This window comes from Bactrocera dorsalis, chromosome 5, assembly GCF_023373825.1.
Source record: "Bactrocera dorsalis isolate Fly_Bdor chromosome 5, ASM2337382v1, whole genome shotgun sequence".
Lineage (NCBI taxonomy): Eukaryota > Metazoa > Arthropoda > Insecta > Diptera > Tephritidae > Bactrocera > Bactrocera dorsalis.
Window position 1 is genome coordinate 34,966,098 of NC_064307.1, and position 288,358 is coordinate 35,254,455.

Consider the following 288,358-nt stretch of genomic DNA (forward strand, 5'->3'; position numbering starts at 1 on the left):
TGGAGCTCATTTTCAGTCGATTGAACGATCAAAAAAATCGCTGAAAGAGATGAAGGCCATCCCAAAAAATGCTTACGAAAAGTGTTTCGAGGACTGCAAAAGTGGTGGCTTAGGTGTATTACCAAATAAATGTTGACAAATAACTAAATATTTTACGTATTTACAATTTCCATATTTTTTGTCACTGTGTATAGTGACTTCCATCTATTTTGATTTTCCATTTTACTTTGAAGCATTTATGTTGGTAAATAAATGTGGTATTTTAATAAAATTGAATAAGTGAACAAATTTTACTAGGTGAGGTAACCTGAAAATATCCCTAAATAACTGAGTACAACACCATTAAAAATCCAAAGATATGAGCCCACGACTACGTCTTTTTATCATCAAACTTCATTTCTGATCAAGATTATTTCATCTTCGAATATATAGCTCAAGCTTAATGGAGTCTTTGAATTTATACCTTAAATATGTCTAAGTCATGTGTTGGTGTTAACAGCAAAGCCACGTCTTTAAACTACCAGACGATATACATTTTTCTATTCACACGTGACTTCATACATTAGTCGATATATTTCTCTATGGGAATATCTAATACACATAGGAAGTTTGTATTCATTAATTTTTGGTATATTGCGGTTGTATGAAGGTGTGTATTGAAGCAATACTGTTAAGTGTTCATCTACGTGACTGAGCATACGTTGATCACATTCGCACAAAACTTGATGAAAGGACAACAACTTGCAGCTGTGAACTATGAAACCCAATATTTCAATATTTCGACCATCACATGCTATGGCCATGGGGAGTTATAAAACCAAATTGTTCTTGGAAAGAACGACTCGTCACAACTTGAAAATGTTGTCAAAGGCTCGCCATGTGCGATTATTACGATTACGGTAATTCATATTGTTGTGGCTTTTTGCTTCCGGTCGAGGTTATTAATGATGTGTTGGCTGTCGACTTCACATCGAAGCTGCTGTTGTGTATGGAAAAAAGCTTCCAATTTTAAACAAAAATTTAGATCTAGATTCATAATTATAAGGATGTAAAAATTTCTATGATTAAACTATTATATGTGGTATATTTCTTTGATTGTCATTAAGTTTCTTTGATAATTTCAATTGACTCAAAATGCTGAAGGGTTTTACTAATGGCGGTAAAATCGTGGTTTGATTTAGGAGCCGCAATCTTTCTAGCTGTCGCTCAAAAGCACTAGTAGAAGATCTCAAAAAAAGAAAAAAAATCCATGAGAAAATCTATCATAAATGTTTGTCTCTCTAAAATGATATTAATTAAGAGTCGGAATGAAGCTATGAGAACCTTGCCGAGTTGTTATGTTGATGCTTATATAGCTCTTCACGCACGCATCAAAGTTGGAAGAGAAAGTTGGGGGAAGTCTACTGACATGAGCCCTCAATCAACTCTTGTTTCAGAGTGTCAGACCACAATAGTGTTTTTTCAAGTAGAAGTGGCGGTGATCAAGGTAACAACAGATGTACTTCTAGGAAATGTGGCTTCTTTGAGGGAAGTACTCATCCTCTGGGAAATAAAAGCTGATCACATCTGATTTTTTTTGCATAAATATTAAGAGGTATTATTGAGCTACAAAATAACAAAATAAAAATTATTATACATGTGTAAAAACGAAAAAATGGGGGAAATATTAACGATCCCGTTGATTAAAATTTTTCGCGGGTGTCAACTTCCTGGCTAGGCTTCTTGTCTGAAACGCAAAAATTATTATTTTTTATTTAAGAAGCTTTTATAAAGGCATAGTAGAGGGGTTTTGGTAATTTCGAAAAATCGGGAATGTAGTCCTTGATTTTGTAAAAAACGCTTTATCAGGTAATTGAGTTTGAAATTGACTATAAATACGCTTTAGTTAAAGTAATTCGGTTAAATAACTTTGTCGCAACTTTGACGCCAAAAAGTTAGTTTAAGGGAAACGAGCCTCAAAGTTTTGGTACTAAACAGCCGTTGCATGAAGTGCAGTGTTTCTGTGGCCTATTTCTCGAAAATATTCGTAGAATACCAATGAAGCTTCGGGACTATATTTTTGAATAGCTTTTCAGTTGATGTGAGTGGAAAATTCCTAGCTGACACTGAGCTCAAAGCCAGGCAAGGCGTACACCTAACTAGGAGTCACATCAAGTTACTTCCTTATTAAACCTGTCTGGGTGCCTAGCCACATCGCAATCATCGGAAAAGGTCTATTGGACTTCTGCCAAGGCTCACATCGGCGCAATGATAGAGGTTAGAACTGGACACTGTTCCATTGGCATTAACGCTAAAGACTTTAGAGAATGCAACTTACAAAAATTGCAGTAATGAAACATCTGTAAACTTCCTCTTCCACTGTCCTGTTTCGCCAGACTAAGGTTGAAACATCATCAACTGGCTGGAATTGATATTAACCGCCTCAATAAATCTGCGACAGGCTGTAGTGGCATCACAACGATCAGGCGTCTCTAGCTGTCCACGTGGGATTATTCGTGGACTCATGAGAAATTAGCCTATTTACCTAACCTAACATAACTTAAGCTAGCTATTGCAGAATTAAATGATGTAGTGGTGAAACTGGTGTGACTTTTCATATAATAAGGAATAATTAAGGGGCAAGAATCACTAGTCGCTACAATGAACCTATGATTTTTGGACAACACAATAAAAAAAATATATTTTTTTTTATTTGTATGCAAACTAAGTGCTTTGAGCATAATCAGTATTCTCAAATATTATTACTCACTTACCTGCTTTCGTTTATTGCCCTTATGTTCGCTCTCTGTAAAATAGCTCAAATCTGTATTGGTGCTCATATTGCTTGGTGGAGTCCTTGAATATCGCCTGGTGACTTAACTTGCCAAAATGTAATGAAAGTCAGTAGCAGATATTAACTGCCACACATATCCACACGTATATATGTAAGAGTATAGCCTTCGGGCATTTAAATCAACAAAAGTTTTGCGCCAGCCCAGTCAGGCTGACTGACAGGCAGGTGTTGCCTGCAGAAGCCTTATTACTTCTCAAGTGATGCCACTCATTCCACAAAAAGGATAGTTTGTTTACTTTTGTCATCAGCCATGCTGAGGGTATCCTGCTGCAATTGGTGTTGCAGGAAAACGAAAAGGTTTGAGGCATTTTGAATTTTGGAGAATTAAATAGAGCAAGCTATTATCATACTTTTAGGAGCACGCTGACATGAATGGCGTGGGCATGGAATTGCATTAATTTCCTTATTTATAAAAAGGCAGAGGTATTGTTATAATTTTTGTGAAAATATTTGGACAAAAGACTTTGTGAGCTGAAATGAGTTCAATTGTAAAGATAAATTGGCGTTGTTTGTGTTGCTATTTAGTTATTCGGCTTTTTTACTGCACTGCTATCCGTCTTTGTACTTTATGTACATATTGAAACGTTCGTTGAAGTGTCTTGAAGTGTGTACCGAATAAACTGGCTACCGTTATACCACATATTTTCTGTTTGTTTAGGACAAAATATTTAAGTTTGGCTTACCGAAATGCATTTGCCAATAAAATATCTGAATCACTGAAGATTTTCTATTTAGTCAGAAGTCAGAAAGATGAGTAACCATATTCAGGGTCAGTCGATTTAGCATAGTGAGATGCTTCTGATCAAACAGTGGCCGTAGCACACCAATTGAGGACTACTGTAATCAGTCTCTCACATGTCGTTCACTTGCGGCATCTCTGTCACGTCGCTGTGGCGAATTTTGCAAAGAGATCTTGGTCTATTTATATCCTGACGAGATCAAATTGACGCAAGAAATGACACCGCTTGACCACCAGCATCTTCCTATGTCCGGGAATTGTGCTAACTAAAAACTTGAAAATTAACCAAATTTCATGGAGAAATCATCTTTAGTGATGAAGCTCATCCCAACCTGGCTGATTGGCTTTGTCAATAAGGAAAATATGCGTTATTGTTCGGGCAGCAATCCACACGCACTGCATTAGTTACCATTGCATTTCGAAAAAATGACGGTTTGGTGCGGTTTATAGACCGGCTGCGTGATTGTACTCCTTTAGTGATGATCAAGGCGGCACGTTGTAATATAAAAACTACAAAAAGGAAGATAACTGTTATGTCTATTTGTAGATACTTGGAATTGTTAAAGTTGCAATGAGGAAGATGAGGTGGAAAAATCTGGACAATTTTTCCTGGAGGTAAGTTTGAGGCATCTCGATTCCTATGAAGCAGAAGAAATTGATGAATTTGATATTTGTGGATATTTAGGTAATTGATAAACATGTTACGAGTATAAATAAATCTGCTGTGGCCCCGGTGGAAGCAATCCTTCACTTCCGACTTATAAGAAGACATGCCTGCAGACGTGATGATGCCGTACCACAGTTTCTTTAGAAGCTGAATAGAAGTAGAGGAAGAAGAGACTGTAGAACATAAATCATCTATGCGGATACCAGGCTTTGTATAGCAAAACGCAACTATTCTTCGTGGTACCTACACAACTTATCAAATTGATCAACTTTAACAAGACCACAGGGTTGTTCAAAGAGGATATGTTAGTGTGATGATTTTTTTTTGTACCGGTATATTTACAGTGGGTGTCATAAAGGTCAAATCGTCTTAACGACATAATCCTGTATTCACCCTAATAAGATTTAGGTGTAACATAGGACTGGCATGTGAACGAAATTGTTTTACATTGTAATCGATTGACAAATTCGTGTAAAGCGGAATATCATATTCATACGTATACAAACAAATTTCTAATGTAAGGAGAGAACGTAACGCTTATGCAATTCCCAAAAATATACCTCGAACCCTGGAGTTCCCGTTTTTAAGTGTCTTAAGTTTGTTTTATCTAATTTGAAGCGAATAAAATGTCGTCTTTTGCGTGGCTTTTGTTCTGCTTGAAGAGCCAATCGCCGAACAACAGCGTATGCTCCTGGAGAAGTTGTTGTGCTTCGCACGACAGCTCTTTTACTTTCAGATTGAAAAAATTTATTAAAAATGCAGAAGGAAGTATCTTTACTGTATTTCAGTAAACTCACAAGGTTTTAGCTTAAGCAGCTACTTTATTGAGGGCCATAAATCAGTATAAATAAACTGAAAATAGCGGAAATTGAAAATTCATGATTTACTATCGCGTTCTTAGCTGTTTCCGCGAAACCAATAGGGGGTAATGTTCGCTGACTTGCAGTTTCACTTTGAATGTGGGGCACTGCGTGAATGGCGTTAGAAAACGAGTTTAGTTGTTAGTTGTTAGTTTATAGTTTACTGCCCAAATTGGCGCTAAAATATTCAATTTGCTTGGTCTTGGTCGTTAAATTTTACGGCCTGGAAATACTCGTTACATTAAAGGCACTCAAATGTTTAGTCACATTGTGCTCGCAGTCGTAACTCCTTATATTTACTCTCGTTCTCTCAACTGTTTCAATTTGAATGGCTGCCAGTAATGGGCCCAGCTGTGAGTTGTATCATAGATTAAGGCACATAATGTCCGCGTTATAATTTGCTGCCATTAGCAGTTATGCAAGAACTTGAATTACCCAAGATGGTAGCGAGATTAGGATTAAAGATACAGCTTCTTAACTGTTTGGCGAAATTCGCTTGAGCTGTCATTTGAAAATGACACAGTGCATTCTGTGTTCAAGTAAAACCATAATCCTCCAACATTTGCTTGTTTTAATTTTACAGAAGTTCTGTTGCAGACCACACGCATACATTTATGTGTAAACTGTTATACAAAGCTCAAATATCTCAGCTTTTGTGTGACTGTGATTAAGACTATTCGTACCGTTTGCTATATATCGAAATTAATTTCAGCTATGGACCGTAGCCAATTATCAGCAAAATCTTCTAGACAAAGAGTGATGTGTCACCAAATTTCTATTTTGTTTCTATGGACTCGAAAGGACAAAAGTACCAGAGAGGTATCATTAAGTGAATTTTTCTCCTGTTATGCAAACGTACAATGCCTGTTGATTTTTTAAATGTAACTTTTAAAGAATTTTATTTTTAGGTATAATATCCTTTACAAGTAAAGAAGATTTTATATTATTATTATATTTCTGTTTGTATGGCAACTATATGCTGCAATGATCTTAAAAATATATCGGCGATTTCGGGAGAAAGCAGCTCCTTAAAGAGAAATGGTCATCTACAAAATGTCAGATCGATATCTCAAAAGCTCAAAGACTATTTCTAGTAAAGGGTGATTTTTTAAGAGCTTGATAACTTTTTTAAAAAAAAAAAGGAATAAAATTTGCAAAATCTCATCGGTTCTTTATTTGAAACGTTAGATTGGTTCATGACATTTACTTTTTGAAGATAATTTCATTTAAATGTTGACCGCGGCTGCGTCTTAGGTGGTCCATTCGGAAAGTCCAATTTTGGGCAACTTTTTCGAGCATTTCGGCCGGAATAGCCCGAATTTCTTCGGAAATGTTGTCTTCCAAAGCTGGAATAGTTGCTGGCTTATTTCTGTAGACTTTAGACTTGACGTAGCCCCACAAAAAATAGTCTAAAGGCGTTAAATCGCATGATCTTGGTGGCCAACTTACGGGTCCATTTCTTGAGATGAATTGTTGTCCGAAGTTTTCCCTCAAAATGGCCATAGAATCGCGAGCTGTGTGGCATGTAGCGCCATCTTGTTGAAACCACATGTCAACCAAGTTCAGTTCTTCCATTTTTGGCAACAAAAAGTTTGTTAGCATCGAACGATAGCGATCGCCATTCACCGTAACGTTGCGTCCAACAGCATCTTTGAAAAAATACGGTCCAATGATTCCACCAGCGTACAAACCACACCAAACAGTGCATTTTTCGGGATGCATGGGCAGTTCTTGAACGGCTTCTGGTTGCTCTTCACCCCAAATGCGGCAATTTTGCTTATTTACGTAGCCATTCAACCAGAAATGAGCCTCATCGCTGAACAAAATTTGTCGATAAAAAAGCATTTTCTGCCAACTTTTCTAGGGCCCATTCTCTGAAAATTCGACGTTGTGGCAGATCGTTCGGCTTCAGTTCTTGCACGAGCTGTATTTTATACGGTTTTACACCAAGATCTTTGCGTAAAATCTTCCATGTGGTCGAATAACACAAACCCAATTGCTGCGAACGGCGACGAATCGACATTTCACGGTCTTCAGCCACACTCTCAGAAACAGACGCAATATTCTCTTCTGTACGCACTGTACGCATTCGTGTGGTTGGTTTAATGTCCAATAAAGTAAACTGAGTGCGAAACTTGGTCACAATCGCATTAATTGTTTGCTCACTTGGTCGATTATGTAGACCATAAATCGGACGTAAAGCGCGAAACACATTTCGAACCGAACACTGATTTTGGTAATAAAATTCAATGATTTGCAAGCGTTGCTCGTTAGTAAGTCTATTCATGATGAAATGTCAAAGCATACTGAGCATCTTTCTCTTTGACACCATGTCTGAAATCCCACGTGATCTGTCAAATACTAATGCATGAAAATCCTAACCTCAAAAAAATCACCCGTTACAAACCGACAGGCAGACGGGCAGACGGACCTTGTTAAATCGGTTATGTTCAGCACGCTAATCATTTACATATGTATATGGTATATGTAATTTTTAGGGAGTCCGACGTTTTCTCCTGGGTGCTACAAATTGCAGCAAACTTAATATACAGGTTTTGCTAGCAAGAACGACGTGATGTTAAAATGAAAACAGTGAAATTCGGCTGTAATGCTAAATGTGGTCTTCGCGCTCCTTGAGCGCTGTTGACTGATTAGCATAAACCTTCGAGAGAATAGTATAATCTGGAGGACTGAATTCACATTATCTTGGCAGTCATTTGACTGGTAGTGTATTTTTATAATAATTTTGTAGAACTTCCAATCTTTGTACCAATGTGAAACGTGACATTATGAATTAGTAAACTTTACTGAACATACTAACAAAATATGACATAAATCGGTAAGCAAATATGAACAAACGACTGGTGGGCTATTGTTACTCTGCTATAATCGCGTAAGCAGTGTCTACGCCAGTAAAGAAAAAGAAGAAGGTGTCCATTGAAATGACGATCAACTGTGCCCAATTGAAGTTTCATATCCTAATTAAGTATTCAGTTATGGCACTTTATATTTTTCCAGTTAATGGCACGAATGGACGGCCGGATGAACCGTTTCTCGGAATTTTGCTCGTTTCGTTATTCTGATCATTTAGATTGGGTACTCGAAAAAGTCTTTTCGTATTTTCTCAATAGATGTCTTTTCAATCGTATATCACCACTGCTATCAATCACATCGTGTCGTACGATATAGTTTTGGAAAGTCGATGAAATTATGGAAAAGATTGACCAAGGTCGGCACATAAGCAGCCATGGCATCGCTAAAGAACTCAATATTCATCATCAAATGTTTCTGAACCATTTAAAAAGAGCTGGATACAAATAGAAGAATGAATTGTCTGAGAAAAATTTAATGGACTGAATTAACGCTTGCGATTCTTTGTTGAAAAGTGGATCAATTGCGAAAATAATGTGCGAAGCATTGTGAAGCTCAACAAATGATCGCAAAGCTAGGATTGAAGCCTCGAAAGGTTATTTGCACTATCGGACTACCATTTGTTTTGGTCAATGCAGAACTCCCTTAATGGAGTAAAGTTGGCCTCAAGAGAAGCCTATGCAAATTATTTGTCGCAGTTTTTGGCCGAGAAACCAGATACACCACTGATGGAATAACGTCTCTAGTGAAAAAATATTTTGCTATTTGTGGTCGAACAAAATAGTATATATTTGGTGCATTAAAGTTCAATATAAATACACAAAAAATAAGTTGAAGTTTAATTAGAAATACGAAGAGACTACCCAATAAATTTTTAAGTCCATTAGTTTTTGGTGATACATACAGCCCTTAGATGAACAACTCTGTGAACTCTATAGCAACATGTTGCAGGAGTATAAAAATATGACGTATATGACGTTTAAAAGGGGATTTTAGCGTTATCGCTTTTTTGTACTATTAGCAGCGATGCATGGATCAAGCTTTAAGAGAAAGTATTTCCCTAAATAACAAAATTTTGTTTCAGTGCCTACCATAAAATCTATAAATGTCATAAATATGTCGGATCTACTTAGAAAACAATATGAAAAACAAGTTTCAACAATGTATATATAACGTTAGATTCCCACTTTATTTAGAATTGACAACACTACACTCGCATACCGCCTCCCTTTATGGGAGCACATTAAGTGTTCCAATGACAGCTTTAATGGTCCTAGAGGGCTTCTGAGTCGTAAAATCATATAGTCAACAGAAGAGTGCGTGATTTTATGCCAAACACTCAGTATGCTTTATGGAGTAAACATCACGAAACCCATCATTTATAATATCGACATTTGATTACAGTTAAATGTTGTATAAATTATCGGCTGCATATCTCAGCGGGTTCGGTCGCAGAAATGGGAATGTGTGACAATAAATTTCGTTGTTTTAACAGCGTTTACCAAAATGTGATTGACCTACAACGCCCACACACATTCAGCCGTCACCACCCGCTTTCCTTCCACACGCTCCTTTCGGTTTCGCCAGACACATTAATAGCCAACGAGCAAAGCACAAACTATTCAAACACAAACTGGAGCATATAAAATATGTGCATGGTTGCATGCACTTTAACCCCTTGACTGGGCCACGCAGAAGCCGCAAGTGCTTATAATAGCCCTAAATATATTTGCCTTCACTAAAACTGACGTTCTATGCCATAATACCAACACATACTTAATTGGATTTATGTAGTGCCTAAAATGCAGCGAAAAAAAAATATTGTTTACACTCAGGGGGCGGCCGGTTACTGGTGTAAGTAAGTCACCGTACACTCACAATGCCTCAGTTGGCGAACGGACGCACACATATGCAATGAAATAGAGGAATTCTTGTACATGTGTGGACTCAATGTTGTCTATATCATCTGCCGAACACGTGGTGGCATCCATTTTCCAGAAGCAAACATCAGCGCAGCGAAAGTGTTCCACAAGCGTCGCCGCCAAAACAATAAACAGCTGTTGCTGATAAACTGTTATACGCCGGAAAGTATGCTATGAAAAATATCCCTTTGAAAAATCGTGAATGAATGCCTGCTAGGACAGCGCAGAAGTCTGAGACAACAAATTCACAAATCAGTATTCATTGAATGTTGGTGCTTGGTCGGTCGACAGTAGCGCCGAAACAGTCTAACGAGTTACAGTTCGGCCAGACGTGTCCTCGCTAATCGGCTTTTAAACCTAAGAACGTTTATTATAAATTTCGAGAGTTTGACGGCAAAGCGGCGCGTTTAAGCACTTTAGTTTGCTGCGTCAATGCAAGTAGTGCGCAAGTGTTCTTCGTGTGAACGGTGCTTTAAGGAACTCAATTTTAAACCGAAATAAATTCAAAATACACCACTGCTACAGTAAATATATTAAAGCGCAATAAAATTCAGTCTTGTAAGGCACAAAAAAGCAAAAAAATAATATTTCGAAATGTAAAATAGTGACTCACGAAAGCGAAAGAAATGTAAGGCAGCTAAATTGTGTGAAAAATGGTTGAAATTATTTTGGAAATAAAAGCTGAAAATACTAAATTCATACGAATGAGAAAATTAACTCGAATGTGAAGTTACAGTAATTCAAATTTTTAATGCAGCGAGTTTATGTAATTAAAAATTTTAATAAATATTCTGAAATAAATTGGAAAAAATCCTTAAAATAATGAAACATTTCCAATACCCTCTACTGTTGCATCCATATGAGAGATTAGATGTGTTGGATAAATTAATTGTTTATAGAATACGAAGAAAATGGAATATTTTGAAAAATGCAGCCTCCTGATAATTTCAAAAAATTTATAAAATATTTATTTTTTTATTGGCGTAGGCACCCTTACGCGCTTATAGCGAAGTTCACAACAGCGCGCAATTCGTTCTTCCTTTTCGCTGTTTGAAAAATATATGCGTTAATAAAATTTTTCTTTCAAAAGTGCAAGCTTTTTTAAGCAGTTTTTGAAATCAAAAATTAAATATTTGAAAACAAATACGACGATAAAAATGTAGTGCTGAAATTGAGGAGAGACCAAATTTAAAATACTCTTGACAATTTTATGAGAATAAATGACTAGCAAAAAAAAACGGACTGGTGAAGCAATAGTTTAAATGCGGCATTTATTGTTCAAATTATCTATTATAAAAAATGTGTGGATAGGCACCAATCTGACCGAGTTTATTTCAACTCATGAGTTATTCGCCTATGGAATTGATTTTTTTGGTTTTGGAAAGTTTTCCTTTTTGTGATTTTGAATAGTCTGCTTTGTGGATATCATCAGAGTTGTAACAAAAATATGTGTTGAATTTCATTAAATTACGACCAGAATAATAATATAATTTGGGTTGGTCTAAAATTACGACGATGAAGCTAATATTATAACTTCAAAGCTAAAATGCTGCTTTTAAAATAACCAAACACAATGGAAATCAAAAAAAACTTTAACTTCGTTTGCGCTGAAGTAAGAATATCTTTTACATCTAAAGAAATTTCAATAAGAGAACTTGATTTTCTGCATTCAGTTGGTAAGGCAGCTGTATGCTTTAATAAAAAGTTGTTAAAGATATTTTATATCGAAGCACGACCTTGGAAAATAATCCATGACTACTTTTGTGAAATAACAAAGTTTTCAAAGAATAAGGAACTAGTTACTTGTACATACTATTGGGTTGTCAAAAAAGTCTTGGGGTATTTTTATTGATTTTTTTTTATTGAAATTGAAATGAATTTTTGATGACTCATGCCCAGCTCTTGACCGATGCTACGGCTACTACTATGCCGGTCTCTTTCGACCAATTCAGCGATTTTATCGCAATTTTCGACGACAGGCCCTCCGGAGCGTGGCGCATCTTCGACCACCTCTACACCAGAACGAAAACGTTGAAATCATCGTTGTGCGGTGGAAATGAAAACTGTATCGGGTCCATAAACTGCACAAATTTTATTGGCGGCTTGCATTTTTGCCTTCATCGTAGTAGTACTGTAAAATATGCCGTATTTTCTCTTTATTTTGCTCCATTTTTGCGACGCTATAACTCACGAACGACTTAAAAGAAACGCCAACTAGCGGAAATACCGCAAGACTTTTTTGTCGGCCCATAATTCCGGCCTCATTTTACGAATAGCTTCATGCATAACTCTAAAACGGTTTTCCCTGTTGAAAATTCGGCCAATCGGAACGAATTCGGAGTACACCACACTTCGATAACTGAAAAAAACAGTCAACATAGCCTTGATTTTTCATTGCTTAGGCCGTCTAGGATGTGGTTCTTCGTCAACGTGTACTCTCTCAACGTGACCCTCTTTGATTAATTTGTGCCAACCAAAAACATAAGCTCGCTACAAAGAGCTATCACTGGAGGCCTTTTTCAACATTTTGAGCGTTCAGGCAGCAGACATTTGATTCCGCAAATGTAATAGAACTTCTTAGTTGAAGTTTCACTCATCATAAAAATCACAGAATAATTATTTTATTATATTTTGATGTGAAATTTGGTGCAGATGTCACTGACAGTAATAAAATTAAAATGTTTTACTATTTTTTGCCCATAGTAGTACTCTTACAATTTAACCCGATTAAAACTGTGAAATATTTTTAGGACTTACCTTTTTTATAAAGGGTGATTTTTTAATAGCTTGATAACTTTTTTTAAAAAAAAAACGCATAAAATTTGCAAAATCTCATCGGTTCTTTATTTGAAACGTTAGATTGGTTCATGACATTTACTTTTTGAAGATAATTTCATTTAAATGTTGACCGCGGCTGCGTCTTAGGTGGTCCATTCGGAAAGTCCAATTTTGGGCAACTTTTTCGAGCATTTCGGCCGGAATAGCCCGAATTTCTTCGGAAATGTTGTCTTCCAAAGCTGGAATAGTTGCTGGCTTATTTCTGTAGACTTTAGACTTGACGTAGCCCCACAAAAAATAGTCTAAAGGCGTTAAATCGCATGACCTTGGTGGCCAACTTACGGGTCCATTTCTTGAGATGAATTGTTGTCCGAAGTTTTCCCTCAAAATGGCCATAGAATCGCGAGCTGTGTGGCATGTAGCGCCATCTTGTTGAAACCCACATGTCAACCAAGTTCAGTTCTTCCATTTTTGGCAACAAAAAGTTTGTTCGCATCGAACGATAGCGATCGCCATTCACCGTAACGTTGCGTCCAACAGCATCTTTGAAAAAATACGGTCCAATGATTCCACCAGCGTACAAACCACACCAAACAGTGCATTTTTCGGGATGCATGGGCAGTTCTTGAACGGCTTCTGGTTGCTCTTCACCCCAAATGCGGCAATTTTGCTTATTTACGTAGCCATTCAACCAGAAATGAGCCTCATCGCTGAACAAAATTTGTCGATAAACACATTTCGAACCGAACACTGATTTTGGTAATAAAATTCAATGATTTGCAAGCGTTGCTCGTTAGTAAGTCTATTCATGATGAAATGTCAAAGCATACTGAGCATCTTTCTCTTTGACACCATGTCTGAAATCCCACGTGATCTGTCAAATACTAATGCATGAAAATCCTAACCTCAAAAAAATCACCCGTTACATTAAGTCACAAGAAATAAGTAGTATACAGATATTAGGTGTAATTTGAAGGAACTAGTATTTACCAAAATTATTTCAATGTATCAAGTTTTTGAGGTATAGAATTTCACCTAAGAGTGGATGGTACCAAGACACTGCACAATTTTACTATCTTATAAACTTTTCGGTTAAATTTATATTTCCAACGCCTTTCGTTAGCTACTTAATTTTTAATTATTTCATACCATTGATTACACCGGTCAACACGATTTTTGGGTCTGACATCTACATGTTAAATTTGAGTTTCTCCTATGACAAAAATAAGGGGAAAATTTTTTTTTCCGGTTAAAGTTTGCTTTCGTAGAAATTAGAGCAATTTTTCGATTTTTAAGCATGAAATGACTGATTTTTATATAATATTTTTTCTACAATTTCACTATAGATTATAATTAGAAAACTTTTTTTAGATACAAGAGTCGTTTTTATTCAAGATGTGTGATAAACAATAATATATATGTAAAATAACAAGAAATTATTGTCTAAAAGTGAATATTTTTTGTATTTCTTTTATGCTCATATGAGTATATACTTAATATACTTATCGATGTAGATCAGCCCAAAGCAAACTTTAAGAGCTAAAAATTAATATTTAAGTGTTTTTCAATGTCTAGAATCAGAATCCAAGCATGAGAACAGAAACCCATAAAAAAATTTTGTTTTTGTTGACCGGTGTTATTATTGGAATTCACTCAGCTAAAGTCAATATCTTAACCAACTGAAAAAAATAAAATAAAAGCAGGAGCTGACTTCTTCTGTAACAATTCATAACCGGACTACAATTCAATCTTCCTTACCCAAATTGTAGGCATAACGATATAGGCTATCCGTAGCACAAGTACCGAGCCTCAATGAATAAAGTTGTGCAAGTTGACAATAACTAAATGGTGCTGGAACCATTATCTTTGCAAATATATTTTGGGATGTACTATATTCCGCAGCACCAATGCTTTAACTTAAAAGACATTAAGCGGTGGAAGGAAAAATTATGTATTCTACCAAGCCCACTTAGTTGCCCGATAAGGCTTGATTTAATTTCGATCCGGAAGCAATATGATCCTAATAGTGACCTAAGTGCGGCCGCCTACGATATGACGTTGTTGTGGTTCCCTTTTCAACCAACCAGCTATCTATTGACTGTCAAAGCTATTTTTTTCACTAATGCTTTGTGGCTTAATTAAAGCATTTAGTATTTGTTCTTTTAAATATATTATTTGGCCGTGAAAATACACCTATTGCGTCCACTAAAAATTCCAATCTAGTTACAGTTCAAGGGATATGATGGAAGTCATTAAGATTCTCAAGTTATCGATAGTACAGATAGAAGAAAAATATTAAAGAAGTAAATCGACTTGCCATCTTGATCTCTTTTTTGATAATATCTGCAGTGATTAGTCGGTAGTTCAACAATACTAGTCTACTCTCTGCACTATATAGCACACACCAAGTAAATATCCGACCTTAAATAATGAAAGTGGGTGGTATCCAATTTATTACTTTAAGGTGCTCACTATTTAGTGATTTGAATTTCTGTGTGCAAGTATTATCTGTGATTAAAAATATTTAAATAAGTTAATTACAAAATAAAAACTACAACGATTGTTGGTAAAAAGTCAACGAAGCACAAAATTTAAACTCCTGCTAATTATTTCTCCCTCAAAATGAAATATAATGGATATTTGTGTATATATGTGTATAAATATAAATACAAGCATATGGCTAATGAAGGCCACTAAAAGACCAAAGTTTATATAAAAAGCAAGTCATGGAAAAAGCAAACACAAAGTGCTTCAATAATTACCAACTGAAATGTGTTTGTGGTCATGGAAAGATCAGTAAATAAAAGTTGTCATAACGATAAAATCAGTAAGAGTAAACAGCTAAATGGTCAACAATAAAAAGTACCAGATATAACTCAATCCAACAAAGTGCGCTAACAGTAATATTTTAAAATCAGTGCGGAATTGTTAACAATGCGATTTTGAAATATACTTTTTGTAGTATTATATTTATAAATATGGGGATGGGAACATTGAACTCAATCAACAAACCATGGTAACCATCTAACGAAAAGTTTATTATACTATATTTTAAAGGTCAGCGCGTGGATCTAGGTCATGTTAAACTTTAATATATTATAAGAAATTAAAAAGGATTACAAGGGTATTTTTTATTATAGTGTTAGCCGTTTCCAAAAATTTACAGAATCGTTAAAGGAGACAAAACCATATGGTCAGCATTAATTAACTGATGGCCAAAATACGGTTGTGCACATAATTTTTGTTTTTAATTTTCCTAGAATTTATTTCTCTATACAAATATTATACCACACTTATATACAGAAAAAATTGTGTACATGTGTAGATGTATTTGGTATCAGTTATGTACATGCAAACCGGTTATGCGGGTGCATGCATAGGCTTTTGTTGTTACTGCAGTTTGTAGAGCGCTTAATCTAATTAAACCTCCAAAATGCGCAAACCAAAAGCGTTCGGTATCTATTATTATTTGGTAATAAATTCTGGGCTGTGTTGGACAAATGCTGCACTAATCAGAAACCCCAACATCCAAATGTAAATTGGATTTCGTTAGTTTCTCTCGAACATTTAACACTGCGGTAGGGTTGTATGCGCTTTGATATTTTCAGTCTAAAAACTGTAACTTATGGCAAGAAATGAGATTTTATTTCCCGATAATTTCCTTGAATAAACATTTCTAGAAATGTTAGAATGTAGAATTAACTGAAAACTGAATTCAAAAGCTGTTTCCAATGAATGTAGGGGTAACACAAATCCCATTAAAAATTTGTTTCACTCAGATACTGAATATATGGACATCCGTGCCGGTGCTAGACTTTTTACCAAAAATATCGGTTATGTTTTGAAATATACAAGTATTATTAAAATTCAGTTAATATGACGGTAATGGTTCTTGAATAAAAAATAAAAAAATATGGATAAAACTCTATAATACACGACTAACGAGGTTGTGCACTGATTTTGGGACCGGCCACGTAGAAACCACTCCCAACGAAAAAGAAACAACACCCTCGGACGAAAGATCCATCTTTTGATGACGACCATGGCTAACGCATTAAGGATAATTATTTAAAAGTATTCACCTGGAATGTCCGGTCGCTAAACTAGGAAGATGTCAATGCCCAACAGGTTGATGCTCTCGTAAAAATAGGGGCTGTCATCACCGCTGTCCAAGAAATGTCATAGACGGGTCTAAGACGAGTAGGTCCTTGTGATATTTACTGCAACGGTCATATAAATGAGCAGAAATTCCTTACATCAGTTTTTAAATATGTAAATATTCGTGGTTGGAGAAAAACTCGGTCGTCGAGTCCTGACATTTCTCCGCTGGATGGTCATTTTTCATCATAAAACAATCTGCGCCCCGACGGAGGAGAAGGATGATATGGCCAAATATGTCTTTTATTAGTGCCCGGAGCGCGCTTATGACGACTGCCCTTGCCACGAAATTAAAATTGTTCTTAGCTTTTTTTAACACCAAGGTGGGTAACGAAGAAGTTTTTGGTACAACAATTGGAAAATTCAGGTTCCATGACGAAACCTCTCGAAATGGATTAAAGCTGGTCGACTTCGCACGGCCTGAAATATGTTTGTATGTAGTACTATATTCCAGCACAAAAAATTCATTAAACTAATTTACTGTCTCTGCATCTAAAAGTTCCAAATCAGATCGATCATGTTGTGATAGATGGACAACATGCCTCTAGTGTCCTTGAAGTTCGTAGGCTCCGAGGACCTAACATCGACTCGGTCCATTAACTTGTTTTACTGAAGATACGCTTCGCCGAGAAGCTACTATCACAACCGACAGCGAAACGGTTTTTTACTTGCACTCCTGCCCTCTGAGAGCACGTATCAGCCATTCAGTATAAGAAAGCATTTCAGCTAGTACGATGAGGACGATCGTGTCGCAGTAGAGAGAAAACTCACAGTCTACCTCACAATGTTGCGATCGATCGCATCACGAGCGGTGTACGATAGATACCGAGAGCTGAAGAAGGAAAAGGGATGCAATCCACGAAAAGGTACAACGATTAACTTAATATTTCAAGACCTGAAAATACTCTTGTAGCACCCAAAATGATGATCTGGTAGCTGATGTTCAGAGTGGAAGTTAGAGTTTTAATGGCTTTAAATTATTTCCGTGATTTAGCTGAAACTCTTTAAACATTGTGTTTACCTTGACCTTGCTATTTTTCTATCATAAGTTTTAAATTTGTGACAGCAGTCAGACGATGCCTGTCAATGTCGGAATTTTGTGAAAACCGCCAACCTCAGTAGATTTGAATCTACCGCAGCCTACTCCAGAACAATACGCGAAGTATACAGATTTGTCATGCCGCCACGTACGCGCCACGGCGTCAGGTTTCATGTATACGTGTACACATGCGTAGAAAACACTTGGCTAATGTGTAGCGTAAATAACGTTGACAATGAGAGATATTTCCTGAGAGCATGCGAGAACACATTGGCAAAAAAAAAATTATTTGCCTGTGGTATTTTTCGTTTTTGCTGATGTCACACATTTCCACGCCGATTAAACCATTTTTTTTATTCCACCTGATATTCGAAAGAAGCAGTATAGGCGCAGATATGTATATGTGCATTCGATAGTCTAGAAAATGGAAATTCGATGAGTTTGCAAAATAAGAGCATAGAACATCTTTATGATTGTATATGCTCACAGTTTGTGTTAATTTAAGACATGTGACATCCGAGATAAGATGTACATATGTATGCGAAACTTTAGTTAGATGAAAAGGGTTGATTTCAACATTCGTTGAGTCTAGTGCTTACTCAGATGCATTAAAATATTCGGCAATTTTTTCGATTATTCTTTATTTATTAGATCTTTTTTTAAAGCCTAACAATAAGTTATGAAATCTTAAATTTGTTTAAAAACTAGATAAATTCTGGCAAATGATTGGTGATACATTTCTCATTTGTACACATCTATATCGCTTCCTTTTAGGCGTGTTTGATCACAGGAATAAACTAAACGTTAGCTAATGGGTTTTGGTTATCTCGCAGGAATACCAAGATCTTTATCAATATTTTCATTTCGCATATACATACCATGGCGAACACGTGATTGTTCTCAGAATTTTAGATTGGGACCTTTTATTATATCAATATTAGTTGCACAGGTTATACCCCACAGTTGAATGCCATACATCTAAATCGGTTTCCCTCATTGTACAAAAGCACTTTGTTGTCTGGTCTGTACGAAAACGGCTTTGTTAAGTCTTTCCCTGGTTTATGAAGTCTTAAAAGGCTCAGTCGACTCGTTAGCTGTGTTGGGTAAGATTGACAACTTGTTGATTGCCAAGTTGTTCTTTAGGTAATTAGATTGAAATACCTTTTCTAGGTGATTTAAAAAAAAAATAAGACTTTTCCTCGTATCTTCGAGCCCAATTTCTACCCAGTTCTCTTATAGAATGTTGAAGTCGACTGGTAGCTTTATGAACTTTTGGGCTTTATAAAAGGAATTTGACTTGTTTGAATTTGAACACAGCTTCATTATATACATTTCAGTATGGAATCCTTCTTTGTTTATAAGCGGGTTTTTAGTTTCCAAACAGCAGAGTTCATTTGAAGCTGCGTAGAAAGGATTCATCTACCATTCTCGTCATGAACGCCTTTTGCATTTACAAGCTTTTCTATTTCGCTAGTTGGCGCTGAAAGCGCGTAGTTCTATTTTTATTCTTCACATCGGGCCATGCTATACCTTTTTGAAAAGTTTGAAAAACTCACTAACACGTGTTTGATTGATTGTTGTTTCTTTTAAGTCGTTCGTGAGTTATAGCGTCGCAAACATGGAGCAAAATAAAAATAAAATACGGCATATTTTACAGTACTACTACGATAAAGGCAAAAATGCATCTCAAGCCGCCAATAAAATTTGTGCAGTTTATGGAGCCGATACAGTTTCCATTTCCACCGCACAACGATGATTTCAACGTTTTCGTTCTGGTATAGAGGAGGTCAAAGATGCTCCGGAAGGCCTGCCGTCGAAAATTGCAATAAAATCGCTGAATTGGTCGAAAAAGACCGTCATCAAAGCGTTATAAACCATTTGAAGAAGCTTGGAGTCACTAAGAAGCTCTATGTATGGGTGCCACACGAATTGATTCAATAAAAATACCGCAAGACTTTTTTGACAACCCAATATTTCACTATTAGTGATTTTTATGAGACTAAGCGGCTTTATAGTTCTTGTTTGCTGTTGGTTATGATTACGGTAGCCTAGTTTGTGAGTTATCACATTCTTAATTATTCGAACCTTACCGTTGCATACGAGGTAAGAGGATTTTTTATGGATTTGCTCAATTATCATATTAAAGCAGGGAATGACGAAACGCAACTATTTCACCGAGTTTGGTTGATATATAGCATATATGTATGTAGCTACCGTTAACCTGAGCGATCGAACTCAAGTCTTTTATGAAACCTCTTTTATTTGTCAAAGTATCTTCTCGAAACTTTGGCATATATTAAAATATTAATATGTATTGTGCCCTCCCTTATATCACAAGGGCACCCGAATATCTAGCAATTAGATGAGTACTCACTTTGAAAAGTTGTTTTCTGAACCTTCAATGTTTAGTGCAAAATTAATATGTTTTTGAGAAGGGGAATGATGCTTTTAGACTATGTGAGGTTAGTAGGGTTTTCTGTCGCATGCCTCTGGAATACTGCAAATTTATATCCCTACCCAACCTCTCCTCATTGTCCAGCTCATTTATAGTATGGGTACCCATCATTCTAGAAGCAAAAACAAAACGGCTCCTTTATCACAAACAATTCATTCTCGGAAACTTCTTTATGGACTGGCAAGCAGATAAGGTGCTCTCAGTTATAGACTGATATATTGTTTTGCCGTTCTATACACTCCTGTACTAACAGTGAACTAATCTCGTAAGCTGAAATCACATTGAGTGCCACTTGACTATCTCTAAGTATAGAAATTCGTTCTTTGAAGTAGTTGCATTGGAGGTTTACTTCCATACACTAACGTATAGCAAAGATCTCTGCTTAAATATGATCGCGGATCATTCGTTGGTCAGAGCGGCTCAGCAATGCCTTCCGAGCTGTTAATGTATCAGTTAATAGTGCAGTCCCTTAGTAGTTGCTCATGCTCATACTCCAATCAGCCTTACTGCCGACGGTGACTTTAAAGTGCATTGATAAGTTTACCTTTGGTAATATGGTCTCTTGGAAGATGTGCTAGTTATGTCTCTTCACCTAAGACCTTCATTTGTTGAGATGAGACCATATTTTCTCTTCCATGCTTATATAAAATGTTTTGCTGTTGGATAGATTGCTGTGTGATTTACTTCTATATGCTATATAATTAAATATGGATATTTAAGCACTATTAGATGTATATTTCGCAATATTTTCATGTTCTATTGCGTACTTAATCATCATTTAATATGTTTTCATATAATTTTACACAGCGCCTTTAGCACATAGCAGTTAATTCGCAGAAATTCACGAGATTAAAGTAAATTTTCATATGGACAGCATAATCACGTATTGTGAGCGAATAAAATTTAATGAGAAAATTTCAAATTCACTTATTATCGTGGAGTTCACGCTCTCATTTTCGGTATCGGTAAGTAAAAAGCAATATGTAAATATTGCTACGAAACTCAGCGAAAGCGTGTACATATTTAATTGGGCTTTCAGAACTGCTCAATAAACGGTAAAAAAGGTGAAAGCAAGTTGCAATCGTTCACGTTTGTATATGTGTGTGTGTATAAGCATACCTGGCAATACCGTTATGTTTTTCATAACCGCACACAAGTACAGGAGTACTCAAAATTTATTAAATTGAATATGATTGCAGAAAGGAGATACCATGTAACTCTTAAAGATAAAGTGCCAATTATAACAAAAAATGTATATTACATTAAACACAAGAGTGTGCTCTGAGCGATTCGTCTTAATTTTTAATTCATCAGTGTAACGAATTCTGTGGTACAGCATTCAAAGCTAACTTTTAGTGTCGAATGCTTTCCTTACAGTTCTTAATATTCAGAGCTTGACTCCGTTGTTGTTGTGATGTTTATCCAGCGCGCGTTTCGAAAGCAAATCTTGCAAAATTATTACATTGAGACGAAACGACATATGGCCAATTCTTAAACATTTTATTGAAATTGAAAAATGGTCTGTTCTTCAGTTTGTAGACTTACATTTGTAAAGCCACACTGCTGAGGCTTAAAGAATTCATTGGGGTGTGGCATAGCTGCTCTTATAAAGAATATACAGTCCACTGATTCTGCAATAATTGTCAACCTTAGGGGATGTACTTTCAGGGGGCAAGTTGTGTGTGTGTATAAGCATACCTGGCAATACCGTTATGTTTTTCATAACCGCACACAAGTACAGGAGTACTCAAAATTTATTAAATTGAATATGATTGCAGAAAGGAGATACCATGTAACTCTTAAAGATAAAGTGCCAATTATAACAAAAAATGTATATTACATTAAACACAAGAGTGTGCTCTGAGCGATTCGTCTTAATTTTTAATTCATCAGTGTAACGAATTCTGTGGTACAGCATTCAAAGCTAACTTTTAGTGTCGAATGCTTTCCTTACAGTTCTTAATATTCAGAGCTTGACTCCGTTGTTGTTGTGATGTTTATCCAGCGCGCGTTTCGAAAGCAAATCTTGCAAAATTATTACATTGAGACGAAACGACATATGGCCAATTCTTAAACATTTTATTGAAATTGAAAAATGGTCTGTTCTTCAGTTTGTAGACTTACATTTGTAAAGCCACACTGCTGAGGCTTAAAGAATTCATTGGGGTGTGGCATAGCTGCTCTTATAAAGAATATACAGTCCACTGATTCTGCAATAATTGTCAACCTTAGGGGATGTACTTTCAGGGGGCAAGTTTTCTTTAAGAAGCGCTGCATTTTTCTCCGCTTAATGGATTAATTAAATTAACTATGGTGAAGGGGGATGGGAATTTTGACATCTCTCTACATTTCCTTATTACAAACTCATCCAGCATCTAACTGACTGAAGTACAGAGTAGCCTGTGTAGTTCCCATCAATAACTACGGGAGGTTACACAAAACGAACATTTACACTAGACCACGTGCAGCTAGGCGGCACTACTAGTCTTTTCGTCGCCACGATCACCTTCAGCTTAGTAACACAAATATGGGAAGGCTTTAAGGTCACTGGCAGGTCAACTACACTTGTCCACAATTTGGCTCACAGAAACATTTTTATGAACGAAAAAGCAGCAAGTTAGCTAAGTAGCAATCTACAGCCAATTGCAGGATAGTAAACCAGATATGGCCAGTTTTGGCAGGACAAAAATCTAAGAACTCATTATATAGGTTATGTAGGAAGGGAGTAAAGAAATGGTACTCTAATTGATCTATAAGTAGGCAGATCCATCACAAACTCCAGGCTTTAACCAAGCAAGCAGTATCTATATATAAACTTCCTAATTTCAATTTTTTTCGCTCGCTGCTTTAGTAATGTACAGCACATGACAAGGTCACTCATACGCACTGCAGCACAATTCCTATCATTTCATACTGTTAAACTAATCAAGTGGCCGATACTTTTCATCAATTTTACCACCAAGAGAATTTCGAAAAATAATTATAATAATTATAATAATAATATAATTATATTAAATATTTAATTTAATTGCTTGTTGTCACTCAGCCACATTTGAAATATGGCTTATATGTATTTGTAATATTCTATATATTTATTCACTTGTGAAAGGTGTGTCAATATTAATATGAATAGCGAAGTTTAATTAGCTCGAGAATATCACAGGTATTTGAACTGATTAAATATTCATGTATTAAATATCACAATTTTTTTTTAATAATTTTAATCAATTACACTGGCAAACAGGCTATGTAGTAGGGAGATATTAGTATAGATATGTGCGATATACATATATGTTTCGAGTTCATTGATGCTTGATAATGTCATTAAGTGTGAAAATTCTTTGAATTGCTGGCGATTTATTGAATTGCCGCAAATTCAATAACTCTTTTAAAAACAAACACACATAGCTGTAATAAAAACCACATATACGAAGGGCTTTTATTTGAGCGAACTGCTTGCGACGTTTATCTGTAATGCGTTTTGCAAACAAACCAACAATAATGCATATAAATAAATGAAGTCAAGCCAATAAGCTTTTTTTTATACTTATTATTATTTTTATACTCTCGCAACAAAGTTGCTAAAGAGAGTATTATAGTTTTGTTCACATAACGGTTGTTTGTAAGTCCTAAAACTAAAAGAGTCAGATATAGGGTTATAAATACCAAAGTGATCAGGATGACGAGTAGAGTTGAAATCCGGATGTCTGTCTGTCCGTCCGTCCGTCCGTCCGTGCAAGCTGTAACTTGAGTAAAAATTGAGATATCATTATGAAACTTGGTACACGTATTTCTTGACTCCATAAGAAGGTTAAGTTCGAAGATGGGCAAAATCGGCCCACTGCCACGCCCACAAAATGGCGGAAACCGAAAACCTATAAAGTGTCATAACTAAGCCATAAATAAAGATATTAAAGTGAAATTTGGCACAAAGGATCGCATTAGGGAGGAGCATATTTGGACGTAATTTTTTTGGAAAAGTGGGCGTGGCCCCGCCCCCTACTAAGTTTTTTGTACATATCTCGGAAACTACTATAGCTATGTCAACCAAACTCTATAGGGTTGTTTCTTTCAGGCACTTCCATATACAGTTCAAAAATGAAAGAAATCGGATAATAACCACGCCCACCTCCCATACAAAAGTTATGTTGAAAATCACTAAAAGTGCGTTAACCGACTAACAAAAAACGTCAGAAACACAAAATTTTACGGAAGAAATGGCAGAAGGAAGCTGCACCCAGGCTGTTTTTTAGAAATTGAAAATGGGCGTGGCGTCGCCCACTTATGGACCAAAAACCATATCTCAGGAACTACTCGACCGATTTCAATGAAATTCGGTATATAATATTTCCTTAACACCCTGATGATTTAATTTCACTTTCTGGCCGAGATGAATATTTTAAGTAACTCTAAACAAAACAAATAGTGCTAGTACATCAAGATGTTCTAAGTATGTATAACATTGAAAATGTCAAACTTTACGATAAAGTTGTGACTTGCCATATGGCAACATTAGGGTTGTCAAATCTCGAAATATTAATCTCACTCACAGCATCGGTGTCTGTTTCGAATGTGACTGTTTTACGATGTGGTTTCTTAATGCTGCTAAAGCTCGCTACCTGCTTATACGAGTATTATGTAAACAGCTCAGTAATACACTCTGCATTCACACCTTCTCCGAAAACATCATTTATACAGTGAGAATTTAAAAAAATCTATTTTTATACTCTCGCAACAAAGTTGCTAAAGAGAGTATTATAGTTTTGTTCACATAACGGTTGTTTGTAAGTCCTAAGACTAAAAGAGTCAGATATGGGGTTATATATACCAAAGTGATCAGGGTGACGAGTAGAGTTGAAATCCGGATGTCTGTCTGTCCGTCCGTCCGTCTGTCCGTCCGTCTGTCCGTCCGTCTGTCCGTCCGTCTGTGCAAGCTGTAACTTGAGTAAAAATTGAGATATCATGATGAAACTTGGTACACGTATTTCTTGGCTCCATAAGAAGGTCAAGTTCGAAGATGGTCAAAATCGGTCCACTGCCACGCCCACAAAATGGCGGAAACCGAAAACCTATAAAGTGTCATAACTAAGCCATAAATAAAGATATTAAAGTGAAATTTGGCACAAAGGATCACATTAGGGAGGAGCATATTTGGAAGTAATTTTTTTGGAAAAGTGGGCGTGGCCCCGCCCCCTATTAAGTTTTTTGTACATATCTCGGAAACTACTATAGCTATATCAACCAAACTCTGTAGAGTCGTTTCCTTCCGGCATTTCCATATACAGTTCAAAAATAGAAGAAATCGGATAATAACCACGCCCACCTCCCATACAAAGGTTATGTTGAAAATCACTAAAAGTGCGTTAACCGACTAACAAAAAACGTCAGAAACACTAAATTTTACGGAAGGAATGACAGAAGGAAGCTGCACCCAGGCTTTTAATAAAAATTGAAAATGGGCGTGGCGTCGCCCACTTATGGACCAAAAACCATATCTCAGGAACTACTCGACCGATTTCAATGAAATTCGGTATATCATATTTTCTTAGCACCCTGATGACATGTACGAAATATGGGTGAAATCGGTTCACAACCACGCCTTCTTCCAATATAACGCTATTTTGAATTCCATCTGATGCCTTCTCTGTATAATACAATATATACATTAGGAACCAAAATAAAAAAAATATGTAAATGACGGATAATGAAATCTCGATTATCACTTTATCATGCGAGAGTATAAAATGTTCGGTGACACCCGAACTTAGCCCTTCCTTACTTGTTTTCTTTTTTTAACGTGTGTATTTATTAAAGATAGCACACAGAAAATTTCATATCGTTCTGGTGCATATTTTCGGTGTTGCACTAAAATTTGAAAAGGACTCTCAAGTGGTTTGTAGTGCATTCCCAATTAATTTAATTGCGTTTTTTTTTTTAATGGTGTTTGAAAGTCGATGACCAACATTACACAAAAACGGCTAAGTCGACTAGTTTCAAATTTTAATACGATTATATGTTTTTGTAAATAATCGAAAATTTTTCTTACTTATAAATATTTTTTGCGCTTTCTTTTCGTCATATTAACTGTATGTAACGTGTTAACTAACATCATGTTTACAAATCGCCCAAGACTGCAAGAAATATCAGTGCATGTTCAAAAAGTTAATTTTTCTGCGTAGCTTGTGCATCATCCCCTCTATTCTTAGCCTTTATTCTATTCTATTCTTATCAGTGCTTTTTTCTACCTTCATAATAATAGATTTGATGCCATACCAGAAGTACGATGCTTTTAACACACCATACTTCTTCTTCAATACGATATGACTACACTTCAGTGTGCAATATTATTTTTCCTCGGCAAATATTTATATGGTAATATGATAATTGGTTCTTTATTAAAAATTCCTCACATTCATTCACTTTTAATGGCAAGAAATTAAATTTTATTTACTTTCTATTTGAAAATTGATGTCTTTCTAGAATTTCTAATTTGATATATCAGTTACGGTATTTCACTATTGCATATAGCACGTATATATTGCACAGGTACATGTTAAAAAAAATTTATTTTACTTTCAAAGAAAACAGAAAATATTTTCCTTGTTGAACTATTAAAAATAAATTAATGTATTATATACACACGCATTTCAAAATCTGGCATGTATAAGTTGAATTTTGGAAATATTTTCGTTAGCAAATCTCGCTTAGCCTATAACTACCATAAAACAAAACAAGAACAGCTGAAATAGGCAATTATATTTTCGAGCGTTTCTCTCCAGCTTTCGATTGTTATCTGTTGCTGATATAGCCAAATCGAAATAATTTTCCATCGGCATGCAATTTTCAATATTGTTCGAGTTGATCATTTAAAAGCGATTTGTTTCATTCCACATGAACACACACATTTTTATTTATGTGTGTATGTGTGCTGATTTGTGTAAGTAATGCCAGATTTTCGTTTAGCCAAGAACACATGTGATCCAGCATTGACATCAATTCCGGCACACAAAATATTTACGCAGCTAACTGCTGTTGCTCGGAAAAGTAGCGTTTACTCGCGGGCAAAACGAAATTATTTAAAAGCATGTACATACATAAATTTGTATGTATATAGGTATAGTTAAATACGTTTGTATTTGGGTTTCCCTTCAATATTGCACTTTATGTCCTGTCCCTTATGGCAACTAAGTTACATTGGCCACCTAAATATGTAAGTTTTCTCATTTCGACTTTTCGAGTGCAATAAACCGGTGCGCGCACACATCATCATACATACAAACACACACATGTGCTTGCACTTGCGCCCTCTAAATTCTGGTGACTAAATCTAAAATTGTACAGACGGCAGCCGTAAGTGCATTAGGGTGTTCTTTATTTCACAGGTTCGATCCGAAACTTTGCACATGTCCTTTTGTCCACAAGAAACTGCTTATTTGTCGGAACCGCTGATATTGAAACAACTGAATGATCGAATTCAAGGCATTGTACGAGTATGGAAGACTTTTTCTTTTGAAAAGATGTTTTCACAAATTTGGCGTGGATTAATTTCAATAACTAAGTTATGGTCTCTGAAATAATTATTCAAATAAGATCACTATAGCATATAGCTGCCATACAAACTGAAAAATCAAAACCAATTTTTTGTATGAAAAGTTTTCCTATTTGACAAAATACTTCCACGAGATTTGATATGGATTATTTTCTATGGCAACAGCATTATCTCTGAAAAAATTATTCAAATCAGATCTCTATAGCATATAGCTGCCATACAAACTGTTGATTTTTCTGAAAAGAAATTAAAGCTACGACTATGAAATAATAACATTCTAATGCAAAATTCTAAGAAATGTTTTAATAATTTTTTTTTTCATAAAAAAAAACTCTTTTAAAAGTTATACGCAGTTAAACGTAAGTCTGCTGTATTTTTATAGGGCACCACGTCGTATGAGCAACGCATAATGAGTAAGTCAGTTGTATGAATGCTCCGAACATATGCTGTACAACTTTAGCAGTGTATAACTTTTAATGGTATATTTAGACATTATATATATCAAGGTCAATGGTGCCTCATAACTGATTCCAAGTTTTTTTTTCTCATCGTTATGACAACGGGCGTTATTACAGGCAGACATGAGTCGGCGAAAGGAAATAATTGTATATTTGCAAAACCATAAGGAATACTTTTGAATGCCTTATTTTGTGTTTTAAATGCTCTTGCTTGATAAAAATTGCTTCCTGGTATTTCTTTTCTGTGTGCTTTATTTTTCAAACCCACTGGAAGCCATTATTATGTCCACCATAACAAACTTATGAAAAGAGGAACCGGGAAAAAGCCGAGGAACAAATGTTTGCTGTTTCTTTTTCGGCAATACTCCTTATGTAGTGCATAGCTTTTAATACTTTAACCATTTCATGCCCGACGCTGTCCATAGGCAAGAATATACTTATGCTGTTATATGTAACTCCCATTATTCTTAGAAGTTTCGATATCAGTGTTTTGTGTGCAGTAGGCTAAGGTTTTGTGTATACCTATACCAAGTATCAGCGAAAAAGTCTTGTAATTGTTCAATTGTGAGCTTATTATCTCTGTGTCTACACGTGATCACAATTTTTTTTAAATAGCCTGTGCAAAATAATAAAATCAAAAGTTGAATAATACAGTTTTTGTGTTATATAGTAAGTGATTTTTTAACTAAATACAGGTAAGAGATTACAATAAAACAAAAATAGGAAAAAAATTAATTTAAGTCCTTTGTACTTTGTCAAATACGACATATCGGTTCATATTAAGGTCGCGATTAAAACATATCTGTACTCAAATATTTTTTAGCATCGCTCATTTTATTTCGGGCATGAGAGAGTTAAGGTAATTGCAATTGTGTGGTATATACATACATATATGCAAATGCATGTGTACATTAGGGTATTCGTCCTTCAATTCAAAAATAAAAAATCTGCAATGTACAAAATTCTTATAAAATAAAGTTATAAGCAATTAAAATTGTGCACAAAATGTATGTATACTTATAGGTAACACCATGACGTATAAGCAACACATAATATATAAGATGCGTTCCAAAGTAAACAGGACTTTTTGAATCTAGCGCCCCCTGGTGGCGCCATCTATATGTCAACTTATGTGTTTGAATCTGTTATCTTTATAGATTGTCCAGTGAATGGATATGAATTTCATGACATTTCATTGACTGGTATTGAAGTTGTTACGTTTTAAGTGTCAGTATGTTTGTGTTATCGGTGTAAAAATGAGCTTCGAAAGAGCCAACATTAAATATTGTTTTATAATTAATAAAACTTTTACCGAAACGTTTCAATTGATGAAACAAGTTTATGGCGATGATTGCCTATCCCGAGCAGAGTGCACGAGTGGTTTCAACGTTTTCAAAGTGGACGTGAGAACATAAATGAATCAACATGTGGGCCAATCAAAATCGGTGATCATCGGAAATTAACTGTGCGTGAATTCATCAAAAATCAGCCGAAATTATCATTGAAATGCATGGAAATGGAAATAAGCATCTCCAAAACATCGATTTGTAGCATTTTGTCCGAACATTGGGGCTTACGAAAGGTATGTGCAGGTTTGTTCCGCACAAATTGACTGACGACCAAAAATTGCTCAGAATTCAACATTCGATGGACATCATTACAGAGGTTTATTTGAACAAAAATCACTTTTTTAACATTAACCACTCCCCTTATTGACCTGATATGGAACCGTGTGACTTCTTCCTTTTCGGAAAAATGCATTTTCCCATGAAAGGAAAGCGTTATGCAGACGTAGAGGCCATTCAAAAGGCTTGCACCGACATACTGGCGGCCATACCGACCAACGAGCTAAAACACTCGTTCGACAAGCTTTCGGACCGTGCAAAAAGCTGTATTGAAGCCGAAAAATCACTTTTTCTCTTTTTTTTTAAGTCCTGTTTACCTGTTAGTATTATGATGAACGAGGGCAAAACAAAGTATCTGGAAGCCGCATACAAAAATTCCACTCGTCTTAGGAACTACGTCACTGTTGACAGCTACAAATTTGAAGAAGGGAGTGGCTTTGTATGTCTCGGAACCAACATAAGTTCATCTAATAATCCAAGCCTGAAGATGAAAGTCGGAATAACTGTTGCTAATAGTTGCTACTCTGGGATTTATCGGAATCATGGTCGTAGACGAACCAAGATGAGAAAGTTTTCGCGAGGATATGGTACCATTCTACGTGTATTAATTTTACGGGGACATTATAAAGATTGGCGCATAAAAATTGAATGAATGCCCTGGATATAGCCATGTCGTTGGCTAGGAAAATTATACTTATGATACTTCAGCGATAAGTTCCTTAGATTCGAGCCCTGCATAACGATTTTTCTGCCCTTGGAATATATAGTTGGCGTTAACTCGCTAAGGATAGAAACAATTGGCCAAGTTTTGAGTGTTTAAATTGAATTTGGGATATAAGGAACAAACGGATGTTGCACTTAATACACTGTATACTTTCAATTTTAAAGCGTTACCAGCCCAAACCATGTACAACATTTTATGCATATCAATAAAAACTTCCACCATTTCCAAATCTTATGTACTTTTACAAAAAAAAAGTTAGAGATTTTCATAAAATACCATTTCATGAATTAAAATATTGCATTTCATTTAAGTTTTACTATTATGAAATTTCTATATGTGTTTGCGATATGGCGCGATCTAATCAAGTGTCAAACTTGTGAGGATGTTTGCGCTCACTAGTTAAATTCCCATGGCTCCGCTGCCTCATTTTTGTATTTAAACTTTTGTTTTTCTGAATAATTTTGTAAGAACTACTTTCTTTTCTAAACTTCATTTGAATGCTGGTCTCTCTTTGCCTTTTCCACCTTCAGCTGATACCACGTTGCATACGCTCACAGCTTGAAACCTAAGAAACTTTCGAAATACTGCGTAGTCACCGATTTTATTCCTTTTCGTTTGGACATCGTATAGTTCGCTTTTCAATCATTTCTGACTTCACTCTGGAAATGTTTTCTTTGTGCACGCTTTTGCGTCATATTTTAGTAGGGACAGGATCGGCAGAATTATTTGTTTACTCCAACTTAGCATTTGCTAGCAGAGTGGTCAGATTGAATGACATTCTCAACAGCAAATTTTGCAAATTTACTAAACGAAGGCGAAACGGTATATGGCCAACTCTTAGTAATTTTTTGAAAGTGATTTAAAAATTGACAAATCGACAGCAGCGATCGGGTCCTTCTTTTGATTTCTACAAATTCTACATTTCTAAATTCACACTGATAAGATTTAAAAAGCTAATGACAGTGGGTCTTAGCTGTTCTTATAAGGAGTTCGATTGAGCTTTCCATGTAGTCCACTAATTCTATAGTGATTGACGATCTTCAGGAATATACTTCCATCGCGCATTTTTTCCCTAAGAGGCAATTGACTTCTCTCTGTTAAATAGGCTTACTGTATTATTAGCCTATTTGCTGCTTTTATCAATTTTTACCGAAAATCCTTGCCTGGATGAATATGTGAACGAACTTGTATGGTGCCCTCTAGACGTGAATGGAGAAAAAGTTTACTAGAGAAGGAGGATATTAGCCCAATCTACCCAGGCGGGTTCGAAATGAACTGCAGCGAAGAAACGGAAATTTTGATATCCCCCTACATTTCTTTCTTTTAAACTCACCAAGCATCTTCTAAACAGAAGTACAGACACAGAGTAGGCCTCTGTAGTTCCACGTAGCCAAGTAGCTAGGCGGCACTACTAGTGTTTTCGACGCCATAGCACAACTTTAGCTTAGTAAACAAAGTCTTTAAGCTCTGTCAGGTCAACTCCTTCTCCCCTGTGCATAATTTGGCTTCCTGGTCACAGGAAGATATTTGGCAACATAAAAGTAGCGAGTTAGCTAAATCTAGAGCTTTGCTTAAATAAATATCTTAGAATAAATGGCAATCTACAACCAAAAGCGAGATAGTAAAACACATATATCCAAATTATGGCAGAACAAAAACTAAGAGCTCATTGCATAGGTCCAGGAAGGGAGTAAGGAATAGGTTCTCTATTTCTTCTGGAAGTGACCAGATCTATCATAAACTTCAAATTTAAATTGAACGCAAGAAGTGTCTGCATATACACCTACAATAACTATTTTTTTTAGTTTGCTGCTTTAGTTATGCACTGCACATGACAAGGGCGCTCATACGCACTGCTGCATAATTACCATCATATCATACTATTAATTTAATCAAGTGGTCGATGCCTTTCAGCAATCTTATTAACACGAGAATTTCGAAAAATAATAATAATAATAATATAATTATATTAAATATTTAATTTAATGGCTTTTTGTCACTCAGCCACTTTTTAAATATGGCTTATATGTATGTATTTGTAATATTCTGTATGTTTATGTACTTATGAAAAATGTGTAAATATTAAATATAAATATTGAAGGTTAATTAACTCGATAAAACCACAGGTAATTGAACTGATTAAATACTCATCTATTAAAAAGCACATTTTTTTTTAAATAATTTAAATCAATTGCACTGCAAACAGGCTACGTAGTAGGGAGATATTCGCATACTTATGTGCGAGAAACATATATGCTCCGAGTTCATTGAAGCTTGATAATGTCATTACGTGTGAAAATTATTTAACTCAGTTAACCCCAGCGTGACCATATGGTCACGCAAGAAGTAGTAGTTGAATTAAAAAAAAAAATCAGAGCTCACCCGAATAATTTCCTTTGAACTAGCTTTTTCCATGTAAATACACATGCGCGAAGCGAACTGCGTTTAAAATTTTTCATAAAGTGTCTTTGTTTCGAAGTGAGCAGTCGTGAAAAAGTTGAAAGAAAAAAAGATGACAAAAAATGCGAATTTTGATAGAAACAATAGGTAAGTACCGTAATATTTTTTGAAGTGTGTAGTTTTTAAAAAAAGTTAAGTTTCAATTTGAATAATAATAAAGTGAAAATATATGACAACTATATTTTGTAAAAAAATAAAATGTTCTTGTTGACCATTAACGGTATTTTTTCCTGGTGTGACCATATGGTCACGCTGGGCTAGATTAAAAGCTCATTTTATGTAACGTAATTTTTGTTCAAATGAATTGAAAACTTTATAATTCGTGGTGAATTCTTTCTAAATTTTCAGACGTTTAAACACACAAGAGGTTATTGACTATCTAAATGACTTTTGTGATAGCGATGAAGAAGATTCGCCCGCTGCTCTATATATTTTACCTCCGGACAACGAAAATGGTGCAATCAGTGGAGAAGATGATGGTGATGAAGACGACGTAGGTAAGCCAGAGGATATATGTGTTGGTCAATTGAAGGCACCTTGTGAGTTAGTGATGAGCAGTGGTAAAAGGGTTTTAACGATTGATAATGATGATGAGGAGGATGACTTGGAAGTTGCTGATTCTGTGTTGATCGACATATTAGAAAACTCTACTCAGAACTTGCAAACTAATTTGTTAGAGGAACAGGGCGAAATGTCAATAGAACCGTCCTCATCACAACCTGAAACGTATGTCAGCGGCTTACGAAAAGTGAAACCTACACCGTCGTCAGTGCCACCGCCACTGTTACGTAAGGAATCACATTTTACGTGGGTAGAAGATAACTCGGACGGATTGATCCCCATTTTCCCTTCACGAAATTTTGAAGACTGTAAGGTGAAGCCTCATGAGCAACTTGAAAAGTTTTTTGACGATGAACTCATAGAGCACATTATAAACGAATCGCGAAGATATGCAATTTTTCTTGGTAAACCAAATCCTCAAATTACCAGTGCGGAGCTTAAAGTTTTCATAGCCATCTTGTTGGTCAGTGGATACAATGGTCGAAGTACGTTCAAGTCATTTTGGAGCGTTGACAATGACATGCGCAATGAAATGGTATACTTAGCTATGCGTAGAAATCGATTCGAGGAAATTTTGAGATTCTTACACTTTGAGGATAGTTGTAAAAAAATAACTGACGGAGATAAGATGTGGAAACTGCGGTCCTTAACCGACCACTTAAAATCAAATATGCTGAAGCATTTCCATCCGGAACAACAGCTTTCATTTGACGAGAGCATGATATCATATTTTGGGCGTCACGGATGCAAGCAGTTCATCAAAGGAAAACCATTACGGTTCGGTTATAAAGTTTGGTCCTTGTGTACGATATCGGGATATTTAGTTAATTTTGAAATTTATCAAGGAAATAATCCTCGTGCCAATAGTACCTACGAGCAAACATTTGGAAAATGCGCAGCTCCACTGCTGAATATGATAGACGATTTTACACCAGCGGTTCAGAATCTACCATTTTCCTTCTATTTTGACAATCTTTTCACCAGTGTTCCTCTGTTAGTTTACTTGAAAGCTCGAGGATATACCGCAACAGGTACGATCCGGGAAAATCGGCTGCCAAAAAGTTGCCCGATTGAACATAAAAAAATATTAAAAAATAAGGAGCGTGGTCATATTGAGTCTACAAAATTGAAAGAAGCTAATATTTTTCTCACAAAATGGAATGATAACGCAGTTGTTAGCATCGCTTCGACTACGTATGGCGCAAACCCGGTAACAAATGCAGTTCGATACTCACAGAAGCAAAAAAAATTTATTGATGTTCCACGGCCATTAGTTATCAAGGAGTACAATAAATATATGAGCGGCGTAGATCGTATGGATCAGAATGTGGGCTTGTATCGAATAGGTATAAGAGGAAAGAAATGGTGGAATAGTATCTTTACGTGGCTAGTTGACGTTTCGGTACAAAATAGCTGGCTGCTACACAGATCAGTCTACCCAGAAATACCTCAGCTCGAGTTTCGGCGACAAATAGCCATTTACTATTGTAAACACTTTGGTGACCGCCCCAAATCAAAGGGTCCTCGAAAAAGGTCTTTGGAAGGAACAGCAGAGGAGACATTGAGACATGATGGGCTCAATCATTTCGTTCGTCCATGCGAAAAAAGAAGACGTTGTGCTGCCGATTTGTGCGTTTCTGTTGGTAGAACCGAGTGCTCGAAATGTAACGTTGGGATTTGCGTAAAATGTTTTGAGAAATATCATATGCCATTTTAATTATTAAATACGATACGGTATAAAATGTTTTTATAAAAAATCGATGTATATTATTTTTATAAAAAATAGTTTTCAATATATACTTAAATAACTGTTTAAATCATTTTCTTTTAATTTACACTTGTTTAGTTGAAATATGTGGGATAAATCTTTGCTTTACTTCAAATAAAAACATGAGAAAAATTACCCTATATCATGCCCAGTGTGACCATATGGTCACACCTCAAAAGTCGGTTTAGGAATGATGCCTTAAAATAAGGATGGTACGTAAGTGATCATTGGACCTATAAAAGTCATCCCTTTAAATATTTCAGAAATCCCAGACAATAAAAGTACCAGGAGGATTCGAGTTAAATTGCTGGCGATTTATTGAATTGCCGCAAATTCAATAATACTTTTAAAAACAAACATACATAGCGGTAATAAAAACTGCATATACAAAGGATTTTTATTTAAACGAACTGTTGGCGTAGTTTATCTGGAAACAGTTTCGCAAACACCCACAATAACGCTTTTAATTAAATGCAAGTGAAGCCACTAAGCTTTATTTATTGTGAACTTATTATTGTTGCTTTATTTGAATAAATCAATTATTTCAAATTTTAACTGTAAAATAAATAGGAGTATATTATATTACGGAATATGGAAACTGTACTTAATAAAAACGGAAGCATTCAATATTGGATATTATTTCAGGAAGAAATTGTTCAATAAATTTAAAAGCACAATATACATTTGGTGGTTAGCAGTAGAAATAACGTTTATTAGCATTACAAAATGGAATTAGTAAAAAAGGTTGCTAGGATGAATAAGGTTTTTATTTTATAGTTGCAGTTTTAAGTCAGAATTGCTCTGCGCACAAACTAAACTAAAGGCACATTCTTAACAGAACGTGAATTTTCGTAATAAAGTTGAACTATTTGTAAACGTTGCTCAGCCGTAAATCTTTCCATCATTAAATGCCAAACAATATTGAAAAAAAAACACATGAGAGCTTGACACAACTCACGACTTGCTTATATACTTTTGTTCACTTATCGGTTCGAGAGCGTTTGCCTTTAACAACAATGTCTGCTTGCACCTAAATGAGTTAAAATCAGATGCATAGCTGTCATATATCAAAGATGTACCAGATGGAGTGATTTCAGAATTTCTAGTTAATTGTAAACCGGTCAATCTTTATTAAATTTTAGGTAAATTAAGAGAACGAGTTTTTTCAAAATTGGTCGAGATCGTTTTCTAACTACAAGTATAATATTCCTAGTATGCTAGATAGATTACGATTACGAGATTTCGTATTAGTAGGATTTGTTCCACGTAAATGCTCGGTATACATAAATAAATCAATGATTTGCCCAATTTAGGTATTTTTCTATAAATTTCAATAATAATAATGAGTTTTGAGAACTAGACTCGATTAAACCAACTATTTTGAAGTAGCAACCATACTGCTGACAAGCTTGGTTAAAATCATATGAGAAAGCTGGTCATAAAAATATCTGAATATGGGAGCGTTACAATTTCACTGAATTTCCTTAAAACTCTTCCACTCCATTTTATTGGTGTTTCAATATTTGGGCTTTTCATATCAAAGCTTATGCAGTCTATATGAGCACGTAGTGCATAAATGTCATAAACTTGTTTTTTTTTCAGGTCGAAAGTGTTGTGAAAATTGTGCTTTTTCATAATTTGCCTGCTTGAGTAATAAATACGGCATTTCAATAATGTGCGCAAAATCACAATGTGGCCGTGGAGTTTAAATTTCTAAATTAAATCTCGTTCTAATTCCGTTAAAACGCCGCTGCCATGCATATTCATTTCATCATAAGCATATTCACAGTTACCCATTCGAACACCAAGTAGGCTGCCAATTGTGTATGGTCATTAGGGGCCGGCGCGTACGTGTTCTCTCGTACTGATTTAACTGCATTGTTCTCATAATCCATCTACTAAACTGTGCAAAGTTAGTCCGTATGTCTAGTTCAGAAATTTCCAGCATTTTAATGCAGCTTTCACTCACTTTAACGCACATTCTGAAATCGCAAAAAAATAGTATGGTAAACGGCAAAAAATCTGCATGAATTGCGTGGACACGTTGCAGCTGGGCTATCTGGGCTGTTTGAGAGTGCCTGCGAGCTTCTGGAAGTTTTTACATAATCTATATAAATAAAAATGAATCGCCAAAATGTATGTACGCGCATCACTTTCATACGACTGAACCAAATTTGATAATTCTTTTTTTAAAATGTTCGTTGAGGTTCAGGGATGGTTTATGCGGAGAAAAAAACTCGAAAAATTGCCGGAAAATCCCTAAAAGCGGCCCTTTTCTTTTTCCCATAGAAACGAATGGATGTTTGTTTATTAGCAACGCTAAGGGAACGACTGAACCAATCTTGATGAAATTTGCAGAGAATATTCTGCGTGGATTGGGGAAGGTTTAGAAATAAAAAAACCTGTATGTCATTCATGAGGAAAAGTCGGAAAATTGAACAATTCCAAAAAGTTAATTTTTTCCATACAAATTTTTTATTCAATTTTTTTGTTTTGGTTTTCAATTATTTAAATCTTTCAAATTTGGCGTTTGCTTCAAAAATTTTTTAAAATTATACAGTGAAAATGTTATGTGTTTTTCACACAAAGTGATCAATTATAGATTGAAATTTGTCACGATGCCATGAAGAGGTCGCGCTAATATCGGTCGGCGTTCTTTTTGGCATCAACACATTAGCAGCCCAAGGCACATGAACGAGTGCTCCCAGGATGCGATGACATTCGTACGGTATTATGGGTCGCGATCAATCAGAAAGCGATCGTCACGATGTCATAGCAAGACTTTTCAATAGCTTCGATGGACATTATCTTGAAGCAACGTATATATGGTGTTGTTAGATGCTAGATGTACTTTGTTGAGTGGCAAAAGAGAGGTTTGCCGCACGCACACATTCTTCTTTGGATGGTGGAAGGTGATTACATCAGATCAAATTGATGAAATCATTCAATCATGCGGCAATTCCTGATGCAAAGAAAGATCCAGTATTATACGAAGTGATGAAAACCAATAAGATTCATGTCAATAAATGCACGAAACAGTATCCACGTACTTTTCTTTCGGAAACACAAACTAGAAATGATGGATATCCACTCTATCGATGTCGCTCACCAGACGACAACGGCAGAACATTTAGCATTCAATTAAGAGGCGGGAGTATCGAAGTTGACAACACATGGATCGTACTATATTCTCCACTGTTGTCTAATTCACATTCAAAACTCATATCAATGTTTAGTATTGCAGTTTGGTGTAATCGATAAAATACGTTTGTAAGTACGTCGCCAAAGGACGCAACATGGCGATTATTGGTCTTGAACGATACGAAATGGCCAAAGAGTGTATTTCCACCCAGAGAATACAGTATAGCCAGTGGAAAACATCGAGAGCAACAAAATTAACATTGACGAGTTTTTTCTCAACTTTCGTCAGTGATTCGTTTGTGAGAACATTGCTCTATTCGAAAATACCTTGGTATTATACATGGAATGCATCGTCGAATAGTTACGCAGAAAGCAAGGCCAACCAGTAGATTGACATGCAGGTGTCTTATCAACTAATGCATTAGGACGAATTTACACAATCCACCCGAAAAACGACGATTGTTTCTATCTTCGGTAGCTATTGATTAATGTACGCGGTTCAACTTTATTTGAGTCATTGTTTACTGTGAATGGTATATGGGAATATGTGAAAATTTTGGAGAAGTAAGCCAGCAATTACAAATGCTGGAACACGTTAATCACTGGAATGAAAATGACGTTCGCATACTTTTCGATATAAACATCGACATTGTCAAAGACATTTTACATCGTCTTCGCTAAAAATTGGAAATGGTACAATAACGGTTGATACTTCCGGTGGTTCGATATCAATTCCATCTTCCCTTTATCAATTCACGAAAGATGAACTCATCACAAATGTTCAGACATTGGCCAAATTATCGTAACTACGATTCCTTAAGTGCACGTGCAATGTTAGCTGCCAAAAATACCGATGTTTTTGACTTCAACTGAAAGATTTAAAGTCAAATTCCGGGAGACTTGCGCTCATACAAATCGATCGGTCGTATGAAGACGACGCCGTGAATTATCCAGTGGTAGTACTAAATTCTTTAGACAGGCTTGGTATGCCACCGTATCATTTGCGTCTCAAAGTAAGATCCGTCGTTATTATATTTCGCAATCTTCAAGCGCCGAAAGTGTGTAATGGAACCTGACTGATTGTGACGCACCTATCGAATACAAGGAGGAGAATGCTTGATTCTACGAATTCTTTTGAGGTCTAAGGATTTCTCTTTTAAGTTCAAACGTATTCCGTTTCCAGTGAAAATTGAATTTGAGATGTCAATCAACAGGACCTAAATATAGTCGCATAGTGTGAGGCATAAATTTGGAAATGCTATGTTTTTCACACGGCCGTGGCGTGCTCACGAGTTGGAAAACCATCTTTTCTGTACACCGGAACAGAAACCGAAAAATGTTATTTATAAAGCTGCGTTACATTGAAAAAAAAATGAAATGAGAAATTTAACTTTCTTTTCATTACAAACCATATAATTTCACGCAGGACAACGGCTGCGGGGTCAGCTAGTTTATCAATAAATGCTTTGTAGTGGCCACGTCAGCAACACTTCTGCCTTACATAAATTTGCTTTGAGGCTTCGAATTTTTTTTATAAAATTTCAGTGGAATATCTTTGATGTTTGCTCGGCTCCATTAACTAAGTTTGAATTTTGCTTTAAAATCTTTGAGATGGTAAGCCCATTGCAGGAAGCAGTCGTAATTTCCTCATGTTATTGCTGCCCAGAATCGTAATGTGTTTACCACTGAATTAGACCAACGGGGACGTAGAAGAGTTCTCATCTAATAATATTAGAAGGAATCATGCTCAAAGTAAACTGTAAGTAAATTAAGTATAGTAGATGGATGGCTTCTTCAAATACAACTCTAAAATGTATAGTTTGTATGTGATATAGAGCTGCACCTCTATAAAGTATTAAGAAATAGTGGTTGAAATTAATTATATTCGATGTGAATTTACTTGAGGTCTTTAGAGATATTTGCATCGACCCTATATTACAAGGCATAACAGTTTTATATGAATATTTCGCTTGAGTCAGTCTATCTCTCAATTCTCTCGAAGAAGCTGTGTCTCTCAATTCCAACTTAGTTTATTTTTTGGAAAGGAGTAAGTATAACATCACAAATAATAAACCTTTCGATAAAGATGTGAATTCCCATATGGCAAAACTAGGGTTGCCAAATCCCTTAATACTAAAGAAAACCTACTTATGGATGCCTGTTGCGATCGCGGCTGGTTTACCATGTGGCTTCTGTGCAGGTTATATCAGCCTACTTAATATACTATTCGCAACAACATCAGCCATCTTCGCCCTATAGGCTCTCAAAAGTTCCAAGAAGATCCGACGTTTTCGAGCCAAATTTTATTCAGCGAAGAGGTCAATTTCTGTCTCAATTGGTTTGTAAACAAGCAAAAACAAGCCGTATTTCGGACGAAGAGTAAACTGAAGAGATTTAAGAGCTGCCATTTCACCCAACAAACAAACAAACAACATTTTGGTGTGGTTTGTGGACCGGTCCATATTTCTTCAAACATTATGCCGGTGAAAACGTAGCCGTCAATGACGATCCTTATTACAAGATGGTGCAATTTCACACACATCGCATCAATCAATGGATTTATTGAGCCAACTTTTCGGTGAGCAGATTATTTCACGTTTTGAGCTGGTCGATTCGCCACCAAGATCGTCTGTGGAGATATGTAAGTATAAATTCTATGCGGACAATTCTGCTTCGATTCAGACCTTTGAGCCTGAACGCGTGTTATCCGCCAGTTGGCAGCCGAAATACTTGAACAAGTCATCAGACTTAACGGATGCACCATCTGAAGCATAGTTGCGGCCAACATTAGAAAGAGATAATCTTCAAATCTAAATATCAAAAAATTATGATAAATCCTCCCATTCGATTGGAGGTTTCTGTATTTTTTCTTTGAAAAAGTGAGAACATCGAAATTTATCACATTTTATAAAGAAACCGAAATCGTTTATGAATAGCTGAAATTGAAATTTTAAATTTGATTAAAACTTTTTACTATAGAAATGTGTATGTCATTCCACAATAGTTTTCATTCCCCATACTCCTACCTCAATACAATATTGCTACATTTGGGTGTGCATATTATTTATCCTCAGGAAACATTTCTATGGAAATACAACAATTGGGCATTCATTAAATATTCTTCACATTTTCTGCTGAATAGCAACTTTTAGTGACATGAAATTAATATTTGTTTACTTTCTGTTTGAAAATTGTGAGTTTTTTGGAATTTCTTATTCGATATTTCAGTTATCGTATTTCACTATTTGCATAAAGTATGTACATATATATTAAACCTGTGTGTGTCGAAAAAATTTAATTTCATTCAAAGAAAATAATTTCTATTTTATAAAAAGTATCTTCTTTGAAAACTTTTTTTAGAAAATAGAAAATATTTTCTTTGTTGAACTATTTAAAATAAATTAATGTATTATATACATATACATACGAGTAATTCTAAATCTAACATGTATTGATTGTATTTTTGAACCTTTTTCGTCAGCACGTCCTGCTCAACCTATAACTACCAAAAATCATTACAAAAACAACTGAAATTGACAATTATTTTTTTAAACAATGCTGTCCAACTTTCGACGGTTATCTAGTACTGTTTTAGCCAATTCGAAATAATTTTCCATCGCCATACAATTTTCAATATTGTTCGAATCGAGCATTTAAAAGCGCTTTGTTTCATTTCACATGAGTAGACACATTTGTATGTCTGTGTTTGCTGATTTGTGTAAATAATGGTGGATTTTCATTTAACCGAGAACACATGTGGTCCAGCATTGGCATCAATTCCGGCACATAAAATATTCACACAGCTAACTGCTTTTGCTCAGAAAAGTAGCGTTTATTCGCGGGCAAAGTGAAATTATTTAAAAGCATGAACATACATAAATTTGTATTTATTGAACGTTTGTATTGGCTTTACCTTCAATATTGCATTTTATGTCCTGTCCTGTGTGGCAACTTAGTTACATTGACCACCTAAATTTGTAGGTTTTCTCATTTTGACTTTTCGAGTGCAATAACCGGTGCACGGATACACTCTCATACATCTCTTGCGCTTGAACGCTGCAAATTCTGGTGACCAATTCTAAAATTTTACACATGACCGTCGTAAGCGCATTGGGGTGTTCGTTATTTCTAAATTCCATCAGAAATTTTGCTCACATCCTTGTGTTCACAAGAAGTTGGTTATTTGTAAGAACCGCCGATATCGAACCACTACAGCGTATGGCTGCCATACAAACTAAACGATCAAAATCAAGGTATTGTAGGAAAAACCTATGTATTTTACAAGAAAACTTCCAGAAATATGACGTGAATTATTTTCAATGCCAATGTTCTCTCTGAAAAAACTATTCAGATCGATAGCTGCTACTCAATCTGTTGATTTATCTTAAAGGAAGTTAAACCTACAGCTATGAAATATAAACACTCGAATACAAAACTTTCCGCACCATATAAAAATCTTAATAATATTTTCATAAAAACACTTTTTTAAAAGTTAAAAGCATGATATACATATGCTGTATTCATATAGTACACCACGTCGTATGAGCAACACTGAGTGTACAAATTACTTGTATGAATGTTTAAGTTATTTGATGTACAACTTTGTCTGGAACTTTTAAAGGAAGATTTAAAAAAAAAATTACTTATTTTTTTATATCTTGATTAATTATACCAAGTTTTTTGCCCGCTGTGATGATAACGAGCATTATTACATGCATACATGAGCGGGCCAATTGAAATAATTGTCTACTTGCAAAACCATAATGAATCCTTTTGAATGCCTTCTTACTTGTTTTAAATACTCTGGTTTTCCAGAAATTGCTTCCTACATATCTTCAAAAGTTTGTGTACATTAGGGTGTTCATTATACTCCAGGCTCTTGAAATCCAAAAAGGCCTGCTAAGAAAGGTTTTTTCAGTTACAGGCAATTAAAGTGGTGCATGAAATGTATGTATATTCACAGAGGACACCATACATACAATACATTCGTGCGGCTTCAAATTTGGATCGCCTCATAAAAGTTTTAGCAATATTATCTCACTTAAGCAGCGGAACATGTCTTCAATTTGGTATAGCCAGCGGAATCACACAGCCATAAAAGAGCGGCATCTGGCAACATTCTTTTGATGAGCGCTGACAGAGCTAACAAGTTATGGGTGTGTTGTAAAAATTTTATATTTATGACTTCTTGCTTCACCCTTTAACTGCCTGTGTGTACTAACTTTGCAATTTCTTACAAGTTTAAGAAAATATGAGAAGTGAATTTTGTAATGCGCAGATATAAATTTGGCGGTGTTTCACAGCACGGCTTTGCAATTATGAAATTTATATGAAACTTTTTTTTATAAAGTGTCAAAAAATACGTTAACTTTGTTTACCTTTCACAAATCCATAAGGCTCTGTACTGGCACTAGATTCCGATCGTTGAGTTTCTATGGAAACTATAGCATATACTAATTATACGATATCGATTGTTTCCACAAAAGAATAGCTTCTCGGATAGAAAAGGTCTTGTACACAATTTCAGATCAATATCTCGAAAATTGAAGGACTAATTTGCGTATATACAGATGGACATACTGACGGATTAGAATTGATCGTATTGAAAAAACCATACAGTCGAAGCAATTAGTGTAGCAACGGCGCCACAAGTAGCGTTTTAATATTACAGAAAGTCCATGACACCAATTTTGGGGTTAGTTTTGGTCTTCACGCTTATAAGCTTACTTCATTCGAAAATACGTAGAATCAATAACCCATTTAGGCCAATAGAAGAATTTGTTCACCAGTTTGAAATTTAATTTTACTGCTTGTAGTAATAATTCAAACATTTCTAAAATAGTTCTCCGCAGTGTTCGATTAAGTGATTATAAACTACTGGAATTAATATGCTATTTATGCATACTTCTTTAGTATTTTAACATGCTTATTTACTCTGTACCTCTTAGGGGATATTACTCAAATGCTTTGGTAGTAATGTGGCATTATCTCACTAGAAAAAAAATAGCAGATCATCAAGAAAAAATCAAAAGTATCATTTAAATTTTTCTCTTTTATAAAACTATTTGTAGGACATATTACATTTGAGGTTAGGACATTTTGCATTAAAATGATATGTCTTAAGCCTTGAAGAAAAAATATGCTAATAAAAAAATTTGCACTGTACACAAAAGATCTATATTTTTTGTTCGTAAACATATTTCTGTAAAAGTTATACAATATATGCTGAATCATTCCTACACGTGATTTGTATACTCTGTGTTGCTCATAAGACATAGTGCACTATATGAACGTGGTAGGTTTAATGCATAGCTTTAACTACCTACAACATTCAAGGAAGTGCTTTATGAAAAAAATTATAAGGATTTTTTTTAATGTGGAAAATTTTGCGTTAGAATAAGTTGAAAATTTAACAAAAACCTCTCGAAGAATCAATGCAGTGTGCAACGGTGCATTATCTTGATGAAAAACCGAGAGTTGTCGGCCCAAAGTTCCAGTTTCGTTTTACAAATAGCTTCGCGCAAACGTTCACAGTTTAGTCGGTCGAAAGAAATAGTCGAAGAAAACTGTCAACACAACCTTGATTTTTTTCCGGACTCGGCTCACCTTTACCACGATATTCAGCCGATTAATCACCTCTTTCCTGGTTTGTAAGCATAGATGCGAGATTTATCGCCAGTAATAATGCATTTCATGACATCTAAGTAATCGGAAAGTACTGTTTCACAGACTCGACGCGATGCTGTTTTTCGAAACAATTGATTGATTTTGGAAACAATCTTGCTTTCACTTTTCTCGCTAATATTTCAAAATGGGTTTCACTGATCCTACCGATATTCGAATTATGCCCATAAGATCTCTAACTGTTAATCGCCGATTTTCAAGCACCGATTACCTAATTTTATTGACGTGTTGATCATAAGTTGGTAAGTTTATACTAAATTAATATAATTTGTACCTGTCAAAAACACTTGCACGCGACAAACAATTTTCACCGAGGTCTGTTCCAACATTGAACGTTTCCGCAACAACAGAAACTTTATTCCGCATAAATAATTCCATGTTTCACTCACCATATACATCGCCGAAAGCACCTTAGGTACTTCAGAAATTCAAACGTTTACTAAACAGTAATGATTATGTCAATAAGATCTCTGACTGACAGTTGTTACAGATGTCACTAACAATCAATCCAACCGAGAAAAAAAATATTTCGAGGAATGGGTTTTCGTGCGAAATTGAAATAAAAAAGCCTTAGTAAAATTATTTAGTCACGATTTAATTGAAGATGATGAGTTTGGCTATGTTGGATACTGTTGGTTTTGACAAAAAACTGAAACTTCGAGGGAAGTTTGTCAAAAGCAAATCAACAGAGAAATAGCGGTAATCTTGATACCACTTATTTATTGTCCTCTAAGATTCCCTAGAGGTTTTTGTTTTCATCTCTACTTCGTCTAGACAAAGCTCATATATTGACGAATTATATTGATTTAATTATTAAGTGTGTCATTTATTACTTATTCCCAACGAAGTTCAAAGTGGATCTCAACTTTTTTTTCTACAACGAAGCTCTTACGATTCTTAAAGTGGAATGTTCATTTGTAACATGTGTTGTAATATATAACTTGAATTTTACCGGCCAGTTTGTATGGCAACTACATGTCAAAGTGGCTCGATCTAAAAATCTTTTTCCTAGATTTTTCCATTGCTTTGGGAAACATTTCGTGCTAAATTTCAAGAAGATATCTCAGCAAATAAAAAAGTCTTCTGGTTATTACGATCTACGTGACAACAGTAATACAAACTGTTCAGGGTATAATAAATCTTTTTTAATAAAAATTAAAAAATCATCAAATGTTAGGCTACTTGCTACCGACTTTATTTGTTCATATGTACACATTATACACCTTCAAAATAAAAAAACCAATATCTTTCTGTGACATTTGACTAACCTGAAAGAACGACCGCTCCTCAATCAATTTCTAAGCGCTTTGTAGACTATTTCACTGTGGTCTTTTTTGTGCTGCGTAATTAAATGCTCATGCTGTCTTGTCTATCATAAGTATTCTCAAAGTTATTCACTGTCGGTGGTTTTCCATTTATCAATGCTTTTTCACAACTTTTGCTGGTCCACCCACTCAATAGTGCGAGTTCATTCACACTTTCGATGATTTATTTATACCACTGTGCTCCCTCTGACGTAACATTGTGATAAATGAGAAAATTGTATGCTGGCATGCATTTTCGATAGACGGACATCGAGACTGTCTATCCGTCCGTCCGACCGAAGGTCCATGCTGTAACTTGAATAAGTATTAAGTTATATGGATGAAACTTTGTATCTGGGTTCCTTAGTACAAAGAAAATTACGATTTCTCAAATGGGAGTAATCGGACTACTGCCACATACACCATACCTATAAAGTCATAACTGACCACTAAAATAAGATATAGAGTTTGCATTTTTCTTCATATTTTTAACGCAAAAATTTGACTGTAGAATGAAGTCCGTCTTGCTTGACTTAAGCGTCCTACAATTCAAGAAGTACGATGCAAAGCTTGGCTAATCGAAACCAAATATCCATAACCTTTGCAAGCACCCTCTAATGTGCCTAAGCGTAGTAAAATATGCTGAAAAAATTTGACACTATGTGCACTAGAAATATTGACAATAAAAGAGCACTTAGTACTTCGGCACATACTTCCATCATTAATGTCTGCTTTGCGCATATGTGTTAGTGTGGTCTTGCAAGTCCACATATGAATGATTTAGTTGCCATCAATAAAATCAATATTTTCGCCCAAATTTATGATAGTGGTTAAGAGGCGTGAGTGGAATGCGCCTAAAAGCAGACAATCGTCATTAGCTAACACACAAGAAACGCCAAAGAATAACAAACAACTGTGAAGGCATCCGAAATAATGTTGCTCGTAAGCATATGCATGTGTATATGCGCATATTTTTTGCCTTGCTTTTTAGGGATTGGTGCATATGTGCATATTACTTTTATGTACTTCCATATGGTCTTCTCTTAAAGTTAGACTAAATTGGGGTGTCGTGTCTTCACATCTACTACTAGTGTTTAGATAGTATTTATACCTTAAATAGTTCGCCAAGATATTTGTAGCACACAGAAGAAAATTTCGAAGATCCTATCAAATATATATGTATATATACATATGTGTGTCAAGCTGGATCGATTTAGCTGTGTCCTGTATATACTTACGTGAACCCTCAGTTTAATACTATATACAAGTATATCTCTGAAACTTGGAGCTGCTCATGAGTCAAACCACTATATCATAAGTGTCATACAAACTAAATGCTTGGAATCAAATCCTTGTATGGAATATTTTTTTTCATTTAACGAGATATCTTTACGAAATTTGGCATATTTTATCGTCCCAGACAACGCTATAATTTTCTAGCAAATTTTCCAGATCGAACCACTATAGCAGATATCTGCCATACAAACTGAATAGTCGGAAGCAATTCCTCTATGGAAACTTCTTAATTTGCGAAGGGCATTATAGCATCGATGCCAGCGAAGTTATTGTTTTGTCTTGATTATATTGTAGCTAGTAAAAATATTAACTTTGAATATGCTATATTTGCTATTTTGCATGATCAATTAGGTAAAGTTATTATTTTTTTTATATGGCTCGAAATCGGTAAATAGAAATAGGTAAATAGGAAAAGTAAGGAATTGGGTAATGTTTAGTGAATGAGATTGAAGTGAAGTAAGTGCTGCATAGCATCTAAGTGTTGTTATAAACCCATATTTCCTCACCAATAAATTTTTAATATTTCCAACTTTGAAAAAATGTATTATCTTGTCTCTCAGGAGCACAATAATAAGTGAATATTGAGTATTATTATTTAAATTATCTGACTACTCTATTCTTAATTATTTTTCAAGATTTCAGCTTTCAATTTATCAAATTACACTGTGACTGCTGCCAGGCTTTCAGTTATCCAATTACTTACTCCAATAAAACCAATTTAGTAATGATATTTATTTACTGTTACTGGTTGTCATGTAGTGAATTTAGAAAACACTCACATATTTAATTCATTTTATTGGTATTTATCTTACTGTTGGTAAACATGTTCCGAGTTTGAGTGCCACTTGAAGTTTGTATTTGACTTTTTAAAAGCGTTTGCTCACTACTCATTTGCTTTCAGGTGAGCTTATTTTTTATTGCAACAACTAACTATAATATACTTCACAGCCGTTTTTTTAGAGCAAAAAAGTACATAAAAATCGTTTGATTGATTTCGATCGGTCAGTTTGTATGGCAGCCATATGCTATAGTGGTCTCATTTATTTAGTGATTGTAGCGATGCCTTGAATAATTTTTGCTCACAATTCATGACTATAACAATAGCTTTGTAGCATTTGCTCTAATTTATTTTTAAATCCTTATTTTTCATTTCACCTTATTAAAATCAGAAAACATGAAACCAAATAACAGATATGTTTATAATATCAGTTTAGTTCTGGAAAGTTAGGATGCATTAAGGTAAAAAGAGAGACAAATGACGACAAGGACAAGTTTTTCTTTAAGTTTTTTATTTTTATTTATAAAATTTCATAATAGCTTTTTAATATTGTTTTAAATTTGAAGTTAATTTGAGTAACACTTTCGGAGATACAGCGTTGACTTAACCGATCTTCATGAAATTTTAAACAAGCCTTTGAGATACAATTTTTAAAACTTAGATGAAGCATTTTTTCAGTTACAACTATTTGAAAAAAAAATATTGAGAAACTTTTACTGAAATTTTAATTTTTTTGTAAAAATGTGTGCAAAAAATTCAGATTCAGTTTTTTTGCCTTCGTCCAAGTTCTATGTCCAACGGCCAACGCGGGCGCCTCTTTTTTCCGAGGGGTCACCCGAATGGCATCGTATTTTATATGAGAAACAATTTGTTGAAAAATTCTGGCTTTATCCAAGAAAAGCCATGCAACCTCATAATGAAACGGTCCAATCAATCTAGATACCTTCCTTTTATCACTTTCATAACCTAGTGAAAAAGCTCTCTCTGTTCCACACAATAATTATCTTAATTATCCGAAAATGTTCGATTTCGATAAAAACTTAACATGGTACTTATATTTTCTCTTAGAATCTTAATAAATAAATTAGATAATATATGTTTTGTTTCCTTAAAAAAAGTCGATTATCAACACTAAGCTTTCCCAAACTTCACTCACTGGAACAGACATAACATAAATAAAATCTGTATCCTTCTTATTTAAAGGCCAGTAAATAAGCCGCCTTTGAACTTTGCCATACTAAGCTTTGGAATTTTCTACATATGTAATAAAACAATATCATTTCATGTCCACCGATGTGACAAATTACTTCATAATTCCTTAATTAATCACATATTAAATTATTGAGTAGATGTTTTACCATTCTGTACCAATTTCTAGTATAACGGAACGTCTTTGTGAGTACAAAGAAAAAAATCGGGTGAATATTTGCCCTTGGTCCCATATAACTAACAAACGTAATGTACCTCAAGGTACTGCCCTAGCTTTAGTCTTTGCGTGTTACAAGAGTATTATGTATTCGTTTTTACCCGAACATAGCACTTCCTTACGTCGTTTTTTGTGTTTCATTTACTTGGATCACTTGACGCGAGTCTTTTTTGCAGTCAAATGTCTATAGGATATTGTGCTTTTATGTATTCGTGTCCCACTGATGTCAATAATTGTATCAATTTTACAATATATCACATGACGATCTTGCGATCTACGACCTCGATTTGGATTTAACATATCATCGATGAGCACTAATTCCTTAAGGACTTTTGTTGCACAAATTGAATTAAGTACATCCATGCACTGTTGCTGAGTTACGTTGAAGAATAACCGCACAAAAAAGTTTGCAATTTAATTCCATTTTTCGGCCGAGATAACTGTTTTAAGTAACTGCAAACTAACTGTTTGCAAACACTAGAAAGTCTAGATGAACACTATAAATGCGAGAAAAGGTGGTCTCCTATGTTTGTAGGTCTCCCTATATAGACTGTATGGGTATATTCATCAGTTAACTCTTTCAATGACTAGTTTTGAAGTCTTCGTTGCCTTAACTGAATAATACGTCCGTTATTTTAGACTGGAGCAAAATATATTTTCATTATTTAAAAGGCACGCCATAAAAATTGGAATAGACGAATGGACATTTTCAAATTTCCAGCGTCGTCTCTTGCATCTAAAGCTGTAGCAAAAATTGCAGCGTTAGATGACCGCTGAGTTAACTTGCCAACTGGCTGTCACGTTCTTGGCAACGACACGTGCGCAAGCCATACATATATTCACTATTTTACTTCCTAACGGCAACTATTTGAGCAAAGTGTGTACGCAGTAACGCCAATTTGCGATAAAAACAGTAAAAAAAATTGCATCCAATGTAGTTGGCGTACAAGTAATGAACTGAAAGGAAATTTCGGTGGAAAGACTATATGTGTTTCTATAAAACGTGGCTACTTTTGTGCATATTGTCAAATGGAAGGTCCATTCACGGCTTGAGCTGTATTCATTGAGTAATGCTATATATTTCTGACCCAAACTGAACTTCTTTTTCGCTTTCAAAATGAATTTCATTTCGGCAGATCTGTCAACTTACAGCTGATTAATTCGCGGTTTCCATCACGTATAATGCAATGACAGTTGCAGTGAAACCATTGGGAATGTTTGCCAACTCGGCACTTTTTATATAGAAGTGGCAACCCAGTAGACAATACCGATCCGTGTTTGTCAAACATCCAGACACCAGAATTGACGGGTGTTTTTTAGACGTGTGGCTTTCATTGAGGTTCGATTCAAGCGACGCATGCCAAACTAGATCATTTTCATACCATGTTTACTCTAGTAGATAATGCGTATTCTCAGAGCTGCCATATAATGCGCTGCTATGGGGCAAATAAATGAAGACAGTCCCATTCTCCATCACGCGCAACAATTGGGTCTTGGTTTGCGGGCATAAAAAATCAAACTATTGCAAGAATTGAAGCAGAGCGACCATCAAGCGCAGCGCATGTTTGCTGAATGGGCACAAAATGAGATCGTCTCCGATTCCGATTTTCCGTAGAAAATTTTGTTCAGCGATGAAGCTCATTTTTGATTCAATAAGTTCATTCATAGGTACAAGTATAAACAAAACTGTCGCATTTGGAGTGATGATAATCAACAAGTCACTGAATCGAAGACTTGTAAAATTTGGTACTTTTTCGTCGAGAGAGGATTTTCCTTTCGATTGCCTACACAGTCCTGTTAGTAAGAGTCCATAAGGAATATCTGATCAGCAGTTGATTTTTTAAATTAAATTAGATGCCTCTTATTTCTTCTTGAAAAACACATGTCGAACCGAAACGCCCCTTATATTATTGGTACTGTCTTAAATTTAAACTTAAAATAATCACTTTGGCTGCATTCTCGCCTTCTAAAAAAGTAGTGCAAAAAGAAACTATACGTGTTTTAAATGGTCCGGCTGTACAGACATTTAATCGTTTGTTCACGCCTAACGAAGTGGAATCAATGCTGAATCAGAGGCCCAAAGAAATGATATGCGTTGAAGTTCATTGTCGTGGTTCTCGCATTGTGTTTCTGCTACTGGCTCGTTGCCAGCTAGAACACAGTCAATTTAAAGTTTCTTCTTCGCTCATGCTGTTGAATTAAGTCGCCTGCGTTTCTTGGCATTTATTATTAGCTAGTGTTTCACCATAACTAAAGGGGTTAGTAGGGTAATATTTTTTGAATTTTTTTTGTTTGCATTTTCTGTTCTCTTATACCCTCAGAATTAATGTAAAAACCCACTTTACCATTGGAAGGTTTTCAAAAAGTCCCAAAGGAGTGCACACCTCAAACTTTAAAGGCGTTTTTCACAAAACACACTTTTTTGAACTGGCGGGCATGATTCCGGTGGAGCTACTCAACCGATTTGCTTAATTTTTCTTTTTAAATGATCACAAAACGCCTGGCTATCGTCCCTACCAGATTCATATTTTTTTATAATTTATGTAAAAATACTGATTCTAGTAGGAACTATAACCATTCACATATAATACTTTTTATGAATAAATTGGGTTTTTGTGTTTTAGATGATCCAAACATGAGAAATCGTGTCCGCCAGTGCAAAAACGCATCTCATTCACCCAAACGTTTCTCCGACAGATGTCATCAAAAAATTCCGAAAAAATTTGTTTATACACTCCACAATAACCCTGATGATATGTGAGAAAAGTTCTATTGTAGAATAAAAATTTCTATGAAAAAAAAGTCAAAACAACAGCCCAGATTACCCTACTGACCCCTTAAGTAAAAAAAGTTATTGAGCCGTAGGACACAGTGTAAAAAGAATTAACCACTGATATATTATTAACCATTCTAAAATCTTTTTTGTATTAGAGGAAATTTTCTGCAATAATTTTTGGAAATGTTGTCGAGTTTACTTTACATAACCTTTTCCAGTCACGTATATACCCAGATGTTTTAATTTGAATATCAACGCGGGATAGATTTTTCCTATATACGAGTATACTATATAGGTATGTAGGTACATATATATCTTAATATCGCATGATAGTTTTTAAGGAGATTAGATTTTATTCCTCAAAAATGAGTACCACGTAGGCTGATAACTGCCGCTTCAATCGTTCGGACTACTAACCGTCAAAACAATTAAACTTGCGGACAATATATTAATCCACTGATACTCGTAAGAGACAAGGGTCTTAAGCCAGCGAACGTGGTTTGCCTTATTGGAAAGATTGTTCGGTCGGCCGGAGAGATGATGATCACCGTTTTGTGAGATTCGCAAATTGAATTATGATTCATGAATTATTAGATCCATTCGACATTGCAGATAAACGGCTCCATTTGGTAAAAGACAAACTGTTTTACTAAAGTTGGAGCATTGCTAAGCCAATCGTTTCGAACGAAATGGATACCGTTAGGTTAGGTTAGCTTAAGTTTGATGGCTGAGGCAAAGATTACACTTGCACTACTTATATGTATTACATTGTGAAGCCATAAAAATCGAACTACTGCTTTAGAACTTATGATTCTGCAAAGTCCTGATTTTGCAACTGTTGGAAAGTCAAGAAGAAAGTGCTGAGATGTTTCCAGCTAGACTTCTTCCTTGCAACTTCTGCAGCTGGCGCCCGGTGAACTTCGCAACCTTGCAACATCGACACCGATAGGGCAATGGCGTGTTAGAACACACACAACTAGAGAAAGGCTAGCCTTACTGATGGCGAAGAGCTTACAGGATATTTTACGATCGGTCTTAGGTAGAAAAGAATCTTGCGACAGCGCAAGAACCGATATTAGCCAGAACTGGCCCAGTTATCGCGAAGCCCAGCTATCCAGTGTTAAGGCGTAAGTTAATATATTTCGAAAAATTTTCTTTTTTTAGTAGGCTAAGTACTCATCGGACCGGCCGACATACAAATGTATGTAGTCAAGAATATTTGTTTGTTATCTTCCGTAATTAATCAGTTTTAGCAGTTGGCTTTGCTAAAGCAGCACAATATTATTTTTCGAAAACCAATTGCAATAATTCTCGCTATCCATGGCCGCTTAGCAGTATGCTGTATGCAGCGCAGTCATTTACACTTATAATCATTGTAAGCAGAACGAAAAGATGTAACGACAGCAAATTGAATATCGAAGTTACTTATTGGCACTCACATGCACAGCCATTCTACAATTCACTGAACTTGCCTCACAACGCATAGCTCAGACCAGCTAACTGTAACGGATAAACTTTCGACCGTGGCATTGCGTTTGTGTGTGTGTGGTTGGAATTGTTAAAGTTTTGTATAAATATGGATCTTTCATTGATTCAAATTATCAAATAAAGGGGTCACAATAAGCTTTAGAGATTTCCGAGATCATTTGTAAATGAAACTTAGTAGCAAGTTGGCTCACTGGGTGACGAGCTATTAATTTGTTTAGAATATAGACCCGTATCTGTTACCTTTTGCGGAACACAAACATAACTATATTCATATTTAACTTTATGGTGACTCAGCTGAGATTCGTCCACACTTATTTTGGCTCAAAGTTTCGCAGAAAATATCTACTCAAACCTGTTTAAAGACTTCAGGTTGATTATATAGTGAAAACAGCTTTCTAATTGAGGCATTAAGTTCAGTGTTCATCTAACGAGTTTTTCAATAAGAGCGCTACAAAAGTTTTTTAAATGAAACAAAAACGGTTCGGATACCAAATAAATTACTTATTCCTGTGAAAGTACATTTTATAGCATTATATACGGATCTCGGTCTCAGTTGCATGGTCACGGCGGGTACGCTTGGAGAAGTAAAGACGCTGAAACCAATTTTCGACAGTTTTCAAGCAAAAATCGGCTGATACAGCTGAAATTTCATCTTCGATATTAGTACGAGGTTCATCAATCGTCGCTGGCTTGTCGGCATAGTCCATAGACGTGACGTAGCCATACAGGAAATAGTCTAATAAGTTCGTTAGACAACACGTTCATCAAATTTGGTTTTTAATAAATCGATTATGACATTCACTGTGTGGCTTGTGACGCCGTACTGTTGGAACCACATATTGTCCAAGTCCATCATCCAATTTCGGTCAAAAATATTCGGTTATCATTTAGATTTAGAGATTCACATTCAAAGTAACTTACCGGTCTTGATCATCACTTAATAAGAACGGCCTAATAAGACTCCGTGCCCACACACCGCACCAAACCGTTATTTTTTCCGAATGCAATGGTGACTCATGAAGTCCGTGTAGATTGCTGCCTGACCAATATCGAATATTTTGTTTATTGATGAAGCCGTTCAGCCAGAAATGAGCTTCATCGCTGAATATGATATTTCGATGAAAATACGGATAATTTTTAAGTTGTTGGCCGGCCCAATTCACAAACATATGACGATTCTGGTGGTCAAGCGGCTTCAGTTCTGTCGTCAATTTGATCTTGTAACAATATCTTGGCCTGCATCCTTACAAGATTAAATTGACGACGGAACTTTTCGCAAAATACGCCAAAACGACGTCAAAGAGATGCTCAACGCGAGAATAACGTGTGAGAGACTGATTTGGGTCTTCCTCAATTGATGCACTAGCAGCAGCAATATTCTCGACACTATGGGCACTTCTTTGCCTCACTCGTGGTTCCTGTGGATCAATATTTTCCACTGAACGATCAATTATCGATCTGACAGGACGATCATGACGACCATGAATTGGACGTAGCGCTCTTAAAGTTGGGGCCGCTTACTTTGGATTTCGATAGTAAATTTTAATAATTTCAATTGGACAGTTTATCTTTACATGATGAAATGGAAAACCTTACAGAAGAAAAATGTTAAAAGAGCTAGAAAATTATGGCGTCGTTAACTGTCCCTATCGGTCCACTTATGTAGCGTCTTTATTGAAAACCCCATTATGACAAACTAAAACAAGCAGCTTCATAAATATGTTTCGACAGTAAGATCATCATTATAAAAGAAAAGCCCAACACAATTTTTACATAGAAATTAATTGTTTATTTATCTTACACTTAAAATAATGACGACTATCATTTGAAGAGATAATAAACGCTTCCTCACAAAATATTATGTCAACATAAAAAATAAGCTGTAATCATTTACAGCCAGCAAGAAGCGCTTTTCACCTTTTTTGTTGCGAATTTATTGTCGCTTAAATAAAATGCCGCAATAATAATAAGCAAGAAGCTGTTAGGAAAATGCCCAAAATTACTCATACGTCATGTCGCACATTGTCTTACATCAAATATATTCAGATATACTTGTTCATGCGTGTGTGTGGAAGCAAGCAAACCCAAGTCTTGTACAAACTTCCGCTGTGTTTAATGTGGCTTTTCATAACTAAGGAATTATTTATTTACATACAAAAGTCATGACGGTTGTGGCGCTCTGCAGGGGTAATTAAATTATTTGCGCACGACTTTAAGGCGCATCAACTGGAACAAATAGCTAACGCCTGTGCAATGCTGTGCTTTTATTGCCCAGTAAGTACATACTTTAGTGTTGATGGCAGTGCTCAGCCGACACCGCTTTGTTTTGAATTATGATTATTTTGCCGTGAATTATCCAACCTCTGCCCAGTTTTTCACATTTATTCCTAAGATGTTTGTGTGCTAATTTATACTACGAGTATATATTGCTATAAACTAGCACAGAGAAGGACCAAAATTGAGATTCATTACAACACTATAAAAAAAATCAAAAGTTAAATGTTAAGGCACAAATGTGTAAGTATTTTCTTTTGAATTTACAACCAGTCCATTGTCTATCTTACCTTATCTTAAAACAGAAAGTTGACTGATTTTTTCTTCAAGAAATTTACGCTGAGATCTTTCATATAAGCTTCTTCTTTATACTAGTCCGGTGATTAATCTTACAAGGGATATCACCTTTTGAACAGCTTATAACGCCAGACGCCCCTTATAGACTTGATCAAGTACGATGAATTTTGTAAAGACCTTGATAAGTTGAGACAGCTAGTGCTAGTTTTGGCTATGTCTCCTTAGTCTTACGAGGCTGAACAACGGAGGAAAAAGTGCTATCTCACCTTTTTCCATATAACTTTTCCAATTTGCATCCGACTGCATTATTAGCCACAAAGTAAGAATCCCTATTGAAAAATATCCAGTAAGATCTTCTACTGTCGCGGAAAGATGAACTTTGCTAAGAGTAGTTCAGAAGGTCTCCAGGAGGTCCTCGCAAAAGCTGGTTACCGATCAACGCCTGCTATGCGCACCCGAGTTAAGAGAGACACTCCTAGACTATTATTGCCGCTGTGCTCCTAGCTTTGAAAATTAGTGCGCCTCTTCTGCCGCCATTTCTCCTCGTTCACATAATAGGCTCTGAGGCGCAGTGGTTAAAATTTTCAAGGATGGAAATGAAGGAATTAAGAGTTTCAGCGTGTTTGGAAGTCTTAGCACGGCTTTGTAGTAATATATCTGCCGCAATATGCTATGAGTAGAATTGCATTAAGTGCTGTGTAAGCTTCTTAACGAGTGTAGCCTTTTCGAGCGCCCTCCACCAAACACCATAGAATATTATTGCCTTGACTACAGTTACGAAGAACCACAAAGTGCCAACTTTTTTCCCATAATTATTCTACAGTAATTCTTCTATACCAACAGCTTCTTTACTCTAGTTTCAATATTTGGCCTCCAGGAAAGCTTTCTGTCAAGGAGAAGCCCTCCGATAATTCACTTTATCAACAGTGGAATTCGTCAGGCTCAAACAAAGTATATACATTTTGAGTTTTACATAAGTTGACGGCTAAGCCACGCTGGGTACTACGGCTTATTAGCTCGTTAAGTAATTGGAATCTTTTCCTTCACCGTGAAGGCAACGTCGTCATCCAAGGCTTTCTTAGATAGCCTAGTTTTTCGGGTTCTTTAAGTAGATCATTAGCCAGCAAGATCTCGAATAGTAGGGAAAGCACTCTACCCTGCGGGGTTATAGTTACTGCAGTTTTACTTTCCGAAACACTACTAAAAACTACTACTACTTCTGCTTCTCTCGGCAGGTATGACATGACCTTGGCAGCGTAGTCGATGTCTCTTAATTTGCTTGGCAATGTCGTAGTATATTCACCGTTACCCCTGCACCATACATCAAGACGGGCATGATGAGTAGAATTTGGTCGAAGAGTGTACCTTCACGATTAAGCTCTTCAGCTGAAAGAATTGAGATAATTGAGATAAGTGATCTTTCTCTCAAGGATCTTTTCCAAGAATTGGCGCATGGGCAAAGTCTGATCGAGCGTAGATTTTCCGGCTCTTGACGGAGAACTTCAGTATATCACACAGTGCGCTTGATAAAACCGTACATGCACTATTAAGGGAGTGTATAAAGCGGCACACTCAGGTTTCAATAATCGGGCATGATTTCTCTGACCATTTTTTGAAAAGAAGCTGTTGCATGTGCCTTGTCAGTTCTTCCCCCCGTATTTTATTAGCTCTGACGGCCCTTGGCTCTTATAGCTTTGTCGTTTTTAAGGGTGTTAACTGCTATACGAACCCAATCATAGTCGAGCAATGGAACGTCTATTACATCGTCATCGGTTGGGAAATCGGGAACACCAACTCCTTGAATTATACTTTCACTGCTATTCAGCAGACTAGAGAAGTAAGTGTGCCCTTCAAAATTTCAGTATGTTCTGGGCATCAGTCACTATATTACCGCTGTGTGCTCTGCAAGAGTGTGCTCCGGTCTTGAAACGTTTTGTTGGTCGACGAATCTATTTGTCAAATTTTTGAGAATTGAGCAAATATGCTTTATGTGAAATAAATCTATAATTAAAACTTTCCCTCAGATGGTTCTGAAGATTTCTGGTGTGTATGCAATTATGAACTTAGTCCAAAATATGACAATCCCTAGATTGTGAATACAAAACTCTGGCCAATGGCAATGAATAGTCAGGCCATAGCGTAACAGGGTATTTCTATGACTGTCATTCAAAAATTTGGAAAAATAATATGTCAAATACGTACATCACATGGAACGAGGTCATGCTACAAATATGCTATTTGAAAAATGGCAAAACGGGAAGGGTTCATAGGTGGAACAGCTGCAACTGATAAAATTTGGAATGCATCAGCAAATCGCAGGAACAGCAAACAAAGGCATGTTGTTAGTAGGCATATAAGTAGTACGATGTCTGTCGGCTCATATTTATGTAAAGTGAAATGCGTCGACAGCAAACAGCTTCCAGAAATGTTGACACGTCACGCTGCTGTTGAATTTATTGCTCATTGCGGCAGCTGCAGATAAGACGAATAGTGCGACACTTTCAAACAACGGCGACAGCGCGATTAGATAAGGAGTTGCAGACGATAGTGCCAACAAAGGCAAGGCGAAAATAGCTCAAACTGTTTGAGAATAGAAGCAACAAAAAAGTGCAAACAAATGAGCTCTTGTGATACACACACGCGCCTAAGCACACACGGATCGCAATAATCCGGCCGGGCAGATCGTGGGATGGCATCACGTCAGCAAGGCGGTGGCAAGGGACAATATGTGGCATAAAGTGAATTTCAGTTATGTCAAAGAAATTTAATAACAGGGTGTGTTGGCGTTCTACAACACGCGTGGGTGTGTTGGTGGTTTCGGAATAAACACTGCTTTATGCTTATCAGGAGCATCTATGCACGAAGATATGCAGGTTTGGTAGAGAAATAACCATTAAAAATGTGTAAAGTTCTGAAAGTGAGATCTTAGGTATTACTAAGTACAGAACCCTTTTTATGTGTCCACTAACGCTCCACTAACTTAAAGTATTTTTTTCGTTCTCCCTGTTTGATGGTGTACCAAGATTTGAGGTTCTCCTTTAACGTCCTATACTTTGCAAGAACTGAACAATTTAGGAAATCTTAACAAAGCTACATTCCCGTCGACCGCAAAGCTCGCCAAATCGTCTTTTCATTTCCTTATATATATATGTATGTATATGACTTATGTTTATCGGATTAGCCACTAAAACTATAGGTGGAAGGTAATATTTAACTGTCTGAGGCAACTTGTCTCCATATTATTTCCTATATTTGGTTCGGTATCAGCACGTAAAGGATCACAATTTCTCACTTAATTATAAATCGAATTAGTTTTTTATATAAGTTTTTAAGTTTATTTCGGATATTTTTTTTTCTTAACAAAATGATGGTTCAGTTCTCTCGACCATGAGTCCAATAATCAGTTTCGTCCCACTTTTACTCTACCGTACATTGCGCACCAAATTTTGTTGCTGTGGAGCAAAGTACCGAAGAAGATCCAAATGACTCCATCCGCTATCGGCTGGAGCAATTGAAGCTGTGACTATCCACTTCACGGAAGATTTTCCGGAAGGATCTTGATTTACTGCTATTCATACAAGAATTGAAGTTGAAGGATCTTCAAGCGCAGGTTCGGTGAATGGGTCCAAAACGAGATGGCAACTTATCTGATTTTCAGCTCACTTTTGTCCTGTGGCGGTCTTCAAAGATCGTGCTATTAACAGCGCTGGAATAATCTTAGTGAGGTTATGTGAAAACGCTGGTCTATGCAGATAAACTCGAGATAGTTGACAGCTGAGATTTTCGATTGGAATTTATTTGAGCCATGGACGGCAATCACTTGAACGAAATAATTTTTAAATCATAACGCTATACTTTTGGTCATCCCACTAAATTATATGGGTTTAAAGTGTAATATAGTAGAATTTTCTATAAAAAAAAACATAAACTATTGGAATTTAAGGTGTTAGTTCGAGTGCTTTGTTAGTTAACAAATATATTACCGGTCAAATAAAGTTTGCCTCTTTACTTCAGTAGTCCATTATATTGACGTTTGAAATGTTTCTTAAAAACTTACTATAAATACCCCACAAATTTGTAGGAAATTTTATTTGCTATAAAAAAGATCCGAGGTCAAAATCGCTATCATTAATACTTCTCGAGTTATTCAGCTTTTTAAGTAAGGCTGTATGCAATTTTCATAGATTTTTTAATACATACCATCTATAAAAATTCTATAAAGCCTTACTTAAAAAGCCGAATATCTCGAGAAGTATTAATGATAGCGATTTTGACCTTGAACCTTTTTTATAGCAAATAAAATTTCCTACAAATTTGTTTTGCTCATTTTTTTATAGCTCCTGTCATTTAAGAGATATATATAAAAAAATGCAAAATTCTTGGAAAAATCGCATTTACATCCCCGTATTACCTCGCCGGTGTGAGTTACAACTTTGTTGCACTGGGCACATTTTAGAGTGAACAATTCTGGGAAATATGGCTCTAAAGTCAAAGCGATGCCATAAAATATCTCTGATCTGTAGGAATTTAAATATAAAAACTCATGATTGTAGTGTATTTTCTATGGAAAATTTTTACCTTGGCCTTGGTCCAGTTCTTAAGGTTGATATTAAGAGCTAAAATTTTGAGAGAATTTCTTTTAGGGTATTTTCAAAGAAATTTCGTGAGGGGACTGAAAAAAATTAATAGTTCAATAAAAAAAAACACTTTAGCAGCTTTGAAAATAAAATACTTTTCACAGCTGTACTTTTTCATAGCACATATTACAAGACGTTTCTAACATTTGCTAAATTGAGTTCATTAGTATTTAATGTATGTACTAATGTATGGACAATTTTCTCATTGAATAAGTTAACATTAGCATAACAGGTACTCGTTTATTTATAGAAACACATCAGCACATTTATATTGGCAGTTACATAAGGTAAACAGTTTGCGACTATTCTCATTTTTAGAAATCCCTATTTATAGGCCCAACATTGCACATAGTTTACGCGGCTTTATCCATTGCCTTATCACATGGGAAAACTGGCTGTGCTGACAGTTTAATTACATTTTAATATTTACATTGTGAGCGTACGCCATTCTGCGGAATTTTTTTATGACTGTTCAAAATGTAAAAACAATAACGAAACATTTACTTTTACTGTGATAACAATTTATCATCGCCGAGTTTGCTTTTATCTCTCGGCACTTTTGATAGTCTCTTAATTGTTTCTACTTTTCGCAGCTGTGGCTATGTGACTTCTAGAGCACTTGCATCCACTTAGGGACGAGCTCTTAAATACATGCTCGTACTCGTATGTATCAATGACTGTATGAATGTATGTATAGTTCATGTGTTTGTACGGCCAGATATTTGTGGAACAGCAAAGCCTTGTGGCATGCGAAGCTGCATCTAAGCACCTCCGGCCACTCAAGAATGTGTGGCGCTTTTTATTCGGCAAAGTCTGTTTGAGCAAAAAGTATCTATCTCGTCGTTAGATCTTCACGCGAATGCTTTTGAATTAGCTAATACGTGCGTATGTGTTCCGTTCGCTACATTCGACCATTTATGAATTCTACAAAAGTGCCGTAGCTTTGGCGTGTTTAATTAATTTTTATAAATATTCGAAATGAAAGTGTGAACAGCTCAATTATCCATTGCGAGCTTGATGGTCACATTGCGTGCGAGAATTGTCAGCGGGTCAAAAGCTAAACGCTCAAATGCATAGTGTGTATGTGCATGTGTGACGTCGCGCAATTGAAATGTTTGATCGCATTTCGGCCAATTCTTTGAAAATTACAAGTGTTTTAAAGATTGATGAGCTATTGAAAAGTGCGATTTAGTGCGTTTGGGGTTTTTAGAGTGCTTGGTTGTGAAGATGAAGGTGTAAATTGAAAAAAGAAAAAAAATTAAATTCGTGAAACATTAATAATAATTAATTGTGTTTGAAGTCAGGCTACATAAAATGAATACTTAAATAATTAAAGTTTTCATGGTAAAAAAAATTCTTTTAATTTTGTGTAAACGTGTTTTGCTGCTATTTACTGAAGTGTGACCCATGAACAGTTGAAATTATTTCAAATATTTCAAAATGCTTCAATAATTTCCATATACATCTATTTAGCCCAAAATTTTATTTATTTTATAAACTTAATATAGCAACTCGGTAACCATTCACAAAAGAAATACACTGAAAAGGGAAAGTACCTGTATGTATCCATCACACCCTACTTCGTACAACTTACTAGCCTCCGACAGTCTAATCTAAATGCTTATTGGACAGTGTCCAGAGCTCCTAAGAATGCGCCAAGATGAACTTTGCTAGAGGCACGTAGTTAGATATATTCCCTGTGTTCAACTCTGAGTCGAAAAAGGAAGTAATTGTCGACCAGCCCTTGCTAAACGCATGCCTATGGTATTCCAACTCTGTTTTAATCCGATGTAAGCGGGGCAAGGGTGCCAATTCCACCAAGACCAGGTACACAAAAGAGTCTGATGGTAAAAATATTTGATATTATTTCTAAAGAGGAAAGACACTGCCTTATTAACTTTGAATGCACTTGTATTTCCGCCCTGCTGTCGGAATAAATGTACGATCCCTTGAAATTGGCGATACTTCGTAGCAGTACGCCTTGTTTTCTTCTTTATTGTCGTAGGCACAGCTTACGCGGTTATAACCGAGTTTTATTTCTCGTCTATCACAACCTTAATAATAGCCACTTCTGTCTGAAAGACACTACAGTGGTCCGGTAGTTTAAAGCTAAGTTAGACGGAAAGCTCCTTACAGAAACCTTCCTCTGCAACTTAGCCTCCTAATTTCGAATCATGCATAAAAAAACTCTCTGGACCTCTTCTGTCGACTTTTCGCATTCACATATTGCTCGTCGGTGTGTGTGACACAGTAATCCAAGTTTTCAGGAATGTCGTTGAAAGAAGAGAGAATTTCGGCGAGAAGGTTCACTGGTGCTATGTTTAATTGGCATTGTGCAGGTACTATTTTTGCTATAATAACCTTTACAGGTTTATTTTTCATAGCATAAGGGGATATAAAAAGATCTTTATTTGGTTTATCGGCCAGTCACAATTTATTTGAAGACTGTAGCGGTGCCTGACATAATAATATACGCCAAATGTTGTGAGGAGACAAATAGTCAGAGTTTTAAGTACAAGGATTTGGGTTTGATCGGTCAGTTGTATGGTAGCTATATGCTATAGTGATTCGATCTGAACAATTTCTTAGGAGATTGCAATGTTGTCTAAAATAATGAGATATGCTGCCACATAAAAAAAAGTTCTCCATAGTGTACTGGATATGACGATGAGAGCTGCTCTTTGAATACCTACAAGGAACTTGACAAGCGTAGCTTTTTCGAGCGTCCTACAGAAGACGAGTACACCATGTTAAATTATTGGCTTGAGCACAGTTTCGAAGAACCAAAACATCACAGCATATTGTGGAGAAAAAGACGTGAGTAAAAACTCGAGGTCTAGTTCGTGACCGTCGTAGCAAACGAAAAATGCCCTGTATCGAGTATAAATAGTCCTTACACACTGATACTAGTATTGACAAATATGTGTTCTTGTTTTAACATGGTAAATAACTGGTTACTCGTCGGAAAGGTATTTCAAGAATTCTCTACCAGTAGAGAGTACTCGAGTTAATAGCTTAATAGATGAATGTTCGGATTCCAAAGTGTTGATGATGATCAAGAATCTAAATTCAGATTATCGAGACCGACTGTAAATGATATCGGTTTTTATGTGTTATATTACTTTATGGCGCTTTCATTTCGCTCAAAAATTTTCGCATTCGTTCTATCCTAGCTCAGGCTTCGTATTTTTTCAATAGTTGCAGATCGCTGTGCACTTTTCTCAGACTGTTGCGTTCCAACTAGAAAAAAGTGCAACGTTTTCCGCTCTTCTCAAAACATGAGGTTAAGAATGTCACAGTGAATGTTATTGCCTAATCATTTATCGTTCTCTGATGGTTATTTTTTTGTATCAAGTTATTAAGCTATTAGGTCTACAACTTTGCTTCCGCAAAGTTTTTTTTTTGTAAATTTAAGGCTTTATTGTTACAAAAATGTTATTCAAAATATTGGCCGTCCCTAGCTATACTACTTTTGACTATCTTTCTGGCAGCATGCGTATTCCGTGACGAAAGAACTCCTCACCTTTCTAATCCAATTTTTGACTTCTTTATAAGAACTGAAGTGCTCGTTAGCTAGACCGTGTGCCATCGATCGGAACAAGTGGTAGTCAGATGGAGCAACGTCTGGAGAATACGGCGGGTGGGGTAAGATCTCCCATTTCAGCGTCTCCAAATATTTTTTGACCACCTTTGCGACGTGAGGTCGAGCATTGTCATGCTAGAGAATGACTTTATCGTGTCTTTCTTCGTACTGTGGCCGTTTTTCTTTTAGTGCTCGGCTCAAACGCATCAATTGCGTTCGGTATTGATTTCCTGTGATGATTTCACTGATTCAAATGCAGAGCATGAACTTGGCACCGTGAATTTTCGGTTTTGCCGTCGACGTGGAGGCATGTCCAGGCTTACCCCATGACTTTCTTTGCTTATGATTATCGTAGTGGACACATTTTTCGTCGCCAGTTACAATGCGATGTAAAATTCCCTTTCGGTTGTGCCTTTGAAGCAGCTGTTCACATGTAAAGAAGCGCCGTTCAACATCTCTTGGTTTCAAGACGTAAGGAACCCAGTTTCCTTGTTTCTGAATCATCCCCATGATACGGCTTGCTGTGTCACTTGCAACGATTCGACCATTTCCTCTTGGGTTTGAAATACATCTTGATCGAGTAATGCTTCCAATTCAGCATCTTCGAAAATCTTCTCCCTTCCACCACCATGCCGGTCTTCGACATCATAATCACCATACTTAAAACGTTGAAACCATTCGCGACATGTTCTTTCACTTAGGACAGCCTCACCGTACGTATCCGAAAGCATTCGATGAGCCTCGACCGCACTTTTCTTGGAATTAAAAAAGAAAAGCAAAACTTCTCGCAAATGTCGAGTATTCGGCTCAAAAAGTGACATTTTCAGTTGAGAATAAATTTTGGATGCAAACAGATCTCTACAAATACAAGTTAACTTCGGCTGCACTGAAGTTGTAATACCCTTAGAGTTGCATAGCATAAAAGGATGATCTTTTCTTGGTTTTGCACGGGAAGAAATATACTCATAAATTAGATAAAATAATTTGCATATGAAAATAAATACTAATAAACCTAATATTTTTTAAGCAAAGATGCTAGCGCGTAAACCAACCAAGGACAAATTCAAATCTATATCAAGCTAATTTAATATAAAAAAACTATTTATAAATGCAAAGTGTTTTTCATAGACTAAAGAATAATAGTGTTAAATTAATATTGTGAAAATGCCAATCTTAGTGCAAATTGCCAAGCAAATGATAACCTAAATAACGGCCGAAATGAATTTACTAGCGCCCGCCTTGAACATAACCACCGAACTCCCCACCATCCACACAAATGCTAGCAGCTATGCTTTCACCAATAATTTACTCGCTGAAAGCTTCAACAACAGCAATGCGTTTCTTGATGAACATTACGCTAACGGTACAGACGTTGGCTTTTTCGATGGCTTCGTGAATAACGGCAGTGAGAGTGCTTTCAACGAGTTAATCGCCAATCTAAGCACAATTGCATACGACTTTGGCAAACAATTAGTAAGCACAGTAATCGATGCAAATGCCGAAGCTACAACGCCCGCCGTCAGCACAACACTCATCCCACCGTCAGCAGCGGTGTCGGCAGCGACGATGCCCGCTAGTGCTGCCAGTTCTGCCAATAGTAATAATGTGGACTACCACAATGTGTCATTATCGCTGAACAACTGGTGGCTTAACACCACAAATTCAACGACACTAACCACCAGCGATGAAGGGATGCGGAGAGAAGGCGACGTGCTCAATTTCGCCACAACTACGGCTAGAGCGAATGCGCGGAATACGAGTACTGATGCTAATAGTTGGGTGACAAACGCACAAAATATTTACAGCAACTACGACGACGAAGAATTAGACCCATGCCATCCAAACAATTCGAAATTCAACTGCACACAGACTGATTTTGTGAAATTCCTGCTTGGACCACAGACGCTGCCGCTCTATAAGGCGTTGCTGGTGAGTAATCATACAATTTGCATATAATTTATTGTTTGTAGTATGTATTGTTTCCGGCATGAAATCTCTAGAGTCAACTCAAGTTTATACCTATTTGTAACTTGCTAAAAGTAGAGACATCTGAAAGGTTGTAAGTAAAAAGAGCGAAGATAACTGAATTGATTTCGGTATGTGAGTGCGTTAGTTTCCCTTAAGTTAGGTTAGGTTAGGTTAAATGGCTGATCCAGAGATCGCACATGAACTACTAAAAGAATATTTTGTGAAGTCAGAAATCTCACAGTTCGGCGAGATGTTTGAAAGAGTTAGCTTCCAGATACCATATTTAAGCCATGATCTGGCAACGCGGCACAATCAAGAAGAAACTGTTGAGATGATTCCACCTCGTCATTAGCTGCTGCAGCTGGCATCCAGTAAGATTTCCACCCTTAGCACCCATAGCTTGTTATTTTAGAACCCCTTTACTAAGGAGAAACTAGCCTTACTGAAAGCATCAGAGCTCACTGGATCTTTTACAATCGATCTTGGGCCAAAAGTATCTTGCGTCAGCGCGTGAATGGATGGCAGCCCAGCTATGCAGTTAACACACGAGGAGAGGGAAGCACATACCCAATTTCATTTTTTGATTGTTTTTTGCACTTTCTGTAATTCATTTTATTAATTCATTTATTAGAAATATGCAGTACTAAATTTAATACAAGAAGCTAAAGAAGCTCATCGCCCATGCTCGTCTGATATACTTATGCACGTGTATATGTGACTGTTAAATAACCAAATGGCATTTTTGAACGCCTCTGCATTATCACGAAAGAGCTGCTTCCACAGCTCTGAAGCTTTATACAGTTATTCTATTTGGCATGCTAATGAGTTCGGTGTTAGCGCTCTACCCGTAGACGCCTACGACGCCGCCTAAACTAACGAAGCAACGCTATCCTGCGCTGTTAGGCAAATATTTATCTGTTGATTTCGCCATTTCACTTTAACTCCTTGGCGTCGACAATTTTTTGATTTTGACCCACGTGCCCAGCACGCCCACTCGAAGATGTATGAGTGCAAATGTAGATACCCGTAATCATGCAAAATTAAATTTACGAATATTTTTGTAAAATTTATTTTTGAAATGGCAGGGGATTAGCTGGAGAACACGACGCCTAGCATCCGTTTGTTTTTTCACCATACACGGCGTGGGCGTTATGCAAATTGATACTATTAGGTGCCGGAAAAATATTAGTTGTGTTAGATCTGTATGCATTTTTGGTAAAATTTTTGTTATTTTGAAAATATTAACATTATTAACTATGATCGTACGAGTACTGGCTTGCCACTAAATAAAGAGTAAATCGTATTGCATGGTGGAAAGTTCTTTCGCATAGTTTTTGTTGCTCTCAAAATTCATAAAATTTTATTGGCACTCATAAAAGTGTCTGCAACAATTTGAGCGTTTTAATATACAAATGGATATATTCGACACCCTATCCGCCTTGAATCTTTCACATCACATGTTGGCCCAGAAATGGGATTTGTGTAAATACTTGTACGGTATTGCGTATTGGTGTCGCCATAAATTAGTAGTCAACAATTGTAGGAAGTTTTAAGCTCACTAGCAGGACAATTCCACTTATCCATAAATGAGATTCCACGCCATAAGATTTTTCCGGATCCGAGGCAAAGTTAATGCCATGCAAGCTGGCTGGCGTTGATCAAACGAGAACTGTGAGAACTGAATCCACTGTGAACGAACAAAAGAGAGCTTTATAGGCATTTGGAACAAATAGCTCAGAGCTGATGTAAATCAATAACCAACTGCCAGATGATGAAGAAGATAATGTCCAAGAATAATGAAACAAGAACTAAGGACTTATTACATAGGTACAGAACTATTATGGACAGAATTACGGCTACCAAAATGGGGTACTGATCTTATTCGAAAGCGAGATCATTCATTATGATTTATAAGGTGAATTAATGATAGAATATTAAATTTTGTAATGTCGGCAGAAGGCGTGGTTGCAGTCTGATTTCAACCACTTTCATACTGTAACGATAAGATTTCAGGATAATATTATAATTTACATGTGAAATTGGTTGATTAGTTGGTAATAGATTTTACCCAAAAGTGGGCGGCCACACCCCAATGGTATATCTTACACTTGTGAAACATCTTTACCTTGAAATTGAGTACTTCTGGTATTCATTAAAGACTGCTCGAGATTTTAAGAAAACCAATATTTGAAAGGTAGGCGTAGTTATCAACCGATTTCATCTATTTTTGCGCTATTTTTGTGCGGGAGTGCTAAAAAGACTTGGCCTCGGCAAGTTTGGTGGATTTAGCTTGAACTGTTTATGATATAAGCATGAACTTCAAATGTATAAGTGGACATGAGCAAGCCAAATCCTTAACACATTTTTTCCACAGACGCCAATTTCTTAATGTATTTTTATTAGCGAGATTTTGAAGGCGTAACAATGATCCAATTTTTTTCGTTTCCAATACAAGTCTTCTCAGATTGTCAAGGAAAATGCGTATTAAGTTTCTTCACGATATCTCAATTCTTACTCAAGTTGTCTTCTTGTACGGACAGATGAACAGACAGAAGGACATCCGGAATTCAATTCGTTTCATCATCTGGACCAATAAAAAATATACATATATCATAATATCTATCTGTTTTACTTTTAGCGTTTACAAACAACCTCATATACTTTGAGGAACAATTTGTTCAACTCGAAACCGAGAAAAAAAAATTTACTAGTCCACGATTTTGCTCGACAATCGAATCCAAAAGGAACAAGTAAGGAAGGGCTAAGTTCGGGTGTCACCGAACATTTTATACTCTCGCATGATAAAGTGATAATCGAGATTTCATTATCCGTCATTTACATATTTTTTTAAACGTGGTACCTCAGCTCAAATACCGTACTTGTGTAAAGTTTTATTCCGCTATCATCATTGGTTCCTAATGTATATATTATACAGAGAAGGCATCAGATGGAATTCAAAATAGCGTTTTATTGGAAGAAGGCGTGGTTGTGAACCGATTTCACCCATATTTCGTACATGTCATCAGGGTGCTAAGAAAATATTATATACCAAATTTCATTGAAATCGGTCGAGTAGTTCCTGAGATATGGTTTTTGGTCCATAAGTGGGCGACGCCACGCCCATTTTCAATTTTTATTAAAAGCCTGAGTGCAGCTTCTTTCTGCCATTTCTTCCGTAAAATTTTGTGTTTCTGACGTTTTTTGTTAGTCGGTTAACGCACTTTTAGTGATTTTTAACATAACCTTTGTATGGGAGGTGGGCGTGGTTATTATCCGATTTCTTCAATTTTTGAACTGTATATGGAAATGTCTGAAGGAAACGACTCTATAGAGTTTGGTTGACATAGCTATAGTAGTTTCCGAGATATGTACAAAAAACTTAGTAGGGGGCGGGGCCACGCCCACTTTTCCAAAAAAGTTAGTTCCAAATATGCCCCTCCCTAATGCGATCCTTTGTGCCAAATTTCACTTTAATATCTTTATTTATGGCTTAGTTATGACACTTTATAGGATTTCGGTTTCCGCCATTTTGTGGGCGTGGCAGTGGGCCGATTTTGCCCATCTTCGAACTTAACCTTCTTATGGAGCCAAGAAATACGTGCACCAAGTTTCATCATGATATCTCAATTTTTACTCAAGTTACAGCTTGCACGGACAGACGGACGGACGGACGGACAGACAGACATCCGGATTTCAACTCTACTCCTCACCCTGATCACTTTGGTATATATAACCCTATATCTGACTCTTTTAGTTTTAGGACTTACAAACAACCGTTATGTGAACAAAACTATAATACTCTCTTTAGCAACTTTGTTGCGAGAGTATAAAAATAATAGGTTGTCAACAAAGTCTTGCGGTATTTTCGCTAGTTGGCGCTGAAAACGCGTAGTTCTAGTTTTATTCGTCGCATCGGGTCATGCTATACCTTTTTGGAAAGCTCATTCTAACGCTTTTTCCTGTTTTCGTATCAAAATTAACAATTACACTGTGATATTAAAGCCTTCTTCGTACGATCTCTCATTAACGAAGGGTTATGCTGTCTTGCTGGTCGCTATTAAAATAGCTGGCGATTAGCTGCTAACGAACAAACCTATATTTAATTAAAATGTTTGTTATATGATCCAAAATATTTATAATTCAACTCTAACCACAAATTTTGTTCTCTTTTGTTCCAAAGAGGGAAACTTTTAATTGCTTCGGAAATTTGGTGATAGCTCAGGGTTTTTACATATATACATATTTTCATGCTAATATTTGTATATAAAGGGTGAGCTGAAGACGAAGATGTGTTTTCTCTTTACTATATTAAATTGCGCAGTTGCGAAGCTTTATCAGATCTACCCAAATGCTAGATTTATTATATATATTTTCAGCGCAGCGTTTGGAGCACCCTATATGCAAAACTACCACATACATACAGGTAGACTGGTATACTTATATGTAGAAGCGTCTGCAAATTTACTCTTTCTGACTTGTTGTTTCCAGTGAGCTTAAAACTTTTGGCAGTTATTTAATGTGTTAAAATTTGTTTTATTTAGTTACCCTTCAGCATTGAAGCCTTGAAGAATCGCTGTTGTGTTAGTAATGCATTTTTGCATACTTTTAAATAGTTTTCAATTTATTTGGATTTTAGTTCGAAACGAGCAACACATGGCTTGAAGTGCTCTTTGATTGCATCGTTAATGCATACGCTGCGATGCTTGCTCTCTTGCATAAGTACAATTTGGGCACTGAATTTCTGGGGGTTGGGCAGCCCAATTTCATTTACTTTAAGTAGCCTAATAATACTTTGCCTCTCAAATGTTCTGGCGACAATGGGTTTCACTGTATGGTTAATTTTGTCAATTTTCATCGATTCTATTTTGTTCTATCATTCGTGTTCACCACATCGCCCTCCACACTAGTCTGATCGTGCCGATTGGACATATTTGCAACACCAAACGCTACAAGCCCTTCAAGATGAACTGCATTTATTATTATTATTTCAAGGTCTTCCAATATTAACCTGCTAAAGTCCTTTTCAACTACACTGTATTTAAGAAGACAGAGCCTTTCTCCGTTGTAGCGTATGTCACCTATGAACCAAGTAGAGTTACTTTTTTCAATATCACACGTGAATCGTGTCAAGCTGACACGTCATGTTTTCAGTATTGTTTGTAATTTCATCTTGGAAAGACTTACAACGCTTAAAAATCTTTCAAATTTATTATGTAAATTTTGATTCTGTAAAGATTGTGTTTCGCGCGCTCCGCTCAACTTATAGTCCACATAATCGCCATACTGAGCGTACTATTCGCAACGCTATTACCCATCTTGAAACCCAGCATTTTCAATTCATTTGTCTAATGCATCTTCTAACTACGACTCCTGGATCTTGATTTTTTTAACTACAATGCACTCGGCAATCCACTCTTTAACGAGTTGACAACAACTAAGCCAATATTATCTTTGTTTTAATTTTTCCATGTACACGTATGCGTTGGGCAACTCGTAATTATTGGTTGGTCCTGCGGAAAGACAAATTTTCTCCGTTGGACATTTGTTCATCTCCATTCCATATATTACACGTCCCAAATATTTATCTTCTTGCTGACAGTTCCTTCGGATCTCAGTCTGATGTTATGGCCATTAATGGTTCATCAATAATATATTCAATGGTGTTAGCTATCAGGCAATTATAGTGACGGCGGGATATCACATTCTTATTTCCATGAGCTCTATAGAGAAATCGTAAGTTTGGGGTCTCTCAATCAGTGTCGACTATCCTTTTGAGTTCCAGGTTTGTGCGAGCCATCAGCTTGTCAAGCATTTATCTTGATCTTCCCTTATCCGAAATTGTTCCACATAAAGGTACTTATGAAAATGGTTGACTTTTTTATTTCACCAACGCCAGTAGTTCTCTCCGAGTTACACAATAACTTCTCTCTGATTTCCTTATCGTCTATCCCAAACCTGAATTTTTTGCAAAACCACCGTCAAGTAGAGATGCTTGACATCGTAGTTGAAACGCTTCTGACATCACAAGCATTACTACTGATGACAAGACGTAGCTTAATTAATATGACATCCAAACGATCCAACAATGTTCAAAGAACTATAGAAAGGCGATTCAAAATTGAGCTGAACCCGAAAAATTCGCTGAAGACACTCCCAGCCACGCCTTATGGTAAGTGTCTAGAAATAATAACTAATATGTTTATAATGGCTCCAGAAGAGTCTATAATAATAATAATGGGTATTAAATTTATTTTTTCCGTGTTTGGGTCAAATTTGGTAAGATAGTAATAAATGAAATAATAATAACAACAAAAAAATTATTTAAGTACATATACATACATAATGCGAGCAAGAACATGCAAATAATTTATAAGTTTTCGCCAAATGTTCGAAACAGATAAGCTATGTAAATTATTTTTTTAAAATATGTGGCCCGAATTGTATGTTCACACGCATTTGCATAAAAAGCGCTTTAATAATGTATGATTGCCCATTCAAGTCGTTCATATTAGGCGTGTAGCAAATAAAAGCGAAACTTTCGCAAATGTGGCGAATTTAATTGCGTGAATTTCCTTACGACAGCACCACATTTGCTTTATTGCACGCAAGTAGTTTAACATTTTCCTCTGCAGATATATATAAATGTGTTTGAATATATATAATATGTATGTATATTTATATAAGAGCGACCGCCAAACAATTTAAAGCACGCCATTGCCTTTCTGTAAATTCTTAATGGCATGCTTTTATGCCACAACATAATCGAAATTACTTTTTCGAAAGTTGGTCGTTATAGCTTCAGAAGCGTACTTTCGGTGGGTGGTTTTCATTTATAGTTTTTGTCTTCGTGCTCAATGAAATCTACTCAAAACTACGCACAGTTAAAAACAATTTTGAGCCATGGCCACTTCGTAGAAATGTTGTATTGGTTTGGTTTTGTTACAAGAACTTTTCAACATGAACACTATTCCTATGTTAGCTGTGGTAAGCAATGACCAATTTTACCCACAAATTCAATATTATAAGCTTTCAGTTTGGTATATAACGGCAACCGAAGCGAAGGTTTGAAATTCTTATAAAATCGGGTCAATTCTTCTCTTAGCTAATACACCACTGTAATCAAAAAGTAAAGAGAAATGGTATTTTAAAACTCTCGGGCATCAGGAAGGTTTTTTTAGGTTGGTAAGGTAGTATATTACAATATTTATAGTATAAATAGTATAAGACGTTCAAAGCGTGCCAAGAACGCTTAAAAGATAAACCGCGCTCTGGACGACCATCGATCTCTACCAACGACGGCTATTAAATATTTGGTGCCTGAAAATCGTCGACTGACCAATAAAAGTTTTGATGATAGTGTTGGAATATCTTCTGGCTCAGCCCAAACTATTTTGAGAATGTTTCCTGTCTCAAACACATTAACTCTCCATCAAATTTTTTATCACGACAATACATTCTGCCATATTTTATTGGTTCTTCGCGACTTTTTTGTTCAAAGCTCAATTCATATCGTTCCGCAACTATCGAAATCGCCTGATATGACTCCGTGCAAGCTCTGCCTATTCAGCAAACATAAATGGCCTAAATGGGGATGCCGTTTTGACACATTTTCGTGGAGGCTATGTCAGCAACAAAATATTCCGTCAGTTAAAGGCGCTTGGATCCATTAGGAATCACATCACCTCACTATCAGTATATTGGCCTTTATGAATTTGCTGGGGCTAGGTGAGTCTTTGTGATTCAGAATAGGGCATAATAGGCCTACGGTCGCAGTTCAATCCTAGTCTTTCTCCTTTATTTTATCTCCCACCAGTAACATTGTATCCCCATGCATAAAAAGGATGCAATCGGGGTCTAGTATACAGATTGTCAAGCATCCGCCTGGCTATATTTCTTATACTTGTATATAGGACAATTTGTAAAGTTTCGTAATAAAATTCAAAGGACATCTATTTCTGGTAATTATATGTTGCAATACTCATTAAATCGAGTAAAATATTCCCTATCCCATATATGATACCTTGCTCGAGCCTTAACAAGCCCTTTATTTTCAATTTGAAGCTCTTTTTTATAAATTCTTATATACAATATAAGGTACCAAAAAAGAGCAAAAACATAAACTACACCCTAATACATATACAAAGTTATAGTATTTACGTATTTATATAAATATGCCTTGTTCTCTAGGTTAATACTGTTTGCATTTTGTTTCAGCTCTTAACCGACAAGGGGAGCGATTTATATCAATTTTCGTTTGGCCTTGTAGCGTTGAAATATTTTAGTATTTGGAAATTCTGGTTGTGCTCAACTACAGTTGTTTATAGACATACATACGCACGTACATACAAATTTGTGATGCTTTGCTTTTACTTTTAACTGCTTACATACATACAAACTATATCTACGAGTATAATTTGTGCATAAGTAAGCTTGTTGTTGTACACTAAGTGCATAGCATTTGCCAGTTCTCAAAGCGTTGAAGTGCAAATACATGGAAACACCACTTTAATGGCGAGAAATGCAAAAATATATTCAATTGCTCTCGAGTTGAACGAATCTGCTCTAGAAAGCTGTTTTCTGTTTATTCCGGCTCTGCATGAAGGCATTGTATAAGTTGCTAATTAAAGCCAAGGACCGAAAAACGTGAATATGTTTTATGTTTTAAAGAAATCAGATAGGAAAATGTATGTCTCGCTTCCAACTACTTGAAAAAATATCTTGTTCCTTAGATTTTATAGGAAATTGAATGCTCTACAAAAAGGTCTCCTACGAATTTTTCGTAAACCCAACCATTTAAAAGATATTAACAGTTAAGTTTGATTATTTTTAGGAAAATTATTTATTTCTTATGAATTTTATAACTCAATGAAAAAAAATTATTATGAATGATGAAACTCATGGGTTTTTGGAGAATCTTTCTTAGAGGTGTCTAGGAACCTATTTTTCAGAGTACCAAACGAAAAAAAAAAAAAAATTTGAATCACCCTATTATACTGCACATATTAATGGCCGATATGAGTAAGTTATCTTAATAAAATTGAGACTGTGTGTTTTTATAACAACGGTGCATACTTGTATTTGTTCTTGGACTGAATAAAACTGGATGAATATTTGCCTTTTGTACCTGAATGTATTATACAGACTATGAAGTTTGCAATTGTTTTGAAAGACCTCTTTTAACTATTTGGTTATACTGGGAAAAATACTTCAGACTGCAGAACAAAAACATCAGTATGATATATAAATCAGTTTACAAAGGGACTAGATAAAAGATAATGTTTTCAAGATTTATATAGAGAACTTGTATAGTGTATGTTTTATAAACTTGCGAAGCTGTTTACCTACACTGTGCTTTATTTTTCTTTTTTCTTATAACTAATACCAAGTGTTTTTGCTCGCCGTAATGATAATGAGCATTATTACATGCAGGCATGAGTAGGCGAATTGAAATAATTGTCTACTTGCAAAACCATAATATATCCTTTTGAATGCCTTATTACATGTTTTAAATGCTCTTGCTTGCTAGAAATTGCTTCCTGGTCTTTCTTTTCTGTGTGCTTTACCTTTCAAACCCACTGGGAGTCATTATTATGTCTACCATGATAGACTAATGGTAGGAAGTAGGCGGAAAACAACAAATGTTTGCTGTTGAATTTTCTAGATCACAAAATTGTACTTATGTGATGCATAGCTTTTGATACTTTAAGGCAAATGGACTTGTGCGGTATATACATATGTACATATATGCAAATGTATGTGTACATTAGGGTGTTCGTTATATTCCAAGTTCTTCAAATCCAAAACAAACTGCAACATACACATTTTTTTTAAACGCAACAAGCATCCAATGTTGTGCATGAAATGTACATTTAGTCATAGAGGACACCATGTCGTATGCGCAACAGAGAATGTATATGGTAAAACACTTGTAGAAATGCTCCGGTCATTTGATGTACAACTTTAACTGCGTATAAGTTTTAATTGAATATTTTTAGCAAAAAATCATCCAGAACCTTTTTGTGGTGCGAAAAGTACTGAATTAGAAAATCACCTTTTCAAGGATATAGATTTACTTAGATAATGCAAAATATCAAAAAATCCCAGATTATGCACATGGGAAAAATAAATTTATTAAAGCACACTGTAAATTGCAAAATCAGAGTTTTTTACTTTGAAACTAAAAAAACTAAAACTTCAGAGGCATTTGCAACAAAATACGGAAACAATTTGGAAAATAAATGACACCCTAATATATACATATTCTCCAAACGCTTCATATACATATATTGCAATGATTTTCAGTCTACTCACATGCCCGTGAATTCTTTTAATTCTTTGTCTTTGACCGAAATAATAATAATGACTTACGATTGCCCTTATGTATAAGTAAATACATACTCATATAGTAGCAAGATAATAATTGTTGCGCCCTTTTGTTCTCTCTATACTTCTTTCAGATTACAATAATTTTCGGTGGAATATTCATAACCGGCATGCTGGGCAATATTCTGGTGTGTGTGGTTATTATACGCCATCCAACAATGCACACGGCAACGAACTACTACTTATTCAGCCTGGCAGTCTCGGATTTAATATACCTGCTCTTTGGTAAGTGGATAGGTTAAAAATGGTTTTCAACTTAATTTATACAAAAACCCTTTAAGTATAACTAAACCATAATTAACAGTATTTTATTTACCTATATTACATATAATCCAAACTACAATAGTTGATATGGCGCAATGTTACTCATACGCCGTGTCGTCCTATTATTAATTACCTTTGGTATAGCTAGGCCTTTGGTTATAGATAGGCTTTCCTCAAATAGCTGATTATCAAATCGCTCAATTGTGGTAATTAATTTGTGATTAGTGTGATTAAAGTTTCTAAACGAGCGTTCAGCAGAATCAATTTAGAAAGACAGAGACAGACAATCATTATGTCCGCCATGTTACTAAAGCTAAACTGTTGAAGCCTTGAAAACTAATTGTTTTCTTTATTTTTATAATAGTGATAGACAGCTAAACCTCGAATAGTTAAACATAATATATCAGTGTATGTGAAGAGGTTTATTTATCTTTAGATATTGTTGATAATACTGTGTTTGTCGAACTTAATGATGCTTTTTGTTTATGTTGGAGTATTCTCATTAATAATAAATAATGATTTTATTTCAATCACATACACTTTCTTTATGATAATTTCCTATTCATTTCTGACCGCGCATTGGTTTCGTTTTGTAATAACTTAATTTATGCGTTAATGTCTGCTCAACTAACTTACTTCATTTAGACGATTGTTATATTGTAAAAATCCCACGAAAGCGTTTACATTTCTTCGGAGGAATCAAAATGAATCCTGAATTTCATAAATGTTGTATAAGGTGTGCGCGACTGCTAATAAGTTGAGCTAAACAAGAACCCAGATTAATACCATTTGCTATACCAATGATTTGGACCGAGCCAAAAGATAATATAAGTGATTTTTAATTCTTAAAAAGGAAGAGCTATCATGAAAAAACTCAGAGAGTTTTGGGTTCCTAAAAGAACACGTGTCTGAACACTCGAAAATCCTCACACACTTCGACCTCATACCGGATCAGGCTCATTCTCTGCCCGTATACTGGCGAGGGAGTTGTGGGTTGGAAGAAGCCGTTGCAGGAGAGGAGCAGTGAGTTTCTTTACGGTTGAGTCAAAACTTGGGGAGAAAGTTGGTGGAGGAGTTTACTACGAAAATTGTAAAGCTTCGTGCCAATGCCCCCGCATCCTCTTGTGTTCTACTAAATATTTCCTACAAGTTTGTCATGAACATTTTTTCTGTAGCTCTTGTCATTTACGAGGTATAAACAAAAAAATGCGAAATTCGTGGAAAAATCGGGTATAGAGCCCCATACTACCTCGCCCGTGTGAGTTAGGACTTCGTTGTACTAAGCACTTTTGTAGAGTGAACTATTCTAAGAAATATGCGTCTAAAGTTAAAGCGATGCCATAAAATACCTCTGATCTGTAGGAATTTGAAGATAAAACTCACGATTGTATGTATATTTTCTATGGAAAATTTTTACAGGTCGTGGTCCAGTTAACGGCTAAAATTTTCAGGGAATTTTTTAGGGTATTTCCAAGAAAATTTCGTGACGGAACTAAAAAAATGAATAGTTAAAAAAAAACCCTAACGTATATATTTTTTACACAATATTCTGCATTTAGCTCGCCAGTCGGAAAATACGTTTTCTTGGACCGTTAACAGTGAATCTCCATAATGGCGATAATATCAGCAGTTTCCAGCTTAAATAGGCCAAATTTGTTGGCCAATATTTTTGACAAGAAGTGGACTGCGGGATTTTATGATATATTTACTGTCTCCATGCACCACAGCCAATTAAAAATCGACTTACGCCGAATAACCGGCCGAGGTTAGGAACTTATTGAATCGCCATTTTAGTGCAGTTTAATACCAGTATAAGAAACAAATCTTTAACTTCATCTACAACCTGTATAATGCTTACAATACAAAATTAAGTTGAAGCTTTTTGAAATGAGAAAAGGCAAAGACATGAAGACCCAAAAGTCAAAGCATTATAAAGCATAGCTGAACACCAAAACAGCTATTCAAATATAACTGATTAAAATTGTCTGCAATGTGGATTATTTGAATTTAAATTTTAGCTACGCATACATTTAAACAATTTATGCTAATATCGAAACAATGCAATTATGCCAACTGACAAAATATACAAATGCATGACAATGCGACAACACGGAGGCGAAGTAACAAAATTAACATAACATAATAATAGGCGTTGTTGCCACGAATTGTGCCCTTCGGAGACGGCAGACACATTCCAAAAGTAACTTCACATACACGTCACTTCACATATTCGACTCACACATACATACAACCATTTCATTTCGTCTAAGTGCGAAATAATTATGTAAACTCACCACAAGTCGTGCATAGGGTAATTAGGGCTAACGGGCGGCACGTTTTCGACAAACCCGCAATTGTCTACGTATTTAAAACTACAGGGACACGTTTTGAGAGGAAATACTTTAAATACAATTACTCCGACGAGCAGTTAATGCAAACGAAAATTGTATTGATATACTATGTAACGGGTGATTTTTTTGAGGTTAGGATTTTCATGCATTAGTATTTGACAGATCACGTGGGATTTCAGACATGGTGTCAAAGAGAAAGATGCTCAGTATGCTTTGACATTTCATCATGAATAGACTTACTAACGAGCAACGCTTGCAAATCATTGAATTTTATTACCAAAATCAGTGTTCGGTTCGAAATGTGTTTGTTCGACAAATTTTGTTCAGCGATGAGGCTCATTTCTGGTTGAATGGCTACGTAAATAAGCAAAATTGCCGCATTTGGGGTGAAGAGCAACCAGAAGCCGTTCAAGAACTGCCCATGCATCCCGAAAAATGCACTGTTTGGTGTGGTTTGTACGCTGGTGGAATCATTGGACCGTATTTTTTCAAAGATGCTGTTGGACGCAACGTTACGGTGAATGGCGATCGCTATCGTTCGATGCTAACAAACTTTTTGTTGCCAAAAATGGAAGAACTGAACTTGGTTGACATGTGGTTTCAACAAGATGGCGCTACATGCCACACAGCTCGCGATTCTATGTCGGACAACAATTCATCTCAAGAAATGGACCCGTAAGTTGGCCACCAAGATCATGCGATTTAACGCCTTTAGACTATTTTTTGTGGGGCTACGTCAAGTCTAAAGTCTACAGAAATAAGCCAGCAACTATTCCAGCTTTGGAAGACAACATTTCCGAAGAAATTCGGGCTATTCCGGCCGAAATGCTCGAAAAAGTTGCCCAAAATTGGACTTTCCGAATGGACCACCTAAGACGCAGCCGCGGTCAACATTTAAATGAAATTATCTTCAAAAAGTAAATGTCATGAACCAATCTAACGTTTCAAATAAAGAACGGATGAGATTTTGCAAATTGTATGCGTTTTTTTTTTTAAAAAGTTATCAAGCTCTTAAAAAATCACCCTTTAGATCGGTGATAACCAACTTTTTATGGTCGCAATTGGAAGAAATTGATCTTGACAACATCTGGTTTCAACAAGGCGAGGCTACGTGACACACTACAATAACGAATTATTGCGAGAAAAGTTTGGAGACTCGATTATTCCATTAAATAGCCTCCAAAAAGTTGTGATTTAACACCATTAAACTACTTCTTGTGAGGTTATTTGAAGTTATTGGTGTTTAGAAATAAACCAGACTCTCTTCAAGCTTTAGCAGTCAATACCAAAATTAGTAAGAAACAGCCTCAATCACAACAATCCCAAAATGACTGTGTTTTCAAAGCTCACATCTTCACGTGGAAGTCACTATTCTTCAGTCGTGACTCCTGTCGTATAATTTTAGTATTCCATAATAACCTTTTAGATAAATTATAATTTACTACCTCACAAAGGTGCCATTACGGGGCTTAAACTTGTGCAATGTAAATTTGCACAGTGATTGCCTGAATGTGTGAATGAATGTTCAAGACGACTTACACTTTCCCAAGGCAATAAATTTCAATAAAGCACTAGTGCTTACGCGCTTTTGTGCTTATTACCTCCGTAAGAAGCCAACGCTTTAATTGTTTTTTTAGGAAATTAAGCAGATTTTTATTGCAACTGCAGGAGCAAGAAATTTCCGTGAATGAAGAAGTGTCAGGCTTTTTTCTTACACGCAGAGTCGAAATGGAATAGTTTGAGGACGTAAAATATAGTAATGAAAGAGTAGAAGAAAGAGGGATTAGATGGTTTCAGGCATTTTTTTCTACTTCTTGGGCGTAATGATTAATTAATATAATTTATTTGTCGCGCAAATAATAAAAACTTTTCGCCGAAATTTCTGGAAATTTAAAAGTTTCCGTATTCTTTACGCTCCTTAAATAATTCGTAACATTTCCCCAGATGAGTTGGATGTGTATGTTACGGACACGCCTTTATGAAGGGTACATCCACGCAGACTGCACTTCATTCACTAACCTTAAATATAGGGAGAGCTGCAGAGCCTAAGGAATCTGACCTAGGCGTTTTTCTTAACATAAACAGAGCATTTAAAATCCGTTGAAAAAACACACAAGTTGCTAAAATCGATTCACAATAAAACTGCCGATAGGAAATACTTTAGCTACATATAGGAACGCCAAAATCAATTGCAGGGAATGGAAAGAAAACACTCATGCTTTCTACTTACACGATCTCGTAAAGACTGCGTGGACGTCTTGTATCGTACATCGTCCATTTGGCATTACAAAACCTGTGTGTCTACGTAGGTAATAACAGCAAGCCAATATAACCTAAGCTAACCTAACCTTATAAAATTTAACTTTTTTAGCAGGTTCCAAATCTATTTCATAATTTAAACTTGGAATGACCTGTGGATTAATTTTAATTATAATTTTTAAGATGGTTGCATTTTATGGAAGACAGCTTTGTTTAGGGATTAATCTCGTCCGCTACTGATTGCAAAGCTTTTGAAAAACCCAAATCTATCATACAATAAAAATAATGCATACCCTTCTGAAATTTTACAATTAAAGCAAAATTGAAGCTTCCTAATTTGTTAATATTAGAATAATTTAATTTACAGATTGAGTAGTCAGTGTTTAATAACATTTAACTGTTTTTATGCCGTGAACAGAAGAAAACATGGGATAGCCCATAAAATATACTTGTATTTATACTTTATATACATGATCATTATAGCAATAATCAGGGTCGTTTTAGCCATATCCATCTGTATGCCCGTTTGTCTGCATATATACGATCTTACCAATCAGTCTTTGAGGTATCGATATGGGGTCACCATAGAGCTGCCATACAAATTGGACGATCAAAATGAAGTTTTTTTATGAAAACCTTTACCGAATACCCGCAGAAATTTTGCACATTTAACAGGTCAGTAGAATAATCTGGACTGTTTTTTGACTATTTTTCATAGAAATTTTTATTCTTCAATACAACTTTTTTCAAATATCATTAGGTATATCGTGGAGTGTATAAACAAATTTTTTCGGATATTTTCGATGGCATCTGTCGGAGAAATGCCTCGGTACATGAGATGGTTTTTTTCACTGGCGAACCCGCTTTCTCATGTTTGGATCATCGGAAACAAAAAACCCAATTTATTTTTAAAAAGTACGTCAGTGGTTATCATCCCTACTAGAATCATGAAAAATGTTGTTAAAGCAAAAGTAATCAAGTTTTTTTTTTTAATTTTTCCCCATGTATTTTTACATAAATTATAAAAAAAATATACAGATGGTAGGGACGATAACCAGACGTTTTGTGAACATTTATAAAAAAAAAAATTATGATGTCCGCCGGTCTAAGAAAGAGTGTTTTGAGAAAAATGCGTTTAAAATTTGAGGTACTGAAAAAGCATACAAAGATGGTCATAAACATTATTATTTTTGGGCCTTTTTCGAAATCCTCCGATGGTAAAGTGGGTTTCTACATTAATTCTAAGGGTGTAAGGGAACAAAAAACGCAAAAAAAAAATTTAAAAAAGATTACCCTACTGACCCCTTAACTACATACTATACCATATAACAGTCATATCAAAAATCAGATCAAAATCAAAATAAATTAATATATATACCCTATTAGACTCTAAGATATGCACTGTCCGTATATAGCGTAAATAACTTCGATGCAGCCGACGTAAACAGTTTTGTATATAAAAGTTGCTCGTCTTCAGGAAGCTTTGGTAGTAAATAGCGGCGAATTATCAATCTACCTTTTGACGCTACATACGCTTCCTCCGGCGACAGCTGCGACATTTCTATCTTCGAATGCAAAATGCTAAGAATGTATAACTCAACACAAGAATATTAAATTAATATAATAAGAAGTGCGAGATAAAGGCAAAGGATTATAGAAAGTGTGGAAATAGCACCAGTTATTAATAAATTGCGCCAAATGCTTAGAACTTTCAAATTAATTAGATCTTGACTTCAAAAATATCTGTTTCATATGCTCGTTTACTAAAAATGTGTTAAGCGCTTTCTTTTAAGTTTTCCACTTTTTGGAAGTTTTAACAAAAGTAATACGCAGAAATAAAATAAAAAACATTTTGAAGACAATAGGCTCTGTAGTCCTCAAATATGAGTACGGTTAAGTAAATCATACTAGAATTGACGTAAAAAAATCAATTTCGAGTTGTGAAACTTTAGCGATAAATATTCAAAAGGCATTCAAATGAAGTTTCTTTCTCACATACAAATAAATACGCATGACATGCACTGTACGTAAGTGTTCACCTTAAAATGACACATATGAATACGGCGTTTTTGTAAAGTGGCTGTTGTAATCTCACTTGAAAGTCATGACGGCGGGATACCGAAGACATAAAGAAGTCGTAAAATTATTCATTGATAAAGAAATTGCACTTAATACAAGTACATACTACACATATACACAAGCTACATATACATAAACTGCTATCAATTTGCATTCCCTACTTTGAAACATCAAACCACTAAGAGAAGGAACTGGTCGCAAAAATACTAGTTAGAGCATTATTGTAACTATTATTATTGTATTTTGAAATTTCTTTCAAAAGAAGCCTATCGAAACTTCAGATTTAGTATAAAACCAGCAAGAATCAAATTTTGTACATCGTTTCGTCCAATTATGACCTAAAATACCGAATTTCTGTGTTTGAAAGGCAAATTAAATTTTGTTGTTGACCTTTGTAACACGCTGATTAGTCGAACAAGCGATTCATACACGAGGGAAAGTATTTTTTTCAGTACATGCACTCATACGTACCTTTTAAAGTTACTGAGAGTGTAGTCGTCAAACCAAATGCTTGCAAATATTGCCACAAGGCGAAGAATAAGAATGTCCAAAGTATACTATAAAAGCTTGAACTTGTTTCTGTACAGTACACTCACATAACATATGAATAATACTTGTACAAGTAGAACATAGTCACATTTACATACTCAGAAACGGGTACAAGTATGTAGGCTTTTACCAAAAGTTGTGCCAACTGGCGCAGCTTTCCGTTTCATGCACCACCATCCGTATATACAGCATATGCCATGGTTTGAGACATTTGGCTTGCTTTCTTATCACGATTTTCTGTTTTTTATAACTTTTGCATACAAGCTGATTTATTTATATTTGAATGCAAAAGATTCTAAAGGGTGATTTTTTAAGAGCTTGATAACTTTTAAAAAAAAAAAAACGCATAAAATTTGCAAAATCTCATCGGTTCTTTATTTGAAACGTTAGATTGGTTCATGACATTTACTTTTTGAAGATAATTTCATTTAAATGTTGACCGCGGCTGCGTCTTAGGTGGTCCATTCGGAAAGTCCAATTTTGGGCAACTTTTTCGAGCATTTCGGCCGGAATATCCCTGAATTCTTCGGAAATGTTGTCTTCCAAAGCTGGAATAGTTGCTGGCTTATTTCTGTAGACTTTCGACTTGACGTAGCCCCACAAAAAATAGTCTAAAGGCGTTAAATCGCATGATCTTGGTGGCCAACTTACGGGTCCATTTCTTGAGATGAATTGTTGTCCGAAGTTTTCCCTCAAAATGGCCATAGAATCGCGAGCTGTGTGGCATGTAGCGCCATCTTGTTGAAACCACATGTCAACCAAGTTCAGTTCTTCCATTTTTGGCAACAAAAAGTTTGTTAGCATCGAACGATAGCGATCGCCATTCACCGTAACGTTGCGTCCAACAGCATCTTTGAAAAAATACGGTCCAATGATTCCACCAGCGTACAAACCACACCAAACAGTGCATTTTTCGGGATGCATGGGCAGTTCTTGAACGGCTTCTGGTTGCTCTTCACCCCAAATGCGGCAATTTTGCTTATTTACGTAGCCATTCAACCAGAAATGAGCCTCATCGCTGAACAAAATTTGTCGATAAAAAAGAGGATTACGGAACACTGATTTTGGTAATAAAATTCAATGATTTGCAAGCGTTGCTCGTTAGTAAGTCTATTCATGATGAAATGTCAAAGCATACTGAGCATCTTTCTCTTTGACACCATGTCTGAAATCCCACGTGATCTGTCAAATACTAATGCATGAAAATCCTAACCTCAAAAAAAATCACCCGTTATCTATATAAAATAAAGTCGTGTTAGTTACATCACTTATAACTCAAGAACGGCAGAACAGATTTGGCTGAAAATTGGTAGGGAGGTAGCTTAGAGCCAGGAGACGGACATATAGGATACTTTTTATCTCTTTATGTCAAAATTTAATACAACTCATAAATACAAAAATTATATTTCAAATCATAAGCATTTGTTCAAAATTCATGTTTGTAGGAATCATTTCAATATTTCATTTCTTCAAAAAAAAAAAAAAAAAAAAAAAAAAACCATAAAAATTACTAAATATAAAAATGTATGTATGTAAAAATGAATCGCCAAAATGTATGTACGCTCATAACTTTAATACGACTGAACGAAATTTGATAATTCTTTTTTTAAAATATTCGTTTAGGTTCAGGGATTATTCGAATAATTGCCGGAAAACCCCTAAAAACAGTCCTTTTCTTTTTCTCATACAAACGAATGAATGTTTGTTCGTTAGTAACGCTAAGAGAACGGCTGAACCAATATTGAGGAAATTTTAAGAGGTTGTTCGTTGTGGATTAAGGAAGGTTTAGAAATAAAAACATCTTATACTTTTCATGAAAAGTCGGCAAATTGGATAATTCCAAAAAGTAACTTTTTTCCAAAAACATTTTTTTTTCAATTTCTGTTTTGTTTTTCAATATTTTGATTTGGAAATTATTTGAATAGTTCAGTCTCGATCGCTTGCTTTTTTATTCCGCTTTACGACAGGTTGTGAATTGAACAATTGAAAATTATTCAGTGAAAACTTTACGTGTGAAAGATCCAGTATTATATGAAGTGGTGGAAATCAATATGGTTCATGGACCTTGCGGACACTACAATCCCTTTTCGGTTTATATGTCTAACAATAAATGCACGAAACACTATCCGCTTGCTTTTCTTTCGGAATCGCAAACTGGAAATGATGGATTTCCATTCAATCGTCGTAGCTCATCAGACGACCATACAACTTAGAGTAGTGAATATCGAAGTTGACAACATATGGATCGTACTATATTCTCCACTGTTGTCTAATTCACATTCTAAACTCATATCAATGTTTAGTATTGCAGTTTGGTGTAATCTATAAAATACGTTTGTAAGTACGTCACCAAGGGAAGCAACATGGCGCTTAATGGTCTTAAACGATACGGTCCATACGTGAACTGCAATAAAGCGCTTTGTAGGATATTTACTTTTGCAATTCATGAACGGTTTCCGATTGTTGTGTGTCTCGCAGTTAATATGGAGATTGGCCAAAGAGTTTATTTCAGCCCAGAGAATACATTACAGCCGGTGGTAACACCGCCAACAACAAAACTAACATTGACGAGTTTTTTTCTCAACTTTCGTCAGTGATCCGCTTACGAGAACATTGCTCTATTTGAAAATACCTTGCATTCATGGAATGCATCGTCGAAGAAATAGTTACGCTGAAAGCAAGACCGAACAGTAGATGGACATTCAGGTGTGTTCTCAACTAATGCATTAGGATGAATTTACACAACCCACCCAAAAAACGATGATTGCTTCTACCTTCGGTTGCTACTGATTAATGTACGCGGCGTATTGCGTACTGTGAATGGTATGGTGTGTGCAATTACAATTGCTGGAACACGATAATCAGTGGAAACAAATGTTGGACGATGCGATAGCTACTTCGAATGCCACTGAAGTTCCCACACTTTTCGCGATAATCATTTCACCATATCAGCCTTTAAATCCGCGTCAATTATGAGATACGAACAAAAATGACATTGTCGAAGACATTTTACATCGTATTCGCTAAAAAATTGGAAATGGGTCAATTCCGTTTGATGCTTCCGGTGGTTTGATATCAATTCCATCTGCGGTTTATCAATTCACGAAAGATGAACTCATCACCAATCTTCGGACATTGGCCAAATTATCTTAACTATGATTCCTTAAATGCACGCGCAATATTAACTGCCAAAAAATACAGATGTTCTTGACTTAAACTGGAAGATTCAAAGTCAAATTCCGGAAGACTTGCGCTCATACAAATCGACCGATCGTCTTTCCATTGAAGACGTCGCCGTGAATTATCCAGTGGAGTTTCTAAATTCTTTGGAGAGGCTTGGTATGCCACCGCATCATTTGCGTCTCAAAGTTTGATCTGTCGTTATTATGTTTTGCAATCTGCAAGCGCCGAAACTATGTAATGGAACCCGACTGATGACGCAGCTATCGAATACAAAGGGCTGAATGCTTGATTCAACGAATTTCTTTGAGTTCCAACGATTTGCCATTTCAGTTTCCAGCGAAAATTGCATTTGAGATGACACTCAACAGGACACAAGGATAGTCGCATAGTGTGTGCAATAAGTTTGGAAATTCTATGTTTTTCACACGGCTAGATATACGTGGCGTGCACACGAGTTGGAAAGCCATCTTTTCTGTACACCGGAACAGAAACCAAAAAATTTTGTTTATCAAGCTGCGTTACATTCAAAAAAAAAATTAAATGATAAATTCAACTTTCTTTTCATTTCAAAACACATAATTTAACGCAGGACAACGGCTGCGGGGCCAGCTAGTATTTATAACTAACCTTTAAGGTTGAAAGTCCCGTGAAAAGTGAATCGACGCACACCACCTTTTCGTCGTTTTCAAAGCTGCCTCTAACAGCACGAAAAGGAGCTGCCTTTATGCCGCGATGTCTGAATTTGGTATCCCTGCAAAACTAATACGGCTGTGTAAACTGGCGTTGAGCAATACCAAAAGCACCGTTAGGATCGGGAAGGACCTCTCCGAGCCTTTCGATACCAAACGAGGTTTCAGACAAAACAACTCTCTATCGTGCGACTTCTGTAACCTGCTGCTGGAGAAAATAATTCGAGAGGCAGAACTAAACAGAGAAGGTACCATCTTCTATAAGATAGTACAGCTGCTGGCGTATGCCTCAACACCCACGCCGCAAGTTCTGCTTTCTCCTGATGGGATAAGGAAGCAAAGCAAAGGGGTCTAATAGTGAACAAGGGGAAGACGAAATATCTCCTGTCATCAGACAAACAGTGGTCGTACTCCTGACTAGGCTCTCAGACATAACCTTGAAGTTGTAATTAATTTCGTCTATCTTGGAGCCAGCTTTAACAAAAACAACAATGCTATTCATTCCGAGTTGCTGCGATCGACTATCCACGGTCTTCGTGTACTTCGGCCAAATATTATCCAATAATGAATGATGGGTTTCAAGATGGGTGTTGCGAATATTACGCTTAGCAGACCGATTATGTTGACCATAAGTTAAGTTCCCACGATAGTCGGTTCTACGTGACCGGAACGTCCTGCTTACTACAACAACAACAACAAACATAAGTTCAACGAAGCACGTGAACCACATTTTTTACGGAACGTGAATACTCGTAATAAAGTTGAACGATTTGTAAACGTTTTTCAGGTGTAAGTCTGAATGTGCCAAACAATACTGAACAATAATGTCATGACAGCTTGACACGACTCGTGCATAATCTGTCAAAAAAGACTATTGAAAAAAAGTACATTTACTTGGATCATCTACCTTGAAGTTTCAAATGAAAACTAAATGGTTTATACTTCCTACTCTTAGCTTTCTTAAAACCATTTAACCATGCGGCTTAAAGGAAACCATTTGGTAAGCATAGACTAATCAGAGCTCCGATTAGGATATGAAACGGGACATCGAATATGTTATTCTTCGGCGAATTACGGCATTGCAGATGTGTTTACACAACCGTTATAATTTTAAACGCAAATAAAACATTGCAATAAAAATATTCAAAAACCACGAAATTTACTTTTCAGAATTACAAAATTTTTTTACGTTACGTTACGACATTTATTGCACAGAAGTTATACCTTGAATCTTTAGCACTACGCTTAGTTGTCTGAAGCCGCCTGGGATTTATTATTTTTCCCGAAAATATTTTCCGCACAAATTTTAAGCGCTGCATGTCAATTGCTTAGCGCGTGATTTACGAGCCCATTGCACTGACCCGCCTTGGGCCGGCGAAAATGCAAATTTTTTATTGATTTAGTTTATTGAATTGCGTTGGCAATGCCAGTGTGAGCATAATTTATGTGAAAACTTTCCAAAATGAATGAATGTTACATGCAGATACATACTTAAACGAGAGTCAAAACAGGTAAAGTTGTAAAATGTTAGGCATTATTTAAATTTAAAGTTCACAAAAGCGCACACGGGAACACTTTTTTTGGATTTATACATTTATCGAGCTTTAATAATTGCTAAATATAACAGAAGAATTTAACAGAAAACTTTATTTTTTCGTTTCCTTCCAGGCTTGCCCGCGGAAATATTCCTCTACTGGCACCAATACCCCTACCTATTTGGACTACCCTTCTGCAAGATACGCGCATTCATCTCAGAAGCGTAAGTAGCCGCCTTTGCGCCTTTGGTACTATCAGTGAAACATTATTGCCGATGAATGTTAAATGTCCGCCTGCGGCATCGTATTCCGCATAACCATTCTTACTATAGATACTTAAAAATATTACCATTCCACTCGTTTCATTGCCTTTGTGTAATAAACTCACCATCATTACTATTATTAAAATTGTTGCTATTGTAATCATTATTATTCCATTTCAATCGACAGCTCGACGTACGTCTCCGTACTCACAATCGTCGCCTTCTCCATGGAGCGCTTTCTCGCCATTTGCCACCCCCTGCATTTGACCGCGATGAGCGGCTTTAAGCGCGCAGTTCGCATTATAGCCGCGCTTTGGATTCTCAGCTTGTTGGGTGCCATACCCTTCGGTCTGCTCACGGATATTCAATACTTGAATTATCCCTTAAGTAAGCATATAATTTATTTGTTCGTGAAAAATGTTGAAGATTTACACAACACTGAGTCTCACAGTATGAATGGTTAAAAATTTACACAACACTGACAGTCACAGCAATCCATAAATATTTGTGCCATTTCATATTAAGCCGCTTTTCTGGTTAAATGGAGAATTTCAATTCAATTATTAAAAAATAGCATTTTGCGCAACATAATTATAACTAAAACTTTTTCTTTCCGCTTCCTAATGCTGAGACTAATATACCGGAGTCCGCGTTCTGCAGCATGTCGCATTACCCTGAAGAGTTTCCACTGTTCGAGATCTCGTTTTGCTTCTTCTTCGTCATACCGATGCTGCTAATAATCATCTTGTATGGCAAGATGGGCGCACAGATACGTTTCAGCACGACACTGCAATTGGGTAAGTAAGAGTTGAAAAGTTTCAGTATTTTAATTTGATGGACTTGAAGTCTGTATGCGCACTACATTGTAAGGAAAGCTTAGTTGACGAGCATATAAACAAGATGTTGTGCTAGGGTACAGTAGCCACCAGAACTTATCCTTACATTACCATATTATACCCAGTGAGTGGTTTAACTCTATTATTGCTCAAACCTTAAAATTTGCTTAGGGGCACTAAATTGTGCGAAGAAAACAGTATCAAAACATTTCCCACTTTAGAAGCACCTTGACGATATATTAATGCTTGTTTTCATTTCTTTCCTTTCTCCAGGCGTTCAACAGGGCTCCATGCACCGGGAATCTCGACATCAGCAGTCACGCAAAGCTGTAATACGCATGTTGGGTAAGTCAAATTCCTTTGCTACCTTATTTTCACAATTTACCCAGAGGGTAACAGTTAAGAAAACAAGCCTTTAATGGAAATGGAAGGAGTATTCTGGTTTTTTGCCATTGATAAAAACAAAACCATTTCATACTTCTCCTGTACCTTTTCTAGTGATTAGTGTATTTATATTAAACAGTACACATAATTCAACAAGTAAAGAAGGGCTGAGCTCGAATGCAACCGAACATTTTATACTCTTGCAATTTGCAACAACAATAAGAAAAAACTTTATGGTATAAAACGTCAACCTGTGGTACGAGATCCAAGAAATTTTATGTATACATATACTATACATACAAGTACGAGTATAACTCATACACTGACAGGCACATAAGATTTGTTAGAAAAACGTAAATCATTACATGTAGTTTATGGAAGTTGGGGTAGCATCGACCAATTTTTATTTATTATTATTATTTTTATTATTTTATTTATTTTTCCCAATACCACATACTATTAACATTGCACTTGATAAAAAAAACTGTTCATCAGAGATCAGAGTAAAGTCATTCGGATGTTCGAAAATCCTGTTCCTGTCCTAGGTATAAAGGGGATAAGTCAAGTTTTCGCTCAATTTTAGTCACAAAGATACACTGTTCTGAGTAAAACACGCTAGCTAATTTTCATTGATTGTGATTGGCCGATATTTGCGGTACAAAGTCAGCCGGAAGTTCGATTATCTTTAAATTAAGTATATGGGGGCTAAGGGAAGTATTGGTCCGATTTAATTCATTTTTGACACGCAGACCTACCATTTTCAGTGAAAAACTATTCCTTAACTTCAATTGTGTACCTCAGGCATTGACCGATATTTTCGAACAAAAGTCAACTACAGATACTGAGGTCCACATATTCGGTATCTAGAGTCTTGAAAAGTTTTGGTTGGATTTGGACAATTTTTGGACAATTTAGAAAAGGTGTCATACTCTAAGGAAATTATTATCTTATTTCGTGATGATAATTACTTCTTGAATTGTGTACTGAAAAGTAAAAGAATCAACTATACATTATTTAAAATTGTACTATATGCAAATTAGGCTTGTTTATTTTCCGATATCGTTCATTTTCGCAACGTAACATAGGATTATGAAAAGAATTATACGTACCAAATTTTGTCAAAATCGGACTATTCGGGGCCCTTGATATGAGATTTCACCAATCAATAGGCGGTGCCACGCCCATCATCCAATTTTTACCCCGGCCCCTATAAAGCCTTGTCATACCATCCCTACGTTTCTGGCGTTATTATTTATTGATTACCTTCCGATTTCATCCATTTTCACACTCTCGGTAATAATTTTTATGATAACTTTATTCAGTTGGTATGGCACTTTATAGGTTTTCGGTTAATGACGATTTGTGGGCGTGGCAATGGTCCGATTACCACCACCTTTTTTCGTGAGCTTTTAAAATTTTATGTGTTTATTTCTATTACTCAGTTTGTACCAATAAAACAGAAAAGTAGGAATTTAAATGGCCGTAGCTTTAAATTTGTGAACACTCCTAAAATAAAGCATATTCTTGTACTTTCACGATTAATAAAAACCCTATGTATTTACGTGCATACCCTTTGTAACAAGCACGAACATAATACATTCAACCGAGTGCAGTCTTCGTTACAATGACGCTTTTATACCTCCATATGTGCCACGAGTGCGTTTCGGCTTTCTCTAAGCAATCCTAAATACTCAAAGACCATGTTTTCAGTGTAAAAGTCGACTGAGTGGCACTTCAGCTCAGCTCACAGTGCCACAAGTGGTAGGCAAGTAGATATGTATGTATGAATATAGTAAACTCGTAAAATGTTTTCTGCATGAGACAGTTTTATTTACATTTGGATATCAGACACTATGTGTATTAACGTTGTGTTCTAATTTCGTTGGAGGTGTTTCTAACTAAAGTTAAATGTCCTTGAACTATTTTTGCCAAAGTGCCAGCATTTTACGCCAGTTATGTTGTAGAAAGGAACAAGATACATTTACGTTGCGTATATATACATAGATATATGTATGTTACATTCGAGAATGAGCTTTCATATATGATATTGCTTGGCGGTCAATAACAAGTCGAAATTTGTACTGGAACAACAACAGTGTTTAAAATTTCTTAAAGGACTTATTTCTGCAGAGCAGTATTAAGAAATCCTGAACTTTCTGGAGAGTATCAGCTTTACTATAGTAGAAAGAAGAAGAATGCTTCTAGCGGTTGGAAAATGAGCGCAATTTTCCCATAACTCTAGAATATTGACATAAGTCTTCGCTTCCTTATCCATTCTGGAGAAAACAGAACTAACGGCGCAGTTGTTGAGGCCATATTATCAGTATCATCAGCGTACGCCAGCAGCTGTACACTCTTATAGAAGATGGTACTTCACTATTTAGTTCTGCAGCTCGAATTGTTTTCTCTAGCAGCAAATTGAAGAAGTCGCATGATAGGGAGTCGCCTTATCTGAAACCTTGTATGACATCGTACGGCTTGGAGAGATCCTACCCGATACTGATGGAGCTTTTGATGTTGCTCATCGTCAGTTCACACAGCCGTATTCGTTTTGCGGGGTTACCAAACTCAGACATCGCGACATAAAGACAGTTACTTTTCGTGCTGTCAAAAGCAGCTTTAAAATCGACGAAAAGGTGATGTGTGTCGATTATCTGTTCACGGGTCTTTTCCAAGATTTGGCGCATGGTGAATATCTGGTCAGTTTTTGATTTTCCAGGCCTAAAGCCACACGGATAAGGTCAAATCAGTTTGTTGACAGTGGGCTTTAATCTTTCACACAATACGCTCCACAGTGGTGCCAAAGCGGAAAAAAAGGATTGTTTGTACCATCTTTTCATTTTAAGCTAAGAACTAATCAAATAACATTATCCGAATACTTGGGCTTGATATATTCAATGTTTTTTTGTTGGGAGAGCTTCAAAGTCCAACAAAGTATCAACGCAAAGTTACTCAGAAAAATGTGATGAATATTGCAAAGGTTAAAACTCAAAAGTTAACCATAAAATATCAATTGTAAAGTTTTTATTTATTAAAACCAATGTTATGGATGTGACTTACATCATCAAATGTATACTTTCTTTTTCAAGATTTTTTTTAATATGATGTTTTTTCGTGGTCCAAAAAAATCATATATTTCACAACTTCAACAGAATATAACTATTGTGCGCAGGAGCGCGCAGGTTAGCCACTTACACAAAATAAACTTTAAAATCTCCTTAATCGATAGAAAGAAAAATCAGCTGCCATTAGCTGCCAATTCATGAGTAATTAGCATTTTAATCTACTGCAGCTACTACATTTTTTTTTTTTTTTTTGCATTTTAATTTACTTTCGAAATAAGTTATTGTCTTGCTCTTACAATGATTGATGGTAAAGTTGTTAATACCGTAACTGAAACCTCAGCAATGAGTGTATGTTTCATATGTAAAGCAAAACCAAAGGAAATGAATGATTTAGATGGTATATTGAGGAGAACAGTAAACGAAGGTTCCCTAAGATTTGGAATTTCTCACTTGCATGCAAGAATTAAGTTTATGGAGTGTATTCTGCATATTGCTTACAACAAACATTTTCGCCAATGGAGAACTGACGATCGTACCAAAAAACTGAAGGCAGATGAAAAAGCACGTATTCAAGCAGATTTGAAGTCATCCTTGGGAATAAATGATGGCAATACCTCACCAAGATTTTTTGAGAATCCTGCTAAAACTGCCGACATTGTTGGCGTTGACGAAAACCTGATACATAGATTTAAAATAATATTAAATACAATCAATAGTCAAGCAGCAATAGATCCTCAAAAAATTGAAATTTATTGCATGAAAACTGCGAGGTTATATGTCAGCCTTTATGAATTTTACTATATGCCAATGACGGTACATAAAGTTTTAATGCATGGAAGTAAAATTGTTTCATCCTCTATTTTACCATTGGGCATGCTATCAGAGGAGGTTCAAGAAGCTCGCAATACAGATTACAAGAAATATAGGCTTAATCATTCTAGAAAATGCGACAGAATTTCTACAAATCAAGATGTAATGCACTTGCTTTTAGCTTCATCGGATCCTTTTATTAACGGTTTCCGAACAAATCCCAAAAATAAAACTTTAGAATTGGACGATGATGTTAAAAAATTACTTGTTGAATAAATAATTAATAATATATGATCATTTTTGAATATTTATTGGTTATGTTATATGGGAGATGGGCGTAATTGTGGGCGGATTTGCTTTATTTTTTCTGGACAAGCTTATATTTACAAAATATTACAATGCAGAAAATTTTGTTACTGTAGGATGATTTTTGATTTTTGTGTTATATGGGAGGTGGGCGTGGTTGTGGGCGGATTTTAACAAAAATTTTTTTTTTCATCTAATTTGGCAATATGAGAGATGTGTGCCAGATTTCAAAACCCTACCTCGATTCCTTCTATTTTTTGCCGCGGATTGTATGAAGCGGCACCACTGTGCGCTCGATAGAACCTTGTATGCGAAGTTGAGGGGGCTTACCCTTAGTTGGCGCTGATATTAATTGACTTAGTAAATTTTGGGTGTTACTTCGAAAAGATATCAGGTGGCTCACTTAAAAAGTTTTTGTGTAACACAAAGAAAAAATTTCTGTTCAATTGAAATCCTAATCTAATTTAAGTTGGGCTCTATTGAAAATTTGGGAACAAGTGATTGTTTATTATACTCCGTTTATCCCGAACTTACATCTTCTCTTGTTTTAGACTTTAACGATGCACCGCGAGTGTGTGATACCGTTGATAGCTAACAAGCCTGCTCGAGATGCTTTTTCCTTGCGTATTCTGTTTATTTGTCTCTCTAAATGCGGCAAAATAATCTTTGGTGTGAATGTATGTTAGCGTGCTTACATACGTACATACTTATGTATATATAAGTACCACATATTTATTTATTGTCTTTTTTTCGCAAAACTAGACCCAAATTGAAACTACAGACAACCACTAAAGGGTCTCAAGGTCTTACAGAAACATTTTATTGTCAACCGTCGTCCTGTTTGTGGTTAATGGACAGAGAAGCGCTTTGTGTAGTAGGCACACTTGCTTAGATATACCATGCATATACCATAGGTATAGTTATGTAATACTCGTACATGGATATACATATGCTATACTTATGGATGCATGTACATACATATGTACTTTATATTAGGCCTATATGTGCAAATATTTGTATAAAATTATGCAATTGTTGAAATTTCTTAAAATTTTAAAATTTCGTCATATATTATTTATTTTTCGACTTAAGTAAGCAAAAGTTTTGAACGTACTTTTTTGCTAAGCCCAAGAAGTCTCCCAATGTGTGGATTTCCTACCAGCTGCAATCCAAGAATTCTAAAAAAACAAATTTTGAAATTCCTCCGCAAATACCAGCAACAGCACTAAGGAACCCAATCAAATCTAATCCGAATTACTATTCATTTATGCATTCTAAGAAACTTATTTGCAAGCCTCTGGCATTGAAATCCATGCGAAGCTATCCCTGCGTTCTCATCCGTAGCACTGTGTTCTAATTCCTCTCTCTTGTGCGAGTACAATTCCAATGCGACGAAAACATGCTTTTGTAATACTTTTCTTCGAATGCCGCATATAACGACGCATTGAATTATGCATGTGTATGTACAAGTATGTATACAAGTATGCTTACATAAATATGTATACACACCATTATATGCGAAACTGCTTATGTTCGCAGCAATTTCTTTAATCTCAAATCAATTTACTGCGTCTGTCTGTTTCACATTCAATATATGGATTTGCTCTTATAAATAGCCAGCTCAACAATATGTTTTTCAAAGTGTCATGGAAGCGCTTTTTGTTTATCTACAAGCATGGCTCATAAGCCTCACATTTGTTTGTGTAAATCGCCTGAATATAACACAGAGACAGACAAAATCGAAAACTCTTCTCAGTAAGACATAATCTTCAAACGAATTATGTGAGAATAAATGAAATCGCTGTAGTACAATATAGAAAAAAACATCACATTTCCCCTTGGAAGACTAAATTAATGCAATCAGTATTAAAATAACTAAAAATAAAAATGGTACGAATTCAATTTCGTATGATAATGGAGAAGCTTAATCGGTATATGAAAAATATGTTACAAAGCACCACACGCTTTCGGGCGACTGCGATGGCCAATCCAATGTAACGATGCCAGATTAAGTTATCCACTGAGTACAGAGCTTGCTGCGGTGTTTAGGATCGTTGTCCTCCTGCAGAATCCAATATTAATTTTTTCTGATCAACCATTGTTTGGCAGCTAGCAGTAAAGCCTTTTTGTAAATATTTATCATTTAAGTTGTCAGTAAACAGGTACAAAGTGCCGAATCCCTGCTTTAAGCAGCCCCAAAGATGCGCCTTTATTCCATGTTTTACGGTCCGCTGAACAAGCCTATTGGTGGAAGTTGACCAAGCTCGCGTGAAGACAGAACGTGCCCATGTAGAACATTCATCATTGACATGATGAAATGACATTTTCAAAATCTCTATCAATATTCTCATGCGCCCAAGAGAGTCACTTTGTTACAAGTTTTTCAGTCAACAGAGGCTTCTTCATTGCGCCATTTCAGATCACGAGTATGAAGAAGGGTTCGGACAGTTTTGTAGGACATATCTAAGCCTTTTGCCATTAATTTTGCTTGTCCTTGCCGCAGTGTTAAAGCAGGATTCCGCGAAAGCAGATTCACTATTCATTTTTCATCTTTTTTGTTTACTTTTCCTATCGAACCACGTTCTGGTAAGTCATCGACATTTTTAGTCACTATACTTGTATATCGCTGTATCCACTTCTGTACAAATGCCTTCGACTTTCTCATATTTTTTATTCAGCAGCCGCTGATTGCGACATTTTGGGACCTTTCGGGTGGATGCAAAGGAACATAGCTTTGTAGCGCGACGCGTACTTAGCACACATGGCGTTTAACGTGATTCTCTTTCAAAAAATCAACGACAACTGAACCTTTGTTGACACTGCATCAAGGACAAAGCTTCCCTCTATCGGCTCGCGAAGGAATTAGAGCAAAATCTTTCATTAACTATCGGTAAAGTCGACCACGCTCTTTCTAGACAGACTGTAACTGATAATTCCTGTAACGAAGCCTATGTTACCATTCACTAAACCTTTCAATTTTCGACTTTAACATCACATTTGCTCCAACAAATATTTTCAACATCAATACATTAGGAAGACCTCCAGTTTTATTGATATCATAGGTATTATAGCATTCAAGTCCTTCTAGCGTACATTTCATGTAACATCAAAGAATTGGTATTGTGCTTTAATGGAATAAATAACAGTACTTTTGTCTCGTAAACTCTGTAGAACTTTTTTCATTACGACTAACAACTTAATCATTAGTTGGGTAAATTTTTAAAGCTTTCGCAATCGAAAATTCTTCAGTGGTATCTGTTGACATTTTTCCACGAAGAACTTTAAGATGATTAAACGTCAACTTTCCAACTCTTAAAGCATTAAGCACAACTATAAATATCGTGTCTTCTTATTGACGCATATTTTGGTGAAGTTCAACCAGGCGTAATTGTCGCCACAGATGTGTGGCGAGTATCATATATTGAAATACTTGTTGTCCTCGGACAGGTGGTAACTGCATTATATCACCAAAGAATAAAACATTTATACCACCAAAACAAGCGTCCGGTCTCTTCAGTTGGCGCAAACGAGAGTCGATCGTGCAAAGCATCTCACCATAGAAATTTCGTCTGTAAACATAAACTCAATGTTTTGCCATAACTCTTTTGTGTCAATGTTTTGTGTAATGCAAGCAAGACAGAGGTTTTAGATTGGCCTCGAACCCTACCAAAGCGGTTAGTGTGCAGTTGTTTAGCAGAGTATCAAAGAAGTTTCAAATGAATTCATCCGCCAACGGGCGCCACAATTGGTACCCAAACACTTGTTGCAAGATTTACGGAAGGATCTCAAGGTTTTTCAACAATTAGAGCGACCGATTATCAAGTGCGTCGCAAGTTCGGTGAATGGGTCAAAGCGAAATAGCCACCTTAAATTATTAAACTAAATTATAGCATTTGGAGTGATGATAATACACTAGCTATTGTTTAGACGCCGTTTATTCTCAAAAGCCGTTGCTGGGTGTGCTCTAATAGGAGAAGGTATCAGTTTTTTCGTCCATAATGACTAGCACAGAATTTGTATAATGCTTCGAAGACAATTGTTGCAAAAGCTGCAGTGGGAAGCTATGAATCGTGCACAAGTACTAATTACTATTTACATGTATGAACACATTTTACTACCGAACTTTTACTTTTTAAATGTACTTAAGTGCGCCACTACACTTACGTGAACTGAACCAACCCGCATAAGTCATAACAAAACTATAAACTCTACTAATTACAAACAAGTTAGTGCACAGCAGCTGTGCGAACTTAACGGGCAAACATTGTAGGAAAACAGCAGCTATTAGCTATTAACAGCCAAAATGTCAGGTAGTTGGAGATCCAAGCTGCCACTTCGAATTTCATCTTGAGTGCCACCCCGTTTCAAATTTTCAATAAATAAATTTCTACTGTAAAATTCTCCTGGTAATTTAGCGAGCATTACGTTACAAAGCGAGCAATTAGGTTTGTGAAATTGAAATGCCTTACACACTTACAAAGTAACTTAGCAATCAGAGTTCTTATTACATATTATTGTATATGGATTGAACGGAATGTAAGCGAAAAGTTGTGCGTTTGTTGATCAATACTTAAGAGTGTAGAAGTTTTTGTAAAAGCACACGTGATATAGGCTTACCGAAAAAATTACTGAAAATTTTGCAAAATATTACAATGGGTGGCTGGTTTCCTAAACATATTGTAAATTGTTTGAGGCACAATAGTATGGCTGTTAAATTCCGACTTATGGCTCTATTGGATAAATGCTGACTGGGTAACGATTATATTAGTATTCACTAATTTTTATATGTTATTAGTGTATTCATTTTTTGACTTTATTCAATAAACAAAAAAATCTATTTTTTTTTGCTCTAAATAACTTAGCAAATTGTGGAGGTATCAAGTGCCCTAAAAACAAATTTATTCATAAAATTATTGAATGTGCTCTTATTATGTATATCCTTTCAACATGTTGCTACAGAGTATATAGTTTTTTCACCTATCGATTGTACGTATCACCTACAATTTATCGATATGGATACAAGGTTATAATATATACATATGTATATATAAAAGATCAGGATGACGCGTTGAATCCAGATAACTCTTTGTTCTTCCGTCCATCCCTCGGACCATGCAAGTTGTCACTTGAGCAAAAAATTGGATTTTTTTTCAAAAAAACTTAGTATGCACGATCCTTGGCAAAAAAGTAAGTAAGGAGTTCATAAGTAGATGGGTGTAATCGGACCTCCTCTATGCCCACAAAACGCCATTAACAGGAAACGTATAATGTACCATAACTAAGCACTAAATGAAAATGTACAACTATTATTAGGGACAGATGATCGTGGTAGCGAGGGCACATTGAGGGCAAAAATTAAAAAAAAAAAACTAGGAGTGGTCCTGCCCTACAATAAATTTAATATACATACCTCTAAAACCGTGCAAGCCAAAATAACCAAATTCGCTCAAGATAAATGTAGTAAGAACAACCACCGACCGTGTAAAAATGAATAAAATCGGAGTATAACCCCAGACACTCCCCATATAATGGTACTAATAAAAACTAAGCGCAGTAAATCAATAGCTAAGTACGCCAGGGACATAAAATTTTACTTCCAAAATCGTATGAGAAGGTCTCGCGTCTAAAAGTATCCTTGAACTTCTTAGTGAAGTTTACCCTTTTGGTAATGCTGTCCCTTGAGAGAAGAGCCAGTGGTGTTTCGTCATTTAAATCCTTAATGCGCTGGAAAAAGGTTACCTTATCTCTGCCAAACCCTTTTGCTATCATTTGAAGTAGTGTGTATTTGGCGACCAGACCGATTACTAGGTGAAACAGTGTGAGTTCCAGCATGACTTCAAGTGCCGTCGTCGGGCATGTGCCCAGATACAGGCGAGTCGTTGCAGCTTTGATAGTTGAAGTTCTACCGGGGAGGATTTCGAAACTCAAGCCACTGCTCCAAATGTCATAATCGGTTGCACGAGTATGGCATACAACCACATCCAATATCTACCTTTATGAAATAAACAAATTCTAACTCACGCCATAGATATTCTAAACAGTTAGGTTAGTTTATATGGTTGATCTAGAGAGATCGCATGTGGATTTATATATGTAGTCCTTTGTGAAACAATAGATAAGAAGAACTCTTTTGCTCGAACTTATAAATTAGCATAAAACTTAGTAGCTAATACAAATTTCTACAGGCTTTTAATTTTCATTCCTGTCATTTCGCTGATAGAGAGCTCCTGACAGTAGACTCCTCCACCAACCTTTCCCCCAAGCTTAGACCCGTAAAGGCCTTCTCCTTCAACATCCCCTCCCTCGCCAGTATATGGGTATAAAAAGGGCCGCTAGAGTTCGGTTTGGCGACTCCGTAATCCAAATGTGTTCACACACGTGTTATTTTAGAAACTCAGATTCTCTGTGTCTATATCATGTCTACGAACAAGATGGCGTTAAGTGCCATGGTTGGAGTGGACCTTGGTGCACTACACATGCTAATGATCGTTATCGACTTTCTTTGCAAGTGTGCCCCTTTCTAGAGCCCTATACCACTTAAAGACGCCATAGACATAATGGGCTTAGCTATGTTGTCGTAGATCCATAGGACCTTTCGGTGAGAGATATTTCAATCCATCCGCCGGTTGCAGATGAATGTGTTCCTTTTGCGGCAACGTTACCACCGGGATAGTGTATCTTCTGGTAAAAACAAAACCCTTGCGTCAACTCATAGTGCTACTTCGTCCGCAAAGGCAATCACCTGTAAACCACGATTTTCGTTTTTAATGAGGTCGTTAACGACCAAATCCATAGAAGAAGTGAGAAAAACATACTCACATGTCGTCGAGTATGTGCGTTGTCCCATTCCGTTTCAACCACTCTCAGTTCGCATGGAAGACTGAAAATGGTTTGAAATATGATTCAACCCCGATACTGTCCACAGCTGTTACTACTTTTTCCGCAAGAAGTTATTAAAAGCTCCCTCAATATCAAGGAAGATCCCAATAGCGAATTCGTTAACCCTAATGGCTTTTTCAAACTATGCGCTTGCTTGTGTACCAACCCATCAGTCTCTACAAAGTGTTTAATAAGAAGGATGAGAGATATTGATGGACCTGAAGTCCTTGGCCGTAACGTGGAATCCCTTATCAGCCTTTGAGATGAACGTAACTATGACTCATCCCCGTGCCGCCGGTATGTAACCAGTCTTATGTAGTTCACATGGACAGGTGCCAACTAGTTGCATGACACCAGCTGCGCTAGTATGATGCCATCTGGCCCCGGGCTCTCGAAAGATTTGAAGGAATTGATGACACAAGTCTAAGCAGTAATTTTACTTAAACTTTAAGTTTTAAAAGAATTGCATGACGAAAAAGTTGATGTTAATAAGGAAGGACTTTAGAAAAATTTAGAACAAAAACGAGTTTTACAAATTTCTGTTTTGAATCTGTGAATATCATTCAGTTTCCGACATTATGTCACTTAAGACTCATATCCATGCTTCACCTAACAATAGGCTCCACATGCAGTTTTAGCCTTGACTTCGTGATGTAAATTTCGTTTACTTTTTACGTGACTACTGAATATTTTTAATTCTTAATTTTTTTCCAAATTTCATGTTTTGCTTCAGCGAACTAATCCGAAACGTGTTTAGTAGTTTTGTTGCCAACATAAAGTTGCGCCACTAAATTAAAATGTAGATACTTTTCTTACATGACCTTAAATTTTTTGGTACGATATAAAACTATATTTTGTTTTTGTATGCATGTGAACGCAATAAATTGGCAGCAATAATAATATACACATACATATATGTATGTATATATAAATAAAAGCATGTGTAGTCCTTTAACAATATTGTCCTTTGTTCTCCACTGTCTCTTCCAGCCGCCGTTGTAGTGACCTTTTTCATTTGCTGGCTGCCATTCCACATGCAGCGCTTATGGTTCCTCTATGCCAAAGAACAAAACAATTTCCAAGAGATAAACGAGTGGATGTTCTCCATCGCCGGTTTCACGTACTATGTGTCGTGGTAAGTACTCCGATAAATTTACAAATTTTCAAATATTTTATTTTATGACTGACTTTTACTTATTTATATGCACATGCACATATAATTACATATATAATATCTGTATATACATATATAATTTATATCTATATATGGTACGTTATGGTTCCGCATGGATGTTTACACTTCATTTTAAGTATTTCATCTCTGCTGAGCGGAGGGCAGCAGAAAGAGTGGCTGTGTTTGTAAATAGTTTTTGTCATGTTTGCTCTGATAAAACCGTTTAAGTCTCTTTATCTGCAAAGAGAAACAATGTACTGCAGTAACAATTAGAAAGCAGATGAAAACAAAACAGTGTAAATAAGTTGTGGTAAATATTAGAGAAGCTTAGTTGTGCAAACTCATTTCTTCATCAGTTGGGACCCAGACAGCTATTTATCACGAACACATTTGCAAACAGATGCTAATGGTTAAGTTTGCCGAAGATTAAATAGTTGCTGATAATACCGGCAAAGAGTGATAAATGCCCAGTGCAGACGCAGCTGTTAGGTTGTCGTAAATCATAAGACACCTGTATGTACTTAATATCAATTTAGAAATCGGCAAAAGTAATAAAATGCTTTTCATCTTCATATAATAGAATAAAAAGCGATAAAGTATATAAAAAATAATATAGTTGGCAGACAACTAAAGGAATCTACTGTAAAACAAATTGGACTTGCGAAAAAAATATTTTCGTACTCTGTTGGATGACCTAGTAACTGTGGTACAAAGGGAGATACTATGTTAGGAGTACAGGAGAATAGAGTATAAAGGACACATGATTTTAGGAAAAGGGAAGGAGAACTTTAGAGTAAAACTTGATATTAGAAACTGTTAATAAATGCACACGGGATGGCAGCATTTAATTTTAACCCAATGACTGCTTGTAATATTTGTCGAAGTCATAAAAACTTATAGTGGCCGAATATATCACGACGATAAGAAAGTCGTTAAAAAATCATGTAGGGACACCTGAGCGTCTGTTTGTCATAAGTATATATGTACATACTTATCAGACCTTTAAATTTATAAGACTCAAATGTGACAAAAGACATGATCTATGGCGCTTTCCGCCAACTCTTAGTTTAGTACATATGTAAATAAATCTGAATATCGACGACTTGTGGGCATAGTATAGTAATGGTTGGATCTAATCTGCACTGTGCATCATGCCCCGACCGACAAAGCTAGACCTAAGAGCAGTGTTTACGTCATCAGCAGTATGTGGATGCGGGCCAAACTTCCGATGAAGAAAATGAAAAAAAATTTCTGCTTTTAAGTTAAGAAAAATGAGCCCTAAAACGCGTTCATCCACTCAAACACGAAGCTACACCAATAGCAACATTGAACAGCGCTACGATTAGATATTAGGATCTCGGCTATCATTACACCCAATTTTATATATTGGGTAGTCGAAAAAGTCTTTTCGTATTTCTAATCAAATTTCAACTTATTTCTTTTTTATATTTATAATGAACTTTAATAAACCAAATATGTACAATTTTGGTCGACAACTTTTTGTCATTTTTTCATTAGAGACATTATTCCATCAGTGTAAAATTTTTCTGATTTCTCGGCGAAAAACTGCGATAAATAATTTTCAAAGGCTTCCCTTGAAGACAACTTTACTCTATTAAGGGAGTTCTGAATTGATCGAAAGAAACAGTAGTTCGATGGTGCAAGATCAGGGCTATATGCTGGATGCATCAACATTTCCCAGCCAACCTCTCCAAGTCAGTTTGCCCAGTCATTAAAAATGTGTGTGGTCTGGTGTTTTCCTAATGTAAGACGCAGCACTTTCTGTTGATCATTTATAACCGTTTTTTTCGATTGCTTGCTTAAATCTCATCAGTTGTTGACAGTAAAATGTAGAATCAATGACAGTAAAATGGCCAAATCAATCGTTTGGCCAACCTGTAGCAGCTCTAAGTGGATGATTCCTTTCCAATTCCACCAAACACTCAGCATTAAGAGCATCGAGGCGTCACTCTTGGCTTTGCCACCGTTTGTTGAGCTTCACCATGCTTGGACCATGTTCTTTTTCGCACATTATTGTCGTATTTGAACCTCTTTTCGTCTCCTGTTACCATTCGCTTCAGAAATGGTTCGATGTCAATTCGTTTCAGCTAAGAATCGCAGATGTTAATTTGGGCCATTCAATTTTTCAAAGACAATTCATGTGGTACCCAAACATCGAGCTACTTTTTGTAGCAAGCATTTTTTAAATGGTTGAAAACCATTTAAAGATGAATATTAAGTGTTTTAGCGGTGTCATGGGTGCTTATGAGACGGTTTTGGCCAATCTTTTACATAATTTCATCGACATTTTCAACGTTAGGTCGGTCAGAGCGAGGTGCATATTTCACATCGAAATTTCCAGAATGGAAGCGAGCGAACCATGAACTGAAACAGCATGATATAGTCCGATCGAATTTTACTTAACCAGAAGGATAGAATAAATTTATAATATTTTATATGTACGTTATGGCATCCGTTTTCTTCTAAAGTCAACGAAAGCAAGATCTCTGATCTCTATATTCAATTTAAGCCCTGTCTCGTTTTTAAGGCAAACTCCATAACTTAATACTCTTCATAGGTTCAATATTTCTTAACAAAACCTTGATGTTGATCGTTCAGCTTGTTTGACAGCTACATAAATGCTTTGTGGTCCGATCAGAACAATATGTTCGGAAACTGAAAACGGTTCCATGAACACTGATCCACGCCAAATTTCATGAAGAAACCTTGACAAAATAAAAGGTTTACAAATAGGAACTAGAGTTTCATCGTTCAGTTAGTATGCTATTGTAGTACGATATCACCAAATCAAATGAAGAGCTTATTATGGAAAAACTATGTGTGTAAAAGTTCAGATAAATATCTAAAGTATTTCTGTTTGTTACAAACTTCGTGGCAAACTGAATATATCCTCTTCAAGTATACCTGAGCATAAACCAAGCTCCCGCATTTTTTTGTCAACACGTCATTTTCACTCCAGGAAGCTGTCCATTTGCCGGAACCGTAAATATCGGACCACCATAGCATATAGTTGTACGATCGGAATTATGTGCTTTTCCTTTTGACGAAATATCTTCAAGAAATTTGACATGATTTATTGTCTAAGGTAATGGTAAAGCCTCAGAATATTTTGTAGAAATCACATCACCATAGCATACAACGGTCATACAAACTAACCGATCAAAATCAATTTGTTGTAAGTAAGTAATAACTTCCGTGGATCCGAAATTATCATTTTTTCTCGTTTTAATATGCATGTTAATATCTTATATAACCATTTTTAAGCAAATTAATGAATACTTCAACATTTCTTCTTCTCTTTTCTTCTTCTCTTTTCTTCCCCTCTTATACTCTTATTAAATACAAAAAATATCATTGCCCAAATCGACGACTACAGCACGATCAACCCGATTTTATATAATGTGATGTCGCACCGGTACCGGGTTGCCTTCAAGGACATACTGTGGGGCAAACGGCGGAGCGTGTACTACAACAATGGCTTTGCTAGAGATCAGTCCAGCTTTCGAGAGACGATCGCTTCCAGCTTGGGTGGCAATAACAGCACATACGATCGCGTACATTCGGTAAGTGAAGTCCATAAAAACAACTATTATATGAAACAACATCTTTCCTAGTAACTCGATATATTTAAAGTCAAATATGTGTGCCAAACTCTAGCACTTGCTTGGCTTCAGCTAAGTCTAAGCAATTAAATGCAAATGATTTCGAAAGTCGACGTTAGCACACACATTCGCACAACAGCAACACAAGCGAGTGCAAACTGCAAGCTCTTAATTAGCTAATAATTTCCCAAGCGGCTTAACTCTTACTCTTCTTAGCAGCTCAGTAATATTTTAATAATAAAGCCACCGACGCAGCAGTAAGTTAGGTATTATGTGGTTATATGGATATATAGTACATATGTACTATATATCCACTTGAGTAAAAGTGAGAGCAGCTAAGCCAACTAGACGAAAATTTAATTGTATCAAGTAGCTCGTGTATATAACGTATATGGTTCGTTAGCGTTGGTAATCATATTTTGCAGGTTATGTTAACGAGCTGTACGACTGTGGCAACAGCGGTGATTTTAATATGCACAATTATTTCATTTACCTTGCTCACACCGAAACCCCGTAGTATGTTCAACTTAAAGTAATTATGTCTGTTAATGTGTTTCGAAATAAGAGTATCGTACGTGGGCTGCTATATATGTATATTTCTGGCCTAATAATGAAAATAGGCATATTTATCAACGAAAATGGTTTTATTTTCGTTGGATTTGGCTCGTCTTGGAAGACCCACACGGTCGATTGCTGTTTTATTTCGGGCTCATACGCATAGATCCATGATTCGTCACCTGTGACGATCTTATAAACGTCTTTTGAAGCACCGCGATCGTATTTTTTCAGCATTTCTTTACACCAATCCACACGAGCCTTTTTTTGAGCGATTGTCAAATTGTGCGGGATCCAACGAGAACAAACCTTTTTTACGGCCAGGTGTTCATGCAATATCGAATGTATGCTGGTGGGAGAAATGCATAGGCATGCCTCTGTTTGAAGGTATGTTATATGACGGTCTTGCATTATCAGTTCACGTACGGCATCGATGTTTTTTGGCACAACGGCTGTTTTTGGACGACCTTCACGGAATTCGTCTTTGAGCGAGCCTCGGCCACGATTGAATTCGTTGTAACAGTTTTTCACAGTGCTATGGGATGGCCATAGCCATACAAAGATTTTAGTTCATCGATTCTCTCTTGTCGTGATAATCCACGTCGAAAGTTGTGAAAAATGATAGCACGAAACTCCATTTTTTGGTCGAGATGAAGTTTTTAATTCCCTGTAAATATAACAATTCCCGATTAAATGGCAAAACGTTCTGAGTGATGTTATGCTAAAAAATGTCAAGCTTTCCAATGGAAATGTCAGATTGCACCTGGCAACACTTAGTGTTGCCTAGGCCAGAAATATATACAGCAGTCTATGTGTTGTCCTATGAAATAATTGCTATTGTTTTTATTTGATACTAGCTGACCCCGCAGCCGTTGTCCTGCGTGAAATTATATGGTTTGTAATGAAAAGAAAGTTAAATTTCTCATTTCATTTTTTTTTTTTCAATGTAACGCAGCTTTATAAATAACATTTTTCGGTTTCTGTTCCGGTGTACAGAAAAGATGGTTTTCCAACTCGTGAGCACGCCACGGCCGTGTGAAAAACATAGCATTTCCAAATTTATGCCTCACACTATGCGACTATATTTAGGTCCTGTTGATTGACATCTCAAATTCAATTTTCACTGGAAACGGAATACGTTTGAACTTAAAAGAGAAATCCTTAGACCTCAAAAGAATTCGTAGAATCAAGCATTCTCCTCCTTGTATTCGATAGGTGCGTCACAATCAGTCAGGTTCCATTACACACTTTCGGCGCTTGAAGATTGCGAAATATAATAACGACGGATCTTACTTTGAGACGCAAATGATACGGTGGCATACCAAGCCTGTCTAAAGAATTTAGTACTACCACTGGATAATTCACGGCGTCGTCTTCATACGACAGATCGATTTGTATGAGCGCAAGTCTCCCGGAATTTGACTTTAAATCTTCCAGTTGAAGTCAAAAGCATCGGTATTTTTGGCAGCTAACATTGCACGTGCACTTAAGGAATCGTAGTTACGATAATTTGGCCAATGTCCGAACATTTGCGATGAGTTCATCTTTCGTGAATTGATAAAGGGAAGATGGAATTGATATCGAACCACCGGAAGTATCAACCGTTATTTACCATTTCCAATTTTTAGCGAAGACGATGTAAAATGTCTTTGACAATGTCGATGTTTATATCGAAAAGTATGCGAACTTCATTTTCATTCCAGTGATTAACGTGTTCCAGCATTTGTAATTGCTGGCTTACTTCTCCAAAACTTTCACATATTCCCATATACCATTCACAGTAAACAATGATTCAAATAAAGTTGAACCGCGTACATTAATCAATAGCTACCGAAGATAGAAACAATCGTCGTTTTTCGGGTCGATTGTGTAAATTCGTCCTAATGCATTAGTTGATAAGACACCTGCATGTCAATCTACTGGTTGGCCTTGCTTTCTGCGTAACTATTCGGCGATGCATTCCATGTATAATACCAAGGTATTTTCGAATAGAGCAATGTTTCTCACAAAACGAATCACTGACGAAAGTTGAGAAAAAACTCGTCAATGTTAATTTTGTTGCTCTCGATGTTTTCCACTGGCTATACTGTATTCTCTGGGTTGAAATACACTCTTTGGCCATTCTCCAAATTAACTGCGAGACGCACAACAGTCGGAAAACGTTCATGAATTGTAAAAGTAAATATCCTACAAAGCGCTTTATTGCAGTTCACGTATCGACCGTATCGTTCAAGACCAATAATCGCCATGTTGCGTCCTTTGGCGACGTACTTACAGTGGGGGGTTGGCGATTTCACCAAACTGCAATACTAAACATTGATATGAGTTTTGAATGTGAATTAGACAACAGTGGAGAATATAGTACGATCCATGTGTTGTCAACTTCGATACTCCCGCCTCTTAATTGAATGCTAAATGTTCTGCCGTTGTCGTCTGGTGAGCGACATCGATAGAGTGGATATCCATCATTTCTAGTTTGTGTTTCCGAAAGAAAAGTACGTGGATACTGTTTCGTGCATTTATTGACATGAATCTTATTGGTTTTCATCACTTCGTATAATACTGGATCTTTCTTTGCATCAGGAATTGCCGCATGATTGAATGATTTCATCAATTTGATCTGATGTAATCACCTTCCACCATCCAAAGAAGAATGTGTGCGTGCGGCAAACCTCTCTTTTGCCACTCAACAGGGTACATCTAGCATCTAACAGCACCATAGTATATGCGTTGCTTCAAGATAATGTCCATCGAAGCTGTTGCTTGAAAAGTCTTGCTGTGACATCGTGACGATCGCTTTCTGATTGATCGCGACCCATAATACCGTACGAATGTCATCGCATCCTGGGAGCACTCGTTCATGTGCCTTGGGCTGCTAATGTGTTGATGCCAAAAAGAACGCCGACCGATATTAGCGCGACCTCTTCATGGCATCGTGACAAATTTCAATCTATAATTGATCACTTTATGTGAAAAACACATAACATTTTCACTGTATAATTTTAAAAAATTTTTGAAGCAAACGCCAAATTTGAAAGATTTAAATAATTGAAAAATAAAATAAAAGAATTGAATAATAAAATTTGTATGGAAAAAATTAACTTTTTGGAATTGTTCAATTTTCCGACTTTTCCTCATGAATGACATACAGGTTTTTTTATTTCTAAACCTTCCCCAATCCACGCAGAACATTCTCTGCAAATTTCATCAAGATTGGTTCAGTCGTTCCCTTAGCGTTGCTAATAAACAAACATCCATTCGTTTCTATGGGAAAAAGAAAAGGGCCGCTTTTAGGGATTTTCCGGCAATTTTTCGAGTTTTTTTCTCCGCATAAACCATCCCTGAACCTCAACGAACATTTAAAAAAAAGAATTATCAAATTTGGTTCAGTCGTATGAAAGTGATGCGCGTACATACATTTTGGCGATTCATTTTTATTTATATAGATCACTATTCTATAAATTTTACAGACAGAACCGAAAACATTCGATGACTTGAAATAGTTAGAAGGTTATCTACTATTTGAAAAAAAAATAAAATAATAAATGATAATCTAATAAAGATATCACACTGGTTTTTGACGACGTTAGATATTGCAACAGGTTGCCACCTGTTTTACATTTTGTGGTCCCCGGCCTGACACATAGATGGAGCCCACTAGAAATAACTTAATATGATTTTTAGTCAGACCAAACATTTAAAAAGCGAGTGTATAAGTTTGGCAGCTGTCGGATCAGGAAAATCAACCATCAACGATTGGTTAAGTTCAGACGGTGAACGCAGTGGACGTCCAAAATAGGTTGTTACCGAGGAAAACATCAAAAAAGTCTACAAAATAAATGTCTGATGATCTTAAAGGGAAGTTGTTCGAGATGTCAACTAAGCGTTTAGATGAAATCATTCTCGAATATTTGGGTATGAGAAGGCTATGTGCGAAGTGGGTGCCGCGTGAGACCACTTTTAACCAAACAAAACGATAAGTTGACGATTCGGTGGAGTGTTTGGAGATATTCAAGCGTAATAAATGCGAGTTTTTGCATCGATATATGGCAATGGAGGAAACATGGCTCTATCATTTTACTCCAGAGTCCAATTAACAGTCAGTGGACTGCACAAGATGAACCCGCTTCAAAACGTAGAAAAGCGCAACAGTCAGCTAGCAAGGTTGAGGTACCAACCAGAGATATTTGCAAAGTACAGTAAAGCATGCTGGGGTAATATAATGGTGTGAGGATGCTTTTCTGGTCAAGGAATAGGACCTATTTACAAAATAGAAGGAGACATGAATAGGTTTCAATATAAAAATATAGCGCAAGCCCAAATGATACCCCACACTATTCAAAAAAATGCCGCCTAATTGGCAGTTTCAACATAACAATAACCTTAAACACACGTCTAAAATTGTGAAAGTTTGCTTTTGGAAAAACATGTTTATGTTATAAGATGGTCCGTCCCGTCTCCATAGTAATCCGATCTGAAGAATTTCTTTGGAGATTACATTGTTGCCAAATTTCGTGAACATATGTTGTCAAATGTGAAAGTTTTCCATACAAGAACTTGATTCCGATCATTCAGTTTGTATGGCAGGTATATGTTATAGTTGATCGATATCAACAGTTCCGACAAATGAGCAACTTCTTGATAAGAAAATGACGTTTGCAAAATTTCAAAACGATATCTTAACAAGTAAGGAAGGCTAGTTCGAGTGTCACCGAACATTTTAGACTCTCGCATGATAAAGTGATAATCGAGATTTCATTATCTTTTATTTACATATTTTTTTTATTTGCTGTAAAATTAATTAGAATTAAATTCTGAGAGATTTACCGATATTTACGGTGAAAAATTAGGTTAGGCACTAAGTTCTTCGTGTTCGATATCAGGGACCTTGAAAAGTTATAGTCCGATCACGAGAATTTTTCCACAAGGGATACCTCAGCTCAAATACCGTACTCGTGTAAAGTTTTATTCCGCTATCATCATTGGTTCCTAACGTATATATTATGCAGAGTTGGGATTCAAAATAGCGTTATATTGGAAGAAGGCGTGGTTGTGAACCGATTTCACCCATATTCCGTACATGTCATCAGGGTGTTAAGAAAATATTATATACCGAATTTCATTGAAATCGGTTGAGTAGTTCCTGAGTATGGTTTTTGGCCCATAAGTGAGCGACGCCACGCCCATTTTCAATTTAAAAAAAAAAAACCTGGGTGCAGCTTCTTTCTGCCATTTCTTCCGCAAAATTTAGTGTTTCTGACGTTTTTTTTAGTCGGTTAACGCACTTTTAGTGATTTTCAACATAACCTTTGTATGGAAGGTGGGCGTGGTTATTATCCGATTTCTTCCATTTTTGAACTGTATATGGAAATGCCTGAAGTAAATGACTCTATAGAGTTTGGTTGACATAGCTATAGTAGTTTCCGAGATATGTACAAAAAACTTAGTAGGGGGCGGGGCCATGCCCACTTTTCCAAAAAAATTACGTCCAAATATGCCCCTCCCTAATGCGATCCTTTGCGCCAAATTTCACTTTAATATCTTTATTTATGGCTTAGTTATGACACTTTATAGGTTTTCGGTTTTCGCCATTTTGTGGGCGTGGCAGTGGGCCGATTTTGCCCATCTTCGATCTTAGCCTTTTATGAAGCCAAGAAATACGAGTACCAAGATTCATCATGATATCTCAGTTTTTACTCAAGTTACAGCTTGCACGGACCGACGGACAGACAGACATCCGGATTTCAACTCTAGTCACCCTGATCACTTTGGTATATATAACCCTATATCTGACTCTTTTAGTTTTAGGACTTACAAACAACTGTTATGTGAACAAAACTATAATACTCTCCTTAGCAACTTTGTTGCGAGAGTATAAAAACTGAGAGACTAGTTCTTATATATCCTAGCTAGCCACGAGCGCACAAGTTCTCAAGGCTATATTTTCGAAACTATTACTTGAATCAACTTGAAAATTCAAGACAATATTTTAGCGGTCTTCTAAAATTTAATAAGATAATGAAAAACTCGATTTTTTTAAATCTGTAAACGCATGTAACCCCTTAATATAGAATAATCGATATTTCTTTTGCCGAAAAAAATATTCTAGTAATGTACAACGTTTGACGGAATAAGTATGAGACTCTAGTTAGTCCAAAGTCTGGCACTGTATATATAACCTTCTTTGTAACTCGATTAATTTCACGTGATACATACAACCGTTATATGAACAAAACTAATATACTATGTAGCAACATGTTGCAAGAGTATAAAAAAAGTTTCGTTTTTGTTCACTTAACTTAAATTTAATAAAACGTGTAAAGTTTCCTTTAACCTCGCTTGATTACTTTTTAATTTTTTCTACAAATTTCTGAACATATGTATATACATATGTATATATTGTATGTATATGTAAATACATGTTATATATGCGAAACATTTCTCCTTAAACCTTTCCCTTGAAACTCGTAGCAATGAGACTAAAAAGTTTGTAAAACTGTACAAATTGTGAATACCTACATATATACACCGATTGAAGTAATGTTTGTGTTTTTTTGTTTATATCTAAGCACAAAACGAGCTCTTTGAATTCTCAACCCTTATCAATTTTATTTTGGTTTCTAAAAGTTTTTAAAACGGCGCGCCCATAATGCCTTTCCAACTAAACACGAAGTTTTCAGCAATGCGCGAAGTGAAATGAAGCGTTGTTTTGAGCGTTTGAAAAGAATAAAAAGGAATTTTAACTTGTGGCGATTTTTTTTAATAGACGCTTCTCACAACGGGATTTTTTTTCTGAATTTTTTTGCAAATTGAGGTCTGTTTAATACTGATACAAAAGATCCAAAACGAGATGGTCACCGATGGTTCACAAAAAAATTTTATTCAGCGATGAAGCGAAATTGGTTGAAAGAGTTTGTCTAATAATCCCAGACACTTGAAGCCTTGGCAGAGAATAATACCAGAAACAACATTTTTTTGGATGCGCAAGGGCACTGGCAAGACGTTTCTTGCAAATTGAATACTTGCTAAAATAGAAAAATCAGGGAAGATAGCGATGGTAGTTACTTTGTCAGGACTTTCTGCAACTCTTTTAAAGGATGGAAAAACTGTTCATTCATCTTTTAAACTTCCGTTATCAATAAATCTTGAACAACAATCAATATGTTCCATCTGCAAAAATGGATCTCTTGGTTAACTATTGCAAAACGCCTCAATGATTATGTGGAATGAAAGCACCGTGAGCCATAAAGCACATATAGAGGCGGTGGAACATTAAAAGACCTTAGAAACTCCGTTGCTCTTATGAGCGGGATAACTTTTTCATTTGGATATTTCAGACAGACTCTTCCCGTGATTAAAAGAGGTACTTCGATTGAAACTATGAAATTACGGACGAATATGAGAGCTCATCTTCATACAATCTCTGATGGTGATTTCACACAGCAACTGATTAATGGGGAAGGAACTTTTCCCTCTCTCCGGGCCAAATAGTTCATAGTTTAGAAATTTTAATAGATCTAATATACCCTTATATCGAGAATTTGCTCGAAAAAGAACTTCATTAGTTGTGTTCTAGGGCAATAGTGTCACCCAGGAATGATAGTGTCAAGGAAAAAACGATATAATTATTCAAAAATTTGCCAGAAAAAAATACAAATCAATAGACGCCGTGACTAATATCGAAGACGCAGTCTATTATCCCCAGGAGTTTTTAAATTCATTAAACTCTTCTGAACTGCCACCACATGAATTAGTTTTACAAATTGGAAATGCAATTATATTTTGAGGAATTTAAGTCCATCAAGCATGTACAACCAGACGAGGAATTGAAGGAATTTAATTGTAGCAACCATTGTCATCGGCCTAGCAGCTAGTCAACTAGCTCATATACCGATGATTCCCATGTTCCCAAGTGTGCTACCAATTCCATTTAAACGGCTACAATTTCCGGTGAAAACATCTTTCGCTCTAATTATAAACAAGTCCCAAGGCCAGACTTTCGAATTAGTAGGGATTGAACTACGAATAGAATGTTTTACTCATGGCCAACTGTATGTTGATCTATCGCAGGCCGGATGTCCTGAAAATCAATATAAATTATAAATAAATAAAAAGAGAATTCACAAATATTTTTGAAAATATCGAATGTTGTGGTGAACTGGCGAAGTAGATTCTCGCGAATGAGGACGAATCAAAAACCCAACTTAACCTAATCCAACTGATCTCTGACTAATTTCAAAGCCATATTTAGCCTCCACATAACTGTTATTTTAAAACAACGATTTCCGCCACTTTTCAAAACATTTGAGTTTTGAAGCAATTTTTTAACATTCACAAAGCAAATGATCACCTCTGTCTTATCTTTGCTTTTACTATTTATCTAAATTCTTATATAATTTCAATTATCTCAATTTTCTACCATTCTTCTGCATTTTAGGTAAGAGTGCGTTCAATGCGACACTCTAATAACTATAGAGACCGCAACTCTATCAAGACAAAAAATGTGCTATGGACAAAGGATATAGACTACACCGTGCCGCTTAAAAAGGTAAGACTACAAAAACAATTTAAAAACAAAGATAACACATAAACTTCCGTTGCATCGAAGCTATAATGTCCTACACTGATGGCGCAACTATACGCATAACTTAATCTGGACCGTAACTGGCCTAAGGACTCATCGGAAAACGTCTAATTTTGCGCAAAGAATCATAAATCTTCCGCAGGACCTTCCTCCCGAAAACTTTTAAGGCCGATTCATCAGACGTTGTAATCCGTCATGCCTCTGCACCATACAGGACCATACTGTATAACAGGAGATGATAGAATTTGTCTCTGTTCATCGAGAGAGGACTTTACATCTCAATAAGCCAGCAGGTGTACACTCTTCTTGAAGATGGTACCTTCTCTATTCAGTTCGAATAATCTTCTCCAGCAAAAGATTGAAGAAGTCGCTCGATAAGAAATCGCCTTTTCTGAAACCGTATTTGGTATCGAACGGCTCGGAGAGGTCCTTTCCGATACTAATGAAGCTTTTGGTATTGCTCAACGTCAGTTTATACAGCCGTATTAATTTTACAGGGATGCCAAATTCAAACATCGCGGGATAAAGGCAGCTCCTTTTGGTGCTTTCAAATGCAGTTTTATAATCGACGAAGAGGTGGTGTGTCTCGTTCCTCTTTTCACGAACCTTTTCCAAGGTTCGGTGCGTGGTGAACATCTGATCAGTTGTTTATTTCCAAGGCCTAAAGCCACACAAATAAGGCCTAATCAGTTTATTGACGGTGTGCTTTAATCTTTCACACAATACACTCGATAGAACCATATAAGCGATGTTGAGGAGGCTTTCCCCGCGGTGGTTGTTGCAGAAATAAGTTGATCCATGGTCAATATCAGTTCTTTACCATCGTATTTGAATAGCTCCGTCGACAGTCCATCGGCCCCGCCATTTTGTTGTTCTCCGAGCGGGTAATTGCTAATCGAACTTCTTCATGGTCGGGCAATGGAATGTTTGCTCCATTGTCATCGATTGGGGAATCGGGTTGCCTTCTTCTGGTGTTATACTTTCACTGCTATTCAGCAGTCTTGAGAAGTGTTTCTTCCATAATTTTTGTATGCTCTGGGCATCAGTCACTAGATCACCTCTGGGAGATATAGAAGAGCATTCTCCGGGCCTGAAGTTTTTTGTTAGTCTTCCCATCTTTTCGTAGAATTTTTAAACATTACTCCTGTCGGCCAGTTTGTCAAGAAATACCTGAACGTTGCATATATGATAATCTCCACTGTGATTACGTACACTTCTCATGTCATTACCACATGTCTACACATACGTTATCCACGGCACATAAAACATGCAGCAACACGAGTGTATTAACTTGTACTACGTCATTAAAATTCCACCGCTTCTCACAAGTGAGATCACAGCAATAAAAGGTACGAAAATCCAATACATGAATAGGGTGAGCCCTAAAAAGAATCCAACTTATTGTATGGCACTAAATTTCTCAAAATATATCGTATATCTAAAAGCTGCGCCAAGAGTAAAAACAATAAGAACCATTAACTTCGATTGCACTTAAGCTATAATATTCACCACAATACGAATAGGACCTTACATTGGATATTCAGATGTTCGCCGAAGATGTGAAGATATTCGTCAAATGAAGTAATCCGATCCGAATAATTGCTTTAAACAATAACCCACTCCTAACTTCATGAAGATATCTCGTCAAATGAAAATGTTTTCCATACAAAGGCATATGTTTGATCGTTTAGTTTGTATGAAAGCTATATGCTATAGTTTTGCGATATCGGCACTTTCGACAAATCGGCGAATTCTTGGAGGGAATTGCAAAGTTTCATATATGTAGATATCTTCAAAACTGAGTGGTCAGTACACGTATATACAGACAGATGAGCGGGCATGACCAAATTGTCTCAGTTCCTCACACCGATCATTAATATTTATGTGGGCGTTAGAAAACTCATGGCAAACTTACCCCCTGTTTAGGGTAAAAAAAAAATTTTTAAGTGTTATTGAAATTGTTCTACAAATACGGCCTTGCAGTCATATCTATTTCTCAGCATAGTTTTGTTTTTTGTTTTGGCTCACCCTAAAGAATATGTGTGAGCTATCGGTATTAACAATAATGTGATACGCTTTTCTCAGCAGACGGGTAAATACTACTTCTGATTCTTATTCGAATTGCTGGAGTTGCTTCTCCCCAGCAATGGCTTGCAGCATCTATTGTGGCATCCCACGTGTTGATGACATTTCCATTTTTTCTTGTTTATTGCAAACTACTTTCACAAAGGCAAAATTTTTCCATGCCATTATTCATTTTTGCAATGTCTCGTTGTTTCCTGTAAGGGTTGAAAAAAATGGGAAATTATTTTCCGGTTTTGTTGTTGCCTTGCCGCTTTAAAGAACTCCTACTTGTAATTTGAATTTGCTTGCCTTGGCCTTGTATTCTTGGCATTCTCGCCTTATAATGTGTCGCTCTAGTTCCGGTGCTCCGTTGCATAGTTATATATGTATAGTTTCAGACTGCCGACTGAAATGTCTGATTCTGAAGAAAAAATACTGTTTACACGCATTATAATTTGTTGCGAACATTCTAAGTTTGTGTTTGAAAGGAGGAGTCTTCTGCTTTTGCAGATATATGTAAATATTGTTGTGTTTTATTTTCTTACTCCGTCGTCAGGTCAATGAAAATATGTTAAATATAGTGCATTCTTGCAAATGTGATAATTTCTACTGTTAGTGGGCTCTTATTTGACCCAATCACTCGACCGGATCAGCCGGTCATATATACAAAGTTCTCTTCTTGTGTCATGTCACATGTCAATAAAAGATGGAGCATACTCGGATTAACTGCTCAACCTAGCTGCTGGATTATACCTGGTTAAATTAGAGAATCATTATACGCCTTAATGTATATAATTAATACAAGAAAGTCCATATTTCCAGTATGAACAGAGCCTTGCAGTTATTACAAGAAACAAAACGTGACCGATATATTCTATACATATCGTCACCTAAAATGCAACACAACGTACGAGGTATGACAATTAAGTAATGAGACTGATTCGATAAAAACCGTATATTTGAAAATTATTTTACAACTCTGCCATCCCCTTCAAAGTAGACCCTTGGGCAGCTATACAGAGATTCCAGCGCGTTTTTCGACTGGGATGTCCGCGAGTACCCTCGTCACGGCCGCCTGGATGCCCGTAATCGACTCAAAAAAAAGTCGCAAAGTGTCGGGCGAATAAGGCGGCTCTTGCAACCCGGCTCGAAAGGGATCGAGGCCAAATACTGGGACACGCTGAGGGCGGTGTGGCACGGCGCGTTGTCGTGATGAAGGATCCAGTTATGAGCGATGTCTGGGCGCACCCTGTTGACTCGTTTTCGCAATCTTTCGAGTACTTGGCAATAGTAGACTTGATTCACAGTTTTCCCTGGTGGAACGAATTCTTTGTGGACGATTCCACGGCTATCAAAAAAGGCAATTATCATCGTTTTCACCTTTGGCTTTCTCATGCGAGCTTTTTCGGGTGGGGGGCGCGCGGAGACAACCATTTTGAGCTTTGGCATTTGGTTTTCACGATTAAGAGCACTATCACCATACACTCTTACAAATTTACCGTACGTTTCCGAAGCTGTTTCGCCCAATCTGGCGCAAAATTTTATCGCGAAGCGTTGCTCTTGATTTCTTTTTTTCCATTTTTGTGACGAGCACTACAAACACACGTCTACTCAACTTGACGCAGCAGGCGGACTAAACAAGCTAGAGGGATGGTACACATATCAATGAAGAGGAGAGGGATGCCGGAAAAAGAAAAGAGAAAATTTTTCACAGTTTTACCACAAGCGCGGCAATAAAATCAGTCTCATTACTTAATTGTCAAACCTCCTATCATCAAAAAATTCAAAATTGAGCTTTTTATACTATAAAATTTTCGTTTTATACTCTCAAGGGCTTTCATATACCCATACGATCTCTTGTTTTATCTACCCATGTACCTAACATTTATAGTATTTTGCTACACGAGACACCATAGAGAGATTTTGTGATTGGGTGGCTCAGGATTATGTGAACGCCCGTCAAAGATGGAGGCCACCAAAAAGAACGTATTTTCCAGTTTTTCCTGTGCGTGAAAATGTGAATAGCCTTCAAGGTTCTTGTATTATCCGGGTTAATCATACGCAATTGCGGCTTTGTCAGTTCTTTTCGGAAAGCATTCCACGCTTTAGAAAATCAAAAAAAAAAATACCTCCGGGACCATATAAATTAGACGGGGTATAAAAGGTAGCTCGTTGTACGAGGTGTGTTCAAAAGTATCGCGAATCGTAACTGAAAGTTTTCTTCGATTTCAGGGGCGTGGTGCATCATGAGTTCTTGCCACAGGGAAGAACAGCCAATAAGGAATATTACCTGCAAGTTATGCGCAATTTGCGCGAATCTCTTGACGAGATAAAGACGGCATCGAAGAAGGAGCTGAAGAAGATAAAAAAATGATTTTTTAAAGTGCTTCGAAGATTGGAAAAATCGTTGGCACAAGTGTATAATATCTGATCTTTGAAGGGGACAAAATAGATATTCATGAATAAATAAAAAACTTTTGAAAAAACACAAAATTCGCGATACTTTTTGAATACACCTCGTATGGGTGCCACACGAATTAATGCAAAAAACCCTCAAGGTCCCATTCGCAGCTGAAGCGCAATACAATCGATATATTTCTGAAATGGACGGTTACTACTAAAATAAAGCTCGTCACTTAGGTCAAGTAGAAACGGTCGTTTTGTTTTGTATTTAGTGGAATTGTCAGGAAATAATCTAGTATGGGCTGCTCTCCTGGAGCCAAACTCTGATGGATCTGTACTGTGAACAATTGGACCATTTGAAGTAAGAAATCGTCCAGAAGTGAGCTTTAGCCCATTGAAAAAGAATTGTGCTCCATTAGGACAATGGCAGGTCAAATATATTGATATGAACTGGCAGTAGCTCTGGGAGCTTTATTGGTACAATTTTCTGCATCGGCCTTATAGTTATGACCTGACTCCAAGAGATTTCTACCCACTTCTGATCATGGAGAATATTTTTACTGGGGATAAATGCATCTCAAGAGAAGCGTGTGAAATTCGTTTGCTACAGTTTTCGTCAATAGAGGCTAGGGTTGCTATGAGGGTGGCATTATAAAATTAAATTCAAAATGCCAACAAGTTATCGAACGAAACGGAGCATTTTCACATAAATCAGATAGTTCTAACTTTGCTAAATAAAACGTTCAATTCAATGCATAAATTTTTTTTTACTAGATCGGACTTTTCCCTAAAAGAAATTTTTGGGAATTTATTCATTTCATTTTTAAACTTAAATAACTTTTTATCCTTCGTCGAAGTCCGAGGTAGCAGCGCGGCTTTCATTGACTTCGTGAAAACCCCTGCAACAAGATCTTCTGCTCGACTAGCAACTGGCGCTCCTTAACTATAGCAAATTCAAGAAAGCTTTCTTCTGAAAACTTTTTAACCTTTGCTTTCGCGAAACCATAAATTATATAGGCCAGTGAGAACCACGTTTGCAGTCAAGAATAAAACCATCACTTTGTTGGCATAACCTAAAAAGGTTTAAAAACCCAACTCACTTAGCCCTTTTTGTGAATTACACTCATATTTATATGAACGTACATTCATAAAAGCGCATTAGAAATTTTAACATCGTGGTATCTTCAAAAGTAGCTCTTAAGCTTTACCTAATTTCGGTTGTCTTTTGTTGGCACACAAAACCACTTAAAACTTAATGCACTAATCGCCTCATTTCCAACAACAGAAAGCAAAAAGCTTAGCCATTTGTTGCACGTAGTTATAAGTAGTTAATTGTACTTTCCCCTGGAGCATGATCCACATTCTATCTCATTGTGTTATCCTTGGAAGTATACGCAAAAGACAAAGTTGGAAAAATAACATTTCGAATGAAGAACGAAAAACTAATTTTAAAGCAAACATTGAAAAATCACAAAAACTGGTATTATGAGAAGAAACCTATCCGGATATTAAAACCCTTACATTACATATATGCCAATAAAGGTAATAATTTTCTCATTTTATTCATTTTTGGCACCAAATTTGTTATTCATAGCGAATTTCATCACTGAATAGGAATAAAGTTAATAGTACGAAACTCAGATCTCAGAAACCCGTTTTGAGTTTTCTCAAATATGTTAAATGAATGTGCTTTATAAAATACACTACGGTCTCAAACTACTCTCAGCGTATCACAGAAGAACTTGAAACATTCGAAAGTAGTACTGACTTTGTTATAAAGATCAAGAAAAAAAAGATTTTTGACCAACTCCAACGACGAAGTCTACATATTCACCGACGGAGTGGGCTTATACTTCAGTAATGCATACACGGAAGGTAGCTTTAAACTAAATAACTACATTCTAAGTAGGTAACTCAGGTAGTACAATCAAGGTAATCCGTCATATAGGAATAGAAGAAACTAAAATCACAGATGAGCTAACCCGCTCGCAGGTGGAAACACAATTGCACTAAGCTGTATCAGGGCGTTCAGTTCCTTTAAGAGTTGTTTAGGCCATCGCAGCCGCTATCTCTTTATTCGCTGAACTATGTCAATGTCCTCATATATATCTTACAGCTCATTGTTCCATCTAATGCGATATCCGCCGTGACCAATGCGTAAAGGACCATAAATTGAACCTTTCTCTCGTAAACTCTTAAGGCCGACTCATCAGATGTTCTCATCTTCCATGCCTCTGCACCATATAGCAGTCTTGGGTTTGGTTTTTGTCCTCGAGAGAGGACTTTACTTGTCATTTGCCTACTCAATCCAAGGAACCGCCTGTTGGCAAGAGTTATTCTGCGTTGGATTTGGAGGCTGTCATTGTTGTTGCTGCTAATGCTGGTTCTACATCTTCGAAGTTATGACTGCCTACAGTGACACCCCCCTGCGGGTAGGGATTAGACTAAAATCCATACTCATTATGTCTTTCTTTCTGGGTTTGCCTTGAAATGTCAGCACAGTCTATGTCAGAAATAGTGCTATAATCCTCATCGTGAAGTGATTATTATAGGCTTTATATTTATTCCCGGTAAAAGGTTTTACAAGACACATGTCACCAGTCATTGAGTTCTATGGGCTCAACTGGTATTGCGGCCGGGTGCCGGACCCAAAGTTCGGCAGAGGTTTTACATCGGCCTCGTACCTGACCAAGGCGGCTTAGGTGATATCAATATCATCAGCATACGCCAGTAGCTGTACACTCTTATAGAATAGTACCTTCTCGGTTTAGTTCTGCAGCTGCATTTCTACTGAAGTAGGTTAAAGAAGTCACACGAAAGAGAGTCGCCTTATCTGAATCCTCGTTTGGTATCGAACGGCTCGGAGAGGTCTTTTCTGACCTGGATTCTGGATTGGGCATAGCACACTTAACTTCTTATCGTTGAGCATGCTTTCGTTCGACCATATTTTACAAAGAAGCTGATTTATCAGTTCTTCGCCACCGTGTTTGAATAGCTCGGCGGCAATCCATCGGCCCCCGCCACTTTGTTGTCCTTCAGAAGGGTAAATGCTATTCGAACTTCTTCATGGTCGGTCATGGATCGTCTCCGCCTTCGTCATCCATTGGGGAATCGGGTTCGGCTTCTCTTGGTGTTGTGCTTTAGCTGCCATTCAGCAGGCTGAAGAAGTGTTCCCTCCAATAGTATGCTCCGATCTTGAAACCTTCTGTTAGTCACTGCATCCGTTCGTAGAATTTTCGAGCATTATCCCTGTCAACCAGCTTGTCAAGCTCTTCATTCTCACTCATTTCGGTCTCTCTCTTTTTCTGTCTGCAAATGCGTATCGCTTCCCTCTTCAACTCTCGGTATCTATCCCATCCCGCACATGTTGTGGTCGATCGTAACATTGCGAGATAGGCAGTCTGTTTTCTCTCCGCTGCATAAAGGCACTCCTCATCGTACCAGCTGTTTCTTGCATTGTGCGAAAACCATTGGTTTCGTTTACAACTGTACGTAAGGAACTTGGACACCAACTTTAAAATTTGACCTTTAGAAAATTGTAAAAGTACTTTTGATTCCGAGCGGATTCAAAACCTATGATGGTACGTACCCAAACGTTTATTATATTAGGGTGAACTTATTTGCATTTATCAAAATTGGGCCATATTTTAAACAATACAACGTCTGACATACAAGTATGATGTTAATAAGTTGCTCTTTTTATGAGCTGTCGCGTAATTGAGTGTTTAATTTTGGCGTCCAACAGGTCAATAGGTAGTCAGGTTTCTCGTTTTAACCATTTTAGCACTGCTGTTTTCTTAAAAACAATTGAAAACGTGATATAAGCGCTGAGCCAAGGATTTCAATAACCCTTTTCTCATTATTCATTTACACTTATTATACAAGTAGCAATATATAATATTACAAACTGCAAATTAGCTGCAACTCAACTCGCGCCCTCTAGCTTCCGGTCTGTAATTTCACTAATTAATTTACACTTCTTTCATACAACTCTGGGAAACAACGAACAGTTTATTTACTTTAAATTTGGACCGCGAACTTTGTAGGGGTTTTTCCAAGCGCAGAGAGACAGCGAAAGCGAAATTCTTCTTGTGTCATGTTCATTTAATAAAATTTGTAAAACAAACTTTTCCATCTTCATAACTTTGCTTGCTGGAATGCAGTGTAGGAAGGCAAGAGTGAGTTAAACGAAGGAAATAAGTTATTTCTCAAGAAAATGTTCAATGAGCTGTCGCTTATTTGCATTATCCATTTGTCTAATACTTATTCACATAATGTGTCTGCATGGCTAACAGAAGGATTTCATTTCGCCTCAACAACAACAACCGTAGCAATTTGTTTGCAATCACGAGTGTTCGAAATGTTTTCTTCGCCTTTCTTTCTTGCTGGTTTTCAATAACTTTTCTCTACTTGTTTCTTTCTTTTGTAGGATACGGTGGACAGCAAACTAAAGTATAGCACGAACGTTGTAGTTGTTGTGGACAATGGCGGCATCAATGGGTGACCCAAAGTATTCACAGAAAACGAAGCCGAGGCAACATTGATGAGCAAGGATAACGAGACTTGTATATAAAGAAAGCTGGTGGATGCAACAAGGAGGCAGCTAACAGAAAATAAGCGATCGAGGGGTTTGAGTTGCATGTAGATACATATGTGCTAGTGTGGAGTGCGTTTGTAGGATGCCGAGTTAAAGCACTCTCACGAACCAAGCGCTGTGAGTGGGCATTCCAAACTAAGTCAAAATGTGTGTGTGTATGTATGTAAATGTATTTTTGTATATATCACATTTGTTATTATGTATACTCGTATATAATAATAGTTGTTCCACTTATTTATGTATGAGTTACAATTAGTTAGTTTATGCAACGAGTACTGAGTGTAAACAACCACTGTGAAGATCATTGACTATATGTAAGAAATTTTAGAATTGTTACTGTTAGTGTATATTGGCAAAAAATTTAAGAAATTTATTTATATTCGCCTCAGCCGTAAATTATACAATTAGTTTGTTTGCTCATAAGTTAGTTAATAGTTTATGCAATTTTTTCTGTTACACTCAACTTCCGTGGCAGCGAAGCTATGATACCGTTTGCAAATGCAAAAAATACTTGCACTTGTTTTTGATCGATCAGTTTATATGACAGCTATATGCTATAGTGGTCCGATCTAAGTTATTTTTGTGAAGATTGTACCGTTACCTTTGGCAATAATCCATGCCAAATTTTGTGCATATATCTTCGCAAATAAAAAATTTTTTTCTACAAGGACATGTCTGCTATATACTATATTGCTTCGTTATTGGTATACTTGTGCAAAATTTCCGATAGATTTCTGAAAATCTAAGCGACTACTTCGAGAATATACTGACAGACAGACGGTCATGGTTAAATCGACTCAGCATTCCTACTAGTGGGGATAACACCGCTAATATCTAAGTGTCCATCAGGACGGCCCAAGACCGTCATCGCTGTTTCCCACCTTATTGCAGTTCCATAAGAGGTAAAGCCACGAACAAGCCACAATATATAGTGCGAACCGCAGGACGTCGGATCTACTTTCAGCACAAACATATAATGTTGTGAATAAAACACACTCTCTTATTTTCATTGAGATATATCGATTGCTTCCTGTTTAATGTTCTGGAAAGTGAAAGGATCAAATGAAATTTAAAACTGTGTTATATGTGAAGTAGAGGTGGTTATTGTACGATTCCGCAGATTTTCCTACTGTGACAAAGGAATATGAAAAGAATATCACGTACCAAATTTGGTCAAGATCGGTGAGTCGGGTCCCGAGATATGTTATATCACCAAAAAGTGGACGGTGTTATGCCCATCGTCCGATTTTTACATAGGTTCCCCTATCACTGAGGTAAAACTAAATGTCAGTGGCGTAATTAGTTATCGATTTATTGAGCTTTTGAACAGTTTAAGACAATTTTTACAGTTAATTTTCAACTTCAAAGAAGCAATATATTAAATCTGTATGTATCAAAAGCATATTGGTACGAATAGAAAGCTAAATTTTGCCATCTAAAATTATAATACGATAATTTTTAGGTATTATAAAAGCCTATGTGGTTACGATATCAAAGTATGCGGAAACAGGTCCGTCATCTCCCACGTAAAGATCAATATTGACTCTTAAGATATTTACCACAAACACAATAACACTAGATATTGATAAGTAATTGCACACTGTTCTCCACTAATCAACATTTTTCTTTTGTGACATTGCAGTTGATTAACCAGTGCTGTTCTTCTCCGAGTTCTTTGGCCAACCCACCGCAGTTGACGTTTTTATGAAGAAATATACGGACCTTATGTTGTTTGTTGTTCATAACAACGAGAACAATTGACTTGGGATTGACAATGAACAAAGTGATTCACAAAACAAACAACTTGGACAGTGTTGGTAAGTTGCGAGAACTTGAGAGCATATATAGAAAGAATTGCATACAGAGCACTGAGTGTAGGACAGATGCAACTTAATCACTTTCAGGTAGAAAATGTAAAATTCCAAGTGGTTGCATGCACTTAATTTGAGCTTTGCGTTTGACTTTTAGGCTATCATTTTAATGTTTCAAGTTATAGTTTCTCTTGTTTAAGTCACACAGGCAAGATACTAAGCGAAACATACATATATTCTTTAATTAAATTGCATGGTAACTTCGTTATTACATAAACATTTGTCTCTGTCATGTCTGCATCATTCCTCAATCATTCACCGTCCTTCATTCGGCGCCCTTCGTTTTGTGACCTGAATCATCTAAAATGACGCTTGCTCTCTTACTCACATACCGGCTCCTGCATACATTTGGTAATTGTCCAGAGCCGCTGATATTTCGTCTGTTTATTATTGTGGTTTGCATCAGTGTCATCGCATTGGCGCGCAAAAGGCCGACATTGATGCTGGATTGGTACGAAATCGAGTGCGACTTGCCGGAGTATTTAACGCAAATGTAGAAAGAACGTCTGGCGTACAGGATTAAAATGGTGACAGTTGTGGCCATGATGTTGTCACTCGGTTGAATGATCATTTGATATGACACAGAGTATATATAACAGTGGGGGTAGCTGCAAGTAAAGAAATAGGGACTGAGAGCGTGCCACGTGTGTGTTAAGTACTTAGAGAATCGATACACTTACATATGTATGCAATTATGAAAGGTTGACAAGCACCCATAGGAATTTGAAACCTCTTACAATCAGCAGTATGACAATAAAGATATGCCTTCGTTTATTAAGAACTCAAGCATAGGTTATATTCTAGGTTTTAAAGGGTATTTTACGTTCGAATATATAAGGAATGACTAGGTACGTGGATAATCGAAAATTTCTTGGGATTTTGGGAAACTTTATCGCTCTTCCAAAACGTAAATCGCTTTAGGATTATCTGCGTACAAGTGACTTCACATAAATCTACACAAAATAGTCTAGATCTGGCGATTTATCTTGGAGGCACAAGTTCTTGACGCGGGATAGCCCGCTCCCCAAAAGTTTCCTTCAATAAATTGATTGTTTCGTTGACTGTATGGCACGTAGGGCCCCCAAAGGAAAGGAACCCAAGATCGTCCATATCAACACCCTCTCATTAAGCTACGAAAAAGTCAGAAATCATAGCCTTGTAGCGTTTCTCTTGTCTATTACATTATGACCGGCTTTATTTTTAAATAAATTTCGATCAATGAGTTCTTCTGCTCATAGAGTACACCAAACATTTGACAAATGTGAAAGTTTTCCATACAAAAACTTGATTACGATCTTTCAGTTTGTATGGCCACTGTATTCTATAGTAGTCCGATATTAGCAGTTCCGACAAATGAGCAGCTTCTTGAAGAGAAAATTACATTTACAAAAATTTCAAAACGATATTTTAAAAACCGAGAGACGAGTTCATATATGTATATACAGACAGACGACAGACGGACAGTCGGACAGATAAACAGACGGACATGACTAAATAGACTCAGCTCAACATACTGATTATTTATATATAGCGTCGGAGACCCTATCGCTTCTTTCTGTGTGTTACAAACTTTGTGCCAAACTTAATATACCCAGGTCAGGGTATAAATATATAACTTTATGAAGATTAGAATCGGTGGAAATCTCGTTTTGCATCCATTTGATTAACGTTCGGTATTACTCTTTGCAAGAGTTGTATTTCGCGTCATGAGAAAAGCATGGACAGTATATAGAAATTTATTTTTTTATTAAGAATATCGGAATGCTGGATCGATTCTATTTTTCAACTGAAACAAAACATTTTTTTTTTCAATTCGCAACATCTCTCTTGAGGTGCCATTTTGCTTCGTTTATATATGCACGTATGTGATTTTCTCTAAATTTATATTTTATATTTTCAGGCGAACATCTGCTGACTATTTTATCTAACATACACGATTCCAGCTATTGTCCCCAGACCGAGGACCCAATCGAGAACTTCTTTATTCTGACTAATCAGCACTTATTTATGATTTTCTCATACTCCGTACTACTGGCTATTTGGGGTAAAGTACCAAGACATACACTGCTCTTTTATCTGGAATTATGTATATGGATGTTTTAGTTCTGATTGCTAGTATTGGTTTGGCAGCGAAATTTACGCAGCTTAGCGATAACTTATTCAAGTTCAAGGACATGGTGAGCTTACGTTACACACTTCCAAATATCGCCTCGCAATTTTAATTGCTTTTTATGCCCGACTGACCGACAGAGCGTATGCCTGCGATGTACTGGTCGACACGCCGCAAACAATACCGGAACTTATGTGAGCTCTGCACACGCATTGACGGCGCCATATCGCTCATCACGGTGATATCCTTCTCGAATAATTTGTATTTCATTTGTATGCAATTGCCACGTAGTCTTAAGTGAGTTTACACATCCCTAGGTAATGGTATATAATTTAGTTCTCCTGGTGAGTAATAGCCGGCAATTTTATGTCTCGTCTGCTTTTCTTTGTCTTATTGTAGTAAAATTCTCTTGCTCGCCCATGTCGCGTACTTTTACTGCTGACCGTTACATTGTATCCGGCCTGGAGTAGTCCTGGTGTACTGAGGTGAAACGTTTCTTTGAGGATATTCGCACCGATTTGGTTGCATTAAGTGGCATGAAATTCTTTTATCTCACACTGAAATTGGTGCTGAGCATAAGTACCGTACAGCCTTGCATTTCGTCGTTAGTTTGTCCATGGCACTTCGTCGGTACGCCTTTTCGTTATTTTACACTCACACTGTGTTCCTGGCCCTGGCATACGTGCCATGCACCGCTACACGCCGTGCTAACTATTGGTCTTCGACTAGTTTTGCTTTGTTATGTGCTGAACTTTGGCTACTTTCTATTGGTGCATTCTGTTGTCTGATTTTCATTTACACAATTCTTGTTGTCTGTATTCAATTTTACCACCCTTTTCTTATACACGAGTATCAATTTACCATATTCAAGCAAAATAATTAATAGTCTGCATTTTTTCTGGGATTCTGGTTTTCTTGTCTTCTGTAATTGTGTGTTCAATGTTATTAGGTTGTTGGAACTAAAGTGACTTATGAGCTGGTGCTTCCACAATCCCATTAGGATAGCATACTTGCAGAATGTGTTAGCAGCATACGTCCACTGTCATCTCCAGGCAACAAAATTTGCACTGAACTTAGTAAGTAGATGGAATGCAATTAATTGTTATACAAATTCTATAATATGAACACTGTAAGCCGAATAGATTTGCTGATTAATAAATAATAATGTAAAAAACTATTTTTGGATTAATTACTTTTAAAAATTATTGAAGCATAATTCTGTAACTGTAAGTAATATATAATAAAGAGATAAATTTAATATCTAGCACCAACTTCTACAAGAGTAATAACGGGTGAACACAGTAGAGGTACTTCAAACTGTCATGCCACTTTTATTCAGTTTGTTCGTGTTTCATCATTGAAAGATTTAGTTATGAACAACGTTTACAAATCGTTCAATTTTAATATGGAAATTCACATTCCGTATAGTAGGTGTTTCGTGCGCTTTGCTCAACTTATAGTTATATATCGGTTTACAGGGGATACTATTATCTACACCATCACTCATCTTCAGAATTTCAGAATCAGAATTCATTATTGGATAGTATTCGACCAGATAGACCACGTTGGATCTTCCCAAGCGACATCACTTCACTCTATGGACTCTTGAAAAGTTCCGGTGAGAAGGTAACCGACTCTTTGATGGTGAAATGAAGCCAACGTTTGAAAGAGATAATCTTCATATATTTATTACCAAAGAATGTTCTTCGAATGATAAAAAACATTCCCCTTTAAATTTGAAATAGCGTTTTTATGTATGGAGTCAGTTTATAATAGTAGTGCTGGGAGCAAGCAGGAGATGGTTGGCGACCGACCTCTGCGCCGCGGTGAGACCCTACGGCTTAGAATAGAGTGTATGAGATCTGAACTCCTATTGAACATTAGCCAATGGGCTTTCATGCTGTAAGGCTAAATCTCCGGTCCGTTGCGAAGTGTCAAAATATGCTAATTGAAATATTCTCGCCTTATTTTATTGCGATAGAAAAACCGCTTAAGACTTATAATGTGAAAGTCAAATAGTTTGAGATTAAATAGGTATTAAATATCTGACTAATTCGAACATACTCTAATGGTACACTTAGATGAAGTTATAGCAGAGGTTTTATCACATGCAAACCTCCAACACAATTTCAACTGGAGTATGGACTGAATTTTGACAAAGTCGATTGACTTTTCCTACCTTATGAAATCCGTGCCTTCTTTGGAGGGATGAGATCTGCACTTGCCATCGCGAATTGCCGTCAAAAAGCAAAAAGAAGACAAAACTGCTTCCCGATTTCTACTCTAGTGAAGAAGAAGACAAACCTCACTTCAACCTCTTGGAGCACTGACGCTCCTGCTGAACGAAAAAATGCGGCAACGAAAATTAATTGCTCGTTGTTATGATAAAGAGATAATATGTGATATCCGCAGGTAAGTACAAACATTGTTGGTTTTATGATTTCAGCGCAGAAACAGTATACGTAAGTTGAACGATTATTAGTTCTAAATGTTGAGATAACTGAAGTATTCTTACCTGTAAAAAGTAATTTGCCATGCCAAAAACACTTCATTTTATGTCCTACATGGTCACGTTTAGAAAATATTGTGGCGGTTAGACCATATACTAACGAGTAGTTCGACGAACGTGGGGTCAGAATCCACTACTATATGATCATTTTGATGGATCTACAAGAAAATATTTTAAGTCAGTTACTATGATTCTTCCTAAACAGGTAACTATGTTATTTATATTGGAAAATATCTGAGTTTCTTGTGATTTAGTTTAATGTCCATATCTCAAATACTAATTGGATAATATTTATCGAAGCGTATCAAAATATTGTCCTACTACCTTGATACTATGAACTCAGTTAATAACCTAGCCTCCTAAAGGTTAAAGGTTATTTTTTAAAGCTAACTTAGAGTATTTTTTAATAAACAGCCTCAGCGTGGATAGTTTAGGACTCGTAACTTCTCTTACCATTTAAGACAATAAAGAAATAATCTTTTATTTTTATATATTGATCAATATGTAAGATATCATAGTAAAATCAGGTAAGATTGTTACGATCAATATAAAAAAATTTGGTACTTAAGGGGACACAAATTTTCAGTATCTCCCGATATGTGTGGTAAATAGAAAACCTTTTTTCAAATGCGCTCGACTTTACAGGTATTTTGAATATTAAAATCTTGGTAAGTAATTGCAAGAAGGCGACAAAGCGATTTATTTTGCTAATAATATTCTTAATAATAGTTTTATTATGTTTATATTATTAAACAAATATTAAGGTACTTTAAGCAATGGAAGTCGTAGCGTATAAGTAATTGAAGAGACATTTTGTTTTGTCAAGTAGTACAATAAATTTCACATCTGCAAGCGAAAATAAAGCTCCTAAAGTATATGCGAAGTGTAAGCAAGGCAAAAAGCGCAATTACGCGATTAAGGATTCTGATAAATAATAACCGGTTTTTTGCGTTCACTGTCCACTTTATGCAAAAAACTTGGTCTGCGTTAAAATTTTAATAGGCAAAACCGCACAAACTCCTCGTTTACAGTAAGCAAATACACACTTGCTCACTTACACAGCACTTAGTTATGAAAACTCGACATTTTGGCAATGTGCGAAACGTTATGTCAGTAATTGGCAACGTGATAAATTCACTTCGTCAAAAGCTTGGGAGAGTAACTGTTGGAAAAGACTTGGAAATCGGAGTAAATCCTTCGTTTATCAAGAAAGAAGTCAGAAAATATAAACATAAATTTTATGAGGTTACGCCGGCATTGAATATTTTATGTAATATATGTGCGTTGGTGCAACATGAGGCTTGTTTGCTTATTACATACAAACTAGATGTTGCATGAGTTTGTTTACATACATACTTTGATTAGAGATGATGGTACTCTATTTGAAAAGAAATTGGAAGCTTTTTGGAAATACTTGTTTGATATTTAGTAAATAAGAGAAGTTATATAAGTAGTTATAGGAATGATACTTAGTTGAAGTGTTTTAACTAACCAGTCAGTTTTCTTTATATTTAGAGGATGTATATACATATCATTTGGTTGCCGAGAGAGGAGTAAGACAATTTTGTACTTGAAATAATGAAACGCTTTGAAAAACTGACTTATTGATATTGAAATTCGATGAAATGGGTCTTGCTGAGATAATCCATGCCGCTCGAAATTGTTTGGGCTTTAATTGCATTTTTTTGCACACATGAATATTTTAAGTTACTGTAAACAACATAAGTAGCGCTCGTAAGTCAACACGTTCTAAATATCCATAACATTAGGAATAACAAACTTTACTATAAAGTTGTGACTTGTCAGATGGCAACACAGGGTTGACAACTCTAAATATAAAAGGCAACCGACGTATTTATGTTCTGTCAATCGAGCCTGAGGATTTTATGAATCTTTAAGTTTGTGAACAAAAGTAGAAAAAGTAGTAAGGAAGGGTTGAGCTCGGCGATAATATTTCGAAAAGCCTGCACAAATTAGTACATCCGATTAAACGTGATAAGTGTCCTTACAAAATTTGGGTATGTTTTTATGTTGTATGCACAAGCCAGTAGTGGAGTAAAAAAATACTAATTACTGTATCGTTCATACAAGTGTTTTATACAAGTTATCGCGAAGAAACGACACACCCTAATTCCCGTCGTAATAAGAGCCTACCACTCTGCACATGTCGCTAAGTCAGCACATTTTGCGTGAGAACATTGGCCAGACATCTAAGTAAACAAACACCATGCACGAGGCGCAAGGTCAGCAAAACGTCAGCAGAGGAGCTACAACGCGATGCGGGTTGGTGGCTTGAGCTAAGTTAGGAATAATCGAATCGGCACTTTATACTTGACAACTAAGCCGTGATGACGGCAAATAAAATAACTTCAAATTGAATAATACATTTGAATAATTGGCGCCCAACGTGGGGCTCGCGAGTGAAAAGTTTAATAGAAAAATATAAAGTTCTTAACTCGACTCGTGTAACTACGACAGTTGGCTCACTTAAAATCGACAACAATCAACTACTTGGACTCAGCGTGGACTTAAAGAAGAGACAACCTTTGGCCCGATCAATTAACCGGAAGAACCTGAACCTAATTTTAATTTATTCAAATCCAATGGAAGGGTAAGTGAGATGCTCGTTTCCTGGAATAAATATAGCAATAATTGTGAATAAAATAAAGGAAAGTGACAGAACAAAAATTAATGAGTGAAGGTCTGGAAGACCTTTTTAGAAATTTAAAGTTAGGAAGTCAGAAAGCAAATATGAACACGGAACAAATAACCGAGTTAATTAAGGCGGAAGTTAGAAGTGCTTTGGCAGCACAAAGGTTGGAGTTCGATAGGAAGTTAGGAGCAATCCAAAACCAGGTGACAGGCAGCAGGCCAAAGGTAGAAAAATATCTAAAGTATCTGTAAATCCACTAGTGACATGTGACATAACGCTTGATGCTATCAAATCACTTCCAGAATTTCATGGTCACATAGGCACATATGTGTCATGGCGCGAGGCGGCGCATAACGCTTATGAACTGTTCAAAAGGTACGATGGCAGTGAACGACACTACCAAGCAGTTACCATTTTGAGGAACAAAATAAGAGGGGCTGCCGATGCGGTCCTCTCATCGTTTAGTACTGTGCTGAACTTTAATGCCATTATAGCACGTTTAGACTTTACGTACGCGGACAAACGTCCCGTATATCTTATAGAGCAGGAATTATCTACCTTAAGACAGGGTTCTAGGTCCTGTCTGGAATTCTACGATGAGGTAGAAAAGAAGCTAACGTTACTAGCTAATAAGACTATAATGTCTTACGAGAGTAGCGTGGCAGAAATTATAAACGAGAAATATAGGGCAGATGCCCTAAGAGTTTTCATTTCCGGCTTAAGGAAGCCCTTATGCGACATTCTTTTCGCCTCACGGCCGTCTGACCTTCCGTCTGCTCTTGCTTTAGCACAGGAGGTAGACTCAAACCATGAGCGGTATGCGTTCGCGGCCAATTTTGCTGCCAGGAACGTCGAGGGCAACCACATTAAAAAAAATAATAATATAATTTCAAGCCAGAACAACCATAGGACAAACACTTATGATCCACCCTCAGCTCATAAGAGCCCACACTACTATAGTAATAGGCAGTACAAACCCGGACATGCACCTCATTTTACGGAAAATCAAAGGGTAAATAACGGACGTGACAACGACAGACTAGTCAGAGCGGAACCAATGGACGTTGATCCATCCTTATCGAAATTTAAACACCAATCGTTTGACAGAGACCGAGGTGCCTATCAAGGAAACAGTAATAGAATGCAACAGGGCTATCAACAAAAACGTCCAGCAAATTCTGGACGTTACACAGGACCAAAGATCCAACGTGTTAATCATCTGGAGGAGGAAGTTGAGCTACAGAGTGAATCATTGTACGGTGCAGAAGCCGAACAAGCGGCGGATGACGTAAGTTTAGATCAACTTAATTTTTTAGGGGAAGGTCCCTCCTACCCTGGATTTCAAAGTTCCTAGGAGGGAAAGAAGTGAAACTCCTTATCGATACTGGTGCGTCGAGGAGTTATATGAAACCAACACCGGCTTTAAGGACACAACATTTCAGGGACACATTCTCTGTAAAATCTATTCACGGGGTTACTTCTATCATGGAAAAATGCTACATGAAAATATTTGGCGTAGTGGCAGAATTTTTCATCTTACCGGACTTAACATCATTTGATGGCGTGATTGGGCTCGACATACTAAACAGGGTCCATGCGAACATTGACCTTAAATCGAATACAATAAATCATGATTTTGGTGAGGAGGAAATCTTCTTCATTTCCAGTCATGACGTAAGCCATCTTAGGCTTCAAACAAATCTAGTACCAACAGACGTTAGGGAAGATTTTTCTAGAATGATCAAAAGGATGAATAGGGTTTTTGCTGACCCCAATGAGGCACTACCGTACAATACAAAGGTGATAGCAACAATTCGCACGGAGGACGAAACACCAGTTTACTCAAGATTATACCCGTACCCACTGAGTGTAGCGGATTTCGTGGACAAAGAAATCAAGGATTTGTTAGCAAATGGAGTTATCCGGCCATCAAGATCACCCTTTAACAACCCTATATGGGTGGTAAAGAAAAAGGGGGTAGACGAAAACGGACAGGCGAAGCAGAGATTAGTTATAGATTTTCGGAAACTCAATGAAAAAACTATCGGTGATAAATACCCAATTCCCGACATAACAGGAATTCTTTCCAATTTGGGTGGTAGTAAATACTTCACCACTTTGGACTTAAAATCTGGTTTCCATCAGATTAAACTATTGGAGCGTGATAGGGAAAAAACAGCTTTCTCTGTCAAGAATGGCAAGTATGAATTTTGCCGGTTACCTTTTGGATTAAAAAACGCGCCGAGCATCTTTCAACGCGCCATAGACGACGTATTAAGAGAGCATATTGGGAAAAGCTGTTTTGTCTATGTAGACGATGTTATTATTTTTTCGGAAAACAAACAGCAGCATCTGAAAGATATAGAATCAATTTTAAATGAATTATTTAGGGCCAACATGAGAGTGTCAGTTGAAAAATCCAAATTTTTTAGGACTGAGGTCGAATACCTGGGGTTCTTAGTTTCACAAGGAGGAATAAAAACGTGTCCAGACAAAGTCGACACAATACGAAGTTTCCCTGAGCCCACCACTCTAAGGGGACTCAGATCATTCCTAGGTCTAGCGGGTTATTATAGATGTTTTATAAGGGATTTCGCTAGAATATCAAAACCATTGTCGAGCATCATGAGAGGCGAATACGGTCGAGTTACTGCGTCCCAATCAAAAAAAATCAGAATTGATTTGACGGACGAACAGAAAAAGACCTTCGAAACAATTAAAGAAATTTTAGCGTCAGAGGATGTAACCCTGACGTATCCAGATTTTAACAAACAATTCGACCTAACTACTGACGCGTCGGCTCATGCTATAGGCGCCGTCCTCTCTCAGGAGGGCAAACCGATTACCATGATTTCTCGCACTCTGTCCGGGAGCGAGGAGCATTACGCTACCAATGAAAGGGAATTGTTAGCTATTGTATGGGCATTGAAAGCTCTTAGAAACTACCTGTACGGCGTAACAAAACTTAATGTTTATACTGACCACCAGCCGCTGACCTTTGCGGTTTCGGATAGGAATCCTAATTCGAAAATTAAAAGATGGAAAGCCTTCATAGACGAATGCAACGCAAAGCTAATCTACAAACCAGGAAAGGAAAATGTGGTGGCAGACGCTCTATCTAGGCAACATATAAATGCTTTAGATAACACGAGCATCGAGACAATTCATAGCGAGGAATCATCAACCCATACAATTGAAAGATCGGAAAAACCGGTAAATTGCTTCCGCAACCAGATTATTGTGGAGGTAGGTACAGAACCTCAAAGAAAAACTTTTATAATTTTTGGAAAAAAGACAAGGCATATCATTTCTTACCGAGAAAAAAAGGATTTATTAGAACTTTTACAGGAGGCCGTAAACACAACAGCAGTAAACGCAATACACTGCGATCTGCATGCACTTGCACAGTTTCAGCACGAACTGGTCGAAATGTTTCCAACAGTTAAATTCAGACATACGGAGAAATTCGTTAACGACATTTCGAATCCGAATGAGCAGCAGGAAATTATCGCTGCAGAACATAACAGAGCGCATCGAGCAGCGCAGGAGAACACAAAACAAATTCTAGAGGATTACTTCTTTCCAAAAATGGAGAAAAAAGTTAAACAATTTGTGGGAAATTGTCGAACTTGCTCGCGGGCGAAGTATGATCGGCACCCAAAGAAGCAGCTTATTGCTCAAACGCCCATACCAACATATTGTGGAGAAATTCTTCACATTGACATATTTTCTACCGGGTCCAAGTTCTTCTTGACGTGCATCGACAAGTTTTCAAAATTTGCGATAGTACAGTCGTTGAAATCAAGAACGATAGTAGATGTCAAACCACAGCTCCTTCAGTTACTCAACATGTTTTTCGGTACTCGAATAGTTTATTGCGACAATGAGAAGTCGCTGAATTCACACAGCATCAAAGCTACATTAAAGAATCACTTCAATATCGACATTGCGAATGCTCCACCACTACATAGTACATCAAATGGTCAGGTGGAGCGATTTCATAGCACACTAATGGAAATAGCACGATGCCTTAAACTTGACAAAAATCTTGATGATGTTGAGGAAATTGTCCTTTTAGCTACGATTGAGTATAACAGGTCCATTCACACAGTAACGGGGATGAAGCCCCTTACCGTATTTCGTTCAATTAAAGATGACAACCAAATACCATGCCGCTTAAGAAACGCACAGGAAAGAGAACTAACAACTCATAATAAGAACAGGCAGGATAGGGAGTTCCCTGTTGGAGAAAAAGTACTTGTTAAAAATAACAGGAGACTAGGCAATAAGCTTACGCCTCTTTATACTGAGGAAGAGGTGGAAAAAGACATGGGTACAACAGTTTTAATAAAAGGGAGAAGGGTCCATAAGGACAACCTTCGTTAAACTTAATCTAGAACCTAGGCGTTTCTAATGATAAACAATTAACAAAAAATTTCATATATGTTTTTAGGATTTTCATAATTTTGGCCATATCAATATCGGTAACGACAGGAAGGTTAATCGACTATACCAATGCAAGGTACATTCCGGTGGTCGGTGAGGACCTTGTAATTCGGGAAAATTCAGGACACATCAAGCATGTTACCAACTTGACACTTTACGAATTACTGAGAGACGAGACAATTAACGCCACAGACCACTTTCCTCAGTCACATATGAGGAAGTTACTAGACGCGGACATAAACCAGATAAGTCGACTGATACAAATTATAAACGCTCACCACAGACAGGCGAGAAGCCTGAATGCCCTAGGGACAGTCCTGAAATACATTGCTGGAACTCCTGACCATGACGACTTCAATAGATTAACTAGCACAGAAGAACAGCTAATTAACTCGCAGGACAGACAGTTTACCATAAACACTCAAGTACAGAAAGAAATCAATAACCTTACCATTACAGTAAATAAAATCCTGAAATTAACAAAAGAAAGAGAAATAAACACCGGTCACCTTTATGACATACTACTGGCTAGAAACAGAGCAATTATTACAGAATTAAATAACAATATAACAGCTGTCACTTTCGCCAAAATTGGGGTCTTAAGTCCCATTCTCTTAGACAGTAACGAAATAAATTTCATAACAGGAGACGAGCACTTCACTGACCTTACCGTGGCCGATGTTATGGCAGTAGCTAGAATTAAGATATTACAGTATAATAACATAATTTACTTTTTAATAAGATATCCGATTCCTATGTTTAGATGTAAGAAAATTACTATTTTACCGGTAGCTCATGGCCACCAAATCCTGCACCTAGAAGAATCCATCTTAGCCAAGTGTTATAACCATACCGTAGCCGTAAAGAACTGCAGCGACACAACACCAACGTTTTGCTTACCATCTCCGACTACATCATGCGCTCTGCAACTACTGACTCGCAACACCGCTAATTGCAGTACAACATTTAACAACCTCACACCAATTTCACCGATAAGTGACGGCCTTGTTGTCATCAATGACCAATTGGCTGTCATCGAGGAAAATAATGAGGTCCCTATTACGGTCAACGGAACATACCTCGTGGTCTTCAAAAACAACGTAAAGATTAATGGTACGACTTTTTATAACGAAAATTCTACATTGCCTCTAAAACCTGAAACTCCATGGGCTTCTACAATCAACTTGACGCAGCACACAGAAATATTAAGCGCTTCTTACCTTCACCATGTGAATCTAGAGAATGTTCAAAGGATCAATCACCTGCAGCGATCAATCCATTATGGCCACGTTACATGTTTCTCAGCCATTGGTGTCTTATTAATCATGGCATTCACTGTTTACGTCCTTCTCAGGATAAGGAGGACCAAGAGAGAGATTATCATAGCCAGGTCCGTTGAAACTGCAATTAAAACCGCTTCTTTGAGGACCGAGGACGTTCCCCATTTAGAAGGGGAGGAGTTATCGCGAAGAAACGACACACCCTAATTCCCGTCGTAATAAGAGCCTACCACTCTGCACATGTCGCTAAGTCAGCACATTTTGCGTGAGAACATTGGCCAGACATCTAAGTAAACAAACACCATGCACGAGGCGCAAGGTCAGCAAAACGTCAGCAGAGGAGCTACAACGCGATGCGGGTTGGTGGCTTGAGCGAAGTTAGGAATAATTTAATGGGCACTTTATACTTGACAACTAAGCCGTGATGACGGCAAATAAAATAACTTCAAATTGAATAATACATTTGAATAATTTATATAAATGATCAGTATGTTGAGCTGAGTCAATTTAGCCATGTCCGTCCGTCTGTCTGTCTGTATATATGTATACGCACTAGTCCCTCAGTTATGAAGATATCGCTTTGAAATTTTGCAAACGTCATTTCCTCTTTAAGGAGCTGCTCATTTAACGGAACTGCCGATATCGGACCACTATAACATATAACTGCCATACAAACTGAACGATCGGAATCAAATGCTTGTATGGACAACTTTCACATATGACCAGATATATTCACGAAATTTGGTAGAGATTATTTTCTAAGCCAACAATATAATCTTCAAAAAAATTTTTCAGAACGGATTACTATAGCATATAGCTTCCAAACTGAACACATATTTACTAACAGAAATGCACCTGTGAAGGGTATTTAGCTTCGGTGCAACCGAAGTTAACTTTTTTTCTTGTTTTTAATAATTAATCGAAAATTTTTTCTTACTTATAAATATTTTTTGCGCTTTCTTTTCGTTCTGTTAACTGTGTATAACCTGTTAACTAACATCATGTTTATAAATCGCCCAAGACTGCAAGAAATATCAGTGCATGTTCAAAAAGTTAATTTTTCTGCGTAGCTTGTGCATCAACCCCTCTATTCTCAGCCTTTATTCTATTCTATTCTTATCAGTGCTTTTTTCTACCTTCATAATAATAAATTTGATGCCATCCCAGAAGTACGATGCTTATAACCCACTTACTCCTCCTTCAATACGATATCGCTACACTCCAGTGTGCAATATTATTTTTCCTGGGCAAACATTTATATGGTAATATGAAAATTGGTTCTTCATTAAAAATTCCTCACATTCATTCACTTTTAGTGGCAAGAAATTAAATTTTCTTTACTTTCTATTTGAAAATTGAAGTATTTCTACAATTTCTAATTTGATATATCAGTTATGGTATTACAATATTTGCATATAGCACGTGTATACGAGTATTACACAGGTGTGTGAAAAAAAATGTATTTTTCTTTCAAAGAAAACAGAAATTTTTTTCTTTGTTAAACTAATAGGAATAAATTAACCTGTTACATACACACGCATTTCTAAATCTGGCATTTATAAGTTGAATTTTGGAAATATTTTCGTTAGCACCTCCCACTTAGCCTATAACTACCATAAAACAAAACAAGAACAGCTGAAATAGACAATTATATTTTCGAACGTTTCTCTCCAGCTTTCGACTGTTATCTGTTATTGCTATAGCCAAATCGAAATAATTTTCCATCGCCATGCTATTTTCAATATTGTTCGAGTCGAGCATTTAAAAGCGATTTATTTCATTTCACATAAGCACACACATTTTTATTTATGTGTGTATGTGTGCTGATTTGTGTTAGTAATGGCGGATTTTCATTTAGCCAAGAACACACGTGGTTCAGCATTGCCATCAATTCCGGCATAGAAAATATTTTCGGAGCTAACTGCTGTTGCTCGAAAAGACAGCGTTTACACGCGGGCAAAGTGAAATTATTTAAAAGTGTGTACATACATAAATTTGTATGTATATAGGTATGATTAAATACGTTTGTAATACGGTTTCCTTTCAATATTGCACTTTATGCCCTGTCCCTTATGGCAACTAAGTTACATTGGCCATCTAAATACGTAAGTTTTCTCATTTCGACTTTTTGAGTGCAATAAACCGGTGCGCGCACACACTATCGCACATACACACACATGCTTTTGCACTTGAGCGCTGCAAATTCTGTTGACTAAATCTCACACGGTCCCCGTAAGTGCATTAGGGTGTTCTTTATTTCACAGGTTCGATCCGAAACTTTGCACATGTCCTTTTGTCCACAAGAAACTGCTTATTTGTCGGAACCGCTGATATTGAAACAACTGAATGATCGGAAAACCTTTTTATTTGAAAAGCTATCTTCACAAATTTGACGTGGATTAATTTCAATAACTAAGGTATAGTATCTGAAATAATTATTCAAAAAAGATATCTATAGCATAAAGCTGTCATACAAACAAAAAGATCAAAACCAATTTTTTGCATGAAAAGCTTTCTTATTTGACAAAATAACTTCACGAGATTTGACGGGGATTATTTTCAGTGGCAACAGCATTATCTCTGAAATAATTATTCAAATAAGATCACTATAGCACATAGCTGCCATACAAACCGTTGATTTATCTCAAAAGAAATTAAAGCCACGACTATGAAATAATAACATTCTAATGCAAAATTCTAAAAAATGTTTTAATAATTTTTTTAAAAACTCTTTTAAAAGCTATACGCAGTTAAACGTAAGTCTGTTGTATTCATGTAGTGCACCACGTCGTATAAGCAACGTATAATGTGTAAGTCACTTGTATGAATGCGCCGAACATATGCTGTACAACTTTACCAGTGTATAACTTTTAATGGTATATTTAGACCTTATATATATCAAGGTCAACGGTGCCTCATAACTTATTCCACATTTTTTTTCTAGCCGTGATGATAACGAGCGTTATTACAGGAAGGAATGGAAACCATAATGAATCCTTTTGAATGCATTATTATATGTTTTAAATGCTTTTGCTTGCTAGAAATGGCTTCCTGGTATTTGTTTTCTGTATGCTTTATCTTCCAAACACACTGGGAGCCATTATTATGTCTATCATGACAAACTTATAGAAAGAGGAACCGGGAAAAAGCCACGGAACAAATATTTGCTGTTGCTTTTCCTAAAACGACAATACTGCTTATTTGGTGCATGGCTTTTAATACTTTAAGGTAATTGCAATTGTGCGGTATATACATACATATATGCAAATGTATTTGTACATTAGTGTATTCGTTATCCGAAGTCCTTCAAATCAAAAAAAAAAAATCTGCAACATACAAAATTCTTATAAAAATTACAATCAATTGAAGTTGTGCACAAAATGTACGTACTCGTATACTCATAGAAAACACCATGAAGTATGAGCAACACATAATGTACAAGGAGCGTTCGAAAGTAAACAGGACTTTTTGAAGCTTTTCTAGCGCCACTAGTAGCACCATCTATATGTCAACTAATGCGTTACAATCTGCTATTTTTATCGATTGTTCAGTGAGAATTTCATGACATTTCATTGATTTGAAGTGAATTTATTGCGTTTAAAGTGTCAGTATGTTTGTGCTAACGTTGCGGAAATGAGCTTCGAACAAAGAGCCAACATTAAATTTTGTTTTAAAATTGGTAAAACTTTCGCCGAAACGTTTCAATTGATGAAACAAGTTTATGGCGATGATTGCCTATTCCGTAGCTGAGTGCACGAGTGCTTTCAACGTTTTCAAAGTGGTCGTAAGGACATAAATCAAGATCAACATATGGGCCAATCAAAATCCGTAATCACCGGAAATTCCATCGAAACTGTGCGTGAATTCATCAAAAATCATCTGAAATCATCATTTTAATTCATCGAAATGTAATTGAACATCTCGAAAACATCGATTTATTGCGTTTTGACCGAACATTTGGGCTTACGAAAGGTGTGTGCACGGTTTGTTCGGCACAAATTGACTGACTTCCAAAAATTGTTCAGAATCCAACATTCGAAGGACGATTATTTGACCAAAAATCACATTTTAACCATGAACCACTTCCCGTATTCACCTGATATGGCACCGTGCCACTTCTTCCTTTTCGGAAAAATGCATTTGCCCATGAGAGGAAAGCCTCATGCAGACGTAGAGGCCACTCAAAAGGCTTGCACCGACATACTGGCAACCATACCGGCCAGCGAGCTAAAACACTCGTTCGACATGCTTTTGGACCGTGCAAAAAGCTGTATTAAAGCAGAAGGATACTATTTTGAATAAAATAAATTGATTTTGCCGAAAAAACCATTTGTTCTGTTTTTTTTTAAGTGCTGTTTACTTTGGAACGCACCTTGTATATGGTAAAACACTTGTATGAATATTCCAAACATTGAATATACAACTTTGACATTGTATAACCTTCAAAACAATATTTTTAGGACCTATTTCATACAACAGAAAGATTCATTTTGGAAAGTTCAAATTTATAGATTTTCTTTCCCTATGCAAAATATCAAAATATCCCTTGTTAAAATAAATTAACTTCGGTAATAACGAACACACTAAAGTGCTTGCTTATGTGTTGTGTTGTGTGTTTATACACTTCGGTCGTAAATATTTGCTTTGCACAACGAGCGAAACGCAGCGAGTAACTTTACAATTAAAAAATTTGACAGCTGCAAGGTCGCTATTAAATTTGAATGATTTGTGTTTACAAATGAAACTGGAGTGATACCAGCCAGCACTTATTCTTTGAATACATTTATATATGACACGAGGCAACAGATTAAAGGCGTTTAAAATTTGGATCGCCTCATAAAAGTTTTGGCAATATTATCTCATTCAAGCAGAGTCAGTTTCTTGTAGCAAGCGGCATTATTCAGCCATAAAAGACCAACAGCTGGCAACATCCTTTTGATGGGCGCTGACTGAGCCAGCAAGTTATGGGTGTTGTAAAGGTTTTATATTTATGGCTTCATGCTTCACCCTTTAACTGCCCGTGTGTACTAACTTTGCAATTTCTTCAAGTTTAAGAAAATATGAGAAGTGAATTTTGTAATGCGAAGATAGAATTTGGGCGGTGTTTCGCAACACACCTTGTTTTATAATGTAACAACAAAAAGCATTAACTTTCTGTGCCCTTGACAAATACAAAATACAAGCACTAGATTCCAGTCGTTTAGTTTGTATTTCAGCTGTAGCATAAAGAAATTGTTCGATGTTTCGATAAATGAGCAGCTTCTCGGATAGAAAATGTCAAATACAAATTTTCAGTACAATATCTCAAAAATTGTGCAACTGGTTTGCATATAGACAGGTGGACAGACTGATGGTTTAGAATCGATGTGCTAAATTCCATGAATATTTCTCATCAAATAAAAAAGCCTTCTGAGTATTACAATCTTCGTGGCAACTTTAATACAACATTACATTCAACTGGTAGTGCAATAAAATAATTGCTGCTATTTTCATTGTCAACAGAAGTTGTTTAATTATACCCTGTACAGTTTATATAAAGCTATGCTTTTAAGTTGCCGAATATACTGCATTATATTTCAAGCTGAGGTCTTTGCTATTGCAAAAGCCGCAGAGCTAGCTGCTAATGCACTAACAAGCAACGCCATAGTCAACGCAGCCAAACAGCAATCAAGGAGTAACCTCGTATCGCATTTCGGTCAGAAGTGTTATGAGAGGCAGTGGAAAAAATTGCCAGAAGTAGCAACTTTACTTCCACTATGTGCCAGGTCACAGAGGTATCGAGGAAAGGTAATAGTGAACGAGCTTTCTAAGAATGGTATACGTCTAACATCCACAAAAGTGATCAACATTAGGATACCCATGGGTTGTCTATATAACAATCTAGACAGACGCATAGTCGGCGGAATAAGCTACCTAGGTGCAAAACTGCCAAAGTCATATGTTGGCACACAATAAAAGAGACTGTAGGAGCATGATTGGTTTACAAATTACTCACTGTCTGGTGACGACACACGCCCGAAGAATGGGACTGATAGATTGAGAATTATATAGGAAATGTCTAGAACAAGGAGCCAGGAAAAGAATGGAGCATCCCTTGTGCACTTGTCCCCAATTAGCAAAACTACGCTATAATCATCTGGAGTTTCCCCTGTATCACACACTGAAGGAGGCATCGGTAATGAGGCCGCAGAGTCTGTTAAAATTCACATAAAGCGCAAGGTAAAGGATAACTACTTCTCTTGGACCTAGGAACTGAACTCCATTTGGTATTGCAAAGTACCAAAACTGGTCTCCGTTTTTTTTTGTTCGTGTTTAAACTTTATATAACTTGGAATTAAAAAAAAAAATTTTTGACGCGTTTGCCTATTCTGAAAGAACGGACTCTCTTCAGTCAACTTAATTTTCTAAGTTCTTTTTTATTATTTCATTTTGGGTCTTCGTTGCGCAATTAAATGCTCATGCTGTCTGGACTACCATAAGTATTTGCAAAGTTATTGACGGTCGGTGATTTTCCATTTATCAACCATTTATCAACGCTTTTCCACAACTTTTTGCCGGTCCACATACACAATAGTGCGAATTCATTCACACTGTCGATGATTCATTTATACTACTGTGTTCACTCTGATGCAGCATTGTGAAAAATGAGAAAATTCTGTGCTCGTATGCACTTTCAGCAGACGGACATATGTCTGCAGGGTTGAGTATTTAGCTGAAATGCCGTTACAAGTCTTTTATAAATAAATACAACGCAACCTTCCCACCGAGACATCTTGCAAGATGTTGCTACACAGTATAATAGTTTTGTTCACGTTCATGGTATAAAGGGCTTTATATGAGTGTTTGTAAAAATTGGAGAATGGATTATAAAATCACGTATCCCAGGACTTTCAATTAAATTTGACACCTAATATTCCTCTAGCATTTCAATCGGTATTTCCCTGACTGTAATTCACGGTTGCAGCACCTATATTTTGCTAGAATATTGAATTATATTGAACATATCAGTATTTATACTAGGGTTTTTTTTAGATACAGGACAGAACATATGCACGTACATATTTTCTTTTCATAAAGTTGAGTGCCTAATTTCATATTTTTGACGCAAGAATTTGATTGATCTGTCTTGTTTGATTTAAGCGTCCAACCAATTTTTAAGAAGTACGGTCCAAAGAGCTTAACTAATCGATACCAGATACAAATTACTTATTACCATTGCAAGCACAGGCTAAAGTCCTACGCGTAGTAAAATGTACTCACAAAATTCGGCACTGTATGCACATCGAATATTGGCAATAAAAGAACGCTTAGAACTTCGGCAGACACTTTCATCATTAATGTCTGCCGTACGCATATGTGTTGGTGGGGTTGGGTATGGCCACATATGAATGATTTAGTTGCTATAAAAAGATTTCCAAAATCATTACTATGCACTAAAATCAATATTTTCGCACAAATTTATGATAGTGGTTAAGAGGCGTGCGTGGCATGCGCCTAAAAGCAGACAACCGTTGTGCGATAGTCGTTAGCTTGCAGGCAAGAAACGCCAAAGAATAACAAACAACTGTGAAGGCATCTGAAGTGATGTTGCTCACAAGCATATGCATGTGTATGTAAGCATATTGTTTGTCTTGCATATTAGGAACTTGTATATACTATATATACATATATGTATGTTCTTTCATATGACCTTTTATCAAAGTTAGACTAAGCTGGCGTGTCGTGTTGTGTCTTCACACCTCCTGCTGGTGCTCAGTTAGTATTTATACCCTCAGTTTTTGTTGTCTAGCTCTGAAACTTCTCACACGTTCTCTTTTCTGAAGCTGCTCACCTGTTGGAATCGTTATTATCGGACCATATATATGTCATACAAAGTGAATGGTTGGAATGAAATTCTTGTAGGGAAAATGTTTTCATTTGACTAGATATCTTCAACAAATTTAGCAGATTATTGTCCTAAGAAATTTTTCAGATCAAACAACTATGGCATATATCTGCTATATAAACTGAATGGTTGGAAGCAAGTTCTTTTAGCAAGCGAAGTAACTGTTTTATCTTGATTATATTGTAGCTAGTACAAATATTAGTCCTGAATATGCTATAAACAGGAGTAGGTGGATAGGAAATAGAGAGAATTAAGGAATTTTTAGTAGATGGGATTGAAGTGCAGAAGTGAGTACTGCTAGGAGTCTAAGAATTTTTATAAACCCACATTTCCTTACTAATCAATTTTTAATATTTTCAATTTAGAAAAAATGTATTACTTTACCTCTCAGAAGCAAACTAATAAGTGAATATTGAGTGTTATTGTTTAAATTATCTGACTTAATTATTTTTTAAGATTTCAACTGTTAATTGAAAAGCTTTCAATTTGTCAAATTACATTGTGAGTGCTGTCAAACTTTTAGTTATCCAATTACTTACTCCAAACAAGCCAATATAGCATTGTTATATTTATTTACTGTTACTAGTTGTCATCAAGTGAATGCAGCAAACACTCACATAATTCATGTTATTGGTATTTACCTTACTGTTGGTGTACATGCTCCGAGTTTGAGTGTCATTTGAAGTTTGTATTTGACTTCTTAAAAGCGTTTGCTCACTACATCAGTCGTTTTTAGGTGAGTTTACTTTTTGTTGCAACAACTATTCTCTTTATTTAGAGCAAAAAAAGTTTATAAAAACAACTTTTGCTCGATTTTGATTTGTGAGTTTGTATGGCAGCCATGTGATATAGTGGTCCAAACTGTTAGGAGATTGTAGCGATGCCTCGATGAATGAACATTTTGAAATTTACAGCGTCGTCTCTTGCATCTAACGCTGAAGCAAAACATGCAGCTTTAGATGACCACTGAGTTAACATGCCAACTGCCTGGTCGCGTCCTTCGCAGCGACACGTGCGCAAGCCATATATTCGCTCTTTTACTTCCTAACGGCACTATTCGAGCAAAGTGTGTACACAGTGTACGCAATGTGCGAAAAAAACGTAAGAAAATTGCATCCAATGTAGTTGGCGTACAAGTAATGAGCTAAAAGGAAATTTCGGTAGAAATACTATATGTGCTTTTATAAAACGTGGCTACTTTTGTACATATTGTGGAATGGAAGGTTCATCAATATTTGTGCTGAATTCACACGAATGAATAAACATGAATCTTCATTTTCTCTTTCGAAATGCATTGCATCTCGGCAAATCTGTCGGCTAACAGCTGATTAATTCGCGGTTTCCATCGCGCCTAATGTACTGACAGTTGTAGCAAAGCCATAGGGAATGTTTGCCATTTCGACACTTTTTGAGTAAAAGTGGCAACCCAGTCAACAACACTGATTTGTGCTTATGAAACCACTAGAACAGAATTAACTGGTGTTTTTTAAACGTGTGGTTTTCAAAGATGTTCGGTTTGTGCTACCTATCGCAAGCTACATCCAATATTCGGTCGACATAATCATCCAGTAGAGTTGTCAGTACGACCAATCATGGATAGGCTTCGCATCATGTTTACCCTAGCGGATAATGTGAATTCGCTGAGATGCCAAACAATGGGCACCGAAGAAACTATTACTGCTGCGGAGCAAATTATCGCAGACAATTCGAATGAATCTGTCCGTCATCACACGCAACAATTAGATCTTGTTTTGGGGACATAGAAATCAAACTAATGCAGGAGTTGAAGCAAAACGACCATGAAGCGCATCGTATGTTTGCTGAGCATTCATAAAAAAACACGATCACCGTTCCCGACTTTCCCTAGAGCATTTTTTTTAGCGATGAAGCTTACTTTTGATTCTATAGTCGTATTTGGAGTGCTGATAATTCACAATTGAACCGCCATTACATCCTCAAAAAGTCGCTGTTTGTGTGATCTATGATATTTCTTCAGAAATGAAGTCGACCATAATGTTATATTGAATAGGAAACGATAGAGACTCTTGATTAATGAATTATTCGTGCCAGATTTGGAGGATGCAACTGTAAGGGAACTTTGGTTCTATTAAGACGGGGGTACATGACAGTAGTGCAAAAAGAAAATGTACGTGTTTTAGACGATCCAACTGTGCAGACATTTAATCGTTTGTTCACGCTTAACGAAGTGGAATCAATGCTGAATCAAAGGCCCAAATAAACTAAATGTGTTGAAGTTCATTGTCGTGGTTTTCGCTTTTTATTTCTGCCGCTGGCTCGTTGCCAGCTTGAACACAGTCAATTTAAAGTTTCTTCTTCTTCCTCGTTCTTGCTGTTGAATTAAGTCGACTGCGTTTCTTGCCACTTTATTATTAGCTAGTATTTCACCACAACTTAACTAAACTAAATTATTGGGCAGTGGGACAGAGTATGAACTAATATTTTTGTGCTAAGGTACATTTTCTAGATTAATTTTTAGGAATATTGTCGAGTTTAGTGGATAAAAAACGGAATATTTTCCAGTCACGTATACCCCGCAGTTCGAATTTATATCAATGGTGTATGAATTTTTCATATGTACATATATATGCATATATCTCTTTGTATCCGGTAATGGCTTGGCAGTTTTTAAGGTCATTAGCTAAGATGGGTATTAATGAAATCGAAGTGTTATCGGAGTTTTTTCTTGTCCACTGCCAATGTGTGAATCCACCAGTATAGACAGCAGACAAAGGAACAATGGAAATAGTGGGCGCCACCAACGAACTCATTTCACATTATTCATAAGATTGTTCGATTCCGAATCCGTTACCCTTTGCTCAACACAAACATAACTATATTCATATTTAACTTTATGGTGAATAAGCTGACATTCGTCCACACTTATTTTCGCTCAAAGTTTTGCAGAAAATTTGTACTCAAACCTGTTTAAAGACTTCAGGTTGATTATGTAGTGAAAAAAGGTTTCTAATTGAGGCATTAAGTTCAGTGTTCATATGTATAACGAGTTTTTCAATAAGAGCGCTACAAAAGTTTTTCTAAATGAAACAAATACGGTTTGGATACCAAATAAATTACTTATTCTTGTGAGAGTACATTTTATAGCATTATGTACGGATCTCGATTTCATTTGCATGGTCAAGACGCTGAACCCAATTTTCGACAGTTTTCAAGCAAAAATCGGCTGATACAGCTGAAATTTCACGTTCGATATTTATCAATCGTCACTGGCTTTTTGGCATTGTCCATAGACTTGACATAGCGACACAGGAAATAGTCTAACGGCGTCAAATCGCACCACCAAGGCGGCCAATTGACTGAGTCATTTCTTGAGACAACATGTTCACCAAACTTGCTTTCCAAAAAATCGATTTTGACATCCGTTGTGTAGCTTGTGCCGACGTCCTGTTGGATCATCCAATTCTGGCCGAAAATAGTCGGTTACCTTTTAGTGGTAGCGCTTCCCATTCACAGTAACGTAACGGTCTTGCTCATCACGGAAGTAGTGCAGCCAAATGACGCCGCCGCCCTACAAACCGCACCGAACCGTAATTTTTTCGGGATGCAATGGTGACTGTTGGAGTACGTGTAGATTTCTGCCTAACCAATAACGTATATTTTATTTATTGATGAAGCCGTTCGGCCGGAAATTAGCCTCATTGCTGAAAATGATTTTTCGATGAAGATTCGGATAATTTTCAAGTTGTTGCTCAGCCCAATTCACTAACATACGACGATTCTGGTGGTCAAGCGGCTTCAGATCTGTCATCAATTTGATATTATAAAGATGCAGGCTAAGATATTTTCGCAAAATTTGCCACAACGACGTCACAGAGAGCTGGACAAAATATGGCGTAAAATACTATCCCTATAGATCTACTTTTGCAGCGTCTTGATTGAAAACCCCTTTATGACAAACTGAAATTAACAGCTTCATAAATATGTTTCGACAGTAAGATCATCATTATAAAAGAGAAGCCCAACGCAATTTTTACATAGAAATTAACTGCTTATTTATCTTCCACTTAATAAATAATGCCGACTATCATTTGAAGAGATAATAAAGACTCACAAAATTTTATGTCAACATAAAAAATAAGCTGTAATCATTTACAGCCAGCAAGAAGCGCTTTTCACCTTTTTTGTTGCGAATTTATTGTCGCTTAAATAAAATGCCGCAATAATAATAAGCAAGAAGCTGTTAGGCAAATGCCCAAAGTTACTCATACGTCATGTCGCACATTGTCTTACATCAAATATGTTGAGATACTTGTGCATGCGGTTGTGTAAGCAAGCAAACCCAAGTCGCACGCGGCGTAATGTGACTTTTCATAACTAAGGAATTATTTATTTACATGCAAAAGCTATGGCGGTTGTGGCGCTCTGCAGGGGTAATTAAATTATTTGCGCACGACTTTAAGGCGCGTCAACTGGAACAAATAGCTAATGGCTGTGCAATATTCAGCTTTTATTGCCCAGTTAGAACGCACTTTAGTGTTGATGGCAGTGCCCAGCCGACACCGCTTTGTTTTGAATTATGATTATTTTGCCGTGAATTATCCAACCTCTGCCCACTTTTTCACATTTATTGCTAAGATGTTTGTGTGTGGGTTTATAGCACGGAGCACGGCCGAAATTTGGATTCATTACAACACTATAAATAAGTTCAATAGTTAAATGTTAGGACATAAATGTGAAAGTATCATGGATGGGTGAGTACAACCTTAGAAGGTTTAGGTATGTAATCAACTTTTCGAAGAACAAGTTTAGGCTATTTGTGGCTTTATACTGGCTCTTGTAAGCTCATATGATTCTGAAGATTCCAAAGATATCTGGAGAGTTTTCAATTATGAACTTAGTCACTAATAAGACAATCGCTAGATAGAAATAGCTGCCCAATGGCAATGAATAGTCAGGCCATAGCGTAACAGGGTATTTCTATGACTGTCATTCAAAAATTTGGAAAAATAATATGTCAAATACGTACATCACATGGAACGAGGTCATGCTACAAATATGCTATTTGAAAAATGGCAAAACGGAATGGGTTCATAGGTGGAACAGCTGCAACTGATAAAATGTGGTATTCATCATTCGGGAACAGCAAACAAAGGAATGTTGTTAGTAGGCATATAAGTAGTACGATATATGTCAGCCGGTATTTATGTAAAGTGAAATGCGTCGACGGTAAACAGCTTCCAGAAATGTTGACACGTCACGCTGCTGTTGAATTTATTGCTCATTGCGGCAGCTGCAGATAAGACGAATAGTGCGACACTTTCAAACAACGGCGACAGCGCGATTAGATAAGGAGTTGCAGACGATAGTGCCAACAAAGGCAAGGCGAAAATAGCTCAAAGTGTTTGAGAAGAGAAACAACAAAAAAGCGCAAACAAATGAGCGCTTTTGATACACACACGCGCCTAAGCACACACGGATCGCAATAATCCGGCCGGGCAGATCGTGGGATGGTATCACGTCAGCAAGGCGGTGGCAAGGGACAATATGTGGCATAAAGTGAATTTCAGTTACGTCAATGTAATTTAATAACACGGTGTGTGTTGACGTTCTACAACACGCGTGGTTGTGTTGGTGATATCGGAATAAACACTGCTTTATGCTTATCAGGAGCATCTATGCATAAAGATATGCAGGTTTGGCAGAGAAAGTAGCTGTTTAATAACTATTAAAAATGTGTGAAGTTCTGAAAGTGAGATCTTAAATATTACTAAGTACAGAACCCTTTTTATCTGTCCACCAACGCTCCACTAACTCCACGCTAACTCAAAGTATTTTTTTCGTTCTTCCTGTTTGATGGTGTACCAAGATTTGAGGTGCTCCTTTAACGTCCTATACTTTGCAAGAGCTAAACAATTTAGGAAAGCTTAACGAAGCTACATTCCCGCCGACCGCAAAGCACGTCAAATCGCCTTCATCATTTCCTTCTATACATATGTATATGACTTATGTCTATCGGATTAGCCACTAAAAGTGTAGGTGGAAGGTAATATTTAACTATCGGAGGCAACTTGTCTCCATATTATTTCCCATATTTGGTTCGGTATCAGCTAGTAAAAGATCACAATTTCTCACCTAATTATAAATTAAATTAGTTTTTCATATAAGTTTTTAGAGTTTGTTTCGGATATTTTTTTATTAACAAAATGATGGTTCAGTTCTCTCGACGAAGCGTCCAATAATCGGTTTCGCACCACGTTTACTCAACCGCACATTGCGCACCAAATTTTATTGCTGTGGAGCAAGGTACCGAAAAAGATCCAAATGACTCCATTCGCTATCGGCTGGAGCAATTGAAGCTGTGACTATCCACTTCACAGAAGATTTTGCAGAAAGATCTTGATTTACGACGAATGGGTCCAAAACGAGATGGCAACTTATCTGATTTTCAGCTCACTTTTGTCCTGTGGCGGTCTTCAAAGATCGTGCTATTAACAGCGCTTGAATATTACTAGTGAGGTTATGTGAAAACGCTGGTCTATGCAGATAAACTCGAGTTAGTTGACAGTTGGAATGTATTTGAGGACGGCAATCACTTGAACGATATAATTTTTAAACCATAACGCTATATTTTTGGTCATACCACTAAATTATATGGGTTTAAAGTGTAATATTGTAGAATTTTCTATAAAACAAGAAAAAACGTTAACTTCGGTTGCACCGAAGCTAAATACCCTTCACAGGTGCATTTCTGTTAGTAACTATCTGTTCAGTTTGTATGACAGCTATATGCTATAGTTAACCGATCTGAACAATTTCTTCGGAGATTACATTGTTGCCCTAGAAAAGAATCTATACCAAATTTGGTGAAGATACATTGTCAAAGTTTTCCATACAGGAACTTGATTCCGATCGTTAAGTTTATATGGCAGCTATATGCTATAGTGGTCCGATATCGGCCGTTTCGACAAATGAGCAGCTTCTTTAAGAGAAAATGACGTTTGCAAAATTTAAAAAGGATATCTTAAAAACTGAGGGACTAGTTCGTATATATACAGACAGACAGACAGACAGACAGACGGACACGCCTAAATCGACTCAGCTGATCATGCTGATCATTTATATATATACTTTATAGGGTCTCCGATGCTTCCTTCTGGGTGTTACAAACATCGTGACAAACTTAATATACCCTGTTCAGGGTATAAAAAACCATAAACTATTGGAATTTAAGGTGTTAGTTCTAGTGCTTTGTTAGTAAGCTCTCTACGGTCAAATAAAGTTTGCCTCTTTACTTCAGTAGTCCATTATATTGACGTTTGACGAATGTTTCTTAATAACTTACTTCAAATACCCCACAAATTTGTAGGAAATTTTATTTGCTATAAAAAAGATCTGAGGTCGAAATCTCTATCATTAATGCTTTTCGAATTATTCAGCTTTTTAAGTAAGGCTGTATGCAATTTTCATAGATTTTTTAATACACACCATCTATAAAAATTCTCTGAAGCCTTAATTAATTTTCTATAGCTCCTGTAATTTACGAGATATATGTATATAAAAAAATGCGAAAGTCTTGGAAAAATCGGGTTTAGATCCCCGTACCCTCTTGTCGGTGTGAGTTACGACTTTGTTGCACTGGGCACTTTTGTAGAGTGAACAATTCTGGGAAATATGCGCCTAAAGTCAAAGCGATGCCATAAAATATCTCTGATCTGTAGGAATTTAAATATAAAATCTCATGATTGTAGTGTGGTTTCTATGAAAAATCCTTATAGGCCTTGGTTCAGTTTTTAATGTTAATATTAAGAGCTAAAATTTTTAGAGAATTTTTTTTAAGGTATTTTCAAGAAAATTTCGTGACGGGACTGAAAAGAATTAATAGTTCAATAAAAAAAAAAACAAAAAAAAAACACCCTAATGTATATATGTATATATATTTAGCTGAGTGAAAGATATCTTCGACAACAAATCTGAAATTAATTCTCACATTGACTGAAGAGGTTATTTGGATATTTGTGCGCCAAATGGTCTTTATATGAAAAACGTTCACTTTAGCAGCTTCGAAAATAAAATACTTTTCACAGCTGTATTTTTTCATAGCATATATTACGAGACGTTTCTAACAGTCGCTAAATTGAATTCATTAGTATTTAATACATATATGTATGTATGGACAATTTTCTCATTGAATAAGTTAGCATTAGCATAACATGTACTCGTTTATTTGTAGAAATATATCTGCACATTTATATTTGTAGTTACATAAGGTAAACAGTTTCCGACTATTTCCATTTTTAGAAATCCCTAATTATGGGCCCGACATTGTACTAGTTTACGCGGCTTTATCCATTGCCTTATCAGATGGGAAAACTCGCTGTGCTGACAGTTTAATTACATTTTAATATTTACATTGTGAGCGTACGCCATTCTGCGGAATTTTTTTATGACTGTTCAAAATGTAAAAACAAAAACGAAACATTTACTTTAACTGTGATAACAATTTATCATCGCCGAGTTTGCTTTTATCTTTCGGCACTTTTGATAGTCTCTTAATTGTTTCTACTTTTCGCAGCTGTGGCTATGTGACTTCTAGAGCACTTGCACCCACTTGTAGGAGAGCTCTCACAAACGAACTCCTAAGTATCAATGACGGTATGTACATATGTATAGCTCGTGTGTTTGTACGACTTATTTGTAGAACAACAAAGCCTTGTGGCATGCGAAGCTGCATCTAAGCACCTCCGACCACTCAAGAATGTGTGGCGCTTTTTATTCGGCAAAGTCTGTTTGAGCAAAAAGTATCTATCTCGGCGTTAGATCTTCACGCGAACGCTTTTGCATTAGCTAATACGCGCTTATGTGTTCCGTTCGCTACATTCGACGATTTGTGAATTTTACAAAAGTGCAGAAGCTTTGGCGTGTTTAAATAATTTTCATAAATATTTGAAATGAAACTGTGAACAGCTCAATTATCCATAGCGGGCTTAGTGATCACATTGCATGCGAGAATTGTCAACGGGTCAAAAGCTAAACGCTCAAATGCATAGCGCGAGTGTGTGTGTGTGTGAACTCGCGTAATTGAAGTGTTTGATCGCATTTCAGCCAATTCTTTGAAAATTTCAAGTGTTTTAAAGTTTGATGAGCCGTTGAAAGTGCGACGTAGTGCTGTTGGGATTTTTAGAGTGCATGGTTGTGAAGATGAAGGTGTAAATTGAAAAAAAGAATAAAAAAAAAATTGAAATTCGTGAAAAATTAATAATAATACTTGTGTGTGAAGTCAGGCCACATAAAATTAATACTTAAACAATTAAAGTTGTCATGGTAAAAAAAAAAATTCTTTTAATTGTGTGTAAACGTGTTTCGCTGGTATTCACTGAAGTGTGACCCATGAACAGTTGAAATTATTTCAAATATTTCAAAATGCTTCAATAATTTCCATATACATCTATTTTAGCCCAAAATTTTATTTATTTTATAAACTTAATATAGCAATTTGGTAACCATTCGCAAAATAAATATTTCTAACTTTCCGCCTTGTTAAACCTATTTAGTTTGCTATCCATATTGGGATGAACCAATAGGTCAGGTTAGTGTGAGATGTCGATGCTAAAAGGGATCTCACTTTAACAGCTTAGAACAACGGCCCGTTGTGGTATCTAAAGCTCCTAAATAATAGATCTATAGGACCCTTAAAAATCGATAAAGCGCTTTAAGCCAAGCACAAATTTGTTGAGACGGCTAATGTAAGTTTCAGCTATGTTTTCTAGTTTGCCGAAGTTAAAATAACAAAAACGTTTCAGGCTCGGCGTTGCAAACGCTGGACACTGAAAAGGGAAAGTACCTGGTTGTATTCATCACACCTTACATCGAACAACTTACTAGCGTCCGACAGCCTTACCTAAAAGCTTTTTGGACAGTGTCCAGAGTTGCGAAGAATGCGCCAATATGAACTTTGCTAGAGGCATGTACTTAGATATATTCCTTGTCTGCAACTCTGAGTCAAAAAAGTAAGTAATTGTCGACCAGATCTTGCTAAACGCATGCCTATGGTAATCCAACTCTGTTTTAATCCGATCTAAGCGGGGCGAGGGTGCCAATTCTCCCAAGACTAGGTACACAAACGAGTCTGTGGATAAAAAATTTTGATATTATTTCTAAAGAGGAAAGACACTGCCTTATTAACTTTGAATGCACTTGTATTTCCGCCCTGCTGTCGGAATAAATGTACGATCCCTTGAAGGAGGCGGTACTTCGTAGCAGTACGCCTTGTTTTCTTCTTTTTTGTCGTAGACACGGCTTAAGCGGTTATAGCCGAGTTTTACGTATCGTCTATCACAACCTTAGCCACTTCTGTCTGAAAGAAACTACAGTGGTCCGGTAGCTTAAAGCTAAGTTAGACGGAAAGCACCTTACAGAAACCTTCCTCTGCAACTTAGCCTCCTACTTTCGAACCATGCATAAAAAAACTCTCTGGACCCTCATCTCACGACTTTCCGCATTCACATATTCCCCGTGCAGTTGAGAAAGGAGAAAATTTCGGCAAGAAGGTTCATGGGTGCTATGTTTAATTGGCATTGTGCAGGTGCTATTTTTTCTATAATAACCTTTACTGGTTCATTTTTCATAGCATAAAGAGGTATAGATCTTTATTTAGAGTATCGGTCAGTCACAATATATTTGAAGACATAATAAAGGGTGATTTTTTAAGAGCTTGATAACTTTTTTTTAAAAAAAAACGCATAAAATTTGCAAAATCTCATCGGTTCTTTATTTGAAACGTTAGATTGGTTCATGACATTTACTTTTTGAAGATAATTTCATTTAAATGTTGACCGCGGCTGCGTCTTAGGTGGTCCATTCGGAAAGTCCAATTTTGGGCAACTTTTTCGAGCATTTCGGCCGGAATAGCCCGAATTTCTTCGGAAATGTTGTCTTCCAAAGCTGGAATAGTTGCTGGCTTATTTCTGTAGACTTTAGACTTGACGTAGCCCCACAAAAAATAGTCTAAAGGCGTTAAATCGCATGATCTTGGTGGCCAACTTACGGGTCCATTTCTTGAGATGAATTGTTGTCCGAAGTTTTCCCTCAAAATGGCCATAGAATCGCGAGCTGTGTGGCATGTAGCGCCATCTTGTTGAAACCACATGTCAACCAAGTTCAGTTCTTCCATTTTTGGCAACAAAAAGTTTGTTAGCATCGAACGATAGCGATCGCCATTCACCGTAACGTTGCGTCCAACAGCATCTTTGAAAAAATACGGTCCAATGATTCCACCAGCGTACAAACCACACCAAACAGTGCATTTTTCGGGATGCATGGGCAGTTCTTGAACGGCTTCTGGTTGCTCTTCACCCCAAATGCGGCAATTTTGCTTATTTACGTAGCCATTCAACCAGAAATGAGCCTCATCGCTGAACAAAATTTGTCGATAAAACACATTTCGAACCGAACACTGATTTTGGTAATAAAATTCAATGATTTGCAAGCGTTGCTCGTTAGTAAGTCTATTCATGATGAAATGTCAAAGCATACTGAGCATCTTTCTCTTTGACACCATGTCTGAAATCCCACGTGATCTGTCAAATACTAATGCATGAAAATCCTAACCTCAAAAAAATCACCCGTTAATATACGCCAAATATTGTGAGTCGACAATAGCAAGTCAGAGTTTTCAGTACAAGGATTTGGGTTTGATCGGTCAGTTGTTTGGTAGCTACACATACATATGCCATAGTGATTCGATCTGAACAGATATGCTGTCACATAAAAAAAGTTCTCCATAGTGTACTGGATATAACGATGAGAGCTGCTCTTTGAGCACCTTCAAGGACCTTAGCAAGTGTAGCTTTTTCGAGTGCCCTAAAGAAGACAAACAGCCAAAACATCACAGCATATTGTGGAGAAAATGACGTGAGCAAAAACTCAGGGTCTAGTTCGTGACCATCCTAGCAAACGAAAATGCCCTGTATCGAGTATAAATAGTCCTTACACAGTGATACTAGTATTGATAAATCTATGTTCTTGTTTTAATATAGTAAATAACCGGTAACACGTCGGAAATGTATTTCAAGAATTCTCTACCAGTAGAGAGTGCTCGAGTTAATACCTTATTAGATGAATGTTCGGATTCCAACGTGTTGATGATGATCAGGAATCTAAATTTAGATTATCGATACCGACTGTAAATGGTATCGGTTTTTATGTGTTATATTACTTTATGGCGCTTTCATTTCGCTCAAAAATTTCCGCATTCGTTCTTCCCAAGTTCAAGCTTCGTTTTCAATAGTTGCAGACCGCTTTGCACTTTTCTCAGACTGTTGCATTCCAACCAGAAAAGAGTGCAACGTTTTCCGCTCTTCTCAAAACATGAGGTTAAGAAAGTCACAGTGAATGTTATTACCTAATCATTTATCGTTTTCTGATGGTTATTTTTTTGTATCAAATTTTTTTTTTTTTTTTTGTGCTAATAATAATGAAGTTGTCAATTTCGAAAACTGCTATTTCTGCACTTTTTTAATTTTTTTGTAATAAAAACACAAAAACACAAGTTAACGGCTGAACTGAAGTTGAAATACCCTTACAGTTGCATAGCATAAAAGGATGATCTTTTCTTGGTTTTGCACGGGAAGAAATATATTCATGAATTAGATAAAATAGTTTGCATATGAAAATAAAAATCAATAAATCTAATATTTTTTTAAGCAATGATGCTAGCGCGTAAGCCAAGGGCAAATTGAAATATATAAATATCAAGCTAATTTAATATATAAAAAACTATTTACAAATGCAAAGTGTTTTTCATAGACTAAAGAATAATAGTGTTAAATTTATATTGTGAAAATGCTAATCTTAAACTACTGTAAACTAATTTCAAGCAAATTTAATATAAAAACTATTTATCAAACCAAAGCGTTAGTTCGATTCTCCGACTAAAGGATAATAGCGCTAAAATTTTTACAGTGAAAATGCCAACCATAGTGCAAATTGCCAAACAAATGATGACCTAAATAACGGCCGAAATGAATTTACTAGCACCCGCCTTGAACATAACCACCGAACTCCCCACCATCCACACAAATGCTAGCAGCTATGCTTTCACCAATAATTTACTCGTTGAAAGCTTCAACAACAGCAATGCGTTCCTTGATAATCATTTCGCTAACGGAACAGACGTTAGCTTTTTTCGATGGCTACGTGAATAACGGCAGTGAGAGTGCTTTCAATGAGCTAATCGCCAACTTAAGTACAATTGCATACGACTTTGGCAAACAATTAGTAAGCACAGTAATCGATGCAAATGCCGAAGCTACAACACCTGCCGTCAACACAGCACCCATCCCACCATCAACAGCGGTGTCGGCAACCACGATGCGCGACAGTGCACCCAGTGCTGCCAATAGTAATAATGTGGATTACCACAATGTTTCATTATCGCTAAATAACTGGTGGCTTAACACCACAAATTTAACGACACTAACCACCAGCGATGAAGGGATGCGGAGAGAAGACGGCGTGCTCGATTTCGCTACAACTACGGCTAGAGGGAATGCGAGGAATAGGAGCACTGATGCTGATAGTTGGGTGACAAATGCACAGAATATTTACAGCAACTACGATGACGAAGAATTAGACCCGTGCCATCCAAACAATTCGAAATTCAACTGCACACAGACTGACTTTGAGAAATTCCTGCTCAGATCGCAAACGCTGCCGCTCTACAAGGCTTTGCTGGTAAGTAAGCACACAATTTGTATAGAATTTATTGCTTGTAGTATGTATTGTTTCATCTTTACAGTCAACTAAATATTTATATAAAATAGTAAAAATATCTTAACAAATTAGCGTTAGGGGATAGCTAGTAACATGTATAGGCAGACTTAGCTTTTCTACTTATATCGGCGGGAGAGAACTTTACATCAACAAATTTTCTCTTAAATCGCTAAATGCCCAGGTTGAATATGGTATACAACAAAATTGCTAAACAATATAGATTTCTGAAGGATTTGATGGTTTTAAAGAAGAAGAAGAAAAGGGGTTGAAAGGGAAAAGAGCACTGAGCGAAGAGAACTAAATTGATTTCGGTATATGAGTGCATCATTCCTCCTTAGGTTAGGTCAGCTCCCAAGTACCACTTTTACAATCATAAGGAAAGTGCTGTGATGTTTCCACCTCGTCTTCTTTGAAACAGCTTCTGCAGCTTCCGTCCGGTAAAGTGTCCAACTTTATAGCATGCACGCTTTGCCTATAACTAGAGAGTGGGCAAAGAGCTCACTGGATCTCGGTCGATCGATCTTGGGCCTAAAATATCTTCCATCAGCGCATAAACCGACGGCAGTAGAACACACGCAGAGAGGGAACCAACTGCCCATTTTCACCGCGCTGATAGCGGTTCTAGGGTACCTTTTTTGTCAGCTCATCAGCTTCACAGTTAGCTGCAATTCCGCTGTGGCTTTTCACCCATACAAGTCTTATCCGAAAGTGACCCGATGCCATTGATAACTAGATTAGACTTTTGGCACTTGAGGAGAATGCAAGGGATAGGTGTACCTCCACGCCTACGAAATTGTATTATGTGGATTATATTGTTACAACTCTGTAAAGAATGTTTTTTTCGTAGCAGGTTACAAAAAAAATACGTATATAATAAAAATATATTATTCTTAGACATTTGAATATTTCATCATGCTATCATCGTCTTTTTGTATACGTGTGAAAATAGTGCAATTCGGATAATTATCATGCCCACTTTCTATAACGTTATATAGTTCTATACCAGCAAACCTTCGATCAAATCATCGTGGAAAAAATAGCAACTTAAAACTCATTATCATATCGCTCTGAAGTGAAATATTTTATTTCTCAATCTATTTTTCTTTGTATTATCGACCAAGGTTTACACTTTTTAATAATATTTGCTTACGCTGAGCTCACAACAGGCGCACATTGGAGATTCCAAGTGTAGCCAGGCTCTTATCCACCTTGTCTTTTCAACGGAGTGGAAGTCTTTCTCTTACTCTGCTTCTCCCGGCTGGTGTTATGTCAAATACTCACAGAGCTGGAGTATTTTCATTCATTTTGGATTTTGAACTATGTCAATGTCGTCGTATATCTCGTATAGCGCACCATTCCAGCGTCTGGTGCATTCGCCGTTGCCAAGTCGCAAAGGACTATAAATCTTCCACAGGACTTTTCTCTCGGAAACTCGTAACGCCGGCTCCTCAGATGTTGTCATCGTCCATGCCTCTGCCCCATAAAGCAGAAATAATGAGTGACTTGTAGAGTTTGGTCTTTGTTCGTCGAGAGAGACCTTTACTTTTCAATTGCGTACTCAGTCCGAAATAACACCTAATGGAAAGAATTATTCTGCGATGGATTTCGAGGCTGTCGTTGTTATTGGTGTCAATGACGGTTCCGTGATAGACGAAATTATCTACGATTTCGAAGTTATGACTGTCAACAGTGACATGGGAGCCAAGCCACGAGTGCGACGACTGTTTGTTTGATGACAGGAGATATTTCGTCTTGCCCTCGTGCACTACCAGACTCATTTGCTTCACTTTCTTATTCAGTATGGAGAAAGCAGAACTAACGGCGCCGATGTTGAGGTCAATGATGTCAATATCATTGCCATATGCCAGCAGCTGTACACTCTTATAAAAGATTGTACCTGCTCGATTAAGCTCTGCAGCTCGAATTATTTTCTCCAGCAGCAGATTAAAGCAATCGCACGATAGGGAGCCGCCTTGTCTAAAACGTTTGCTATCGAACGGCTCGGAGAAGTTCTTCCCAATCCTGAGGGAACTTTTGGTGTTGCTCAACATCAGTTCACACAGCCGTATTAGCTTTGCGGGGATAAAATGTTCGGACACAGTGGCATACAGGAACTTCCGTTTCTTGCTGTCGAAGGTGGCTTTATCGACAAAAAGGTAGTGCGTGTCAAATTCCTTTTCATAGATCTTTTCCAAGATTTTGCGTAGGGTGAATATCTGGTTGGTTGTTGATTTTTCTATTTCTCTGGGCTTCAGCCTTTCAATCAACTCGCTTGATATACCCTGATATGCGATGTTAAGGAGGCTTTTCCCACGGTAGTTAACGTAGATTGTGGGATCTCCCTTTTTATGGATTGCGCGGAACACACTTAAATTCCAATCGTCTTTATTCAACAAAGAAGCTGATGCAGGCTCCATGAGTCCTATATACATTATTGAATATTATGTTTGGTTGCATACTGAATATGCATATTTATTTGTATGAGAGATGTTGATCCAAGTCGACTCAAATTCAGTGATTTACAAAATATATAAAGCCTTTGACTTAACAATTAACGAACGTTTCTTGGATAAAAATATGGCTTTATATTAATCTAGCTATGATAGGTAATACATTTGCTGTAACACGCGATAATGATTCCATAGTGGAAAGCTGTTAGGCTTCCAAATGCCGTTCCTTGTGTCTGAAAAAGGGGAAAACAGTCGCTGTGGTTGTTTTACCTCGTCAGCGCACAAAGTTGCTTTGGGACATGTCATGCATTTCAAAACTATTTATAACCTGCTGGCTAGTAGGTTACTGCAATAAAAAAGGCACTACCAAAGTTCTTTAGATGCGAGAACAAGTTTTTGGAATTTCAATTTCTGTAAAAGTAATTCGTTTAATACTAATTTGCAGGATTCAATTTAATAAAAGAAGCTTAAGAAGATCATCGCACTTGCTCGTTTCATACGAGTACAATACATATGTACGTGTTTGTGTTGAATAGCAAGATGGTATTTTTTAACGCCTCTGCATTATCAAGTCAAAGCTGCTTCTACAGCTCTGAAACTTTAAAAAGTTATTCTATTTGGCATGCAAATGAGTTCGGTGTTAGCGCTCTTCCCGTAGACGGCCGCGACACCGCCTAAACTAACGGAGCAACGCTATCCTGCGCTGGTGGACAAATATTAATCTGTTGATTTCGCCATTGTACTTTAACTCCTTTGACGTCGACATTTTGCTGATTTTGACCCACGTGCCTAGCACGCCCAGTCGAAGTGTAAAGGGATATACTTGCAATTCTGTAAAATTAAATTTACGAATATTTTTGTAAAATTTATTTTTGAAATGGCAGGGGATTAGCTGGAGAACACGACGCCTAGCATCCGTTTGTTTTTTCACCATACACGGCGTGGGCGTTATGCAAATTGGCTTTGATAGTATTGGTTGGCGGTAAAATAAAAGCTCAGTTAGTTTTGTATGTATAATTTGCATTTTTGGTCAACTTTTGTTGATTTAAAAATAGTTAAGCAGACATTAATAATTATGACCATACGAGTACTGGCTTGCCACTAAATAAATAGTAGATTGAATTGTGTAAGGGAGAGTTCTCTCGGCTCTTTTTTGTTGCACTTAAAATTCATAAAAATTTATTGGCACTCATAAAAGTGTCTGCAAAAATTTGAGCATATTAATTTACAAATGGATATGTTCTACACCCCTTCCGCCTTGAGTCTTTCATATCATATGTTGGCAAAGAAATGGGATTTGTATAAATACTTATAATTTAGAAATATCAAATAAGTGTAAAAAGAGCAGCAATACATTTTTTGTATCCAATAGTTTAATTTCTATCATATCGGATACCAGAGCACACTATAAATCTCTGAAGTCGCTATCTGTATCCGGCTATCAAATCCAGCCAGTAAATTCCAAGCGAAAGTATTAAAGAACTACAGAAGGATACAGAAAGACACCATATACAAGGACAGTCAGACGGTATTGCGTATTGGTGTCGCCATAAGTTAGTAGTCAACAATTGTAGGAAGTTTTAAGCTCACTAGCAGGACAATTCCACTTATCCATAAATGAGATTCCACGCCATAAGATTTTTCCGGATCCGAGGCAAAGTTAATGCCATGCAAGCTGGCTGGCGTTGATCAAACGAGAACTGTGAGAACTGAATCCACTGTGAACGAACAAAAGAGAGCTTTATAGGCATTTGGAACAAATAGCTCAGAGCTGATGGAAATCAATAACCAATTGCAAGATAACGAAGAAGATAATGTCCAAGAATAATGAAACAAGAACTAAGGACTTATTACATAGGTACAGAACTATTATGGACAGAATTACGGCTACCAAAATGGGGTACTGATCTTATTCGAAAGCAAGGTCATTCATTATGATTAATAAGGTAAAAATGTGATGGAATATTAAATTGTGTAATGTCGGCAGAAGGCGTGGTTGTAGTCTGATTTCAACCACTTTCATACTGTAACGATAAGATATTAGGATAATATTATAATTTACATGTGAAATTGGTTGATTAGTTGGTAATAGATTTTACCCAAAAGTGGGCGGCCACACCCCAATGGTATATCTTACACTTGTGAAACATTTTTACCTTGAAATAGAGTACTTCTGGTATTTGTCATTAAGGACTGCTCAGGCTTTTAAGAAAACCAATATTTGGAAGGCAGGCGCAGTTATCAACCTATTTCATCTATTTTTGCGCTATTTTTGTGATGGAGTTCTAGGAAGAAAAAGAAGACTTGGTCTCAGCGAGTTTGGTTGATTTAGCTTGAACTGTTTGTGATATATGCATGAACTTCAAATCTATAAGTGGACATGACCAAGCCAAATTCTTAATTCTTCTCAAGTTGTCTTCTTGTACGGACAGATGAACAGACAGAAGGACATCCGGAATTCAATTCGTTTCATCATCTGGACCAATAAGAAATATATATCATAATATCTATCTGTTTTACTTTTAGCGGTTACTAACAACCTCATATACTGAGGAACAATTTGTTCAACTCGAAACCGAAATGGGAGGGTAAAATGAGAAGAAATAATAATTGAATTTACTATTTTGCTCGACAATCGAATCTCAAAGGAAAAATATCTAGCTTCTACATAAAAGAAAAAGCATCATAAAGGGGAATAAGAGGGAGAGGGATAAAATATCACGAATTATATTGAGATTGTAACGCATTTCTATTCTTGTTCAGGTTTAATTTGAAATTGATTTTCGCAAATTAGCCAAACGGACGGCAGGTCAGCCAGGTTTAGGCACTCTGCTATAGATAACTATATACATATATACGTATTTATGCACACAATCTATGTATGTACATATTTTATTGTACAAGTGAAGGTGTGAACTGAGTTTTATGAACATAAATTTAACTGGCGCGCCTACCTTGCCTTTGCGCACACTAGTCAGACACACTTTTGCCTCAATAAAATATGGTAAATATTTTTGTATTTATTTGTTAATTGTGGTAACTGAATGGTAGTAAATCGAAGTCTCCTTCATTGCTTTTTAAATCTTTATATAGAGCATTAAAATATGACTGTGTTAATACTTACACTCGGAGAAAAAAACCCACGCACGCTACAGAGTGCTTATATAGCGCAAAACTTAGATTCCTATCATCCTAAGGTAAACATTTTTCTTTGAGGTTCAACCACTTTTATCTAGTTTATGTTTCAACCATTTTTATATAAAAAAAGCTTATAGTCTAACACTTGTAATAGTGAAAATCTAAAAACACACATATAACAAACCACAGAAGTACATTTTGTTATGAACAATAATGTAATTTTTAAACAAGTTATTTATAAATTTAATGTTTTATATGATTTTTAGCGATTCATAGCGAATTAAAATAACATAATTTGCATAAAAAATTTCTTAGTGTTTTGTAGAACACCCCCTTCTCCTATTAACCTCGGCTATTTGTTTAGGCATGGATTCAAAAGGCGTTGGAGATAATTTTAATTAATTTGTTCATTTTGCATAGCTTCAATAATGTTTTCCATTTCTTTTAGACATTTTGGACGCTTTTCTCTTATAATTTTGCCCATCATTTTGCCAGCAGTTCTCAATTGGATTGAGATCTTGACTGTTTCTTGGCCACGTGAGAGACCCAATTCCATACAAGTTTTTGATTTTTTGAAACCTGTAAGTGTTTGTAATAAATTATTGAAAAATCTATTTCAATGTTTTTATGCTTTGGTTACCGCTTTGGCTCTATGACAAGGGGCCGAAATATCCTGAAACTAAACTTTTTGGACGTGTTCGGACAGCTGTTCAATAGTTGGCAAAACGCCTTTTCTCAAAATTTCAATTTATATTTCGGCATTCACAGATCTTTTTAGAATAATTAGCGGCCCAACAGCTCCCACACCATTAAATAAGGTGAATGCGTTAGGGTGGACCAAACACAGTTTTCCAAAAAACGCTCCCCTGTCCTACGACACGCTGCGGCATTTCCATCGGGTTCCAACAAATTAAATTTGGATTCGTCGAAAAAAATAACGTTTCCCCAATCTGATGTAGTCCAAGTTTTGTGTAATTGTGTAATGAGAAGTGGCTTTTTGGCTGGACGTTGCGCTCGGAATCGAAGATTATTCAGGACATTTTGCATAGAACGTATAGTTATTTTAACCACGTGGTTTCGTAAAATGTTACATTGATTGATTGTTCCATCATGTTGAAAGTGATCACTAACTAATACAAGTTCGTTTAATTTGTCGTTCTTAACGCGGTTTTACTATTTTCGGACGTCCGCTGCCCTTTTTTCGATCTAATCAATTAAAATATGTATAATTTTTAATTATAATACGCATGCTCCAATCCCTTAGCCCATTTCACGAATTATTTGACATTGGGATAATTTATTTTATATAAAGCTACGATTTCTGCTTTCTCTTCTGTTGACACCACCATGTTCAACTTTACTTGTTTTCACAACTTATTCAAAGGAAAATACCGCAAATACTATAATAAATACGTGCGCAGGGTTAACGGTTTTAGAAATAACGGTAAAATAATGTAGTCACATGACAAAACAGCCAAATAAGACAAATAGTGACATTTAAAAATAGGAATATTAGAAAATTTTCGACTGCGTCGGTTTTTTTTTTCACCGAGTGTACATGTACATACATTATACTACAAGCGATTAATTGAAAATTCTTGGAAAATGGTTTATTTGTCGGCACACCTTTGGCCTTACATCAAAATGCTTAGATTCTTCTCATTTTCGAGAGAATTTCGCAAGCAATTCTTAAATTATCAATCATTCTCTCTCTTACGAATGGTTTCTTCGCTGCGCACAAGCCATTTGATGTTTTCAATGAAACTACCGTTTACACCTTATGCGCTTTGTGGATAATCATTCCAGGTTTGGTGCCTTCCATTTGGAAGATGCTGGCTGAGTTTTTGGATTGGATTAGGTTAGATGGCTAATCTAAAGAGAACTGCTATATGTAGTCTTTTGTGAAACCAAGAATAATTTTCATAAAATTTAACAACATTTAACACCATATTTCTAAATCCCAGCAAGGGATTCCGAGGGCACTGCGACAGTCTCTTATCATATTAGTTTACTATTCTTAATTATTGTCATTAAAATATTTATTGATTTCAAAAAAGTTTCTAAAGCTTCGGTTTTGCCCTCTTTACGTTCTTTGTAGTCTAGAATTTTTATACCCTGAAGAGGGTATATTAAGTTTGTCACGAAGCTTGTAACACTATGAAGAAAGTGTCGGATACCTTATCAAGTATATATATAAATGATCCGTGTATTGAGCTGAGTCGATTTAGCCATGTCCGTCGGTCTGTCTGTCTGTCCGTCTGTATATATAAGAACTAGTCCCTCAGTTTTTAAGATATCGCTTTGTAAATTTGTAGACGTAATTTTCTCTTCAAGAAGCTGCTCATTTGTCGGAACTGCCGATATCAGAACTATAACATATAGCTGCGATTGCATTTGACAATATATATTCACGAAATTTGGTATAGACGATTTTCTAAGGCAACAATGTAATCTCCGAAGAAATTATTCAGGTGGGCTCACTATAGCATATAGCTGCCAGACAAACCGAACGATCGGAATCAAAGGCTTGTATGGAAAACTTTTGCATTTGACGTGGTATCTTAACGAAATTTGACGTAGATTAGAGCTTAAGGTAATAATATAATCTCCGAAAAAATTGTTCAGATCGGTTTTCTGTAGCATATAGCTTCCATACAAACTGAACGAATAGTTACTAAAAAAAATGCACCCGTGAAGGGTATATTAGCTTCGGTACAGCAGAAGTTCATGTTTTTTCTTGTTTCCATATCAAAAGTAACAATTAAATACACTGTGATATTAAAGCCTTTTCCGTATGATCTCTGATTTACGAAGGGTTATGCTGTCTTGCTGGTCGCTATTCAAATAGGTGGCGATTAGCTGCTAACGAACAAACCTATATTTAATTAAAATGTTTGTTATATGATCCAAAATATTTATAATTCAACTCTAACCACAAATTTTGTTCTCTTTTGTTCCAAAGAGGGAAACTTTTAATTGCTTCGGAAATTTGGTGATAGCTCAGGGTTTTTACATATATACATATTTTCATGCTCATATTTGTATGTAAAGGGTGAACCGAAAACGAAGATGTGTTTTCTCTTTACTATATTAAATTGCGCAGTTGCGAAGCTTTATCAGATCTACCCAAATGCTAGATTTATTATATATATTTTCAGCGCAGCGTTTGGAGCACCCTATATGCAAAACTACCACATACATACAGGTAGACTGGTATACTTATATGTAGAAGTGTGTGCAAATTTACTCTTTCTGACTTGTTGTTTCCAGTGAGCTAAGAACTTTTGGAAGTTATTTAATGTCCTAAAATTTGTTTAATTTAGTTACCCTTCAGCATTGAAGCCTTGAAGAATCGCTGTTGTGTTAGTAATGCATTTTTGCATACTTTTAAATAGTTTTCAATTTATTTGGATTTTAGTTCGAAACGAGCAACACATGGCTTGAAGTGCTCTTTGATTGCATCGTTAATGCATACGCTGCGATGCTTGCTCTCTTGCATATGTATAATTTGGGCGCTGAATTTCTGGGGTTTGGGCAGCCCAATTTCATCTACTTTAAGTAGCCTTTAGTTAGTTATAGCTAATAATACTTTGCCTCTCAAATTTTCTGGCGACGATGAGTTTCGCTGTATGGTTAATTCTTAAAGATTTTGTTTCGCACGCTCCGCTAAACTTATAGCCCACATAATCGCCATACTGAGCGTACTATTCGCAACGCTATAACCCATTCATTACTGGATAATATTCGACCGAATATACCACGTCCAGCACGCGGTGTATCAAATAGAGCAGCCATAAATTGTATACTCGAAGACCGTAGAGAATCCATTGATTGATGCGCCGCACATTGGGATATCTGTGGCCGAAATTCAAAAATTTCATGTTGTCTGTTTTGAATGAAAATTTCACAGTTTGTTACTAACTATCTATACATTATTTTCCCAAAGTATTAGGATTCTATCTGCATTAGTTTTTTGTCCAGAAATACCCAAAGTTGGTGAATGTAGAGAACATCAAAATTAGCAAAAAATTTACTCAAAAGTCAAATCATTGATACAATAAAACAACTATTGAAATTCAACTTTGTTATTATTTTTCATTTATAATATGTATCAAAGAAAAAATTTGCATCAAAATCCATTGAAAAAAATAATGAATAAAAAATTTTTTGTAACAAAATAATTTTTACGTAATAATTTCAATGTTCTTCAAATTCAAAGTGGTGCATCTTTTTAGCGCTGTCTACCGCTGTCGACATACATACACCGAATTAAAGCCTGAAGTCTCAGCTAAACGATAAAAAAAAATTCAGCTGCCCCAAATTGCCCCTCTTGAAAAAAACAATGTCAGAATGTCACGAAGATGTAAGAAAGTTGCTAAAAGAGACTTGATAAAAGAGAATTTAGTTGTATGGGAGGTGGGCGTAAAAGTGGGCGGATATTATTGAAATTTAACACCAACATATATAATGTCATAAAAATGCTATGTACCAAAAATCAGTGCTGTAGGTCAAAAATTAAGTTTCACCTTATATGGGAGGTGGGCGTAAAATAAAATTTTTTAAAAAAATTTTTTCATTTTTTTCTTGATTGGAATCCAAAACAATGATGTACCAAATGTCATTGTCCTGCGACAACTCCTTATATTTTTAGCCGCAGTATGCACTAGCAGAAACCTACATATGTGCGGCGTTCGCATCAACAAATTGAAACCCTATAGACTACAACTTGTACAAGAACCGAAACCGCCCATTTCTGGCTCAATGTGTGTGTAAATAAGCAAAATTGTCCGATTTGGAACGAAGAGTAATCTGAAGAGGTTCAACAGCAGCCATTTCATACAGATAACTCAACGGTTTGGTATAGTTTGTAGACTGGTCTACTCAACAGTACATCTCTCTTCAAAAATTATGCTGGTGGGAACGTAACCGTCAATCTCGGCGACATTTGGTTTCATCAGTCAATAGATTTATTGATAGAACACTTCGGTGAACAGAAAACTTCAAGTGTTTGGGTCGTTCGGTTAGCCACCAACGTCGTGTGATATCATACCGTTAGACTTTTTCCTATTGAGATATGTAAAGTCTAAAGTCTATGCAGATTCCATATATTACACGTCCCAAATATTTATCTTCTTACTGACAGTTCCTTCGGATCTCAGTCCGACGTTATGGCCATTAATGGTTCATCAATAATATCTTCAATGGTGTTAGCTTTCAGGCAATTACAGAATGGCGGGATATCGCGTACATATTTCCATGACTACTACCTTTTCGATGTTCTAGAGAAATCGTAACTTTTGAGTCTCTCAATCAGTGCCTAATATCCTTTTGAGTTCCAGGTTTGTGCAAGCCATCAGCTTGTCAAGCATTTATCTTGATCTTTTTTACCCGAAATTGTTCGACATAAAGGTACTTATGAAAATGGTTGACTTTTTTACTTCACCAACGCCAGTAAATCCCTCTGAGTTACACAATAACTTCTCTTTGATTTCCTTATCGTCTATCCCAAACCTAAAATTTTGGCAAAACCGACGTCGAGTAGAGATGGCTTACATCGTAGCTAAGGACGCTACTGACATCAAACGCATTACTACTGATGACGAGACGTAGGTTAATTAATATGACGTCTAAACAATCCATCAATGTCCAACGAACTAAAGAAAGGCGTTCCAAAATTGAGCTGAGCCCAAAAAACTCGCTGCAGGCACTCCCAGCCACGCCTTATGGTAAGTGTCTAAAAAATTGGAATAATTACTAATATGTTTATAATGGCTCCAGAAGAGTCTATAATAATAATAATGGGTATTAAATTTATTTTTTCCGTGTTTGGGTCAAATTTGGTAAGATAGTAATAAATGAAATAATAATAACAACAAAAAAATTATTTAAGTACATATACATACATAATGCGAGCAAGAACATGCAAATAATTTATAAGTTTTCGCCAAATGTTCGAAACAGATAAGCTATATAAATGATTTACTTAAGATATGTGGCCAGCATTGTACACACGCATTTGCATGAAAAATGCTTTAATATGATTGCCCATTCAAGTCGTTCATATTAGGCGTATGGCAAATAAAAGCGAAACTTTCGCAAATGTGACGAATTTAATTGCGCGAATTTCCTTACGACAGCACTACATTTGCTTTATTGCACGCAAGTAGTTTAAATTTTTCCTCAGCACATCTATATATAAATGTGTTTGAATATATATAATACATATGTATGTATGTATATTTATATAAGAGCGACCGCCAAACGATTTAAAGCACGCCATTGCCCTTCTGTAAAATCTTAATGGCATGCTTTTATGCCACGACATAATCGAAATTACTTTTCCCGAAGTTGACCGTTATAGCTTCAGTAGCGTTTTTTCAATGGTTTGTTTTCATTTACAGTTTTTCTTTTCGAACTAAATGAAATCTACTCAAAACTACGCACAGTTAAAAACAATTTTGAGCCATGGCCACTTCGTAGAAATGTTGTATTGGTTTGGTTTTGTTACAAAAACTTTTCAACATGAAAACAATGCCTATGTTAGCTGTGGTAAGCCAATGACCAATTTTACCCATAAATTCAATATTATACGCGTAGTCAGTTTTGTATATAACCGAAAGTTTGAAATCCTTATAAAATCGGGTCAATACTTATCTTAGCTAATACACTACTGTGATCAAAAAGTAAGGTGAAATGGTAATTTAAAACTCTTGGACATCAGGAAAATTTTTTTAGGTTGGTAAGGTGGTATATTACAATATTTTTAAATAGTTCACACGTTCAAAGCGTGCCAAGAACGCTTAAAAGATAAACCGCGCTCTGGACGACCATCGATCTCTACCAACGACGGCCATTAAAAAAATCATAGATGGACCATTAAAAGCTTTGTTGATAGTGTTGGAATAGTTGTCTTTTGGCACAGCCCACACCATTTTGAGAATGTTTCCTGTCTCAAATACGTCAACTCTCCATAAGGTTTTTTATCACGATAATACACCCTTCCATCTTGTATTCGTTCTTGGCGATTTTTTTGCACAAAGCTCAATTGATATTGTTCCGCAACTACCGAATTCACCCGATGTGACTCCGTGCAAGTTCTGTCTATTCAGCAAACATAAATGGCCTAAAAGGGGATGCCATTTTGACACATTTTCTTGAAATCTATATAAGCAATAACATATTCCGTCAGTTAAAGACCCTTGGGTCCATGTTTCCAAATATGAATCACATCACCTCACTATCAGTATATTGGCCTTTATGAATTTGCTGGGGCTAGGTGAGTCTTTGTGATTCAGAATAGGGCAAAATAAGGCTAAGATCGCAGTGCAATCCTAGTCTTTCTTCTTATTTCATCTCCCACCAGCAACATTGTTTTCCATGCATAAAAAGGATGCAATCGGGGTCTAGTATACAGATTGTCAAGCATCCGCCTGGCTATATATCATATATATAAGACAAGTTGTAAGGTTTCGTAATAAAATTCAAAGGACATCTATTTGTGGTAATTATATGTTGCAATACCCATTAAATCAAGTAAAATATTATCTATCTCCTATCTCCTCTCGAGTTGAACGAATCTGCTCTAGAAAGCTGTTTCCTGGCTCTGCGTCAAGGCATTGTATAAGTTACCGATCAGAGCCAAGGGCAGAAAAACGTGAATATGTTTTGAAGAAATGGAATTAAGGACATACTCGCTAAAGGAATTTGAAACATGCGGATGAAAAATGTACTTATAAATTCTTGGAAAAATATCGAAACATGAAAAGACTTTTTCTAAAACAGGCTGTAAAGAAAGCTGGCGAAATAGAAATTTTGGAAATACTAGAGTATGGTATTGACCGATATTAAATATTCACTCATATATAAATTAATTTCTTTTACGCTGAACAGGATAAGTTTTGCACGAAGTTGGTAACGCTTAGAAGGAAAAGACAGAGGCTCTTTAAAATAGGTATATAAAAATTAAGAGCGTGGCGAGCTGAGTCGATTTTTCCATGTCCGTTCCTTAGTTTTGCAGATATGTATCAGAAATTTAACAGAGTGGCTTTTCTTTCAAAGAAGCTAGTCATCTGTTGCGACCACCGATATCGAACCACTATAGTGTGTAGCTGTTTTACAAACAGAAAGATCGAAATCAAGTTCTTGAATGGATTGTTCAAAGAGGTTATTAAAGCTTCAGTGAAACCAAAATTAGCGTTCTTATATTCTTGCAACATGTTGCTAGAAATACTTTCTATGAGCCTAGGTCAATATTGGCGCATCGTTCACATTTTGGTTGAAGCGTTCATATTTAGTACACAATATTATCTTGACATTCCTATGTTCCAATTGGTAGACGAGCGGAATTGTGCTAAAACCACGCCTACTTCCCATATAACGCATTTTTAAATTTCACTTGATTTTTTCACTTTCTAGTAAAAAGCAATTAATATAACGAAATAAAACTTTGTGCAAAAAGTGCGTTTGAACTTATAACTAAAAATGGACGAAATCGAATCAAAATCCAGTAATTTTAGTTGACTTTATACCGAAAATATCGGCCAGTATGTAAGATATATAATTAATATGCATAGAACCCTTTCATTATAGCATTACGTCTTTGTGATACAAATGGGTTGAATTAAGTCAATACTTTCCTTAGCTCCCTTAGACCTTATATAAAGATTTTCGAACTTCTGGGTAACTTCATACCGCATATATTAATGGCCGATATGAGTGCTATCTTAATAAAACGGACACAGTGTGTTTTTATAAGAACGGTGCATACTTGTATTTGTTTTTAAATTGAATAAAATTGAGTGAATATTTGCCCTGGACCCCATATAGCTATCAAACCTTTTGGTGCCCGATGTACTCGGACATTAGGGATCTGGTGGTATGGGGATTAGCTGGACTGATGGACGATTAGATGTTAGTGGTGTGATCTCCACTAGTCGGAATACCGAACAGATAGGGTTGTTTGCGCGTGAGTTATTTAAGCGGCGAAGTTATTTTAGCTGGAAATTAGGGTTTTAGTTTTTTGTATGAGTGTTAGGTGTTTGCGTTGTGGGTATTTTATGTGTTAGTGGGGTCCAACCTCACCTTCTTTGCTGGCCACCAGTCCGGAGCAGTATGGAAGCTCAACTGGTAGTAGTTTCGGCTACGAAGTCTGACCGGAGACTTAATTCTGGTACCACGGGGAGCAGGAGCCCTTGGAGGTAACTCCAACCTGCTCATGCGGACTGGCCCCTCGGGGAGTATCGTGGTGGTTGTGGTTGAAACCCAAATCGCGGGAAGAACTGACTTTGTCAGTTGAATGTGGAGTTGCATTGCAACCGGGTGCCGGACCCAAAGCACGGCAGAGGTTTTAGATGGGCCTCGAACCCTACCAAGGTGGTTAGTGTGTCCATTCCACACTGCCAATTGGTACTGAAAATGCTTAGCATTCTCAGGGCGCTGATCAACGCATTGATTTGATCCGCTGTGCTTTTGAGCGCCGTGGAGTACCCACGTAAAACACACCGGACGTTGTCAAGCCTTTTGTAACTGAATGTATTATCCAGACTATAAAGTTTGCAACCGTTTTGAAAGACCTCTTTTAACTATTTTGCTTACTGCGAACGTTAGCGCAACTGCATCCGGTGACTCTTTTAATAATGGAAAAATACTTCAGACTGCAGAACAAAAACATCAATTTTGATATCAATATAATGTTCTGAAGAGTTATATTGAGAACTTGTATAGTGTATGTTTTATAAACTTGCAAAGCTGTTTACCTACACTGTGCTTTATTTTTCTTTTTTGTTATAACTAATTCCAAGTTTTTTTGCTCACCGTAATGATAATGAGCATTATTACATGCAGACATGAGTAGGCGAAATGAAATAATTGTCTACTTGGAAAACCATAATATATCCTTTTGAATGCCTTATTTCATGTTTTAAATGCTCTTGCTTGCCAAAAATTGCTTCCTGGTCTTTCTTGTCTGTGTGCTTTATCTTTCAAACCCACTGGGAGTCATTATTATGTCTACCATGATAGACTAATGGTAGGAAGGAGGCGAAAACCAACAAATTTTTGCTGTTGAATTTCCTAAATCGCAATATTGTACTTATGTGATGCATAGCTTTTGATACTTTAAACAATTTTATTATGTTGGACGCTTTTTTTAAATGATCTGCACTCGTTCTTCTTTATCTTCAACATGGCCGCAGATCGTGCTGCCACACTCTTTTATTTATAATAAGATACATAATTTACAGATTTATGATGTTACCACAATATATAATTTACATATTTATAATGCTGCCACAGTTCGACCATCCTGACATGTAATCGTCCCGATTACGCTTTCATTAGGGAGACTATGGTTTAACCAAGGCTTCATGTTTGCTACTTCCCATATTCCTTCATATGGAATTTGGCTAAGTTGAAATCCCTCTACATCTCTAAGTATATACCTGTCATTAGGAAGTATTTTGCAAACTCTATAAGGACCTTTAAACTTGGGGGCAATCTTTTTACATGCACCTGGATTACTTATATAATTCTTTACCATAACATAATCTCCTTCCATATACTTTCTTTGTGTCCGATGTTTATCTTTCAGCAATTTATTATAATTTTGAGACTTTGAAATATTTTCTGCTGCATTATCCCTAATATCTGCTAAGTTACGTTCATTATTATTCAAATCATTTTCTTCTAGTCTTTCTCTGAGAAAGTCAACGACAGTTCCCCTTTGTGAAACTCCAAAAAGTAGTTCGCTTGGAGTTGTGCCTATACTTCGATGCATCGTATTGTTTAAAGCATACTCTATGTCCGGTAAAGTTTTGTCTAAGCTGAAATTAAAGCCACCGCTGGTTAATTTTGCTATCATTGGAGCAAGACTACGATTAACGCGCTCCACCTGTCCATTGGCTTGTGGCGATCCTGTCGCAATTTTTACATGTTTTACGTTATTTGTTTTCAAAAAATTTTCAAAATCTTTTGATGTAAACGCACTGCCTCGATCAGATATCAATACCTTTGGACGACTGTAACTACTAAAATACAATTTTAAACAGCTCATGACCTCCCTGGTGCCTGCTGAACACACCGCATATAACTTAACAAATTTAGTGAACCCATCTATTACCAAAAATACATATTTTTTCTTAGAATGTTTAAATGACACTGGACCGAAGTGATCCACATGAACAGTTTCGAAAGGTACGTTTCCTTTGGGTATATTATGTAAGAGGCCCTCATGTTTCCCACTCTTCGAGGAAAAGGCAATACACTTTAGGCAATTTGAGATATATTGTTTAATTTTCTCCTTCATTTTGGGAAACCAATATGACTTTATTATAGCACTGAAAACTTTATCACTTCCCATATGACCCATTTCATCGTGATACTTTCTCAATAAATGTTCTTCCATCTCATTTGGTATATAAAATAGTATATTTTGTCCGTTTTTTCTATAAACTAAGCCATTCCGCATTTCAAAAACACCATTTTCCTTGTTTTCCAATTCCCCCCGGATTTCAATAATTTTCCTATCTCGATTTTGGCAAATTGACAGATTTTGCTCAAACGTATTTTCTTCAAGAACTAAGATATTTGAAGTGCGACTAAGTGCGTCCACATGGAGCATTCTATTTCCATTACGGTGTTCGAGAACATATTGAAAATTTTGCAATTCGAGTGCCCACCTGGCTATTCTTGGATTTACTTCCTTCTTATTTAAAGTTAGCATGAGTGAATTGCAATCAGTGACTATCTTAAATTTCAATCCTTGAAGATATACCCGAAATCTCCGAAGTGCATAAATAATTGCAAGTGTTTCCAGCTCAAAGCTGTGGTATTTAGATTCGGGCTCGCTGGTACGTTTCGAAAAATAAAAGACTGGGTGAAATTTGTCGTCACTCTTTTTTTGTAATAATATTGCACCAAATCCCCGAGAGCTGGCATCGCAATGCAGCTCTGTATCATCTCTTGGGTCGTAAATCGCTAAGATAGGAGACCCAATTAATTTATTTTTAAGTTTCTCAAAACACTGTAACTCGTCTTCCCCAAATGTAAATTTAACATTCTTTTTTATTAGTTTGTACAGAGGCTGAGCTTCTCGCGAAAAATCTTTAACGAATCTTCTAAAGTATGAGCATAAGCCCAAAAAACTGTGTACAGCTTTTGTGTTACTGGGTATAGGAAAATTCACTATAGCTTCTACATTCTTTTCATCCGGTAGAATACCTTTACTCGAAATGTTATATCCTAAATAGCGTATTTCTGACTCCATAAATCGGCATTTATCTAACCTCAATTCCAATTTGTTTTGTACTAACTTATTAAAAACTTCCTGCAAAATGTCTAAATGTTCTTCTTCATTACTTGTAGCTATCATGATATCGTCTAAATAAATAGCAATTTTCTCTGCTCGAATCAGATCATCGAAAACATGGCTAACAAACCGCTGGAATGTTGAAGGTGCATTTTTCAGACCGAAAGGCATTTTCAAAAACTCGTACTGCCCCATCGGTGTTACAAAAGAAGTGTATTTAATCGAATCTTCAACCATATCTACGTGATAGAACGCACTCTTTAAATCCAATAACGAAAAAATGCATTTATTTGCTAGTCTATCTAACAGATCATCAATAAGAGGCAAGGGATAGTTATCTTTCAATGTTATCTTATTCAAACTACGAAAATCCACACATAACCTTATATCACCTGTTTTTTTCCTTACTAAAACAATGGGGGAAGAATATTCTGACTTACTCGGCCTAATTATCTTGGTTTGCATTAAGTCATCTAAAACAACCCTAACTTGTTGTTTTTCACTGTATGACAGTCTTCTTGGAGGACAATTAAAAGGTTTTTCTGTACTCAACAACAGTTTCATCTCACATCTAATTTTTGGCGTATCGGGGCGCTTACAGCACATATAATAATCTTGAAATATTTGCAGAAATTTTTGTTTTGCATAGACACTTACATTATCATTTTTTATATAAACATTAGGAGTTTTTGCTTCAGTTTTCAATACTTCATTGTAATTCACAGAAAATTTAGTGTTATCAAATTCAATTTTCATTAATCTTTGACACTCTTCATCATATGTGTTATTTTCGACTTTGAAATTCGAATCTATTTCTTTACATTCTAATTTTAAATTAGATTTACTTAAAAAGTCTCTTCCTAAAATAATTGGATGAGTCATTGTTTCATTTGTTACAACTAACATCGTTAATTCAATTCTTTTGTTTTTGAAAAAAATAAAACTGTTTACATTTCCGACAATAGATAATGGACTTTTGTTTATACCACTATATTTTAAAAATACATTGTTCTTTCTGTTTATTACTACATCTGGTACGAACTGTTGGCGAACAAAGCTAATGGGGCTTCCCGTATCAATTAATGATCCTAATAAAGTTTTATAAGTAAATTTAGAATTAATAAATACATAATTTAAAAACCTTACATATTCATCGCCTTCCATCAATTCTGTGACATGTTGTACAGGGCGGCTCTTCCTTTGTGGACAATTTGCTGCTAAATGGCCAACTTCAGCGCATACATGACAAGCACCAAGCTCTCGTTTGGGTTTTCGGCATACACTTGCTAAATGGCCAACGGAGTTGCAATTGTAGCATCTCACGACTCTTGTTGTTTGTTGTCCATTATTCGACTGCTCATGTTGATTGTCTGCTGTCATTTTCTTTGATATATATCGTGGCAATTGAATATTTCTAAACGCTTCTAACAATTCATATTTGTCATGAAATCGTTGCATTTTAGCTTGCGAACGTAAAGTGTTATCCGGAATACCATCAATTAGATATTCTACAAGTTCATCTTCACCAATTAGAATTCTATTTGCCAGAATTAGTTTTTCTTGGAAATATTCTCGAAACGATTCGGTAGTCAACCACTGCCTGATTTCAAACTTTTTCTTTAGCATCAAATTGCTTGTTTTTTCTTCAAACAGCGAGCTCATTTCCTTTAAGAACTTGTCGATTGGCATTAAAATCAAGTCATCTCGAGAATGTAACCACTTTAGCGCATTGCCTTTTAATTTATTTGCAATTAATGCTCTTAGGTTGTTATCATCAAGTTGGTAAACACTCTGGATATTTTTTAGTTGTGCTTGCCATAGCTTAAGGCATTCACCACTACCAGAAAATTCAGATATAAGTTCTTTAACATCTGCGAACTTTTGCTTATTGGAAATGTTTTTTGTTTGATTATCACTATTTCTCAACTGTTCTTTTTCTCTCATTAGAAGTTCATTTTCCATCTTCTTTAGTTCACACTCACGCTTCAACAATTCTAATTCGATTTTTAAAAGTCGCCACTCGTTTGCATCACACTCTTTTTGTTTCTTTTCAACACTCGTTCGATTACTTGCGTCATATTGTGGTACAATCCCATTGCTAAATTCACCACACTCCTCGGTGATGTTTATACTGCTCGCTCCTTCGTTGATTTCATCAGCTTGTTCTTTTTCCGCAATGATGGCTTGCGTACAGTCAACGTCAGCGTCAACGTCAACCATGGAGTTTCGAAAATTTCCACGAAGCTCCTCAGGAATTTTTTGTAGGCGAACAATTAGTTCGGCTTTACTACCTGTTGTTTTATGTTTGAGCGAACGCAACCATGATTTTAATTGTTCAACTGTGTATAAACTAAGCGAATCCTCGTTTGATGACATTTTGGGCGCAATACAACCACTTCTGATATTTTAAACAATTTTATTATGTTGGACGCTTTTTTTAAATGATCTGCACTCGTTCTTCTTTATCTTCAACATGGCCGCAGATCGTGCTGCCACACTCTTTTATTTATAATAAGATACATAATTTACAGATTTATGATGTTACCACAATATATAATTTACATATTTATAATGCTGCCACAATACTTTAAGGCAAATGTATATACTTGTGCGGTATATACATACATATATGCAAATGTATGTGTACATTAGGGTGTTCGTTATATTCCAAGTTTTTCAAATCCAAAACAAACTGCAACATACAAATGTTTTTGTTTAAAGCTACAAGCATCTAAAGTTGTGCATGAAATATAGGACAACATGTCGTATGAGCAACACGGGATGTACGTATATGGTAAAGCACTTGTAAGAATGCTCCGGTCGTTTAATGTACATCTTTGACTGCGTATAACTTTTAAAGGAATATTTTTAGGAAAAAGCATCCAGAAATTTTTTGAGGTGCGGAAAGTATTGAATTAGATAAAAAAATCTTATGTTATGCACATGGGAAAAGAATATTTATTAAAGCACACACTTAATTGTATAATCAGAGTTTTTTACTTTGGAACTAAATAAACTAAAACTTCAAGGGCATTTGCAACAGTATAAGGAAACAATTTGGAAAATAAATTACACTTAAATGCAATTGAATACATATTAGGGTTATTCAAAAAAAAAAAATTTTTTGTTTGGTACTCGGAAAAATAGGTTCCTAGACACCTCTAAGAAAACCTCTCCAAAAACCTATGAGTTTCATCATTCATAATAATGTTTTTCATTGAGTTATAAAATTCATAAGAAATAAAAAATTTTCCCAAAAATAATGAAACTTCAACCGTTAATATCTTTTAAATGGTTGGGTTTACGAAAAAATCGTGGAGATCTTTTTTGTAGAGCATTCAATTTCCTACAAAAACTAAGGAACAAAATATTTTTTCAATTAGTTGGAAGCGAGATATAAATTTTTCTATCTAATAATAAGAAAAAATAGAAAACTCTATGTAGGAAGATCTTCTCGTTACAATTAAGAACTCATGCTTGGAGAGGCTTTCTTAGAGGTGTCTAGGAACCTATTTTTCCGAGTACCAAACGAAAAAAAAAAATTTGAATCACCCTAATACATACATATGTATTTATACATATTCTCCAAACTTTTCATATAAATTGAGATGATTTTCAGTCTACTCACATGCCCGTGAATTTTTTTAATTCTTTGTAGCACCGAAATAATAATAATGACTTACGATTGCCCTTATGTATTAGTAAATACATACTCATATAGTAGCAAGATAATAATTGTTGCGCCCTTTTGTTCTCTCTATACTTCTTTCAGATTACAATAATTTTCGGTGGAATATTCATAACCGGCATGCTGGGCAACATTCTGGTGTGTGTGGTTATTATACGCCATCCAACAATGCACACGGCAACGAACTACTACTTATTCAGCCTGGCAGTCTCGGACTTAATCTACCTGCTCTTTGGTAAGTGGATAGGTTAAAAGTAGTTTTCAACTTAAATCAGTTAAAAACCCTTTAAGTATAACTACACCATAATTAATAGTATTTTATTTACCTATATTACATATTGTACAATCGAAACTACAATAGTTTGATATGGCGCATTGTTATTCATACGCCGCGCCGTGCTATTATTAATTACCTTTGGAATAGCTAGACCTTTGGTTATAAAGGGTGATTTTTTAAGAGCTTGATAACTTTTTTTTAAAAAAAAACGCATAAAATTTGCAAAATCTCATCGGTTCTTTATTTGAAACGTTAGATTGGTTCATGACATTTACTTTTTGAAGATAATTTCATTTAAATGTTGACCGCGGCTGCGTCTTAGGTGGTCCATTCGGAAAGTCCAATTTTGGGCAACTTTTTCGAGCATTTCGGCCGGAATAGCCCGAATTTCTTCGGAAATGTTGTCTTCCAAAGCTGGAATAGTTGCTGGCTTATTTCTGTAGACTTTAGACTTGACGTAGCCCCACAAAAAATAGTCTAAAGGCGTTAAATCGCATGATCTTGGTGGCCAACTTACGGGTCCATTTCTTGAGATGAATTGTTGTCCGAAGTTTTCCCTCAAAATGGCCATAGAATCGCGAGCTGTGTGGCATGTAGCGCCATCTTGTTGAAACCACATGTCAACCAAGTTCAGTTCTTCCATTTTTGGCAACAAAAAGTTTGTTAGCATCGAACGATAGCGATCGCCATTCACCGTAACGTTGCGTCCAACAGCATCTTTGAAAAAATACGGTCCAATGATTCCACCAGCGTACAAACCACACCAAACAGTGCATTTTTCGGGATGCATGGGCAGTTCTTGAACGGCTTCTGGTTGCTCTTCACCCCAAATGCGGCAATTTTGCTTATTTACGTAGCCATTCAACCAGAAATGAGCCTCATCGCTGAACAAAATTTGTCGATAAACACATTTCGAACCGAACACTGATTTTGGTAATAAAATTCAATGATTTGCAAGCGTTGCTCGTTAGTAAGTCTATTCATGATGAAATGTCAAAGCATACTGAGCATCTTTCTCTTTGACACCATGTCTGAAATCCCACGTGATCTGTCAAATACTAATGCATGAAAATCCTAACCTCAAAAAAATCACCCGTTATATGTGTAGTCGTCAAAACAAATGCTTGCAAATATTGCGCCACGGTGAAAAATAAAAATGTTTAAAGTAGACTATAAAAGCTTGAACTTGGTTCTATATGGTACACTTATATAACATATGAATGTATAATACACGTACAAGTAGCACATAGTCACATTTATATACTTAGAAGCGTTTACAAGTACGTAGGCTTTTACCGTAAGTGTTGCTACCCGCAGCGGCTTTCCGTTTCATGCACCACCATCCGTATATTCTGCATATACCATGGTTTGAGACATTTCGCTTGCTTTATTTTAGACCATTTTGCTGTTTTTTATAACTTTTGCACACAAGCTGATTTACTTATATGTATTCGTATGCAAAAGAATATTTTAATATAACTAACCTTTAAGGTTAAAAGACACGTGAAAAGAGAGTCGACGCACACCACCTTTTCGTCGATTTCAAAGCTGCTTTCGACAGCACGAAAAGGAGGTGCCTTTATGCCGCGATGTCTGAATTTGGTATCCCTGCAAAACTAATACGGCTGTGTAAACTGGCGTTGAGCAATACCAAAAGCTCCGTCAGGATCGGGAAGGACCTCTCCGAGCCTTTCGATACCAAACGAGGTTTCAGACAAAACAACTCTCTATCGTGCGACTTCTACAATCTGCTGCTGGAGAAAATAATTCGAGCGGCAGTACTAAACAGAGAAGGTACCATCTCCTATAAGATTGTACAACTGCTGTCGCACTCGCGACTAACATAGGCTCCCAGTCAGGGATGAAATGGCAGCTCTTGAATCTCTTCATGTTGCTCTTCTTACCAAATACGGCAATTTTTCTTGTTGATACATATATCCGTTGAGTCATAAATGGGCGAAGCGATGTCGCAGTTCTTGTCAAATTGTATTTTATACACTTTCAATTTAAAATCTAGACATAAAATGCGCCAATTCGTTCCATACGTCATTCCGAATTGCTGCGATCGACTATCCACGGTCTTCGTGTACTTCGGCCAAACAGTATGCAATAATAAATTCTACGTTTCAACCGATTATGTTGACCATAAGTTAAGTTCCTACGACAGTCGGCTCTACGTAACCGGAACGTCCTGCTTACTACAAAAGCAACAACCATGAGTTCAACGAAGCACGTGAACCACATTTTATACGGAACGTAAATACTCTTAATAAAGTTCAACGAATCGTAAACGTTTTCAGGTATAAGTCTCACAATGATGAAGTGCCAAACAATACTGAACAATAATATCATGACAGCTTGACACGACTCGTGCATGATCTGTCAAAAAAGGCTATTGAAAAAGTTATATCTACTTGGATCACTCGTGACATATATATGTATATTAGAACATCTATCTTCAAGTTTCAAATGAAAACTGAATGGTTTATACTTCCTACTCTTAGTTTTCATAAAACCATTGAACCGTGTGACATAAAGGAAAGCCATTTGGTAGGCATAAGCTAATCAGAGCTTCTTTTGGGATATGAACAGAGCCATCGAAAAATTATTGTCTAGTAATATGGTAACTCTTCGGCGAATTACGACATGGCAGATGTGTTCGCACAACCGTTATAATTTTAAACTCAAAAAAAACAAAAAATTGCAATAAAAAAATTCAAAAACCACGAACTTTGCATTCCAGAATTACAACATTTTGCTGACGTGACATTTATTTGACAGATTTTGTAACTTGAGTCTTTACCGCTTTGTTTCTCTAGAGTCTTCTGAGACTTATTATTTTTCCTGAAAGTATTTTCCGCATAAATTTTAAGCGTTGCTTGTCCATTGCTTAGCGCGTGATTTACGAGCCCATTGCACTGACCCGCCTTGGGCCGGTGAAAATGCAAATTTTTTATTGATTTAGTTTATTGAATTGCGTTGGCAACGCCAGTGTGGGCATAATTTATGTGAAAACTTTCCAAAATGAATGAATGTTACATGCAGATACATACTTAAACGAGAGTCAAAACAGGTAAAGTTGTAAAATGTTAGGCATTATTTAAATTTAAAGTTCACAAAAGCGCACGCGGAAGCACTTTGGCTAGATTTATACACAATTTTATACATTTATCGAGCTTTAGGAATTGCTAAATATATCATTTCATAAAAAAAACTGTCACAGAAAACTTTATTTTTTCGTTTCCTTCCAGGCTTGCCCGCGGAAATATTCCTCTATTGGCACCAATACCCCTACCTATTTGGACTACCCTTCTGCAAGATACGCGCGTTCATCTCAGAAGCGTAAGTAGCCGCCTTTGTGTCTTTGCTATTATTAGTGAAACATTATTGCTGATAAATGTTAAATGCCCGCCTGTGGCATTGTATTCCGCATATCAATTCTTACTACAGATACTTAAAAATATTACCATTCCATTCCTTCCATCGCCTTTGTGTAATAAACTCACCATCATTACTACTATTACTGTAATTTTTGTTATTGTAATCATTATTATTCCATTTCAATCGACAGCTCGACGTACGTCTCCGTACTCACAATCGTCGCCTTCTCCATGGAGCGCTTCCTCGCCATTTGCCACCCGCTGCATTTGACCGCGATGAGCGGCTTTAAGCGCGCAGTTCGCATTATAGCTGCACTTTGGATTCTCAGCTTGTTGGGTGCCATACCCTTCGGTCTGCTCACGGACATTCAATACTTGAATTATCCCTTAAGTAAGCATATAATTTATTTGTTCATGAAAAATTTTGAAAATTTACACAACACTGAGTCACACAGTATGAATGGTTAAAAATTGACACAACACTGACAGTCACAGCAATCCATAAATATTTGTGCCATTTCATATAAAGGCGGTTTTCTGGTTAAATGGAGAATTTCAATTCAATTATGAATAAATAGCATTTTACGCACTTAACTCTCAACATAATTATAACTAAAACTTTTTCTTTCCGCTTCCTAAAGCTGAGACGACAATACCGGAGTCCGCGTTCTGCAGCATGTCGCATTACCCTGAAGAGTTTCCACTGTTCGAGATCTCGTTTTGCTTCTTCTTCGTCATACCGATGCTGCTGATAATCATCTTGTATGGCAAGATGGGCGCACAGATACGTTTCAGCACGACACTGCAGTTGGGTGAGTAAGAGTTGAAAAGTTTCAGTATTTTAATTTGATGGACTTGAAGTCTGTATGCGCACTACATTGTAAGGAAAGCTTAGTTGACGAGCATATAAACAAGATGTTGTGCTAGGGTAATCGTGGATAGTACACCAACCGCTAATACTTATCCTTACATTACCATATTATACCCAGTGAGTGGTTTAACTCTATTATTGCGCTAACTAGGTTTGCTTAGGGGCACTAAAATGTGCGAAGAAAAGAGTATCAAATCATCGTACACTTTAGAAGCACCTTAACGATATATTAATGCTTGTTTTCATTTCTTTCCTTTCTCCAGGCGTTCAACAGGGCTCGATGCACCGGGAATCTCGACATCAGCAGTCACGCAAAGCTGTAATACGGATGTTGGGTAAGTCAAATTCCTTTGCTACCTTATTTTCACAATTTACCCAGAGGGTAATAATTAAGGAAACAATACTTGAGTGAAAATGAAAGGAGTATTCTGGTTTTTTGGCCATTGAAAAAAAAAACATTTCATATTTTCCCTCTACATTTTCTATTCATTTGTGTATTTATATTAAACAGTACACAAAATTCAACAAGTAAGGAAGGGCTGCGTTTGAATGAAACCGAACATTTTTTACTGTTGCAATTTGCAACAATCAAAGGGAAATACTTTATGGTATAAAACGTCAACCTGTGGTACGAGATCCAAAAACTTTTATGTATACATATAGTACTATCCATACAAGTATAACTCATACACTGACAGACACATAAGGTTTGGTAGAAAAACGGAAATCAGTATATGGAAGTTGGGGTAGTATAGATCAATTTCTATTTATTATTTTATTTATTTTTCCCATTACCGCGTACTATTAACATTGCACTTGCTAGAAAACTGTTCATCAGAGATCAGAGTAAAGTCATTCGGATGTTCGAAAATCCTGTTCCTGTCCTAGGTATAAAGGGGATAAGTCAAGTTTTCGCTCAATTTTAGTCACAAAGATACACTGTTCTGAGTAAAACACGCTAGCTAATTTTCATTGATTGTGATTGGCCGATATTTGCGGTACAAAGTCAGCCGGAAGTTCGATTATCTTTAAATTAAGTATATGTTGGCTTAAGAAAAATATTGGTCCGATTCAACTCATTTTTGACACAAAGACTTACATACCATTGTCAAAGAAAAAATATTTCTTAATTTCATTTGTATTTGATATTTTCGGGCAAAAGTCAACTATAGATACTGAGGTTCACATATTCGGTATCTAGAGTCTTGAAAAGTTTTGGTTGGATTTAGACAATTTTTGGACAATTTAGAAAAGGTGTCATACTCTAAGGAAATTATTATCTTATTTCGTGATGATAATTACTTCTTGAATTGTGTACTGAAAAGTAAAAGAATCAACTATACATTATTTAAAATTGTACTATATGCAAATTAGGCTTGTTTATTTTCCGATATCGTTCATTTTCGCAACGTAACATAGGATTATGAAAAGAATTATACGTACCAAATTTTGTCAAAATCGGACTATTCGGGGCCCTTGATATGAGATTTCACCAAAAAGTAGGCGGTGCCACGCCCATCGTCTAATATACGTCCACGGCCCCTATAAAGCCTTGTCATACCATCACTACGTTTCTGGCGTTATTATTTATGGATTACCTTCCGATTTCATCAATTTTCACACTCTCGGTAATAATTTTTATGATATCTTTATTCAGTTGGTATTGCACTTTATAGGTTTTCGGTTAAGGGCGTTTTGTGGGTGTAGCAATGGTCCAATTACCACCTTTTTTCGTGAGCTTTAAAAATTTTAGGTGTTTATTTCTATTACTCAGTTTGTACCAATAAAACAGAAAAGTAGGAATTTAAATGCCCGTAGCTTTAAATTTTTGAACACTCCTCATATAAAGCATATTCTTGTACTTTCACGCTTTATAAAAACCCTATGTACGTGCATACCCTTTGTAACAAGCACGAACATAATACATTCAACCGAGTGCAGTCTTCGTTACAATGACGCTTTTATGCTTCCATATGTGGCACGAGTGCGTTTCGGCTTTCGCTAAGCAATCCTAAATACTCAAAGAACATGTTTTCAGTGGAAAAGTCGACTGAGTGGCACTTCAGCTCAGCTCACAGTGCCACAAGTGTGTCTGCCACAGCATTTACACACATAAAAATACACATACCGGTAGGCAAGTAGATATGTATGTATGAATATAGTAAACTCGTAAAATGTTTTCTGCATGAGACAGTTTTATTTACATTTGGATATCAGACACTATGCGTATTAAAGTTGTGTTCTAATTTTGTTGGAGATGTTTCTAACTAAAGTTAAATGTCCTTGAACTATTTTTACCAAAGTGCTGGCATTTTACGCCAGTTATGTTGTAGGAAGGAACAAGATACATTTAGTTTGCGTATATAGTATATGTTACATTCGAGCATGAGTTTTCTTATATGATATTACTTGGCGGTCAAGAACAAGTCGAAATTTGTACTGGAATAACAATAGTGTTTACAATTTCTTAAAGGACTTATTAAGAAATCCTGAACTTTCTAGAGAGTCTCAGCTTTACTTTAATAGAAAAAAGTGGAATGCTTCTAGCGGTTGAAACACGAACGCCATTTTCCCATAACTCGACTATAACACAAGTCTAGTCTGGTACATGCTCGAATTCAATATGAAATTTTGTTTTTATACCTTGAACAGGGTATATTAAGTTTCTCACGAAGTTTGTAACACCCAGAAGGAAGCGTAGGAGACCCTTTAAAGTATATATAACGGGTGATTTTTTTGAGGTTAGGATTTTCATGCATTAGTATTTGACAGATCACGTGGGATTTCAGACATGGTGTCAAAGAGAAAGATGCTCAGTATGCTTTGACATTTCATCATGAATAGACTTACTAACGAGCAACGCTTGCAAATCATTGAATTTTATTACCAAAATCAGTGTTCGGTTCGAAATGTGTTTTATCGACAAATTTTGTTCAGCGATGAGGCTCATTTCTGGTTGAATGGCTACGTAAATAAGCAAAATTGCCGCATTTGGGGTGAAGAGCAACCAGAAGCCGTTCAAGAACTGCCCATGCATCCCGAAAAATGCACTGTTTGGTGTGGTTTGTACGCTGGTGGAGTCATTGGACCGTATTTTTTCAAAGATGCTGTTGGACGCAACATTACGGTGAATGGCGATCGCTATCGTTCGATGCTAACAAACTTTTTGTTGCCAAAAATGGAAGAACTGAACTTGGTTGACATGTGGTTTCAACAAGATGGCGCTACATGCCACACAGCTCGCGATTCTATGGCCATTTTGAGGGAAAACTTCGGACAACAATTCATCTCAAGAAATGGACCCGTAAGTTGGCCACCAAGATCATGCGATTTAACGCCTTTAGACTATTTTTTGTGGGGCTACGTCAAGTCTAAAGTCTACAGAAATAAGCCAGCAACTATTCCAGCTTTGGAAGACAACATTTCCGAAGAAATTCGGGCTATTCCGGCCGAAATGCTCGAAAAAGTTGCCCAAAATTGGACTTTCCGAATGGACCACCTAAGACGCAGCCGCGGTCAACATTTAAATGAAATTATCTTCAAAAAGTAAATGTCATGAACCAATCTAACGTTTCAAATAAAGAACCGATGAGATTTTGCAAATTTTATGCGTTTTTTTTTTTAAAAAAGTTATCAAGCTCTTAAAAAATCACCCTTTATAAATGATCGGTATGTTGAGCTGAGTCGATTTAGCCATCTCCGTCTGTCTGTCCGTCTGTCCGTCTATCCGTCTGTCTGTATATAAACGAACTAGCCCCTCAGTTTTTAAGATATCGTTTTGCAAACGTCATTTTCTCTTCAAGAAGCTGTTCATTTGTTGGAATTGCCGATATCAGACCACTATAACATGTAGCCTCCATACAAACAGAACGATCGGAATCAAGGGCTTGTATGGAAAACTTTCGCATTTGACAAGATATATTTGGTATAAATTATTTTCTTAGGCAACAATATAATCTCCAAAAGAATTGTTCAGATCGTATTACTGTAGTATATAGCTTCCATACAAACTGAACACACAGTTACTAACAGAAATGCACCTGTGAAGGGTATTTAGCTTTGGTGCAACCGAAATTAACATTTTTTCTTGTTTAAATTTGGCTTCGCACTAATTTTGTCAATTACTTTTTGCCTGATTATATCTGGCATCCCGCCTTTGTCACGTCTATGCCTCACTACCATTTAACAGGACGGGAACAATGGGACTTATAGACTTAGGTATTTATTCATCGAGAGAGAACTCAATTCGAAACTGAAATTGTTGGTGGTAATAAACGAAAACGAAATTATGTACGATTTCAAAGTTATGACTGTCAACAGTGACGTGGATGCCAAGTCGTGAGCTGCCATGACTGTTTGTTTTATGACAGGAGACATTTCGTCTTGCCCTCGTTCACTACCAGATCCATTTGCTACGCTTCCTTATCCGGCAAAAGCAGCTTTAAAATCGACGAAGAGGTGGTGCGTATTGATTCTTTTTTCCAAGATTTGGCGCATGGTGAATATCTGGCCAGTTTTTGATATTCCAGGCCTAAAGCCACACTGACAAGGTCAAATCAGATTGTTGACATTGGGCTTTAATCTTATACACAGCACGCTTGAGCTCGATAGAACCTTATATGCGATGTTGGGGAGGCTTTCCCTTAGTTGGCGCAGATATTAATTGCCTTAGTAAATTTGGGGTGTTACTTCGAAAAGATATCAGGTGGCTCACTTAAAAAGTTTTTGTGTTACACAACCAAAAAATATCTGTCCAATTGAAATCCTAACCTAATCTAAGTTGGGCACTATTGAAAATTTGGGAGCAAGTGATTGTTTATTATACTCCGTTTATCCCGAACACCTTCTCTTCTTTTAGACTTTAATCATGCACCGCGAGCGTGCGATATCGTTGATAGCTTACAAGCCTGCTCGAGATGCCTTTTCCTTGCGTATTCTGTTTATTTGCCTCTTAAAATGCCGCAACATAATCTTTCGTGGGAATGCATGTTAGCGTGCTTACATACGTACATACTTATGTATATATAAGTACCACATATTTATATATTGTCTTTTTTTTCGTTTAACTAGACCCAAACTGAAACTACAGACAACCACTAAACAGTCTCAAGGTCTTACAGAAACATTTTATTGTCAACCGCCGTCCGTTTTGTGGTTAATGGACAGAGAAGAGCTTTGTGTAGTAGGCACACTTTCTTAGATATATGTACCATGCATATACCATAGATATACACTATGTAATATATAACGATATATGCTATATTTATGGACGTATGTATGTACTTTGTAGTAGTTAAATGTATGTGCAAATATTTGTATAAAATTATGCAAATGTTGAAATTTCTTAAAATTGCAAAATTTTGTCATACATTAGAGCTCTTCCGGCATTTAATTTCCAACTTCAGTATACAAAAGTTTTGAATGTACTTTTCTGCTAAACCCAAGAAGTCTCCCGAGATGTATGGATTTCCTACCAACTGCAATCCAAGAATTCTAAAAAAACAAATTTTGAAATTCCTCCTCAAATACCGGCAACAGCACTAAGTAATCCAATCAAATCTAATCCGAATTACTATTCATTTATGCATTCTAAGAAACTTATGTGCATGCCTTTGGCATAGAAATCCATGCGAAATTATTCCTGCATTCTCATCCGTCGCACTGTGTTCTAATTCCTCTCTCTTGTGCGAGTACAATTCCAATTGGACGAAAACATGCTTTTCTAATACTTTTCTTCGAATGCCGCATATAAAGACGCATTGAATTATGCATGTGTATGTACAAGTAAGTGTACAAGTATGCCTACATAAATATGTATACACACCATTATATGCGAAACTGCTTATGTTCGCAGCAATTTCTTTAATCTCAAATCAATTTACTGCGTCTGTCTGTTTCACATTCAATATATGGATTTGCTCATATAAATAGCCAGCTCAACAATATGTTTTTCAAAGTGTCCTGGAAGCGCTTTTTGTTTATCTACAAGCATGGCTCATAAGCCGCACATTTGTTTGTGTAAGTCGCCTGAATATAACACGGATACAGACAAAATCGAAAACTCTGTAAGACTCTCTGTAACACATAATCTGCAAACGAATTCTATGAGAATAAATGAAAGTAAAGCTGAAGTACCATACAAAAATAAACATCACACCCCTCTTGGATGCATTCAGTATTAAAATAACTAAACATGGAAATGGTACGAAATCAATTTTCTATGATAATGGAGAAGCTTAATCGGTATATGAAAAATATGAGGTATAACAATTAAGTAATGAGACTGATTCCATAAAAACCGTATATTTGAAAATTATTCTACAAATCTGCCATCCCTTTCAAAGAACTTAGTCCTCTTGGACAGCTATACAGCGATTCCAGCGCGTTTTCCATGCTTCGCAATATTTCTGGAAGGCTTCGACTGGGATGTTCGCGAGTACCCTCGTCACGGCCGATTAGATGTCCGAAATCGACTTAAAATGGGTTCCTTTGACCACCGATTTTGTTTTAGAAAACGAAAAAAGTCACAGGGTGACATGTCGGGCGAATAAGGCGGCTATTGCAACACGGCGATCCCTTTAGAGGCCAAATACTTGGACACGCTGAAGGCGATGTGGCACGGCGAGTTGTCGTGATGAAGGATCTAGTTACGAGCGATGTCTGGGTGCACCCTGTTGACTCGTTTTCGCAATCTTTCGAGTACTTGGCAATATTTAGTAGACTGTTAAACGCCGATCTTCACGTCTTTCACGCTGTCACGCCCCTCCTTAAACTCTTTGTGCCATCGAAACACCTGGGCACGACTAAGAGCATTATCACCATACATTCTTACAATTTTAGCGTACGTTTCCGAAGCTGTTTCGCCCAATCTGGCGCAAAATTTTATCGCGACGCGTTGCTCTTGGTTTCGTTTTTCCATTTTCGTGACGAGCACTACAAACACACGTCTACTCAACTTGACGCAGCAGGTGAACTAAACAAGCTAGAGCGATAATGCATATAGCAGTAGAGAGGGGAGATATGCCGGAAAAAAAGAAAGGGAATTTGAAGGTCACAGGTTTACCACAAGCGCGGCAATAAAATCAGTCTCATTCACCCCACGCTCTTCTCACAACAATACACGAATTTTCGATTCATTGTTATTGTTTGTTTATACTAAGAATTATTTTTTACTTTTTAGTTTGATGTGAGAAACCCAAATTAGTTAAAATGTTAACTGTGATATGTATTGTGAAAGTAATTTTACAATATAAATACGAAGTATTTAATCTTTATTCTGAATCTTTCAGTGACCAAGTTCTATTGACGACTTTTTGCATTCTTACTTCCTAATCGAATAATTTTTTCTAAGGCTTCCCTGTTACATAGGGTTTTATCCTATATGTCAACTTTGAGCAGTCAATTTCTTCAATTCGAATACCACCCAAAGATCTACAACGACGAAGTGCTACATTAGCTTGTCCAGCAGCAAACAGTCGAGAGATCAGATAAATTGATAAACTCCATGTTCAACTGTACAACCTTGCATCTTATGAACGGCCGACGCCTAACTCATTATTATTGGCAACATTCGTCTTTCAGCAATTTCATAGCTGCATTTTGCTGGAATTGTATCGATGTTGACTTAATTAAGTGAGAATTTCTGTAATGAAGCCTATGCTACCATTCACTAAACCTTTTGAGACGTCAATTTTCGACTTTAACATCACATTTGCTCCGACAAATATTTTCAAACATCAATACATTAGGAAGACCTCCGGTTTTACTGATATCATAGGTATTATAGCATTTTAGTCCTTATTGCGAAAATTTCATGTAACATCAAAGAATTGGTCTTGAAAACTCAGTAGAACTTTTTCATTAAGACTAACAACTTGGTCATTAGTTGGGTAAATTCTTAAAGCTTTCGCAATCGAGAATTCTTCAATAGTATCTGTTGACAATTTTCCATGAAGAACTTTAGGATGATTAGACCTCAACTTTCCAACTCTTAAAGCATTAAGCACATCTATAAAAGTCTTGCCTTCTTATTGACGCATATTTTGGTGGAGTTCAACCAGGCGTAATTGTCGCCACAGATGTGTGGCGAGTATCATATATTCTAGCTATTGAAATACTTGTTGTCCTCGGACAGGTGGTAATTGCATTATATCACCAAAGAATAAAACATTTATACCACCAAAACAAGCGTCCGATCTCTTCAGTTGGCGCAAACGAGAGTCGATCGTGCAAAGCATCTCACGACAGAGATTTCGTCTATAAACAGAAGCTCAATGTTTTGCCATAACTCTTTTGTATGGTGGTTGTGGTTTAATACCCGAATGGGAGCAGTGTGTTTTAAACACTCAATGTCGAGTTGCATTGCATCCGGGTTCCGGGCCTAAAGCAAGACAGAGGTTTTAGATTGGCCTCGAACCCTACCAAAGCGGTTAGTGTGCAGTTGTTTAGCAGAGTATCAAAGAAATTTCGAATGAATTTATCCGCCAACGGGCGCCACAATTGGTACCCAAACACTTATTGGAAGATTTACGCAAGGATCTTGTTTTTCAACAATTAGAGCGACCGATTATCAAGTGCGTCGCAAGTTCGGTGAATGGGTCAAAGCGAGATAGCCACCTTAAATTAGTAAACTAAATTATCATATTTGGAGTGATGATAATACACAAGCTATTGTTCAGACGCCGTTTTATCTTCAAGAAGCCGTTGCTGGATGAGCTCTAATAGTAGAAGATATCAGTTTTTTCGTCCATAATGACTAGCACAGAATTTGAATAATGCTTCGAAGACAATTGTTGCAAAAGCTGCAGTGGGAAGCTATGAATCGTGCACAAGTACTAATTACATACATTACATGTATGAATAAATTTACTACCGAATTCTTACTTTTTAAATGTACTTAAGTGCACCACTAGACCTACGTGAATTCAAAAAACCGGGATAGATCATAACAAAACTATAAACTCTACTAATTACAAACATGTTAGGGTGCAGCACCTGTGCGAACTTAACGAGCAAACATTGTAGGAAAACAGCAGCTATTAGCCATTAGCAGCTAAAGTGCCAGGTAGTTGGAGATCCAAGCTGCCACTTCGAATTTCATCTTGAGAGCCACTCCGTTTCAAATTTTCAATAAAAAAAATTTCTACTATAAAAATCTCTTAGTAATTTAACGAGCATTAAGTTACAAAGCGAGCAATTAGGTTTGTGATATTGAAATGCCTTACACACTTACAAAGTAACTTAATAATCAGAGTTCTTATTACATATTATTGTATATGGAAACATGAATTGGTCTTATACTTACGGCAACTAAGTCGCTGTGGACCAACAATATATAGACATATATATGTACAAGTAAGAGAATATTTTTCACAAGTTCTTATATTCCTCAAGTACCTAATGATTATTAAGAATATAACTAATACAATTTTTCGAAATATATTTTTTACTAAGAGATTGTTATATTAGCTACAGAGTTTGTTCGGAAAGTAATAGGACTGATTTTTTTTCGTCAGGAAGATGTTGCTGATGAAGACCGATCAGGAAGACCGTGACTTCGACAAAACCGACAATGTGACCCGTATGCGCAAAGTTTTGAACTCAGACCGTCGACTAAGTAATCGTTTAACGGCTCAGATGTTAAATTATCAAAATATGTGGTTCCTGACATTGTAACGGAGACTTGAACATGCGTAAAGTGTGTGCGAAGATGGTCCCAAAAGTGCTCCCTGACGACCAGAAATTGCGGTTAATAGAAGTGTCCCAAGATAATCACAGGAGACGAGTCATGGATCTTTGAGTATGATCCCGAAACAAAGAGCTATTTTGAGACGACAAAGGGGATCCAAGCAGCATGCCCCTCGGCTCTCAAAGCTATTCCCGAGAGTGCCTTCCGTGAAGCCTTCAATACTTAGAAATCGCGCTGGAAGCGCTACATCGACGCAATAGTTTGGTAGTCTTTATTATACTGACTTTTTTCTAAAGCAAGAACTAATTTTCCGTCTACGATATCCTGAGGGTCTCTAATTTTGAGGACTAATTTATTTTTATTATTTGTGGGCAAAAAATAAGACCTTTTAATTAAAATTTCCCACAAAAACCCATTCGCCCAAATATTTTTTTGTGATATCTGTGCCAAATGTCACATCAAACTAATAATTAGTGTTAAGTATACGCTTGTCTTTTTGAAGTACATAAAGATTATTCGGCGATTTTAACCATGTAATATCTACCACGCTTAGTAGCCAATAAAAAATTGCACAGGCGTTTAATTTTCATTTCTACCGTTTCGGTGGGATGTTCGAAGGTGCGCACTTCAGAGTGTTTAAGCCTTGATCTCCCAAACGCGGAACAGTCAAGAAGGAAGTGTTGAACTATTTCCACCTCGTATGTAAACACTGCAATAATCAGAAAGTCTGTATAGGCAATTATTCGTCAGCCACGATTCTCTTTTTAAGCAGGTCATTAACGACCAGGGTCTTTAGAAGGGATGAGAGTTCCCCTACTCACATTTCGTCGAGTACGAGCGTTGCCCTATTCCGTTTAAATCACTCTGTCACACTCTGAGTTTTGATTCAACCACAAGACCGTCCAAAGTAGTAACGACTTTTTCCGCAAAACGTGATTGAAAGCTCTTTTAAAGAAGGTCCCGTCAACGAATTCTTTAATCCTAATAGCTTCCTCAAACCATGACACGCTAGTAACTATATTGGGCACTATCCACTATCCAGCCTGTCATACTTTCCAGAGTTTTTAGTAAGAAAGAGGCCCTACCAGCTTTCGATATGTTCTGACTCGTCTCCGGACCGTCGGAATGTAACTAAGTCTTATGCAGTTCGCATAGATAAGTGGCAATCAATTGCATGGGACCTTCACAGCATGCTGCAGCTGCGCTGGTATGATGCCAACCGGTCCCAGGAATTTGAAAGGTTTGAACAATGTGGACGCAAAAATCTTAGCAGTAATTTAACTTAAAATTTAATTTTTTAAAGAAATTAGTAGGATGAAAAAGTAGAGGTTAAAAAAATTCCTAGTCTAGTTTTAGACTCTGAATTTCATTTAGATTCGGGCATTATGCTTCCACTCAAGACTCATATTTCATGTGGCTTTCGAAAATTTTTTTAATTTTTAGGCTACTTTCCAAATTTCATGTTTTGCTTCAGCGAACTAATCCGAAACGTGTTAAATTAAAATGTCGATACTTTTCTTTCATAACCTTAAATTTTCTGGGACGAGATAAGACCATATTTTGTTTTTGTATGCATGTGAACGCAATAAATTGGCAGCAATAACAATATACACATACATATATGTATGTATATATAAATAAAAGCATGTGTAGTCCTTTAACAATATTGTCCTTTGTTCTCCACTGTCTCTTGCAGCCGCCGTTGTAGTGACCTTTTTCATTTGCTGGCTGCCATTCCACATGCAGCGCTTATGGTTCCTCTATGCCAAAGAACAAAACAATTTCCAAGAGATAAACGAGTGGATGTTCTCCATCGCCGGTTTCACGTACTATGTGTCGTGGTAAGTACTCCGATAAATTTACAAATTTTCAAATATTTTATTTTTTAATAACTTATTTATTCTTATTTATGTCCACATGCACATATATATTACATATATAATATCTGTATATACATATATAATTTATATCTATATGTATATGGTACGTTATGGTTTCGCATGGATGTTTACTCTACATTTTAAGTTTTTCATCTCTGCTGAGTGGCTGTGTTTGTAAATAGTTTTGTCATGTTTGCTCTGATAAAACTGTTTAAGTCTCTTTATCTGCAAAGAGTAACAATGTACTGCAGTAACAATTAGGAAGCAGATGAAAACAAAACTGTGTAAATAAGTTGTGGTAAATATTAGAGAAGCTTAATTGTGCAAACTCATTTCTTCATCAGTTGGGACCCAGACAGCTATTTATCACGAACACATTTGCAAACAGATGCTAATGGTTTAGTTTGTACGAAGATTAAAGAGTTACTGATAATACCGGCAAAGAGTGATAAATGCCTAGGGCAGACGCAGCTGTTTGGTTGTCGTAAATCATAAGACACCTGTATGTACCTAATATCAATTTAGAAAACGGCAAAAGTAGTTAAATGCTTTTAATCTTCATATAATAGTATAAAAAATATAATATATAAAATATAGTATACAATAATATTATAGTTGGCAGACAACTAAAGGAATTTACTATGTATAATAAATTTGGATGTGCGAAGAAAAGTGTTTTCGTGCTTTGTTGGATGACCTAGTAGATTTGGTATACAGAGAGACATTATTTTAGGAGTAAAGGAGGAAAAAGTATAAGAGGACACATGATTTTAGGAAAAGGGAAGGAGAACTTTAGAGTAAAACTTGATATTAGAAACTGTTAATAAATGCACACGGGATGGCAGCATTTAATTTTAACCCAATGACTGCTTGTAATATTTGTCGAAGTCATAAAAACTTATAGTGGCCGAATATATCACGACGATAAGAAAGTCGTTAAAAAATCATGTAGGGACACCTGAGCGTCTGTTTGTCATAAGTATATATGTACATACTTATCAGACCTTTAAATTTATAAGACTCAAATGTGACAAAAGACATGATCTATGGCGCTTTCCGCCAACTCTTAGTTTAGTACATAGGTAAATAAATCTGAATATCGACGACTTGTGGGCATAGTATAGTAATGGTTGGATCTAATCTGCACTGTGCATCATGCCCCGACCGACAAAGCTAGACCTAAGAGCAATGTATGTGGGCGGGCCAAACTTCCGATAAAGAAAATGAAAAAATAATGTCTGCTTTTAAGTTAAGTAAAATGAGGCCTATAACGCGTTCATCCACTCAAACGCGAAGCTACACTAATAGCAACATCGAACAGCTCTGCGATTAGATATTAGGAGCTCGGCTATCATTATACCGAGGCATTGCTTCAATTTTATGTATTGTGTAGTCGAAAAAGTCTTTTCGTATTTCTAATCAAACTTCAACTTATTTTTTTTATATTTAAAATGAAATTTAATAAATCAAATATATAGCATTTTGGTCGACCACTTTTCGCCATTTTTCCGCTAGAGATATTATTCCACCAGTGTTAAATTTTCATGATTTCTCGGCGAAAAACTGCGACAAATAATTTTCAAAGGCTTCTCTTGAAGACAACTTTACTCTATTAAGGGAGTTCTGAATTGATCGAAAGAAACAGTAGTTCGATGGTGCAAGGTCAGAGCTATATGCTGAATGCATCAAAATTTCCCAGCCAAGCTCTCCAAGTCAGTTTGCCCAGTCATTAAAAATGTGTGTGGTCTACTGTTTACCTAATGAAAGACGAAGCCCTTTCTGTCGATCATTTATGACCGTTTTTTTTGATGGCTTGCTTAAATCTCATCAGTTGTTGACAGTAAAATGTAGAATCAATCGTTTGGCCAACCTGCAGCAGCTCTAAGTGGATGATTCCTTTCCAATTCCACCAAACACTCAGCATAAACTTTCGGGGCGTCAATCCTGGCTTTGCCGCCGTTTGTTGAGCTTCACCATGCTTGAACCATGTTCTTTTTCGCACATTATTGTCGTATTTGATATATTTTTCGTCTCCTTTTACCATACACTTAAGAAATGGTTCGATTTCATTTCGTTTCAGCAAAGAATCGCAGATGTTAATTAAGTCCATTAAATTCTTCACAGACACTTCATGTGGTACCCAAACATCGAGCTACTTTTTGTAGCAAGCATTTTTTAAATGGTTCAAAACCATTTGATGATGAATGTTAAGTACCTTAGCGGTGTCATGACTGCTTATGTGACGGTCTTGGTCAATCTTTTTCATAATTTCATCGACATTTTCAGTGATAGGTCGAGAGGTCGAGGGTCATCTTTCACATTGAAATATCCAGAATGGAAGCGAGTGAACCATTGTTGTGCTGCATGAACTGATTCATCATGGCATTCTTCCCTTCTTTATACAAAAATACGATTTTCTTCCTTATTTTCACTCATTTTTGAACATCTGTAACTTTTTTCAACTCACCAGAATTTTTTTTTATTGGTTAAATAAAGCTTAAAATCTCACCTTTTTAACACTATGATACATAGTATCTCACAATGGTAGCACTGGAGATATGCCACTGCAACGACATCTATTAACAAAATACGAAAAGACCTTTTCGACTACCCAATATTTGCTTTCAGTAAATAGTTTTGTTCTGATCGAATTTTCCTTAACCAGAAGGCTAGAATAAATGATGATATTTTATTAACGTAAATATATGTTTTATCTTAAGATCAACCTAAACAAAATCTCTGATCTCTATATTCACTTTAAGCCCTGTTTCGCTTTTAAGGCAAACTTCATAACTTAAGGGGCGCTTCACCGAATCTATGATACTCTTCATATAGTATGTAGGGTCAATATTTATTTTCAAAACCTTGAAGTTGATCGTTCAGTTTACTACATAAATGCTTTGTGGTCCGATCTGAACAATGTGTTCGGAACCTGAAGCGGTTCATTGAACACTGATTCACGCTAAATTTCGTGTAGATACCTTGCCAAAATAAAGGTTTCCATATAGGGACTGGAGTTTCATTGTTCAGTTAGTATGCTATTGTAGTACGGTATCACCAAATCAAATGAAGAGCTCATTATAGAAAAACTGCATGTGTAAAAGATCAGCTAAATTCCTAAAAAAATGAGAGTCTTTCTATTTGTTACACACTTCGTGGCAAACTTAATATACCCTCTTGAAGTATACCTGAGCATAAACCAGGCTCTCGCATTTTTTTGTGAACACGTCATTTTCACTCCAGGAAGCTGCTCATTTGCCGGAGCCGTCAATATCGGACCACCATAGCATATAGTTGTACGATCGGAATCAAGTGCTTGTATGGAAAACTTTTGCTTTTGACGAAACATCTTCAAGAAATTTGACATGGTTTATTGTCTAAGGTAATGGTACAGCCTCAGAACATTTTGCAGAAATCGCATCACCATAGCATACAACGGCCATACAAACTAACCGATCAAAATAAATTTGTTGTAAGTAACGGTTTGTATTTGTGTATATATTTTATATAACTTCCGTGGATCCGAAACTACCGTTTTTTCTCGTTTTTAATATGCATGTTCAAGCAAATTAATGAACACTTAAACATTTCTTCTTCTCTTTTCTTCTTCTCTTTTCTTCTGCTCTTCTACTCTTATTAAATACAAAAAATATCAAATCGACGAATACAGCACCATCAACCCGATTTTATATAACGTGATGTCGCACCGGTACCGGGTTGCCTTCAAGGATATACTGTGGGGCAAGCGGCGGAGCGTGTACTACAACAATGGCTTTGCTAGAGATCAGTCCAGCTTTCGAGAGACGATCGCTTCCAGTTTGGGTGGCAATAACAGCACATACGATCGCGTACATTCGGTAAGTGAAGTCCATAAAAACAACTATTAAACTAATAGATTAAATAACATCTTTCCTAGTAACTCGATATATTTAAAGTCAAATATGTGTGCCAAACTCTAGCACTTGCTTGGCTTCAGCTAAGTCTAAGCAATTAAATGCAAATGATTCGTGCAACAGCAACATAAACAAGTGCAAACTGCAAGCTCTTAATTAGCTAATAATTTCCCAAGCGGCTTAACTCTTACTCTTCTTAGCAGCTCAGTAATATTTTAATAATAAAGCCACCGACGCAGCAGTAAGTTAGGTATTATGTGGTTATATGGATATATGTAAACGTGAGTAAAAGTGAGAGCAGCTAAGCCAACTAGACGAAAATTTAATTGTATCAAGTAGCTCGTGTATATAACGTATATGGTTCGTTAGCGTTGGTAATCATATTTTGCAGGTTATGTTAACGAGCTGTACGACTGTGGCAACAGCGGTGATTTTAATATGCACAATTATTTCATTCACCTTGCTCACACCGAAACCCATCAGTATATTCAACTTCAAGTAGTTAGTTATGTCTGTTAATGTGTTTCGAAATGAGAGTATCGTACGTGGGCTGCTGTAAATATTTCTGGCCTAATAATGAAAATAGGCATATTTATCAACCCACACGGTCGATTGCTGTTTTGTTTCGAGCTCATACGCATTGATCCATGATTCGTCACCTGTGACGATCATACAAACGTCTTTTGAAGCATTGCGATCGTATTTTTTTAGCATTTCTTTACACCAATCCACACAAGCCTTTTTTTGAGCGATTGTCAAATTGTGCGGGATCCAACGAGAACAAACCTTTTTTACGGCCAGGTGTTCATGCAATATCGATTGTATGCTGGTGGGAGAAATGCCATTATCAGTTCACGTACGGCATCGATGTTTTCTGGCACAACGGCTGTTTTTGGACGACCTTCACGGAATTCGTCTTTGAGCGAGCGTCGGCCACGATTGAATTCGTTGTACCAGTTTTTCGCAGTGCTATAGGATGGTGCTTCATAGCCATACAAAGATTTTAGTTCATCGATGCACTCTTGTCGTGATAATCCACGTCGAAAGTTGTGAAAAATGATCGCACGAAAATGTTCACGAGTTAATTCCATTTTTTGGCCGAGATGAATTTTTTAATTCCCTGTAAATAAAACAATTCACGATTAAATGACAAAACGTTCTGAGTGATGTTATGCTAAAAAATGTCAAACTTTCCAATGGAAATGTCAGATTGCACCTGGCAACACTTAGTGTTGCTTACGCCAGAGATATACGAGTATATAGCAGCCTATGTATTGTCCCATGAAATAATTGCTATTGTTTTTATTTAAAATCACTATTCTATAACGTTTACAGACAGAACCGAAAACATTCGACGACTTTAAATAGTTAGAAGGTTATCTATTATTTGAAAAAGAAAAAATAAATGATAATCTAATAAAGATATCACACTGGTTTTTGACGACGTTAGATATTGCAACAGGTTGCCACCTGTTTTACATTTTGTGGTCCCCGGCCTTACAGCTAGGTGGCGCCTAGTAATAACTCAATATGATTTTTAGTCAGACCAAACATTTAAAAAGCGAGTGTATAAGTTTGGCAGCTGTCGGATCAGGAAAATCAACCATCAACGATTGGTTAATTTCAGACGGTGAACGCAGTGGACGTCCAAAAAAGGTTGTTACCGAGAAAAACATCAAAAAAGTCTACAAAATAAATTTTTGATGATCTTAAAGGGAAGTTGTTCGAGATATTAACTAAGCGTGTACATGAAATCTCTTCTTCTTCTTTACTGGCGTAGACACCGCTTACGCGATTATAGCCGAGTCAACAACAGCGCGCCAGTCGCTAGGTTGACCTAGCCAGCGCAGCCGCTGTTTTTTGATTCGCTGAACTTTGTCAATGTCGTCGTATATCTCATACAGCTCATTGTTCCGTCGAATGAAATATTCGCCGTTGCCAATGCGCAGAGAACCATAAATCTTCCGTGGAACGTTTTTCTCGAAAACTCGTAACGCCGACTCATCAGATGTTGTCATCGACCAAGCATCTGCACCATATATCAGGACGGGAATTATGAGAGACTTATAGAGTTTGGTTTTTGTTTGTCGAGAGAGGACTTTGCTTCTCAATTGCCTACTCAGTCCGAAGTAGCACCTGTTGGCAAGAGTAATCCTGCGTTGGATTTCCAGGCTGACATTGTTGGTGGTGTTTACGCTGGTTCCAAGATAGACGAAATTATCTACAACTTCAAAGTTATGACTGTCAACAGTGACGTGAGTGCCAAGTCGCGAGTGCGACGACTGTTTGTTTGATGACAGGAGATATTTCGTCTTGCCCTCGTTCACTGCCAGACCCATTCATTTTGCTTCCTTGTCCAGCCTGGAGAAAGCAGAACGGCGCGGGTGTTGGGGCCAATGATATCAATGCGATCGGCGTTCGCCAGTAGCTGTACACTCATATAGAAAATTGTACCTTCTCCATTCAGATCTGCAGCTCGAATTAGCTTTTCTAGCAGTAGATTGACAAAGTCGCACGATAGCATTTGTCTGAAATCTCGTTTGGTATCGAACGGCTCAGAGAGGTCCTTCCCGATCCTGACGCAGCTTTTGGTATTTCTCAACTTCAGTTTACACAGGCGTACTAGTTTTGCTGGGATACCAAATTCAGACATCGGGGCATAAAGGCAGCTCCTTTTCGTGCTATCGTGCAGCTTTGAAATCGACGAATAGGTGGTGAGTGTCGATTTTCCTTTCACGGGTCTTTTCCAAGATTTGGCGCATGGTGAATATCTGGTCGGTTGTTGATTTACCAGGTCTGAAGCCACACTGATAAGGTCCAATCAGTTTGTTGACGGTGGGCTTTAATCTTTCACACAATACGCTCGATAGAACCTTATATGCGATGTTGAGGAGGCTAATCCCACGGTAGTTGGCGCAGATTGTAGGGTCTCCTTTTTATGGATTGGGCATAGCACACTTAAATTCCAGTCGTTGGGCATGATTTCGTCCGACCATATTTTACAAAGAAGCTGATGCATGCTCCTTATCAGTTCTTCGCCGCCGTGTTTGAATAGCTCGGCCGGCAATCCGTCGGCCCCTGCGCTTTGCTGTTTTTCCGGCGGGCAATTGCTATTCGAACTTCTTCATGATCGGGCAATGGAACGTCTGCTCCATCGTCATCGATTGGAGTATCGGGTTCGTCTTCTCCCGGTGTTGTGCTATCACTGCCATTCAGCAGGCTTGAGAAGTGTTCCCTCCATAATTTAAGTATGCTCTGGGCATCGGTGGCTAGATCACCTTTGGGGATTCTACAAGAGTATGCTCCGGTCTTGAAACCTTCTGTTAGTCGCCGCATTTTTTCGTAGAATTTTCGAGCATTACCCCTGTCGGCCAGCTTGTCAAGCTCTTCGTACTCACGCATTTCGGCCTCTTTCTTCTTCTGTCTGCAAATGCGTCTCGCTTCCCTCTTCAACTCTCGGTATCTATCCCATCCCGCCCGTGTTGTGGTCGATCGTAACGTTGGCCACAGTTCCCTTATACCGAGTTGTTGACGAGTGCTCTTAGAGAGCAGGAGTGCAAGCCGAGTGGGAAATCTTTCGGCTGTCTGTTATGATTGCAGCTTCTCGACGTCGAACCTTCCGTGTGTTTGTTGACGTGCATTTTTTGCTGCACAGAGGCGGGTGCGAATCTTAGCTGCAAAAGACAGTGGTCCGAGTCAATGTTAGAAACTCGGAGTGTAAGCACGTCTAAAACACTAGAGACGTATTTTCCATCTATCACAACATGATCGATCTGGTTGGTGACTTTTCGATTCGGACACAGCCCGGTAGCTTGATGTATCTTCTTATGCTGGAATCTAGTACTACAGATAACCATATTTCGGGCAGTGCTCTCCAAGCACTCATAAAAAGCATCTTTGGTCACATCGTCCTTCTCTTCCGTCGGGGCGTGGGCGCAAATCAGCGATATGTTGAAGAACCTCGCTTTGATGCGGATTGTGGCTAAACGTTCATTCTCCGGAGTGAATGATAGTACTCGGCGACGGAGTCTCTCTCCCACCACGAATCCCACACCGAATTCGCGCTGCTTTATATGGTCACTGTATTAAATGTCACAAGGACTTACTCGTTGCAGACCTTGTCCCGTCCATCACAGTACTTGGACGGCGAGGATGTCAGCTGGCAGCGGCACCTTCCCAATTAAGGGATCGGACATTCAAGATGCATGCCCTCAGAAGAATCGTTTCTGGCCACTCCCAAGTGAATGGCGATCAGAGAACTTTCCTTACTTGCGTGAACTTCTACACATGACTCCATCCTCCTACATGAAATCATTCTCGAATATTTGGGTATGAAAAGGCCATGTGCGAAGTGGGAGCCGCGTGAGACCACTTTTAACCAAACACAAAGAGAAATTGACGATTCGGTGGAGTGTTTGGAGATGTTCGAGCGTAATAAACACGAATTTTTGTGCCGATATATGGCAATGGAGGAAACATGACTCTATCATTTTACTCCAGAGTCCAATTAACAGTCAGTGGACTGCACAAGATGAACCCGCTTCAAAACGTGGAAAAGCGCAACAATCAGCTAGCAAGGTTCAGGTACCTTAAGGTACCAATCAGAGATATTTGCAGAGTACAGTAAAGCATGCTGGGGTAATATAATGGTGTGAGGATGCTTTTCTGGTCAAGGAATAGGACCTATTTACAAAATAGAAGGAGACATGTATAGGTTCCAATATAAAAATATAGCGCAAGCCCAAATGTTACCCCACACTATTCAAAAAAATGCCGCCTAATTGGCAGTTTCAACATAACAATGACCCCAAACACACGTTTAAAATTGTGAATGTTTGCTTTTGGAAAAAAAGTTATGTTATAAGATGGTCCGTTCCGTCTCCTGACATAAACCCGATTAAAAATTTATGGGAAACTATCAACAGGCAGATTAACAGGGAAGAGTTCCACGGTAATAAAAAAAAGCTTTTTCATGCCTTGAAACGAGCCTGAAATGGAATAAGTGACACACATAGTTATTAGTGATTTAATTTCATATATTTAACTCGTTGGCAGGGTAACTCCTTACGAGATCATCTACGTGTTTTAGTTAAAACCTTAACTTAGAAGAAGGACGAAAGGAAAAAACTGAAAATTGAATTTTTAGCTGACGTTTTTACAAAAAAAAAATTCTATGCAAATTTCGCGATTTATTTTTTCAATAGTTGTAATCGAAAAAAAATCGTTCGTCCAAGGTTTTAAGAATCGTATCTCAAAGACCTGTGTAAAATTTCGTTAATCTCGGTTTAGTAGTTCTCGAGCGCACAAGTTCTCAAGGCTATATTTTCGAAACTATTACTCGAATCAACTTGAAAATTTAGGAAAATATTTTAGAGCTCTTGTAAAATTCGATTTTTTAAAACCCGTAAGCCCCTTAATATAGAATAATTGATTATTCTTTTGCCGAAAAAAATATTCTTCTAATGTACAACGTTTGACGGAATATGTATGAGACTCTAGTTAGTCCAATGTCTGACAATGTATTTATATATAACCTTCTTTGAAACTCAGTTAATTTCACGTGATACAGCCGTTATGTGAACAAAACTAATATACTATGTCGCAACATGTTGCAAGAGTATAAAAAATGTTTCGCGTTTGTTCACTTAACCTAAATTTAATAAAACGTGTAAAGTTTCCTTTAACCTCGCTTGATTACTTTTTAATTTTTTCTACAAATTTCTGAACATATGTACATATGTTTATATGTATATATAAATACATGTTATATATGCGAAACATTTCTCCCTAAACCTTTCACTTGAAACTCGTAGCAATGAGACTAAAAAGTTTGTAAAACTGTACAAATTGTGAATACCTATATTCATACACCGATTGAAGTAATGTTTGTTGTTGTTTGTTTGTATCTAAGCACAACACGAGCTCTTTGAATTCTCAACCCTTATCAATTTTATTTTTGTTTCTAAAAGTTTTTAAAACGGCGCGCCCATAATGCCTTTCCAACTAAACACGAAGTTTTCAGCACTGCGCGAAGTAAAATGAAGCGTTGTTTTGAGCGTTTGAAAAGAATAAAAAAGAATTTTAACTTGTGGCGATTTTTTTTAATAGACGCTTCTCACAACGGGATTTTTTTCTAATTTTTAATTTGTACCACAAACTGAGGTCTGTTTAATACTGATGCAAAAGGTTTAAAACCAGGTGGTCAATGATCGCGATTTTCACAAGAAATTTTATTCAGCGATGAAGCGAAATTGGTTGAAAGAGTTTTTCGCATTTTGAGTGATTATAATCCACAAGCCCACGCTTGTCTAATAATCCCAAGACACTTAAAGCCTTGGGAGAGAATAATAACAAAAACAACATTTTTTTGGATGCTCAAGGGCACTGACAAGACGTTTCTTGCAAATTGAATACTTGCTAAAATAGAAAAATCAGGGAAGATAGCGATGGTAGTTACTTTGTCAGGACTTTCTGCAACTCTTTTAAAGGATGGAAAAACTGTTCATTCATCTTTTAAACTTCCGGAACAACAATCAATATGTTCCATCTGCAAAAATGGATCTCTTGGTTAACTATTGCAAAACGCCTCAATGATTATGTGGAATGAAAGCACCGTGAGCCATAAAGCACATATAGAGGCGGTGGAACATTAAAAGACCTTAGAAACTCCGTTGCTCTTATGAGCGGGATAACTTTTTCATTTGGATATTTCAGACAGACTCTTCCCGTGATACCTCTGTTAATCGATTGAAACTATGAAATTACGGACGAATATGAGAGCTCATCTTCATACAATCTCTGATGGTGATTTCACACAGCAACTGATTAATGGGGAAGGAACTTTTCCCTCTCTCCGGGCCAAATAGTTCATAGTTTAGATATCTTAATAGATGCAGCATATCCTGACGTCGAGAATTTGCTCGAAAAAGAACTTCATTGGTTGTGTTCTAGGGCAATAGTGTCAACCAGGAATGATAGTGATAAATGATCTAATCATTCAAAAAGTTCCGGCCAAATAAAAAAATTCAAATCGATAGACACCATGACTAATATCGAAGACGCAGTCTATTATCCCCAGAAGTTTTTATATTCATTAAGCCCTTTTGGCCTGCCACCACATAAATTTGCTTTAAATTGGAATTCCAGTTTAGCTTTCAAGTCCTTCAAGCATGTGCAACCAGACGAGGCTGCTTATTAAGGAATTGAAGGACAATTTAATGGTAGTAACCATTATCGACGGCCCAGTAGCTAGTCAACTAGCTCATATACCGAGGATTCCGACGATTCCAAGTGATCAGCCAATCCCCTTTAAACGGCTACAATTTCCGGTATATACATCTTTCGGTCTAATTATAAACAAGTCCCAAGGCCAGACTTTCGAATTAGTAGGGATTGAACTACGAATAGAATGTTTTACTCATGGCCAACTGTATGTTGGTCTATCGCAGGCCGGATGTCCTGAAAACCTATTTATATTGCTGCCATTAAATAAATTAATATCAAATATCATTTACAGCGAAGCTCTGTTTCAAGAAATTAGAGAAAGGAAACTATATAGTAAAGACCTTTTTACAAAAAACAAAGAAAATAAAAATTATACAAAAAAATATAATTTCATGTTCGAATTTCTTTCATTTAACTAATTTTTAATGACCTCAAATTGTACAAAATTATAACTTTTGAAATGATTGTTTAATACCCGTGTGAAGCCGGGGTGGGCTGCTAGTTTTTTATAATAAAATTAAGTTCTTAGTCATTACATTAAAACATCTCGATATTCATACATATATTCGGCGAACTGGGCGAATTAAATCCACAGAGGTCGTACGAACCTAACATATTTAGCTTCCATATAACTATTAATCCAAAATAACGTCGCAAACATGAAGCAAAATAAAGAGAAAATACGGCATATTTTACAGTACTACTACGATAAAGGCAAAAATGCATCTCAAGCCGCCAATAAAATTTGTGCAGTTTATGGACCCGATACAGTTTCCATTTCCACCGCACAACGATGGTTTCAACGTTTTCGTTCTGGTGTAGAGGTGGTCGAAGATGCGCCACGCTCCGGAAGGCCTGTCGTCGAAAATTGCGATAAAATCGCTGAATTGGTCGAAAGAGACCGGCATAGTAGTCATCAAACCGTTATAAACCATTTGAAGAAGCTTGGAGTCACTAAGAAGCTCGATGTATGGGTGCCACACGAATTGATTCAATAAAAATACCGCAAGACTTTTTTGACAACCAATATATTGAGCTCGCGTCTGTTAGGATACATATTCTAGACAATTCCTCTCCACGGCAATCCCTTATCAAAGAACTGGGTTTTGCGGAATAATACTAAGCTCTTCTAGTGTCTAAATGTTAAATCTACCCGATGTAATCAACTGTCAAAGCTGGGTTGGTGATTTATGGTGTCAATTTCCATTGATAAGAAAGCTGTACATCATATTCATCATCTCTAATTTTACAAAATGTAATTTATATGATACCATTGCTTAGCTTAAAGCAAATTTTGGCCATTTGTCTTATTCTAAAAACAAAAATTTTAAACTTTAAAGGCCTTTTATTTCATTTAAGCTTAACAAATCTATTAGTAATAAGAAGATTAACATCCGATTCTTACTTTTATTTCTTAATAATCATAATTTTCTACCATTCTTCTGCATTTTAGGTAAGAGTGCGTTCAATGCGGCATACCAATAACTATAGAGACCGCAACTCTATCAAGACAAAAAATGTACTATGGACAAAGGATATAGACTACACCGTGCCGCTTAAAAAGGTAAGGCCACAAATACAATTTAAAAACAAAGATTACACATAAACTTCCGTTGCATCGAAGCTATAATGTCCTACACTGATGGCGCAACTATATACATACATAACTTAATCTGGACCGTAACTGGCCTAAGGACTCATCAGAAAACGTCTAATTTTATTGCGCTATAAGATTCGCCGTTGCCAATGCGCAAAGAATCATAAATCTTTCGCAGAACCTTCCTCCCGAAAACTCGTAAGGCCGTTTCATCTGATGTTGTAATCGGTCATGCCTCTGCACCATACAGAACAATACTGCTAAGAGGACATGATGGAATTTGTCTCTGTTCATCGAGAGAGGACTTTACATCTCAACAAGCCAGCAGGTGCACACTCTTCCAGAAGATGGTACGTTCTCTATTCCGCTCTGCAGTTCGAATAATCTTCTCCAGCAGAAGATTGAAGAAGTCGCTCAATAAGAACTCGCCTTTTCTGAAACCGCATTTGGTATCGAATGGTTCGGAGAGGTCTTTTCCGATCCTGACGGAGCTTTTGGTGTTGCTCAACGTGAGTTTACATCGTATTAGTTTTACGGTGATGCCAAATTCAAACACCGCGGGATAAAGGCAGTTCCTTTTCGTGCTTTCAAATGCAGCTTAAAAACGACGAAGGTGTGGTGTGTGTCGATCCTCTTTTTACGAATCTTTTCCAAGGTTCGGCGTGTGGTGAATATCTGATCAGTTGTTTATTTCCAAGGCCTAAGGCCATACTGATAAGGTGTAATCAGTTTGTTAACGCTGCGCTTTAATCTTTCACACAATACACTCGATAGAACCATATAAGCGATGTTGAGGAGGCTTTTCCCGCTGTGGTTGGGTCAATGTCAATATCAGTTCTTTGCCGTTGAATAGCTCCGCCGACAGTCCATCGGCCCCGCCGCTTTGTTGTTCTTCAGACGGGTAATTGCTATTCGGACTTCTTCATGGTAGGGCAATGGAACGTTTGCTCCATCGTCATCGATTGGGGAATCGGGTTCGCCTTCTTCTGGTGTTATGCTTTCACTGCTATTCAGCAGTCTTGAGAAGTGTTTCTTCCATAATTTTAGTATGCTCTGAGCATCAGTCACTAGATCACCTGTGGGGGATCTATAGGAGCATTCTCCAGTCTTGAAGCTTTCTGTTAGTCGCCCCATCTTTTCGTAGAATTCAAATATTACTCCTGTCGGCCAGCTTGTCAAGAAATACCTGAACGTTGCATATATGATAATCTCCACTGTGATTATGTACACTTCTCATGTCATTACTACACGTCTGCACATACGTTATCAACGACATATCAAACACGCAGCAACACGAGTGTATTAACTTGTACTACGTCATTAAAATTCCAACGCTTCCCACAAGTGAAGTCACAGCAATCAAAGGTACGAAAATCCAATACTTGACTAAGGTGAGCCCTAAAAAGAATCCAATTTATTGTATAGCACTAAATTTCTTATCGTATATTTCGTATATCTAAAAGATTCGAAAAGAGTAAAAACAATAAGAACCATCAATTTCGATTGCACCTAAGCTATAATATTCACCACACACACAAAAGTATCTTATAAGTTCTTGATTTCGATCTGAGAAATTTTTTTGGATATTCGGATGTTCGCCGAAGATGTGAAGATATTCGTCAAATGAAGTAATCCGATTCGAATAATTGCTTTAAACGATAACCCACTCCTAACTCCATGAAGATATCTCGTCAAATGAAAATGTTTTCCATACAAAGGCATATGTTTGATCGTTTAGTTTGTTTGAAAGCTATAGTTTTGCGATATCGGCAGTTTCGACAAATCGGGAAGTTCTTGGATTGCAAAGTTTCATATAGATATCTTCAAAACTGAGGGCCAGTACACGTATATACAGAGAGACGGGCGGACATGACTAAATTGTCTCAGCTCCTCACACCGATCATTAATATTTATATGCATTTTATAGGGTCTCATGGCAAACTTACCCCTGTTATGCTATAAAAATTTTTTTAACTGTTATTGAAATTGTGCTAGAAATACTGCCTTGCAGTCATATCTATTCCTCTGTATAGTTTTGTTTTTTGTTTTGGCTCACCCTAAATAATCTGTGTGAGCTGTCGGTATTTACAATAATGTGATGCGCAGCAGACGGGTGAATACTACTTCTGATTCTTATTCGAATTGCTCGAGTTGCTTCTCCCCAGCAATGGCTTGCAGCATCTATTGTGGCATCCCATGCGTTGATGACATTTCCATTTTTTCTTGTTTATTGCAAACTACTTTCACAAAGGCAAAATTTTTCCATGCCATTATTCATTTTTGCAGTGTCTCGTTGTTTCCTGTAAGGGTTGAAGGAAATGGGAAATTATTTGCCCGTGTTGTTGTTGCCCTGCCGCTTTAAAGAATTCCTACTTGAAATTTGAATTTGCTTGCTTTGGCCTTGTATTCTTGGCATTCTCGTCTTACAATGTGTCGCTCTAGTTCCGGTGCTTCGTTGCATATTTATTTTATATATGTGGGAGTGGAACCTGTGGATCAAAGGTCCACACGCAGCGGACGTGCCTTTTAAATGCACCTCTGACCAAAACTATACGAACATATGATCAATTCGAACTACACTCGAACAATATTCGAAATATACGGTCGAGCATAGTAGACAATAGTTGACTAGAACAGAAGTACAGAAGTATTCAGAAGTGGCAGACAAGCCGCTGCCTAAAATGTAAAGTTGTTTAAGTTAAGTGAGTTTATTAAAATATTAATGGAAAATGTGAACTTAATAAGCTAAAAACTAAAATGTAAAGTTATTTAAGTTAAGTGAGTTGATTAAAATATTAAATTAATATTTATAATCCAAGACTACATATATATATGTATAGTTTCAGACTGACGATTGAAATGTCTGATTCTGAAGAAAAAATACTGTTTACACGCATTATAATTTAGTGCTAATATTATAATTGTGTATTTGAAAGGGAGAGTCTTCTGCTTTTGCATTGATATGTAAATATTGTTGTGTTTTATTTTCTTACTCCGTTGTCAGGTCAATGAAAATATGTTGAATATAGTTATTTTATGCAAATGTGATAATTTCTACTGTTAGTGGGCTCTTATTTGACCCAATCACTCGACCTGATCAGCCGGTCAAACTATATACCAAGAGTATACCACCTGTTCACATAACAGATGGAGCCTACTCGGATTAGATGCTTAACCTAGCTGCTGGATTATACCCGGTTAATATGATAATCACTATACGCCTTAATGTACTCTATACAATTAACACAAGAAGGTCCATATTTCCAGTATGAACAGGCCTTGCAGTTATTACAATAAACAAGACGTGACCGATACACATATCGTCACCTAAAATGCAACACAACGTCATCAAAAAATTCAAAATTGACATTTTATGGCTAACGATTCACTAAATCTTATTTTATACATTTATAATAGCTTCCACTATCAGGCACAACCAATATGTATTCATTTTTAAACCAAAACCTAAAATTTTATATCAATATAAGTGGTTTCTATTATATCGTTTTCCTTCGCCTGGCCAACTCATGAAAAAGTGGTGTTACCTTTTTTTCTAAGTAACATCGTCACCGTACATAATGCTGTAAAATTTTCCTTTTATACTCTCAAGGGTTTTCATATACCCATACGATCTCTTGTTTTATCTACCCATGTACCTACCATTTATATTATTTTCCTACATGAGACACCACATTCCAGCAATTTGGTCTTACAGCAGTCCAAATTCAAGTAAACTGATATACGAGTATCTAAAGGGTTTCGCCTAGTCAAAAGAAGTCCATTATTTTTCCAATAGCTAGCTTTAGTAGTCTGCATCTCCCGTATGTAAGTGCGATCGTACTAAGCAATACGTGTTAGAAAGCTAAAATTTCGTACTACAAAAGCTTCTCAGAGAATTATGTGATCGCTTGGCTCAGTATTGCTTGAACACCCGTCAAAGATGGAGACCAGCAAAAGAGAACATATTTTCCAGTTTTTTCACATGAAAATGTGAATAGCCTTCAAGGTCGTTGTATTATCGGGGTCAATCATACGCAATTTCGGCTTTGTAAATTCTTTTCGGAAAAGCGTTTCACGCTCTAGAAAATCATATAACGAAAATAAGAATAAAATGAAGGAAATCATTAAGTCCATTGTTTAAAATATCGTTTGGAACCATGTACATTAGACTGGATATAAAAGGTTGCTCGATGTATTTGTGCTGCACGAATTAATGAAAAAATCCTCAAGGTCCCGCTTCGCAGATGAAATGCAATACAACCAATATATTTCTGAAATGGATGGTTACTAGTAAAGTAAAGGTGTTCACTTAGGTCAAGCTGAAACGGTCGTTCTTTGCTTGGTGTTTTTGTGAGATTATCATAAAATAATGCAGTATGAGCTGGTCTCCTGCAACCAAACTCTTAATTCGGACGTTCACTGTGAACAATTGGACCATTTGAAGTAAGAAATCGTCCAGAAGTGAGCTTTAGCCCATTGAAAAAGAATTGTGTTCCATCAGGACAATGGCAGGTCAAATATATTGATATGAACTGGCCAGTAGCTCTGGGAGCTTTATTGGTACAATTTTCTGCATCCACATTACAATTTTGATCTGACTCCAAGGAACTTCCACCTACTTCTAAGCATGGCGAATATTTTTGCTTACGAAAAATGCTTCTCAAAAGAAGCGTGTGAAAATAGATTGTTTCAGTTTTTTATCAACAGAGACTAGGGTTGCTATCAATATGGCATTATAAAATTACCTTTAAAATGCCAACAAGTTATCGAACGAGACGGTGTATTTTCTCGTAAATCGGATAGTTCTAACTTTGCTAAATAAAACGTTCATTGCAAAAAAAATAGATTTTTTACTAGATCGGACTTTTCCCTAAAAGAAATTTTTGGGAATTTATTCATTTCATTTTTAAACTTAAATAACTTTTTATCCTTCGTCAAAGTACAAGATAGTAGGAAGGCTTTCATTCACTTCTTCAAAATCCCTGCCACAAGATCTCCTGCTCGACTAGCAACTGGCGCTCCTTAAGTCACTCGTTATAGCAAATTCCAGAAAGTTTCCTTCAGACTTTTAACCTTTGCTTTCGCGAAACCATAAATTATATAGGCCAGTGAGAACCACGTTTGCAGTCAGGAATAAAACCATCACTTTGTTGGCTTAACCCAACTCACTTAGCCATTTTTGTGAATTACACTCATATTTATATGAACAATCATTCATAATAGCGCATTAGAAATTTTAACACAGTGGTTTCTTGAAAAGTAGCTACTTAAGCTTTACCTAATTTCGGTTGTCTTTTGTTGGCAAACAAAACTTGCACACAAAACCACTTAAAACTTAATGCACTAATCGCCTCATTTCCAACAACAGAAAGCAAAAAGCTTAGCCATTTGTTGCACGTAGATATAAGTAGTTAATTGTCCTTGGAAGTATACGCAGAAGACAAAGTTGGAAAAATAACATTTCGAATGAAGAACGAAAAACTAATTTTAAAGCAAAATTGCCCGAACCGGTATTATGAGAAGAAACCAATCCGAATATTAAAACCCTTCATAAGATATATGCGATATTTTGGCACCAAATTTGTTATTCATAGCGATTTTTATCATTGAATAAAAATAAAGCGAAAAGTACGAAACGAAAATCTCAAAAAACCGTTTTGAGTTTTCTCAAATATGTTAAATGAATGTGCTTTATAAAATACACTACGGTCTCAAACTACTCTCAGCGTATTACACATCAACTTGAAAAATCCGAAAGTAATACTAATTTTTTTATAAAGATCAGGAAAAATTAAGGAATTTTGACCAACTCCAACGACGAAGTCTACATATTCACCGACGGAGTGGTATTCTTCAGTAATGCATACACGGAAGGTAGCTTTAAACTAAATGGCTACATTCTAAGTAGGTAACTCAGGTAGTACAATCAAGGTAATCCGTCATATAGGAATAGAAGAAACTAAAATCACAGATGAGCTAACCCGCTCGCAGGTGGAAACACAATTGCACTAAGCTGTATCAGGGCGTTCAGTTCCTTTAAGAGTTGTTTGACGCAGTGGCTGTACAAGAACACCTTAAATTTTGGACCAAACTACAGGACATACCACAAATTTACTTCGGAATAGTATTGATGGTGAATAACCAATAAGCTTCTACTTCTAGGCAAACGAACACTTAGCATTATTGTAGGGGTTATCACGGGACTTCTTCTTCTTCTTACCGATTACGCAATTATAGCCGAGTTGGCAACAGCGCGCCAGTCGTTTCTTCTTTTCGCAAAGCGAAGCTTTGTCCTTCCCCACCTGCTGCTTCCAACGGAGTGGAGAACTTCCTCTTTTTCTGCTTCCCCCACTGGTATGAATACTTTCAGAGCTGGAGTGTTTTCGTTCATACGTACGACAGGCCTAGCCATCGCAGCCGCTATCTCTTTATTCGCTGAACTATGTCAATGTCCTCATATATATCTTACAGCTCATTGTTCCATCTAATGCGATATCCGCCGTGACCAATGCGTAAAGGACCATAAATTGAACCTTTCTCTCGTAAACTCTTAAGGCCGACTCATCAGATGTTCTCATCTTCCATGCCTCTGCACCATATAACAGGACGAGAATAGTGAGTGGCTTATAGAGTTTGGTTTTTGTCCTCGAGAGAGGACTTTACTTCTCTTTTGCCTACTCAGTCCAAGGAAGCACTTATTCGCAAGAGGTATTCTGTGTTGGATTTTGAGGATGCCATTCTTGTTGCTGTTAACGCTGGTTCCAAGATAAAGAAAACTATCTACATCTTCGAAGTTATGACTGCCTACAGTGACACCCCCCTGCGGGTAGGGATTAAAATTTAACCCTAGTAATGCATGTCTGTCGTAAGAGGCGAGTAAAATCCATACTCATTATGTCTTTCTTTCTGGGTTTGCCTTGAAATGTCAGCACAGTCTATGTCAGAAATAGTGCTATAATCCTCATCGTGAAGTGATTATTATAGGCTTTATATTTATTCCCGGTTTGAGGCATTTCTTTTATGAGACAAATGTCACCAATTATTGAGTTCCAGGGTCTTAACTAGTAGTAGCAAAAGCTGCCAGGTCTTACCAGAGACTTTTACTTGGTACCACGGGGAGTTTAGCCCTTGGAGCTTACTCCAATCTGCTCAATGGGTTTGGCCCTTTGTGAAAATTCGTGGTGGCTATGGTTTAAACCTGATGGCCGGCAGGGTTGAAAAATTCAGTTCAATGCGGAGTCGCATTGCGGCCGGGCGCCGGACCCAAAGTACGGTAGAGGTTTTAGATCGGCCTCGTACCCGACCAAGGCGGCTAGAGTGTCCCTATCCACCTGAATCAATTGGAAAACAAAGTAAACGTGCAAAATACATTTATTCTGATCAACACATTGTATTGAATTATTTCTCCTGAAGTATGTTAAAGAAGTCACACGAAAGAGGGTCGCCGTGTTTGAAGCTCGGTGAGGTCTTTTCCGATCCTGACGAAGGTTTTGGTGTTGCTCAACGTCAATTTACACAGCCGTATTAGTTTTGAGGGGATACCAAATGCAGACATCGCGGCAAAAGACAGCTCCTTTTCGTGCTATCGAAAGCAGCTTTGAAGTCGATGAAGGGGTGGTGAGTGTCGATTTTTTTTCGCGGGTCTTTTCGTAGATTTGGCGCATGGTTAATATCTGGTCAGTTTTGTTCATTTGCCAGGTCTAAAACCACACTGATAAAGCCCAATCAGTTTGTTGCGGTGGGCTTTAATCTTTCACACAATACGCTCGATAGAATCTTATCGCGATGTTGACCAGGCTTATCCCACGGTAGATGGCGCAGATTGTGGGGTCTCCTTTTTTATAGATTGGGCATAGCACACTTAAATTCCTATCGTTGGGCATGCTTTCGTTCGACCATATTTTACAATGAAGCTGATTTATCAATTCTTCGCCACCGTGTTTGAATAGCTCGGCCGGCAATCCATCGGCCCCAGCCGCTTTGTTGTCCTTCAGAAGGGTAAATGCTATTCGAACTTCTTCATGGTCGGTCATGGATCGTCTCCACCTTCGTCATCGATTGGGGATTCGGGTTCGCCTTCTCCTGGTGTTATACTTAACTGACATTCAACTGGCTGGAGAAGTGTTCCTTCCAATAGAATGCTCCGATCTTGAAACCTTCTGTTTGCTGCCGCATCTGTTAGTAAAATTTTCGAGCATTATCCCTGTCAACCAGCTTGTCAAGCTCTTCATTCTCACTCATTTCGGTCTCTCTCTTTTTCTGTCTGCAAATGCGTATCGCTTCCCTCTTCAACTCTCGGTATCTATCCCATCCCGCACATGTTGTGGTCGATCGTAACATTGCGAGATAGGCAGTCTGTTTTCTCTCCGCTGCATAAAGGCACTCCTCATCGTACCAGCTGTTTCTTGCATTGTGCGAAAACCATTGGTTTCGTTTACAACTGTACGTAAGGAACTTGGACACCAACTTTAAAATTTGACCTTTAGAAAATTGTAAAAGTACTTTTGATTTCGTGGAATGCCTAGATTTCAGCCGTATAAGAGCGGATTTAAAACCTATGATGGTACGTACCCAAACGTTTATTATATTAGGGTGAACTTATTTGCATTTATCAAAATTGGGCCATATTTTAAACAATACAACGTCTGACATACAAGTATGATGTTAATAAGTTGCTCTTTTTATGAGCTGTCGCGTAATTGAGTGTTTAATTTTGGCGTCCAACAGGTCAATGGTAGTCAAGTTTCTCGTTTCAGCACTGTTGTCTTCTTAAAGACAATTGAAAACGTGATATAAGCGCTGAACCAAGGATTTCAATAACCTTTTCTCATTATTCGCTTACACTCATTATATCAATATATAATATTACAAACTGCAAATTAGCTGCCACTCAACTCGCGCTCTCTGGCTTCCGGCCTGTAATTTCATTAATTAATTTACACTTCTTTTATACAACTCCGGGCAACAACGAACAGTTTATTTACTTTAAATTTGGACCGCGAACTTTGTAGGCGTTTTTCCAAGCGCAGAGAGACAGCGAAAGCGAAATTCTTCTTGTGTCATGTTTCTTTAATAAAATTTGCAAAACAAACTTTTCCATCTTCATAACTTTGCTTGCTGGAATGCAGTGTAGGAAGGAAAGAGTGAGCCAAAACGAAGGAAAAAAGTTATTTCTCAAGAAAATGTTCAATGAGCTGTCGCTTATTTGCATTATCCATTTGTATAATACTTATTCACATAATGTGTCTGCATGGCTAACAGAAGGATTTCATTTCGCCTCAACAACACTAACAAAAACAATTTGTTTGCAGTTGCGAGTGTTCGAAGTGTTTTCTTCGCCTTTCTTTCTTGCTGGTTTTTAATAACTTTTCTCTATTTTTTTCTTTCTTTTGTAGGATACGCTGGACAGCAAACTAAAGTATAGCACGAACATTGTAGTTGTTGTAGACAATGGCGGTGTCAATAGGCGACCCAAAGTATTCAAAGAAAAGGAAGCTGAGGCAACATTGATTAGCAAGGATAACGAGACTTGCATATAAAGAAAGTGGGTGGATGCAACAAGGCAGCTAACAGAAAATAAGCGATCGAGTTGTTTGAGTAGCATGTAGGCATGTGTGGTAGCGTGGAGTGCGTTTGCGGGACAGCGAGTTTAAGCCAAAACCAAATGCACACCCACGAAACAATTTAAGTCAAAATGTGTGTGTATGTATGTATGTATATTTTGAATATATGACATTTGTTATTATGCTAAAAGGAATAGCAGTTGTTCCACTTATATATGAGTTACAATTAATTAGTTTATGAAACGAGTGCTGAGTGTAAACAAACACTGTGAAGATATTTGCAAGATATGTAAGAAATTTTATAATTGTTACATTTTTCAACATTTTTCTTTTGTGACATTGCAGTTGATTAACCAGTGCTGTTCTTCTCCGAGTTCTTTGGCCAACCCACCGCAGTTGACGTTTTCATGAAGAAATATACGGACCTTATATTGTTTGTTGTTCATAACAACGAGAAAAATTGACTTGGGATTGACAATGAACAAAGTGATTCACAAAACAAACAACTTGGACAATGTTGGTAAGTTTCGAGAACTTGAGAGCATATATACAAAGAATTACATACAGAGCACTGAGTGTAGGATAGATGCAACTTAATCACAGTCATGGTGGAAAATATGAAAATCAAAGTGGTCGCATGTACTTAATTTGAGCTTTGCGTTTGACTTTTAGGCTATCATTTTAATGTTTCAAGTTACAGTTTTTCTTGTTTAAGTCACACAGGCAAGATACTAAGCGAAACATACATATTTTCTTAACATTTGTCTCTGTCATGTCTGCATCATTCCTCAATCGTTCACCGTCCTTCATTCGGCGCAGTTCGTTTTGTGACCTGAATCATCTACAACGACGCTTGCTCTCTTACTCTCACACCGGCTCCTGCATATATTTGGTAACTGTGCAGAGCCGCTGATATTTCGTCTGTTTATTATTGTGATTTGCATCAGTGTCATCATATTGTCGCACAAAAGGCCGGCATTGATGCTGGATCGAAACCGAGTGCAACTTGCCGGAGTATTTAACGCACATGTATAAAAGACGTGTGGCGTACAGGATTAAAATGGTGACAGTTGTGGCCATGATGTTGTCACTCGGTAAGTTGAATGATCATTTGATATGACACAGAGTATATATAACAGTGGGGGTAGCTGCAAGTAAAGAAATAGGGAATGAGAGCGTGCCACGTGTGTGTTGAGTGCTTAGAGAATTTATACGGATTTGGAAATTTTTCGATACACTTACATATGTATGCAATTATGAAAGGTTGACAAGCACCCATAGGAATTTGAAACCTCTTACAATCAGCAGTATGACAATAAAGATATGCCTTCGTTTATTAAGAACTCAAGCATAGGTTATATTCTAGGTTTTAAAGGGTATTTTACGTTCGAAAATATAAGGAATGGGATTTTGGGAAACTTTATCGCTCTTCTAAAACGTAAATCGCTTTAGAATTATCTGCGTAGACAAGTGAATTAACATAAATCTACACCAAATAGTCTAGATCTGGCGATTTATCTTGGAGGCACAAGTTCTTGACGCAGGATAGCCCGCTCCCCAAAAGTTTCCTTCAATAAATTGATTGTTCCAAGATCGTCCATATCAACACCCTCTCATTAAGCTAAGAAAAAGTCATAAATCATAACCTTGTAGCGTTTCCCTTGTCTATTACATTATGACCGGCTTTATTATACTCTCGCAACAAAGTTGCTAAAGAGAGTATTATAGTTTTGTTCACATAACGGTTGTTTGTAAGTCCTAAAACTAAAAGGGTCAGATATAGGGTTATATATACCAAAGTGATCAGGGTGACGAGTAGAGTTGAAATCCGGATGTCTGTCTGTCCGTCCGTCCGTGCAAGCTGTAACTTGAGTAAAAATTGAGATATCATGATGAAACTTGGAACACGTATTTCTTGGCTCCATAAAAAGGTTACGTTCGAAGATGGGCAAAATCGGCCTACTGCCACGCCCACAAAATGGCGGAAACCAAAAACCTATAAAGTGTCATAACTAAGCCATAAATAAAGATATTAAAGTGAAATTTGGCACAAAGGATCGCATTAGGGAGGAGCATATTTGAAAGTAATTTTTTTAGAAAAGTGGGCGTGGCCCCGCCCCCTACTAAGTTTTTTGTACATATCTCGGAAACTACTATAGCTATGTCAACCAAACTCTACAGAGTCGTTACCTTCCGGCATTTCCATATACAGTTCAAAAATGGAAGAAATCGGATAATAACCACGCCCACCTCCATACAAAGGTTATGTTGAAAATCACTAAAAGTGCGTTAACCGACTAACAAAAAACGTTAGAAATACAAAATTTTACGGAAGGAATGGCAGAAGGAAGCTGTACCCAGTCTTTTTTTAAAAATTGAAAATGGGCGTGGCGTCGCCCACTTATGGACCAAAAACCATATCTCAGGAACTACTCCACCGATTTCAGTGAAATTCGGTTCATAATATTTTTTTAACACCCTGATATGAAATATGGGCGAAATCGGTTCACAGCCACGCCTTCTTCCAATATAACGCTATTTTGAAATCCATCTGATGCCTTCTCTGTATAATACGAGTATGTATATACATTAGGAACCAAAATAAAAAAAATATGTAAATGACGGATAATGAAATCTCGATTATCACCTTATCATGCGAGAGTATAAAATGTTCGGTGACACCCGAACTTAGCCCTTCCTTTACTTGTTTTTAAATAAATTTCGATCAATGAGTTCTTCTGGGAAGAATTTAGTATACCGTCCCAGGATTTCAAGGATAAAAAGGATATGGTCGGATAGAGGAGATTATCCTGATCAAGGATATATATGGTTATAGCCGCAGGAAGCTTATAGTTTTCGAGATATTCGCGTTTAAAGTTGAAAATTTGCAATATTTTAATTACATATTTTCGATATATAAAATTAATTTTGCACTTATATTTTTCACTTTTATATCCACTAGCACTTCACTAATTCATTTGTACACATTTATTTTACATAATATAGTGCAAAAATAGCGTTTAATATACATTTAAATTATTGTTGAATTATGATTATTTAAGAATAACAAATGAATTACAAACTGTCAAATAATCAGTGTTACCTTATCGACATCATTTGTAATATATCTAAATGAAATCTGTTCACTTTAGATTATACCCCAAATATGAGAATTAACAACCTATAAAAAAAGAACCCTGATCGGTCAAACACCGGGGGTATCAAATTCTTTTCGTGTAGTACTCCTTTCTGCGTTGGCGGCCTTCGGCCGCGCTTCAAAAAAAATAACTCTGGTCGGTCCAACACCGGGGTGTACCAAATTTTTTTTCGCGTATATATCCTTTTTGCGTGGGCGGCCTTCGGCCGCGTTTCAAAAAAAATAACCCTGGTCGGTCCAACACCGGGGTGTACCAAATTTTTTTCGCGTATATCTCCTTTTTGCGTGGGCGGCCTTCGGCATTGCTACAAAAAAATTTCCCTTGTCGATCGAACACCGGGTGTATACATTTTTTTTCTCCCGTAGAACTCATTTTTACATTGACGGCCTTCAGGCCGCTTAAATTTTTAATATATTTTTATTGTTTATCGACGATTATGTTTCCTGTATTTAGGGTATAATACTTCCTTATATATTTTTTTCTTTTAGTTTGTAAAATATTTAAGTATGGTAACACTGATTATTTGTCAAATTTATTTTTACAAATGATGTCGATAAAGTAACACTGATTATTTGACAGTTTGTATTTCATTTGTTATTCTAAAATAATAATAATTCAACAATAATTGAAATGTATATTAAAACCAATTTTTGCACTATAGTAAATAAAATAAATGTGAGCAAATGAATAAGTGATGTGTTAGTGTATATAAAAGTGAAAAATATAAGTGAAAAATTAATTTTATATATCGAAAATATGTGATTAAAATATTGCAAATTTTCAACTTTAAACGCGAATATCTCGGAAACTATAAGCTTCCTGCGGCTATAACCATATATATCCTTGATCAGGATAATCTCCTCTATTCGACCATACCCTTTTTATTCCGAAATTCTGGGACGGTATACTAAAGCCGACCCTTCTTCTGCTCATAGAGTACACCAAACATTGAGGAATAGTGTTTTGTTGATTATCATTACAATTCAACGCAAAAACCTGGTTCATTTAAAATAATAAAAAAAAAAACAAGAAAAACGGTGAACTTCGGCTGTTCGTAGCTAATATACTCTTCACAGGTGCTTTTCTTCTAGTATTTATGTGTCCAGTTTTTATGGAAACTATATGCTATAGTAATCCGATCTGATTAATTTTTTCGGAGATTATGTTGTTGCTCTAGAAAATAACCTGTGCCAACTTTTGTGAAGATACATTGTCAAATGTGAAAGTTTTCCATACAAAAACTTGATTCCGATCGTTCAGTTTGTATAGCAGCTGTATGCTATAGTGGTCAGATATCAGCAGTTCCGACAAATGAGCAGCTTCTTGAAAACTGAGAGACTAGTTCGTATATATACGGACAGACAGACAGACGGACATGACTAAATCGACTCAGCTCAACATACTGATCATTTACATATATAGCGTCGGAGACCCTATCGCTTCTTTCTGGGTGTTACAAACTTCGTGACAAACTTAATATACCCTGTTGAGGGTATAAATATATAGCTTTATGAAGATTGGGATCGGTGGAAATCTCGTTTTGCGTCCATTTGATTAACGTTCGGTATTACTTTTTGCAAGAGTTGTATTTCGCGTCATTAGAAAAGCATGGACAGTATATAGAAATTGATTTTTTTATTAAGAATATCGGAATGCTGAATCGATTCTGTTTTTCAACTAAAACAAACCATTTTTTTTCTAATTCACCACATCTCTCTTGAGGTGCCACTTTGCTTCGTTTACATATGCTCGTATGTGATTTTTTTATTCATTTTATATTTTCAGACGAACATCTGCTGATTATCTTATCCAACATACATGATTCCAACTATTGTCCCAAGACCGAGGACCCAATCGAAAACTCTTTTATTCTGACTAATCAGCACTTATTCATGATGTTCTGCTACTCCGTACCACTGGCTATTTGGGGTAAAGTGCAGAACATACTTCATCTGGAATTATATTGATGTTTTCGTTATGACTGTTAGCATTGGCTTGGCAGCGAAATTTACGCAGCTTAATGATAACTTATTCTAGTTCAAGGGCATAGTGAGCTTAACTTACACACTTAAATATCGCCTTTCACATTTAATTGCTTTCTATGGCCGACTGACCGACGCAGCGTATGCCTGCGATGTACTGGTCGACACGCCGCAAACAATACCGGAACTTATGTGAGCTCTGCACACGCATTGACGGCGCCATATCGCTCATCACGGTGATATCCTTCTCGAATAATTTGTATTTCATTTGTGTGAAACTGCTGCGTAGTCTTAAGTGAGTTTACACATGCCTCGGTAATGGTATATAATTTAGTTCGCTTGGTGAGTAATAGCCGGCAATTTTATGTCTCGTCTGCTTTTCTTTGTCTTATTGTAGTAAAATTCCCTCGCTCGCCCATGTCGCGTACTTTTACTGCTGACCGTTACATTGTATCCCGGCTTGCAAGAGTCCTGGGGCACTAAGGTGAAACGTTTCTCGGAGGATATTAGCAGCGGTTTGGTTGCATTAAGTGGGATGAAATTCTTTTATCTCACACTGAAATTGGTGTTGAGCGTAAGTACCGTACAGCCTTGCATTCCGTCGGTCGTTTGTCCATGGACAGTTACGTGTGCTGGCACTTCATCGATTCGCCTATTCATTACTTTACACTCACACTGTGTTCCTGGCCCTGGCATACGTGCCATGCACCGCTACACGCCGTGCTAACTATTGGTCTTCGACTAGTTTTGCTTTGTTGTGTGCTGAACTTTGGCTACTTTCTATTGGTGCAATCTGTTGTCTGATTTTCATTTACACAGTTCATGTTGTCTGTGTTCAATTTTACCACCCTTTTCTTATATACGAGTATCAATTTACCATATTCAAGCAAAATAATTAATAGTCTGCTTTACTGGTTTTCTGGTTTTCTGGGTTTCTGGTTTTCTTGTCTTCTGTAATTGTGTGTTCAATGTTATTAGGTTGTTGGAACTAAAGTGACATATGAGCTGGTGCTTATACAATTTAATCAGGATTGCAAACTTGCGGAATGTGTTAGCAGCATGCGCCCACTGTCATCTCCAGACAACAACACTTTGCATTGAGCTCAAGTAAGTAGGTGGAATGCAGTTAATTATTTTATAAATTCTTTCATATGAACTCTGTAAGCCGAATTGATTTGCTGATTAATAAATGTTAGTGTAAACAAATCTGTTGGATTAATTAATTTAAAAAAATATTGAAGCATAATTCCGTAACGGTAAGTAATATATATAATAAAGGGATAAATTTAATATCTAGCACCAACTCCTACAAGAGTAATAACGGGTGAGCACAGTAGAGGTACTTCAAACTGTCATGTCACTTTTGTTCAGTATTGTTTGGTATTTCATCATTGAATGATTTAAATATGAATAACGTTTACAAATCGTTCAATTTTATTATGAAAATTCACGTTCTGTAAAGCATGTGTTTCGCGCGCTTTGCACAACTTATACTTATATATCGGTTTACAGGGGATACTATTATATACACCATCACTCATCTTCAGAATTTCAGAATCAGAATTCATTATTGGATAGTATTCGACCAGATAGACCACGTTTGACCTTCCCAAGCGACATCATTTCACTCTATGGGCTCTTGAAACGTTGCGGTGAGAAGGTAACCGAGTCTTTGATGCTGAAAATGAAGCCAACGTTTGAAAGAGATAATCTCCATATATTTATTGTTAAAGAATGTTCTTTCGAATGATAATAAACATTCCCCTTTAAGTTTTCGTGTTTTTTCTTTAAAAACGTAGGGAACCTCGAAATGGATCACTCAGTAAATTTTTGAAATATTCATATTCATCTGTAAAATTTGGAAAAGTAGCGGGAAGAAACATAAACTCATTCTACAGCATTTCTTCTTTGATATTGCATTAATGCCGATTATGCAGTTATAACATTTGTATCATTCCGGACAAATAGCGTTTTTATGTATTGAGTCAGTTTATAATAGTAGTGCAGGGAGCAAGCAGGAGTTGGTTGGCGACCGACCTCTGCGCCACTGTGAGATTCTACTAGCCTAGAGTAAAGCGAATGAGATCTGAACTACTTGACCTTAGCAAAGTTAATTTTGACGCAAAAATAGGGGTTCCTATTGAACATTAGCCAATGGGCTTTCATGCTGTAAGGCTAAAAATATGGTCCGTTGTAAATTGCCGAAACATGCTAATTGAAATATTCTCGCCTTACTTTATTCTGATAGATAAACTGCCTGTTAAGGTCAAATTAGATTAGATAGTTAATTAATTTCTGACTAATTCGAACATACTCTAATGGTACACTTAGATGAAGTTATAGCAGAGGTTTTATCACATGCAAACCTCCAACACAATTTCAACTGGAGTATGGACTGAATTTTGACAAAGTCGATTGACTTTTCCTACCTTATGAAATCCGTGCCTTCTTTGGAGGGATGAGATCTGCACTTGCCATCGCGAATTGCCGTCAAAAAGCAAAAAGAAGACAAAACTGCTTCCCGATTTCTACTCTAGTGAAGAAGAAGAAAAACCTCACTTCAACCTCTTGAAGCACTGAAGCTCCCGTTGACTGAAAAAATGACGCAACAAAAATTAATTATTCGTTGTTATAACAAACAGATAAAATATGATATCCTGAAGTAAGTACAAACTTTGGTTATTTTAAGATTTGAGCACAGAAACAGCACACGTAAGTTGAAAGATTATTAGTTCTAAATTTTGAGATAACTGAAGTATTCTTACCTGTAAAAAGTAATTTGCCATGCCAAAAACACTTCATTTTATGTCCTACATGGTCACGTTTAGAAAATATTGTGGCGGTTAGACCATATACTAACGAGTAGTTCGACGAACGTGGGGTCAGAATCCACTACTATATGATCATTTTGATGGATCTACAAGAAAATATTTTAAGTCAGTTACTATGGGTCTTTCTGAACAGATAACTATGTTATTTATATTAGAAAATATCTAAGTTTCTTGTGATTTAGTTTAATGTCCATATCCCAAATACGAATTGGACAATATTCGTTAAAGCGTGATAAACATATCGTCCTACCTTGATACTATGAACTCAGTTAATAGCCCAGCCTTGTTTCTATAGAAGGTTATTTTTTAAAGCTAACATAAAGTTATGATTTAATAAACACACTCAGCGTGGATAGTTTAGAACTCGTAACTTCTCTTAGCATTTCAGACACTAAGTAAACATTCTTTTAATTTTACATATTTATCAATATGTAAGACATCCTAGTAAAATCGGGTAAGTACGTTACGATCAATACAAAAAAATTTGGTGCTTAAAAGGACACAAATTGTCAGTGTCTCCCGTTAGCCAAGTATGGTAAATACAAGTGGAACACCTCTTTTAAATTCGCTCGACTTTATTACAGGTATTTTGAATATTAAAATCTTGGTAAGTAACTAACAAGAAGGCGACAAAACGATTATTCTTAATAATAGTTTTATTATGTTTATATTATTAAACAAATATTAAGGTACTTTAAGCAATGGAAGTCGTAGCGTATAAGTAATTGAAGAGACATTTTGTTTTGTCAAGTAGTACAATAAATTTCACATCTGCAAGCGAAAATAAAGCTCCTAAAGTATATGCGAAGTGTAAGCAAGACAAAAAGCGCAATTACGCGATTAAGGATTCTGATAAATAATAACCGGTTTTTTGCGTTCACTGTCCACTTTTCAATGTTAATACTCAAAACCATACAAATTCCTCGTTTACAGTAAGGAACTACACACTTGTTCACTTACGTATCACTTAGTTATGAAAACTCGACATTTTGTCAATGTGTGAAACGTTATTTCAGTAATTGGCAACGTGATAAACTCACTTCGTCACAAGCTTGAGAAAGTAACTGTTGGAAAGAACTTGAAAATCGGAGTAAATCTTTCGTTTATCAACAAAGAAGTCAGAAAACATAAAAATAAATTTTACGAGGTTACGCCGGCATTGAATATTTTATGTAATATATGTGCGTTGGTGCAACATGAGGCTTGTTTGCTTATTACATAGAAACTAGATGTTGCATGAGTTTGTTTACATACATACTTTGATTAGAGATGATGGTACTCTATTTGAAAAGAAATTGGAAGCTCTTTTTGGAAATACTTGTTTGATATTTAGTAAATAAGAAAAGTTATATAAGTAATTATAGGAATGATACTTAGTTGAAGTGTTTTAACTAACCAGTCAGTTTTCTTTATATTTAGAGGATGTATATACATATCATTTGGTTGCCGAGAGAGGAGTAAGACAATTTTGTACTTGAAATTATGAAACGCTTTGAAAACTGACTTATTGATATTGAAATTCGATGAAATGGGTCTTGCTGAGATAATCCATGCCGCTCGAAATTGTTTGGGCTTTAATTGCATTTTTTTGCACACATGAATATTTTAAGTTACTGTAAACAACATATGTAGCGCTCGTAAGTCAACACGTTCTAAATATCCATAACATTAGGAATATCAGACTTTACTATAAAGTTGTGAGTTGTTAGATGGCAACACAGGGTTGACAACTCCCTAAATATAAAAGGCAACCTACGTATTTATGTTCTGTCCATCGAGCCTGAGGATTTTATGAATCTTTAAGTTTGTGAACAAAAGTAGAAAAAGTAGTAAGGAAGGGTTGAGCTCGGCGATAATATTTCGAAAACTCTACACAAATTAGTACATCCGGTTAAATGTGATAAGTATCCTTACAAAATGTGAGTATGTTTTTATCTTACATTCACAAGCTGGTAAAAAATTACTAATTACTGTATCATCCATACAAGTGTTTTATACACTCTCTGTTGCTCATACGACATGGGTCCTATATGTATACAGGTTATAAAGTTGTAGAAATTTAAAATATAACATGTTTTTGACAATAATAAGGGTATCTTTAAAAGGCCAGCTTGGCTTAACAAAGAATATTATAAAGCAAATAAACCAAATGCTATGGTGAATTTGGTGTGTCTGAAATTAGCTAAGATTAAATGGTCATTGATGTGGGTTCAAAGTATTCAGGAATTCAACAATTCAGCTTTACTGTCCGTGCCGGTTTCTTTCCTTCTTATTTATTATTTGTACTGTGCCACAAATGTGGCACAAATTGAATTTATATTTGATCGACATTTTGTTCCTTCCTAAGCTCATGAAAGTGATGAAGTAAATGTCTTGTTTTTTTGGACAACTGCTATTCTGCTCCCAATTTTTATTTGCGTTTAAAAACTATCCTGCCGCTACTTAATAGAAACATAAGGGAAAGGTTGACTCATGGATCCTTTGATGTAAGATTAAGCGGTATTTGTATATCAATTATTATATCAATAAAAGCAATATTATTCCCATTTAACATCATTTCCGAAAACATGGGTCGTTTCGTCGTATGTAGATGTTACTCGTGGCGGATGTTTTTTTGCTCACATACCGACGAGGGATATCTGGATACGCATCCTAGTATTGTTCACTCAAAGCTAGTCGAGGAGTGTATGTCTTCAGTAGAAAAACTAGAACAATCTATTTCATCATCGAGCTCGTTTGGCTGTGAGCGTAATAGCTGGTAACCGCAAAGCCGATGAGCTAGCCAATGAAAGGTCCTTGCCGTGTTCACATTGGAATCGTAGCAAGTTGAATCTTCATTGACATCTTGTGTCCAGGCACTGCACTAATAGATTTCGCGTGCGCTTTAGCCGGCATTGATTAATAACTTATTCTACCGAATAACTTGCCCTTAGAAATTTCTTCTTGTCACAATCGTATAGGTTTTTACTGGACATAATTGGACGCAACTTTTCAGAGTTGTATTGAGTAGCGTGAGGTTGAAGCAATCCCACGTTTTCTTCTCCTTTGTCTAGCATTTGCAAGAATTGTACCGAAATATCTCGCTAGTCTAATTTTCAGCGAAGCAATTGACATCACCGAAACTGACATTAGCCGACTCAACAAATTTGTGATAGACTTAAAGCGCTTTGTCAATATGTAAGCATCTTATGAGCTATTATATAGAAGTTTACGGACTACAACGTACCGGCATTCTAACTGTTAGGAGCGACCTTAACTTAACCTAAAATATGTAGATCTTATTATCTTTTTATCTTTTTTCTTCTCACATCAGTCTCTCGTTTACAAATCATTTCAAATGCATTTTCATTTAATATGTTTATCTAGTTTCCAAAGAGCCAGGTCGATCAAAAATATGAATTCAATTAGTAAAATTTTCCGTCCAACCCGCTGTTATGTCGAATGACTTTACATATCTCCACAGAAAAAAATATAACGGTGTGATATCACATGATCCCGGTGGCCTATCGAATGGATAAAACGTGAAATTATCTGCTCACCGAAGTGTACGATACTCTCAATAAATTCGTCGATGTCGATGCCGCCTTGCTGAAACCAAATATCGCCGAGCTCACAAGCTTCAATTTCAGGTATTAAAATAGTCGGTTATCATGGCGCGATAACGGTTGTCGTAGCCGGTAACGTTCTCATCGGCATCATTTTTGAAGAAATATAGATCGCTGATTCTATCGGTCCACAAACCACACCAAAACGTTACTTTTTCTGAATCCAAAATCTCTTCAGATTGTTCTTCGTCCCAAATTACCCATTGAGCCAGAATCGATAAAATGTGGCTTGAAAAGTCGGATCTTTTTGGAACTTTTCAAGACTACAAAGAGCGAAGCGAAGTCGCTTAGGAAGGTCGGGCTGCTTCAATTCTTGTACAAACTTAAATTTTGTACGCTTTCAATTTCAGATCTCGAAGTAAAATGCGCCGAGTAGTTCTATGTCAATCCGAGTTGCTTCGAACTGCACCGAATCGAATCTACAGGATGTCTATGTTCACTCTCAGCTACGGCTGCTATATTTTCTTCCCTGCCTGATGGACGTGATCTATTCGTGCAAATATTATCTAATAATGAATGCTGGCCCATGCTGAAATACCATACAATAATGAACAAAATAACATCTCAGACTGACACGACTCACGAGTGATCTGCCTCTGCAAATTTCGATACGACGTATACATGTTTTTTCAGTAGCTTCATTTTTTTCCAAGTAATACAAAGCACAATTTTAATGTGGAGCTGTATTCATTTTTTAACTAATTTAATTGTATTTACCAAAGGAGTCTAAGTGCACCGGTATTTGCCATAATTCTGTTCGACGTTAATATGTGTTCGATAAACTTCTGTTTGTGTGAAGAATATGGATTCTGCACCTGGTCCAATATTTTGTATGACTTATATTACACTCAGAAAGCGAAAATTTGCAAATTATTTGTTGTCATGACGATTGCCACTTGAATCAACATTTTAGTATTAAAATCAATTAAAACGACCCCATTTGATCTTGGCCACCTCTTTCATAGCTGCATAAATTTGGTCACGTACTTTGATAAGTTAGGCCGCCATGCAATGTGTCTTGATAAGTATGTCTTCGTGTTGCTCATTCGACGTGTTGCACAAATTTGATTGTTACATTCTGGCGTGTGCGTTGTATGACTTCAAGATATGCTCTGTGCCTGGGGCATAAATTGGGTCCTTACAATAATAAAAACAACTTAGGTGGTATTCTATGTATGAGCGACTGCCGACTCGGCTGGAAGCCGAATATTTCTGGAATTCGGCAGCAGTTTTGCCTGGGCATTTGTTGTTTACCACATTCTGTTTATTTGTTTACATCCAAACTGAGGCATTAATTCTTTTGCCATTTTTGCAGTTTCAATTTCAATTCCATTCATGGCATTTCAATTCTAGGCATAAGGAATTTATGTGTGGCCAACATTATTGTGGTCATGTATCCTTAATTTGAGTTTCAAAGTCACTTTTAAATCGAATGCAATTGAGGTTATTGCGAGCCAATTACATCGCAATACTTCAATTTGTTTATTTTATGTATTATTATTTGTTTAGGAAAACAAAACTATTTGAAAGGGTAATTAAAACATTTTTAAATACAATCAATCAAAAGGGAAGGATTAAGCTAGTCTGGAAATTTACTGGTCAGCAAGTAATGACTTATTTTACGCGGATTAGATAAATAAATTAATAACATCTAAGGAACAGAGAGAGGAAGTTTTTATGGAGGTGTTCAAAGGAAATTGCGGATCACTTCCCAACTTAGAAAGTTCCGGATGGCACCACAGCCAGCAAGGGTTGGCCAGCAACCAGCACTTGTAGTGTTACGAAAGCCCATAGTGGAGCGTTAAAGGCCCATTGAATGCTAGCCATTTGACGGAGTCGATTTGGTCACGTCCGTTTGTCTCACTGTATATACACAAAACAGTCTCATAGTTTTCGAGATATCGAAATAAAATTTTGACCACGTCCATTTTTCCCCAAGATTATAGGGTTTGCCCGCAAAGTATTAGGACTGATTTTCTTCCACTGCGACTTAACTTCGGAGCGTGCACGCATCGACTGGATTCGGTAGAGGGTGTTCCTAGCTAACGAACGAGCGGCTGTTTAGATGTCGCCGAGCACCTGGATAGAAAGGACAAACATTTTTGCGCAATGTGTTTCTGTGAATGGTTAGTTCGTTAGAGCAGAGGTACGCGACAAAATTCTGTGTGAAACTCGGGAAATCTGCGACGTTTGATATGATCAAGCAGGGTTACCCAGATCTTGGTTAAGCAATAAGTAGTGTGTTTCGGGGGCACCAGACCTTTTAGAAGGGCCGGGAAGAGGTTGCTGATGAAGACCGACAATGTGACTCGTCAGCGCAAAGGTTTGAACTCAGACCGTCAAGTAAGTATTCGTTTAATTGCCGAGATGTTAGATTTATCAAAAAGATGGTCCCAAAAGTGCTCACTGACGACCAGAAATTGCGGAAAGTGGAAGTGTGCCAAGAAAATTTGAACATGTGTGAAAGTGACCCTTAATTTTTGAATAACGTAATCAGACGAGTCATAAATTTTGACTATCCTTTCCTGAAAAGGCCGATGAAAAGTAAGCATTTTGAGGGGATCCAAACAGCATGCACCTCGGCTCTCAAGACTATTCCGGAGAATTCCTTCCAAGACGCTTTCAATGCTTGGAAATCGCGCTGAAGGAGCCTATTTTGAAAGTTTTTTAAGAATTGTAAGGATTGGTTCAATAAATTTTTTTAAATCGACTCAGTGCTATTACTTTCCAGCCAAACCCTCTAAGTGCGTAATGACGAATGATTAATGTAGACGAGTGGAAACATATTTTTTCTTTACTGTTATTTTTTGAACATATCTGAATAATCCTTTAATTATAGGAAGGACTTGTAGTAGTTAAATGTAGTTCAAAAATTATGCTCTTTGTACTTTTGATAAAATTTTTCATGTAATTAAATTTTCAAAATCCAATTAAAGAGCTTCTTTTCTTTTATTACAACACATTATTGCGAGACTTTATGCAACTCAACTGCTTCCACACGATTCCTTCATATATTCAATCACAGTACATGCAAAAACGCTATCGCTGAAGGAGTCTATCTTCCCTTATAGATATTTGACACATTTGGCATTAATTTTTATTTTCCCGTTACTGTTATTTAAATTTCCATGTAGCTATGCTGATTGATTTCAGGGAGAGTCGTTAATGCTTAAGAACGTGGCAATGAATCAAAAATAAAAGTGCAACGGTGAAGTGGAATATGCAAAAATTCTAACGATTGAGCAGTGTCTTTGCATTCCCGTATTCCGCTTTGAAGCTGTGGGATCGAAAGAATATTTACGTTATGCTTTGAGACTATGTAAGTACATGCAGATTCGCACATGCCGCTGATGAGTGCAGCATTCGCCATGTTGCATCCGCATTCATATTATCAACATTTGATTTTTTTATGAAAGACTTACAACATTTCGATTCTTGAGTGTTTACATAGCTACGATGATCGTATGCGGAGCATATATATTTACTTTAGCTGATGCACGCTTATTTTATGCTTTTCCCTTATCATGATAGCCTTTTCACTCATCGATGTGGTGCTCTCGACAAAGATGGTGGTGGAGTTCGGCCTGAAGCTCTACATAGTGGGTATAACATTTGTGGGAATATGAAGCAGCATCATGCACCAAATTTCTGTGCTTCTGTGCTTGTGTTTGCATGAGTATTTCCTCATTTGAGGGCGTTTACTTTTCCCGATAATCGATATGTGTGTAGAGGTCTTGTCGCCAGATAACTCTCTTTTCACCGTAGGTGTAGGCGCTTGAATTCTTGTTACTCCCGACTTTCTTTCACCGCCTGAGTCTAACAGACAGACAGTCGACATGGAAAGTATACATGCGCCATACACGTCGCCAAAATCAAAAGCCACCCTGTGAGAAGACCAGCCTAGTAGCGTTAAATTTACCAAAAGTTTTTGACATAGTCAATCACACAACTTACACAACGCTACTAGAAGACATGGAACATTCTACGCTCCCTAAAAGACTGCAGGGGTCGAATATAATCTAGTTGAGCGGTCGGTAATCATCCATGATGATTCCGGGAAAATACTCTAAGTTATGAAGGATTAAACCAGGGTTTCGGTGGGTGGAGTCCTTGCCCCGCTACTGTTTACCTTCTGTTTTTCGAAAGCCAAAGGCGTTGAAATTCTGACTGATAACAACCCTAAAATTTTAGGTGTTACACTTGGCAGCTTGTCTCAAAACCGGTAGCACCAGGACTAAGGAACGTTGTGGGCAAATTATTCAAAGCAGTCGGTCGTCCAACGCAGTGCTAATATAGTTGCCAGAAAATTTGAAGTGATCCTTGCGCAACTTCGGTCTAGATACACTAGCAGGTTAAATTCCTAGCGATTAGTAATTGTTGCCGACATACCAAATATGCATATGCATGTAGGAAACGTACACGGACGGACAACTAGAAGCGGACAGACATATTAATATTGAATAACTTTTACTTACATTTTTACTAAATTACTAACTAGCAATACATACTTACATTTTTTACTGAAGTACGAAAGAATACAACCATGCAAGAGTAGCAATAGTCAATACCAACCTGACGAATTTACGAGACGCGTACCCGACAACGGACAAACGGGACAGTTGCCTTTTGAATTGTAATAAAGAAACATCTATAATAAATCACGGATACTTTTCATTTCCCACAAATTTTGGGGACTCGCCCGGATTTGAATATTTGAGCCAAGAAAGTGCGCAGCCGTGCGAACGGTGTAAAGAAATTTAAAAGTGAAAATATTTTTCTGCTTGAGGGAATTGCCGAGGTCGCATGTTGCAATAAAAATAAAGCTATTGCGATTAGAGTTGGATTAAAATGGCATTCAATTGGCAAAGAAGAAAGTTGTTTTGAGAACATGACCAGGAGTTGAGTTAAAGTGTTGTGCGATTTGAAGGACTTAGTGAAATATGCTATTTGAACAAGTAAAATTTTAGGTAAAGCGTATGTTAAGAAGTAAATAACAGTATGATACGAAATAATGTAAAACAAACCGATTTAGTAGAAGAAAAAGTGTAATGTATATGTGAAAGCAAGCGCCATATAAGAAATAAAGCGAACTTTATTGTTGGGAAGAAAAGGAGTGTAACGTAAAACTGCTTCAAACGATGCAAAAAGTGCGAATAAAAATTGAGACATTCGGGAAGTTTTAAAATGCGAAAGCTGCACATTGTGTAAGCTAATAAATTTTATGAAGTACGTTAATGGTGTATGTGAATTTAAGATACAGTGAAATCGTGAAATAAAGATATGTACAGTGAAAATCGTGAGAAAATTGCGATATTTGAGTGCAAATTGATACAAATTTTATGAAATATGGTACATTTTGCAAATGGGCGACATAGTTCGAAAAATTTTCTCGAACTCCAATATTTGAAGTGACGGTTGAAATTTAAATTTCAAGAAGCCGAAGTGCATTTTCGACGAGAAAAAAAAAAAAAAAACACGAAGTTAAAACTTAAAAACGATGCAGTGTAGGCCGCACAGTGTTATCCTGCAAACGAAATAGTGACAGAGTACTAAAAGCAGTGTGACAGTGGAAAGTGCTAAAAGTTTAAAAGAGCACGCAAGATAGATGTGAAAACTATCGAAGGTTGAATCAGTACATATACGCCGCACAGCAACGTATTGAGACAGCAGTAGTAATTGTAAGGCGTATAGGCTTTACTACCATAAGTGTTGAAAGGGATAAGCAGAAGTGAATTTTATTGAGACGAAGCAGAAGAAAGACAGCAGCAGTATTAGCAGCACAGCAACTTACTGATAGCAGCAAAGTTCAGATAGAAAGAACAAAGAAAGACGAGCAATAACTATACCGAAAGTCAAATCGGTATAAGTCCAACAGCTTCACCAAGAAGAGCAGTAACATCGACAGCAGGAAAGTAGAAGAGTAAAGCTGTAGAAGTGTAAAGGGCAGCTAGAAAGGAGTGCTTTACAATTGATGCAAAACACAGAATACGAAGAGTGTCGAAAGTCAAATCGGTATAAGTCGTACAACTTCACCGAGGAGAGCAGCAACGGCGATAGCAGAGATCAGCAGAAAACGTAGATAAGTAATGCGTATAAGTATAAGAAGCAGAGAAGAGTTGAGTATTATAACATTTAAAGATAAAATAGTATCAATAGAGTATCAGAATTAATAAAAGTTATCAGAATTAAAGGAACAGAAAACTAGAGCGAAATAAATAGCTTGTTGCAATAACGAAAATAGATATATAAGCAAATAAGAGTAAAAAAGGCAAAATAACTTCTACCTGAGAATAGTTTGAAGAATAGCCATAGCAAAACAAAAGAAAATTTTTCATTGTATTCAATTTAAAAGCGGAAATTTCGCTAATGTTATATCGAAACAAAGTCAATGAAATATGTATGTAAACTTAAATTAATTTGGCACATACATTTCTAATTAACTTACATTTCTAATTAACTACGATAACTTATATTTGCTATACTTAAACATTACATATAGAAAGATATGCATATGTGTGTATACGTATGTTAACTATGTCAAACATTTGAAATTGAATTCATTAAATAACATTAATTTGTAGAATAACATAGTTTTAGCAGGAACTATCCATTTTTATTAACTTACTTTTATATTTTGCCACATAGTACCACGTATTATATTTCAACTGAAACACAAAACTTTACCACATAAATAATTTAAAATTCTTTGTACTAATCATAAGTTTTGTAATAATCTGTAAGACCATGGACGCTAAGACGATTTTAGGTTTGACAGTAGTAAATTTGAAAGACAATTTAAGACAGGCGAGTTTAAGTATTCAAGGACGAAAGAATGAACTGAGAGACAGACTTCTTCGTCACTACGGTCTCTTACAGAGTGAAGATGAAGAGAGTGAAGAAGAATCCACATACGAGGAACCATCGATTCCCGTACCACAAACCATACAAACCGTAGTTATGAAAAATAGTTTTACATTGAAAGACATTCAAGACAGTTTACCTTCGTTTACCGGTACAGACACATTAGACGTTCGTGTCTGGGTTAAAGAGTTTGAAGATAATGCGCTAACATTAGGGTGGACAGAGCTCCAAAAATATGTTTACGGGAAACAATTGCTAAAGGGAGCAGCAAAACTATTTTTGCGAAGTCAAGAGGGTATAAGCGATTGGAATTCGTTGAAATCTACAATTATAGACGAGTTTGGCACAAAACTGTCTGCGTTAGATGTTCATCGAATGCTGCAAAATCGGCGAAAGAGGTATAATGAATCATTCAAAGAGTATTTATATACACTAATGGAAATAGGAAAACCCATAAAGTTAGATGAAGTCAGCCTGATAGATTATTTTGTTGAAGGTATCCCTGATACTAGGCCAAACAAAACTATTTTATACCAGTCACAGTGTATCAAGGATTTGAAAGAAAATTTGAAAGTGTATGAAAGAGTGCATGGTTCGCGACAGTCGACGAACAAATCGCAGGATACACAGAATATAGCGAAACCATCAACTACCCAAAGCGGTAGCGAAAGCGTTAAGAAATGTTTTAAATGTTCAGCAACTTTACATCTAGCAAAAGATTGTAAAAAAGGGGAAAAACAATATAAATGTTTTAAGTGTGGTGAAGTAGGACACCGAAGTTTCGAATGCAAGAGCGGGGGTGGAAAAAATATTAAAACAGAGAAGGGTACGGTTAATGCCATGTTTAATGCACCTTTGAATCCGGTCAGTGGTTTAATTTTTAAGAAAATTCAATTAGATGGCATATCAGTCGACGCTATGGTAGACACTGGGTCTGATTTGAGTTTATTGCGAAACGACATTTTTACCAAGCTGAATTGCCCACAGTTAAGTAGCGACAAACGTAGATTAATAGGAATAAAAGAAAGCGAACTGACTACATTAGGCAGCATTACACGGGAAATCAGTGTAGATAATATTAAAATAGACGTAACTTTACATGTAGCTAAAAGCGAAGATTTGCGTTATGAAGCTGTACTTGGCAATGATATTCTTAAAAAAGCAGATATCTCGTTTGAAGAGGGTACTGCTACATTTAAAATTAAAAATAGAAAAGTTAATGAACAGGTAAAAAATGAAGAAGTTGACAGGCAAGAAACGGAAGTCACAGACGTTGAGCAAAACTATCTTTTAAGCGAGTTTACAGCCTTGTGTATGCAAAGCGATTTAACCAGTCTAGAGAACGTACCAACTCTTAATGTATCACACTTGTCTGCAGACAAAGGCACTGCAGTTACTGATATAGTCAAACAATATACCCCGAAACCAAATTCTCAGTCTCCGGTTGAAATGAAAATCATTTTATCTGACGATATACCGGTTTACCAAACTCCGCGAAGAGTTTCGCATTCCGATCAGCGCGTAATAGATGAGCAGGTGGGTAGTTGGCTGAAAGATGGCATAATATAAACAAGCTATTCAGAATACGCATCGCCTGTAGTCCTTGTGTCAAAAAAAGATGGCACAAAACGTTTGTGCTGTGACTTTAGGAAATTAAATGAGAAGATAACGCGAGACAATTTTCCAATGCCATTAATTGATGATGTGCTAGAGAAATTACAAGGAGCTAAAATTTTTTCTACGCTGGATTTGGCCAACGGATTTTTTCACGTACCTGTTGAACCAAATTCCAAGCGGTACACATCCTTTGTTACGCACCGTGGTCAGTTTGAATTTAATTTTGTCCCATTTGGAATCTGTAATTCTCCCGCAGTATTTTGTAGGTATATTTCAGCTATTTTTCGTGACTTGGTCCAAGCAGGAGTCATCGTTGTTTATATGGACGATATAATTATACCCTCACAAAATGAAGAAGAGGCAATAGAAAAATTAGAATGCATTTTGAAAAGAGCAGAGAATTTTGGCTTAAAGATTAAGTGGCAAAAGTGTCAATTTTTAATGAAACGAATAAACTTTTTAGGGTACGTTATTGATGAAGATGGTATCAGACCATCAAATGATAAAGTAAGGTCCGTTCAGTCATTTCCACTACCACATGATAAGAAATCACTTCAAAGATTTTTGGGCCTTACCTCATACTTTAGACGCTTTATAGAAGGATATGCGGTGGTTGCGAGGCCATTAAGTGATTTACTAAAAAAAGACGTCGATTTTCAACTCAAAGAAGAGCAGACAATTGCATTTCATCAGCTTAAATTATCTCTTATAAATGCACCAGTTTTGAAGCTTTATAATCCCAGTGCTCAAACTGAGATACACACAGACGCTAGTATACACGGCTATGGGGGTGTTCTTTTACAGAAAGACGTAGACGACCAACAATTTCATCCCATACAATTTATGAGTCGCAAAACTAGACCCGAAGAGCAAAGGTACCATTCGTATGAGCTTGAAGTTCTTGCGATCATAGAAGCGTTGAAGAAGTGGAGAATATACGTTTTAGGCAAAAAATTTAAAATAGTTAGTGACTGCAATGCGTTTGCCTTAACTATGAAAAAGAAAGAAGTACCTTTAAGAGTCGCTCGTTGGGCTATGTACCTTCAGGACTTCGACTACGAAATTGAGCATAGACCTGGTACGAAAATGAAACACGTTGATGCTCTTAGCCGAATGACATCAATGCTGTTAGAAGATTCGCTAAGTTTTCGTTTACGGCAAGCACAGCAAAGTGATGATTGGGTAAATGCGGTGACTAGAGTTTTAGAATGCAGTACATACGATGATTTTTATTTGAAAAACGGTATTTTGTATAAGGACCCAGTAAAAGAGCTAGTGGTGGTACCGCAAACAATGGAAGAAGAAATAATTCGAACAGCGCATAGTCAGGGGCACTGGTCAGCGAAAAAGACTCAGGATTATGTCGAAAAATCTTTCTATATCCCACAAATAGCACCAAAGATTGTGAAAATAGTGAAAAGTTGCATTGAATGCATTATTGGAGAAGCGAAGGTAGGGAAAAAGGAAGGGCTACTCTCTCCTATAAATAAGGAAGATAGGCCGCTAGCGACGTATCATATAGATCATATAAGCCCAATGGAACTGACCCATAAAAAGTACAATCACTTGCTAGTAGTGGTTGACGCGTTCAGCAAGTTTGTTTGGTTGTACCCTACTAGGAGTACAGACAGCGCATCCGTTATAGATAGGCTAGAAAAGCAATCTTCCATATTTGGTAACCCTAAAAGGATTGTAACAGACAGGGGAACGGCTTTTACAGCCAAAAACTTCGTTGATTATTGCAATAGAGAAGGAATACAGCATCTACTCATTGCAACCGGCGTTCCACGTGGAAACGGGCAAGTAGAGCGTATAAATCGTATCGTAACACAATTGTTAACTAAATTATGTCACAATAATCCGGCTAACTGGTACAAGCATGTTGAGAAAGTACAACGGTTGATAAATAACACACCTCCAAGAAGTACAAACTTTACACCCTTTAGAATATTAACAGGGCTTGAAATGCGCACATCTGAGGAGGTCGAGCTTCGTAAAATGCTAGAAGAGTCAGTGCTTAAGGAACTGCATGAAGATCGTGAAAATGTTAGGAGTCAGGTCGTGGAGAATATCTCCAAAATTCAAGAAGAGAACAGAAAAACTTTTAATGCCAAACGCAAACCAGAAGTAGAATATAATGTCGGTGACTTGGTAGCAATCAAGAGGACACAGTATGGTGCAGGTCTTAAAATTAAGGCAAAATACTTAGGGCCGTATTCAATAATTCAACGACTTCCACATGGAAGATACTCAGTCGAGAAGGTAGGTGACCACGAGGGTCCACATAAAACAATATCTGTTGCAGAATATATGAAGTCTTGGAATCCTTCGTTCGGGTCGAACGACTTATCAGGACGGCCGAATGTAGGAAACGTACACGGACGGACAACTAGAAGCGGACAGACATATTAATATTACATAACTTTTACTTACATTTTTACTAAATTACTAACTAGCAATACATACTTACATTTTTTACTGAAGTACGAAAGAATACAACCATGCAAGAGTAGCAATAGTCAATACCAACCTGACGAATTTACGAGACGCGTACCCGACAACGGACAAACGGGACAGTTGCCTTTTGAATTGTAATAAAGAAACATCTATAATAAATCACGGATACTTTTCATTTCCTACATGCATATGTATGCTGTGTGCAATGAGTTGCCATAGTCCCCCTTCTTCAACTTGCATTTTTTTCTGGTCAGACCCCGTCAAAACAGAAAGTTTTCTGCGCCTACAGTTAGATGACCTCGTGGAAATTCACGTGAAGCTTGCCACCCACGTAGGGATTAGATTACCGCTACAAAAACAAGAATAACGTATAAGTATTTTTACGAATTTTTTTATTCCCAAGTTCCAGTTTCCCAGCCGCATTTAAAGCTTTAAACCAATGACAATCGGAAGATTGGTTCGCGTGAAAAAAAATATAAAAGTATACAGAAACACTAGGAAGGCAACCGTGGGACTATTTCTTGTTTATTTTTTGGTCGATAAATTTGCTGCAAAGTCTGCTGTCTGTTTTTTATTGTGTTAAGTGTTGTTATTATTCGATATTAAATTACATTTCAAAGTATTGTGTTCTCACCAAGTTTAGTTGATGTAGGCTGAACAGTTTACGTGATATGTTACTACATTAGACATGTTAGAGGGTGGTGTATTGTTAACTTTAATGGCCACGTACCTTCATAACAAGGGAAAAGCATTTAATAATTTGGAAATAATTGATAATAATTCAACTTTAATTCTCGGAAGACCCTCTTGCCGCTTCTAAATCGAAATGTGGTAGCAACTAAGTTCGCTATGATTTATACTCATGGCAATGAGAGATATTTTTAAATTTGACATGAAATTTGCTCAATTTCGCCTTAAACCAAAATTATGCAGGATTTTCACGCTTTCTTCTCCCCTTCTTCATGAAATAATTTAAGCAAATTAAACTGCCTTTATCAAAGCTCGACGTGACGCTAATAGGTCGTCGCAAGGGTGCCATTGTTGTGCGCTGACAATTGATGCTATCAAGCAATATTCCCCGCGTTATCGCTTCTCGTGGCTTCCTTACATTGGTTTCCTTCGCTGCGACTGACGTCTGTGCTTGATGTGGAGGCTGTTGTGAATTTTCTATTTATGCCAATAAATTCTGTGAGCGCGTCTGCCGCGTTGACATTTATGGTAGGCCACAACTCCCAGCTTCGTTGATGGCGACCGACTTTGTTGTGTCACTTAAATCTGATAAAAATGCACCTTGTTCTTTAATTTAACATTGGTTTTTCCATATTCGTCTTTTTGTTTTCCTGTCTACAGCTCTTTTCACGTGTTTTTCCAAAATTTGGCGCACTGTGAATATCTGTGTGTCAGTTGTAGATTTTCCAAGCCTACAGCTAAACTGGCAATTTATCGGCTTCCACCGCTTTGTTGCTCTTCAAATGGGTAACTGCTATTCGAAATTCTGCATGGTCAGGCAATGGAACGTCTGCTCTATCGTCATCGATTGGGGAATCGGGGGGTTCTCTTTCCCTTGATGTAATACTTTCACTGTCATTCAACGGGCTGGTGAGGTGTTCTCTCCTTAATTTGAACATGCTCTGGGCATTAGTCAATTGAATACCTCTAGGAGTTCTATAAGAGTATGCTCAGGAAACGTTGAAACATTCTGTTAGTCTCCGCATCGTTTTATTCCAGCCATACTGTAATAGTCGGTGGGGAACGCTATAGAGTCACGCTTAATAACTTTTAGGAATGGAGTGTAGATTCACTAAGCGTTCCGAAAACTGTTGAGGGGAGAGCCTGCTTTAGAAGCTTAAAAAATCGATTTTTTTTTTTTTTTTTGCTTAGTTCTCTTTACAAATAATGTAAGACTATGTCCCCAAAATTATAGATGAGATTTCGAAATATTTTCGAAGCTAGAAGGGAAATAGGGACCGAGCGTTTGGCAGATATATTAGCGCTTGAGCAGAAAGCGAAAACTTTGCGGCGCGATTTCTCGGATTTTCATTTTTACGATTTTTCTTAATTGACAGGCAGGATAGAAAAAACTAAAGGTCGTTGGAATTTGGGCAAATTTCATTATCTTTGGCATTAAATTATCTTCTATTTTAACTAAAAACGAAGAAACTTCAAGTTTGAACATATTTTTAAACACAAAGTAGAATTTTTTGGTCAAAACCCATTTTCATTCAATTTTTAAAATATTACACTTTTTTGGAATTTTTTTTATTTTAACTTGAAGATAAATGGATATGGATCGGGCAATTGCTCTAAATATCAAATATCAAAGATTTTGTATGCATAAAATTTGTGAATGATGTTTAAATTTTGTATATGTGTAAATATAAATTCTAAAAATTTCGCTTTAACTAATTATTTCTTTCCTTTCCAAAAAAACTTCTCAAAAATATCGATTTATTAAGCCTCTAAGTTGTTTGATAAAAGAAATAGTGAAACTTAATCCATCTTACCATTACCGCTTTGTTGTTTATATTCATAGAGTGTGAGGCCGGTTGGAAGATTAATATATATTTTCTATATGCCGCTTACGTAAATGTCCAATATTCGAAAAACATATATATATTTATATATAATTCGTATGAATACACATATCTATACGTGTTTATCTTACGTGTGTGTGCGGGTTGAAGAATTAACGTTGTTTTATGCTATTGTTGTTGCTGGTGTTGGGTTGGGTCATAAATTTTGTAGCATCTTTTCATAACTTCGAATATTCTTGGCTAATTAAATATTTATGAGAAATTGGACAGAAAATTGATAAACGGCTGAATATTCCAAAAGTGCTCATATTTGCTGGATAGGACCGACAAGGGTAGGTAGGGCATAAAATCAAATTTGTAACACGTTGAACAGAAAATTATTCACATGGGCGTTGAGTTCGCCCAAGAAGGGAGGTGAAAAATTTTCTTTATGTGGATTCATATTGTAATACAATATTATAATTAAGTACGATATAATATGTTTTGTAAGACACTTATGAACGGATCGGAGAGTGAGTAATTGGATATTTTTATGACTCAGAGAATGTGTCAAATATAACATATGAACGTTTCAATATGAGTTTCGGAACTTAAATAAAAACGAGGACAAGTCGCTAATTTCAGTTGCACTGAAGCTATAAAACTTGATTTTTATCTTTCAGTTTGTATGAGAGCTATATGTATTAGTGGTCAAATCTGAATAACTTGTTTGAAATTTGCACCATTGCCTCAGACAATAGCTAAGCCATATTCCTTGAAGATATCCCGTTAAATGAGAAAACTTTCCATACAAGCACTTTACCCTGTGAAGCGGACTTCTTTTTAAGGATGATAACTACAACTTTGTTTTTCATACTGAAAGCTTGGGTATATCGAAAACTATAATTTGTCCGTTAACAGTTGCTCAAAGCAATGTCGTGTTTATTCCTAAGTCTTCCACTACAGGAATCTAGATGATATCCTTCATCCAGCTGATTCAAATGAAATATCTTACAGGGTGACCAATGTTCCAATTAAAAAATGTAGCTTAAGGCTGCTTTGGGGCGATTACTAAAAGCTGCCGTTTGTGGTTGGTTGTATTTTCAGTAGTAAACAATGCATTTCCTGAATCATATACAAGAAATATACTTCCAATTACAAGTCCCAAGGGAAAATAACTCTCAATATCAAAACAAACTAGCACTAATAGAAACCGCAGTATGTACAACTTTTTATATTTGTCGATTAGTTAGATTCATTTTCAGCAGTATTCCTTGTATACACACCATCAACAAGTCATGGACTAATAGCGATGCTTTTTTCGCATTTATTACAATTAAATGAGTCACGTTTCCTGTTTACGGAGCACCATTGAATTATTTGCCGACTGATTTGCCAAGAAATGTTTCATTGTGGCGGAATAATGGCTAATTTATGAGGAACGTGGTACAACGTATATTTTGGTTTCAAGTTTACTTGCAAGGTGCTTAGTATATACATATATACCTAAATATACATTGTAATATATATTATATGTATATGTGTCAAAAATTGAACTTCAGAAGAGAACATTACTTTTTGATATGCTCATGAAGCTGCATTGTAAGCAGCTATCATTGTCAAAGGTAAACAAATTTGTAACTATTTACCTTTAAGCATTCCGAAAAGGCATCAAATCTAATAATATTGTTATTGTAGTGCTCACGTTCTTGAAATCGAATGCTTGTGCTCGTTTCGAAGTATTTTTACTTCAACCAGCTAAAGGACAGCTTATTTAAGTGCAATTTAATAAGGCAGCAACTTAAATGTTTGTCATCATACAGATTTACATAAATTTCCTATTCCATTAAAACGAATTATAAAGTATATTACCACTAGTGCGGACCTCAAATCAATATTTTTATTAATTACATTTTGTATTATTTATTTTTAGATGTGATTTTTTGATTTTTTATCTTCAAAGAAAACTTGTTTAAAACTTTGTAAAATAGATATTCAAATACAAACTCTTCCGCTCTATAAAAAGATGTGATTTTTTTAATAAAATAATTTCTTTAAAAGTAATACGCAGTTTAAGTTAGCCACCAAATGTAGTATTTATCGCAATGTGCACCATGTAGTATGAACAACTTAGAATATATATATATGTACATTTTGAAGTCAAACAAAATTTCGCAAAAGCTCAAATTTTTTGGTAGTTCCCGCAATTAAAAGTTGTTTTATTCTCAGCTGATTTGGTGGACCATGAAATGTATTTATTGTGTATGATAAAAGCCGTAGATTTAATCTGAAGAACTATTGCAAATACTCAGTTGGTGGTAGCTAATACTAACATTTTATTGAACGATATGCAGCTTCAAAAGATAATGCCATTTTGCGCAACCACATATATACGAAATATTGCACATCGCATCGGTTGAACGGATACAATTCGTTATCTTGATTATTTTCTTATACTAAAGGGTGTATCATTCAAGGTTCTCTACTGTTTTGAAGAAAAACACAAAAACTTCAAATCTAATGTTGAATGTTCACTATAATTAATAGTTTGGCCACGGCTATGTCTCAGATGGCCATCCATTTAGTCCCCATTTTTCAATGACGAATGAATGAATTATGACAGTCGAGCATTTCCACTGGTAACTGGCGAATCAAAGCATGATATTTTACTCCAAGGCGTGAACAGAAGCGGGGTTGTCCGCATAGAATCTAGACTTTACATATACTCACAGGAAAAACTCTAACGGTGCGATATTACACAATCTTCGTGGTTAATCGTTCGAATCGTTACGTTATAACCAGGACCATTTTTGAAGAAAAACGGGCCGGTGGAATCGGCCCACAAACCAGACCAAACCGTTGTTTTGCCCAGATGAAATGGCAGTTCTTGAATATCCTAAAGTTGTTCCTCCTAGATTTTTACTTTAAATAAAACTATGATTGTCGATTTTGGGGTTCAATATAGTTCGATTTTATTAAAATTTTCAAATACTTAAAATAGTTATACTACTCGTGATTTAGTTTACGCTTATGCAGTTTAGCTGATGTAATTCAGCAACATTATTTAATCACATTCATTCACAATAGCATACAGTTGCTTTAAGCTCTAGTCCAGGCCTGTCCAACATACGGCCCCCGGGCCACTATCCGGCCCGCATAGGCCATTCACCCGGCCCGCCATCTCTTAGAGTCTTTGGACATCCCAGTTGTATAGGTTTGCTTCTATATGTTTACATGTGTGTGTGTCAATTAAAAAACTTACTCTATTGCAAGTAAAACAGTGCTCCCTGTAGTAAATAAAATAAGCAGTTGATAAGAAAGAGTACCTATAAAGTACTGTACTTTGCAAGTGCCTACAAATTGGTTTAAATCTCATGAGTATATCAAGCAAAACGCGTACATGTACAAAAAGAAAACAAAACAAAAGAAGCGTGTCATATGGCACGAACTGATTCAAATAGCGCAACAACAAATTCATGAGAAATATTTTCGTCACAAACATCAGCACGAGCTAATGGGAAAACTTGTGTATTTGTTTTTTCGCATTCTCGCTCCAGCAAATTTTGTGGAAAAAATAGCAACAACATTCATCATTTTTTCTCATGATCCGTTAACCAGGAAGTAATAGGAAATCCTATGCAAAAAATGATAATTTGGGAGCGATAAAAAAACAAATTGTTTTTGTTCTCGCACCACAAATTTCATTTTTGGAAAGCCTTTGCATTTGTTTTTGTATTTACAAATTAATATACATAATATTAATTACATACAAATTAATATAATATCAATTACATACAAATTGTTTGAAAAATAAGTAATTAGTAAGTGATGGATAAAGTAGTGCAGACAGTTAATTTTATACGCGCAAGAGGGCTTAACCACAGACAGTTCCAGGCTTTTCTGGCTGATGTCGGTTCAGATCACGAAGACATTGTATACTTCAGTCGCATTCGCTGGCTCAGCAGAGCAGCTACACTAAATTCTATTCCCTGCTGGACGACTTAAAGATTTTTCTTGACAACAAAGACCAAGAAATTACTTTCCTTACTGATGAGCAGTGGTTGGCTGATCTGGCTTTCCTGGTTGATATAACTAAATATCTTTCTGATCTTAACTTGAAACTGCAAGGGAAAGACCAACTAAGCACACATAGCTTTCACAAAAAAGCTTTTGTTGTTGGAAAAGCAGCTGAAACAAAAGCAGTTGATTCATTGGGAGACCTTATCTACAAGAAAGCAAGCTACCTTGGATTTTGACAAGTAAGTGTTGATGTTACAAAGATTAAGGAACGAGTTTGACGACAGATTCGCAGACTTCAAATCACAAACTCCCTGCATGAAAGTGTTTCAAAATCCATTTGATGTTGAAATTGAAGGCGCTGCGCTGAATTTACAGCTGGAGTTAATAGAATTGCAAAGCAGCTCTCATCTAAAAAACAGCATATAATAATTGTCTTCCAAACTTATGTAGTTGAATTTTGCAAAAAGTATATTACACCCAGTCAATACCAAAACCTTACTAAGCTGGCTATTCAACAAATTTCTTTATTTGGTAGTACATACAGTTTGCGGGCAGCTGTTTTCTCGCATGAAATTTAACAAATCAAAAACCAGATCATCTTTATTAGATAGCCATCTTAAAGGCATTTTGCGCTGTGCAAACAGAAAAAAAGTTAGACATCTCATTAATTAGATTTTAAGAATAAGAATATCTTTATATTCTAAGGCCATAGTTACATTAATAATAATATATTAAGATTTATGTGATGTTGCTTTTTATAAATAAATAAATATACCAAAACTGAAGGTCTTTTTATTGTTTTTTTGGCCCGCTACGGTTATGAAAATGCTAAACCTGGCCCTTCACAAAATTATGTTAGACGGGCCTGCACTAGACAAATGCTTGTAGCAACCAATAAGTGCAGATAAAAAAAAATTCTGAGAAATTTATAATACTACTAGCTGACCCCGCAGCCGTTGTCCTGCGTGAAATTATGTGTTTTGAAATGAAAAGACAAAAATTCATATTTTATTGATAATCATTTATTTGCTATTTGTCTATATTTTTCTTCAATGTAACGCAGCTTGATAAACAAAATTTTTTGGTTTCTGTTCCGGTGCGTAAATGTACAGAGAAGATGGTTTTCCAACTCTTGAGCACGCCACGTATATCTGGCCGTGTGAAAAACATAGCATTTCCAAATGTATGCCACCCACTATGCGACTATTCTGTTGATCGTCATTTTAAATTAAATTTTCACTGGAAACGGAATACTTTTGAACCGAATTGGCAAATCGTTAGAACTCAAAAGAAATCCGTAGAATCAAGCATTCTGTCCCTTATATTTGATAGGTGCATCACAATCAGATTGCGATGATGCGGTGGCATACCAGGCCTCTCCAAAGAATTTACAAATTCCACTGGTAATTCACGGTGTCGTCTTCATTGTCAGACGATCGATCGATTTGTATGATTGCAAGTCTCCTGGAATTTGACTTTGAATTTTCCAGTTTAAGTCAACAACATAGGTATTTGGGGCAGCTAAGATTGCTCGTACACTCAAGGAATCGTACTTACGACAGTTTGGCCAATGTTCGTATAAACATTCGTGATGAGTCCATCTTTCGTGAATTGATAAACGGCATATGGGATTGATATCAGACCATGGGAAGTATCAATCAGTATTGACCCATTTCCAATTCTTAGCGTATGCAATGTAAAATGTCTTCGGCAATGTAATTTTTGGTCGTATCCCATAACGCGGATTTGAAGGCTGATCATCGCGAAATGTGTGTGAACTTCAGTGGCATTCGTTTTTCGGGTGGATTGTGTAAGTTCATTCTAATGCATTAGTTGAAAACACACCTGGATGTCCATCTACTGGATGACCCTGCTTTCTGCGTAACAATTTCTTCGATGATGCATACCATGTATAATATCAACGTATTTCGAATAGAGCAATGTTCTCGCAAACGGATCACTGATGGAAGTTGAGAAAAAACTCGCTAATGTTAATTTTGTTGCTGGTGGTGTTTCTGTTGACTGTACTGTATTCTCTGGGTTGAAATAGACTCTTTGGTCATTCCCCAAATTAACTTCGAGACGCACAACAGTCGGAAAACGTTCATGAATTTCAAAAGAAATATCCTACGTATCGACCGTGTCGTTTAAAATCAATAACCGCTATGTTGCTTCCTATGGTGACGTATTTACAAACGCATTTTATCGATTACACCAAACTACAATACGCAACATTCACATGACTTTTGAATGTGAATTAGACAATAGTGGCGAATATGGTACGAACCATGTGTTGTCAACTTTGATGTGTTGTTAACTTCGATATTTACGCCGATAGAGTGGATATCCATCATTTCCAGCTCGTGTTTCAGAAAAGCACATGGATAATGTTTCGCGCATTTATTCTCAGGCATACAAACCGAAGTGTGATTGTGGTGTCCGCAAGGTCCATGAACCATGTTGGTTTTCGTCACTTCATATAATACTGGATCTTTCTCTGCATCATTAATTTCCGCAGAAATGAGTTCATCAATTTGATCTGGTGTGACAACCATCCACCATCCAAAGAAGAATATGTACGTGCGACAAACCTCTCTTTTGCTACTCAACAGAGTACATTTAGCATCTAACAGTACCACATATACCTACCCTACTCCAAGATAAACTCCATGAAACATCGTAACTGTTGTTTGAAAAGTCGTGCTGTGACATCGTGACGATCGCTTGCTTATTGACCGCGATCCATAATTCCGCACGTATGTCACCGCATCCTGGGAGTACTTCTTGCCTTGCCTTGCCTTTGGCTGCCATACTTTGATGGACCGATATTAGGGCGACCTCTTCGTGGCTTCGTAACAAATTTCAATCTGCAATTGACCTCTTTGTGTGAAACGCACGTAAAGTTTTCACTGAATAATTTTTCTTTTCAATAGCCGGAATAAAAAAGCAAGCGACCGAAATTGAACTATTCAAATAATTTACAAATCAAAATATTGAAAAACAAAACATACAAAAATGTTTATGGAAAAAAGATACTTTTTGGAATTATCCTAAAAAAAAAGTATTCTCGTTGTTTGGGCGGAGACCTATCCGAATTGGTGGTAATCACCGAAATCGGTCCAGGCGTTCTCTAGTTATAAGCTTAGTAACTAACATCACTTTCTTTTATAGATATTAAGCGATGTGATAAAAACTTGATCCACAGATATCGCCTTTTTCTTTGGCATCGTTTTGTTTAATACACGCTTACACCACTTTAAGGTTTGAATATTGGATACTGCGATGGGAGCGCCATCTATCGGTCAAACATTTCAAATTTAAAAATTGATTAAAAATGAAAAAATAATTTAAAAAACATTTTCCAGTGGACCAAATTGTAAATATAAACCATTCCCGAATCTCCTTGAACGTACACACAAAATTTCATCAAAATCGGTCCATCCGTTTAGGAGCAATCCCAAGGCAAACACACGGTCGGAAGATTTATATATATAAAGATTAATATGATGAATATAAAATAAATATAAATTTTGAAAAAAAATATTAGTTTTTAATAAATAATTGAAAGTAAGTCTTGTTCAATAACCCTTATGTCTACACTGCGTATACGTAACGTACACTCACTGCGCACATTTGTTGTCATGACCTCAATGGGAACGTATGCCTAACTTAGCGTAGCACGTGTATATGTTTTTGTTTTCAAATCGACAATAATAATATTTATATGCTAATCAACAACTGCTTCAATTAATATCTATAAGAACAAGTAAGGAAGGGCTAAGTTCGGATGTCACCGAACATTTTATACTCTCGCATGATAAAGTGATAATCGAGATTTCATTATCCGTCATTTACATATTTTTATACTCTCGCAACAAAGTTGCTAAAGAGAGTATTATAGTTTTGTTCACATAACGGTTGTTTGTAAGTCCTAAAACTAAAAGAGTCAGATATAGGGTTATATATACCAAAGTGATCAGGGTGACGAGTAGAGTTGAAATCCGGATGTCTGTCTGTCCGTCCGTCCGTCTGTCCGTCCGTCTGTCCGTCCGTCTGTCCGTCCGTCTGTCTGTCCGTCTGTCCGTCCGTCCGTCTGTCCGTCCGTCCGTGCAAGCTGTAACTTGAGTAAAAATTGAGATATCATGATGAAACTTGGTACACGTATTTCTTGGCTCCATAAGAAGGTTAAGTTCGAAGATGGGCAAAATCGGCCCACTGCCACGCCCACAAAATGGCGGAAACCGAAAACCTATAAAGTGTCATAACTAAGCCATAAATAAAGGTATTAAAGTGAAATTTGGCACAAAGGATCGCATTAGGGAGGAGCATATTTGGAAGTAATTTTTTTGGAAAAGTGGGTGTGGCGCCGCCCCCTACTACATATCTCGGAAACTACTATAGCTATATCAACCAAACTCTATAGAGTCGTTTCTTTCAGGTATTTCCATATACAGTTCAAAAATGGAAGAAATCGGATAATAACCACGCCCACCTCCCATACAAAGGTTATGTTGAAAATCACTAAAAGTGCGTTAACCGACTAACAAAAAACGTCAGAAACATTAAATTTTACGGAAGAAATGGCAGAAGGAAGCTGTACCCAGGCTTTTTTTAAAAATTGAAAATGGGCGTGGCGTCGCCCACTTATGGACCAAAAACCATATCTCAGGAAATGCTCGACCGATTTCAATGAAATTCAGTATATAATATTTTCTTAGCACCCTGATGACATATACGAAATATGGGGGAAATCGGTTCACAACCACGCCTTCTTCCAATATAACATTATTTGGAATTCCATCTGATGCCTTCTCTGTATAATATATACATTAGGAACCAAAATAAAAAAATATGTAAATGACGGATAATGAAATATCGATTATCACTTTATCATGCGAGAGTATAAAATGTTCGGTGACACCCGAACTTAGCCCTTCCTTACTTGTTTTTATTTTGGTTCCTAATGTATATATTGTATTATACAGAGAAGGCATCAGATGGAATTCAAAATAGCGTTATATTGGAAGAAGGCGTGGTTGTGAACCGATTTCACCCATATTTCGTACATGTCATTAGGGTGCTAAGAAAATATTATATACTGAATTTCATTGAAATCGGTCGAGCAGTTCCTGAGATATGGTTTTAGGTCCATAAGTGGGCGACGCCAAGCCCATTTTCAACTTTTAAAAAAAAGCCTGGATGCAGCTTCCTTCTGCTATTTCTTCCGTAAAATTTTGTGTTTCTGACGTTTTTTGTTAGTCGGTTGACGCACTTTTAGTGATTTTCAACATAACCTTTGTATGGGAGGTGGGCGTGGTTATTTTCCGATTTCTTCCATTTTCGAACTGTATATGGAAATGCCTGAAGAAAACGACTCTATAGAGTTTGGTTGACATAGCTATAGTAGTTTCCGAGATATGTACAAAAAACTTAGCAGGGGGCGGGGCCAAGCCCACTTTTCCAAAAAAATTACGTCCAAATATGCTCCTCCCTAATGCGATCGTTTGTGCCAAATTTCACTTTAATATCTTTATTTATGGCTTAGTTATGACACTTTATAGGATTTCGGTTTCCGCCATTTTGTGGGCGTGGCAGTGGGCCGATTTTGCCCATCTTCGAACTTAACCTTCTTATGGAGCCAAGAAATACGTGTACCAAGTTTCATCATGATATCTCAATTTTTACTCAAGTTACAGCTTGCACGGACAGACGGACGGACGGACAGACGGACGGACAGACGGACGGACGGACGGACAGACAGACATCCGGATTTCAAATCTACTCGTCACCCTGATCACTTTGGTATACATAACCCTATATCTGACTCTTTTAGTTTTAGGACTTACAAACAACCGTTATGTGAACAAAACTATAATACTCTCTTTAGCAACTTTGTTGCGAGAGTATAAAAACGAGTCTTTGTACACGGCGTATACGCAACATTTCGCAACATTCAATCCCAACGAAATTCACCTCACAAAATTTTTGCCATGCGTTCACTATAAATATATAATTTTGTATTTACTTATTTACAGTTACATATTGCTTAAAATGTAATAGCATACGATAACAAATAGTTTCAAGCAAGGGTTGCCAAGCGCTTTGGAATGAAGTATGTTGACAACAAGTTTACATTTACATTTTTTTATCGGAAAAAATTCTTAAAATATATTAACAAGCGTATTGAATTCTGAAAATTGTATCTGCTTGTCGTTTATGTACAAATATTGACAATATTTCTCGAGAATTTTTACAATATCCTCCCCACTTAAATACGCTTACAATGAAACCAGTTCGATGCGTTTAGCTTGTGCTCATTACTGTGAATATATGGATTTATTTATGCCTGCATGCTTATAATACATATCGAAGCGTGTAAGTTAGTTTAAAGTTCAATTTAAATATTCTGGTTTAAAAATCTATTTATGTACAAAATATATACAGTGTATATATATGTGTTATACAGATATGCTCTTGAGTAGAAGTATAAATGAAATAAAAAAGGTGCCAAGATTGTTTGCCATTCACTCGAGAATATGATATTAGAGTCTACTCTATATACATAGGTCCATAATATCATTGCAACTGTATGACTATACTATACCATATATAACTACTTACATACATATACGCATTGATAGCGCACAAGCAATGAACTTACTACATACATGTATAAAAAACTGCAGAAGCTTTATGGAAGGAGATGAGGTGGAAACACTTCATTCCGGACTGTCCCGCGTTTGGGGAGTCAAGACTTAAGCACTTGGGAACGCATACCTTCAGACTTCCCACTGAGCTGGCGGGAATGGAAATTAAACGCCTGTCCATATTTATATTGGTTGCTAAGCATTTCGCTAATTTATAGTTCGAAGAACAGAGTTCTTCTTTTCTATGGTCTCACAAAGGTCTACATATAGTAGTCCTCGTGTGGTATTTGATCAGTCATCAAACCTAACCTAACGTACAGCGCTTAAAGAACCTCTAATAACAAGTTCTAAGTGAGAACTTTATAAAATAAAAACAAAGGCGGATTTAACCGCACATCAGATGTTCGTGCAAATTAAAAGAAAGTAGATAGAGTGTTATTTATAGCGATTTAATAGAAGCAATTATGTAAAGTGTCAGCTTATTGGGTCTCTACAACTATAAACGTACAATTTGTCAAGAGATCGTAACTTGATTATTATTCCCTTGTCCTTCCGAGCTCCTTTTGAGTATACGCGGGTATAATTATTATAAGTAGAACAACTATTATTCCTTTTAGCATAATAAATCTCATATATACAAAATACACATACAAACACACATATTGACTTAATTTTGAATTTCCGTTCACAGCGTTGAGGTATTGGTTTTGCGAGTCCAATATTGGCTCAAAATCGCTGTCCTGCAAGTGTACTCCACACTACCACATATTCCTACATGCAGCTCAAACAACTCGATGGCTTATTTTCTGTTAGTTGTTTTTGTTGCATCCACCCGCTTGCTTTACATACAAATATCCTTGCGCATCAATGTTGTCTCGGCTTCGTTTTCCGTGAATACTTTGGGTAGCTCATTGATGCCGCCATTATCCATAGCAACTACAATGTTCGTGCCATACTCCAGTTTGCTGTCCAGCGTATCATAGAATAATAAGAAAAAATTGAGAAAAGTTATTGAAAACCAATAAGAAAGAAAAGCGAAGAAAACGCTTCGAATACTGAGTCGAAATGAAATCCTTCTGTTGGCTATACAGACACATTACGTGAGTAATTATTATACAAATGAATACTGTGGAACCACTGTACCATATGGCTGTCATTCGAACTGAAAGATCAAAATGATGTTAGTGTACGGAAACTTGAAACGTTAGATCTCAAGCACTTATAAAATAATCTTACGAAGGCTTAGATGTGTTTAAACTGTGTATAAAAACGCTTCAAACTGCAGTGTAAAAGTATAGATAATATTTTTTTTCGTTTAAGCGTCACGCCATCTACACACAGTGGTCTTGCTATTCTCGTTCACTTTGAACGCTTTTTGTGAGTCGCGACAGGTCAACATATCACTTAAATTGCAGCAACAGATATTTCTCGACAACTTAATTACTGAGCCTCTTTCAAAGTGCATAATAAACACACGAAAAAAAAATTACGTTTACAAGCATACCTCAAAGAGAGAGGTCGCGCTGTTCCCATGTACGACTCAAATGTTTGTGTAATCATTACATCTTCATGTACTCAAATCTACTTACATCAAGTTCAATAAATCGATTTTGTAACAATTTATTGCAAGTAGGTGACAAAGTAAACACCGACGAAAGTAAGCGAAAAGTCATTTAAAGTCAAGCAGCTAATACGTGCGTATGTATGTATGAGTTTGATTTCCTGTCTTTAATGAAAACGCGTAAAAATTTTAATTCATAAACAAGAAAAAATGTTAACTTCCTTTACACCGAAGCTACATTTAATACCCTACATAGGCTAGTTTACATTGCTGCTATACAAGTATATTTAGGTGATTCAATCTGATCTTCGGAGGTTGCACCAGTGCCTCAAACAGTAATCCTTCTTAAATTTCGTGAAGTTTTTTTAGTTTTAAGTGTCAGTATGTGTTATCGGTGCGAAAATGAGCTTCGAACACAGAGCCAACATTAAATTTTGTTTTGAAATTGGTAAAACTTTTACCGAAGCGTTTCAATTGATGAAACAAGTTTATGGCGATGATTGCCTATGCCGTAGCAGAGTGCGTGAGTGGTTTCAACGTTTTCAAAGCGGTCGTGAGGACAAAAATGACGATCAACATGTGGGCCAAATCAAAATCCGTGATCATCGGAAATTCCATCGAAACTGTGCGTGAATTCATCAAAAATCAGCCGAAATCCTCATTTGGGCTTACGAAAGGTGTGTGCACGGTTTGTTCCGCACAAATTGAATGACGACCAAAAATTGCTCAGAATCCAACATTCAAAGGACATCATATGACCGATTATTTGACCAACAATCACATTTAAACCATTAACCACTCCCCGTATTCAATTGATATGCCACCGTGCGACTTCATACTTTTGGGAAAAATGCATTTGACCATGAAATGAAAGCGTTATGCAGACGTAGAGGCCATTCAAAAGGATTACACCGGCATATATGTATGACCGGTACCGATCAACGACCTAAAACACTCGGTTGACACGCTTTTGGACCATATAAAAAGTTGTATTGAAGCAGATGGAGACTATTTTGAATAAAATAAATTGATTTTGCCGAAAAAAACATTTGGTCTATTTTATATTTTTTTAAGCCCTGTTTACTTTGGAACGGACCTTGAAGTAGTCCGATATTGATGGTTTCGACAAATGTAGAGGTTTTTGGGCAGAAACAGAAGTCAGAAAAATTTCGTAAGACGTAATTATCGATCTATCTCAAAAACTAATAGAATAGACAGGTCATCAGACAGATTTGTAGAGTGTTGCAAGTTTCGTGGCAATCTGAATATATTTTTCCAGTGAATAAAAATCGGTGTTTTTGGGTTAAGGCCATATACACATGCAAATGTTCGACTTGATTTCGAGTCAAGTACCTGGCACACACATACTTGTATTATATGTACATACAGTAAACGATGTCTGCTGCTTGTTTGGTGTCTACATACTTTTCAATTGTTGCGATTGTACAATATTTATAAATATATGTGCATATGTATTTAAGTAGGTATTTTTTACATATGGATTTTACAAATTTTGTTCACTTCATTTTCCGGTCTACATTTTTCGCCACTTTCAGTTGGTTAAATATGGCATAAAGTCTTTTTCCTTCCACATTCTCGTCAATGTTAATCTCATTATGAATAGTGAAATCACAAAAACTTCTACGCCACGCAATTAAGAATAAGCAAATACGAGAAAAGAAAGAAATGCAAATAGCGACCAAGAAGAAGCATACCGAGACAAAAGTGAAATTTCAGTAGTTTTCTGTATTTGTTTTTGTTTTTGTTTTTGCGTTATTGTTCAACGTTGGATATGTCTGTTGTTTTTATTGTGTTTGTTTTTATTGCCACTTCTTAAACCATTATTATAAGTCAACGTGCCAGTATTTGAATATTTTATTCTTATTTTCTTCATAATTGGGGTATTATTTCGTTTGTTTTGTGTTTGTTTACCGATATTTTAACGGTTCAATTAGTTTATTTAATGTGTCTGTTACATTGACATATGTAAGTAATGCTACATAGACGGGCTAAGCAATTTTTGTGGGGCATTTGATTTTTCACTCATGCACAACAAGATGCAGAAGAATTTTTGTTGTTACTGTTTTTATTCGTTTATTCCAATATATGTATAGGTATGTATGCATTTGTGGTACTATGATGAGTAGTTTAGAAGACATAAGTTAATAGAGACACTTTGTGATAAAAGAGGGTCTCGAAGAGATTGAACATGGCTGATGAAGCGCTATCTATTGCGCAAAACTAGATCACAGGCCACCCTTTAAGCTGCCGGATTGCCGCAGTATATTCCAGACTTCTGTCTTCGCGATCAGTATAACTGCTGAGATGACTAATAACGTATGAAACGATATAAAGAAAGCGATAAATATTTATGTCGATAGAAATGTGACACTTAAAGCAATAATCCACATTGTGTTGCGTCAGAAGATGTCTTTCAGAACAGGAAAACAGTAAATATAGTGGCTGCCGGAAAGAGGCTGCATTTATACTGGATTTCAGTGAAATTTCCGAAAGGACAGACAGACCAATTGGTCACCGAGTAGAGTGTGAGGCGGAGCAACCTCGGATCAATTTCTCAAAATATTTACTCTATTGGATAACGTGCATCATCAGAGATCCGTATAGTGCGCATCGAATACGTTATTGCGGCTGTGGAACAGATTATCGAAGAAGATCAGAATGAGACCATCTGCTATCCCATACAGCAACTGGAACTGTGCCCATCCACTTTATGAAAGACTTTGCGCAGGGATCTTATGTTGCTGGCTTTCAAAATTAAACTCATGGAAGAATTGAAACCGAATGACCATCAATTACGTCGACTTTTCGATTCATTTGATATCAAACGAGGTTTCAGTTCAGTGTTCAGTAACACGACTCTTTATCGCACGACTTCTTAAATCTACTGCTAGAGAAAATAATTCGAGCTGCAGAGTTGAACAGTGAAGGTACAATCTTCCACAAGAGTTCCAATGATATTGATATCATTTGACATACCAACCGCCCCGTTAGTTCTGCTTTCTCCAGACTGAATAAGGAAGCAAAACAAATGGGTCTGGTAATGAACGAGGGAAAGGCAAAATATCTCTTCTAATTAAACAAACAGTCGGCGCATTCGCGACTTGGCTTCCACTTCACTGTTAATAGTTATAACTTTGAAGTCGTCCATAAGCTCGTCTATCTTGGAACTAGCATTAACACCAACAACAACCAGAATAACTCTGCTGCTTCGGATTGAGTAAGCAATTGAGAGGTAAAATCCTCAACGAAAACTAAACTCTATTTCGAAGCTCCAGACATTGTTGTAAACACAGCATCAAATGACTTCTTTTCGCTCACGTACGTAAAAAAAAAAAACAAATAAGTAAGAAGTTAATGAGTTCCGACCCCAAAGGGGGTGGTTGATGCATTCAGTACGAATGTCTTAGAGTTATCTAAATCAGAATGGCTAGAGGGCTTCGACAATTCGTTCCGACGTTTTACTAATCAGTTATCAATTATACCCAAAAGTATATTATAAACTGTTTTATAAAGAGATGGTTTAGGGATTAACTAATTTTTAACTGTACTGTGCACTATATACTATATACTTATGATTTATGTAATCAAATGTCTAAGATGTATTTCCCTAAGATTTTATTATTTTCCTTAATTTATACTTGAGTGTTTGCATCTGTAAGTTGTAAATGTGCAAGTATGTGTTATTAATTTGTTTGTTGTACTTACTTTATTTCACTTTCATTCGGGTAATTTTTTTTCTGGAACTAATTTCAACGACAGCTGACAGCTGTGCGACCAAGTACAAAGCGGAGTGAGAAGTTCACGGGTTTTTGGAGCACACTTCATTTTTCCATTGGTGTAGGAACACTGCGAACTACAAATGGTTCAACACTTTTTTGACAAGAAGCGAGTTAGCGAGAAAAAGTATGACCTTTCTTTGTGCCGCTATAAATTCTATGGGATAAGATGGCTGGCGATATATTCGCGTTAGCAATGCAAAAAAATATCGCCGCCTAAAACGGCAACAGAAGTGATCTAAAAATCGTCTGACAAAAAAGAAACCGTGACCTATATTTATGTGGTGTATATATATGTGTGTGCATATGTATGTGGAAATGTATCATACTTTGGGCGCAACACTTCGAAAAAAACATTCGCTCGGTGTAGGATTTTGCATCGAAATTGTGAAATTGGTTTGTATCCTGGCGTTTTAAGATAAAAGCCTATCACACACATATACATCAAAAGCCACACGTGTATGTGGCAAGGGGTGACTTCGCTGGTTTTATTGACCTTGTCGGTATGAAGCGCGGATAAATAGAAATAATATAAACCTTGAAGTGTGTATCAATTATGTATAATTTTTTTATTCTTCTGTCCTAGTTTTATAACTAGCCAGTTTTTGGCGTGTGGTTGTACTATTTTTGGAATATTATTCTACTTTTTTGTAGGCTCTTTATAAATGAATTTTCTGGGGCACATGTCTTTTTTTTTGGACATACATACATTTTTCTCGCTTCTCTGCGCATTTTTGCGTACCCAATGAAATACAATGCTTCCAATGACGTGGGGCTTCTGTCTTCTTCTGTCATCACTAGCTAATACCATTTATAATACATTTCGATTTGGTTCCAGCCACGGGTACTACCTTAATGGTGAACATAAAAAGCGATGTTTAATATAAAGTGCTTTGCTTTCATAGAAAATCCCATTCGACTCACTCTGATTTATTTAACGTAGAGAAGGACGAACGGACTGCGGGCTACTGAGACCTAATATTGATGCCATCAGTCAAAGAATCTTACATAATATTCTATCATAGCAGTTTAGTTCTATTGCGAGAACTGTGCTCTCTGTCATTATAATAAGGAACTACACATACCAAAACCACCTGTCTAAACATTGGGTTTGTGGCCAGTGTTATTGTGAATATTCTTCAAAGTTTTAACAGCAAGCATTCAGCAAGTGGGCATCATGCTGTCGATCTATTCATACATACAGTCCCAGTGGGGATTTGTATATTATGCTTTACATAGGCTTGAAAAAAGCTGTGGAGGAGTCGCCTCGAACCCCCAAATCAAATTTCTTCATTCAATTAAATTCTTCAAAATTGAGTATGTTTCTGCTCAAAGATGATGTCAGCAGTTTTATTTATGTGTCACGGGTGATTTCATTCGCTGTGAGTTTCAGTAGTCTTATCTGCCAGCTCTTCCTAATCTTATCTTCCAAATGGCACCCTGTAGCTTTCTACCATAAGTCATGCTATTTACTGTTTCTAAACTCTCATGTTTCATGTGCATAGTGATTTGGAAAAATGATTGATAATCGCTGAATCTTCTCTCACAATGGGAGGTATATGAGAGGAATATTCCACAGGGGGCATTTGCTGTTTTGAAAAAACAAAAATGAAAAGAACTGTAAGAGAAAAAAAATAAAAATGTTTGCTTACAAATAAGTAAATGTAAGGAGTTCTTAATTTTTAAGCCCCGCCGTGGCATTGTAGCTTTAGCTTTTCACAGGGATAAGTACTGATGTACATAAGCATGTGTTACACATGTATCTGTGTAAATTTCAATAAAGAGTGAAGCAACCAGCATTTATTCAGCTAATGTTATTCAAATTCGTTCATGACGTTCCGTTGTCATAATCAAACATAGGTAGTGAGAGGTTAACTTTCGGAGGACGGTTCAGGCGACAACCAATCGCGAGACCCAGGGCATATTGGAAGAATCGCTTTGTTTGCAGTCTCTAATCTAACTAACTTCTATACCTCGCCCGCCCGCGAGACTGTTTTTTTATAAAGGACCGCCAATCGTCCATCGGCACATCGGAAGAGCTTCTAAAATCCATTTTCTCACACTTTTAGGGTAACTCAGCACTCCCTTCGACCTAGAAGACTGCGGAGTTAGCTGTCACCCTCTTCCATTCTTTTCGGGAGATAGCACCATCCTCCTTGCAGCGGTCGAACAATTCAAGCGCTATTAAACTAGCGAATTTAGCGATTTCGAAAAATGTTAGCAAAGCTACTGCTTACGATTTTTGGTCAAGGGCGGTTTCCGACGTTTCTCTTTTGACCGTTGACTAACCTTGTCATCTTTGTTCTCACTCGGGAAAAAAGCGGTCCTCCTTCTGTCTCCTAGTTAGTAACCTGCCTGTGCTTCGCATAGGCTTGAAAAAAGCTGTGGAGGGGTCGCCTCTAACCTTCCGTCTCCTAGTTAGTAACCTGCTTCTGCCACTTGATGAGCTCGGAAAGGTTCCAACTGAGGTTTCTTTGCTATTACGAGTGGTCCCGTCATATATGAAGGCTCTACCCATGTCGCTTGCCTGCAGATTTTCACCGGCTTCTCTCAACATCTTATTTAAAGAGGGTCTAAACCCGAACTTCCTACGACTGGTATAACGGTACTTTCAATACTTTTAGTTGGCGACGGTTTCGTGAACCCAAACAGCAACCCTCCCACCCGGGACAAGAGCAGCACTCCCTTGCCGGTATACGACGGTTTAGAATTGGTAAGTCCCTGTTGCCATATTTCGGAAATTCTGTTGAAACGAAGAAAACATTTTCAAACAACTTTTGCTAACACTTGTGTTCAAAAAGATATCCGTATCTATAAAGCATATGTATAATCCCAAACGCTTAATATCGTAATGGGAATCTGCTTTTTGTTACAACACCCTCGAATTTCAAAGAATACTATGTCAGCTAGAAAAATGTATAATCGCAAACCTCGTTGGGACTCAAATTATAAAATAACAAAGGAAATTTGTATTCGCAGCATTTTATATATTAAAAAAGCAATGAATTTAACCATATTTTTTGCAGTGTAAAACACTTCTCTATTGGCAAGGAGGTCAATGTCAACAGTAAGTGTTACTGTTAGGGAATTTAGTGCTACGCTTACATACAAATGTATGAAATATATGTGGTGTTTGTTATATCTCAAATGTGGAAGGTAAATTTACCGTAATGCGCGCCAAAATCCAGGAGGTTAAGCGCAGGCGCAAAACAGAAATTTTTCCCTCCAAAAAGGAAACTGTTCTACCGATTTATTATTCATCTACAAATTAAGTGTTATACTGATTTATTGTTCAAGTAAAAATGATTTTTGTAGGGAATCGCATTGCTAAAGCATGCTGAAACGGAATTAAAGCGTAAAGATAGAGAAACGCATAGACATTTTAAATATTTACATACTTTTTGCATTTAAATTATTCAAATTTTATATATTCATAAGAAGCTTAGGTAGGTGCGTATAAATATATAATGTGGGGAGACGTAAGAAGTTAGTGTGCTTGTGTGATTGACATGAGTTCAAAGGACGTGGGTTCACCGTAACATTTCAATTGAATTTTAATACGGTTATTACTCGCCTAGAGCGTATAATGCCATTATTTCTGGGCTATAAATAGATAGACGAAAGTTGTGATATCAAAGTCTAAAAATTCATTCTTCATTTAAACAAAAGCTGGTAAGTATTTGTATAAATATTAAAGTTTTTAAGTCAATTAAAACCATAGAAGATATTTTTATATTCAGTAAGAATATGATCGAGCACTTCTTGTCCATTTAAACTTCAGTTAGCTACTTCTACTGGCATCCTATTTCTCTTAAATCAGGAAAAACTACTAATATTTTGTGTTGATTTTTCCTCCTATAAAAATACTCGTAAATCTACTAAAAATCACAATAACTGATATATAATATAAGTCCAGAAGGAGACTTCTATATTTGTAACATCCAAAAAGAAGACCCTATAAAGTATGTATATATATAAATGATCAGCGTGACGAGCTGAGTCGATTAAGCTACGTCCGTCTGTCTATCCGTCAGACCGTCTGTCTATAGCTTTCAAATACTCTCACATCGCTCCCAAAAATTTCGTTATTTGGTCGGTTCATATGATTATATAGTTGGCATATGCTAAGGAAAACTACCATAGAGCTAAGAGACTCTAATTATTTAGGAAAACATGCAACCAAATAAATGTGATTAAAGGCAACTACATAAATATCTCAATCGTATTGTTAGCACGCGATTGTGTCATCAGAGAAGTGGAATAAAGTCTACACACAGATTTATTTGTTTTAGTGCGTAAATTCACAGCGGATTTCATAGGCACTGGTGAGTAAAAAGCCTCTGAAATGAAAAATCATAGAAATAGCGCTTCGTTCACGCTCTTTGAGTAACACATTTTCAAATCGATTGAGGAAATTTGTGGAAAAAATATGTATTTGAGCAAAGCAAATTATTGATGAGTTGGTATTCTTTAAATTTTAAAAATTCATGAAATGCTAAATCTGACACAATTGAACTGAAGTTTCCCAGATTTATTAAAAATATAAAATAAGTTTGTCAAATTTCAATCAGTTACCCTTTTACTTCAACTCAAGCATTTCTTTCTAGTTTTAAAAAGTTGCGTATACGCCAAGGCATATGCACCTTTTCTGCCTCAGTGCATCGTTAACAACTTTGGATCAAACTTAAATTTCCGAAAGTGGTAAAGCCAGCATAAACTAAAGTAAGCAAGGTAAAGTATTAACAACATTTAAAAGTAATGGCATTTACCTTTACATTGTGTGTGGGCATATTTGTGTTGCATTGAGTAGTACACTTGTTTTAGCCGCACTGACTGACTGGTTGGCAGCTGTTGAAAGCTGTCTTGCATTATTTAGTGTATTTACACGACGCGTTGCCACCTCTATTTACTCGTATTTTATTGCCTCACACATAATCGGTCACTGGATGTACACCATATGGAAATGCTAATAATTCTTCTTCTTCTTCTGTTGCGCTGAATAATTTTTATGAATGAAATGCATGCGAGCATTGCCAAGTGTATGCGTGCACACATGCACATGTCTGTTTAACTTGTTTACACCAACAAAATATTTGTAAACCTTCCACCTACGCAAGCGAAGCTATCTATGGTTTTTATCTCACTCGCACCTATCGGAATTTTAATTTTATGATTGCAGGACAAAGTAATCGATTCTAGACTGCCATCGGTTGATCAGTGGATCGGAGTGTAATGAACTTGGCGAATGTTGCAGTCCAACCTGTAGCGTTCATAGCACACAGATAAGCTAATAGAAATCTATATATATTTTACGATTAAACTTCACATATGGATTTTTTATGACCGAAAATATTTTTCTTGATTTTGATTGATGTATTAAAATGACAGCTATATACATTAGTGGTCTAATCTGAAGAATATATTCCGAGCTTGTAGCAATGTTTCGGATATAAGCCAAATTTAGTGAAGATATCCAATCAAATAGAAAAGTTTTCTGAAGAAGGACATGAGTTGGATTGGTCAGTTTGTATGGCAGCTGTATGCTATAGTTGTCCGGCTCCGTCAACTGATCAGCTTCTTGGTGAGAAAAGGATGTTTGAAAAATTTGTTGACGTTTGGACAGACGGATATGGCAAATCGTCTCCGCTCATCTCGCTAATCATTTAAACATAATTTATAAGATCGTTAAAAAATTATTTATGGGTGTTAGTGTGGCTAAATTAATATACTATGTTCTTGGTATAATAATAAGGCTCTTCTTAGCGTTTAAGAGATATTGGGCAGCTGGGGTGAAATTTTTTTTAAAGCCACCTAGTTGGTTACCACTCGGGAGCACAACCAACGTAAGAATACTTGTAGTCTGAGTGTGTCCGCCGGCGGTCTGGCGCTTCCGCTGTCATTTGCAACCAACCAACCATATACAATTCCGATATCACCAGCGCTTAATTAATTGTTGTATATGTATACATACCATATCTCCAGTTCTTCAATAATGCAATAGCTTCCAAGACCACACTCCCTCGTTTATATATGACTATATAAGACCGGTATATTAATAGGTATACTTTCTTTCTGTTCGAACGCCAGAAAAAAAAACATTTTGAGAGAAGCAAACTTGAATGGCGAAACGTATGAAATGGCAAGCTGATGTGACGCTTAAGGCGCTTTACTTATTTTGGCATGTGCAATAGTATTAGTAAAAGTGTTGATTTATCCAGCCACAAGTTTATATGAGATGATAAAGAATTAAAATAAATAGATATGATATAGATTTAATGTGAAATATTTTCTTAGTAATTTTCTTTTGCTCTTTAATGATATGTAAGATGTTTGTTTACTCTTTATGTTCACTTAACTATGGTTTATTATAAATACTCTTCAACATGCAGCTACAAGGTATCATAGTTTTGGTCTCCTAATGATTGTAGCACCTAAAACTAATCGAGGGAGATATCGGGTTATATACAATACATATATATAATAACAATCAGGATGACGAAACTAGTTAAAATCAGAGTAATTGCCTGCCAAACACTTGATTAAAATTTACATTGATCACACGTTGTACAGAGGTTCCTTGGCACCAAAAGAAGTTTGGAATTATAAATGGGCGTAATTGGATCACAACATCAAAACATCATTAATAAAAAAACTTATAAATTGGAATAAATAAAATTGAGATAAAAACTGTAATTTTGTACAATAATTTGTATTAGGGAGGAGTACTTGTAGTTTGAAAAACTATTAAATCCAAATAAACCAAATTACCTTAAAACTTTAATCTCTCTGAGAGTACGAAATTGGATTGTGAGAGTATAAAATCATCGCTAACACGCAAACTTAGCACTTCCTTAATTGTTTCTGTTGAAAACAATAATAGTAGAATAAAGATATTTTAGAACTGTGTACAAACTTGAGAACGATTTGATTATATGTTCTGAAGCTTTAAAAATATCGTACTGTTAGTATACTCAGGAAAATACAGAGATTTTTTGTTTGCGACCTCTCGGTCAAGCCAAAAATTTTACAGCCCATGTAGTATACACCCACGATCATAATGAACTAGGGCTGACCCATTTAAAGTGTCCGCGAAAACCTAATCGATAAATATTTGTTTATGGGTTGGATAATTTTTTGGTGTTAGTGTGTGGTTTGATCTCCAAATGGCAATAAGTATGTTTTTTGCATCTATTTATTCACGACGCAAAGCCAACGATTTTTGCCATGAAAAAACTGAAGAACGAGTTTGCTTAAATTTTTCTGTTTTCAATGAAATTATGCCCACGAAATCGTTGAAAATGTTGTAAACGTATGCTTGTCAATCATTCGCCTCACTTAACCACGATAATTCGAAAAAGTTGAGAAACAGCCCTTGCAAATCAGAAAATTGAAATCGTGTCGACATGATGCAAGAAGTGATCCTTAAATTTTATTACAGAAGTTAAAAAGTTCATTAAAGTTTTATGGTATCAGAATAAATATAACGAAGAGGCAAAAAATGTACGTGTCTCCTAAAATTAGATGTGTGAAATTGATTTGAGTACTGTTTGCTTCTCTTATTATTTGCTTTTTTCCATTTAATTCTTTATTTGCTAGTATTTACACATTTGACTGGCTATTTAATGCAAGTCTGTAGTTGTTACGTTCTAGCAATGCTTTCGCAGGCGCCGTCTAATAAAAGCGTTTCATTTTCTTCACAACAACTTCAAGCGCTTGATTGAACACGGGGATACCAGTATTTTCTCCTGTTTGTGTACTATTACTTTCTGTTGTCTTTCCATTTCTCGGTACTAATTTGTTTGGCAATTATTTGTGCTTTTCTGGTGCGCTCCAGTTCTTAATGTGCGTGAGAAATGTATTGACATTTTCCTAGTTTCGTAATGCATAGAAAATAAGCTAATTTGTATTTGGTTACTTTTCTCTGAAGAGATTTACAAATATTTCTAATAGGCTTTTAAGAACTCCTCAAGAATATTTTGTATTGGAAATGTGGCATTTTGTTATTCTCGATACTTTAATTGCCTTTTAGCTGTCAGTATCAAATATAAATGTATTAGTTTGAATGGTGAATAAGCAAGATCTGGCATTCTGTATATAATATTTGAATGAATTAAAGTAGATATGATCTAAGTTCTGGAACAGAAAAAGTGTGATATATTTCACAATCGATTAAACATTTTACTTAATCTTACAAAAATGACTCACGTACCAAACTAATATGTATGTCACTTCTAATTATTATACTTGTATTGAGAAGAAAACGGACACATGCCAAAAACCCAATTAACACATTGGATGTTTTATAGTTCTAGTTACTCGATTTACCACGGGCACGGGCAAAAAAACATATATAAAAAGTATTAGTAGTGATAGGGAAGAGTCCTTTTTTCCACATAGCAGACTACTTCTGTTCGAGTAATAAGAACATCTTTCACGTATATCTTTGATGACGTTGGTTTTACCCCATTGTTTCTAGAAACATAAACCCGCATCTTTCCTTTTAAAAGTAAGCCATTGCTTACATTATTGTAAGAACCTTTGAAGCTAATTATTGCTCATTGTGCTCATTACTCATAATAACTGTCGATGCATGAGAGATTTGCTTGCCTTACATCTTACCAATTGGCAACTTAAAGTGCAAATTTGATTCATATTTAATTTTCCAACGGCCAAATCTTTTGTTATTTTTTATCGGCAGCGCTTCAATTAGATACTTCTTGAGAGTTTTCTGCCGTAAGGAGCAAGCGACTGCTTAGCTTATGGAAATAATGATGACAAACTATTTGGCTAAACTTTACTAAATGCCAGGTAAACCTTGCTTTTCTTATTAATAGAAATGAAAGGGGAAAGTAAACTTTATATTATGATCGATAGACTTAAGAAGGATGGAGTCATGTGTAGAAGTTCACGCAAGTGAGGAAAGTTCTCTGATCGCCATTCACTTGGGAGTGGCCAGAAACGATTCTTTTACATATGACTCAAGCAGCTCACGACTTCCGGTCTTTGACCAAGTATCCTCTGGGTAGCCTAAGAACATCCGTTTGAAGGCGAGCTAACGTGAGAAGGCGAAACATCCCCTGCATAGGGTTGTGCGCTGGGTTTGGGACCCGCCACGTAAAAAAAACACCCCCAATGAAAAAGCAAACACAGCCTCGGATGAGAGACCCCCCTTTTGATGACGACCATGGCAAACGAAATAAGGACTATGATTTGAGGGCATGCACCTGGAATGTCCGGTCCCTTAATTGGGAAGGTGCCGCTGCCCAGCTGGTAGATGTCCTCGTAAAGATAAAGGCTGACATCACCGCCGTCCAAGAAATGCGATGGACGGGACAAGGACAGAGACGAGTAGGTCCTTGTGACATTTACTACAGTGGCCATATAAAGGAGCGCAAGTTTGGTGTTGGATTCGTGGTGGGAGAGAGACTCCGTCGCCGAGTACTATCATTCACTCCGGAGAATAAACGTCTAGCCACAATCCGCATCAAAGCGAGGTTCTTCAACATATCGCTGATTTGCGCCCACGCCCCGACGGAAGAGAAGGACGATGTGACCAAAGATGCTTTTTATGAGTGCTTGGAGCGCACTTATGAGAGATGTCCCCGCCACGATGTCAAAATCGTGCTTGGCGACTTCAACGCCAGGGTGGGTAAAGAAGGTATCTTTGGCACTACGGTCGGTAAATTCAGCCTCCACGAGGAAACATCCCCAAATGGGTTGAGGCTGATCGACTTCGCCGGGGCCCGAAATATGGTTATCTGTAGTACTAGATTCCAACATAAGAAAATTCATCAAGCCATCTGGCTGTCTCCGGATCGAAAAGCCACCAACCAGATCGATCATGTTGTGATAGACGGAAGACACGTCTCCAGTGTTTTAGACGTGCGTACGCTCCAAGGTCCTAACATCGACTCGGACCACTATCTTGTTGCAGCCAAGATCCGCACCCGCCTCTGTGCAGCAAAAAACTCACGCCAACAAACACAAGGAAGGTTCGACGTCGAGAAGCTGCAATCACAACAGACAGCCGAACGATTTTCTACTCGGCTTGCACTCCTGCTCTCTGAGAGCACTCGTCAACAACTCGGTATAAGGGAACTGTGGGACGGCATTTCAAACTCCTTACGTACAGCTGCAACCGAAACCATTGGTTTTCGGAAAGTGCAAAAGAACAGCTGGTACGATGAGGAGTGCCGTGTCGCAGCGGAGAGAAAACAGGCTGCCTACCTCGCAACGTTACGATCGACCACAACACGTGCGGGATGGGATAGATACCGAGAGTTGAAGAGGGAAGCGAGACGCATTTGCAGACAGAAGAAGAAAGAGGCCGAAATGCGTGAGTACGAACAGCTTGATAAGCTGGCCGACAGGGGTAATGCTCGAAAATTCTACGAAAAAATGCGGCGACTTACAGAAGGTTTCAAGACCGGAGCATACTCCTGTAGAACCCCCAAAGGTGATCTAGCCACCGATGCCCAGAGCATACTTAGATTATGGAGGGAACACTTCTCCAGCCTGCTGAATGGCAGTGAACACATAGCACCAGGAGAAGGCGAACCCGATACCCCAATCGATGACGATGGAGCAGACGTTCCATTGCCCGACCATGACGAAGTTCGAATAGCAGTTGCCCGCCTGAAGAACAACAAAGCGGCAGGGTGAGACGGATTGCCGGCCGAGCTATTCAAACACGGCGGCGAAGAACTGATAAGGAGCATGCATCAGCTTCTTTGCAAAATATGGTCGGATGAGAGCATGCCCAACGATTGGAATTTAAGTGTGCTATGCCCAATCCATAAAAAAGGAGACCCCACAATCTGCGCCAACTACCGTGGGATTAGCCTCCTCAACATCGCGTACAAGGTTCTATCGAGCGTATTGTGTGAAAGATTAAAGCCCACCGTCAACAAACTGATTGGACCTTATCAGTGTGGCTTCAGACCTGGAAAATCAACAACCGACCACATATTCACCATGCGCCAAATCTTGGAAAAGACCCGTGAAAGGAGAATCGACACTCACCACCTATTCGTCGATTTCAAAGCTGCTTTCGACAGCACGAAAAGGAGCTGCCTTTATGCCGCAATGTCTGAATTTGGTATCCCCGCAAAACTAATACGGCTGTGTAAACTGACGTTGAGCGGGACCAAAAGCTCCGTCAGGATCGGGAAGGACCTCTCCGAGCCGTTCGATACCAAACGAGGTTTCAGACAAGGCGACTCCCTATCGTGCGACTTTTTCAATCTGCTGCTGGAGAAAATTATTAGAGCTGCAGAACTGAACCGAGCAGGTACAATCTTTTATAAGAGTGTACAGCTGCTGGCGTATGCCGATGATATTGATATCATCGGTCTCAACACCCGCGCCGTTAGTTCTGCTTTCTCCAGACTGAACAAGGAAGCAACGCAAATGGGTCTGGCAGTGAACGAGGGCAAGACGAAATATCTCCTGTCATCAAACAAACAGTCGTCGCACTCGCGACTTGGCACTCACGTCACTGTTGACAGTCATAACTTTGAAGTTGTAGATAATTTCGTCTATTTAGGAACCAGCATTAACACCACCAACAATGTCAGCCTAGAAATCCAACGCAGGATTACTCTTGCCAACAGGTGCTACTTCGGACTGAGTAGGCAATTGAAAAGTAAAGTCCTCTCTCGACGAACAAAAACCAAACTCTATAAGTCGCTCATAATTCCCGTCCTGCTATATGGTGCAGAGGCTTGGACGATGACAACAACCGATGAGTCGACGTTGCGAGTTTTCGAGAGAAAAGTTCTGCGGAAGATTTATGGTCCTTTGCGCGTTGGCCACGGCGAATACCGCATCCGATGGAACGATGAGCTGTACGAGATATACGACGACATCGACATAGTTCAGCGAATTAAAAGACAGCGGCTACGCTGGCTAGGTCATGTTGTCCGGATGGATGAAAACACTCCAGCTCTGAAAGTATTCGACGCAGTACCCGCCGCGGGAAGCAGAGGAAGAGGAAGACCTCCACTCCGGTGGAAAGACCAAGTGGAAAAGGACCTGGCCTCGCTTGGAATATCCAATTGGCGCCACGTAGCGAAGAGAAGAAACGATTGGCGCGCTGTTGTTGACTCGGCTATAATCGCGTAAGCGGTGTCTACGCCAGTAAAGAAGAAGACTTAAGAAGTAAAAGTTTACAAAGTTGCCGAATTCCTGCTGGGAAGCTCGCGCAATAAGCACATGCACACAAATAGTTAATTAATATATGCTCCCGGAGGACATATTCAAAACATATATGTAGTCTAGGTCAATAAGGGTATGTGCGAAATTTATCGGATTTTCGAATTAAACAGATTGTTTTTCTCTAGTTATTTATGTTTTGTTTGTCTTTTTTCAGATTGCCCTTGGAGGAATACTTTTTGCGCTAATTGTTTATTGCTAATGACTGAATGAATATTATGATTTCCTTGATATCATGTTGTTGCGAAGAAAATTCATAATAAATGGTGTTTGTTTAGCATGTAATTAATTTTTATGAGAAAAAAATATTGCTTTATTATAAAGATTGGTTGGGTTAAGTTCGGCTGGTAGGCCAATGATCTACGCATAGACCAGTTTTAGTCCTTTACGATACCAGATGGGGTTCAGTTACTAAGTAGTAGTAGTACATGAAGACTAGTCATCCTTTAGGATGCTTGCGCTTTACGCGAATTTCAACACACTCTTTGTCCTCACTATCGATACTTATTCCAGTGTATCATGCCGTGAGGACCACAGATGCTTATAGCATAGTCTTGCCAATGCGGGACAAGAGATGCTCCATTGTTTCTTTGGTTCTTAGATATTTTCTGCTGTCTTTTTGATCTCTTGATCTCTCAGCCCCATTCTGCGGGCGTGTCTCACCCCCAGACAGTAACTAGTTAGTATTCCGATCATGTTTTTACAGTCTCTTCTTTCGAGTGGTAGTAAAAATTTTGTGTCCTTCCGATCCAGTTTTGCACCCAGGTAGCTCGTTTCATCCGGTTTTGGTTTTTTTTACCACGCTTCTGCCCAGATCTCCGTATGGAACATGCATGGGTTTCAACTAGAACCGTACACTAGCACTAACGTGCGGAATATTCTCTTCCAAGCCGTCAACTTGCTCGATTTTATTTGCGTAAACAAGCGACTTCACGAAACCCCACTAAAATAGAAATAATAGTGGTGTTAAATCACACGTTCCTGGAGGCCACGCTACTTTTCGTTCAATAAACCGATTGATTCGTTGCCTGTATGGGATACAGCACCGTCTTCTTGGAGCCACAGATCGTCCACATCATCGTCCGGTGCGAAATAAGCACTAGTCAAGCATTCTTCATTGAGTGTTACATTGTGGCCGGCTTCATTTTTGGAGAAATATGGACGAATGCTTTCCTCTTCCTATAGAGCTCACCAAACATTAAGGTTTTGAAGATGTAACGGCGTCTTAATAACGGCTTGTGTATTATAATAACTCCATTTAACCGAAAGTGAGCTTCACAACTGAACAAAATATTTTGTCTTTTTAAAATCGGGGTTGGTGGCCATCTCATTTTTGTCCATTCACCGAACGTGTGATGCCCTCGATGGTTATTATGTTTCAATTCCTGCACACGCAAACCATGAATTTTCTACAGAACGATCTTTAAAGAGAATTACTCCAAATTCAATTGTTGCGTGCGAGTTCTGAAGGACTCATTCTTTGAAACTTTGCTCCACCTGTGATGCGCATTACCTACAAGAGTGAACGTCGTGCGAATCCGATCCATGTTTGCTCGATCTACCGATTCTAGTTTGGTAATAAATGTACACGATTAGTAAACGTGGTTCCGTAGAAGATCTGATCATTATGAAATAGCAAACCAAACGATGTATAAATCAGGTAACGAAAGAAGTATTGCTTCATTGAAAACTGAACTTTACAAAAGGCACCCGTTTTGAATAGTGTATATGTCATACAACTTAATTTCTTAACAGTGATTCACTAAGTAAAGCGTGACCCAAAACAACTTTAGGTTGGTTGGTTGCAGTAATAATTAAGTTTCATATTTCCCGTTATAAGAGTATGTGTAAGTAAGTTGTGAAATGGCACAAAAGTATAAACTAATTGACACACTTACAAGTCGAAGGTTTGACATTGGCAACACTGCTAGCAACTCCATGGAATTCTTGTCATACGAGTACAATAAAATCACACCGCAGTCATCTTAACCGGACTGTCTGCTGCTTTAATTAACACAGAGGATGATTGATTACGACTAAATAAGTTTCATCATTCATTTGAATTACAGATAAACTTTCTACACCGGCGAGACAGCTACCTCACTTCGAAGACTGAACGCCATCATTGTGAAAAAGTTTGCCTTCATAACAATTGAGGTGAGTGCTCAAATGTCTGGTAAAAATTAATTAAATAGATGTAGCTAGTTCAAGTGGTTATGCCGTCGGCATTCCCTGTAGATACAGGAAATTCCATATACTGTTTTAGCGGCCAGATAGCGACATGTTAAGAATTGAGTCGCTGATAATTGTTGCAAAGAATAGAGAGGTGGTAAGACCTTAAGACTTTGGCATCTTTCATCCAGAAATTAATTAAGTTAAACAATTTAACAGGACGAGGCTCCTATCCGCAGTTATTAAAGCAGAAGTACCTATCCTAGGCACTCAATGAAATTGAAAGCGAAGTTAGGCATTCCTCGATCAGCACTGTTAAAGAGTTGCCGCTCTGCTATCTGTGTGGACGGCCACTTTTCTGAATGTGGCTGCACTCCGGAGCAGTAAATCTACTGCCACCTTAATGAATGTAACCATGGCCGGGAAGACACTGTAATAGTCAAGAAGTCTGAAGCTGTAGACTATAGAAAGCTCAAGACAGTAAACCCCTCTACCAAGCTTTCCTTCAAGCTCTGACCCATTCATAAAAAAGCTTACTGTTCTCCTCATCCACAACTCTCTTGCCGGTATATGGGTAGAGAAGGAGCCGCCAGAGTTCGGTTTGGCGGACATAAAGACTCTACACAACATAATGGGCTTGAGAGCCAGAGGATCACTTTCTGTGAGAGAACCCATCTTTTGCGAAATTGTTTCTCTACAGAAGTACAAGGCAATCAATGACCCTTTTGCTCTTTAGATATCTCACCAATAAGTTGCGACGCTGATCCACTACATCATCTGCTTAGGCTCTTATTCAGCAGCCACGATCTTCAAGTTTTCTAGCAGGTCGCTAACGACCAGGATCTATAGAAGAGGAGAGAGAACTCCACCTTGTGGGGTTCCCCTGCAGACATCACTGTTATTTGCGTTTTGTTTTAATTGTATATGTTTGGAGTTTTCGTATCTTTCTCGAGTTTGCTTTGAGAAAAACGACATAGATCTTGAAGAATAACTTAAGAATTTTAAAGTTATGAACAAAGTCCAACTATATTTTGCCCACAGTAGTACATTGAGTTAGTGGAGAAGTGTTTTGACTAGGAATACATATGTCCCTTTTTATCTTCGATACTCAGGCCTGTTGAGTTTTCATTACTGAGTTCGAAGCCCAAGTAAGTAAAAACTAACACAGCTTTAAATTCGTATTGGTATATTTTCCCTCTTGGTGCAGGCAAATTCAATACCTTCATGAATAAATTCGTAATCTGGATACTTGAAAACTGTGACATTTTCTATTATACCCAAGGCAAAAACAATGTTTGCAGAACGGGGTTACCAGTATTATTTCTATCAGTGTTTACTTTATGTATTTATTCTCTTTTATTCTCCTTAAGGTTATCGAAAAGTTTTGAATGTGTTGTTAGTGGAATGTGAATGAAATAACATTAAAAACGCACTGACAGCCGAGAACTTACTCACAATATAATATACGAAAAGTTATTGTAGGCTTTATGCGGCTGCTGTATTTTTCAAATATTTTGCCTTTGGAAAAAAAAAGCGAAACTGTTGAATGAACAGAATTTTTCATGTATTCAAAGGATTGTTCGTTGTTGACTTTTGACTTTTCTGTTCATGATACATGTGTTTGTAAGCATATAAATGTTTTCTTCAGGCTATTGGGGGTAACAGATATATGAACAATGTCACACAGAGACATGATAGTCGTACGCTCAAAATTAATAAAATTCTGTAAAATATTGTGCTTTTGCGCAGGCATCTTTCGCAAAATACAAGGCATTGTATGATGACAGTTTTACAACAGAGGGGTAATATTATATAATGCTTACGGCAATTGTGCATATACACATATTGTATCAACAACAGATGAGTGGAAATATTTGTGTGAAAATAACATATTTGTTTGGTGTAGCTGAAAACAAACTCACATGTGTACTTTATTTAAATATTTTGGCGAAATCTGTTACTTGAAATAATGACTTGTTCCGCTTGTAAACTTCAACAGCCAGCTGGAAATAGAAATATAATTAGAATCGTTTTGTGGTGACAAGGATTCATTCGGCGATTTCTTTCCATTGAACATTACCTGTGTTTCCTGGGGTAAAAAATAGCCCAAAAAATTTTTTTTTATACATATAAAATTAAATATTAAATTATTTATTATTGAAATTAGAATATTAGAATTTTTTATTTTTTAATATTTAACACACATACACTTTTAGCAAAAAAATTCTGAAATTTTTTGATAAAATATTTTAAACTCAGTCATTGATATGCCATTTCCGGTAACCCCTCGGAAAAAAGATGCGCCCGTGCTGGCAATATAACTTCAAAAGAAAATAAGTGTTTAAGGTAAGACCTTAACTTGGAGCTTTGATAAAGGAAAAAAACAGAACATTTGATTATTGGCAGACATTTTTACAAAAAAATTTAAATTTCGCCACATTTTTTTTTTCAAATAGTTTTAATCGAAGAACCTCCGTTCAAGTATCTAGAAGACTTGTGTAAAATTTTATGAAGATCTGTTGAGCAGTTTTCGAAAAATCTTTAAAATCGACTTTAAAAAGACAGTTTCGAGGAAAGCGCGTTTAAAGACGGCGATCTATGCCTGGCTAGCTTAACGCGAAGAAGTTCTCAAGACTGTATTTCTGAAACCGTTACGCGGATCTATTAGAAAATTTGGGATAATATTCTAGAGGTGTTGCAGAATTTAATAAGATAATAAAAAGTTAATTGTTTGAAACCCCTAAACCAAATCGATAAGATGCAGAAGGAATTCGTAGTCTGATTTATCAAGCTCAGCACATATACATGCTATCGATGCAAAAATAACCTCTTCTCGTCGACCATTCGACTTAATGGCTTCGGTGCTTATTTGATCTGCACGATATTTAACAATTCATCTACGGATGGTTGCTTTGCCATACGCAGAGCTCCACGTATTGCCAACCAACCCACATTATGGTATTATAAGTACTTCTTTGTTCGTAAAAAAATCGTGGAAAAATTGTGATTCATTACGAACGTTACTTTTTATCAAAATACTAAAACTTAAATTATAATGATACCGACCTTCAAAAAACCGCCAGAGGTGAGCGTTATAGACTGGTCAATATCTACCAACTCGGTCCGTTTCGGTTTGGTTGGGTTAAGTTGTTCGCCTGAGACCCAAAAAAAAATCACTGCTTAGATACCAATATGCCTATTTATTCTCATATTTATACCAAAACCTTAAGAACACCGCACACTTTCGCAGATGTTCGTCTCAGAAATAACATATATGTACAAATCATCCAATAGCGGGTGTTGCGTCAAGCGACAAAATATATATTTAAACCTAAAACTGAAATTAAGAAAAATGAATTGTAAAAAATGATAAATATTGAATTATATTAGTTTTGTATACTTACCCTAATAATTTTATATATACTTACCTTAATCTATTACTATAAGTTAACAAAATGAACTACTCACCTCTTTTGTACATACCTGTATACTTCCAATCCAACTGTTTTTTCCCGTTAGCTTTAAGATTTAGGCTAAGTCATCTAGTTGCTAAAATAAAGAAAGGAATTGTAATTCGACTGCAAAAGAACTCGCACGCGTTTCGCTTTTTCGCTTTTTCGCCGTCGCAATTTTCAGTAAATTCAAGTGTCCGGTGCAGGCAATTGGTCAAGTTGTGTTCAGTGACTATTTAAAATATATATATTAGACAGACACGCACCCCAAAAAACTAGAACTTCAATTCTCAAAAACGCTTGAGAAATTTCATGGCGCCCGAGCAGGGACTAGTGCGTGTATTTTAAATTAATAATAAAATATAAAATTAAAAATTAAAATAACATACCTGTGTTCGATATCATTTTCGGTACCAATTGCCTGGACAATACTTTTCGGTTTTCGGTCTTGTGTAGTGAAAACAAGTGAAAATTAAACATATAAAAGAAACATAAGACGAAACGTAAAAAGAAATTAAAACAAAAAATAATTTGTTTGCGAAAAGACGGGTTATACTTACCTATCGACATACATATGTATGTGGATGTGCCAAAGTGAAGTATCAGAAGTGCAGTGAATAATTCGAAACAACAAAAATATACAGTGCGCAAAGTGAACAAAAAGTGAAAAAATATAGTGTGGTGCAGTGATACCTAAACAGCAAAAGAAACAGAAGAAAATAAATAAAAATACAATTTAAGAAAATAAGTGTATAATTAAAATACCTACCAACTCCGCTACTCACAAAAAACAAAAAAAAAAAAACAAGAAGTGCATATGTGCAAGCACCCAAAAAAGTGCAAGTGCTCGAAGTGATAGGGATTGAAATAAATAAAAAAGTGTGAAAAGGCGCACAAGTAAATTGGGACAGTGAATTCTAAAAAAAATCGTACCAAAGTGTTTAACCTTGTGATTAACGATAGGACCGTCCTAAAACGTTAAAAAAAAAAAAAAAACAGTTTTTAAAAACCGGTGGAAAATCCGTTAAAAAAAAAAAAGAAGAAAAACTGTTTCAAGTGCCGCGTTAAGAGAACCGGTAAAAGCAAAGTGCCGGTATAAGCACCCGTTGTTGCCATACCGCCACTACTGAAATCACTGCCGCCATCAACGCTGCTGCCATCAACACTGCTGCAATCAACGCCGCTGCCATCAACGCTGCTGCCATCAACACTGCTGCCATCAACGCCGCTGCCATCAACGCTGCTGCCATCAACACTGCTGCCATCAATCCGCTGCCGTCGTGGGAATGAGCTGCCGCTGCATCCTGTGCCAAAGGAACGTAAGCGCCGGCAAACAGCCGACGCACCAGGTAACGAGTGCGAATTACTGAAAGCAGTGCAAACAAAAAATAAAACGAAAACACATAAAAATAAAATTGAAATAAAGACTAGTGCACACTTTCAGTTTTGGCTCTCCCTTTTTTCACTTTCAATTATATTGACGTTCTGTAAATACATATACATATACATATATAAATTCATATCTATAATAACGTATATAAATAAACATATACATTATTAAATATAATAAGCATACGCACATATATGTATATGCGTACGCAAGTGAATAAGGGATTTTGGGATTTGCGGTAGCCCTTTATTTTTTAAAATAAAGGTTGAAAAATTATTAATTGCAAATTAAATTGTCACATTTTTCGCAATTTTTTCGAAACGCGTTTGCAATTATCGGTCGTTTTTTCGCAATTTTTGTCGATTTTCGTTCGGACATTTTCCGATTAAATTACTTTTTTTGTGCTATTGCTCATTTTGCGCATTTATCGGTTTGGCTTTCGTATACTTGAGAATCGATATTATTTTTTTTTTTCGTTTTCGTCACCGATTCCAAATATATTTGTTGCCAACTTTTATTGCTATTCGTTTGGCTTTCGTATATTTGGGAATCAACATTTATCTTTCGTTTTCGTTATCGATTCTCAGTATATCTGTTGCCAACCGTTATAGTCTTTTTCGGAAATTTTATTTAAACAAGCAAAATGAGCAAGCCAAAGCCAACTCTCGCAAACCTGTCTCCAAGTAAGGAGTTGACGGACTTAAAATCGTTGAGACGTCAAAGAACGGTTGCGAAAAGTAGTATTTTGCGCATTAAAACGGGCCTCCTCGAAAAAACTATGTCTTTAGATCCAATAGAATTGGAATGTCGTTTAGATATATTAAATTCACATAGTGAAAAATTAATGAAATGCCAATCAAAGATTGAAGAAATTGATGAGGACGACATGGCCCGAGGGGAGTTAGAGGACATAATCGTTGAAACGAAGTCCATAATTAAGTCTATTTTAGCCAAAAATAAAACTTCACTTGCCGAAACATCTTTTGTAGCTTCTCACAGCTCAAGGCTCCCTAAAATGAATTTGCCGAAATTCAAGGGAGAATATTCAGAATTTAAAAACTTTATGAGTTTGTTTGAGAGCTTGGTTCATAATGATCCAAATATCCCAGATATAGAAAAATTTAACCATTTGGTAAATTGTCTATCTGGAGAGGCGTTGGGAACAGTTAAAGCGTTTCAGATGTCGGATGAAAATTATCCGAAAGCGTTGGCAAGTCTCAAAAAAGTTTATGATAATAAATGTTTGATATTTTTCAATACAATATCTAAACTTTTTGAGCTGCCAACAATCCCAAAGCCTTCTGCGCCTTCCCTGCGTTCAATGATTGACGAAGTGTCCGCGGTATATGATTCATTGCTATCGCTGGGCGATGAAAAACAAATAACGAACGCAATAATCATACATATTGTAATGACAAAGGTTGACCCTGCCACCCGATCCAAATGGGAAGAAGCGCTGGACTATGACAAACTGCCACTGTGGAAGGACTGTGAGGCCACCTTAAATCGAAGATACCAGCAGCTGTCAGCGGAAGGAGCATCACACTCTAGGACGAAGCCCATACCTACAAGCAGTGCGCATCATGGGAAACAACAACAGATGGACAGGACCAAATCGGCGCTGGTTGCTGCAAATACGAGGCAGCCTCTTTGCCAACAGTGCAAATCGAGGGATCACCATTTGACTGCCTGCCCCACCTTCAAGGCGCTTCCGGTGCAGCAGAGGTTCGAGTTCGTGAAATCGGTGCCCTTATGCATAAATTGTTTGCGTAAGGGACACACTGTCTCTAAATGCAGAGCGGATAGATGTCGTGTGTGCAACCGATCGCATCACACATTATTGCACCAGTATCCGGTTTCCTTCCCCGCTGCACCTCATCCGCAACCATCAACCACACATGCCATGCATACAGCCAGTATGCCGGATCGGGTCATGTTGGCTACAGCAGTAATTTTAGTGAGAACCAGCTGTGGAGATTACCTGCCTGCGAGAGCCTTGCTGGACTCAGGCTCCCAGGTCAACTTTATGACGGAGGACTTGGCACAAAAGTTGCGGATTCGACGTCAGCACAAAACATTAAGCGTAATTGGAATTGGCAATTCCAATACAAAAGTGGGGTCAAAACTAAACGCGTTTGTCAAGTCCCGGTTGAATAATTTTGAATTTTCGGCGGAATTCTGGGTAATGCGATGCATTTCGGCAAATCATCCAGACCATAACATCAATGTTAATGGCTGGCAAATTCCGCACAATATTGAATTGGCGGACCCAGAATTCCACAAATCTAAAAAAGTGGACATCCTATTGGGTGCTGAAACATTTTTCGACCTTTTAGCTGTTGGCCAAATTAAAAATGGTCCTAACCAACCAACACTTCAGAAAACCCTTTTAGGATGGATTGTGTCTGGCAAATACGCCAGTAATATAAGTTCTCCTCCCAGATTACATAGCACATTATGCCAAGCTGAAGAAGACTTAACGTCAATCGATTCAGTAGTCCAAAAATTTTGGGCTCTAGAAGAATTACCTTCAGAATCAAATGGCATCAAATTCACACCAGAGCAACAACAGTGTGAAAACTTTTTCGTTAATACTACTCAAGTATTGCCTTCAGGACGGCTTCAAGTCAGAATGCCCTTTAAAGCTGACCGTAAGTTACTCGGTCACTCATATGAAACCGCAGTTCGGCGGTTTCAGGCCCTGGAGAGAAGGACATTAAAAGATCCAGAACTTCGCAAAATGTATCTGGACTTTATGAATGAATATAGAGCATTGGGTCACATGAGCCCAACGAACAATAAGATCCCGAGTGAGCCACACTACTTCATTCCGCATCAATGCGTTTTAAGGCCCGAGAGCACAACAACCAAATTACGTGTTGTATTTGATGCTTCGAGTCGATCTTCAACTCAAATAGCGTTGAATGAACTTTTGATGGTAGGTCCAACCATCCAAGAAGAATTATATTCAACTCTTCTTCGTTTTCGATTACATAAGTATGCACTAACAGCGGACATTACTAAAATGTACCGTCAAATAATGATGCATGAAGAAGACAGAAATTGTCAACTTATTGTGTGGAGAGAGCATCCTTCTGAGCAAATTCAAATTTTTCGTCTTAACACCGTAACATACGGCACTGCGCCTGCTCCATTTCTCGCAACACGGTGTTTGCAAATGCTCAGTGATGCCAATACAATGAAATATCCACTCGGTTCATTGGCCATCAAAAGAGACTTTTATGTTGATGATTTATTAACAGGGTCCGAAAGTTTTGAGTCTCTAGATCTTTTGAGAAGTGAGGTAATTAAAATATTAAACTCGGCAGGATTCTCCTTAACGAAGTGGTTTTCGAACCACCCTAAATTTTTCGACAGTGATTGCACTGAAAAGTCATTAAGCTTCAATGACAAAAGTTCCACTAAAACGTTAGGAATCCATTGGTTGCCGAAAGAGGATTTGTTTCGATTTGTTTTAGATGATAATTTTAATGATCTGCGAGCCACTAAAAGAAATATATTATCAGTTTCTGCTCGCCTTTTTGATCCTCTTGGATTAATAGCCCCACTAGTTACCAAAGCAAAAATCTTATTGCAAGAGCTTTGGATCCAAAAACTAGATTGGGATGAGTCGATTCCATTGCGCCTTGACACTAGCTGGCAGAACTTTAAAGCCAACCTAATGCAGCTCTCATCGATAAGCATTCCTCGTTACGTAAACGTTGAGTCGAGTGCCATCTGCCAAATACATGGCTTCTCCGACGCCTCAATAAGGGCGTACGGATGCTGCATATACATACGAAGCCAATCTGCTAGTGGTATTAAATGCATGCTGCTTACTGCAAAGTCTAGAGTGGCTCCGCTGAAGACCAAATCTCTTCCGCGTCTTGAGCTCTCGGCAGCACATCTTCTTTCGAAATTATGGTCAAGAGTAGCGCCTATGTTGAGTCGACATTTCGAAAATATTACATTTTGGACAGACTCTGAAATCGTTTTACATTGGATTAAAACACATCCATCTTCACTACAAACCTTCGTCGCAAACAGAGTGTCCGAAATCCAAGAGTTGACTGACAAAGTACATTGGCGACATGTGCCAACGAAACAAAATCCTGCGGATCAAGTGTCTCGGGGTTGTAACGTGGACGAATTGAATAATTCAATATGGTTTGGCGGTCCACAGTTCCTCCTAGAAGACCCTGCATTATGGCCAATTAATAACCACTTCCAGCTCTCACCAGAAGACGAAGCATTAGAGAAGAAGAAAAATACATTTACATTACTTTCGACTACTGAGAAAAATTCAATATTGGACCTTATTGAAAAATTTTCTTCTCATAAAAAATTGCTTCGTGTGGTCGCTTATATATTACGATGGATCAGGCGACCACCAAAATCCTCCAGAGGCCAAGATCTGACTTCAGAAGAGCTAAACTTGAGCTTTCTAAAAATTGCACAGGTGGTCCAACATTCAGAATTTTCGGATGTTATTCAAAAATTGCATAAAGGCACCACCCTACCCGCAAACTTGCAAAAACTTAACCCGTTCGGATATGTCGCTGTCATTCAAATTAATCCGAGTAGGAGGTCGCTTATTAAATGCACCTCTCCCATACGATGCCAAATTTCCGCTTTTATTAAATAAAAGTTCGCACTTCGTTATAACGTACTTACGGTTCCTGCACATTCGAAACCACCACGCTGGGGCAAAAGCGTTGGTTGCGCTTCTTCGAGAACGCATATGGCTAATTAATGCCCGAGAAGCTTGCAGTAGAACCGTAAGAAACTGTATACATTGTTTTCATTACAAGCCGAAGTTGCAAAACCAAATAATGGGAAATTTGCCAGTCGAAAGACTTCGAGCACTACGGCCCTTTCTGATATGTGGCGTAGACTTTTGTGGTCCCATATATACAACGTTAAAAATACGTGGTCGACCACCCGTAAAAACGTATATAGCAGTTTTCGTTTGCTTCACTTCAAAAGCAGTACATTTAGAACTAGTCTCGGACCTGTCTACTAATTCTTTCATTTTCGCCCTCAAAAGGTTCATTGGACGCCGAGGGATGCCGACGAAAATATTCAGCGACAACGCCACCAATTTCGTCGGCGCCGACCGCAAGCTGCGCGAGCTGAAGGAGGCGTTTCTAGCGCAAGCGCCAGAACTAGTGGGGTTCGCAGCCGAAGAAGGATTCAGCTTCGGCTTTATACCACCCAGGGCGCCGCACTTCGGCGGATTATGGGAGGCGGCCGTGAAGTCCGCCAAACATCTAATCGTTCGCGCACTCGGCAACGCTCTACTAACTACGGAAGAGCTCTCAACGCTACTGGCCGAAGTGGAGGCCATTTTGAACTCGCGTCCTCTAACACCGTTGAGCCAGGACCCCAACGACGGAGAAGCACTAACTCCAGCGCACCTCTTAATCGGTTGTCCTCTGCGAGCACTGCCCCCAGCACAAGTGCCAACGGACCCAATTCGTTGCTGCGAGAGATGGCAACTTGTTTGCTGTCTCAAGCAACAGTTTTGGCAACAGTGGTCCAAAATATATCTAACGAGCCTTCAGGAGCGCAACAAATGGCTCCACCCCAAACGCAACCTGCAGCCAGGCGATCTCGTCCTCGTTCACGAAGACAACGTGCCGCCGCAGCAGTGGGTAATCGGCCGCGTCGGC

General features: G+C 36.8%; 4 protein-coding genes across 6 annotated transcripts in view; all 4 read left to right on the top strand.

Moving 5' to 3' along the window:
- The first annotated feature begins 32,981 nt into the window (after window positions 1-32,981).
- On the top strand, window positions 32,982-37,117 carry LOC125778718 (piggyBac transposable element-derived protein 3-like). Its single transcript, XM_049457839.1, has 3 exons — window positions 32,982-33,225; window positions 33,487-35,026; window positions 37,070-37,117. The coding sequence occupies exons 1-3, from the start codon at window positions 33,191-33,193 to the stop codon at window positions 37,115-37,117; spliced, it is 1,623 nt and encodes a 540-aa protein (XP_049313796.1). The 5' UTR covers window positions 32,982-33,190.
- A 28,609-nt stretch (window positions 37,118-65,726) lies between these two features.
- LOC105221817 (neuropeptides capa receptor) lies at window positions 65,727-222,984 on the top strand. 3 transcript variants are annotated; one of them, XM_049459235.1, is made up of 10 exons: window positions 65,727-67,080; window positions 184,122-184,272; window positions 187,566-187,656; window positions 187,886-188,085; window positions 188,336-188,506; window positions 188,829-188,900; window positions 199,950-200,094; window positions 203,804-203,990; window positions 212,704-212,814; window positions 222,243-222,386. In XM_049459235.1, exons 1-10 carry the CDS (start codon window positions 66,370-66,372, stop codon window positions 222,384-222,386), a joined length of 1,983 nt encoding a protein of 660 aa, XP_049315192.1. In that variant the 5' UTR covers window positions 65,727-66,369. The 3 variants fall into 3 exon arrangements, with proteins under 3 accessions (XP_049315192.1, XP_049315191.1, XP_049315193.1); XM_049459234.1 differs by lacking the exons at window positions 184,122-184,272; window positions 187,566-187,656; window positions 187,886-188,085 and adding exons at window positions 77,577-77,727; window positions 90,545-90,635; window positions 90,862-91,061 and having other exon boundaries at window positions 65,732-67,080; XM_049459236.1 differs by lacking the exons at window positions 184,122-184,272; window positions 187,566-187,656; window positions 187,886-188,085; window positions 222,243-222,386 and adding exons at window positions 77,577-77,727; window positions 90,545-90,635; window positions 90,862-91,061; window positions 222,756-222,984 and having other exon boundaries at window positions 65,733-67,080.
- Window positions 127,632-130,624, top strand: LOC125779002 (gustatory receptor for sugar taste 64f-like). The gene is made up of 4 exons (XM_049459272.1): window positions 127,632-127,771; window positions 129,726-129,869; window positions 129,929-130,002; window positions 130,078-130,624. Exons 1-4 carry the CDS (start codon window positions 127,729-127,731, stop codon window positions 130,234-130,236), a joined length of 420 nt encoding a protein of 139 aa, XP_049315229.1. The 5' UTR covers window positions 127,632-127,728; the 3' UTR covers window positions 130,237-130,624.
- A 58,164-nt stretch (window positions 222,985-281,148) lies between the features above and the next one.
- Window positions 281,149-288,358, top strand: part of LOC125778997 (uncharacterized) — a 7,370-nt gene continuing 160 nt past the window's right edge. The window contains exons 1-2 of the mRNA XM_049459263.1: window positions 281,149-282,645; window positions 287,734-288,358. The exon at window positions 287,734-288,358 is cut by the window's right edge and continues 160 nt beyond it. Of these exons, the coding sequence (XP_049315220.1) occupies window positions 287,753-288,358 (606 nt within the window). The 5' untranslated portion in view covers window positions 281,149-282,645; window positions 287,734-287,752. The remainder of the gene's footprint in view (window positions 282,646-287,733) is intronic.

Excerpts from the sequence above, each read along its gene's own strand:
- LOC125779002 (XM_049459272.1), top strand. The coding sequence starts at position 127,729 with ATGAACAAAGTGATTCACAAAACAAACAACTTGGACAGTGTTG. Across the intron at positions 129,870-129,928 it reads CGTACTACTGGCTATTTGGG|TTCTGATTGCTAGTATTGGT; the intron begins GTAAAGTACCAA and ends TGGATGTTTTAG. Across the intron at positions 130,003-130,077 it reads TATTCAAGTTCAAGGACATG|CGTATGCCTGCGATGTACTG; the intron begins GTGAGCTTACGT and ends TGACCGACAGAG.
- LOC125778718 (XM_049457839.1), top strand. The coding sequence starts at position 33,191 with ATGACAAAAAATGCGAATTTTGATAGAAACAATAG. Across the intron at positions 33,226-33,486 it reads AATTTTGATAGAAACAATAG|ACGTTTAAACACACAAGAGG; the intron begins GTAAGTACCGTA and ends CTAAATTTTCAG. Across the intron at positions 35,027-37,069 it reads TAGATCGTATGGATCAGAAT|GTCGAAAGTGTTGTGAAAAT; the intron begins GTGGGCTTGTAT and ends TTTTTTTTTCAG.
- LOC105221817 (XM_049459235.1), top strand. The coding sequence starts at position 66,370 with ATGAATTTACTAGCGCCCGCCTTGAACATAACCACCGAACTCCCCACC. Across the intron at positions 67,081-184,121 it reads CGCTCTATAAGGCGTTGCTG|ATTACAATAATTTTCGGTGG; the intron begins GTGAGTAATCAT and ends TACTTCTTTCAG. Across the intron at positions 203,991-212,703 it reads CATACGATCGCGTACATTCG|GTAAGAGTGCGTTCAATGCG; the intron begins GTAAGTGAAGTC and ends TCTGCATTTTAG.